Here is a 272129-nt window from a genome sequence, read left to right on the forward strand (position 1 = left end):
ATGTACATGATGCAGCTGATATCATCCAGAATATACTGGATGTCCATGTTGGCGTTCCACGCACGCAGCAGATGGGGGTTGTAGGCATTAGTCCAACTTTCTTGCGGTGTACGCTTCAAGTGGACAGCCATCCCAGTGCTGAGGTTCTCAACATAGTGCTTATACCGACCCAGGGTCAGCTGGCACGAATTGAGCAGGTCCGTCAAGTCCTCCGGAACCTGTGTGTCCATAAGACGCTCTCTTAGCTGTTTCAGCTTTTCCTTGGACTCCCTCTGTTTCTTCGCCAACTTGGTCCTTTTGGCACGGGCGTCTTCCTCCTTCCGTCTCTTCTTCTTGGGGTCATCGTTTTCCTCTTCGTCATCACTGGTCGGGTCCTCAAAGGGAAAGGTAATTGTGGTGACATCCATGGGCAAGATTTGGTGTGACTGCGGCTGTGAGTTTGAACACTCGTAACCACTTCATGGAGTTCCGGATCCTTGGTTTGATCGGGGATGTGGCAGGTGATATACCGGTCGATGAATTCGACCACTTCGCCACAGTAGATGGGATCTGGTTCCTCGATCACCGGTGCGTCCTTTATCCACACCACCATGTGTATATGAGGACTTCCTCGTGCTTGAAACTCAACACGATAAAAGTAGTCCTCGACTGGGCCGATGGGCTGCGCAGGAGACAGAATAAGCTCTAAGAGAGCATCTACCCTTTTCTCAAACATGCGCATGACCGTGACTGGATTGCTGCGGAGAATCTCGCATTTAGCGTTCCAGTCCAGATCTGAAAAGTGACCCTCCTGTTGGCCTTGCTGCGCTTTTATCACAGCAGTGACTTCAGGCCATCTCATTTCCGCCGCAGAAAAGAAGAAAGAAAAAATGTTGGCTTCCCCAACTGCCTGGCCATTGCGTGGAGCTCCCGGTGAGCTTTCTCCCAGTATGCTGGTGTTCCTCGGAGTGGCTGCATAAATCTGGTCGCTTCCCTGTTCTGTATGAGCCGCTCCAACGCCTCCTTGTCCTGGATCATCCGGTTCAGAATTTTCCTCCCATCCGCAGTGTGAGGTTTTCCTTTCCGCGACTGAATCGACATGCTGTTATTGGCCATGTACGTTTCAATGACAAATTGGGCAAAGAAAAGGTAGCACTGATCTTCAGCAAAGCGTGGATCAACTGAAAACAATCTGGTGTTGAAGTAAGAACTCGGTGATACTTTAACGATCCTCTCCTCATCCATTGTGTTCTTTCCCGTTGGGAACAGAACAGGAAAGGCCATGGCCTCCAGCTGCGGCACAGCAAAAAATCCAACAGGCTTGTTTTGTTGGGCAGGAGCAATGCTGAATATCCCATCCCCAAATGAAAGACTTTCCTGTGCAATGTCAAGCGGCTGCATGCATGTATCGAGCATGAGGCCCGGCCGAAGTTCCTCCTGATCACGTTCAACATGCTGTGCCTGCGTAACTTGGGCATTGCTGGCCTCTTGCTGCAAGGATGATGACGGCAGGGCGGATGGCTCCTCTTCCCTTTCAAGGACACTTTCAGCTGCTGCACTCTCATTGATGCACACATCCCTGTACTGTGGATGAGTGTGTATCAGCGTCCTGAGCCCAGCTATAACATTCGCCATATTTACTGTATAAAAATGCGGATGTCCTTTATACCGAAGGCGTCTCTTCAGCTTTACCTGCAGCAGTTGAGCTTCGCTACGTGGCCTAGGTAGTGAGTTCACTGCTGCTTCCATTTCCGACGGTACGCACACTACTGAGCCATGAACAGCTCGTACAATTTTTGCAAAAGGTATAATTTTTGCTATCAGCTGTCTCTCGAGTACATTTAAATCGGACAGCTCTTGGGGAATGGGTGCCAGATCCAACTTATTTGCAACTGCCAGAGGTGGCATTGCACATCTCCTGAGGTGGGAGTCACAGGAGTGACATATCCATTCCTGCTTTCTCTCTTGCGGGGCAGTGCATGGGGCAGAACAACTGTTGTTGCAGACGTGAACATATTTACCTGTCAAGCTGGCGGCCACTATGTCATGGTTGTCGCTATATTTTCCTCGATTGCATTTCTGTACCTGATTTAGGAAAAGAGCACGATGGCATACAGTACAAACATATGTGGGCCCATGTGCGACTCTTTCGCGGAACGACGATATTGCTGCTTTCATTACAGCGCTTGCTGGATCCTGCACATTGTTGGCTGAATGTTGAGTTCTAGTCATGTATTTAGTCTTTATTTGAAGCGCGCATTGTAATTTGTGCCGAATACGCTGCCCGTTAAGACGGTTCTTTTCACAACGCTGAACATGTAGCCTTACATTAGAATGTCTATTACTATCTCGCACATATTTGTTATTTTGAAAATAAGGATTGTTTCTATACTTCTGCATCCATGTTTTCATGAAAACAGCCCACCTTTGCTTAAAACCTGGATGGTTGCGATATTTATCTCTTAGATACACCCTATATCTCGCCTGAAAAGCTGGATCCCGATGATACCGCTCCCTCAGATATAACCTTTGTCTCGCCTGAAAAGCTGGATCCCTGTGATACCTCTCTCTCACATATAACTTTTGTCTCGCCTGAAAAGCTGGATCCCTGTGATACCTCTGTCTCACATATAACTTTTGTCTCGCCTGAAAAGCTGGATCCCGTTGATACCGCTCCCTCTGATATAACTTTTTTCTCACCTGAATATCTGAATCCAGGTGATACCCTTCCCTGAGATTCAGCTTCTGTCGTTCAACAAAAGCCAGATCAGATTGATACCTTCTCCTAACATATGCTGACATTAAAGTCTTTTTGGTCGTCGGACTTCTGTGGTATTTTTCAGCTACGTGCGTCTTCTGTTTATTCTTAAAGGCACTATCACACCTGTATCGCGTGGTAAAGCTGTTTAATTTTTGTTGGCGGTAATTAGTGTCTGTTACATACTTGACCTTCATTTGTAGACGTTTTTTTTGACGGGGATCGGGTTCTTTTGAAGCTTCAAACGGTCTACATTGTTGGCACTTTAGTGCCCTTTTCATAGCGGTCCGTCGCCTCGTTTTACTCACTTTGGAAAAATCTATTTGAACATGGACGCATGGTGGTACTATCAGCTCCTCTTGATCTGTCTCAACACATTCTCTTATTGCTGCGTCTGTTACTTTGGTGGGCTCTGAAATGACTACGACATCCAACTGTACCTGTCTGTCACTTGCTATCTGTTCTAATCCAAAGGAAACCGGTACCAACTCGTAGTTCGCATCGGGGCTGCGATCCGAAAGGAGCTCATGCACATGGTCGACTAAGTCATCTAAGTGTGAAAATGTCATCATAATCGCAGTTCCGTTTGGGACTGGCAAACCTACTGAAGATCGACTGTGCGAATCAAAAAAACCATAGCATCCTGACCTATCACGAAAAACCGCAAAGCACTCTGGAGCCACAATCAGAAAAGCATGAGTGACATCTTGTGAGAGGCACTCAAGTTGTCTGGCAAGTGGCAACAAATAAGGATCTATTAGGGAATTGCTGCGATCCCTCACCAAACCAAATTTCGGCTCCAACTGTGTAACTGTGTATGCATTGTTGTCGGTGTGAACTATCTTTGGCATTTCCTCTTTGGTTAAATGATTGCTGATTAAACGTAGTCCTAGCCCACATATTGTCCACGCATAGAGTGAGTCTCCATTTTCAAGAACTCTGTCAAGAACGTCTGCATCAAAATGAAACCCCTCAGCATGGTAGGCCAAGAACGTCAGTGCCATACACGTGCACTGATTATTGCGAGTGCAATCGTCATACCTCAAATCCATCTGGGAGTGAGTGGCCCGGACGGTACGAATGCGTCGACCAGCTTCTGTGCCACAATCCTGAAATGTAGTATTTGTCGTGTTAACATACATTTGTGTAATCAGGTTAGTTTTTACCATAGAACAGCTTACATTAGCCTTGTTTTATCAATGCAACTTTACAGTAGATCTAGTAGGCGTATTCATTTCCTGTGTTAAAATTACCTGGCTGGTTTCATCCAGGACAATGTGCAGTAGTGGCATTGAGGACTTTGCACAAATGTCTCTCTGAACCACTGTCTCTGGACTACAAGGCGGTGATGGTGTTGACGGCAGCTCTACAGTATGCAGTGTCGCCTTCGCCTCAGTCTAAATAAGAAACACAAAACTAACTTAAAAATGGCACACAAATCCAACAGAATACCACCTTTAATATAGTAACAAATATAGCGTGTGTATATGATAAACATAGAAAATGTTTGTTTTACCCAGCTGGTCCCATCCATGACAATGTGCTGTGGTGGTGTGGAGGATGGCGCACACGTCTCCTCTGTGACGACCACTGTCCCGGGACTGCAAGGTGGCGTTGGGGTGGAAGGCAGCTCCACACGATGTGGTGTTTCCTCCATCTACACACACACACACATTTCTGTCATGCCATTTTTCTACACCAACAAATGTAGGCTGCATATACTATAAAAAGAAAAAAGTGCATTTTACCCAGCTGGCCTCATCCTGTACAATGTGCTGCAGTGGCGTGGAGGAAGGTGGCGATGTTGCCTCCATCTAAAAATGTACACACACCACTTTACTAACAATGCACACACACACTTTTACAACCAGAACAACATTTTATTTTCCTCCTATGACATATTTTGTTCATTCATTCGTTTTCTATCACTTGTCTTCATGAGGATCGTGGAGGTGCTGGAGCCTAAACCCAGCTGTCTTCGGGCGAGAGGCGGGGTAAACCCTGGACTGGTGGCCAGCCAATCACAGGGCACATATAGACAAACAACCATTCACACTCACATTCATACCTAGGGACAATTTGGAGTGGCCAATTAACCTAGCATGTTTTTGGAAGGGGGAAGGAAGAAAAAACCCACACGTCCATGGGAAGAACATGCAAACTCCACACAGAGACACATTCACCCATCGTGCAGCCACTATGACATAGTTGCATATGCATACGCACAGTTGCATACGCACAGTTGCATATGCATACGCACAGTTGCATATGCATACGCACAGTTGCATATGCATACGCACAGTTGCATATGTATACTTCTTGCCAAGTTATATTTTCCTAAACAATCTTTGCAGAAAGTTGCTTATCGTGGTCCTGTGTGGAACCATTGAACCAAGATGAAAAAGGGATGACTGTACATGGACTACAAACCTGCAGCTCTCCCACTCTCCTCTTGGAGGCTGGACGACGCGGTTGGCACTCTGCAGTCACCGCCTGACGTGGCACAGGAAAAAAGGAAATATTTCACATGCATAGCTTTTACAAAATAGAAAGTGCTGTACTTACAAGATTTAGATGTATTTGTGAATAACATACTTTCTATGAAGCGGCTAAAGTACCTTCTTGCCCTTGGGGATAACTGTGGAGGTCTCAGGGCTTGGAAGATGCGATGGAGCCAGCTTGTCCATTGCAACCAGCATGGGCGGGCTGAACCACACAGGGTTCACAGGGATGTTGCACTGCAACAGGTCCTCCTGTCAAAAAGTACCAAAATACATATACTGAGACTTGAAACTATCACCATCCTAACATCCATGCTCGTCTCCATCAACTGTGACAAACAAACCTGCTGCTTGCACATCCCTTTGCTGGAGTCACGGGGCACCTTGGACTTGACACGTCGACTCCTCTGTTGCGATAAGTCACATTATGGCTACATACATATTCTTGTCCATTTTTCCAATTTTTTTTACCCCCTCTGCGCTGCCAATGAGTGTCCAGTCAAAAGGGTTGGAAGGATGCTGCACGGTGACCTCACCCTTCACGACCACTTTTGGCAGGAACATTCGCATCGGTGGGGACGTCTGAAGAGAAGGTGCTGGTGGTGCAGTCGTCTCCAGCTGATGGGGCACAGAAAAGGCAATCATAACGTGGCATGCATTACACAATGAGATGCCTTTTTGAAAGTACCTTCTGGAACAGGGATGACCAAGGACGATGGGGCTGATGGGGAACACAGGCAAAAATTATTTGTGACACATAGGTTTGATAAACCAACACAATGAGTCACATGCATGTGTTTTAGGGCTGGGACAACGCGTCAACATCAATGACGTCGACACAAAATATAAAAATCATAAATAATAGTTTAAGTAGAACTTTAATCCACGTCTGGTGCGATTTACAATTTAAATGTGCAGTTGTTAAACTATAGGAATAGGCCTCTACGCGGAGGCGTTGAGACTTAACAAAATAAGAGCCGATTCTCAAACAAAATAGCCTACAGTTTGCCTCTTTTAAACAAAATAAATCATATTATTAACTAATAGTATTTAATCAAAGAACAAAGTAGACTTGTAGCTGACCTTTTGTTCCTTTTTGCCAAAAGGCACGGATGAGAGGGGGAGATCCCACATAACAACACAAAAGCTTATAGGTTTATATCAAGGCTACGGTGGTAACTGTCCTGGGCTATAGCTTAACCTTATGGTTTTTGTTGAGAAAAATGAGCATGTTGACATGCTCAGGGGTGAATGCAGCCGAGTGACTGCTTTCTTGAAGCACGCTACATGAACATGTTTAACACTGTCGAAAAAAAATTATCAATCATCGATCATCTATTAATTGTGCCCATCCCTAATTCAGATTGTGTTAAAAACAATAGTTTTATTTATTGAAAGAAAGTTTATTACTTTTGTTGTTTTCGGATTCCATTGTGCACTTTGTTGTATTGTTCAAAACAATTCATTTTTGAACTTGTTAATAAAAATATATTTGTTTGATTCATGATAAATTAGCTTTAATTGCTATATATGTCAAATTATTAAACGATAGTCTAATCAAAATCGAATCAAATCGGTTTTAAAAATGAATTGTTAGATTAATCGATGCATCGAAAAACTATTTTCTAAATTACATAATTACAAAAATAATCATTTAACCCAGCCCTAATGTGTTTGTGATTAAAATGTAGTGTGAATGAAGGTGCAACCCAAAAGTACCTCGCCCGGCGGTGACATAGGAGGAGCTGGTGGCGGAGGTGGAGGGGGTGGGGTGGGTGCGGTACTCTCCAGCTGACGGCGGGCAGCAACCCACAGCAACCTGGCAAGCACAGGCATCCCATCGCTGTCACTGAGGTGTACCTGCCACACAACCCAAAATGATTAGTAAACCTGGAAATATTCTACTTGTACATATCCTTACTATAGGATGTCATCTACTTATGCCATCCCTACACCACATCTCAAGGCGTGACAGCGGGAAGTGGTCAGCTGAGGATAGGTAGGGAATACCTGCGGTACAGAAAGGAAAAAACAAATCCCTTATTAGTTTCTATAAACTTTTGTTTACCAGGTCAAGTCAATGAAATGACACTGGCATTTCACATCGTTGAGGTTTCCTACTTATGTTAAGCGTTGATAACAGTATGCCTTTATTTCAATTTGCATACCCATGCTAGCTGCCACCCGACGGTACTCCCGGCGCAGACGATCCTGCTGGGCCACCACGACGTTCAGACGTGGAGGAAAGTCCACGACAACGACCTGAATAAATGAACATGTCATCATTAACAATATAAATTCCACTTTATGTAAATCATTATTTGTAACAAGAATATAGATCACAAGGTATTTACGTTAGGCCAGCGGCTGCAGGTGGCGGTCAGGAGCTGCCCGAAGTCAGTGGCTGCCTCGCCAACGGGACGACCCAAGTTGTTGCTGGGTGCCAAAACACAGACCGCCTCGGGAGACTGAGACAGAACCGCATTCTGCACCTCAGCCCACAACTGAGCCGCCGTGGCACCCGGGGTGGACATCACTCCAAAAGACAAGGGTCCCTCCGGCATCTTCACAAATCCATCTGCAATGGCTCGCAGATGGGAGTCTCCAACGATCAGGACAAACTACAAACATACAAATAAATACGTGAGCGCATATTCTTCATTGGTCTTCAATGTACTCTTGTATTCAGACGTTCTACATACCCGCTTGCCCTGAGCCACGGCTGGAATGACCAGCTTGTGGTTCTTCCCAGTCACTGCAGAAACTGGCCATTTCCGCACGGTGTGGCGCCGCCCAGTGCCTCGGACTAATCACAATTACAGACACAATTAAAAAGGTAAATCCTCCAACCTTAAACAAATTAGATACCGTGGCAATGTTTTGCACAGTACGAGACTACAGACAATACATTTGACACAGTGAAAGAAAATAGACATTAAAACGATAAAAAAAATGTGTATTCAAGTCACAGGAGGGCTGACCGTGTCTCGGAGGCTGGTGTCTGGCCGGAGACTCCTAAGGAAGTAGCACAAACATTTAAAAAACGTGAGTACAAGTAAAACCAAACAGTACCAATATATCTTTAGCAAAATCAGTCAGCAACTACAGTATGTCTATACAGTAACATACACGTCTTACAACAACGTCAACACCAGCAATTTATCTGTTATACTCACATTTCTCATCAAACATAACGTGACCAGTCACTGAATATCTACAAAACTTTAGGTGCAGCACGAATCACAATTATCCCATAAATTTTCCAAAAGGCTGACGAAATTCTTACCTGGGCAACCACAGAAGTGGCGGAGCAGGCATCCACCACACGGGGCTGGTCGGCCAGAGGGGAGGTCTGGAACCTGGCTCTCTGATTACACATTAGAGGATCTTAAGTTTGACAATGAAGACAAATTCATTTTCAAAATGAAAAGTGAAACCAATACCTTCTTCGTGGGAGACTGCAGGGTGGTCCCCTCGCTGGTCGTCGAGGGTGGGGACCCAGGCTGTGAACAATGTCAATGTAGTACATATTAGTCCCAAAGGAATATTCTCTTTAATCATTTAGTACAGCTACAACAGTAAGAAAAGTAGTAGTAAAAAGTAGTAAGAAATCAGTCATAAGAGGAAAAGTACCTGCTGGGGTGCGCTGGTTTGGCCCGTCTGTGGATCAGCAAGGTCCAGCTTCCTCCATCGGCGCTTCGCTGCTTCGGAACGCTTCCCCTTCCGTGGCATCCTGTTCACAGCAAAGACAAAAGCACAAAAACACTTCCCAACACTTTAATGTTGAAAATAGAGCAGTGTTACACTGCAAAGTACTAGGACAGTACTTTTTCCCTGTGTGTGTGTGTGTGTGTGTGTGTGTGTGTGTGTGTGTGTGCGTGCGTGCGTGCGTGCGTGCGTGCGTGGATGGAGTGTAGTGTATCTCGCAATGTGCAATGCTCAGGGAGATGCTGGAAAGAACAGAAAATATTTTACTTCAGTAAACAAATCAGGATTAATATTTGCTAAACAACCCTGAGACCTCTGCTGATCAGTACAATAGCAAATTTCAAATTAGCTAATTTCCCCACTGAGGGATGAATAATGGCATATCTTATCAATATAGCATCAATGTGTTGTGATACAATTGCAAATCGTTCTCAAAACGTCACTTCCACTTTGAATGAGCACATGGGACCACAGCACCTGCAGCTAGCATGCTCCATAAGCAACCCACACGACATACACATGCAAAGAACTCCTCTCTTTAGTATATGCTTTCTCATTTTTACTTTTAAAAAGGCAACAAGAGCATTAGCAGCAGCTAATGGCATCAAGCTTTACTACAGTGTGAGCACATGGTACCACCGAGCACATGCACATAACTTATTTTGCATCCATAAGCAGTCCAAACTACAAAAACATGTTAGAAAAAACATCTTTTAAATATGTTGTATTATTGTAACGTTGAAAGGCAAAGAGAACATTATTGCTGTCAAAAAGCATCAATAGTCACATTAATCATGCACACATAGAACCGCATGAACCAAGTTAGCTTAAGCATACACATAGCTTATTTTGCATCCATAAGCAATCCACACTATTTAAACATGCTAGAAAAAAACATATTTTAAATATGTTGTATTATTTTAACGTTTAAAGCCAAAGAGAACATTATTGCTGGCAAAAAGCATCAATCGTCACATTAATCATGCACACATAGGACCATGGTCCAAGCTAGCTTAAAACGTGCACATAGCTTATTTTGCATCCATAAGCAATCCACACTATTAAAACATGCTACAAAAACATCTTTTAAATATGTTGTATTATTTTAACGTTTAAATGTAAAGAGAGCATTATTGCTAGCAAAAAGCATAAATTATAACATTAACCATGCACACATAGGACCATGGACCAAGCTAGCTTAAAACATGCAGACAACAGCTATCAAACAACAGCTAAAATAACTTTTAAAACACGATAGAAATATTCTTAAAGTAAATGTATGTATTTTTACGCTTTCACTAAGGGTGTATTTTAGCTGTACAACCAACAGGTCCAATCAATCAATTGCAAGTTGGGTGTGGCACTGAACTTCAGCAAAAGAGATCACCAAGACAAACAAACATACTTTCTACATCTATCAACGTTCATATCTAGCTTCATATGTGTCCATAAACTACAATTAGCAAGTAACAAAAACAACAGTACTCTTAATTTAGAGGAGCATAATTGGATGCGTCTACTTACCTCAGTCGCAAGGAAGGAGTGAACTCGCTGATTGATCTGGTTGCGCATGCGTTGGTTGATTAGCCAACCAGGAGATACAGATGACGATATTGAATATGGTGATATTTTATAGATCGATACCAAGTCGAAATTGATATCGGATAGTGCTATGGTATAGGTCCAATTACCGGGATCGGCGCTGTTCATAGTTTTATTTTTTTTTAAAACGAGATTGAATTTGTGTTAAATAAAAACAACTACAAATACAATGAATACAACAGACGCAGTTCTGCTTCAATGATGCATTAAGCAACCCACGCTGTGGCCCCTCCCCCACCCCACCGTCATTTCATTACATTGATTTTCACTATTTAAACTACCAATACTATCAGTGATATGGTATATGTTATCAGATAATGTAATTATAATAATAATAATAGTCCAACACGATTAAATCCAAAACAAATAGAGAAATGACAAAAGTATATTTCATTTTAAAATCTTATTTTAATATTATTTAATATTAGATTATTATTTTAATATTATTCTGAAATATTTATATTTTAAATTATTTTATATTCAGTGCACGTATCCTTCAATTACAACTCCCACTCCCACAACTGTTGTATTTATATCCCTGTTAATACAATTTCAACTGTAAGTCAAGAAAATACACTACTAATACGTTGAATATGAGGCTGCACAGCAGCGAGTGGTTAGCGCACAGGCCTCACAACAAGAAGACCCGAGTTCAATTCCACCCTTAGTGATCTCTGTGCATGCGTGCATGCGTGCATGGGTGCATGCGTGGGTTTTCTCCACCACCTTCCTCCCTCATTCCAAAAACATGCTAGGTTAATTGGCCACTCCAAATTGTCCATAGGTATGAATGTGAGTGTGAATGGTTGTTTGTCTATATGTGCCCTGTGATTGGCTGGCCAACAGTCCAAGGTGTACTCCGCCTCTTGCCCAAAAGACAGCTGGGATAGGCTCCAGCACCCCCGTGACCCTCGTCAGGATAAGCGGTAGAAGAAGAATGAATGAATACATTTAATATGCTGGTGTACATGAATTGATGCTCGCTCTACAGTTTTATATTTGGTTTGTCGGTCCTCTTCATCTTTCCTCCTCACATACATTTTCTCCGGGTATTCCGGTGTCATCCCATATTCCCCAAAACATGCGTGTTAGCTTCATAGGCCACTCCAAATTGTCCATAGGTATGAATGTGAGTGTGAATGGTTGTTTGTCTATATGTGCCCTGTGATTGGCTGGCCACCAGTCCAGGGTGGACCCCACCTCTCGCCCGAGACACAGCTGGGGTAGGTTCCAGCATACCCACGCCGGAGTGAGGATAAGTGGCATAGAATATGGATGAATGGACGAACAGTTAGCATAGTAGCACCTAGCAAGAGAGCATGAACTACCCAATGTGCCAGGGCAGTTCGATATTATCCACTATTATACTAGTATACACCATGCCATGGGTTTATTTACATTTAAACAAGAATCAGCATGCTCGCACCGAACAACATATGAAGTGGTGAAAGTGCCAAGTCACTCCTGTAATGATGTCATGTGTGGTTTTACAATTATCCATGCAGTAATGACAGGTGTTGATATGATAGGTGTTGATAATGGGGATATTTGATATGCCAGTCATATGAAGTGACTGCAATCCCTGTGTTTACTTTTAAATAGACAACTTTTAAAATCAACCAGATACATGAGATATTGAGGAGTTGGCAATGTAGCATCTACCAAGAAAACACCAGGTCCAGGTCCACCAAGTAGTCAGGCATTCCCATAGTGTCCCTACATTATGCCACATTTGCATTTACATTTAGACATGAGTAAATTAGCATAAATGCTAACATGCTAACAATTAGCATGCTAGCACCTAGCAACATAGCATCAAGTCCCAAAAGTGTCCAGGCAGTCTGATAGTGTCCCCACATCATTCCATGTATTTACCTTTAGACATGAGTAAATTAGCATGAATGCTAACATGCTAACAATTAGCATGTTAGCACCTAGCAACATAGCATCAAGTCCCAAAAGTGTCCAGGCAGTCTGATAGTGTCCCCACATCATTCCATGTATTTACCTTTAGACATGAGTAAATTAGCTAAAATGCTAGCATGCTAACAGTCATCATGCTAGCACCTAGCAAGAGAACCTAAACTTTAGAAAGTGCCAAGGTTGTCCTGTAACATCCCTACATCATGCCATGTGTGTATTTGCCTGTAGACATGAGTAAAATAGCTTCATTTCTAACATGCTAATGACTACCATGCTAGCACCTAGCAAGAGGCCCTCATGTTTAGAAACTGCCAAGGTTGTCCTATAACCTCCCTGCATCATACCATGGGTGTATTCGGCTTCATAAATGAGTTAAAATTAGCTAAAATGCTAACATGCTAAGAATTAGCATGTTAGCTAGCAAGACAGCACCAAGTCCATGAAGTGATAAGACAGTCCCATAGTGTACCGACATCATGCCATGTGTGTATTTGCCTTTAGACATGAGTGAATTAGCTTAAATCCTAAAATGCTAACGGCTACCATGATAGCACCTAGCAAGATAGCTTCAAGTCCCAAAAGTCTTAAAGCAGTCCCACAGTGTCCACACATCATGAAATGTGTGTATTATCCTTTAGACATGAGTAAATTAATTTAAATGCTAACATGCTAACGGCTACCACGCTAGCACCTAGCAAGAGGGCCTCAGGTCCCGAACAGTTTGATGCAGTCCCATAGTGTCCCCACATCATACAATGTGTGTATTTACCTTGAGACATCAGCAAATTAGCTTAAATGCTAACATACTAACAGTCATCGTGCTAGCACCTAGCAAGAGGACCTCAAGTTTAGAAAGAACCAAAGTTGTCCTATAACATTCCTACATCATGCCATGTGTGTATTTGCCTTTAGACATGAGTAAATTAGCTTAAATGCTAACATGCTAACGGCTACCATGCTAGCTCCTAGCAAGACAGCCTCCAGTCCCGAAAAGTTTGGGGCAGTCCCATATTGTCCCCACATCATTCCACGTGTGTATTTGCCTTCAGACATGAGTAAATTAGCAAAAATGCTAACATGCTAACAGTCATCATGCTAGCACCTAGCAAGAGGGCCTCAAGTTTACAAACTGCCAAGGTTGTCTTATAACCTCCGTGCATCATGCCATGTGTATATTTGCCTTTAGACATGAGTAAATTAGCTTAAATGCTAACATGCTAACGGCTACCATGCTAGCACCTAGCAAGAGAGCCTCAAGTTTAGAAAATGCCAAGGATGTCCTATAACGTCCCCGCATCATGCATGTGTGTATTTGCCTTTAAACATGAACAAAGTAGCTTAAATGCTAACATGCTAACAGTCATCATGCTAGCACCTAGCAAGAGAGCCTCAAGTTTAGAAAGTGCCGAGGTTGTCCTATAACCTCCCTACATCATGCCATGTGTGAATTTGCCTGTAGACATAAGTAAATTAGCTTAAATGCTACCATGCTAACAGCTACCATGCTAGCAACTAGCAAGAGGGTTTCAAGTTTAGAAACTGCCAAGGTTGTCCTATAACCTCCCTACATCATGCCATGTGTGTATTTGCCTTTAGACATGAGTAAATTAGCTTAAATTCTAAGATGCTAACGGCTAACATGCTAGCACCTAGCAAGACAGCCTCAAGTTTAGAAACTGCCAAGGATGTCCTATAACGTCCTTGCATCATGCATGTGTGTATTTGCCTTTAAACATGAGCAAATTAGCTTAAATGCTAACATGCTAACAGTCATCATGCTAGCACCTAGCAAGAGAGTCCCAAGAGAGTCCCAAGTTTAGAAAGTGCCAAGGTTGTCCTATAACCTCCCTACATCATGCCATGTGTGTAGTTGCCTTTAGACATGAGTAAATTAACTTAAATGCTAACATGCTAACGGCTAACATGCTAGCACCTAGCAAGACAGCCTCAAGTTTAGAAACTGCCAAGGTTGTCCAATAACATCCCTGCATCATGCATGTGTGTATTTGCCTTTAAATGTAAGCAAATTAGCTTAAATGCTAACATGCTAACAGTTATCATGCTAGCACCTAGCAAGAGAGCCTCAAGTTTAGAAAGTGCCAAGGTTGTCCTATAACCTCCCTACATCATGCCATGTGTGTATTTGCCTTTAGACATGAGTAAATTAGCTTAAATGCTACCATGGTAACGGATACCATGCTAGCACCTAGCAAGAGAGTCCCAAGAGAGTCCCAAGTTTAGAAAGTGCCAAGGTTGTCCTATAACCTCCCTACATCATGCCATGTGTGTAGTTGCCTTTAGACATGAGTAAATTAACTTAAATGTTAACATGCTAACGGCTAACATGCTAGCACCTAGCAAGAGAGTCCCAAGAGAGTCCCAAGTTTAGAAAGTGCCAAGGATGTCCTATAACGTCCTTGCATCATGCATGTGTGTATTTGCCTTTAAACATGAGCAAATTAGCTTAAATGCTAACATGCTAACAGTCATCATGCTAGCACCTAGCAAGAGAGTCCCAAGAGAGTCCCAAGTTTAGAAAGTGCCAAGGTTGTCCTATAACCTCCCTACATCATGCCATGTGTGTAGTTGCCTTTAGACATGAGTAAATTAACTTAAATGCTAACATGCTAACGGCTAACATGCTAGCACCTAGCAAGACAGCCTCAAGTTTAGAAACTGCCAAGGTTGTCTAATAACATCCCTGCATCATGCATGTGTGTATTTGCCTTTAAATGTAAGCAAATTAGCTTAAATGCTAACATGCTAACAGTTATCATGCTAGCACCTAGCAAGAGAGCCTCAAGTTTAGAAAGTGCCAAGGTTGTCCTATAACCTCCCTACATCATGCCATGTGTGTATTTGCCTTTAGACATGAGTAAATTAGCTTAAATGCTACCATGGTAACGGATACCATGCTAGCACCTAGCAAGAGAGTCCCAAGAGAGTCCCAAGTTTAGAAAGTGCCAAGGTTGTCCTATAACCTCCCTACATCATGCCATGTGTGTAGTTGCCTTTAGACATGAGTAAATTAACTTAAATGTTAACATGCTAACGGCTAACATGCTAGCACCTAGCAAGACAGCCTCAAGTTTAGAAACTGCCAAGGTTGTCCTATAACGTCCCTGCATCATGCACGTGTGTATTTGCCTTTAAATGTAAGCAAATTAGCTTAAATGCTAACATGCTAACAGTTATCATGCTAGCACCTAGCAAGAGAGCCTCAAGTTGAGAAAGTGCCAAGGTTGTCCTATAACCTCCCTACATCATGCCATGTGTGTATTTGCCTTTAAATGTGAGTAAATTAGCTTAAATGCTAACATGCTAACAGTCGTCATGCTAGCACCTAGCAAGAGACCCTCAAGTTTAGAAAGTGCCAAGGTTGTCCTATAAACTTCTAAATCATGCCATGTGTCTATTATCCTTTAGACATGAGTAAATTAGCTTAAATGCTAACATGCTAACAGTCATCATGCTAGCACCTAGCAAGAGAGCCTCAAGTTAAGAAAGTGCCTGGGTTGTCCTGTAACCTCCCTAAATCATGCCATGTGTGTATTTGCCTTTAAATGTGATTAAATTAGCTAACATGCTAACGGCTACCATGCTAACACCTAGCAAAACAGCCTCAGGTCCTGAAAAGTTTGGGGCAGTCCTACAGTGTCCCCACATCATGCCATGTGTGTATTTGCCCTTAGACATGAGTAAATTAGCTAAAATGCTAACATGCTAACAGTCATCATGCTAGCACCTAGCAAGAGAGCCTCAAGTTTAGAAAGTGCCAAGGTTGTCCTATAACCTCCCTACATCATGCCATGTGTGTATTATCCTTTAGACATGAGTAAATTAGCTTAAATGCTAACATGCTAACAGCTACTATGCTAGCACCTAGCAAGAAGGCTTCAAGTTTAGAAACCACAAAGGTTGTCTTATAACCTCTCTATATCATGCCATGTGTGTATTTGCCTTTAAACGTGAGTAAATTAGCTTAAATGTTAACATGCTAACAGTTATCATGCTAGCACCTAGCAAGAGAGCCTCAAGTTTAGAAAGTGCCAAGGTTCTCCTATAACCCCCCGACATCATGCCATGTGTGTATTTGCCTTTAGACATGAGTAAATTAGCTTAAATGCTAATATGCTAACGGCTACCATGCTAGCACCTAGCAAGAGAGCCTCAAGTTTAGAAAGTGCCAAGGTTGTCCTATAACCTCCCTACATCATGCCATGTGTGTATTTGCCTTTAAATGTGAGTAAATTAGCTTAAATGCTAACATGCTAACAGTGATCATGCTAGCACCTAGCAAGAGAGCCTCAAGTTTAGAAAGTGCCAAGGTTGTCCTATAACCTCCCTATATCATGCCATGTGTGTATTTGCCTTCAAATGTGAGTAAATTAGCTTAAATGCTAACATGCTAACAGTCGTCATGCTAGCACCTAGCAAAAGAGCCTCAAGTTTAGAAAGTGCCATGGTTGTCCTGTAACCTCCCTAAATCATGCCATGTGTGTATTATCCTTTAGACATGAGTAAATTAGCTTAAATGCTAACATGCTAACGGCTACCCTGCTAGCACCTAGCAAGAGGGCCTGGAGTTTAGAAACTGCCAAGGTTGTCTTATAACCTCCCTGCATCATGCCATTAGTGTATTTGCCTTTAAACATGAGTAAATTAGCTTAAATGCTAACATGCTAACAGTTATCATGCTAGCACCTAGCAAGAGAGCCTCAAGTTTAGAAAGTGCCAAGGTTGTCCTATAACCTCCCTACATCATGCCATGTGTGTATTTGCCTTTAGACAAGAGTAAATTAGCTTAAATGCTAACATGCTAACGGCTACCATGCTAACACCTAGCAAAACAGCCTCAGGTCCTGAAAAGTTTGGGGCAATCCTACAGTGTCCCCACATCATGCCAAGTGTGTATTTGCCTTTAAATGTGATTAAATTAGCTAACATGCTAACGGCTACCATGCTAACACCTAGCAAAACAGCCTCAGGTCCTGAAAAGTTTGGGGCAGTCCTACAGTGTCCCCACATCATGCCATGTGTGTATTTGCCCTTAGACATGAGTAAATTAGCTAAAATGCTAACATGCTAACAGTCATCATGCTAGCACCTGGCAAGAGAGCCTCAAGTTTAGAAAGTGCCAAGGTTGTCCTATAACCTCCCTACATCATGCCATGTGTGTATTATCCTTTAGACATGAGTAAATTAGCTTAAATGCTAACATGCTAACAGCTACTATGCTAGCACCTAGCAAGAGGGCTTCAAGTTTAGAAACCACAAAGGTTGTCTTATAACCTCTCTATATCATGCCATGTGTGTATTTGCCTTTAAACGTGAGTAAATTAGCTTAAATGTTAACATGCTAACAGTTATCATGCTAGCACCTAGCAAGAGAGCCTCAAGTTTAGAAAGTGCCAAGGTTGTCCTATAACCCCCCGACATCATGCCATGTGTGTATTTGCCTTTAGACATGAGTAAATTAGCTTAAATGCTAATATGCTAACGGCTACCATGCTAGCACCTAGCAAGAGAGCCTCAAGTTTAGAAAGTGCCAAGGTTGTCCTATAACCTCCCTACATCATGCCATGTGTGTATTTGCCTTTAAATGTGAGTAAATTAGCTTAAATGCTAACATGCTAACAGTCGTCATGCTAGCACCTAGCAAGAGAGCCTCAAGTTTAGAAAGTGCCAAGGTTGTCCTATAACCTCCCTACATCATGCCATTTGTGTATTTGCCTTTAGACATGAGTAAATTAGCTTAAATGCTAACGTGCTAACGGCTACCATGCTAGCACCTAGCAAGAGAGCCTCAAGTTTAGAAAGTGTCAAGGTTGTCCTATAACATCCCTACATCATGCCATGTGTGTATTTGCCTTTAGACATGAGTAAATTAGCTTAAATGCTAACATGCTAACGGCTACCATGCTAGCACCTAGCAAGAGGGTTTCAAGTTTAGAAAGTGCCAAGGTTGTCCTATAACCTCCCTATATCATGCCATGTGTGTATTTGCCTTTAAACGTGAGTAAATTAGCTTAAATGCTAACATGCTAACAGTTATCATGCTAGCCCCTAGCAAGAGAGCCTCAAGTTTAGAAAGTGCCAAGGTTGTCCTATAACCTCCCTACATCATGCCATGTGTGTATTTGCCTTTAGACATGAGTAAATTAGCTTAAATGTTAACATGCTAACGGCTAACATGCTGGCACCTAGCAAGACAGCCTCAAGTTTAGAAACTACCAAGTTTGTCCTATAACCTCCCCACATCATGTCATGTGTGTATTTGCCTTTAAACGTGAGTATATTAGCTTAAATGCTAACATGCTAACAATCACTATGCTAGCACCTAGCAAGAGAGCCTCAAGTTTAGAAAGTGCCAAGGTTGTCCTATAACCTCCCTACATCATGCCATGTGTGAATTTGCCTGAAGGCATGAGTAAATTAGCTTAAATGGTAACACGCTAACGGCTACCATGCTAGCACCTAGCAAGAGAGCATCAAGTTGAGAAAGTGCCAAGGTTGTCCTATAACCTCCCTACATCATGCCATGTGTGTATTTGCCTTTAGACATGAGTAAAATTGTTTAAATGCTAACATGCTAACGGCTACCATGCTAGCACCTAGCGAGAGGGTTTCAAGTTTAGAAACTGCCAAGGTTGTCCTATAACCTCCCTACATCATGCCATGTGTGTATTTGCCTTTAAACGTCAGTAAATTAGCTTAAATGCTAACATGCTAATAGTCATCATGCTAGCACCTAGCAAGAGAGCCTCAAGTTTAGATAGTGCCAAGGTTGTCCTATAACCTCCCTACACCATGCCATGTGTGTATTTTCCTTTAGACATGAGTAAATTAGCTTAAATGCTAACATGCTAACGGCTACCATGCTAGCACCTAGCAAGAGAGCCTCAAGTTTAGAAACTGCCAAGGTTGTCCTATGACCTCCCTACATCATGCCATGTGTGTATTATCCTTTAGACATGAGTAAATTAGCTTAAATGCTAACATGCTAACAGCTACTATGCTAGCACCTAGCAAGAGGGCTTCAAGTTTAGAAACCACAAAGGTTGTCCTATAACCTCTCTATATCATGCCATGTGTGTATTTGCCTTCAAATGTGAGTAAATTAGTTTAAATGCTAACATGCTAACAGTCGTCATGCTAGCACCTAGCAAGAGAGCCTCAAGTTTAGAAAGTGCCAAGGTTGTCCTATAACCTCCCTACATCATGCCATGTGTGTATTTGCCTTTAGACATGAGTAAATTAGCTTAAATGCTAACGTGCTAACGGCTACCATGCTAGCACCTAGCAAGAGAGCCTCAAGTTTAGAAAGTGTCAAGGTTGTCCTATAACATCCCTACATCATGCCATGTGTGTATTTGCCTTTAGACATGAGTAAATTAGCTTAAATGCTAACATGCTAACGGCTACCATGCTAGCACCTAGCAAGAGAGCCTCAAGTTTAGAAAGTGCCAAGGTTGTCCTATAACCTCCCTACATCATGCCATGTGTGTATTTGCCTTTAGACATGCGTAAATTAGCTTAAATGCTAACATGCTAACGGCTAACATGCTGGCACCTAGCAAGACAGCCTCAAGTTTAGAAACTACCAAGGTTGTCCTATAACCTCCCCACATCATGTCATGTGTGTATTTGCCTTTAAACGTGAGTAAATTAGCTTAAATGCTAACATTCTAACAATCACTATGCTAGCACCTAGCAAGAGAGCCTCAAGTTTAGAAAGTGCCAAGGTTGTCCTATAACCTCCCTACATCATGCCATGTGTGTATTTGCCTTTAGACATGAGTAAATTAGCTTAAATGCTAACATGCTAACGGCTACCATGCTAGCACCTAGCAAGAGAGCCTCAAGTTTAGAAAGTGCCAAGGTTGTCCTATAACCTCCCTACATCATGCCATATGTGTATTTGCCTTTAGACAATGGGTAAATTAGCTTAAATGCTAACATGCTAACGGCTACCATGCTAGCTCCTAGCAACACAGCCTCAGGTCCCGAAAAGTTTGGGGCAGTCCCATAGTGTCCCCACATCATGCCACGTGTGTATTTGCCTTTAGACATGAGTGAATTAGCATAAATGCTAACATGCTAACAGTCATCATGCTAGCACCTAGCAAGAGGGCCTCAAGTTTAGAAACTGCCAATATTGTCCTATAACCTCCCTGCATCATGCCATGTGTATATTTGCCTTTAGACATAAGTAAATTAGCTTAAATGCTAACATGCTAACGGCTACCATGCTAACACCTAGCAAAAGGGCCTCAAGTTTAGAAAGTGCCAAGGTTGTCCTATAACCTCCCTACATCATGCCATGTGTGTATTTGTTTTTTGACATGAGTAAATTAGCTTAAATTCTAACATGCTAACGGCTACCATGCTAGCACCTAGCAAGAGGCCCTCAAGTTTAGAAAGTACCAAGGTTGCACTTTGTGCTATTTTTAGAACAGCTCATGCCAGAGAAAAGAATGAGAATTTACAGACTTTTCACACCCTTGTAGCTCAGCCATACGGCCACGTAGAAACATGATTGACGGCTCGTTTTTTTGATAAACTTCTGAACTCTCTCTGTGGCTAAATGCTAATTGCTAGCATGTTAGCATTTAAGCTAATTTACTCATGTCTAAAGGCAAATACACACATGGCATGATGTAGGGAGGTTATAGGACAACCTTGGCACTTTCTAACCTCGAGGCTCTCTTGCTAGGGGCTAGCATGCCTGTTAGCATGTTAGCATTTAAGCTAATTTACTCATATCTAAAGGATAATACACACATGGTATATTGTGCGGTCACTATAAGACTGCCTCAAACTTTTCGGCACCCGAGGCTGTCTTGCTGGGTGATATCATGATGGCTGTTAGCATGTTAGCATTGAAGCTAATTTGCTCATGTCTAAAGGCAACTACACACATGTCATGATGTGGGGACACTGTGGGACTTCATTAAGACTTTTGGGACTTGAAGTTATGATGCTAGGTGCTAGCATGGTAGCCGTTAGCATGTTAGCATTAAAGCTAATTTACTCATGACTAAAGGCAAATACACACATGGCATGATGTAGGGATGTTATAGGACAACCTTGGCTCTTTCTAAACTTGAGGCCCTCTTGCTAGGTGCTAGCATGTAGCTGTTAGCATGTTAGCATTTAAGCTAATTAACTCATGCCTAAAGGCTACTAAGCACATGTCATTATGTGGGGAGGTTATAGGACAACCTTGGTACTTTCTAAACTTGAGGGCCTCTTGCTAGGTGCTAGCATGATGACTGTTAGCATATTAGCATTTTATCTAATTTACTCATGTCTAAAGGAAAATACACACATGGCATGTTGTGGGGACACTGTAGGACTGCCCCAAACTTTTCAGGACCTTAGGCTTTTTTGCTAGGTGTTAGCATGGTAGCCGTTAGCATGTTAGCATTTTTGCCAATTTTCTAAAGTTTAAAGGCAAATACACACTTGGCATGATGTGGGGACACTGTAGGACTGCCCCAAACTGTTCAGGACCTGAGGCTGTTTTAATAGGTGTTAGCATGGTAGCCGTTAGCATGTTAGCTAATTTAATCACGTGTAAAGGCAAATACACACTTGGCATGATATGGGGACACTGTAGGATTGCCCCAAAAATTTCTGGACCTGAGGCTGTTTTGCTAGGTGTTAGCATGGTAGCCGTTAGCATGTTAGCATTTAAGCTAATTTACTCATGTCTAAAGGCAAATACACACATGGCATGATGTAGGGAGGTTATAGGACAACCTTGGCAGTTTCTAAACTTGAGGCCCTCTTGCTAGGTGCTGTCATGATGACTGTTAGCATGTTAGCATTTATGCTAATTTACTCATGTCTAAAGGCAGATACACACGTGGCATGATGTGGGGACACTATGGGACTGCCCCAAACTTTTCGGGACCTGAGGCTGTCTTGCTAGGAGCTAGCATTGTAGTCGTTAGCATGTTAGCATTTAAGCTAATTTACTCATGTCTAAAGGCAAATACACACATGGCAGTGTGTAGGGAGGTTATAGGACAACCTTGGCACTTTCTAAACTTGAGGCTCTCTTGCTAGGTGCTAGCATGATGACTGTTAGCATGTTAGCATTTAAGCTAATTTACTCATGTTTAAAGGCAAATACACCCATGGCATGATGCAGGGAGGTTATAGGACAACCTTGGCAGTTTCTAAACTTGAGGCCCTCTTGCTAGGTGCTAGCATGTAGCTGTTAGCATGTTAGCATTTAAGCTAATTTACTCATGCCTAAAGGCTACTAGGCACATGTCATGATGTGGGGAGGTTATAGGACAACCTTGGTGCTTTCCAAACCCGAGGGCCTCTTGCTAGGTGCTAGCATGATGACTGTTAGCATGTTGGCATTTTATCTAATTTACTCATGTCTAAAGGCAAATACACACATGGCATGATGCAGGGAGGTTATAGGACAACCTTGGCAGTTTCTAAACTTGAGGCCCTCTTGCTAGGTGCTAGCATTTAAGCTAATTTAATCATGTGTAAAGCTAATTTAATCATGTGTAAAGGCAAATACACACATGGTATGATGTAGGGAAGTTGTAGGACAACCTTGGCACTTTCTAAACCTTAGGCTGTCTTGCTAGGTGATATCATGATGGCTGTTAGCATGTTAGCATTGAAGCTAATTTGCTCATGTCTAAAGGAAACTACACACATGTCATGATGTGGGGACACTGTGGGACATCATTAAGACTTTTGGGACTTGAAGTTATGATGCTAGGTGCTAGCATGGTAGCCGTTAGCATGTTAGCATTAAAGCTAATTTACTCATGACTAAAGGCAAATACACACATGGCATGATGTAGGGATGTTATAGGAAAACCTTGGCACTTTCTAAAGTTGAGGCCCTCTTGCTAGGTGCTAGCATGGTAGCATTTAAGCTAATTTACGCATGTCTAAAGGCAAATATACACATGGCATGATGCAGGGAGATTATGGGACAACCTTGTCAGTTTCTAAACTTGAGGCCCTCTTGCTAGGTGCTAGCATGATGGCTGTTAGCATGTTAGCATTTATGCTAATTTACTCATGTCTAAAGGCAAATACACACGTGGCATGATATGGGGACACTATGGGACTGCCCCAAACTTTTCGGGACCTGAGGCTGTCTTGCTAGGAGCTAGCATGGTAGCCGTTAGCATGTTAGCATTTAAGCTAGTTTACTCATGTCTAAAGGCAAATACACACATGGCATGATGTAGGGAGAGAGCCTCTAAACTTGAGGCTCTCTTGCTAGGTGCTAGCATGATGACTGTTAGCATGTTATCAGTTAAGCTAATTTACTCATGTTTAAAGGCAAATACACCCATGGCATGATGCAGGGAGGTTATAGGACAACCTTGGCAGTTTCTAAACTTGAGGCCCTCTTGCTAGGTGCTAGCATGTAGCTGTTAGCATGTTAGCATTTAAGCTAATTTACTCATGCCTAAAGGAAAATACACACATGGCATGACGTGGGGACACTGTAGGACTGCCCCAAACTTTTCAGGACCTGAGGCTGTTTTGCTAGGTGTTAGCAGGGTAGCCGTTAGCATGTTAGCATTTTTGCTAATTTTCTAAAGTTTAAAGGCAAATACACACTTGACATGATGTGGGGACACTGTAGGACTTCCCCAAATTGTTCAGGACCTGAGGCTTTTTTAATAGGTGTTAGCATTGTAGCCGTTAGCATGTTAGCTAATTTAATCACGTTTAAAGGCAAATACACACTTGGCATGATGTGGGGACACTGTAGGATTGCCCCCAAAATTTCAGGACCTGAGGCTGTTTTGCTAGGTGTTAGCATGGTAGCCGTTAGCATGTTAGCATTTAAGCTAATTTACTCATGTCTAAAGGCAAATACACACGTGGCATGATGTAGGGAGGTCATAGGACAACCTTGGCACTTTCTGAACTTGAGGCTCTCTTGCTAGGTGCTAGCCTGGTAGCCGTTAGCATGTTAGCATTTGAGCTAATTTACTCATGTCTAAAGGCAAATACACACATGGCATGATGTAGGGAGGTTATAGGACAACCTTGGCACTTTCTAAACTTGAGGCCCTCTTGCTAGGTGCTAGCATGGTAGCATTTAAGCTAATTTACTCATGTCTAAAGGCAAATATACACATGGCATGATGCAGGGAGGTTATAGGACAACCTTGGCAGTTTCTAAACTTGAGGCCCTCTTGCTAGGTGCTATCATGATGACTGTTAGCATGTTAGCATTTATGCTAATTTACTCATGTCTCAAGGCAAATACACACGTGGCATGATGTGGGGACACTATGGGACTGCCCCAAACTTTTCGGGACCTGAGGCTGTCTTGCTACGAGCTAGCATGGTAGCCGTTAGCATGTTAGCATTTAAGCTAATTTACTCATGTCTAAAGGCAAATACACACATGGCATGATGTAGGGAGGTTATAGGACAACCTTGGCACTTTCTAAACTTGAGGCCCTCTTGCTAGGTGCTAGCATGGTAGCATTTAAGCTAATTTACTCATGTCTAAAGGCAAATATACATGATGCAGGGAGGTTATCGGACAACCTTGGCAGTTTCTAAACTTGAGGCCCTCTTACTAGGTGCTATCATGATGACTGTTAGCATGTTAGCATTTATGCTAATTTACTCATGTCTAAAGGCAAATACACACGTGGCATGATGTGGGGACACCATGGGACTGCCCCAAACTTTTCGGGACCTGAGGCTGTCTTGCTAGGACCTAGCATGGTAGCCGTTAGCATGTTAGCATTTAAGCTAATTTACTCATGTCTAAAGGCTGTTTAAATCCCTAGTTACCCAGGGGATGCAAGACCCTTACTTCCCCCTCGTGTTATGGGGGAACAGGCGCACCTCCCTGCCTGACTACTCCGTTTAAAGGGTTACGACCGCTCGCGTGAAGGAGAGGCCTCGAAGTCAGGGGCGAGAGAGACTCACCCAGGTATTAACAGCCGCGGCTTGGCAGAGGCGGCCCCGTTGCATCTGAGCCTACGCACGACCAGAGTAACCACGGGTTGGTTGTGCGCGACACCGGACCCTCTGCTTTTAAGGCTGCTCTCTCTCTGATACGAATTGTTGCTCTTGGTAAAGACCTGGGGTTATTTACTCATCTGTTAGCGATCAGAGGGACCTGTTGGTTATCGGTTACCGGAACAACCTAAAAGGAATTTATTACAACACACGCTTTACTCTTTTATGTCACAGAAGCAGGTAATGGGAGACAACTCTCGGTAAAAGAGCGAAAAGGTTTATTAAAGTTGGCAAGGGCATTTCAGCAGGTTCTAATAGACCAGGGGTCGGCGACCTTTACTATGAAAAGAGCCATTTCACCCACTTGCCCACTAAAGAAAAATAGCCTGGAGCCGCAAAACGTTGTATGTTTAAAACAACATTGGAGGGAAAAAAAAGACGAGTTGGAGTACTCTTGCTAGTACTGGAGATAAACTTTTGTTTTTAAATGAGCTCTAATTTATTTTTTAGAATCGTCAAATAACTCATTAATAATAATTAATAACTCAAATAACTCAAAGTATTACTCATTTCCCTTTATGTTAACCTGTCAGAGAGAACTGGATAGCATCCTATCTGCTCATTCAGTCACCAGTCAGAACTCAGTCAGGATGCATTCATGGTCTCACACAAAGTTGGATTTTTGTAAACTCATAACAAAGACGTGCATTTTCACCACACGGGTGCTAAAAAATATTCAAGCATTGCAAAGGGAGCCGCAACAAAGAGGCTGGAGAGCCACATGCGGCTCTGGAGCCGCGGGTTGCTGACCCCTGTAATAGACTATAAGGTAAATCAGACAGGACTAGCCGCATGAGCTCCACTCACATACCTGGCTGCGGAGGCGTATGCCGTAAGCTAACGCCTCGCTCCTAGGAGTAGTAAGCCGCAGGAGATGATAAAAAGTCCCATAAGGTAAAAAGGGCTGCTGGGGGATGATCGGAGCAGGCGGGAAACCGGGTGATCAGTCCGACGTCCTTCCTTTGGTTCACTGGTGTTCCGGAGTATCACTTGGGCAAGGCGGGTTTGGGGGCAGCTGTGGCTGGCTCCGGTTCCCCGTTGGCTCGACTCGTATCCCGGAAGCGTTCCAGCGAACTTTCTTCTTATGTGGAGTGCAGCGTTCATCTGGCCCGAGGAGGCTTCTCTTCCTCGGCTTCTTGCAGTGAGATCGTGCGGGTGGTCAATTATAGCGGTCCCCTGAGTCTTCTTGGTGAGCCTGGGAGCTTCTTGTAGTGCTGCCTCTTGCTAGGCAGCTTGGAACCAGCCAAGAGCACTGAGAATTCACTCTCTTTATGCTCAATTAGGCCCTGCCCTTGTTCCACCCTTTCTTCATGGGTCCTCCCAGAGGGAGGTGACTTTCAGTCCGGTACTTTCCCAGTTCCCGCCTTTCTCCGCCCAAAAGGTGGTCCTTTTCTCTGGAAGGGACTTTCCCTTGTGACCTTTGGCCTAGTTAGATGGTTTTGTGATATTGGAGCTCATAACGGCAGTTTAATGACATCTTTTCATAACATTCCTACTTATTCTTTCATACAGTCATGCAATCATGTTGTTACAACTTTGATCATAGGACATTTGTTCATAAATCATCACATGTATTTGATCAACACATTAATAAGTGCCTAGCGAAGCGATAGTTGCAAGGGTTCCTGTGGTGGTGTAAAGCAAGTATGTGTGTGTTGTTCCCTATAAATGCACATGTCTGACATGAGGTATCGATTAACTTGTGTTTTATGTAGTTACTTGTCTTAAAGCGATAGATGAGCATGTTGGACTGTTTTCTGTTTCCTGATCGTTACAACTTGAATCGACTTAAATCACACTTTGTCTACCTTTGGTGTGCAATTTGTAGATTACACCTCCTCCTACCGGCCCTTGGACGGAGGTGTCTTTCCAGGTCACTTGACACCCCCTCCAGGAATCCGCTTTGTTAACTATGTCGGATTATTACAGTGTGACCGGGAAGTTGTACGAAAGTCCACATAGAACAGTCCAGCGGATGCATGAAGTTGATCCTCAGAGGCCCTGGTCCCCGAGACCCCCAGGGCGGAGGGGATTGACGACCTGGACCGGACGTGGCTCCTCATCTTGACCTGCTGGTAGGGGACCTTCCTCACGCTTTCGTGCTGCCGCCTTGTCGAGGGCCTCGAGTAGGGCCCTGGCCACGGACATGGAACGGAGGACATCATCCACCACCTGCTCCACAGCAGGATGCAATGGAGAAGGGATCGGTGAAAGCGGAGGGGACTCAGGTTCCTCGGCGGAGGGTCCCCTGTCGTCGTCCTCCGGCTCAGGCTCCGGAGTGCAAGGCCCCCTTCTGGTAGAGACGTTCTCGGGTGCGCTGGTTGTATGGCGAGGGTCGCCGTCGTGCACGATGGTCACCTTGCCCTCAGCGTCCTCTTTGGCCACGATGGTACCGTTTTGGCGCCGTACTGCCTTGGCAGGAGATCCCACACTTGGCCGGTCCTCCTCCACCGCCCTAGCCTCGACTGGGCGACTGAGAAGGGACTTGGCCGGCAGCGGCTGATCGTAGGGGCCCAGGCCGATGCACATCCCGCACTCCAGATGTGTTGATGTGGTGAGCCTGCCATCGGGGTACCGCCAGGTGGAATGGTAGACCCCCTCGAACTGGCCAAGCACGTGGTTGTTCTGGGTTCTCCACACCCTCCTCCGCTGGAGGACGCCTCCATACACTCGTCGGATTTCTGCGGCTCTGGATTGCACCATACAGAACGGGGTGCATCTCATCTCCTCCAGGGGTAGCTCTAGGGTTGCTTTGCGATATACCCCATTAGGGGTTTGGTCATTAGCGACAGACCAGTTGTAATAACACCTCTGGTAGGGGAAACAGCAAAATCCCCAGAAGGTGTTGTCCTTCACCCAGGCGAAGTCCATGTCGTTGTCCCCACAGGACAGGCATTTGGGTTCAGTCTATGGGTTGTAGAAAAGGATCTTTAACAGTCGTTCAGCACGCTCAGGAAAGAAGAAAAAGAGACACGCTTGATGTTGTTTTAGCGTGTTGCTCGTGGCGAGAGGGTAACATGCCAGGTCGCCGTCAACACCCTGGGTGAAAGGGGTCTAGGGTGCCCTGCCACTCGTTGAGCAGTAACCGGGAAGAAGGCAGCGTAAGTCATGAACCAGGCAACCAAACAGAGCTGACTGACTAGGTCTACCCAAACTAGAGCGGCCAATATGCCCCATCCTATCCCCCAGCCCACCAGGGCTCCTGTTCTTAGCCACCATTCTCGCTTCCCTTTAAGGGTAAGGCCAGCTACGAGGCTTGTTATGCGGACTAGGAGAAGGGTTATTATCAGGCCTTCCAGCGCTAACGTAGCGTAGAGTATAGGGACTATGAATGCGGAGGCTATGTCCATTCCAACCCAGATTAGAAGATTCCTCTTTTGCTCAGCCAGCTGCTGATTGGTTACTGGTAGCACTGCCTTCCAACTGAGGGCGGGGCTATGGGTCACATCCTCTTTTGGTGGCGCAGTCTTGTGTTGGCTGCGGGCGTGAAGGGTGTCCCAGCCTGTTCTCTCCTTCTCCCTCAGGACTCTGATTCCTCCTCTGATCAGTAGTGGTAGCATGACAGCGGCAAAGATGATCCCTGCTGCCAGCAGCAGCCATGGCCACAACTTGGCCAGCAGGCCGCCGATCCATCCTCCCACTGTGGAGGCCACGCCATCTGCCAGTCCGACTACTCTTTCGACCACTGCCCCTGCTGCCTTGGCGAATACTTTCCCCGTCACTTCGATCAGGGTGCACTCGTGCTCCAGAGCACCGCTGCCGCAGTGTAGCCAGTGCTCGCTGGGGGAGTAGCAAGTCCCTTCGTTGTACAGACGATTGGGTCCTAACCACTCGAAGCCGGAGATCTCTTGGCCTTTGCAGAGGTTCTGTCGGAAAGCATGTCCTTCGGCTAGGAGGAAAGCTGCGTTGCCCACTTCAGGCAACACCTCCATCCATCCTCTTGATCTGTTTGCAATCCCTGGCCCTGTCATCTTAGCCAGGCAGTGTGCTCGTTTCCATCCTTCATGATGTTTCTCCCATCTAGCCCCTAGCTGGTAGGTGTCGACCGAATCATTGCGGTAGTGTATGCCACCATACCATTTCCAGGCCGGGATTGCCCTGCAATCGCCTCGGGCTAAGGTTACTTCACAGATGGTCTCATCCGTGTTGCACTGCATCTTCCAGGGTTGAGGCTGTACTGCTATCGGAGGGTTCTGTCCCTGATAGAGCGTGCGCTCCCTAGAGTAAACAGAGGCTATGTACTGGTATCTCACCCAGTAGTTGTCAGAAGCTGTGAGGCATGGTAGAACCCACATCTGGACTTCCTTAGGATTTAATCCCCACCAAGTATGTGTCTCATCCCGGTGGAAGTTTTCTTTCCATGCTTGTAGGATACCTTTCATAGTCCCGTTTTTCACTAAGTCCCCACAGTCATAGAGCCACTGGGGGATTATCCCTTCTTGGACTTCATTCAGTGTGCAACGAGGTGATGCGCCGTTGTTCCACCATACAGTCCCGTTCAGGCTTTCATAGGCTTTCTTGACCACACAGCGGTCGATCTGGTTGAAGTCGTCCTTACCCACCCCTTTCAGGTCGTCAGGAGTAGGTAGGCGTTGCACCAGGAAGTTACTGTTGATCGGGCCATATACCCCTGTCATGTCGAAGTTCTGACCGTTCCAGGCTCCCACGTAGTGCTTCAGATTCTTCCGCCATACCCAAGGGAGCAAGTCGTTCAGCCAGGCGTCGATTTGCACTCCTCCCGGCTGAGAGGTGACTGCTTCCTGGGTGAGCACTAGGAAGTTCTCAGCACAAACCTTACCCATCGTCCAGTAACATCTGTCAAGATGAAGCATAGACGCCAGGCAGGCTATCACTAATGGGTGTCTGAGCTTCAGCTTCTGCAAATGCTGGTACGCGTCTGAACTGGGTAGCATGTTCCTTTGCAGTTGTTTGAGCATCCCTTCGATCTTGGGTTCCCATTTGGCCAACTTGGTGACATCCACTGTTTTAGGCCAGCCCATGGTTGATCCTGTCGGGGTGTTCACCTCTCTCCTGGCTTGGCGTTCGGGTACGGGCCAGTCGGAAGGGGCCACCTTGATGTATCTTTTGGTTCTTTTCCCCGGGTGCGTCACGTACCTTGCCGGTGTCCATATCAGCTCCGGACTAGGGGTGGTGGTTGCCTTGGCTTTTGGGCAGGACCCCTCTTTAGGGACCTTTAGCTGCGGTTGAGCTGGGGTGTCTGTGTTATTCCCCGTGCCGTTGTTGCATGTCAGATTCAAACAGCTCCAGCAGGGCTCCCACTTGGGTCTCAGGCTCTCGCAGACGATCCCGTCGTCCTGGTACGGTGCATCGAGGATTACTCCCTTCTTCCACCCGCCCTGGTTATTCTGTCCTGGCACGGGCACACAGACGTATGTGCAATGCCAGGTAGGGCTTTCTCCTTCTTTCTCTAGCCAATTACAGGAAACGGTCTTGGTGGTTTTGTTTAGCCATACGTGCACCTCCACTTGTAGGTGGTCTTTCGAGGGTTGTTCACATGCGGGGGTTACTGTCCAGTCCTTGCCGCTAAGGCCTTCTTGGGTGATGTGGTCCTGAAGGTCAGTGTTGGTCAGGAGCTGTGTTTCTCCATCCTCTGCTACAGCTGTCTGTTCGTCTTTCAGTAAAGCTCCGATACCATACCGAACGCCGTCGGTTGTCTCGGGGTTCCACTTGATGTTGAAGTGGTATTCTTGAGTGTCCCAGCACTTCTGGGTGAACCGTTTGGTGGTTCTGTGACGGACCCTAATCAGGTCCAACGCCGGCATCTCTTCAGACGGGGGCGGTGTTGGTTGTAGGACAGTGGTTCCTACACTACCTCTTGAGAGTGTAGCTACCACTATGCCCAACACAACTAAGGCTATGATCCAGACGAGTATCAGGAGGTTACATGGCGAGAATCTTCGTCTTGGACGAGGGAGCTCATATATGGTTTCGGGAGGAATGTTGCTGCTGCGGAGGTTTTCATAGATGACTTCGGGGGTTGGTTCTTCATAAATAGGTCCTAATTCGTAATGCTGTCCAGGATCTGGTTCCTGTAGGGGGTAATGACTGGTGGCTTGGACAGCTTGGAGGAGTTGGCTTAAGCGGACATGGTCGAGTCCACCGCTGGCAGGCATCGTTGCCTCTTTCTTCTCCTTGGATGCTTCCTTGATGGCTTTGAGAACGTAGTGACTCTTTCCTTCCTTAGTGGCTTGTAATATGCCGCTTTCTCTCCCTACAGCCTATGGTCCAACCCACGCCACACCCATTTCCATGACGTCACCAGCCACTCCTTTACAGGGAGGGCTGGTCCTTCTTTGGTCCAGGTCACTCTTCCCTCACTTGCGACCTCATAGCTGTCTATTTCAGGGTCTTTGGTGCTGGGCGTGACTTGCACGAATTCTTCATAAAGGGGCTGGTCTTTTGTTGGTCCAAATCCAGTCTTTTTGCACCACCCCATTCTGCCAAAGGGGTGGCCTTCCAGACAACTGGCCCCTCCCCTTTCTATAAGTGTTTCCCCAAAACATGCGTCATACCGTGTACTGAAGGTGTGTAAGTCCAATATTGTGTTTTCTATAACCCAGGACTTCCTGTTTCGTGTCTTGGCTTGAAGATGTTGATACATGTTTCTACTGGTTGTCCACAGTAGCATCCCCGCCAAACTGATTTCTACGTATTCATCTTGTAGGGGGTCAGAGTAATTGGGTCCCCATCTTAGGTCTATGGGTATCCCGTTAAAGGTGATCTGGCTGGCGTTGAGGATCCATGGAGCCCTAGCTGGGAAATCGAGATTGTTTCTCTGACGGTAGTATTGTGGAGGCCATGGTTGAAAGCGGCACTCCAACCGTCCTTCCCCATGGGTGGGTCTTGGTAGCCAATTCCACGTATGGATTTCGATTTCCTTCACTCTGTCTGGATCTTCCAAGGCACCTTTCCTCCTCCACATGCGGTATTTGGTCCAATAGTTGTCGGATGTACGGGTCATGCAGTTAATGTGGTAGTCTTTCTTGGGAGTGTTCGTGGTAGGTCCTGGTTCGATAGGGTTGTCCTTTGTCTTGTTCTTTTGGGACAGCCACGCGATGTGGTACATGAGCATCATTGTTGTTTACCGGTCGATGGCCTCCTGCCCCACGGCCAACACTTATCTGCTCCTAACTTCTTGAGCTTCGGTTGCTTCCTGGCAACTCTTCGATACTCTGGTTTTACTGCAGCTTCTGCTTCTTCTTCCTCCACGACCTTTGATTGCAAACCTCACTGTCTGCGCACTTTTGTCTGCCACTGAAGGACCTCCTTCCTCCATGGGGGCGTGTCCCTCCCCCTGGGGGTTGTTCCCTTCACGAGCTTCTTCTGATTCGTCGATCATTAACTCCTCCTCTGAGCCGGATTGGTCTTGCGGTGATTTCATACGTAGACTGTCTAACGTGGTTCTCACCTCCACTTCAAGCCCCACCCCAAAGAGTCCCTTGTATGGCTCTATGGCCATGTTCACTCGTACTGTGACTCCGGTGATGTGCTCTCGGTGGCTTGGTGCCAAGCTCCATGTAGCCCTGGACCCAGGGACCTGTAACAGTCCGTTCACCTCAGGGTCTTCGGGTGTTATCAGGTACAACCCTTCCTTGTATAGATACAACATTGTCCTACTCCACCCGTCCAGCGCTGTGGTGTATCCGAACAGGTTACAGTTTTGCATGTTTTTGGCCTTTAGATGGTTCCCGCTTCCCTTAATGGGAGGTCTGGTCTGTTGATGACTTCCAACACGAGTGTGGCCCAGGTCAGTAGCTCCCACTGGCCGACTCCTACATACGTGGGCTTTGTCTGGGCCCATTTCCAGTCGGGCGGTCGATAAACCCTCATAACCTGAGGTGCTTGTTTGGAACCCTCAACCACAGGTTGCATGACAACTGGCCATACGTGGAGTGGCCACATGGCCTGTAGCATACCTCCAAAGGCTTTCCACTGTTGGATCGTCTTGTCTTGTCCCTCCGGCGTCATGGCGGCTTCCACCTCCCATCCGCCTCGGAAGGGTAGCAAGGGAGCCAACGGGCTCACAGCTCGTGTCACTCTCCATCCACCAGAACTCCCAGCATCGATCAACATCGATCGCACAGTCCTGCTCGATGGTGTCAGTGCCAGGGAACCCTACATCCCACTGCTCCTGGAACTGCAGCCGCAGGAGCTGTGTTCCTCTGCAGCAGGAGCAGATGTAGGTGTCCATCACCTTGGCCGGGTGATGTCTTACCAGGTTTCTCATCCTCACTATATCCTGGTCCGGATGGCCAGGTGGTCACATGAAGCTAGGTCCGCTCCATACGGTTGGCAACTCTTTTTCCACTCCACAGACGGCACAGTCGAAATCGGCTTTGTACCATCTCACTTTCTCTGCCTGTTCCGTTAGGCAACCTCTTCTGGCGTTCTCCAGCAAGGACAACGCTCTGCCGGCCCAGATGCCGGTCAGTGTTCTTCTTGTGACAACCAACCCTTTGATGGTGGCCAGTCCAATGAAGGGTGGTTCGGCTGTGTGTTGTCTGGCCATTCTTCCTCTAGTTATTCCTTGGTCTGAGTTGGAGTCCCGGGTATGGGCTTCAACTGCTCCACCCCTTGGATCCCTTTCTTCTTCAACCGCACTGTGTTGCGGTCCAAGATTTCTTCCACCGTGTCGGTCTGCTTGTACTTGGCTTTTACGGCTGTATTGCTAGGTGCATCTCTTGCCTTGATCCACACTCGCTGTCCAACGCAGAATGTGCCTATGGTCTTCTGTTCTTCCTTTTTTATCTGACTTCGCCCTGTGTCTGACGTCACGAAGGGGCGTTGGTTTAACTCTTCTGAGGGGGAGGGTCTGTCTTGTCTCCACCTCCCATTGAGTTGCACCGCTATCTCCAGGGCCTTAGTGCTCCATTCTTTTCCGTTGGCGTTCTTTCCTAACCAATTCTTGATCAGGCCGATGGTTCTCTCAGCAACTCCGTTTGCTTGGGGTGTATACGGGGGCGAGTACACTCGTTCCACTCCCCACTTCTGGCACCATTTGTCCATTACAGCATTTTTGAAGGGTGTTCCGTTGTCTGTCCTCAACTCCTTCGGTATGCCTAACCACAAACAGCCTTCTTCCAGAGTACGTAACACGCTGTTGGCGTTGCCGCTTCTCACCGCCTTCAACCCAACGTGTCCCGACATAGTGTCCACAAGCACGATAAGATACTTTTCTCCTTTCATACCTTTCACTCCCATAGGCCCGGCTATGTCCATACACACCGAACCCCATGGGATTGTGCTCTTGATGGTTAAGCCTTCCGCTCGTTGCCCTCTGCGGCCTGCGTTGTATCGGCCACAGGCCTCACAGTTTCTCAGGGCAGCACGTACGGCTCTATCGGTGATCCAAAGGTCCAGTTTCTCCAACTTCTTCCGTGTGGGTAGTGGGCCAACATGGCCAAGCGCTTCGTGTACGGCCTGCACCACCTTCCCTACGGACTCCTGCGGGACTAGCCTTCCCTTAGGCGTCGCATCCCACTTCTCACACCCTACTACTATGATCCGTCTTTCTTGCACGAAACGATCCACTTGATCGTTCCCTTGCCAATGAGCCCCTTCTTTCGTATGGGCTCTCTGGTGGACAACGTCTACTTCCATGTTCAGCCGTAGCTCGGCTATCTTTTTCCATAGCTCGCTGTGTGCTACCGGCTTTCCTTTCGCTCCCTCGTAGCCATTCTCTTCCCATATGGCCAGATCTTCCTTGAGAGCTTGAGGACAGTAGTAACTGTCGGTTACTATCCGTATCTGTTTCACGTGTCGTTCTGTTGCCTCCAGTAGTCCTTGTAGGACCGCTGTGACTTCTCCAGCTTGAGCACTGCCAACGGTCTTCCCTCGTCGGCGTACTCGTTCTTCACCATCTTGGTGAAGGATAAAACCCCAGTAGGCGTGTCGGTCGTCCCCTTTCTTGGACCCGTCTGTGTAGAGGAGCCAGGCGAACGTATGCTCTTTTTCCTGACTGGATTCTTTGGGTTTCTTGGAGGGTGTTGCTGGCCCTAGCTCGAGGTCTGGATCCAGTAGGATGTCTTCCCACCTTCCCCATCTCACGTTGGTAGCTTTGGTGCTTTCAAGGGTGTTTTTCCTCAGGAACCGGTGCACGTTACTCTGTGTTGTTACTTTGATTCCTTGTCCTTGGGCCAGGTCCTTCAACGCACCCCAGTATTTGGCCAATACTGCTAGCTCTTTTTCGTCTTGTGGGTACTTCTTTTCTACTGACGATAAGGTGTAGCTCCATAATGTTACTAGGCCTCCGCCTTCGTTCTTGACTGCCACCACTGCGTGTCTTCTTCGCAGGTTACGTCTGCAACCAGGCGGGCGGTTAGGCTTCTGGGCTCCAGCCTTACTGCGTCCTTGATGGCCTGTTTCAGAGTCTCCAGGTGATCCTGGTCCTCTGCTGACCACGGCCATGCTTTGGTTACCTGCCCTTCGCTCGGTTTCTTGAGTCGGGCATACAATGGTCGGGCATGCTTCTGGTAGTGTGGCACGTGATCTCGGACGTAATTACACAGCCCCAATATCTTTTGCAGCTCGTTCTCCGTGGTGGGAGGCATGATGTGTTTGATCTTCTGCCTATACCCGTCGGAGAGTCCCAAATCAGCGGCTACCTGGAAGCCCAGATAGTCGACTTGATATTTGGCGAGCTGACACTTCTTGATGTTGAGCTTAAGACCCGCCGTCGTGGTCCTGTTGATGACTGCTTGCAACAAGTCCAGGTGTTCTTCCTGGGTGTCGCTTGCCAAGAACACATCGTCGATGTACACAGCGACAGGTAGTTCCTCCAACACCTGTAGTACTGCTGACTGGAACACATTAGGCGAGTTCTTGTACCCTTGCGGTAACCGTTGCCACACGTATGCCTTCCCTCTATGAGTGAATGCCGTCTTTCCTTGCGATGTCTTGGCTATTCGCAGTGAGAAGAAGCCATTCGCCAAGTCTATGCATGACTTGTATTTCTTTACTCTCAGCGTTTTTATGGATGCTTGGGGATTGATTAAGCTGGCTCGGTTAGCCACCGTTCTCCGGTTCAGTGCCTTGAAGTTGATGACTGGTCGCCAACCGCCTCCTACCGACTCAGGCTTCTTTACAGCCGGGATCGGGCTGTTCGTGATCGGGTATGGTTCTTCCCGAAGTATGCCCAGCGTTAGTAGTTCGTTGACGATCACATCCATCTCGGCCACCGCCCCTGGGTTCAGCGGGTATTGTCTTACCGGGGGATGTACTCCTCCTTCGATGGTATGTACGTATTTGGGTCCCAGATCCCCGCAATCATTCTTGAAATGGGCCACCGCGGCCCCCTCCAAGATCTGGGCCAGTCGCTGCTTTCCTGCGGGGGAGAGGTCGCTGTCCTGGACCTGCTGCGCCTTCACCGCAGGCACGTCAACGGGCTTGTACCATTCCCCCTGAGTGGAGCGGAGCTTGACGGTTCTTGCTTGTAGCTTCCCCAAGCGTTCTTTGAGGGATCGGGTCTTCGTTCCCTTCGTGTGTAGGTCTTCCACATCCCTCAGGGTTATTAAGTTGTTAGGGCCTATATCAGTCCTTTCCATATCCCAAACGGCATCCGCTTAGCGGTTCCGTCTGCCAACACGACATCCAAGTGTCCTTTTGGTTTGAGGCGTCTGCGGGTCATCGACACCTCAGCCCCTGTGTCCACTAAGTAGGGTATGCCCTCTATGTCAGTATAGAGCATGTCCCCGCTACGGTAGACACCGGCCTTTATGACCCGCACCTCGTCGGTCATCATTGGCTTGGCCCTCCGGCTCTCGCTGCCTTACGGGACTCACGGAGGGCTGCCCTTTCTTCTGGTGTCATCTTGTTATACTCTTCAGCTGGTATGAAACCTCCAGGGTTCTTTTTCAGAGGAGGTCTTTGTTGCCTTGGCATCGGCATAGGACCGCTACTCGGCCTTTGCTGGCTAGGCTCATAAGGCTTCTGTGGTTGATTCACCCTTGGGTCTGAGCGGCGTTTGTTAGGCCCTTGCTTTGCTTTGCGCTTTTCAGCATAGTGCTTCCTGAGCAGGTCCCACTTTCTTACTGTAGCATCTATGAGGTCCAAATTTGCATCGGACTCCAGGGTTACAAAGAGCTGCTCACTTTCCGCTCCTTTCACCACATTTCGTAGGGATCCTACGTATCTGGAAGGGCCCACCACTGACTTCATACGATGCCAGATAGGCGCCAAGGCCTGACCTTGCCTCAGCTTCTCTCGGGCCGCTTCGATAAAGGTATCTTCATCGTCTTCTTCGTTTATCACCCATCGTTCATAGACCTCCTGAGCCGTCTCCTCTCGTCCTACTTCTTTCGCTGTGACTGTAGCCAGGTCTTTTTGGCTTCTTCGCTGACACCACAGCACTTGACGACCTTCCATGTGTCCCGTACGTACGCTTCGACCGATTCCCCTTGTTTTATGGGCCTTATGAGGTTCTTCAGGGTTATCAGGCCTTCGTATCCCCCCGCTAACCCATCGTCACGTCGTTGGGGGACGGCGGCTTCGGACACAGGAGGAACCGGCACATGACGAGGCATAGTCATAACCGTTGCCCTGTCGTCGTGATCGTCTACAACATCGCAGATGGTTAGATCCCTTTTGGATTGGTTGTAGGCTGTCTGCTTCAGCCGTCGCAGCATTGTGTCGTATAGCACAGCCACAAAGCCTTCACGGAAGTTCTTGGTCAGGTCTCGGTAGCTCACGAGGGTATGGTACGACGGTGTCATAAGGAAGTTGGCCATCTCACCCCAAGTCATGCGTACCTCTACCACCGTTTCCTGATCCAGCCTGTGTTGCCACACCGGCGGGATGGTGTAGTTCGTTTGTCCTGCTTCGGGCACGTACGCTTTTCTTCCATCTCTTGTCTCCACGTACCCCCATTGCACGTCTCGGGCTAGTCGTTCTGATGCACGGTAGATATCAAGGATCTGCACTGCGCCTTTCCGTCCCTTGTATAACCCGGACTTCAACGCTTGCTGAGGGGGTTCGTTGGGTTCGGCTTCAGACCGTAGGCTGTGGTTCCTCAGGTCTTCGTCGTTCTCTGCTGGGTCAGTGGGATCTACCCTTGCCTCTTCTTCAGCCTGAGGAAGCGTAGCGGGAGCCGGTCTTTCTGCTCCTCTTGCTCGTTCGGGTTCAGCGGGTGCGGGTTCAACAACTGGATCCCGCTCCTCCTCCAACGAAATGAGACTATGTGCTGCTATGCTCCCCGGGCGGGAGGCTAACGGGTCCCTTCTGACCGAACTGGATCGAGGGCGAGGGGGCGATGGACTCCTGCTGATGTCACTCCCTGGGCCTCCCCTGGTCCCCCTTTGAGAGCCCTGTGGGCCAGTGTTGCACACAGGGACTCCCTCCGGGGTTCTCCCTGGCCGAGGCTTCGGGGTTGACACTGCTTCGGATGGCCACTGCTTCTGAGGGGTCGTCTGGGTCGAACCAGCCAGAGCTGCAGCCAGCCTCTCCTCGTTTTGCTTTGGGGAGGACGCTACGATGATCTCTGTCCCTGCTGGTAACAGATGGCTCCGTTCGAGGCATACCTGGCTTGCCACTTCAGCAGCCAGACGAGCTTCCAGCCATGTGAGGGTGTGAGAACGTAAGCCGTCCATGTACATGACTAGCCGCCGAGCACCTCGGTTAATGGCTCCTCGGATCCCCTCTTCCAGTCGTCTTGCCATCTCTTTCTGGTATCCTTCTAGGTCATGCTTCCCTTCGTACTCCCTGATAGGGATGTGCAGGGTTAGCCAGTAGCGGCTTATGCCTCCACTGGTTGCCATCAGGTTTATCTTTGTTCCTTGACTTATCCGCTTCTGTAGCTCTTATTTCACTTCGTCTTGATAGTCGCTTCCCATCAGGTCTCTCAGGTTGGACTTGAACTTCTTGTTTCTGGGCTTGTAACGGTCATCGGTGAAGTCCCTCAGGTCCCCCACGTATTGGTACAAGGCTTTATCCCCGTACCGCAGCAAGGGCCAGACCCCCGTGGGTAGAGGGCTCAGGTCTGGTATGTGTGATTCCTTTCCCCTGGATGTCTTATCCATCCTCTTAGGGGTGTGGTCCCATGTGCGGTGGAGCACATCCACCCGCACCGGGCCTATCAGACTTGGTCTTGTAGGTTGTGCAGGCTCGGTGTGTTGTCCCAGCTCGGGCTGGTAAACGTGTCTGTGAGGTTGCTCCATCGGCGGGACTGGTTTTGCTACCCTGGCCGGTTGGCCTTGTGGTGCTCTCCCTGTCGGTCTGGCTGCGTCTATCACCCTCGCTGCTTGGACCGGCCTCGCCGGTTCTCTGCGTCTCTGCTCGTGTTGAGATGGCTCGGGCTGTTCTTTGCTCTGTCTCTTCTTTTGGACTCGGATCAGGAGTATGAGGTCTGGGGAGAGGAGACCAGGATCCGGCTGGGTCGGTTCCCTGGTCCTCGGTGCTGCTGAGCGAAATGGGTTGGGGTCCCTCATCCGGTCCTGGGACCGGTGTTTGCGGTTTCCCCAAGGATGGTCCGGCTTCCTCGGTGGTTTGTAGCTCAAGCCCGGGATGTAACGCATCCATGACCTCCATGTCATCCGACCAGTCGAGTTCCGCGAGCCCCCCGATCACCTGGGTCTCTTCCCATCTCCTCCTCTTCTCCGCCATTAATTCCCCCAACTTCCGTAGTATCTCCTGATGGTCTTTGCGTCTGGATATGGCTTTGGTGTTGACGTTGACCAGGTCCGGCTGAATCTTCACCTCCTTTGCCAACATTTTTACCACGCTGTCGTAGCCCTCGGAGGTGCTCACCAGATGGGTGATGGGTCCCCCCGTCCAGGTTGTCAGCAACTCGTTCAACCAAGTCAGCCACTGTTGGGTCTCGTTGTCGTTGCTTGGTGTCTTGGAGGGGTGACTGACCACCATAACCATCTGGTCCCCTTCCGGGCTTGGTCGTAAGGACTGTGCAAACGCTCTTCCATCCGTTAATATTTGGTGCTCCAGCACTGCTGGGAGCATACACGGATCGGTCGACGGGTTCAGGCTCTCGTATTCCTGTCGTGCCTGATCCGCCCATCTGTGCAGTCCTCCACCCCAAAGGAGGATCTGTGTTGGGGTATTGTGTTGTCCCACCAGATGAGGAGACGAAACCCGTACTTTGGGCCTCGTGCCTCCTTCTGTCATCTTTTCTTCCGGAGTTGCTCCTTTCTTGTAGTAGGGGTGAGTTGCTGCTCTCCCAAGCCTCTCGTTCCGGTTCGAGTCTGGGAGGGAGCGCAGCTTACTGGTTACTCGACGCTGAGTCCTCCTCCGCGCCTCTTTTCTTCTGGACCTATCGCTCGTACACAACCAGAGACGACAGAGGTCTCGTATCAGCTGTGGGCCTTCAGGTTCAGCGACAGCGTGATACTCAGGGTCGGCCACTTTGCCTTGGCTTTCCCTTTCTTCCGTATGAGCTGTGGCTCACACGGTCGCGTCGACGTCGCTTCTTGCTCCGTCCAACGTCTTCAACTGTGTTCACACAAGAATCACGGGAAGCGTCCTTGGATCAGGCAATAGATGAACACGATGAGCCCCAGGAAAACCATCGGGTCACTTTGTTCCTCCTGCCGTCCTCGAGCGCACTCCTCTTCGGTCCTTCTGTACCACCCTGACTGCACGTCTCCTTGGACGCTCGGGCGAGGGTGGTCAGACCTCTTGGCGTCCACCAGCTCTTAGCGAGAAACAGTCTTTGTCCTCCTGCCGTTGCCTTCTTGGCCACACCGGCAGGATTGTTCTTTTCCAGGGACTCGTTCCCTCAAAGAGCAACTGCTTCACACCGTTCTCAGGGTTATATAAACACGAATATGTAAGTGGAGCTCACAACCGTTTTGGGAAGAAAAACGCCTATAAACTCACACTCGGGTTCTTCTGGCGCTCGGCCTCTGTACTAAACAGCCAAACCGAGCCCCACGTTGGGCGCCACGTGTTTAAATCCCTAGTTACCCAGGGGATGCAAGACCCTTACTTCCCCCTCGTGTTATGGGGGAACAGGCGCACCTCCCTGCCTGACTACTCCGTTTAAAGGGTTACGACCGCTCGCGTGAAGGAGAGGCCTCGAAGTCAGGGGCGAGAGAGACTCACCCAGGTATTAACAGCCGCGGCTTGGCAGAGGCGGCCCCGTTGCATCCGAGCCTACGCACGACCAGAGTAACCACGGGTTGGTTGTGCGCGACACCGGACCCTCTGCTTTTAAGGCTGCTCTCTCTCTGATACGAATTGTTGCTCTTGGTAAGGACCTGGGGTTATTTACTCATCTGTTAGCGATCAGAGGGACCTGTTGGTTATCGGTTACCGGAACAACCTAAAAGGAATTTATTACAACACACGCTTTACTCTTTTATGTCACAGAAGCAGGTAATGGGAGACAACTCTCGGTAAAAGAGCGAAAAGGTTTATTAAAGTTGGCAAGGGCATTTCAGCAGGTTCTAATAGACTATAAGGTAAATCAGACAGGACTAGCCGCATGAGCTCCACTCACATACCTGGCTGCGGAGGCGTATGCCGTAAGCTAACGCCTCGCTCCTAGGAGTAGTAAGCCGCAGCAGATGATAAAAAGTCCCATAAGGTAAAAAGGGCTGCTGGGGGATGATCGGAGCAGGCGGGAAACCGGGTGATCAGTCCGACGTCCTTCCTTTGGTTCACTGGTGTTCCGGAGTATCACTTGGGCAAGGCGGGTTTGGGGGCAGCTGTGGCTGGCTCCGGTTCCCCGTTGGCTCGACTCGTATCCCGGGAGCGTTCCAGCGAACTTTCTTCTTATGTGGAGTGCAGCGTTCATCTGGCCCGAGGAGGCTTCTCTTCCTCGGCTTCTTGCAGTGAGATTGTGCGGGTGGTCAATTATAGCTGTCCCCTGAGTCTTCTTGGTGAGCCTGGGAGCTTCTTGTAGTGCTGCCTCTTGCTAGGCAGCTTGGAACCAGCCAAGAGCACTGAGAATTCACTCTCTTTATGCTCAATTAGGCCCTGCCCTTGTTCCACCCTTTCTTCATGGGTCCTCCCAGAGGGAGGTGACTTTCAGTCCGGTACTTTCCCAGTTCCCGCCTTTCTCCGCCCAAAAGGTGGTCCTTTTCTCTGGAAGGGACTTTCCCTTGTGACCTTTGGCCTAGTTAGATGGTTTTGTGATATTGGAGCTCATAACGGCAGTTTAATGACATCTTTTCATAACATTCCTACTTATTCTTTCATACAGTCATGCAATCATGTTGTTACAACTTTGATCATAGGACATTTGTTCATAAATCATCACATGTATTTGATCAACACATTAATAAGTGCCTAGTGAAGCGATAGTTGCAAGGGTTCCTGTGGTGGTGTAAAGCAAGTATGTGTGTGTTGTTCCCTATAAATGCACATGTCTGACATGAGGTATCGATTAACTTGTGTTTTATGTAGTTACACGAAAAGCGATAGATGAGCATGTTGGACTGTTTTCTGTTTCCTGATCGTTACAACTTGAATCGACTTAAATCACACTTTGTCTACCTCTGGTGTGCAATTTGTAGATTACACCTCCTCCTACCGGCCCTTGGACGGAGGTGTCTTTCCAGGTCACTTGACAAGGCAAATACACACATGGCATGATGTAGGGAGGTTATAGGACAACCTTGGCACTTTCTAAACTTGAGGCTCTCTTGCTAGGTGCTAGCATGATGACTGTTAGCATGTTAGCATTTAAGCTAATTTACTCATGTTTAAAGGCAAATACACCCATGGCATGATGCAGGGAGGTTATAGGACAACCTTGGCAGTTTCTAAACTTGAGGCCCTCTTGCTAGGTGCTAGCATGTAGCTGTTAGCATGTTAGCATTTAAGCTAATTTACTCATGCCTAAAGGCTACTAAGCACATGTCATGATGTGGGGAGGTTATAGGACAACCTTGGTACTTTCTAAACTTGAGGGCCTCTTGCTAGGTGCTAGCATGATGACTGTTAGCATGTTAGCATTTTATCTAATTTACTCATGTCTAAAGGAAAATGGCATGATGTGGGGACACTGTAGGACTGCCCCAAACTTTTCAGGACCTGAGGCGGTTTTGCTAGGTGTTAGCATGGTAGCCGTTAGCATGTTAGCATTTTTGCTAATTTTCTAAAGTTTAAAGGCAAATACACACTAGGCATGATGTGGGGACACTGTAGGACTGCCCCAAACTGTTCAGGACCTGAAGCTGTTTTAATAGGTGTTAGCATGGTAGCCGTTAGCATGTTAGCTAATTTAATCACGTGTAAAGGCAAATACACACTTGGCATGATGTGGGGTCACTGTAGGATTGCCCCAAACATTTCAGGACCTGAGGCTGTTTTTCTAGGTGTTAGCATGGTAGCCGTTAGCATGTTAGCATTGAAGCTAATTTACTCATGTCTAAAGGCAAATACACACATGGCATGATGTGGGGACACTGTGGGACTTCATTAAGACTTTTGGGACTTGAAGTTATGATGCTAGGTGCTAATATGGTAGCCGTTAGCATGTTAGCATTAAAGCTAATTTACTCATGACTAAAGGCAAATACACACATGGCATGATGTAGGGATGTTATAGGACAACCTTGGCGCTTTCTAAACTTGAGGCCCTCTTGCTAGGTGCTAGCATGGTAGCATTTAAGCTAATTTACTCATGTCTAAAGGCAAATATACACATGGCATGATGCAGGGAGATTATAGGACAACCTTGGCAGTTTCTAAACTTGAGGCCCTCTTGCTAGGTGCTAGCATGATGACTGTCAGCATGTTAGCATTTATGCTAATTTACTCATGTCTAAAGGCAAATACACACGTGGCATGATGTGGGGACACTATGGGACTGCCCCAAACTTTTCGGGACCTGAGGCTGTCTTGCTAGGAGCTAGCATGGTAGCCGTTAGCATGTTAGCATTTAAGCTAGTTTACTCATGTCTAAAGGCAAATACACACATGGCATGATGTAGGGAGGTTATAGGACAACCTTGGCACTTTCTAAACTTGAGGCTCTCTTGCTAGGTGCTAGCATGATGACTGTTAGCATGTTAGCATTTAAGCTAATTTACTCATGTTTAAAGGCAAATACACCCATGGCATGATGCAGGGAGGTTATAGGACAACCTTGGCAGTTTCTAAACTTGAGGCCCTCTTGCTAGGTGCTAGCATGTAGCTGTTAGCATGTTAGCATTTAAGCTAATTTACGCATGCCTAAAGGCTACTAAGCACATGTCATGATGTGGGGAAGTTATAGGACAACCTTGGTACTTTCTAAACTTGAGGGCCTCTTGCTAGGTGCTAGCATGATGACTGTTAGCATGTTAGCATTTTATCTAATTTACTCATGTCTAAAGGAAAATACACACATGGCATGACGTGGGGACACTGTAGGACTGCCCCAAACTTTTCAGGACCTGAGGCTGTTTTGCGAGGTGTTAGCATGGTAGCCGTTAGCATGTTAGCATTTTTGCTAATTTTCTAAAGTTTAAAGGCAAATACACACTCGACATGATGTTGGGACTCTGTAGGACTGCCCCAAATTGTTCAGGACCTGAGGCTGTTTTAATAGGTGTTAGCATTGTAGCCGTTAGCATGTTAGCTAATTTAATCACGTTTAAAGGCAAATACACACTTGGCATGATGTGGGGACACTGTAGGATTGCCCCAAAAATTTCAGGACCTGAGGCTGTTTTGCTAGGTGTTAGCATGGTAGCCGTTAGCAAACTTGAGGCCCTCTTGCTAGGTGCTAGCATGTAGCTGTTAGCACGTTAGCATTTAGGCTAATTTACTCATGCCTAAAGGCTACTAAGCACATGTCAAGATGTGGGGAGGTCAAAGGACAAATCTAGTGGCCCATTTGGTTAATAGCGTCGCCATGGTTAGACAAAACGTTCCAACAACTAAATACCGCTGTAGTCCCTAGCGTCACGTTTCCGGCGGTGTAACATGTGTGGGGGTCCTTCTTGCGGTTTTGGCCGCATTACGCGCGCAAAAATTGGAAGATTAAGATATACGGAATAATAACTAAACAGCAATAACAATATGGGCTGGCTCAGTAGCCAAGCCCAGTGTGCCTGACGCAGCTTCGCAACCCGTTCTATCTGCAACAGTTTCAGGTAGCTGAGAAGCACTGCTGTGGAGTTACAGCTAAAATGAGAAAATGTGTTGCTCTCGCTGTGATAATGTATTTCAAGCACCCTATAGGCTTTGTGGTAAAAAAAATTTCTCCATACATGGCACATGTGTGCCACGTCCAAAAAAGCACTCCACTCGCTCAGGAAGGCCTCCGAAGCGCGTTTTGGCACTTATGGAACACATTTAGTGTGATGTGCTTTATTGCTTGGCACACACAACCATTGTTCGAAAATGCACTTTATTCGCTCTCAAACACATTGTCAGCAAAGCATGATACGTCATGTCATTGTGAGCCAGCGGAAGGAGCCAGGAGGCTCATTCCAAGTGTGTCTGACGCAGCTTTGCATCCCATTCTATCTGCAACAGTTTCAGGTGGCTGAGAAGCACTGCTGTGGAGTTACAGCTAAAATGAGAAAATGTGTTGCTCTCGCTGTGATAATGTATTTCAAGCACCCTATAGGCTTTGTGGTAAAAAATTTCTACATATATGGCACATGTGTGCCACGTCCAAAAAAGCACTCCACTCGCTCAGAGAAGGCCTCCGAAGCGCGTTTTGGCACTTATGGAACACATTTAGTGTGATGTGCTTTATTGCTTGGCACACACAACCATTGTTCGAAAATGCACTTTATTCGCTCTCAAACACATTCTGAGCAAAGCATGATACGTCATGTCATTGTGAGCCAGCGGAGGCTCATTCCAAGTGTGCCTGACGCAGCTTCGCATCCCGTTCTATCTGCAACAGTTTCAGGTGGCTGAGAAGCACTGCTGTGGAGTTAAAAAACTAGAAAATTCCCACGGAAATTTTGATGGACTGGCCACCTGTGCTGTGAACCTCGGGCCCGGTGTGCCAACGGCTACCGCGGTAGCACCTAGCAAGAAAGCCTCATGTACGGAAAAGGTTGATGCAGTCCCATAGTGTCCCCACATCATGCCAAGTGTGTATTTGCCTTTAAACTTGAGTAAATTAGCTAAAATGCTAACATGATAACGGCTACCGTGCTAACACGTAGCAAAACACCCTCAGGTCCTGAAAAGTTTGGGGCAGTCCTACAGTGTCCCCACATCATGCCATGTGTGTATTTTCCTTTAGACATGAGTAAATTAGGTAAAATGCTAACATGCTAACAGTCATCATGCTAGCACCTAGCAAGAGGGCCTCAAGTTTAGAAAGTACCAAGGTTGTCCTATAACCTCCCCACATCATGACATGTGCTTAGTAGCCTTTAGGCATGAGTAAATTAGCTTAAATGCTCAAAGCTTAAACAGTCATCATGCTAGCACTTAGCACTTAGCCTTACGTTAAAAAAGTGCCTGGGTTGTCCTGTAACCTTCCTAAATCATGCCATGCCTTAGTAGTCTTTAGACATGAGTAAATTAGGTAAAATGCTAACATGCTAACAGTCATCATGCTAGCACCTAGCAAGATGGCCTCAAGTTTAGAAACTACAAAGGTTGTCCTATAACCTCCCTATATCATGCCATGTGTGTATTTGCCTTTAGTCATGAGTAAATTAGCTTAAATGCTAACATGCTAACGGCTACCATGTTAACACCTAGCAAAACAGGTCCTGAAAAGTTTGGGGCAATCCTACAGTGTCCCCACATCATGCCAAGTGTGTATTTGCCTTTAAACGTGATTAAATTAGCTAATATGCTAACAGCTACCATGCTAGCTCCTAGCAAGACAGCCTCAGGTCCCAAAAAGTTTGGGGCAGTCCTATAGTGTCCCCACATCATGCCACGTGTGTATTTGCCTTTAGACATGAGTAAATTAGCATAAATGCTAACATGCTAACAATCATCATGCTAGCACCTAGCAAGAGGGCCTCAAGTTTAGAAACTGCCAAGGTTGTCCTATAACCTCCCTACATCATGCCATGTGTGTATTTGCCTTTAGTCATGAGTAAATTAGCTTTAATGCTAACATGCTAACGGCTACCATGCTAGCACCTAGCATCATAACTTCAAGTCCCAAAAGTCTTAATGAAGTCCCACAGTGTCCCCACAGTGTAGTTGTGTTGTATTAACAGCCGCGGCTTGGCAGAGGCGGCCCCGTTGCATCCGAGCCTACGCACGACCAGAGTAACCACGGGTTGGTTGTGCGCGACACCGGACCCTCTGCTTTTAAGGCTGCTCTCTCTCTGATACGAATTGTTGCTCTTGGTAAGGACCTGGGGTTATTTACTCATCTGTTAGCGATCAGAGGGACCTGTTGGTTATCGGTTACCGGAACAACCTAAAAGGAATTTATTACAACACACGCTTTACTCTTTTATGTCACAGAAGCAGGTAATGGGAGACAACTCTCGGTAAAAGAGCGAAAAGGTTTATTAAAGTTGGCAAGGGCATTTCAGCAGGTTCTAATAGACTATAAGGTAAATCAGACAGGACTAGCCGCATGAGCTCCACTCACATACCTGGCTGCGGAGGCGTATGCCGTAAGCTAACGCCTCGCTCCTAGGAGTAGTAAGCCGCAGCAGATGATAAAAAGTCCCATAAGGTAAAAAGGGCTGCTGGGGGATGATCGGAGCAGGCGGGAAACCGGGTGATCAGTCCGACGTCCTTCCTTTGGTTCACTGGTGTTCCGGAGTATCACTTGGGCAAGGCGGGTTTGGGGGCAGCTGTGGCTGGCTCCGGTTCCCCGTTGGCTCGACTCGTATCCCGGGAGCGTTCCAGCGAACTTTCTTCTTATGTGGAGTGCAGCGTTCATCTGGCCCGAGGAGGCTTCTCTTCCTCGGCTTCTTGCAGTGAGATTGTGCGGGTGGTCAATTATAGCTGTCCCCTGAGTCTTCTTGGTGAGCCTGGGAGCTTCTTGTAGTGCTGCCTCTTGCTAGGCAGCTTGGAACCAGCCAAGAGCACTGAGAATTCACTCTCTTTATGCTCAATTAGGCCCTGCCCTTGTTCCACCCTTTCTTCATGGGTCCTCCCAGAGGGAGGTGACTTTCAGTCCGGTACTTTCCCAGTTCCCGCCTTTCTCCGCCCAAAAGGTGGTCCTTTTCTCTGGAAGGGACTTTCCCTTGTGACCTTTGGCCTAGTTAGATGGTTTTGTGATATTGGAGCTCATAACGGCAGTTTAATGACATCTTTTCATAACATTCCTACTTATTCTTTCATACAGTCATGCAATCATGTTGTTACAACTTTGATCATAGGACATTTGTTCATAAATCATCACATGTATTTGATCAACACATTAATAAGTGCCTAGTGAAGCGATAGTTGCAAGGGTTCCTGTGGTGGTGTAAAGCAAGTATGTGTGTGTTGTTCCCTATAAATGCACATGTCTGACATGAGGTATCGATTAACTTGTGTTTTATGTAGTTACACGAAAAGCGATAGATGAGCATGTTGGACTGTTTTCTGTTTCCTGATCGTTACAACTTGAATCGACTTAAATCACACTTTGTCTACCTCTGGTGTGCAATTTGTAGATTACACCTCCTCCTACCGGCCCTTGGACGGAGGTGTCTTTCCAGGTCACTTGACAAGGCAAATACACACATGGCATGATGTAGGGAGGTTATAGGACAACCTTGGCACTTTCTAAACTTGAGGCTCTCTTGCTAGGTGCTAGCATGATGACTGTTAGCATGTTAGCATTTAAGCTAATTTACTCATGTTTAAAGGCAAATACACCCATGGCATGATGCAGGGAGGTTATAGGACAACCTTGGCAGTTTCTAAACTTGAGGCCCTCTTGCTAGGTGCTAGCATGTAGCTGTTAGCATGTTAGCATTTAAGCTAATTTACTCATGCCTAAAGGCTACTAAGCACATGTCATGATGTGGGGAGGTTATAGGACAACCTTGGTACTTTCTAAACTTGAGGGCCTCTTGCTAGGTGCTAGCATGATGACTGTTAGCATGTTAGCATTTTATCTAATTTACTCATGTCTAAAGGAAAATGGCATGATGTGGGGACACTGTAGGACTGCCCCAAACTTTTCAGGACCTGAGGCGGTTTTGCTAGGTGTTAGCATGGTAGCCGTTAGCATGTTAGCATTTTTGCTAATTTTCTAAAGTTTAAAGGCAAATACACACTAGGCATGATGTGGGGACACTGTAGGACTGCCCCAAACTGTTCAGGACCTGAAGCTGTTTTAATAGGTGTTAGCATGGTAGCCGTTAGCATGTTAGCTAATTTAATCACGTGTAAAGGCAAATACACACTTGGCATGATGTGGGGTCACTGTAGGATTGCCCCAAACATTTCAGGACCTGAGGCTGTTTTTCTAGGTGTTAGCATGGTAGCCGTTAGCATGTTAGCATTGAAGCTAATTTACTCATGTCTAAAGGCAAATACACACATGGCATGATGTGGGGACACTGTGGGACTTCATTAAGACTTTTGGGACTTGAAGTTATGATGCTAGGTGCTAATATGGTAGCCGTTAGCATGTTAGCATTAAAGCTAATTTACTCATGACTAAAGGCAAATACACACATGGCATGATGTAGGGATGTTATAGGACAACCTTGGCGCTTTCTAAACTTGAGGCCCTCTTGCTAGGTGCTAGCATGGTAGCATTTAAGCTAATTTACTCATGTCTAAAGGCAAATATACACATGGCATGATGCAGGGAGATTATAGGACAACCTTGGCAGTTTCTAAACTTGAGGCCCTCTTGCTAGGTGCTAGCATGATGACTGTCAGCATGTTAGCATTTATGCTAATTTACTCATGTCTAAAGGCAAATACACACGTGGCATGATGTGGGGACACTATGGGACTGCCCCAAACTTTTCGGGACCTGAGGCTGTCTTGCTAGGAGCTAGCATGGTAGCCGTTAGCATGTTAGCATTTAAGCTAGTTTACTCATGTCTAAAGGCAAATACACACATGGCATGATGTAGGGAGGTTATAGGACAACCTTGGCACTTTCTAAACTTGAGGCTCTCTTGCTAGGTGCTAGCATGATGACTGTTAGCATGTTAGCATTTAAGCTAATTTACTCATGTTTAAAGGCAAATACACCCATGGCATGATGCAGAGAGGTTATAGGACAACCTTGGCAGTTTCTAAACTTGAGGCCCTCTTGCTAGGTGCTAGCATGTAGCTGTTAGCATGTTAGCATTTAAGCTAATTTACGCATGCCTAAAGGCTACTAAGCACATGTCATGATGTGGGGAAGTTATAGGACAACCTTGGTACTTTCTAAACTTGAGGGCCTCTTGCTAGGTGCTAGCATGATGACTGTTAGCATGTTAGCATTTTATCTAATTTACTCATGTCTAAAGGAAAATACACACATGGCATGACGTGGGGACACTGTAGGACTGCCCCAAACTTTTCAGGACCTGAGGCTGTTTTGCGAGGTGTTAGCATGGTAGCCGTTAGCATGTTAGCATTTTTGCTAATTTTCTAAAGTTTAAAGGCAAATACACACTCGACATGATGTTGGGACTCTGTAGGACTGCCCCAAATTGTTCAGGACCTGAGGCTGTTTTAATAGGTGTTAGCATTGTAGCCGTTAGCATGTTAGCTAATTTAATCACGTTTAAAGGCAAATACACACTTGGCATGATGTGGGGACACTGTAGGATTGCCCCAAAAATTTCAGGACCTGAGGCTGTTTTGCTAGGTGTTAGCATGGTAGCCGTTAGCAAACTTGAGGCCCTCTTGCTAGGTGCTAGCATGTAGCTGTTAGCACGTTAGCATTTAGGCTAATTTACTCATGCCTAAAGGCTACTAAGCACATGTCAAGATGTGGGGAGGTCAAAGGACAAATCTAGTGGCCCATTTGGTTAATAGCGTCGCCATGGTTAGACAAAACGTTCCAACAACTAAATACCGCTGTAGTCCCTAGCGTCACGTTTCCGGCGGTGTAACATGTGTGGGGGTCCTTCTTGCGGTTTTGGCCGCATTACGCGCGCAAAAATTGGAAGATTAAGATATACGGAATAATAACTAAACAGCAATAACAATATGGGCTGGCTCAGTAGCCAAGCCCAGTGTGCCTGACGCAGCTTCGCAACCCGTTCTATCTGCAACAGTTTCAGGTAGCTGAGAAGCACTGCTGTGGAGTTACAGCTAAAATGAGAAAATGTGTTGCTCTCGCTGTGATAATGTATTTCAAGCACCCTATAGGCTTTGTGGTAAAAAAAATTTCTCCATACATGGCACATGTGTGCCACGTCCAAAAAAGCACTCCACTCGCTCAGGAAGGCCTCCGAAGCGCGTTTTGGCACTTATGGAACACATTTAGTGTGATGTGCTTTATTGCTTGGCACACACAACCATTGTTCGAAAATGCACTTTATTCGCTCTCAAACACATTGTCAGCAAAGCATGATACGTCATGTCATTGTGAGCCAGCGGAAGGAGCCAGGAGGCTCATTCCAAGTGTGTCTGACGCAGCTTTGCATCCCATTCTATCTGCAACAGTTTCAGGTGGCTGAGAAGCACTGCTGTGGAGTTACAGCTAAAATGAGAAAATGTGTTGCTCTCGCTGTGATAATGTATTTCAAGCACCCTATAGGCTTTGTGGTAAAAAATTTCTACATATATGGCACATGTGTGCCACGTCCAAAAAAGCACTCCACTCGCTCAGAGAAGGCCTCCGAAGCGCGTTTTGGCACTTATGGAACACATTTAGTGTGATGTGCTTTATTGCTTGGCACACACAACCATTGTTCGAAAATGCACTTTATTCGCTCTCAAACACATTCTGAGCAAAGCATGATACGTCATGTCATTGTGAGCCAGCGGAGGCTCATTCCAAGTGTGCCTGACGCAGCTTCGCATCCCGTTCTATCTGCAACAGTTTCAGGTGGCTGAGAAGCACTGCTGTGGAGTTAAAAAACTAGAAAATTCCCGCGGAAATTTTGATGGACTGGCCACCTGTGCTGTGAACCTCGGGCCCGGTGTGCCAACGGCTACCGCGGTAGCACCTAGCAAGAAAGCCTCATGTACGGAAAAGGTTGATGCAGTCCCATAGTGTCCCCACATCATGCCAAGTGTGTATTTGCCTTTAAACTTGAGTAAATTAGCTAAAATGCTAACATGATAACGGCTACCGTGCTAACACGTAGCAAAACACCCTCAGGTCCTGAAAAGTTTGGGGCAGTCCTACAGTGTCCCCACATCATGCCATGTGTGTATTTTCCTTTAGACATGAGTAAATTAGGTAAAATGCTAACATGCTAACAGTCATCATGCTAGCACCTAGCAAGAGGGCCTCAAATTTAGAAAGTACCAAGGTTGTCCTATAACCTCCCCACATCATGACATGTGCTTAGTAGCCTTTAGGCATGAGTAAATTAGCTTAAATGCTCAAAGCTTAAACAGTCATCATGCTAGCACTTAGCACTTAGCCTTACGTTAAAAAAGTGCCTGGGTTGTCCTGTAACCTTCCTAAATCATGCCATGCCTTAGTAGCCTTTAGACATGAGTAAATTAGGTAAAATGCTAACATGCTAACAGTCATCATGCTAGCACCTAGCAAGATGGCCTCAAGTTTAGAAACTACAAAGGTTGTCCTATAACCTCCCTATATCATGCCATGTGTGTATTTGCCTTTAGTCATGAGTAAATTAGCTTAAATGCTAACATGCTAACGGCTACCATGTTAACACCTAGCAAAACAGGTCCTGAAAAGTTTGGGGCAATCCTACAGTGTCCCCACATCATGCCAAGTGTGTATTTGCCTTTAAACGTGATTAAATTAGCTAATATGCTAACAGCTACCATGCTAGCTCCTAGCAAGACAGCCTCAGGTCCTGAAAAGTTTGGGGCAGTCCTATAGTGTCCCCACATCATGCCACGTGTGTATTTGCCTTTAGACATGAGTAAATTAGCATAAATGCTAACATGCTAACAATCATCATGCTAGCACCTAGCAAGAGGGCCTCAAGTTTAGAAACTGCCAAGGTTGTCCTATAACCTCCCTACATCATGCCATGTGTGTATTTGCCTTTAGTCATGAGTAAATTAGCTTTAATGCTAACATGCTAACGGCTACCATGCTAGCACCTAGCATCATAACTTCAAGTCCCAAAAGTCTTAATGAAGTCCCACAGTGTCCCCACAGTGTAGTTGCCTTTAGACATGAGCAAATTAGCTTCAATGCTAACATGCTAACGGCTAACATGCTAGCACCTAGCAAGAGGGCCTCAAGTTTAGAAAGTGCCAAGGTTGTCCTATAACCTCCCTAGATCATGCTATGTGTCTATTTGCCTGTAGACATGACTATTTTAGCTTAAATGCTAACATGCTAACGGCTACCATGCTAGCACCTAGCAAGAGAGCCTCAAGTTTAGAAAGTGCCAAGGTTGTCCTATAACCTCCTTACATCATGCCATGTGTCTATTTGCCTGTAGACATGAGTAAATTAGCTTAAATGCTAACATGCTAACGGCGACCATGTTAGCAACTAGCAAGAGGGCCTCAAGTTTAGAAAGTGCCAAGGTTGTCCGATAACCTCCCTACATCATGCCATGTGTCTATTTGCCTGTAGACTTGAGTAAATTAGCTTAAATGCTAACATGCTAGCGGCTACCACCTAGCAAGAGAGCCTCAAGTTTAGAAAGTGCCAAGGTTGTCCTATAACCTCCCTACATCATGCCATGTGTGTATTTGCCTTTTGACATGAGTAATTTAGCTTAAATGCTAACATGCTAACGGCTACCATGCTAGCACCTAGCAAGAAGGCCTGAAGTTTAGAAACTGCCAAGGTTGTCTTATAACCTCCTTGCTTAAATGCTAACATGCTAACGGCTACCATGCTAACACCTAGCAAGAGGGCCTCAAGTTTAGAAAGTGCCAAGGTTGTCCTATAACCTCCCTAGATCATGCTATGTGTCTATTTGCACATCTGTGTATTTGCCTTTAGACATGAGTAAATTAGCTTAAATGCTAACATGCTAACGGCTACAGGTAGCAAAACAGCCTCTGGTCCTGAAAAGTTTGGGGCAATCGCAAAACAGCCCCAGGTCCTGAAAGGTTTGGGGCAGTCCTACAGTGTCCCCTCATCATGCCAAGTGTTTATTTGCCTTTAAACTTTAGAAAATTAGCAAAAATGCTAACATGCTAACGGCTACCATGCTAACACCTAGCAAAACAGCCTCAGGTCCTGAAAAGTTTGGGGCAGTCCTACAGTGTCCCCAAATCATGCCATGTGTGTATTTTCCTTTAGACATGAGTAAATTAGGTAAAATGCTAACATGCTAACAGTCATCATGCTAGCACCTTGCAAGAGGCCCTCAAGTTTAGAAAGTACCAAGGTTGTCCTATAACTTCCCCACATCTTGACATGTGCTTAGTAGCCTTCAGGCATGAGTAAATTAGCTTAAATGCTAACATGCTAACAGCTACATGCTAGCACCTAGCAAGAGGGCCTCAAGTTTAGAAACTGCCAAGGTTGTCCTATAACCTCCCTGCATCATGCCATGGGTGTATTTGCCTTTAAACATGAGTAAATTAGCTTAAATGCTAACATGCTAACTGTCATCATGCTAGCACCTAGCAAGAGAGCCTCAAGTTTAGAAAGTACCAAGGTTGTCCTATAACCTCCCTACATTATGCCATGTGTGTATTTGCCTTTAGACATGAGTAAATTAGCTCAAATGCTAACATGCTAACGGCTACCAGGCTAGCACCTAGCAAGAGAGCCTCAAGTTCAGAAAGTGCCAAGGTTGTCCTATAACCTCCCTACATCATGCCATGTGTGTATTTGCCTTTAAACTTGAGTAAATTAGCTTAAATGCTAACATGCTAACGGCTACCATGCTAACACCTAGCAAAACAGCCTCAGGTCCTGAAAAGTTTGGGGCAATCCTACACAAATACACACATCATGCCAAGTGTGTATTTGCCTTTAAACGTGTTAAATTAGCTAACATGCTAACGGCTACCATGCTAACACCTATTAAAACAGCCTCAGGTCCTGAAAAGTTTGGGGCAGTCCTAAAGTGTCCCCACATCATGCCAAGTGTGTATTTGCCTTTAAACTTTAGAAAATTAGCAAAAATGCTACCATGCTAATGGCTACCATGCTAACACCTAGCAAAACAACCTCAGGTCCTGAAAAGTTTGGGGCAATCCTACAGTGTCCCCACATCATGCCATGTGTGTATTTTCCTTTAGACATGAATAAATTAGATAAAATGCTAACATGCTAACAGTCATCATGCTAGCACCTAGCAAGAGGCCCTCAAGTTTAGAAAGTACAAAGGTTGTCCTATAACCTCCCCACATCATGACATGTGCTTAGTAGCCTTTAGGCATGAGTAAATTAGCTTAAATGCGAACATGCTAACAGCTACATGCTAGCACCTAGCAAGAGGGCCTCAAGTTTAGAAAGTGCCAAGGTTGTCCTATAACCTCCCTACATCATGCCATGGGTGTATTTGCCTTTAAACATGAGTAAATTAGCTTAAATGCTAACATGCTAACGGCTACCATGGTAACACCTAGCAAGAGGGCCTCAAGGTTAGAAAGTGCCAAGGTTGTCCTATAACCTCCCTAGATCATGCTATGTGTCTATTTGCCTGTAGACATGACTAAATTAGCTCAAATGCTAACATGCTAACGGCTACCATGCTAGCACCTAGCAAGAGAGCCTCAAGTTTAGAAAGTCCCAAGGTTGTCCTATAACCTCCCTACATCATGCCATGTGTCTATTTGCCTTTTGACATGAGTAAATTAGCTTAAATGTTAACATGCTAACGGCTACCATGCTAGCACCTAGCAAGAGGGTCTCAAGTTTAGAAAGTGCTAAGGTTGTCCTATAACCTCCCTATATCATGCCATGTGTCTATTTGCCTGTAGACATGAGTAAATTAGCTTAAATGCTAACATGCTAGCGGCTACCACCTAGCAAGAGAGCCTCAAGTTTAGAAAGTGCCAAGGTTGTCCTATAACCTCCCTACATCATGCAATGTGTTTATTTGCCTTTTGACATGAGTAAATTAGCTTAAATGCTAATATGCTAACGGCTACCATGCTAGCACCTAGCATGAAGGCCTGAAGTTTAGAAACTGCCAAGGTTGTCTTATAACCTCCCTACATCATGCCATGTGTGTATTTGCCTTTAGACATGAGTAAATTAGCTTAAATGCTAACATGCTAATGGCTACCATGCTAACACCTAGCAAGACAGGCTCAGGTCCTGAAAAGTTTGGGGCAGTCCTACAGTGTCCCCACATCATGCCATGTGTGTATTTTCCTTTAGACATGAGTAAATTAGGTAAAATGCTAACATGCTAAAAGTCATCATGCTAGCACCTAGCAAGAGAGCGTCAAGTTTAGAAAGTGCCAAGGTTGTCCTATAACCTCCCTACATCATGCCATGTGTGTATTTGCCTTTAGACATGAGTAAATTAGCTTAAATAATAACATGCTAACGGCTACCATGCTAGCTCCTAGCAAGACAGGCTCAGGTCCTGAAAAGTTTGGGGCAGTACCATAGTGTCCCCACATCATGCCACGTGTGTATTTGCCTTCAGACATGAGTAAATTAGTATAAATGCTAACATGCTAACAGTCATCATGCTAGCACCTAGCAAGAGGGCCTCAAGTTTAGAAACTACCAAGGTTGTCCTATAACCTCCCTGCATCATGCCATGTGTATATTTGCCTTTAGACATGAGTAAATTAGCTTAAATGCTACCATGCTAGCACCTAGCAAGAGGGCCTCAAGTTTAGAAAGTGCCAAGGTTGTCCTATAACATCCCTACATCATGTCATGTGTGTATTTGCCTTTAGTCATGAGTAAATTAGCTTTAATGCTAACATGCTAACGGTTACCATGCTAGCACCTAGCATCATAACTTCAAGTCCCAAAAATCTCAATGAAGTCCCACAGTGTCCCCACATCATGACATGTGTGTAGTTGCCTTTTGACATGAGCAAATTAGCTTCAATGCTAACATGCTAACAGCCATCATGATATCACCTAGCAAGAAAGCCTAAGGTTTAGAAAGTGCCAAGGTTGTCCTATAACTTCCCTACATCATACCATGTGTGTATTTGCCTTTACACATGATTAAATTAGCTTTACACATGATTAAATTAGCTTAAATGCTAGCACCTAGCAAGAGGGCCTCAAGTTTAGAAACTGCCAAGGTTGTCCTATAACCTCCCTGCATCATGCCATGTGTGTATTTGCCTTTAGACATCAGTAAATTAGCGTGAATGCTAACATGCTTGCAACTGGCATGCTAGCACCTAGCAAGACAGCCTCAAGTACCAAAAAGGTTGAGGCAGTCCAATAGTGTCCCCACATCATGCCATGTGTGCATTGGCCTTTAGTCATGAGTACATTAGCTAAAATGCCAACATGCTAACTGTCAACATGCTAGCACCTAACAGGACAGCTTCAAGTCCCAAACGTCTCAAGGCAGTCCCACAGTGTCCCCACATCATGCCATGTAGTTGTCTTTACACACTAGTAAATTAGCAAAAATGCTAACATGCTAACGGCTAACATGCTAGCACCTAGCAAGACAGCCTCGGGTGCCGAAAAGTTTGAGGCAGTCTTATAGTGTCCGCACAATATACCATTTGTGTATTTGCCTTTAGACATGAGTAAATTAGCTTAAATGCTAACATGCTAACGGCTACCATGCTAACACCTAGCAAGAGGGCCTCAAGGTTAGAAAGTGCCAAGGTTGTCCTATAACCTCCCTAGATCATGCTATGTGTCTATTTGCCTGTAGACATGACTAAATTAGCTCAAATGCTAACATGCTAACGGCTACCATGCTAGCACCTAGCAAGAGAGCCTCAAGTTTAGAAAGTGCCAAGGTTGTCCTATAACCTCCCTACATCATGCCATGTGTCTATTTGCCTTTTGACATGAGTAAATTAGCTTAAATGCTAACATGCTAACGGCTACCATGCTAGCACCTAGCAAGAGGGTCTCAAGTTTAGAAAGTGCTAAGGTTGTCCTATAACCTCCCTATATCATGCCATGTGTCTATTTGCCTGTAGACATGAGTAAATTAGCTTAAATGCTAACATGCTAGCGGCTACCACCTAGCAAGAGAGCCTCAAGTTTAGAAAGTGCCAAGGTTGTCCTATAACCTCCCTACATCATGCCATGTGTGTATTTGCCTTTAGACATGAGTAAATTAGCTTAAATGCTAACATGCTAATGGCTACCATGCTAACACCTAGCAAAACAGCCTCAGGTCCTGAAAAGTTTGGGGCAGTCCTACAGTTTCCCCACATCATGCCACATGTGTATTTGCCTTTAGACATGAGTAAATTAGCATAAATGTTAACATGCTAACAGTCATCATGCTAGCACCTAGCAAAAGGGGCTCAAGTTTGCAAAGTACCAAGGTTGTCCTATAACCTCCCCACATCATGACATGTGCTTAGTAGCCTTTAGGCATGAGTAAATTAGCTTAAATGCTCAAAGCTTAAACAGTCATCATGCTAGCACTTAGCACTTAGCCTTACGTTAAAAAAGTGCCTGAGTTGTCCTGTAACCTTCCTAAATCATGCCATGCCTTAGTAGCCTTTAGGCATGAGTAAATTAGCTGAAATGCTAACATGCAAACGGCTACCCTGCTAGCACCTAGCAAGATGGCCTCAAGTTTAGAAACTACAAAGGTTGTCCTATAACCTCCCTACATCATGCCATGTGTGTATTTGCCTTTTGACATGAGTAAATTAGCTTAAATGCTAACATGCTAACGGCTACCGTGCTAGCACCTAGCAAGAGGATCTCAAGTTTAGAAAGTGCTAAGGTTGTCCTATAACCTCCCTAGATCATGCTATGTGTCTATTTGCTTGTAGACATGAGTAAATTAGCTTAAATGCTAACATGCTAACGGCTACCCTGCTAGCACCTAGCAAGAAGGCCTGAAGTTTACAAACTGCCAAGGTTGTCTTATAACCTCCTTGCATCATGACATTAGTGTATTTGCCTTTAGGCATGAGTAAATTAGCTTAAATGTGAAAATGCTAACAGCTACATGCTAGCACCTAGCAAGAGGGCCTCAAGTTTAGAAAGTGCCAAGGTTGTCCTATAACCTCCCTACATCATGCCATGGGTGTATTTGCCTTTAAACATGAGTAAATTAGCTTAAATGCTAACATGCTAACGGCTACCATGCTAACACCTAGCAAGAGGGCCTCAAGTTTAGAAAGTGCCAAGGTTGTCCGAAAACCTCCCTACATCATGCCATGTGTGTATTTGCCTTTAGACATGAGTAAATTAGCTTAAATGCTAACATGCTAACGGCTACCATGCTAACACCTAGCAAGAGGGCCTCAAGTTTAGAAAGTGCCAAGGTTGTCCTATAACCTCCCTAGATCATACTGTGTGTCTATTTGCCTGTAGACATGACTAAATTAGCTTAAATGTTAACATGCTAACGGCTACCATGCTAGCACCTAGCAAGAGAGCCTCAAGTTTTGAAAGTGCCAAGGTTGTCCTATAACCTCCCTACATCATGCCATGTGTCTATTTGCCTGTAGACATGAGTAAATTAGCTTAAATGCTAACATGCTAACGGCTACCATGTTAGCACCTAGCAAGAGGCCCTCAAGTTTAGAAAGTGCCAAGGTTGTCCGATAACCTCCCTACATCATGCCATGTGTCTATTTGCCTGTAGACATGAGTAAATTAGCTTAAATGCTAACATGCTAGCGGCTACCACCTAGCAAGAGACCCTCAAGTTTAGAAAGTGCCAAGTTTGTCCTATAACCTCCCTACATCATGCCATGTGTGTATTTGCCTTTTGACATGAGTAAATTAGCTTAAATGCTAACATGCTAACGGCTACCATGTTAACAAGTAGCAAAACAGCCTCAGGTCCTGAAAAGTTTGGGGCAATCGCAAAACAGCCTCAAGTCCTGAAAAGTTTGGGGCAGTCCTACAGTGTCCCCAAATCATGCCATGTGTGTATTTTCCTTTAGACATGAGTAAATTAGGTAAAATGCTAACATGCTAACAGTCATCATGCTAGCACCTAGCAAGAGGCCCTCAAGTTTAGAAAGTACCAAGGTTGTCCTATAACTTCCCCACATCTTGACATGTGCTTAGTAGCCTTTAGGCATGAGTAAATTAGCTTAAATGCTAACATGCTAACAGCTACATGCTAGCACCTAGCAAGAGGGCCTCAAGTTTAGAAAGTGCCAAGTTGTCCTATAATCTCCCTACATCATGCCATGGGTGTATTTGCCTTTAAACATGAGTAAATTAGCTTAAATGCTAACATGCTAACGGCTACCATGCTAGCTCCTAGCAAGACAGCCTCAGGTCCCGAAAAGTTTGGGGCAGTCCCATAGTTTCCCCACATCATGCCACATGTGTATTTGCCTTTAGACATGAGTAAATTAGCATAAATGCTAACATGCTAACAGTCATCATGCTAGCACCTAGCAAGAGGGCCTCAAGTTTAGAAACTGCCAAGTTTGTCCTATAACCTCCCTGTATCATGCCATGTGTATATTTGCCTTTAGACATGAGTAAATTAGCTTAAATGCTAACATGCTAGTGGTCATCATGTTAGCACCAAGCAAGAGAGTCTTTTTTCAGTCGTGTCTAAAAGTGGGGGCGATGTGAAAATGTGTCTGTGCCACCTACTATGTTGCTGTGTCCCTGGTCCAGTGTGTTCTCATCTTGGGTTGGAATGTCCCCATGCTGGTAACGGGTGGGGAATACAGTCCGTTGATGAGGATAAGCGGGATGGATTTCAGTGGTTAAAGTCTCCAGCTACCATAAAAACGGTCATGGGCCACGAGCCTGTTCTGAATTCCCCTTTGGCCAATCGACAACACATCATCGCAGCAGCAGTCCTCGTTAGTATAGTGGACAGTATCTCCGCCTGTCACGCGGAAGACCGGGGTTCGATTCCCCGACGGGGAGTTCCTCTTTCGTATGTCACGATGTCAACAAACAAACCATTCTCATTAGAACAAAACCTTTCTTCATCTTCTTCTCAAGGTGTTCAGGCGTCTTGTAAAATCTGACGGTCTTTTGCTGCCAAATCATTCCAGTCGTGGATAATGGAGCTGACCAGGAAAATGCCAGCTGTGGGATTTCAGCCAGTGCCTCCTGAGCGTAAGGAACCTTAATCTGGTGCTTTCGATCACTCATCCACCCAACCTAAAACGGTGCCCTGATCAGGAAAAAAAAAACTGTGACCTTGTGAGGTTCACTGACAACAGAGGACACTCAAAAGGAGCCGCACAAAGCTGGGTGCTTGTACAGATGTCAGCAGCTGAGTGGCGCAGCGGTAGCGTGCTGGGCCCATAACCCAGAGGTCGATGGATCGAAACCATCCTCTGCTTTGGCTGTACTCTTTACGTGTCCTTTGAAGAGCTTGCAGATGTATTGTCTTTGTTACTTAGCTGACCTGGTCCAGTAAAGAGTTCACACTTCCTTTACTGCTGTTCTCGATGCATTTATTGCTCTTGAGTGCATTCACATGCCATTGCGGGACATTGAAGCATCGTGAAACACCGTAACTGTCCTCACTAGTCCATTGTCACTCTTATGGACTTGAAGAATCCCAGCCAGTTTCCGTTCGTTTTGGGGAACCTCCTCCTCTTTGACGATCACCACATCTCCAACTTGCATGTTTCTTCTTGGCGTATGCCATTTTTGTCTCAGAGCAATGTTGGTCAGATACTCCTTCCACCATTTGTTCCAGAACTATTCCGACAAATATTGCAATTATCTCCATCTCATTTTAGTATACAAGTCCATCCATCCATCCATCCATCGATTTTCCTCCGCTTATCCAGGTCCAGGTCGCGGGGGGCAGCAGTCTTGGTAGGGAAGCCCAGATTTCCCGGTCCCCGGCCACCTCCTCCATCTCCACCGGGAGGACACCAAGGTGTTCCCAGGCCAGCTGTGAGACATAATCCCTCCAGCGTGTCCTAGGTCTGCCCCGGGGCCTTTTCCCGGCTGGGTATGCCCGGAACACCTCACCAGGGAGGCGTCCGGGAGGCATCCGGACTAGATGCCCGAGCCACCTCAACTGACTCCTCTCGATGTGAAGGAGAAGCGGCTCTACTCTGAGCGCTCCCGGATGACTGAGCTCCTCACCCTATCTCTTAGGGTGAGTCCAGCTACCCTATGGAGGAAACTCAATTCAGCCGCCTGTATCCGAGATGTCATTCTTTCGGTCATGACCCAAAGCTCATGACCATAGGTGAGGGTGGGAACATAGATCGACCGGTAAATTGAGAGCTTTTTTAACCACGACGGTCTGTTACAGCGACCGCATTACTGCCAATCCAAAGATACTGTCCCCGACTTCCACACAATGTTGAAGAGACGTGCCAGCCAAGACAGTCCCTCAACATCCAGAGCCTTGAGGAATTCCGGGCGGAACTTGTCCACCCCGAAGCTTTGCCACTGAGGAGGTGACGGAGGAGGAGGAACCGTACCTCGCCCAGATGTGGGATACCGGGGCCTCACCCTGGAGCCAGGCCCGGGGGAGGGGCTCGCAGGTGAGCGCCTGGTGGTCGGGCCTTCACCCCCAGCCAAATGGGCTCTCCCCCTCGTAGACCCACCACCTACGGGGGGAAAGCATAAGGGTCCGGTGCATTGTGTGTTAGGTGGCGGTCAAGGGCGGGTGCATGGGTGACCTGGTCTTCGGTGGCCAAAAACTGGTTCTTGGGACATGAAATGTCACTTCTCTGGTGGGGAAGGAACCTGAACTTGTGCAAGAGGTTGAGATATTCCGGCTAGACATAGTCGGACTCACCTCGACCCACAGTTTGGGTTCCGGAACCAAACTCCTTGAGAGGGACTGGACCTTGTTCTACTCTGGAGTTGCTGCAGGGGAGAGGCAGCGAGCTGGTGTAGGCTTATTAATAGACCCCCGGATTGGTGCCTCTGTGTTGGAGTCAGCCCCGGTGAACGAGAGGGTAATTTCTCTGATGATGTTGCAGTGTGATGTTATTGGACTTCTGTGCGAACCACAGTTTGTCCATAACTAACACCATGTTCGAACATAGGGATGTCCATAAGTGCATTGGCACCAGGACACCCTAGGCTGCAGGTCTATGATCAACTTTGCAGTCGTGTCATCAGACCTGCGTCCGCATGTTCTGGACAGGCGGGTGAAAAGAGGGGCTGAGCTGTCAACTGATCACCACCTGGTGATGAGTTGGATTAGATGGCGGGGGAGGATGCTGGACAGACCTGGTAGACCCAAACGAGTAGTGAGGGTGTGCTGGGAACGTCTGGCAGAGTCTCCCGTTCGTCGAGTCTTCAACTCTCACCTCTGGCAGAGCTTCGCCTGCATCCCGGGGGAGGACCGGGATATTGAGTCCGAATGGGCCATATTCCGTGCCTCCATTGCTGAGGCGGCTGACCGGAGCTGTGGCCGCAAGGCGGTTGGTGCCAGTCGTGGCGGCAGGCCCCGAACCCGATGGTGGACACCAGAGGTCAGGGCCGCCATCAAGCTGAAGAAGGAGTCCTATCAAGCATTGATGGCTTTTGGGACTCCGGAAGCAGCTGACAGGTACACTGTACTCCAAACGGTTCACGGCTTCGGCGGTTGTCGAGGCAAAAACTCGGGTGTGAGAGGAATTCGGTGAGGCCATGGAGCACGACTTACAAATATACAGAAATACAAAATATGCAGAATACAGTATAAATATATGTACACAGTCTGTTTTTTGTTTGTTGTTCCGGAACTGCAGTCTGATTTTTTTCCTAAGAGTCCAAACTGAGCATTAATTTAACGCATATAGAGTGTCAAAGTGGCAGGATGAGGCAGAGGTGGGGTGTGAACAGTGTCAGGGGGGGTTCCGGGCCTTGTTGATGAGGCTGACAGCAGACGGGAAGAAACTGTTCTTGTGCCGTGAGGTTTTGGTCCTGATGGACCGCAGCCTCCTCTCAAAGAGACTGTGTCCGGGTTGAGAAGGATCGGCCACAATCCTTTTCTGCACGCCTTAGGGTCCTGGAGGCTTACAGATCCTGGAGGGACGGGAGATTGCAGGAGGTGAGGATGGACTCAATGATGGAGCTGTAGAAGTGCACCAACATTGTCTTTGGCAGGATGAATTTCTTCAGCTGCCATAGGAACGTAGGAAGTACATCCTCTGCTGTGCCTTCTTGATGAGGGAGCTGATGTTCGGCTCCCACTGGAGGTCCTGGGAGATGATGGTACCCAGGATGCGGAAGGACTCCACAATGTCAATCGTAGAGTCACAGAGGGTGATGGGGACAGGAGAGGCTGAGTTCTTCCTGTTGTCCACAACCATCTCCACTGTTTTTAGGGCGTTGAGCTCCAGGTTGTTCAGGTTGCACCAAGTCACCAGATGGTCAACCTCCCACCTGTAGGCAAACTTCGCCGTCAGAGATGAGTCCGATGAGGGTGGTGTCGTCCGCAGACTTCGGGAGCTTGACAGACTGGTGACTGGAGGTGCAACTGTTTGTGTACAGGGCGAAGAGCAGAGGAGAAAGAACGCAGCCCTGGGGGGATCAGGTGCTGACGGTTTTTGTATCTGAGATGTGTTTCCCCAGCTTCACGCACTGTTTCCTGTCAAACAGGACGTCTGTAATCCACCTGCAGGTGGAGTCAGGCACGCTCAGCTGGGAGAACTTCTCCTGGAGCAGAGTTGGGAGGATGGTGTTGAAGGCGGAGCTGAAGTCCACAAACAGGATCTTAGCATAGGTTCCTGCGGAGTCCAGGTGCTGGAGGACCAACACACCAAGGCAGCCGTCCGCAGCGCCATTTTGGAAACACGTGGTGGCATGGGAATAGATGACTACATGGTAATCAGGTGGTTAGGTGTCAGTGGTTCCAGACACATGGGTTGTTTACATTGTCCACAGTAAGAGGGTGATTATTCACAACAGACATGGCTTCCTAAAGAAAGGTTCTCAAGGAACTGTCACTCAACCTGCCAGCACTGTTTGCTAGGACTTAAATGAGCACGCTTTTGATGGTTCTGATCTGGCGCTCCCAAACACCTCTCATATGGCTTGCATTTATGACAAAGTTGCATTGCTTGTCTGCCAGGTATTCTGTTACTCTTTCTGTGTTTATTTCCTTTAGAGACTTTTCCATTTCATTTTTAGTTCAAACTAAGTATGTTCCCTGATCTGATCGGATGTGCCAAACAGCACCTCTGATGGCAATGAAGCATCTTGGGGCATTGATGAATGAGTCAGTGGTCAAGTCCTCCAGCATCTCTATGTGAACACCTCCAGAACATAGACAAGTGAATAGTAGACTGTACTGTTTTTGTTCTTTACGCCCTTGTTTTGTGTGAAAGGGGCCAAAACAATCCATGCCACCATAGGTAATTGGTGGAGAAGGCTCAATGTGGTCTTGAGGTAAGTCAGCCATCTTTTGTTCCTCTGTGGCTCATCGAGCTTTCCGGCATGGGATGCACTGTCAAATATGTTGAGCCACTGCTTTGCTCCCTCCCATGATCCAGTAGTCATTTGCTCTGAGTTAATTCAAGAACCAATATAGTTCTGAGACTGGACCTTCTCTGCCAATTCAGGAAAAGCAGGGGAATTAGCTCAAATGGTATAGCGCTTGCTTTGCATGTGAGAGGTAGCGGGATCGATTGCCTAAATTCTACAAGGAATCCTTTGTTTTATTGGCTAATTGTAGGCCATTTGCGCACCCCGAGGTTACAGAGGTCAAAGGTAAGCCCATATTCAGCAGCACAGTGGCGAAAGGTAAATTTATGTGCATTACCGTTTCCACAGGTTCCCGATTTGTACAACCCGGCATTAATACCTCTTAGTGTAATTCTACCTTACTGGTGGATGCCTTCTTCTGGTCGCTCCTCAGGGCTGACCTCTGGTAGTGCTGCGGTGGACCCGACGTGAGTGATAGGTTACCGACCGAGAACATGACTGGTGTTTGTGCCCTGATTTCTTTACTTCCTCCAATAACAGTATTGTCAATTGATGTGGAGCGCCTAGTGCATAGTGCTACTTCCGTAGGGTCTCACCTCATGCCACGGACGCCCTGAGGACCAGACAAGGTGTGTCAACCTCACCGTGGTTCGACGCTTCCAACCTGACGTACATTGACCCTTGGATAGGTTTTCCTGGTGTCCTGTTGGTTATGAGGGCGGGGTGTTGTCGACGTGGGCTTTTGTTGTTCCTTCACGGTCCACGTTCTTTGCACTCGGGGTCTAAATTTTGGGTAGAGGAGAATGGGGTGGCTGCCTCCATTGATCTGCTTCATGCAGTCACGGTGCGCGAGAGGTTTGCCACCGCTCTGCTTTGCCATGCTGTTTTCTTGACCTTTCCCCGGTCAGTTGGCGGCCTTGATGGGGGTGTTTCGCAGTTGATTGGGTTGTGCGCTGTTGGTTATGGGGCCCGATGGGTTTTTGCCGTGGGCTTTTGTTGTTCCTGGCAGATAAAGAAGAGTGGTCAGTACGGGGGTGAACCCATGACCGTGGCTTTATTAGCACCACGCTCTGATCAACTGAGCTAATCGACCACAGGACACCATTGCATCAAATGTTTCCAGCTTCCAGCTAAAATCGACTAACTCATCCTTAACAGACCGCATTCTCCGTGCCATGCTGTTTTCTTTACGTTTACCTGGTCGGTTGGTTGCCTTGATGGGGGTGTTTCGCAGTTCACTGGGTTCTGCGCTGTTGGTTATGGGGCCGGGGGGTTATGAAGGGCAGGGTGTTGTCGACGGGGGCTTTTGTTGTTCCTTCACGGTCCGCATTCTCTGCACCCGTGGTCTAAATTTTGGGTAGAGGATAATGGGGTCCACTGCCCCCATTGATCTGCTCCTTGCAGTCTTGGTGACTGAGAGGATTGTTGACGCTCTGCTTTGACATGCTGTTTTGTTTACCTCTCGAGGGTGTTTCACTGGTGACAATTGACACTTTGGTCTCCCTCCCTTGTATGAACATGTTTCCCCATTGGTGAACTGTTTTTGTGTCCGTGCCAGATGCACAGGATTTCCTTTTCTACGAAAGGCACCATTCAAGTCAAGTTTGCATGCTTCACAGGCACGATGCTTTAGTTGGTCAAATTACATGTCTAGCAAAGAGGGGCTCATTGGTTCCAATTCCAGCAGTCCTCTACTGGTATTTCCATACTTTTTTATCAGAGGTCATGTTGAGATACAAAGCCTGTTTTCAGGAGAAATGCAAGACCCCGGGATACAATAGGTCTTCTTTGTACACTTTTCAGCAGCAGACATTTTGAAAAGCACCCCTGGTTTACTGCCCAGGAGTAACAGCCTCGGCCACTCTGGAATGAAGTGACGCCACTTCAAGATGCAAGAAGCTGTCAGGAGTGGGATTCGAACCCACGCCTCATTCAAGACTGCAACCTGAAGGCAGTGCCTTCGACCACTCGGCCACCCTGACCATCCAGAGGCCACTTTTTAAAAGGCATTCACACACTCTGCGTTTTGTTCCCATGTGGGTATTATGTTATGTTAGTCCAGATTAACAGCCTAGTTATTTGTGTCAGTCCCAGGGACCATTTCCAGACCCTCGTGTGACACTTGTGTTGGACTCTTTTGGAGAGCCCTTGCATTCTTCCCAATAGGTAAACCCTTTGTATCGGTGCCAAATATATACGGGATTCCCCACCTGCTGACCGAATGACACATGACAAATGGCGTTGTCTCAACGTTGCAAGCAGTTACTGTCTAGAAGAGTAAAGGCAGCATTGCCAGGTTGACATGCTCAGCTGGCACTATGGCTTAGCTGGTGAAGGTGCCTGTCTAATAAACAGGAGATCCTGGGTTCAAATCCCAGCAGTACCTGGGTGCTTGGTCCGTTTTGTCACTTGCCCTTCAAAAACGAGTCTACGGTGCATCCACACCTGACATGATTGTTGTGGATCCCGTTACGCCAGAAGGAGCTAAATCCAAAGAGTATGACATTGTGATGTTTTGTCATTCAGTGCCACTTTGCATAGGCTCAGCCACTTTTCTCCGACAGTGCAACCCCATGTGGCATTGGTGGTTCAGTGGTAGAATTCTCGCTTGCCAAGCGGGAGACCTGGGTCCAATTCCCAGCCAATGCAGTGTATCTCAGCTTGTACCTTTCTTTAGAGTTCATGTGAAAAAGTACAAAGGCTCTTTTTCCTGCGAAAGGGCAGAACTCAGAATGACACCTGAAAAGTAAGAGAACGGACCACCTGACAGTTAAGGTGGACAGCACTTGAGTATTTGCACATTTCTGTCAGAAGTAGAAACTTATTGAAACCTTACTGCAGTGATGCTGATATAGTCTCTGTGCAATTGGTCAGAGCGTTGGCCGGGCCGGGCTTGTGTTGTTGACATTTGCTGCCAGCCAATCAGGATGCGAGACAGATGTCAGACAAGCAGAGAGACTTTGGAGAAATGGAGTCAGGTATTTGAATCCCGTCTAAGCCAGCAGTCAAGTCACAGTTTTCTTCTCCACAATATTATTTTTTTCCAATTAATCCCTAATAATTACAAATTATTCCTATCAGGCTTATATTGATACCAGTGCTTGAAATAAAATACAAAATCAATGCAATGTCACAAAGAATATTTATTTATCAGGTTGCCACACTCAAGAACACTCTCAATAATAATAAAAAAATCTACATGTAAGCAGTTATGAATAATGAATATACACATTGTTCACTTATTTTGCCGCCTTTGTTTCTCCTTTTCATAGAAAGGAGAGGCCTGGAACTCCCTCCAGCTCATCTCTTTTTCCATCCTGTGCTCTCTATAGATGGAGAACACTTTGGCAGGACAGTAGATGTACTTCTCTGAAGCCAGTGTGGATGCGGGGGCTTTTCCGGCCCTGCTTCAGCTGCATCCTGCAGAGGCACTTTCGGACAGGGGGTGGAGGAGATTCATCCCTCTTTCTCTTCTTCTGCTGTTTTTCCTCCACCCTCTTTCTTGTCTCATCCACCTCTCGCTGGAAGAAGTCTGTTTGACTGAAATCTTTAAATGGCATCTTAGGGTCTGTCAGACCTTCTGCAGCAATAAGATTATCTGACAGGGCCTTGTTGATGAACGTCGTGGTTGATGTCCCATCCACTTGATATTTTGATTTTGGTTGGCCACAGCACAGACATGGTTTTTGTTTGAGTTTTTTGACACAGGAGGTGGTTGCTGCTGCTCCAACGGGGTATGAGCGGTGGTGAAATAACCATCGCTGCAGGCAGTGTCACTACAGGCACAAGATGCAACTATTCCAACAAAGGGACAAATGATTACGTTTTTACCTAGCTTTGCTTTGGCTGAGCGAGAAGTCCTTTCAGGCAAGAAAACAGCAAAAAGCAACACACACCAGCCGTGACTCAGACAAAACACAGAATACAAACAACAACACGATTACGGCTACAAGCTATCGTTTTTTGGGTGAGAACCATGAACTCCTACTCAGAGGTGCGGATTGCTCATTCTCGCTGCTTCAAATTTGCCTGCGAGCAAACCTTGAACTTTAGACTCAGATCAATCGAAATGTTTGCCGACGCCCCTTTCTCTGTCTTGTTGCCCTTTCTCATTGAGGTTTCCTGACTGAGAGCAGATCGGCCTCACGGCTGGTTGGTTGTCTCCCGTGGACGGGCAGACCTTTCCAGCAAGCAATGGTAGCGCTGGGCTGGTCGTTTCTTGCTTGGTCTGGCTGCACTCGCAAGCCAAGGAGCTCGGCGCGGTGCTGCGCCTGCCTCTTGTTTTAAACACGGGATAAGGGGAGAGCGCGAACGCAGTCCCCCACTACCACAAATTATGCAGTCGAGATTCCCACGTTTGGGGAATTCGCAGAGGTCAGCTCAACCCGTGTGCAATGGCTGGAACCTGGGTGAACCACCTTCTTGATCATGGTATCTCCCCTGCCAGGTAAGTATGAGTTGCACCGGTCTCGCCCGGACTAGTCTCTCGCACATGCCACATGCTAAGTGGTGGTCTCATCAGGTCGCCCACAACAAGCCCAGCCACTGGACGTACTCTGAGTTAAATTCAAAATCATTTCCAGTGAGGTTAATTTCCAATAATTGTAAAAGTTGTTTCTGGGGTCTTGTCCTGTCAGGGTATTCATCAAATATGTATTTGACAGCTTCTAGGCCCCTCTTGGTATCGATATTCGTGTACATATTGTCCACGTCTAGCGAAAAAAAGAAGGCCTGGGCCAGCAATTTAATTTTTTTGGACTAACTCGACAAAATTGTAGGTATCTTTCACATAAGCCGAATGTTTGTTGGAGAGTGGGTTAAGATAGAAGTCAATAAATATAGCCGTACCATATGTTTCACTACCACAATCCGATACGAAATGTCCCAATTGGTCTACCCTGGGGATGTGGTGTGGGGGATTCCAAGTCTCGGGTTTTGATGGATTTTTGATAGATGAGTTCTTTGAGGATTTTTCGAACTAGGGGTATCGTTTGTGTATACATGGGTTGTGTAAGTTTTTTATAAGTGGGGTCCCCTGATTGTCTTTGTCCCTCCCAGACGTACTGTTCTCTGCTAAGAATTACTATAGATGATCCCTTGTCCACCGGTTTGATAACTATGGAGCTATCCCTATTCAATTCCTTTAGTGCGGCTCTTTCCCTTTTGGTTAGGTTATCCTTTTCCTCAGGTTTTTGTTCGGCTAGTTCCCGATCTTTTCTAATTAGGGTGTGTAGGGCAGGGGAGATTGTGTTAAAGGGGGGGGGGGGGGGGGGGGGGGGGGCAAATCGAGGGGGGATGGAACTTTGGCTATGCGCTTTTTTCTTCTTCTTCTCTACCGAAAAATTCAATAAGTCTAAGCCGTCTATGATATTCTTGCACATTCCAAAGTAGTCTTTTGTGTTTTTCCAATTTATAATTCTTGTTTTCTGATTGGGTAGGTATAAAAGGTAGGCCTTTGGATAACAGGGATAATTGTGCTCCGGATGGATTGAAACTGGGGGATAACACTTTAACATTTTGGCAATTTAGTGAAACTTGGGACCCCCCAGGGACTTTGTCCTTTGGGGGCCTACAAATTTAAAAATCGTGTCCAATGCCTGAGCATTGCTTCAGCAGTGGACGTGGTCCAGTGTATGCAGTCTGGGTCTGTGTGGAACAGATTGTCCTGCAGAAGCGGGATGGACGGTAGTCTATCCTCAATATACTCATTGAGGGTTCTCAGTAGGCGTTAGTATGGTGAGTGGTTAACTAATGGGATGAAAACTGCCGCCTCCAGGAAGACCCGCTTGGCCTCTTTCCAAAGGGCCTGCAACTGCCTGGAGGTGGTCTCTTTGAATTTCTGAGTTCTACTGTTGATCCCGAAGGACAACACCAGTTTTTCCACCTTGGTGTGAATGACTGCCTTGGCGAGTAGCGCCTCGGCTACTCCTAAAGGTGGCCCCGCGGAAAGCTGTCAACCTGCAGATCTGGGAAGTCATGTGGTGGGAACCGGGACAGGTTAGAATCTCCCAGGATGACAAATTTCTTCCACACGGTAAGTTTCCGGTCGACCATTTTCCTGGTGGTGTTCCAATGTCGCTGGACCAGTTGCTTTTGGCTCCCGCCAATTGAGCCGGACATGGAGCTGTCGAAACTGATGTCCGCCAGCAGCTCTCCCCACTGGCCTTCTTTTTCCACAGGTGATTTCGTTGGCGGCGTGGAAGTCAGCAGTGGGGTGTCGTCAAGTAAGTTCTCTGACTCCCAACGGCAGAGGGCCTCTGTTGCCGGGGAGGGGGCCGGGTCCATGGGGGAAACCACTTCCCCTTGCGCCATCAGGTCCAGGTGCAGGGACAGCTGGTCCCCGTACTCGTCGGGTTCCTCTTGTTGGCAAGTAATGCAACACGAACCACGTCTGCAGTTGTCGGGAAAGGGTCCTCTTGTTTATTTAATACAGCACTTATATAGACCTCATGAACAATAACGATGACGTGGATTTCCAGAATTCAGTCCCTATCTGGTCATGCCTCCTGAGTGGACCTAAGTATTTTGGCAGAACATCTTGGACTCCAAACATCCGAAAACATCTTGTGTAACAATCAGGTCAGGTTGGCCTCCCCAAGTCACGTAGCCCTCTTAAGTTCAACTAGAGTTTACCAAGAAGAAAAGTCATATGCAATGTGCAAAAGAGTAGTCATTTTACAATATATTCCCCCCTTTTGGGGGTACCAAACTCCCAAAACAACAAATAATGTCTCTTGGTCCAGTCTTGGCCCCTTGGCACGTTACCATTTCCGAAGAGAATTCACATATGACATTCAAGGGGATCTCGCTGCCCTCCTGGAACATGGGCCTGGGGAAGGGGAAGTGTTGTGGTCTGGGATTCAGGGCTCAGGGCGAGAGCAGAATTGGTTAAGAGTAATGTTTCTGCTCACATTTTCACTGCCCAGAGGATTATTGTGCCTCTGTACAAACGGTGTTGGCCATCTTCAGTCCCTTTCTTCGACCACCCGCCGATGGTCAGCACGATGTCATCTGGAGGGACCCTTTGTAATGAGGGGCTCCTTTCGTCGAGATGAGGTGGTGACTTGCCACATCACATGTAGGAGGAGGGCGGTCCTCCGGAATGGCTCAGTCGGCGGGTTCCCTTGGTTGGCGCCAACTTCGCTGGAACATTCCCTTCCTAACTCTGACCCTATGCTTACTATTTGAGTGTCTGGTGACTATTGCAATTTACGAGTTACATAAATAACATATCCACTACACCCTTTAATATATAAATGGAATCTAACTGCAAAACAAATCTAAACAAAACACACCTTTGTGTCTATAGTGACCATGTAAAGTCCTTAATGCTCTAAAGTACTGTATAAGGCAACTGGAATAGTGAGTGACTGATATACTCCTAACATAGTAAGTAGTGCTGAACAACTGAACCAGTACACGTGTTACTACTGATTGACTGGTATTACCCACACTTATTAACTGTAAGTGAGTGCATTGTTGTTCAGTCCCGTCAAGTCCCTTGCCCTTCTAGATCAGTCCTGTCCATGGCATGGCGGTTTCTCAAGCAATATCAGCATAGTTCGTGGAGAGGACTCGCATAGTGACTTAAAGATGATGATGTTCAGCTCAAGGTCAGGCTCCCTTGCCAATCATAGCAACAGTCATACCTCATGGCTCATCGAGTCCTCTGAGTCAGTGACATCATCCTCACGACCGTCCGGCTTGGGACATAGGTAAGGCTGCTCAACCACCTTATAGGGTCCCAATCGTCTTGGCTCGTGCCACTTTCGCCTGTACATTTTGATGTACACCTGGTTGCCTGGCACCACCAAGCCGCCTGTCACCTTTGTCGACTCAGGAACCCTGTTTTTCTCCTGCACATAGATAGCTCCATGTATGGCAGTTAACATAGTGGGGGTCCTTTATAAGGCCCTCTCAAATGCAGTGCTGGCATGGGTCGACCCGTAAGCATCTCATGCGGTGTTAGATGTGTAATTCTCTCAGTTTGCATGCGATAGCTCATTAATGCAATTGTTAGTGCATCCGCACAATTTAACTTTGCGCTAGCACAGATTTTATTGAACTTGGCTTTGAGTGTCCCATTTACTCGTTCTACCATTCCCTGGGACTGGGGATGATAGACAAACCCTAACCTTTGTTTTATTCGCAGTTGTTGTACAATATGGTTTGGGTTTGGGTTTGGGTTAGGCTAACCCTACTTTTTGCACAAACGCCGGACCATTGTCTGAACTTATTTCTGATGGTTAGGGTGAACTTTTTATTATATTATTAATTTTTTTAAATACAATTTATACACGATCTCTCGTACCATTGGCATTGTCTGCCAAACCATTGGATTTTGTAGTTTTCTATAATATCTTTGATCGTTCAGCTGTCGATAAACCTCTTGGGGTTACTGTTCTCGTCCCAAAATCACCACCGCGCTCTCTTTATCTGCCGGTTTGATTACGATTTGTCTGTTTGTTCTTAATTCTTTTAAAGCTTTGGCCTCGGCCCTGGAAATGTTCATCTTTTCGCGTCTTGCCCGCATGATTTGGCTGAACGCTTGCAAATCCTGAACCACGGACCTTTAAATCTTAAATCTCGCACTCGCCCAACTGAGCGGTTTCAGCTGCAAAGGTGGTGTTCCGCTTTTTCAGTAGAGGCTAAAAGAGGGGCCAGGGTGAAGCTGTGTTTCTGCCACATATGTTGCTGTGTACCTGGCCCAGTGTGTTCTCATCTTGGGTTGGTATGTCCCCATGCTGGTAATGTGGGGTCTACTCTTCTCCACCTGAACAGGGACTTCAACCCTGGACAGTCAGATTAAAAGTCTGATGCTCTACCAACTGAGCTATCCAGGCCCTTGATGAAGGAGGACAACTCACAAGGCAAAATCTTCTGGCATACTGTACTTGACCTTGCAGAGATGAAGAAGCCCCTGTCCCGAAATTGCCACCTCCAAGATCGACGGAGGTCTTAAACTGCCCACATGGACAAGCCTAATATCTTCTGGACAAAGGTTGAGCCAATCACCTGAACATTAAACTTTTGATCTGAGTGTCCGGGATTCAAGTCCCTGTTCAGGTGACCAGGTGGCCACGAGCCCTCCAACTAATGCACCTGCAGTTTAAGGCTATGTTCTGGATTATCAGTGTCTCGCCAAGAGTAAAATTGGGTCGAGCGAGAAGTCCTTTCAGGCAAGAAAACAACAAAAAGCAACACACACCAGCCGTGACTCAGACAAAACACGGAGCGCCGTCTGATGACGTCGGGAGTGTCGTCCCCATGCAACTGGGAGCCAGTCGCCTTTCGTCAGCGGAGAGGAGTCACCGTCCACGCCTGTGGCTGTCCCTGTACTGTGGGAGTCCTACACACAATTTCCCGCTGTCCAGTTCGCCCAGCACGCCAACGCTCTTCCTCCACCAGGGATATTCCCCAGCTGCTGGCACTGCCCGCTCCAACCACACCGGCTGCGTCATCCGCTTTGGTGGGCCGACTTCAGGTGGAAGGTACGATATCCTGGGCGGGGGAAGCTTCTCCTACCACAGCATTAATTGACTCTGGGGCGGACGAGAACTTCATTGATAGCGGACTGGTCAGTTCTCTCAACATTCCTACTGTTGAGCTTGTCCCCCACAAGAATGTCCGCTCGCTAGATGAACATCACCTGGCATGCATTACGCATCAGACGTGCGCCATATCCTTGGTGCTGCCGGGTAACCACCACAAGGTCACAATTTTTTTTCTTATGCCCTCTCACTCAGCTCTGTTAGTACTCGGCCTCCCCTGGCATCCCGTGCGTGTGTTGTGATTGTGATGTTTTGTCATTCAGCGCCACTTTGCAGAGGCACATCCTCTCGACAATTTAATTTGTTCTCCGACGGTGTTTCCCAATGTGGCATTGGTGGTTCAGTGGTAGAATTCTCGCTTGCCAAGCGGGAGGCCCGGGTCCGATTCCCGGCCAATGCAGTATATCTCAGCTTGTACCTTTCTTTAGAGCTCATGTTGAAAAAGTACAAAGGCTCTTTTCCTGCGAAAGGGCAGTATTCAGAATGACACCTGAAACGTAACAGACCGGACCACCCGAGAGTTAAGGTGGACAGCACTTGAGTATTTGCAAATTTCTGAAACCTGACTGCAGTCATGCTGTTGTAGTCTCTGTCACGCAATTGGTCAGAACGTTTGGCTGTTAACTGAGAGGTTGGTGGTTCGAGCCCACCCAGGGACTCTCGATTCACACATTTGTTGGACTTTGGACTCCCTCCCTTGTATGAACATTTTTCCCCATTGGCGAACTGTTTTTGTGTTGGTGCCAGATGCGCTGCTGGCACTGTGGCTAAGCTGGTCAAAGTGCCTGTCTAGTAAACAGGAGATCCTGGGTTCAAATCCCAGCAGTGCCTGGGTGCTTGGTCAGTGAAACTTTGGCAGCTGATTTGTGAACCATGTACTTGTTTTTGTCACTTGCCCTTCAAGAACGAATTGACGTTGCATCCACAGCTGACGTGATTGTTGTGGATCCCATTACGCCAGAAGGTGCTTGAATCCAAAGAGTATGACATTGTGATGTGTTGTCATTCAGCGCCACTTTGCAGAGGCTCATCCACTTGACAGTTGATTTTTTTTTCTCTTACAGTGTGTCCCCACGTGGCCTTGGTGGTTCAGTGGTAGAATTCTCACTTGCCAAGCGGGGGCCGCTCGCGTGTTGTTGACATTTGCTGCCAGCCAATCAGGATGCGACACAGACGTCAGACAAGCAAAGAGACTCGCCTGCCACGCGGGCATGATTACCATTACCATCTATCAGGGATGGCAACTGAATTAAGAATCAATGCCAGAAACCTGCCACAGGATTTCAGATAATGTTTTGATGCAGACTGGTCATGATGCCTCTGATGAATTCAATTCATTAATTAATTAAAATTAATTAAACCACTACCTGTGAGAGGTAAGGTACACCATTGCACTAAACATTGATAGAATAGTTAGTAATGGAGTTAGTAGTGAATAACTAACAATGCTTGTGGGGATTTTTTTTGTTTTGGACATCTTTCAGATAAATAAACATGCAAACTGACCCGGGAACATCATGGCTGTTCCTGGCAAATGAACATAACAGGAGGGTTAAGATGACTACACTTCCAAAGTTCTCAGCTATGACTGAACCTCTCGCTCCTTTGTTCCCTGAGAAACTAGGTTGGGTGTGGAATTGATCAAACATCAAGAAGACCACATCAATTAAAAAGTGATTTCCTGGCAGAAAAATGCCTGGTTAGCTTAGTCGGGAGAGCATGAGACTCTTAATCTCAGGGTCGTGGGTTCGAGCCCCACATTGGGCGGTTCAGCTCTTTTGGTGATACATCTTAAAGATTTCTTTCGTGTGGAAAATTCTGCAACATGCGGAAAACATTTCATTCGAAGTACACAAAAACAAATCCCATTCTAGTAGGACCACAAATGGTAGAGCGCTCACTTCGCATGTGAGATGAAGTGGAATCGATGCCTGCATTCTCCAAATGGTATATTATGCCTTTTTATTGCCAAAAAAGCATTCTCAATCTCCCACATCGTACCGGATGCTTGGATTAATTGCATTCTAATGATGTTTCCTAAAAACACAGGTGGTGTCAAAACTGGTGCATTAGTATAGGCCGATGAGGATGGGATTCGAACCCATGCGTGCAGAACACAATGGATTAGCAGTCCATCACCTTAACCTCTCGGTCACCTCATCTCCTTTGTGGCCATGGTCATGTTGACTCAAAATGACACATCTTATTAGTGTTTTGGTGTTGCAGAATTTGTGGCAGCCTTCCTGTGCAGCGGGGGGATTTAACTCAAAGGCTAGAGTTCTTGCTCTACATGCAAGAAATAGCGGGTTTGATACCCGTATTGTCGAAATGATATGTTATGGCTTTTTTTTGCCAACAAAAGCGTTCTTGATCTCCGACATCATACCTTATACTTTGATTCATTGCATGCTAATAACGTTTACTAAAAATACAGGTGTGGTCAAAACTAGTGTATTTTTACATCACCACACTTCAAGTGGACAGACAATCTTGTCTTTTCAGACAATACAATTACAAAAGCAACACACACCTGCCATGACCCTGAATCGGCCGGGGTTGTTGCGGCCACAACACAGAGTAGGAACCACTATACAATTACGGCTGTGAGCTATGATTTTCTGGGCAAGAACCATAAACTCAGACTTGGAGGTGCAGATTGCTCATTCCAGCTGGTTCTTTTTCGTCTGCGAGCAAAGCTTGAATTTCATGTGGGTGTTGTCCTGGCGGGAGAAACATTTTAGCTTGTGTCGGCATGGCTACCGTGACAAAAGCCCATTTTCCTTTCCAGTAAATGTGCATCAGCTGAACACTTTGCAGACCTAATGCTGTGAACATTTGCGCGAACTCAAGGTCGGGTCCTACATCCTGTTTGTGTCTGATTGTAACATGATATGCATCAGGATTCTGTATGTCACCTCCCAACTGCACTTGTCTGGTCTTAATATGTCATTGGCTGTGTTGTCGTGATCGATGTTGATGAAATCAAGAGAACAAAGTCACCCCTTTACAAACTATTTGCCAACTCACGATGTAAACAGCAATTGTGCTGAAAACTGGGATTGAACCAGGGACCTTGAGAGATTCAATCCAACGCTCTCCCAACTGAGCAATTTCAGCTGCAAAGGGGTTTCTCTGCTTTTTCAGTCTGGGCTAAAAGTGGGGGTAGGGTGAAGCTGTGTCTGTGCCACGTACTATGTTGCTGTGTACCTGGTCCAGTGTGTTCTCATCTTGGGTTGGAATGTCCCCATGTTGGTAAAGGGTGGGGAATACAGTCCGTTGATGAGGATAAGCGGTACAGTGGAGTTCACTGGTTGAAGTCGCCAGGTACCATAAAAATGGCAATGGGCCACGAGGGTGTTCTGAATTCCCCTTTGGCCAAATTGGCTAAATGGCCGTACAAAAAGCACAATACTTGGAGCCTGTGGTCAATGTCAACAGTTGGGCTAATTCAGTTCCGTTGAGACGGTGATTATGTACCAAGTCAGTTATGTCAGTCAGGATTTGGTCAAGGTTGTTGTGTGGTTTTGGCATGGATAAGGCTATGTATCTAAATGTAGGAGGAGTCCATGGTCTGTAAACATACTGAGGTACTCCCACTGCTGTTGCGGAACTTGCGGGACCTTGCAAATTTCCCCACTGAGGGACGAATGAAGGCATATCTTATCTTCTACCATAGGGTAGGCTTTTGGCAAGAAGTAGGATTCTTAATCCTACTTCTTGCCATTCTTAATGCTTTCCCAAGTTCCAACATTTCCTTTGGAGCGAGTTTGATAACCGAGCCCACCCAGGGACTCTCAATTCACACGTGTTGGACTTTGGACTCCCTCCCTTGTATGAACATTTTTCCCCATTGGCGAACTGTTTTTGTTTTGGTGCCAGATGCACAGCTGGCGCTGTGGCTAAGCTGGTCAAAGTGCCTGTCTCGCACTGTATCTTCAATTTAATTATTGAGAATGGCGTTTACCCACAGTCCTGGAAGATCGCAAAGGTGCTTGGTCGAAAAGCTTTACTTAAACAAGTTAATCAGGGAAGGGGCCTGCCTACCTTCACCGCCTGAACAGGGACTTGAACCCTGGACCCTCAGATTAAAAGTCTGATGCTCTACCAACTGAGCTATCCAGGCCCTTGTTGAACAAGGACAACTCACAAGGTAAAATCTTCTGGCATACTGTACTTGACCTTGCAGCGATGAGAGCTTCCTCTCTGGCTCTCAACAAAGGTGGTCGCATCTTTCCCCTCTCCTCCCTATCCCTTATCTTCCCTGCTTTGTTGTCCCCTGTCCATCCTGTCGATGGAGTTTGACTTGATTCTTTGTCACGCAGTCTGAAATTGGCAAACTGAGAAATTCTGATTGAGTGACCAATGCAGTCTGTCTATTTTAATACATTTCGTCTCAACTCATGTTGAAAAAGGACAGAGCCATTTCCGTGAGAGCACAAGACCCCTGGATTGTACCCAAAAATACTTTGCGTTCATCAAAGAGTAAAGCTGGTGTCCTGGTTTGCAATGCCTCGATTGTTACACCAGAAGGTGCGAGTCACATCCAAAACAAAGGGCATGCTGGACGCATAGCATGCGTTAGTATGGCTTCAACTGAACAGAAGTTGGCAGGGTGTGAGTCTCTGTGGCGCAATCGGTCAGCGCGCTCGGCTGTTAACCGGAAGGCTGGTGGTTTGAGCCCACCCAGGGACTTTCTCTGGATGCATCAGTGTCACTGTTCATTCATGTTTGCCCTCCACTCTTGCACAGTTCCCAATTGGCAAACTGCGTGTCAGTGACTTCTCAAAAGCCCATTCCAGCTTCCATGGTCTAACACATTTGATCAGAAGTTAGGTTGATCAAGTCACAGATTTCAGTTTGAAGCTCTGCTTGAAAATATTAGGTTTGCAAAAGCGCCAGCCAGGATTATAGATTAAGAGACGACGGAATGCTTTTATGTTAAAAAGAATCAAGTCAAACCCCATCAACTGGTAAGCAGTTTAAGAGAAAACACTGTATACTGCTGTGATTTTTTGACAGACATGTCTAGTAAACAGGAGATCCTGGGTTCAAATCCCAGCAGTGCCTTCTCTGTGTTTCAGCAGCTCCTATGCTGTTATTTAAAAGAAATGTTGTTCTTGTTCTGTTGAATAAAGACCCATCATTTCTGATGTCATATGTAGTATACATATCACATGTACTACAATGCTCCCTACAAAGACAATACCCTTGTGTATTTGGACATTTGCAGGTTTAAGAAAACAGACCACTTTAGCCAAATATCTTCTGGACAAAAGAGTGGTCAGACAAGACAAAGTTTGAGCCAGTCACCTGAACATTAGACTTTTGATCTGAGTGTCCGGGATTCAAGTCCCTGTTCAGGTGACCAGTGATAGGGCCTGAGGTCCACTTGCAAACGCCTCCTTTTTGCCCACAAAATACAAGGGCAACAGGACAATCCCTTGGTACTTTATGGAAACAATGTGAGGTGCCTGGCTTTTAACTAGAAGTGGAAAGACTTGTGTAGCCCCTCACACAAACCATGTGGCCTCCTCCCATGCACATGTTGCCAGCTGATCCTTGACATCAGCAAAATTTTGGTTCTAGGACAATGGGGTCACCTGCCCCCATTGGTCTTTTCCAAGGAGTCACGGTGGCCGAGAGGTTAAGGCGTTGGACTCGAAATCCAATGGGGTTTCCCCACACAGGTTGGAATCCTGTCTGTGACGCTTTGGCTGGGCATTTGTTGCCGCCATGCTGTTTACCTTGTGGTGGAGTACTGTTGGTTATGAGGGCCGGGGTGTTGTCCTTTCACGGTCCGCATTCTCTACACTGGAGGTCTAAATTTTGGGTAGAGGATAATGGGGTCCACTGTCCCCATTGATCTGCTTCTTGTAGTCTCGGTGGCCGAGAGGTTTGTTGCCACTCTGCTTTGACATGCTGTTTTCTTTACCTCTCCCCGGTCGAGGGTGTTTCACAGGTGGGTGGGTGGTCTGATGTTGGACATGGGGGCCAGTGGGTTGTCTTCCTTTTGTTGTTCCTGGAGCACATAAAGAAGAGTGGCCAGTACGGGGGGTCGAACCCATGACCTTGGCGTTACGAGCACCACACGCTGACCAACTGAGCTAACCGGGATAGCGGCAGAGAGCTGCTGGAATGACAAGGCGCTACGAAATGCGTATCGGGCGAGCCTCAGCGTCTGGGTCTCATCCCGAGCGGCCAGCTCATCTTGCACTTGTTGGCTGAGGCTCGCCCGATATGCGCTCCGCAGCGCCTTGTCATTCCAGCCGCTCTCTGTCGCTATCCATTCGACTCGACAACCGGCTGCGGGAGCACAGCGCACAGCGGAGCCTCTCCGACCCACACGTCGGCTCCAAATCCCACCTCCTGGGGCTCTTCCGGCACCACTCCTCCCTCCCTGCTCCAGCAGCGGAGCGCCGTTTGATGACGTCGGGAGTGTCGTCCCCATGCAACTGGGAGCCAGTCGCCTTTCGTCAGCGGAGAGGAGTCACCGTCCACGCCTGTGGCTGTGCCTGTACTGTGGGAGTCCTACACACAATTTCCCGCTGTCCAGTTCGCCCAGCACGCCAACGCTCTTCCTCCACCAGGGATATTCCCCAGCTGCTGGCACTGCCCGCTCCAACCACACCGGCTGCGTCATCCGCTTTGGTGGGCCGACTTCAGGTGGAAGGTACGATATCCTGGGCGGGGGAAGCTTCTCCTACCACAGCATTAATTGACTCTGGGGCGGACGAGAACTTCATTGATAGCGGACTGGTCAGTTCTCTCAACATTCCTACTGTTGAGCTTGTCCCCCACAAGAATGTCCGCTCGCTAGATGAACATCACCTGGCATGCATTACGCATCAGACGTGCGTCATATCCTTGGTGCTGCCGGGTAACCACCACAAGGTCACAATTTTTTTTCTTATGCCCTCTCACTCAGCTCTGTTAGTACTCGGCCTCCCCTGGCATCCCGTGCGTGTGTTGTGATGTTTTGTCATTCAGCGCCACTTTGCAGAGGCACATCCACTCGACAATTTAATTTGTTCTCCGACGGTGTTTCCCAATGTGGCATTGGTGGTTCAGTGGTAGAATTCTCGCTTGCCAAGCGGGAGGCCCGGGTCCGATTCCCGGCCAATGCAGTATATCTCAGCTTGTACCTTTCTTTAGAGCTCATGTTGAAAAAGTACAAAGGCTCTTTTCCTGCGAAAGGGCAGTATTCAGAATGACACCTGAAACGTAACACACCGGACCACCCGAGAGTTAAGGTGGACAGCACTTGAGTATTTGCAAATTTCTGAAACCTGACTGCAGTCATGCTGTTGTAGTCTCTGTCACGCAATTGATCAGAACGTTTGGCTGTTAACTGAGAGGTTGGTGGTTCGAGCCCACCCAGGGACTCTCAATTCACACATTTGTTGGACTTTGGACTCCCTCCCTTGTATGAACATTTTTCCCCATTGGCGAACTGTTTTTGTGTTGGTGCCAGATGCACTGCTGGCACTGTGGCTAAGCTGGGCAAAGTGCCTGTCTAGTAAACAGGAGATCCTGGGTTCAAATCCCAGCAGTGCCTGGGTGCTTGGTCAGTGAAACTTTGGCAGCTGATTTGTGAACCATGTACTTCTTTTTGTCACTTGCCCTTCAAGAACGAATTGACGTTGCATCCACAGCTGACGTGATTGTTGTGGATCCCATTACGCCAGAAGGTGCTTGAATCCAAAGAGTATGACATTGTGATGTGTTGTCATTCAGCGCCACTTTGCAGAGGCTCATCCACTTGACAGTTGATTTTTTTTTCTCTTACAGTGTGTCCCCACGTGGCCTTGGTGGTTCAGTGGTAGAATTCTCACTTGCCAAGCGGGGGCCGCGCGCGTGTTGTTGACATTTTCTGCCAGCCAATCAGGATGCGACACAGACGTCAGACAAGCAAAGAGACTCGCCTGCCACGCGGGCATGATTACCATTACCATCTATCAGGGATGGCAACTGAATTAAGAATCAATGCCAGAAACCTGCCACAGGATTTCAGATAATGTTTTGATGCAGACTGGTCATGATGCCTCTGATGAATTCAATTCATTAATTAATTAAAATTAATTAAACCACTACCTGTGAGAGGTAAGGTACACCATTGCACTAAACATTGATAGAATAGTTAGTAATGGAGTTAGTAGTGAATAACTAACAATGCTTGTGGGGATTTTTTTTGTTTTGGACATCTTTCAGATAAATAAACATGCAAACTGACCCGGGAACATCATGGCTGTTCCTGGCAAATGAACATAACAGGAGGGTTAAGATGACTATACTTCCAAAGTTCTCAGCTATGACTGAACCTCTCGCTCCTTTGTTCCCTGAGAAACTAGGTTGGGTGTGGAATTGATCAAACATCAAGAAGACCACATCAATTAAAAAGTGATTTCCTGGCAGAAAAATGCCCGGTTAGCTCAGTCGGGAGAGCATGAGACTCTTAATCTCAGGGTCGTGGGTTCGAGCCCCACATTGGGCGGTTCAGCTCTTTTGGTGATACATCTTAAAGATTTCTTTCGTGTGGAAAATTCTGCAACATGCGGAAAACATTTCATTCGAAGTACACAAAAACAAATCCCATTCTAGTAGGACCACAAATGGTAGAGCGCTCACTTCGCATGTGAGATGAAGTGGAATCGATGCCTGCATTCTCCAAATGGTATATTATGCCTTTTTATTGCCAAAAAAGCATTCTCAATCTCCCACATCGTACCGGATGCTTGGATTAATTGCATTCTAATGATGTTTCCTAAAAACACAGGTGGTGTCAAAACTGGTGCATTAGTATAGTCCGATGAGGATGGGATTCGAACCTATGCGTGCAGAACACAATGGATTAGCAGTCCATCACCTTAACCTCTCGGTCACCTCATCTCCTTTGTGGCCATGGTCATGTTGACTCAAAATGACACATCTTATTAGTGTTTTGGTGTTGCAGAAATTGTGGCAGCCTTCCTGTGCAGCGGGGGGATTTAACTCAAAGGCTAGAGTTCTTGCTCTACATGCAAGAAATAGCGGGTTTGATACCCGTATTGTCGAATTGATATGTTATGGCTTTTTTTTGCCAACAAAAGCGTTCTTGATCTCCGACATCATACCTTATACTTTGATTCATTGCATGCTAATAACGTTTACTAAAAATACAGGTGTGGTCAAAACTAGTGTATTTTTACATCACCACACTTCAAGTGGACAGACAATCTTGTCTTTTCAGACAATACAATTACAAAAGCAACACACACCTGCCATGACCCTGAATCGGCCGGGGTTGTTGCGGCCACAACACAGAGTAGGAACCACTATACAATTACGGCTGTGAGCTATGCTTTTCTGGGCAAGAACCATAAACTCAGACTTGGAGGTGCAGATTGCTCATTCCAGCTGGTTCTTTTTCGTCTGCGAGCAAAGCTTGAATTTCATGTGGGTGTTGTCCTGGCGGGAGAAACATTTTAGCTTGTGTCGGCATGGCTACCGTGACAAAAGCCCATTTTCCTTTCCAGTAAATGTGCATCAGCTGAACACTTTGCAGACCTAATGCTGTGAACATTTGCGCGAACTCAAGGTCGGGTCCTACATCCTGTTTGTGTCTGATTGTAACATGATATGCATCAGGATTCTGTATGTCACCTCCCAACTGCACTTGTCTGGTCTTAATATGTCATTGGCTGTGTTGTCGTGATCGATGTTGATGAAATCAAGAGAACAAAGTCACCCCTTTACAAACTATTTGCCAACTCACGATGTAAACAGCAATTGTGCTGAAAACTGGGATTGAACCAGGGACCTTGAGAGATTCAATCCAACGCTCTCCCAACTGAGCAATTTCAGCTGCAAAGGGGTTTCTCTGCTTTTTCAGTCTGGGCTAAAAGTGGGGGTAGGGTGAAGCTGTGTCTGTGCCACGTACTATGTTGCTGTGTACCTGGTCCAGTGTGTTCTCATCTTGGGTTGGAATGTCCCCATGTTGGTAAAGGGTGGGGAATACAGTCCGTTGATGAGGATAAGCGGTACAGTGGAGTTCACTGGTTGAAGTCGCCAGGTACCATAAAAATGGCAATGGGCCACGAGGGTGTTCTGAATTCCCCTTTGGCCAAATTGGCTAAATGGCCGTACAAAAAGCACAATACTTGGAGCCTGTGGTCAATGTCAACAGTTGGGCTAATTCAGTTCCGTTGAGACGGTGATTATGTACCAAGTCAGTTATGTCAGTCAGGATTTGGTCAAGGTTGTTGTGTGGTTTTGGCATGGATAAGGCTATGTATCTAAATGTAGGAGGAGTCCATGGTCTGTAAACATACTGAGGTACTCCCACTGCTGTTGCGGAACTTGCGGGACCTTCCAAATTTCCCCACAGAGGGACGAATGAAGGCATATCTTATCTTCTACCATAGGGTAGGCTTTTGGCAAGAAGTAGGATTAAGAATCCTACTTCTTAATGCTTTCCCAAGTTCCAACATTTCCTTTGGAGCGAGTTTGATAACCGAGCCCACCCAGGGACTCTCAATTCACACGTGTTGGACTTTGGACTCCCTCCCTTGTATGAACATTTTTCCCCATTGGCGAACTGTTTTTGTGTTGGTGCCAGATGCACAGCTGGCGCTGTGGCTAAGCTGGTCAAAGTGCCTGTCTCGCACTGTATCTTCAATTTAATTATTGAGAATGGCGTTTACCCACAGTCCTGGAAGATCGCAAAGGTGCTTGGTCGAAAAGCTTTACTTAAACAAGTTAATCAGGGAAGGGGCCTGCCTACCTTCACCGCCTGAACAGGGACTTGAACCCTGGACCCTCAGATTAAAAGTCTGATGCTCTACCAACTGAGCTATCCAGGCCCTTGTTGAACAAGGACAACTCACAAGGTAAAATCTTCTGGCATACTGTACTTGACCTTGCAGCGATGAGAGCTTCCTCTCTGGCTCTCAACAAAGGCGGTCGCATCTTTCCCCTCTCCTCCCTATCCCTTATCTTCCCTGCTTTGTTGTCCCCTGTCCATCCTGTCGATGGAGTTTGACTTGATTCTTTGTCACGCAGTCTGAAATTGGCAAACTGAGAAATTCTGATTGAGTGACCAATGCAGTCTGTCTATTTTAATACATTTCGTCTCAACTCATGTTGAAAAAGGACAGAGCCATTTCCGTGAGAGCACAAGACCCCTGGATTGTACCCAAAAATACTTTGCGTTCATCAAAGAGTAAAGCTGGTGTCCTGGTTTGCAATGCCTCGATTGTTACACCAGAAGGTGCGAGTCACATCCAAAACAAAGGGCATGCTGGACGCATAGCATGCGTTAGTATGGCTTCAACTGAACAGAAGTTGGCAGGGTGTGAGTCTCTGTGGCGCAATTGGTCAGCGCGCTCGGCTGTTAACCGGGAGGCTGGTGGTTCGAGCCCACCCAGGGACTTTCTCTGGATGCATCAGTGTCACTGTTCATTCATGTTTGCCCTCCACTCTTGCACAGTTCCCAATTGGCAAACTGCGTGTCAGTGACTTTTCAAAAGCCCATTCCAGCTTCCATGGTCTAACACATTTGATCAGAAGTTAGGTTGATCAAGTCACAGATTTCAGTTTGAAGCTCTGCTTGAAAATATTAGGTTTGCAAAAGCGCCAGCCAGGATTATAGATTAAGAGACGACGGAATGCTTTTATGTTAAAAGGAATCAAGTCAAACCCCATCAACTGGTAAGCAGTTTAAGAGAAAACAATGTATACTGCTGTGATTTTTTGACAGACATGTCTAGTAAACAGGAGATCCTGGGTTCAAATCCCAGCAGTGCCTTCTCTGTGTTTCAGCAGCTCCTATGCTGTTATTTAAAAGAAATGTTGTTCTTGTTCTGTTGAATAAAGACCCATCATTTCTGATGTCATATGTAGTATACATATCACATGTACTACAATGCTCCCTACAAAGACAATACCCTTGTGTATTTGGACATTTGCAGGTTTAAGAAAACAGACCACATTAGCCAAATATCTTCTGGACAAAAGAGTGGTCAGACAAGACAAAGTTTGAGCCAGTCACCTGAACATTAGACTTTTGATCTGAGTGTCCGGGATTCAAGTCCCTGTTCAGGTGACCAGTGATAGGGTCTGAGGTCCACTTGCAAACGCCTCCTTTTTGCCCACAAAATACAAGGGCAACAGGACAATCCCTTGGTACTTTATGGAAACAATGTGAGGTGCCTGGCTTTTAACTAGGAGTGGAAAGACTTGTGTAGCCCCTCACACAAACCATGTGGCTTCCTCCCATGCACATGTTGCCAGCTGATCCTTGACATCAGCAAAATTTTGGTTCTAGGACAATGGGGTCACCTGCCCCCATTGGTCTTTTCCAAGGAGTCACGGTGGCCGAGAGGTTAAGGCGTTGGACTCGAAATCCAATGGGGTTTCCCCACACAGGTTGGAATCCTGTCTGTGACGCTTTGGCTGGGCATTTGTTGCCGCCATGCTGTTTACCTTGTGGTGGAGTACTGTTGGTTATGAGGGCCGGGGTGTTGTCCTTTCACGGTCCGCATTCTCTACACTGGAGGTCTAAATTTTGGGTAGAGGATAATGGGTCCACTGTCCCCATTGATCTGCTTCTTGTAGTCTCGGTGGCCGAGAGGTTTGTTGCCACTCTGCTTTGACATGCTGTTTTCTTTACCTCTTCCCGGTCGAGGGTGTTTCACAGGTGGGTGGGTGGTGTGATGTTGGATATGGGGGCCAGTGGGTTGTCGCCCTTTTGTTGTTCCTGGAGCACATATAGAAGAGTGACCAGTACGGGGGGTCGAACCCATGACCTTGGCGTTATGAGCACCACACGCTGACCAACTGAGCTAATCGGGATAGCGGCAGAGAGCTGCTGGAATGACAAGGCGCTACGAAATGCGTATCGGGCGAGCCTCAGCGTCTGGGTCTCATCCCGAGCGGCCAGCTCATCTTGCACTTGTTGGCTGAGGCTCGCCCGATATGCGCTCCGCAGCGCCTTGTCATTCCAGCCGCTCTCTGTCGCTATCCATTCGACTCGACAACCGGCTGCGGGAGCACAGCGCACAGCGGAGCCTCTCCGACCCACACGTCGGCTCCAAATCCCACCTCCTGGGGCTCTTCCGGCACCACTCCTCCCTCCCTGCTCCAGCAGCGGAGCGCCGTCTGATGACGTCGGGAGTGTCGTCCCCATGCAACTGGGAGCCAGTCGCCTTTCGTCAGCGGAGAGGAGTCACCGTCCACGCCTGTGGCTGTGCCTGTACTGTGGGAGTCCTACACACAATTTCCCGCTGTCCAGTTCGCCCAGCACGCCAACGCTCTTCCTCCACCAGGGATATTCCCCAGCTGCTGGCACTGCCCGCTCCAACCACACCGGCTGCGTCATCCGCTTTGGTGGGCCGACTTCAGGTGGAAGGTACGATATCCTGGGCGGGGGAAGCTTCTCCTACCACAGCATTAATTGACTCTGGGGCGGACAAGAACTTCATTGATAGCGGACTGGTCAGTTCTCTCAACATTCCTACTGTTGAGCTTGTCCCCCACAAGAATGTCAGCTCGCTAGATGAACATCACCTGGCATGCATTACGCATCAGACGTGCGCCATATCCTTGGTGCTGCCGGGTAACCACCACAAGGTCACAATTTTTTTTCTTATGCCCTCTCGCTCAGCTCTGTTAGTACTCGGCCTCCCCTGGCATCCCGTGCGTGTGTTGTGATTGTGATGTTTTGTCATTCAGCGCCACTTTGCAGAGGCACATCCACTCGACAATTTAATTTGTTCTCCGACGGTGTTTCCCAATGTGGCATTGGTGGTTCAGTGGTAGAATTCTCGCTTGCCAAGCGGGAGGCCCGGGTCCGATTCCCGGCCAATGCAGTATATCTCAGCTTGTACCTTTCTTTAGAGCTCATGTTGAAAAAGTACAAAGGCTCTTTTCCTGCGAAAGGGCAGTATTCAGAATGACACCTGAAACGTAACAGACCGGACCACCCGAGAGTTAAGGTGGACAGCACTTGAGTATTTGCAAATTTCAGAAACCTGACTGCAGTCATGCTGTTGTAGTCTCTGTCACGCAATTGGTCAGAACGTTTGGCTGTTAACTGAGAGGTTGGTGGTTCGAGCCCACCCAGGGACTCCCAATTCACACATTTGTTGGACTTTGGACTCCCTCCCTTGTATGAACATTTTTCCCCATTGGCGAACTGTTTTTGTGTTGGTGCCAGACGCACTGCTGGCACTGTGGCTAAGCTGGTCAAAGTGCCTGTCTAGTAAACAGGAGATCCTGGGTTCAAATCCCAGCAGTGCCTGGCTGCTTGGTCAGTGAAACTTTGGCAGCTGATTTGTGAACCATGTACTTCTTTTTGTCACTTGCCCTTCAAGAACGAATTGACGTTGCATCCACAGCTGACGTGATTGTTGTGGATCCAATTACGCCAGAAGGTGCTTGAATCCAAAGAGTATGACATTGTGATGTGTTGTCATTCAGCGCCACTTTGCAGAGGCTCATCCACTTGACAGTTGATTTTTTTTTCTCTTACAGTGTGTCCCCACGTGGCCTTGGTGGTTCAGTGGTAGAATTCTCACTTGCCAAGTGGGGGCCGCGCGCGTGTTGTTGACATTTGCTGCCAGCCAATCAGGATGCGACACAGACGTCAGACAAGCAAAGAGACTCGCCTGCCACGCGGGCATGATTACCATTACCATCTATCAGGGATGGCAACTGAATTAAGAATCAATGCCAGAAACCTGCCACAGGATTTCAGATAATGTTTTGATGCAGACTGGTCATGATGCCTCTGATGAATTCAATTCATTAATTAATTAAAATTAATTAAACCACTACCTGTGAGAGGTAAGGTACACATTGCACTAAACATTGATAGAATAGTTAGTAATGGAGTTAGTAGTGAATAACTAACAATGCTTGTGGGGATTTTTTTTGTTTTGGACATCTTTCAGATAAATAAACATGCAAACTGACCCGGGAACATCATGGCTGTTCCTGGCAAATGAACATAACAGGAGGGTTAAGATGACTACACTTCCAAAGTTCTCAGCTATGACTGAACCTCTCGCTCCTTTGTTCCCTGAGAAACTAGGTTGGGTGTGGAATTGATCAAACATCAAGAAGACCACATCAATTTAAAAAAATTAAAAAGTGATTTCCTGGCAGAAAAATGCCCGGTTAGCTCAGTCGGGAGAGCATGAGACTCTTAATCTCAGGGTCGAGGGTTCGAGCCCCACATTGGGCGGTTCAGCTCTTTTGGTGATACATCTTAAAGATTTCTTTCGTGTGGAAAATTCTGCAACATGCGGAAAACATTTCATTCGAAGTACACAAAAACAAATCCCATTCTAGTAGGACCACAAATGGTAGAGCGCTCATTTCGCATGTGAGATGAAGTGGAATCGATGCCTGCATTCTCCAAATGGTATATTATGCCTTTTTATTGCCAAAAAAGCATTCTCAATCTCCCACATCGTACCGGATGCTTGGATTAATTGCATTCTAATGATGTTTCCTAAAAACACAGGTGGTGTCAAAACTGGTGCATTAGTATAGTCCGATGAGGATGGGATTCGAACCTATGCGTGCAGAACACAATGGATTAGCAGTCCATCACCTTAACCTCTCGGTCACCTCATCTCCTTTGTGGCCATGGTCATGTTGACTCAAAATGACACATCTTATTAGTGTTTTGGTGTTGCAGAAATTGTGGCAGCCTTCCTGTGCAGTGGGGGGATTTAACTCAAAGGCTAGAGTTCTTGCTCTACATGCAAGAAATAGCAGGTTTGATACCCGTATTGTCGAATTGATATGTTATGGCTTTTTTTTTGCCAACAAAAGCGTTCTTGATCTCCGACATCATACCTTATACTTTGATTCATTGCATGCTAATAACGTTTACTAAAAATACAGGTGTGGTCAAAACTAGTGTATTTTTACATCACCACACTTCAAGTGGACAGACAATCTTGTCTTTTCAGACAATACAATTACAAAAGCAACACACACCTGCCATGACCCTGAATCGGCCGGGGTTGTTGCGGCCACAACACAGAGTAGGAACCACTATACAATTACGGCTGTGAGCTATGCTTTTCTGGGCAAGAACCATAAACTCAGACTTGGATGTGCAGATTGCTCATTCCAGCTGGTTCTTTTTCGTCTGCGAGCAAAGCTTGAATTTCATGTGGGTGTTGTCCTGGCGGGAGAAACATTTTAGCTTGTGTCGGCATGGCTACCGTGACAAAAGCCCATTTTCCTTTCCAGTAAATGTGCATCAGCTGAACACTTTGCAGACCTAATGCTGTGAACATTTGCGCGAACTCAAGGTCGGGTCCTACATCCTGTTTGTGTCTGATTGTAACATGATATGCATCAGGATTCTGTATGTCACCTCCCAACTGCACTTGTCTGGTCTTAATATGTCATTGGCTGTGTTGTCGTGATCGATGTTGATGAAATCAAGAGAACAAAGTCACCCCTTTACAAACTATTTGCCAACTCACGATGTAAACAGCAATTGTGCTGAAAACTGGGATTGAACCAGGGACCTTGAGAGATTCAATCCAACGCTCTCCCAACTGAGCAATTTCAGCTGCAAAGGGGTTTCTCTGCTTTTTCAGTCTGGGCTAAAAGTGGGGGTAGGGTGAAGCTGTGTCTGTGCCACGTACTATGTTGCTGTGTACCTGGTCCAGTGTGTTCTCATCTTGGGTTGGAATGTCCCCATGTTGGTAAAGGGTGGGGAATACAGTCCGTTGATGAGGATAAGCGGTACAGTGGAGTTCACTGGTTGAAGTCGCCAGGTACCATAAAAATGGCAATGGGCCACGAGGGTGTTCTGAATTCCCCTTTGGCCAAATTGGCTAAATGGCCGTACAAAAAGCACCATACTTGGAGCCTGTGGTCAATGTCAACAGTTGGGCTAATTCAGTTCCGTTGAGACGGTGATTATGTAGCAAGTCAGTTATGTCAGTCAGGATTTGGTCAAGGTTGTTGTGTGGTTTTGGCATGGATAAGGCTATGTATCTAAATGTAGGAGGAGTCCATGGTCTGTAAACATACTGAGGTACTCCCACTGCTGTTGCGGAACTTGCGGGACCTTCCAAATTTCCCCACAGAGGGACGAATGAAGGCATATCTTATCTTCTACCATAGGGTAGGCTTTTGGCAAGAAGTAGGATTAAGAATCCTACTTCTTAATGCTTTCCCAAGTTCCAACATTTCCTTTGGAGCGAGTTTGATAACCGAGCCCACCCAGGGACTCTCAATTCACACGTGTTGGACTTTGGACTCCCTCCCTTGTATGAACATTTTTCCCCATTGGCGAACTGTTTTTGTGTTGGTGCCAGATGCACAGCTGGCGCTGTGGCTAAGCTGGTCAAAGTGCCTGTCTCGCACTGTATCTTCAATTTAATTATTGAGAATGGCGTTTACCCACAGTCCTGGAAGATCGCAAAGGTGCTTGGTCGAAAAGCTTTACTTAAACAAGTTAATCAGGGAAGGGGCCTGCCTACCTTCACCGCCTGAACAGGGACTTGAACCCTGGACCCTCAGATTAAAAGTCTGATGCTCTACCAACTGAGCTATCCAGGCCCTTGTTGAACAAGGACAACTCACAAGGTAAAATCTTCTGGCATACTGTACTTGACCTTGCAGCGATGAGAGCTTCCTCTCTGGCTCTCAACAAAGGCGGTCGCATCTTTCCCCTCTCCTCCCTATCCCTTATCTTCCCTGCTTTGTTGTCCCCTGTCCATCCTGTCGATGGAGTTTGACTTGATTCTTTGTCACGCAGTCTGAAATTGGCAAACTGAGAAATTCTGATTGAGTGACCAATGCAGTCTGTCTATTTTAATACATTTCGTCTCAACTCATGTTGAAAAAGGACAGAGCCATTTCCGTGAGAGCACAAGACCCCTGGATTGTACCCAAAAATACTTTGCGTTCATCAAAGAGTAAAGCTGGTGTCCTGGTTTGCAATGCCTCGATTGTTACACCAGAAGGTGCGAGTCACATCCAAAACAAAGGGCATGCTGGACGCATAGCATGCGTTAGTATGGCTTCAACTGAACAGAAGTTGGCAGGGTGTGAGTCTCTGTGGCGCAATTGGTCAGCGCGCTCGGCTGTTAACCGGGAGGCTGGTGGTTCGAGCCCACCCAGGGACTTTCTCTGGATGCATCAGTGTCACTGTTCATTCATGTTTGCCCTCCACTCTTGCACAGTTCCCAATTGGCAAACTGCGTGTCAGTGACTTTTCAAAAGCCCATTCCAGCTTCCATGGTCTAACACATTTGATCAGAAGTTAGGTTGATCAAGTCACAGATTTCAGTTTGAAGCTCTGCTTGAAAATATTAGGTTTGCAAAAGCGCCAGCCAGGATTATAGATTAAGAGACGACGGAATGCTTTTATGTTAAAAGGAATCAAGTCAAACCCCATCAACTGGTAAGCAGTTTAAGAGAAAACAATGTATACTGCTGTGATTTTTTGACAGACATGTCTAGTAAACAGGAGATCCTGGGTTCAAATCCCAGCAGTGCCTTCTCTGTGTTTCAGCAGCTCCTATGCTGTTATTTAAAAGAAATGTTGTTCTTGTTCTGTTGAATAAAGACCCATCATTTCTGATGTCATATGTAGTATACATATCACATGTACTACAATGCTCCCTACAAAGACAATACCCTTGTGTATTTGGACATTTGCAGGTTTAAGAAAACAGACCACATTAGCCAAATATCTTCTGGACAAAAGAGTGGTCAGACAAGACAAAGTTTGAGCCAGTCACCTGAACATTAGACTTTTGATCTGAGTGTCCGGGATTCAAGTCCCTGTTCAGGTGACCAGTGATAGGGTCTGAGGTCCACTTGCAAACGCCTCCTTTTTGCCCACAAAATACAAGGGCAACAGGACAATCCCTTGGTACTTTATGGAAACAATGTGAGGTGCCTGGCTTTTAACTAGGAGTGGAAAGACTTGTGTAGCCCCTCACACAAACCATGTGGCTTCCTCCCATGCACATGTTGCCAGCTGATCCTTGACATCAGCAAAATTTTGGTTCTAGGACAATGGGGTCACCTGCCCCCATTGGTCTTTTCCAAGGAGTCACGGTGGCCGAGAGGTTAAGGCGTTGGACTCGAAATCCAATGGGGTTTCCCCACACAGGTTGGAATCCTGTCTGTGACGCTTTGGCTGGGCATTTGTTGCCGCCATGCTGTTTACCTTGTGGTGGAGTACTGTTGGTTATGAGGGCCGGGGTGTTGTCCTTTCACGGTCCGCATTCTCTACACTGGAGGTCTAAATTTTGGGTAGAGGATAATGGGTCCACTGTCCCCATTGATCTGCTTCTTGTAGTCTCGGTGGCCGAGAGGTTTGTTGCCACTCTGCTTTGACATGCTGTTTTCTTTACCTCTTCCCGGTCGAGGGTGTTTCACAGGTGGGTGGGTGGTGTGATGTTGGATATGGGGGCCAGTGGGTTGTCGCCCTTTTGTTGTTCCTGGAGCACATATAGAAGAGTGACCAGTACGGGGGGTCGAACCCATGACCTTGGCGTTATGAGCACCACACGCTGACCAACTGAGCTAATCGGGATAGCGGCAGAGAGCTGCTGGAATGACAAGGCGCTACGAAATGCGTATCGGGTGAGCCTCAGCGTCTGGGTCTCATCCCGAGCGGCCAGCTCATCTTGCACTTGTTGGCTGAGGCTCGCCCGATATGCGCTCCGCAGCGCCTTGTCATTCCAGCCGCTCTCTGTCGCTATCCATTCGACTCGACAACCGGCTGCGGGAGCACAGCGCACAGCGGAGCCTCTCCGACCCACACGTCGGCTCCAAATCCCACCTCCTGGGGCTCTTCCGGCACCACTCCTCCCTCCCTGCTCCAGCAGCGGAGCGCCGTCTGATGACGTCGGGAGTGTCGTCCCCATGCAACTGGGAGCCAGTCGCCTTTCGTCAGCGGAGAGGAGTCACCGTCCACGCCTGTGGCTGTGCCTGTACTGTGGGAGTCCTACACACAATTTCCCGCTGTCCAGTTCGCCCAGCACGCCAACGCTCTTTCTCCACCAGGGATATTCCCCAGCTGCTGGCACTGCCCGCTCCAACCACACCGGCTGCGTCATCCGCTTTGGTGGGCCGACTTCAGGTGGAAGGTACGATATCCTGGGCGGGGGAAGCTTCTCCTACCACAGCATTAATTGACTCTGGGGCGGACAAGAACTTCATTGATAGCGGACTGGTCAGTTCTCTCAACATTCCTACTGTTGAGCTTGTCCCCCACAAGAATGTCAGCTCGCTAGATGAACATCACCTGGCATGCATTACGCATCAGACGTGCGCCATATTCTTGGTGCTGCCGGGTAACCACCACAAGGTCACAATTTTTTTTCTTATGCCCTCTCGCTCAGCTCTGTTAGTACTCGGCCTCCCCTGGCATCCCGTGCGTGTGTTGTGATTGTGATGTTTTGTCATTCAGCGCCACTTTGCAGAGGCACATCCACTCGACAATTTAATTTGTTCTCCGACGGTGTTTCCCAATGTGGCATTGGTGGTTCAGTGGTAGAATTCTCGCTTGCCAAGCGGGAGGCCCGGGTCCGATTCCCGGCCAATGCAGTATATCTCAGCTTGTACCTTTCTTTAGAGCTCATGTTGAAAAAGTACAAAGGCTCTTTTCCTGCGAAAGGGCAGTATTCAGAATGACACCTGAAACGTAACAGACCGGACCACCCGAGAGTTAAGGTGGACAGCACTTGAGTATTTGCAAATTTCAGAAACCTGACTGCAGTCATGCTGTTGTAGTCTCTGTCACGCAATTGGTCAGAACGTTTGGCTGTTAACTGAGAGGTTGGTGGTTCGAGCCCACCCAGGGACTCCCAATTCACACATTTGTTGGACTTTGGACTCCCTCCCTTGTATGAACATTTTTCCCCATTGGCGAACTGTTTTTGTGTTGGTGCCAGACGCACTGCTGGCACTGTGGCTAAGCTGGTCAAAGTGCCTGTCTAGTAAACAGGAGATCCTGGGTTCAAATCCCAGCAGTGCCTGGCTGCTTGGTCAGTGAAACTTTGGCAGCTGATTTGTGAACCATGTACTTCTTTTTGTCACTTGCCCTTCAAGAACGAATTGACGTTGCATCCACAGCTGACGTGATTGTTGTGGATCCAATTACGCCAGAAGGTGCTTGAATCCAAAGAGTATGACATTGTGATGTGTTGTCATTCAGCGCCACTTTGCAGAGGCTCATCCACTTGACAGTTGATTTTTTTTTCTCTTACAGTGTGTCCCCACGTGGCCTTGGTGGTTCAGTGGTAGAATTCTCACTTGCCAAGTGGGGGCCGCGCGCGTGTTGTTGACATTTGCTGCCAGCCAATCAGGATGCGACACAGACGTCAGACAAGCAAAGAGACTCGCCTGCCACGCGGGCATGATTACCATTACCATCTATCAGGGATGGCAACTGAATTAAGAATCAATGCCAGAAACCTGCCACAGGATTTCAGATAATGTTTTGATGCAGACTGGTCATGATGCCTCTGATGAATTCAATTCATTAATTAATTAAAATTAATTAAACCACTACCTGTGAGAGGTAAGGTACACCATTGCACTAAACATTGATAGAATAGTTAGTAATGGAGTTAGTAGTGAATAACTAACAATGCTTGTGGGGATTTTTTTGGTTTTGGACATCTTTCAGATAAATAAACATGCAAACTGACCCGGGAACATCATGGCTGTTCCTGGCAAATGAACATAACAGGAGGGTTAAGATGACTACACTTCCAAAGTTCTCAGCTATGACTGAACCTCTCGCTCCTTTGTTCCCTGAGAAACTAGGTTGGGTGTGGAATTGATCAAACATCAAGAAGACCACATCAATTTAAAAAAATTAAAAAGTGATTTCCTGGCAGAAAAATGCCCGGTTAGCTCAGTCGGGAGAGCATGAGACTCTTAATCTCAGGGTCGAGGGTTCGAGCCCCACATTGGGCGGTTCAGCTCTTTTGGTGATACATCTTAAAGATTTCTTTCGTGTGGAAAATTCTGCAACATGCGGAAAACATTTCATTCGAAGTACACAAAAACAAATCCCATTCTAGTAGGACCACAAATGGTAGAGCGCTCATTTCGCATGTGAGATGAAGTGGAATCGATGCCTGCATTCTCCAAATGGTATATTATGCCTTTTTATTGCCAAAAAAGCATTCTCAATCTCCCACATCGTACCGGATGCTTGGATTAATTGCATTCTAATGATGTTTCCTAAAAACACAGGTGGTGTCAAAACTGGTGCATTAGTATAGTCCGATGAGGATGGGATTCGAACCTATGCGTGCAGAACACAATGGATTAGCAGTCCATCACCTTAACCTCTCGGTCACCTCATCTCCTTTGTGGCCATGGTCATGTTGACTCAAAATGACACATCTTATTAGTGTTTTGGTGTTGCAGAAATTGTGGCAGCCTTCCTGTGCAGTGGGGGGATTTAACTCAAAGGCTAGAGTTCTTGCTCTACATGCAAGAAATAGCAGGTTTGATACCCGTATTGTCGAATTGATATGTTATGGCTTTTTTTTTGCCAACAAAAGCGTTCTTGATCTCCGACATCATACCTTATACTTTGATTCATTGCATGCTAATAACGTTTACTAAAAATACAGGTGTGGTCAAAACTAGTGTATTTTTACATCACCACACTTCAAGTGGACAGACAATCTTGTCTTTTCAGACAATACAATTACAAAAGCAACACACACCTGCCATGACCCTGAATCGGCCGGGGTTGTTGCGGCCACAACACAGAGTAGGAACCACTATACAATTACGGCTGTGAGCTATGCTTTTCTGGGCAAGAACCATAAACTCAGACTTGGATGTGCAGATTGCTCATTCCAGCTGGTTCTTTTTCGTCTGCGAGCAAAGCTTGAATTTCATGTGGGTGTTGTCCTGGCGGGAGAAACATTTTAGCTTGTGTCGGCATGGCTACCGTGACAAAAGCCCATTTTCCTTTCCAGTAAATGTGCATCAGCTGAACACTTTGCAGACCTAATGCTGTGAACATTTGCGCGAACTCAAGGTCGGGTCCTACATCCTGTTTGTGTCTGATTGTAACATGATATGCATCAGGATTCTGTATGTCACCTCCCAACTGCACTTGTCTGGTCTTAATATGTCATTGGCTGTGTTGTCGTGATCGATGTTGATGAAATCAAGAGAACAAAGTCACCCCTTTACAAACTATTTGCCAACTCACGATGTAAACAGCAATTGTGCTGAAAACTGGGATTGAACCAGGGACCTTGAGAGATTCAATCCAACGCTCTCCCAACTGAGCAATTTCAGCTGCAAAGGGGTTTCTCTGCTTTTTCAGTCTGGGCTAAAAGTGGGGGTAGGGTGAAGCTGTGTCTGTGCCACGTACTATGTTGCTGTGTACCTGGTCCAGTGTGTTCTCATCTTGGGTTGGAATGTCCCCATGTTGGTAAAGGGTGGGGAATACAGTCCGTTGATGAGGATAAGCGGTACAGTGGAGTTCACTGGTTGAAGTCGCCAGGTACCATAAAAATGGCAATGGGCCACGAGGGTGTTCTGAATTCCCCTTTGGCCAAATTGGCTAAATGGCCGTACAAAAAGCACCATACTTGGAGCCTGTGGTCAATGTCAACAGTTGGGCTAATTCAGTTCCGTTGAGACGGTGATTATGTAGCAAGTCAGTTATGTCAGTCAGGATTTGGTCAAGGTTGTTGTGTGGTTTTGGCATGGATAAGGCTATGTATCTAAATGTAGGAGGAGTCCATGGTCTGTAAACATACTGAGGTACTCCCACTGCTGTTGCGGAACTTGCGGGACCTTCCAAATTTCCCCACAGAGGGACGAATGAAGGCATATCTTATCTTCTACCATAGGGTAGGCTTTTGGCAAGAAGTAGGATTAAGAATCCTACTTCTTAATGCTTTCCCAAGTTCCAACATTTCCTTTGGAGCGAGTTTGATAACCGAGCCCACCCAGGGACTCTCAATTCACACGTGTTGGACTTTGGACTCCCTCCCTTGTATGAACATTTTTCCCCATTGGCGAACTGTTTTTGTGTTGGTGCCAGATGCACAGCTGGCGCTGTGGCTAAGCTGGTCAAAGTGCCTGTCTCGCACTGTATCTTCAATTTAATTATTGAGAATGGCGTTTACCCACAGTCCTGGAAGATCGCAAAGGTGCTTGGTCGAAAAGCTTTACTTAAACAAGTTAATCAGGGAAGGGGCCTGCCTACCTTCACCGCCTGAACAGGGACTTGAACCCTGGACCCTCAGATTAAAAGTCTGATGCTCTACCAACTGAGCTATCCAGGCCCTTGTTGAACAAGGACAACTCACAAGGTAAAATCTTCTGGCATACTGTACTTGACCTTGCAGCGATGAGAGCTTCCTCTCTGGCTCTCAACAAAGGCGGTCGCATCTTTCCCCTCTCCTCCCTATCCCTTATCTTCCCTGCTTTGTTGTCCCCTGTCCATCCTGTCGATGGAGTTTGACTTGATTCTTTGTCACGCAGTCTGAAATTGGCAAACTGAGAAATTCTGATTGAGTGACCAATGCAGTCTGTCTATTTTAATACATTTCGTCTCAACTCATGTTGAAAAAGGACAGAGCCATTTCCGTGAGAGCACAAGACCCCTGGATTGTACCCAAAAATACTTTGCGTTCATCAAAGAGTAAAGCTGGTGTCCTGGTTTGCAATGCCTCGATTGTTACACCAGAAGGTGCGAGTCACATCCAAAACAAAGGGCATGCTGGACGCATAGCATGCGTTAGTATGGCTTCAACTGAACAGAAGTTGGCAGGGTGTGAGTCTCTGTGGCGCAATCGGTCAGCACGCTCGGCTGTTAACCGGGAGGCTGGTGGTTCGAGCCCACCCAGGGACTTTCTCTGGATGCATCAGTGTCACTGTTCATTCATGTTTGCCCTCCACTCTTGCACAGCACTTGTGTGGTTCCCAATTGGCAAACTGCGTGTCAGTGACTTTTCAAAAGCCCATTCCAGCTTCCATGGTCTAACACATTTGATCAGAAGTTAGGTTGATCAAGTCACAGATTTCAGTTTGAAGCTCTGCTTGAAAATATTAGGTTTGCAAAAGCGCCAGCCAGGATTATAGATTAAGAGACGACGGAATGCTTTTATGTTAAAAGGAATCAAGTCAAACCCCATCAACTGGTAAGCAGTTTAAGAGAAAACACTGTATACTGCTGTGATTTTTTGACAGACATGTCTAGTAAACAGGAGATCCTGGGTTCAAATCCCAGCAGTGCCTTCTCTGTGTTTCAGCAGCTCCTATTCTGTTATTTAAAAGAAATGTTGTTCTTGTTCTGTTGAATAAAGACCCATCATTTCTGATGTCATATGTAGTATACATATCACATGTACTACAATGCTCCCTACAAAGACAATACCCTTGTGTATTTGGACATTTGCAGGTTTAAGAAAACAGACCACATTAGCCAAATATCTTCTGGACAAAAGAGTGGTCAGACAAGACAAAGTTTGAGCCAGTCACCTGAACATTAGACTTTTGATCTGAGTGTCCGGGATTCAAGTCCCTGTTCAGGTGACCAGTGATAGGGTCTGAGGTCCACTTGCAAACGCCTCCTTTTTGCCCACAAAATACAAGGGACACAGGACAATCCCTTGGTACTTTATGGAAACAATGTGAGGTGCCTGGCTTTTAACTAGAAGTGGAAAGACTTGTGTAGCCCCTCACACAAACCATGTGGCTTCCTCCCATGCACATGTTGCCAGCTGATCCTTGACATCAGCAAAATTTTGGTTCTAGGACAATGGGGTCACCTGCCCCCATTGGTCTTTTCCAAGGAGTCACGGTGGCCGAGAGGTTAAGGCGTTGGACTCGAAATCCAATGGGGTTTCCCCACACAGGTTGGAATCCTGTCTGTGACGCTTTGGCTGGGCATTTGTTGCAGCCATGTTGTTTACCTTGTGGTGGAGTACTGTTGGTTATGAGGGCCGGGGTGTTGTCCTTTCACGGTCCGCATTCTCTACACTGGAGGTCTAAATTTTGGGTAGAGGATAATGGGGTCCACTGTCCCCATTGATCTGCTTCTTGTAGTCTCGGTGGCCGAGAGGTTTGTTGCCACTCTGCTTTGACATGCTGTTTTCTTTACCTCTCCCCGGTCGAGGGTGTTTCACAGGTGGGTGGGTGGTGTGATGTTGGATATGGGGGCCAGTGGGTTGTTGCCCTTTTGTTGTTCCTGGAGCACATAAAGAAGAGTGGCCAGTACGGGGGGTCGAACCCATGACCTTGGCGTTATGAGCACCACACGCTGACCAACTGAGCTAACCGGGATAGCGGCAGAGAGCTGCTGGAATGACAAGGCGCTACGAAATGCGTATCGGGCGAGCCTCAGCGTCTGGGTCTCATCCCGAGCGGCCAGCTCATCTTGCACTTGTTGGCTGAGGCTCGCCCGATATGCGCTCCGCAGCGCCTTGTCATTCCAGCCACTCTCTGTCGCTATCCATTCGACTCGACAACCGGCTGCGGGAGCACAGCGCACAGCGGAGCCTCTCCGACCCACACGTCGGCTCCAAATCCCACCTCCTGGGGCTCTTCCGGCACCACTCCTCCCTCCCTGCTCCAGCAGCGGAGCGCCGTTTGATGACGTCAGGAGTGTCGTCCCCATGCAACTGGGAGCCAGTCGCCTTTCGTCAGCGGAGAGGAGTCACCGTCCACGCCTGTGGCTGTGCCTGTACTGTGGGAGTCCTACACACAATTTCCCGCTGTCCAGTTCGCCCAGCACGCCAACGCTCTTCCTCCACCAGGGATATTCCCCAGCTGCTGGCACTGCCCGCTCCAACCACACCGGCTGCGTCATCCGCTTTGGTGGGCCGACTTCAGGTGGAAGGTACGATATATAAGCTTCTCCTACCACAGCATTAATTGACTCTGGGGCGGACGAGAACTTCATTGATAGCGGACTGGTCAGTTCTCTCAACATTCCTACTGTTGAGCTTGTCCCCCACAAGAATGTCCGCTCGCTAGATGAACATCACCTGGCATGCATTACGCATCAGACGTGCGCCATATCCTTGGTGCTGCCGGGTAACCACCACAAGGTCACAATTTTTTTTCTTATGCCCTCTCACTCAGCTCTGTTAGTACTCGGCCTCCCCTGGCATCCCGTGCGTGTGTTGTGATTGTGATGTTTTGTCATTCAGCGCCACTTTGCAGAGGCACATCCACTCGACAATTTAATTTGTTCTCCGACGGTGTTTCCCAATGTGGCATTGGTGGTTCAGTGGTAGAATTCTCGCTTGCCAAGCGGGAGGCCCGGGTCCGATTCCCGGCCAATGCAGTATATCTCAGCTTGTACCTTTCTTTAGAGCTCATGTTGAAAAAGTACAAAGGCTCTTTTCCTGCGAAAGGGCAGTATTCAGAATGACACCTGAAACGTAACAGACCGGACCACCCGAGAGTTAAGGTGGACAGCACTTGAGTATTTGCAAATTTCTGAAACCTGACTGCAGTCATGCTGTTGTAGTCTCTGTCACGCAATTGGTCAGAACGTTTGGCTGTTAACTGAGAGGTTGGTGGTTCGAGCCCACCCAGGGACTCTCGATTCACACATTTGTTGGACTTTGGACTCCCTCCCTTGTATGAACATTTTTCCCCATTGGCGAACTGTTTTTGTGTTGGTGCCAGATGCGCTGCTGGCACTGTGGCTAAGCTGGTCAAAGTGCCTGTCTAGTAAACAGGAGATCCTGGGTTCAAATCCCAGCAGTGCCTGGGTGCTTGGTCAGTGAAACTTTGGCAGCTGATTTGTGAACCATGTACTTGTTTTTGTCACTTGCCCTTCAAGAACGAATTGACGTTGCATCCACAGCTGACGTGATTGTTGTGGATCCCATTACGCCAGAAGGTGCTTGAATCCAAAGAGTATGACATTGTGATGTGTTGTCATTCAGCGCCACTTTGCAGAGGCTCATCCACTTGACAGTTGATTTTTTTTTCTCTTACAGTGTGTCCCCACGTGGCCTTGGTGGTTCAGTGGTAGAATTCTCACTTGCCAAGCGGGGGCCGCTCGCGTGTTGTTGACATTTGCTGCCAGCCAATCAGGATGCGACACAGATGTCAGACAAGCAAAGAGACTCGCCTGCCACGCGGGCATGATTACCATTACCATCTATCAGGGATGGCAACTGAATTAAGAATCAATGCCAGAAACCTGCCACAGGATTTCAGATAATGTTTTGATGCAGACTGGTCATGATGCCTCTGATGAATTCAATTCATTAATTAATTAAAATTAATTAAACCACTACCTGTGAGAGGTAAGGTACACCATTGCACTAAACATTGATAGAATAGTTAGTAATGGAGTTAGTAGTGAATAACTAACAATGCTTGTGGGGATTTTTTTTGTTTTGGACATCTTTCAGATAAATAAACATGCAAACTGACCCGGGAACATCATGGCTGTTCCTGGCAAATGAACATAACAGGAGGGTTAAGATGACTACACTTCCAAAGTTCTCAGCTATGACTGAACCTCTCGCTCCTTTGTTCCCTGAGAAACTAGGTTGGGTGTGGAATTGATCAAACATCAAGAAGACCACATCAATTTAAAAAAATTAAAAAGTGATTTCCGGTAGAGAAATGCCTGGTTAGCTCAGTCGGGAGAGCATGAGACTCTTAATCTCAGGGTCGAGGGTTCGAGCCCCACATTGGGCGGTTCAGCTCTTTTGGTGATACATCTTAAAGATTTCTTTCGTGTGGAAAATTCTGCAACATGCGGAAAACATTTCATTCGAAGTACACAAAAACAAATCCCATTCTAGTAGGACCACAAATGGTAAAGCGCTCACTTCGCATGTGAGATGAAGTGGAATCGATGCCTGCATTCTCCAAATGGTATATTATGCCTTTTTATTGCCAAAAAAGCATTCTCAATCTCCCACATCATACCGGATGCTTGGATTAATTGCATTCTAATGATGTTTCCTAAAAACACAGGTGGTGTCAAAACTGGTGCATTAGTATAGTCCGATGAGGATGGGATTCGAACCCATGCGTGCAGAAGACAATGGATTAGCAGTCCATCACCTTAACCTCTCGGTCACCTCATCTCCTTTGTGGACATGGTCATGTTGACTCAAAATGACACATCTTAATTAGTGTTTTGGTGTTGCAGAAATTGTGGCAGCCTTCCTGTGCAGCGGGGGGATTTAACTCAAAGGCTAGAGTTCTTGCTCTACATGCAAGAAATAGCGGGTTTGATACCCGTATTGTCGAAATGATATGTTATGGCTTTTTTTTGCCAACATAAGCGTTCTTGATCTCCGACATCATACCTTATACTTTGATTCATTGCATGCTAATAACGTTTACTAAAAATACAGGTGTGATCAAAACTAGTGTATTTTTACATCACCACACTTCAAGTGGACAGACAATCTTGTCTTTTCAGACAATACAATTACAAAAGCAACACACACCTGCCATGACCCTGAATCGGCCGGGGTTGTTGCGGCCACAACACAGAGTAGGAACCACTATACAATTACGGCTGTGAGCTATGCTTTTCTGGGCAAGAACCATAAACTCAGACTTGGAGGTGCAGATTGCTCATTCCAGCTGGTTCTTTTTTGTCTGCGAGCAAAGCTTGAATTTCATGTGGGTGTTGTCCTGGCGGGAGAAACATTTTAGCTTGTGTCGGCATGGCTACCGTGACAAAAGCCCATTTTCCTTTCCAGTAAATGTGCATCAGCTGAACACTTTGCAGACCTAATGCTGTGAACATTTGCGCGAACTCAAGGTCGAGTCCTACATCCTGTTTGTGTCTGATTGTAACATGATATGCATCAGGATTCTGTATGTCACCTTCCAACTGCACTTGTCTGGTCTTAATATGTCATTGGCTGTGTTGTTGTGATCGATGTTGATGAAATCAAGATAACAAAGTCACCCCTTTACAAACTATTTGCCAACTCACGATGTAAACAGCAATTGTGCTGAAAACTGGGATTGAACCAGGGACCTTGAGAGATTCAATCCAACGCTCTCCCAACTGAGCAATTTCAGCTGCAAAGGGGTTTCTCTGCTTTTTCAGTCTGGGCTAAAAGTGGGGGTAGGGTGAAGCTGTGTCTGTGCCACGTACTATGTTGCTGTGTACCTGGTCCAGTGTGTTCTCATCTTGGGTTGGAATGTCCCCATGTTGGTAAAGGGTGGGGAATACAGTCCGTTGATGAGGATAAGCGGTACAGTGGAGTTCACTGGTTGAAGTCGCCAGGTACCATAAAAATGGCAATGGGCCACGAGGGTGTTCTGAATTCCCCTTTGGCCAAATTGGCTAAATGGCCGTACAAAAAGCACCATACTTGGAGCCTGTGGTCAATGTCAACAGTTGGGCTAATTCAGTTCCGTTGAGACGGTGATTATGTAGCAAGTCAGTTATGTCAGTCAGGATTTGGTCAAGGTTGTTGTGTGGTTTTGGCATGGATAAGGCTATGTATCTAAATGTAGGAGGAGTCCATGGTCTGTAAACATACTGAGGTACTCCCACTGCTGTTGCGGAACTTGCGGGACCTTGCAAATTTCCCCACAGAGGGACGAATGAAGGCATATCTTATCTTCTACCATAGGGTAGGCTTTTGGCCATTCTTAATGCTTTCCCAAGTTCCAACATTTCCTTTGGAGCGAGTTTGATAACCGAGCCCACCCAGGGACTCTCAATTCACACGTGTTGGACTTTGGACTCCCTCCCTTGTATGAACATTTTTCCCCATTGGCGAACTGTTTTTGTGTTGGTGCCAGATGCACAGCTGGCGCTGTGGCTAAGCTGGTCAAAGTGCCTGTCTCGCACTGTATCTTCAATTTAATTATTGAGAATGGCGTTTACCCACAGTCCTGGAAGATCGCAAAGGTGCTTGGTCGAAAAGCTTTACTTAAACAAGTTAATCAGGGAAGGGGCCTGCCTACCTTCACCGCCTGAACAGGGACTTGAACCCTGGACCCTCAGATTAAAAGTCAGATGCTCTACCAACTGAGCTATCCAGGCCCTTGTTGAACAAGGACAACTCACAAGGTAAAATCTTCTGGCATACTGTACTTGACCTTGCAGCGATGAGAGCTTCCTCTCTGGCTCTCAACAAAGGCGGTCGCATCTTTCCCCTCTCCTCCCTATCCCTTATCTTCCCTGCTTTGTTGTCCCCTGTCCATCCTGTCGATGGAGTTTGACTTGATTCTTTGTCACGCAGTCTGAAATTGGCAAACTGAGAAATTCTGATTGAGTGACCAATGCAGTCTGTCTATTTTAATACATTTCGTCTCAACTCATGTTGAAAAAGGACAGAGCCATTTCCGTGAGAGCACAAGACCCCTGGATTGTACCCAAAAATACTTTGCGTTCATCAAAGAGTAAAGCTGGTGTCCTGGTTTGCAATGCCTCGATTGTTACACCAGAAGGTGCGAGTCACATCCAAAACAAAGGGCATGCTGGACGCATAGCATGCGTTAGTATGGCTTCAACTGAACAGAAGTTGGCAGGGTGTGAGTCTCTGTGGCGCAATCGGTCAGCGCGCTCGGCTGTTAACCGGGAGGCTGGTGGTTCGAGCCCACCCAGGGACTTTCTCTGGATGCATCAGTGTCACTGTTCATTCATGTTTGCCCTCCACTCTTGCACAGCACTTGTGTGGTTCCCAATTGGCAAACTGCGTGTCAGTGACTTTTCAAAAGCCCATTCCAGCTTCCATGGTCTAACACATTTGATCAGAAGTTAGGTTGATCAAGTCACAGATTTCAGTTTGAAGCTCTGCTTGAAAATATTAGGTTTGCAAAAGTGCCAGCCAGGATTATAGATTAAGAGACGACGGAATGCTTTTATGTTAAAAGGAATCAAGTCAAACCCCATCAACTGGTAAGCAGTTTAAGAGAAAACACTGTATACTGCTGTGATTTTTTGACAGACATGTCTAGTAAAGAGGAGATCCTGGGTTCAAATCCCAGCAGTGCCTTCTCTGTGTTTCAGCAGCTCCTATGCTGTTATTTAAAAGAAATGTTGTTCTTGTTCTGTTGAATAAAGACCCATCATTTCTGATGTCATATGTAGTATACATATCACATGTACTACAATGCTCCCTACAAAGACAATACCCTTGTGTATTTGGACATTTGCAGGTTTAAGAAAACAGACCACATTAGCCAAATATCTTCTGGACAAAAGAGTGGTCAGACAAGACAAAGTTTGAGCCAGTCACCTGAACATTAGACTTTTGATCTGAGTGTCCGGGATTCAAGTCCCTGTTCAGGTGACCAGTGATAGGGTCTGAGGTCCACTTGCAAACGCCTCCTTTTTGCCCACAAAATACAAGGGCAACAGGACAATCCCTTGGTACTTTATGGAAACAATGTGAGGTGCCTGGCTTTTAACTAGAAGTGGAAAGACTTGTGTAGCCCCTCACACAAACCATGTGGCTTCCTCCCATGCACATGTTGCCAGCTGATCCTTGACATCAGCAAAATTTTGGTTCTAGGACAATGGGGTCACCTGCCCCCATTGGTCTTTTCCAAGGAGTCACGGTGGCCGAGAGGTTAAGGCGTTGGACTCGAAATCCAATGGGGTTTCCCCACACAGGTTGGAATCCTGTCTGTGACGCTTTGGCTGGGCATTTGTTGCAGCCATGTTGTTTACCTTGTGGTGGAGTACTGTTGGTTATGAGGGCCGGGGTGTTGTCCTTTCACGGTCCGCATTCTCTACACTGGAGGTCTAAATTTTGGGTAGAGGATAATGGGGTCCACTGTCCCCATTGATCTGCTTCTTGTAGTCTCGGTGGCCGAGAGGTTTGTTGCCACTCTGCTTTGACATGCTGTTTTCTTTACCTCTCCCCGGTCGAGGGTGTTTCACAGGTGGGTGGGTGGTGTGATGTTGGATATGGGGGCCAGTGGGTTGTTGCCCTTTTGTTGTTCCTGGAGCACATAAAGAAGAGTGGCCAGTACGGGGGGTCGAACCCATGACCTTGGCGTTATGAGCACCACACGCTGACCAACTGAGCTAACCGGGATAGCGGCAGAGAGCTGCTGGAATGACAAGGCGCTACGAAATGCGTATCGGGCGAGCCTCAGCGTCTGGGTCTCATCCCGAGCGGCCAGCTCATCTTGCACTTGTTGGCTGAGGCTCGCCCGATATGCGCTCCGCAGCGCCTTGTCATTCCAGCCACTCTCTGTCGCTATCCATTCGACTCGACAACCGGCTGCGGGAGCACAGCGCACAGCGGAGCCTCTCCGACCCACACGTCGGCTCCAAATCCCACCTCCTGGGGCTCTTCCGGCACCACTCCTCCCTCCCTGCTCCAGCAGCGGAGCGCCGTTTGATGACGTCAGGAGTGTCGTCCCCATGCAACTGGGAGCCAGTCGCCTTTCGTCAGCGGAGAGGAGTCACCGTCCACGCCTGTGGCTGTGCCTGTACTGTGGGAGTCCTACACACAATTTCCCACTGTCCAGTTCGCCCAGCACGCCAACGCTCTTCCTCCACCAGGGATATTCCCCAGCTGCTGGCACTGCCCGCTCCAACCACACCGGCTGCGTCATCCGCTTTGGTGGGCCGACTTCAGGTGGAAGGTACGATATATAAGCTTCTCCTACCACAGCATTAATTGACTCTGGGGCGGACGAGAACTTCATTGATAGCGGACTGGTCAGTTCTCTCAACATTCCTACTGTTGAGCTTGTCCCCCACAAGAATGTCCGCTCGCTAGATGAACATCACCTGGCATGCATTACGCATCAGACGTGCGCCATATCCTTGGTGCTGCCGGGTAACCACCACAAGGTCACAATTTTTTTTCTTATGCCCTCTCACTCAGCTCTGTTAGTACTCGGCCTCCCCTGGCATCCCGTGCGTGTGTTGTGATTGTGATGTTTTGTCATTCAGCGCCACTTTGCAGAGGCACATCCACTCGACAATTTAATTTGTTCTCCGACGGTGTTTCCCAATGTGGCATTGGTGGTTCAGTGGTAGAATTCTCGCTTGCCAAGCGGGAGGCCCGGGTCCGATTCCCGGCCAATGCAGTATATCTCAGCTTGTACCTTTCTTTAGAGCTCATGTTGAAAAAGTACAAGGCTCTTTTCCTGCGAAAGGGCAGTATTCAGAATGACACCTGAAACGTAACACACCGGACCACCCGAGAGTTAAGGTGGACAGCACTTGAGTATTTGCAAATTTCTGAAACCTGACTGCAGTCATGCTGTTGTAGTCTCTGTCACGCAATTGATCAGAACGTTTGGCTGTTAACTGAGAGGTTGGTGGTTCGAGCCCACCCAGGGACTCTCAATTCACACATTTGTTGGACTTTGGACTCCCTCCCTTGTATGAACATTTTTCCCCATTGGCGAACTGTTTTTGTGTTGGTGCCAGATGCACTGCTGGCACTGTGGCTAAGCTGGTCAAAGTGCCTGTCTAGTAAACAGGAGATCCTGGGTTCAAATCCCAGCAGTGCCTGGGTGCTTGGTCAGTGAAACTTTGGCAGCTGATTTGTGAACCATGTACTTCTTTTTGTCACTTGCCCTTCAAGAACGAATTGACGTTGCATCCACAGCTGACGTGATTGTTGTGGATCCCATTACGCCAGAAGGTGCTTGAATCCAAAGAGTATGACATTGTGATGTGTTGTCATTCAGCGCCACTTTGCAGAGGCTCATCCACTTGACAGTTGATTTTTTTTTCTCTTACAGTGTGTCCCCACGTGGCCTTGGTGGTTCAGTGGTAGAATTCTCACTTGCCAAGCGGGGGCCGCGCGCGTGTTGTTGACATTTGCTGCCAGCCAATCAGGATGCGACACAGACGTCAGACAAGCAAAGAGACTCGCCTGCCACGCGGGCATGATTACCATTACCATCTATCAGGGATGGCAACTGAATTAAGAATCAATGCCAGAAACCTGCCACAGGATTTCAGATAATGTTTTGATGCAGACTGGTCATGATGCCTCTGATTAATTCAATTCATTAATTAATTAAAATTAATTAAACCACTACCTGTGAGAGGTAAGGTACACCATTGCACTAAACATTGATAGAATAGTTAGTAATGGAGTTAGTAGTGAATAACTAACAATGCTTGTGGGGATTTTTTTTGTTTTGGACATCTTTCAGATAAATAAACATGCAAACTGACCCGGGAACATCATGGCTGTTCCTGGCAAATGAACATAACAGGAGGGTTAAGATGACTACACTTCCAAAGTTCTCAGCTATGACTGAACCTCTCGCTCCTTTGTTCCCTGAGAAACTAGGTTGGGTGTGGAATTGATCAAACATCAAGAAGACCACATCAATTTAAAAAAATTAAAAAGTGATTTCCGGTAGAGAAATGCCTGGTTAGCTCAGTCGGGAGAGCATGAGACTCTTAATCTCAGGGTCGAGGGTTCGAGCCCCACATTGGGCGGTTCAGCTCTTTTGGTGATACATCTTAAAGATTTCTTTCGTGTGGAAAATTCTGCAACATGCGGAAAACATTTCATTCGAAGTACACAAAAACAAATCCCATTCTAGTAGGACCACAAATGGTAAAGCGCTCACTTCGCATGTGAGATGAAGTGGAATCGATGCCTGCATTCTCCAAATGGTATATTATGCCTTTTTATTGCCAAAAAAGCATTCTCAATCTCCCACATCATACCGGATGCTTGGATTAATTGCATTCTAATGATGTTTCCTAAAAACACAGGTAGTGTCAAAACTGGTGCATTAGTATAGTCCGATGAGGATGGGATTCGAACCCATGCGTGCAGAACACAATGGATTAGCAGTCCATCACCTTAACCTCTCGGTCACCTCATCTCCTTTGTGGACATGGTCATGTTGACTCAAAATGACACATCTTAATTAGTGTTTTGGTGTTGCAGAACTTGTGGCAGCCTTCCTGTGCAGCGGGGGGATTTAACTCAAAGGCTAGAGTTCTTGCTCTACATGCAAGAAATAGCGGGTTTGATACCCGTATTGTCAAAATGATATGTTATGGCTTTTTTTTGCCAACATAAGCGTTCTTGATCTCCGACATCATACCTTATACTTTGATTCATTGCATGCTAATAACGTTTACTAAAAATACAGGTGTGATCAAAACTAGTGTATTTTTACATCACCACACTTCAAGTGGACAGACAATCTTGTCTTTTCAGACAATACAATTACAAAAGCAACACACACCTGCCATGACCCTGAATCGGCCGGGGTTGTTGCGGCCACAACACAGAGTAGGAACCACTATACAATTACGGCTGTGAGCTATGCTTTTCTGGGCAAGAACCATAAACTCAGACTTGGAGGTGCAGATTGCTCATTCCAGCTGGTTCTTTTTCGTCTGCGAGCAAAGCTTGAATTTCATGTGGGTGTTGTCCTGGCGGGAGAAACATTTTAGCTTGTGTCGGCATGGCTACCGTGACAAAAGCCCATTTTCCTTTCCAGTAAATGTGCATCAGCTGAACACTTTGCAGACCTAATGCTGTGAACATTTGCGCGAACTCAAGGTCGAGTCCTACATCCTGTTTGTGTCTGATTGTAACATGATATGCATCAGGATTCTGTATGTCACCTCCCAACTGCACTTGTCTGGTCTTAATATGTCATTGGCTGTGTTGTTGTGATCGATGTTGATGAAATCAAGATAACAAAGTCACCCCTTTACAAACTATTTGCCAACTCACGATGTAAACAGCACTTGTGCTGAAAACTGGGATTGAACCAGGGACCTTGAGAGATTCAATCCAACGCTCTCCCAACTGAGCAATTTCAGCTGCAAAGGGGTTTCTCTGCTTTTTCAGTCTGGGCTAAAAGTGGGGGTAGGGTGAAGCTGTGTCTGTGCCACGTACTATGTTGCTGTGTACCTGGTCCAGTGTGTTCTCATCTTGGGTTGGAATGTCCCCATGCTGGTAAAGAGTGGGGAATACAGTCCGTTGATGAGGATAAGCGGTACAGTGGAGTTCACTGGTTGAAGTCGCCAGGTACCATAAAAATGGCAATGGGCCACGAGGGTGTTCTGAATTCCCCTTTGGCCAAATTGGCTAAATGGCCGTACAAAAAGCACCATACTTGGAGCCTGTGGTCAATGTCAACAGTTGGGCTAATTCAGTTCCGTTGAGACGGTGATTATGTACCAAGTCAGTTATGTCAGTCAGGATTTGGTCAAGGTTGTTGTGTGGTTTTGACATGGATAAGGCTATGTATCTAAATTTAGGAGGAGTCCATGGTCTGTAAACATACTGAGGTACTCCCACTGCTGTTGCGGAACTTGCGGGACCTTGCAAATTTCCCCACTGAGGGACGAATGAAGGCATATCTTATCTTCTACCATAGGGTAGGCTTTTGGCAAGAAGTAGGATTCTTAATCCTTAATGCTTTCCCAAGTTCCAACATTTCCTTTGGAGCGAGTTTGATAACCGAGCCCACCCAGGGACTCTCAATTCACACGTGTTGGACTTTGGACTCCCTCCCTTGTATGAACATTTTTCCCCATTGGCGAACTGTTTTTGTGTTGGTGCCAGATGCACAGCTGGCGCTGTGGCTAAGCTGGTCAAAGTGCCTGTCTCGCACTGTATCTTCAATTTAATTATTGAGAATGGCGTTTACCCACAGTCCTGGAAGATCGCAAAGGTGCTTGGTCGAAAAGCTTTACTTAAACAAGTTAATCAGGGAAGGGGCCTGCCTACCTTCACCGCCTGAACAGGGACTTGAACCCTGGACCCTCAGATTAAAAGTCTGATGCTCTACCAACTGAGCTATCCAGGCCCTTGTTGAACAAGGACAACTCACAAGGTAAAATCTTCTGGCATACTGTACTTGACCTTGCAGCGATGAGAGCTTCCTCTCTGGCTCTCAACAAAGGCGGTCGCATCTTTCCCCTCTCCTCCCTATCCCTTATCTTCCCTGCTTTGTTGTCCCCTGTCCATCCTGTCGATGGAGTTTGACTTGATTCTTTGTCACGCAGTCTGAAATTGGCAAACTGAGAAATTCTGATTGAGTGACCAATGCAGTCTGTCTATTTTAATACATTTCGTCTCAACTCACGTTGAAAAAGGACAGAGCCATTTCCGTGAGAGCACAAGACCCCTGGATTGTACCCAAAAATACTTTGCGTTCATCAAAGAGTAAAGCTGGTGTCCTGGTTTGCAATGCCTCGATTGCTACACCAGAAGGTGCGAGTCACATCCAAAACAAAGGGCATGCTGGACGCATAGCATGCGTTAGTATGGCTTCAACTGAACAGAAGTTGGCAGGGTGTGAGTCTCTGTGGCGCAATCGGTCAGCGCGCTCGGCTGTTAACCGGGAGGCTGGTGGTTCCAGCCCACCCAGGGACTTTCTCTGGATGCATCAGTGTCACTGTTCATTCATGTTTGCCCTCCACTCTTGCACAGCACTTGTGTGGTTCCCAATTGGCAAACTGCATGTCAGTGACTTTTCAAAAGCCCATTCCAGCTTCCATGGTCTAACACATTTGATCAGAAGTTAGGTTGATCAAGTCACAGATTTCAGTTTGAAGCTCTGCTTGAAAATATTAGGTTTGCAAAAGCGCCAGCCAGGATTATAGATTAAGAGACGACGGAATGCTTTTATGTTAAAAGGAATCAAGTCAAACCCCATCAACTGGTAAGCAGTTTAAGAGAAAACACTGTATACTGCTGTGATTTTTTGACAGACATGTCTAGTAAACAGGAGATCCTGGGTTCAAATCCCAGCAGTGCCTTCTCTGTGTTTCAGCAGCTCCTATGCTGTTATTTAAAAGAAATGTTGTTCTTGTTCTGTTGAATAAAGACCCATCATTTCTGATGTCATATGTAGTATACATATCACATGTACTACAATGCTCCCTACAAAAACAATACCCTTGTGTATTTGGACATTTGCAGGTTTAAGAAAACAGACCACATTAGCCAAATATCTTCTGGACAAAAGAGTGGTCAGACAAGACAAAGTTTGAGCCAGTCACCTGAACATTAGACTTTTGATCTGAGTGTCCGGGATTCAAGTCCCTGTTCAGGTGACCAGTGATAGGGTCTGAGGTCCACTTGCAAACGCCTCCTTTTTGCCCACAAAATACAAGGGCAACAGGACAATCCCTTGGTACTTTATGGAAACAATGTGAGGTGCCTGGCTTTTAACTAGGAGTGGAAAGACTTGTGTAGCCCCTCACACAAACCATGTGGCTTCCTCCCATGCACATGTTGCCAGCTGATCCTTGACATCAGCAAAATTTTGGTTCTAGGACAATGGGGTCACCTGCCCCCATTGGTCTTTTCCAAGGAGTCACGGTGGCCGAGAGGTTAAGGCGTTGGACTCGAAATCCAATGGGGTTTCCCCACACAGGTTGGAATCCTGTCTGTGACGCTTTGGCTGGGCATTTGTTGCCGCCATGCTGTTTACCTTGTGGTGGAGTACTGTTGGTTATGAGGGCCGGGGTGTTGTCCTTTCACGGTCCGCATTCTCTACACTGGAGGTCTAAATTTTGGGTAGAGGATAATGGGGTCCACTGTCCCCATTGATCTGCTTCTTGTAGTCTCGGTGGCCGAGAGGTTTGTTGCCACTCTGCTTTGACATGCTGTTTTCTTTACCTCTCCCCGGTCGAGGGTGTTTCACAGGTGGGTGGGTGGTGTGATGTTGGATATGGGGGCCAGTGGTTTGTCGCCCTTTTGTTGTTCCTGGAGCACATATAGAAGAGTGACCAGTACGGGGGGTCAAACCCATGACCTTGGCGTTATGAGCACCACACGCTGACCAACTGAGCTAATCGGGATAGCGGCAGAGAGCTGCTGGAATGACAAGGCGCTACGAAATGCGTATCGGGCGAGCCTCAGCGTCTGGGTCTCATCCCGAGCGGCCAGCTCATCTTGCACTTGTTGGCTGAGGCTCGCCCGATATACGCTCCGCAGCGCCTTGTCATTCCAGCCGCTCTCTGTCGCTATCCATTCGACTCGACAACCGGCTGCGGGAGCACAGCGCACAGCGGAGCCTCTCCGACCCACACGTCGGCTCCAAATCCCACCTCCTGGGGCTCTTCCGGCACCACTCCTCCCTCCCTGCTCCAGCAGCGGAGCGCCGTCTGATGACGTCGGGAGTGTCGTCCCCATGCAACTGGGAGCCAGTCGCCTTTCGTCAGCGGAGAGGAGTCACCGTCCACGCCTGTGGCTGTGCCTGTACTGTGGGAGTCCTACACACAATTTCCCGCTGTCCAGTTCGCCCAGCACGCCAACGCTCTTCCTCCACCAGGGATATTCCCCAGCTGCTGGCACTGCCCGCTCCAACCACACCGGCTGCGTCATCCGCTTTGGTGGGCCGACTTCAGGTGGAAGGTACGATATCCTGGGCGGGGGAAGCTTCTCCTACCACAGCATTAATTGACTCTGGGGCGGACGAGAACTTCATTGATAGCGGACTGGTCAGTTCTCTCAACATTCCTACTGTTGAGCTTGTCCCCCACAAGAATGTCCGCTCGCTAGATGAACATCACCTGGCATGCATTACGCATCAGACGTGCGCCATATCCTTGGTGCTGCCGGGTAACCACCACAAGGTCACAATTTTTTTTCTTATGCCCTCTCGCTCAGCTCTGTTAGTACTCGGCCTCCCCTGGCATCCCGTGCGTGTGTTGTGATTGTGATGTTTTGTCATTCAGCGCCACTTTGCAGAGGCACATCCACTTGACAATTTAATTTGTTCTCCGACGGTGTTTCCCAATGTGGCATTGGTGGTTCAGTGGTAGAATTCTCGCTTGCCAAGCGGGAGGCCCGGGTCCGATTCCCGGCCAATGCAGTATATCTCAGCTTGTACCTTTCTTTAGAGCTCATGTTGAAAAAGTACAAAGGCTCTTTTCCTGCGAAAGGGCAGTATTCAGAATGACACCTGAAACGTAACAGACCGGACCACCCGAGAGTTAAGGTGGACAGCACTTGAGTATTTGCAAATTTCTGAAACCTGACTGCAGTCATGCTGTTGTAGTCTCTGTCACGCAATTGGTCAGAACGTTTGGCTGTTAACTGAGAGGTTGGTGGTTCGAGCCCACCCAGGGACTCCCAATTCACACATTTGTTGGACTTTGGACTCCCTCCCTTGTATGAACATTTTTCCCCATTGGCGAACTGTTTTTGTGTTGGTGCCAGATGCACTGCTGGCACTGTGGCTAAGCTGGTCAAAGTGCCTGTCTAGTAAACAGGAGATCCTGGGTTCAAATCCCAGCAGTGCCTGGGTGCTTGGTCAGTGAAACTTTGGCAGCTGATTTGTGAACCATGTACTTCTTTTTGTCACTTGCCCTTCAAGAACGAATTGACGTTGCATCCACAGCTGACGTGATTGTTGTGGATCCCATTACGCCAGAAGGTGCTTGAATCCAAAGAGTAAGACATTGTGATGTGTTGTCATTCAGCGCCACTTTGCAGAGGCTCATCCACTTGACAGTTGATTTTTTTTTCTCTTACAGTGTGTCCCCACGTGGCCTTGGTGGTTCAGTGGTAGAATTCTCACTTGCCAAGTGGGGGCCGCGCGCGTGTTGTTGACATTTGCTGCCAGCCAATCAGGATGCGACACAGACGTCAGACAAGCAAAGAGACTCGCCTGCCACGCGGGCATGATTACCATTACCCTCTATCAGGGATGGCAACTGAATTAAGAATCAATGCCAGAAACCTGCCACAGGATTTCAGATAATGTTTTGATGCAGACTGGTCATGATGCCTCTGATGAATTCAATTCATTAATTAATTAAAATTAATTAAACCACTACCTGTGAGAGGTAAGGTACACCATTGCACTAAACATTGATAGAATAGTTAGTAATGGAGTTAGTAGTGAATAACTAACAATGCTTGTGGGGATTTTTTTGGTTTTGGACATCTTTCAGATAAATAAACATGCAAACTGACCCGGGAACATCATGGCTGTTCCTGGCAAATGAACATAACAGGAGGGTTAAGATGACTACACTTCCAAAGTTCTCAGCTATGACTGAACCTCTCGCTCCTTTGTTCCCTGAGAAACTAGGTTGGGTGTGGAATTGATCAAACATCAAGAAGACCACATAGATTAAAAAGTGATTTCCTGGCAGAAAAATGCCCGGTTAGCTCAGTCGGGAGAGCATGAGACTCTTAATCTCAGGGTCGTGGGTTCGAGCCCCACATTGGGCGGTTCAGCTCTTTTGGTGATACATCTTAAAGATTTCTTTCGTGTGGAAAATTCTGCAACATGCGGAAAACATTTCATTCGAAGTACACAAAAAGAAATCCCATTCTAGTAGGACCACAAATGGTAGAGCGCTCACTTCGCATGTGAGATGAAGTGCAATCGATGCCTGCATTCTCCAAATGGTATATTATGCCTTTTTATTGCCAAAAAAGCATTCTCAATCTCCCACATCGTACCGGATGCTTGGATTAATTGCATTCTAATGATGTTTCCTAAAAACACAGGTGGTGTCAAAACTGGTGCATTAGTATAGTCCGATGAGGATGGGATTCGAACCCATGCGTGCAGAACACAATGGATTAGCAGTCCATCACCTTAACCTCTCGGTCACCTCATCTCCTTTGTGGACATGGTCATGTTGACTCAAAATGACACATCTTATTAGTGTTTTGGTGTTGCAGAAATTGTGGCAGCCTTCCTGTGCAGCGGGGGGATTTAACTCAAAGGCTAGAGTTCTTGCTCTACATGCAAGATATAGCGGGTTTGATACCCGTATTGTCGAAATGATATGTTATGGCTTTTTTTTGCCAACAAAAGCGTTCTTGATCTCCGACATCATACCTTATACTTTGATTCATTGCATGCTAAGAACGTTTACTAAAAATACAGGTGTGGTCAAAACTAGTGTATTTTTACATCACCACACTTCAAGTGGACAGACAATCTTGTCTTTTCAGACAATACAATTACAAAAGCAACACACACCTGCCATGACCCTGAATCGGCCGGGGTTGTTGCGGCCACAACACAGAGTAGGAACCACTATACAATTACGGCTGTGAGCTATGCTTTTCTGGGCAAGAACCATAAACTCAGACTTGGAGGTGCAGATTGCTCATTCCAGCTGGTTCTTTTTCGTCTGCGAGCAAAGCTTGAATTTCATGTGGGTGTTGTCCTGGCGGGAGAAACATTTTAGCTTGTGTCGGCATGGCTACCGTGACAAAAGCCCATTTTCCTTTCCAGTAAATGTGCATCAGCTGAACACTTTGCAGACCTAATGCTGTGAACATTTGCGCGAACTCAAGGTCGGGTCCTACATCCTGTTTGTGTCTGATTGTAACATGATATGCATCAGGATTCTGTATGTCACCTCCCAACTGCACTTGTCTGGTCTTAATATGTCATTGGCTGTGTTGTCGTGATCGATGTTGATGAAATCAAGAGAACAAAGTCACCCCTTTACAAACTATTTGCCAACTCACGATGTAAACAGCAATTGTGCTGAAAACTGGGATTGAACCAGGGACCTTGAGAGATTCAATCCAACGCTCTCCCAACTGAGCAATTTCAGCTGCAAAGGGGTTTCTCTGCTTTTTCAGTCTGGGCTAAAAGTGGGGGTAGGGTGAAGCTGTGTCTGTGCCACGTACTATGTTGCTGTGTACCTGGTCCAGTGTGTTCTCATCTTGGGTTGGAATGTCCCCATGCTGGTAAAGAGTGGGGAATACAGTCCGTTGATGAGGATAAGCGGTACAGTGGAGTTCACTGGTTGAAGTCGCCAGGTACCATAAAAATGGCAATGGGCCACGAGGGTGTTCTGAATTCCCCTTTGGCCAAATTGGCTAAATGGCCGTACAAAAAGCACCATACTTGGAGCCTGTGGTCAATGTCAACAGTTGGGCTAATTCAGTTCCGTTGAGACGGTGATTATGTACCAAGTCAGTTATGTCAGTCAGGATTTGGTCAAGGTTGTTGTGTGGTTTTGACATGGATAAGGCTATGTATCTAAATTTAGGAGGAGTCCATGGTCTGTAAACATACTGAGGTACTCCCACTGCTGTTGCGGAACTTGCGGGACCTTGCAAATTTCCCCACTGAGGGACGAATGAAGGCATATCTTATCTTCTACCATAGGGTAGGCTTTTGGCAAGAAGTAGGATTCTTAATCCTACTTCTTGCCATTCTTAATGCTTTCCCAAGTTCCAACATTTCCTTTGGAGCGAGTTTGATAACCGAGCCCACCCAGGGACTCTCAATTCACACGTGTTGGACGTTGGACTCCCTCCCTTGTATGAACATTTTTCCCGATTGGCGAACTGTTTTTGTGTTGGTGCCAGATGCACAGCTGGCGCTGTGGCTAAGCTGGTCAAAGTGCCTGTCTCGCACTGTATCTTCAATTTAATTATTGAGAATGGCGTTTACCCACAGTCCTGGAAGATCGCAAAGGTGCTTGGTCGAAAAGCTTTACTTAAACAAGTTAATCAGGGAAGGGGCCTGCCTACCTTCACCGCCTGAACAGGGACTTGAACCCTGGACCCTCAGATTAAAAGTCAGATGCTCTACCAACTGAGCTATCCAGGCGTTTGTTGAACAAGGACAACTCACAAGGTAAAATCTTCTGGCATACTGTACTTGACCTTGCAGCGATGAGAGCTTCCTCTCTGGCTCTCAACAAAGGCGGTCGCATCTTTCCCCTCTCCTCCCTATCCCTTATCTTCCCTGCTTTGTTGTCCCCTGTCCATCCTGTCGATGAAGTTTGACTTGATTCTTTGTCACGCAGTCTGAAATTGGCAAACTGAGAAATTCTGATTGAGTGACCAATGCAGTCTGTCTATTTTAATACATTTCGTCTCAACTCATGTTGAAAAAGGACAGAGCCATTTCCGTGAGAGCACAAGACCCCTGGATTGTACCCAAAAATACTTTGCGTTCATCAAAGAGTAAAGCTGGTGTCCTGGTTTGCAATGCCTCGATTGTTACACCAGAAGGTGCGAGTCACATCCAAAACAAAGGGCATGCTGGACGCATAGCATGCGTTAGTATGGCTTCAACTGAACAGAAGTTGGCAGGGTGTGAGTCTCTGTGGCGCAATCGGTCAGCGCGCTCGGCTGTTAACCGGGAGGCTGGTGGTTCGAGCCCACCCAGGGACTTTCTCTGGATGCATCAGTGTCACTGTTCATTCATGTTTGCCCTCCACTCTTGCACAGCACTTGTGTGGTTCCCAATTGGCAAACTGCGTGTCAGTGACTTTTCAAAAGCCCATTCCAGCTTCCATGGTCTAACACATTTGATCAGAAGTTAGATTGATCAAGTCACAGATTTCAGTTTGAAGCTCTGCTTGAAAATATTAGGTTTGCAAAAGCGCCAGCCAGGATTATAGATTAAGAGACGACGGAATGCTTTTATGTTAAAAGGAATCAAGTCAAACCCCATCAACTGGTAAGCAGTTTAAGAGAAAACACTGTATACTGCTGTGATTTTTTGACAGACATGTCTAGTAAACAGGAGATCCTGGGTTCAAATCCCAGCAGTGCCTTCTCTGTGTTTCAGCAGCTCCTATGCTGTTATTTAAAAGAAATGTTGTTCTTGTTCTGTTGAATAAAGACCCATCATTTCTGATGTCATATGTAGTATACATATCACATGTACTACAATGCTCCCTACAAAGACAATACCCTTGTGTATTTGGACATTTGCAGGTTTAAGAAAACAGACCACATTAGCCAAATATCTTCTGGACAAAAGAGTGGTCAGACAAGACAAAGTTTGAGCCAGTCACCTGAACATTAGACTTTTGATCTGAGTGTCCGGGATTCAAGTTCCTGTTCAGGTGACCAGTGATAGGGCCTGAGGTCCACTTGCAAACGCCTGCTTTTTGCCCACAAAATACAAGGGCAACAGGACAATCCCTTGGTACTTTATGGAAACAATGTGAGGTGCCTGGCTTTTAACTAGAAGTGGAAAGACTTGTGTAGCCCCTCACACAAACCATGTGGCTTCCTCCCATGCACATGTTGCCAGCTGATCCTTGACATCAGCAAAATTTTGGTTCTAGGACAATGGGGTCACCTGCCCCCATTGGTCTTTTCCAAGGAGTCACGGTGGCCGAGAGGTTAAGGCGTTGGACTCGAAATCCAATGGGGTTTCCCCACACAGGTTGGAATCCTGTCTGTGACGCTTTGGCTGGGCATTTGTTGCCGCCATGCTGTTTACCTTGTGGTGGAGTACTGTTGGTTATGAGGGCCGGGGTGTTGTCCTTTCACGGTCCGCATTCTCTACACTGGAGGTCTAAATTTTGGGTAGAGGATAATGGGGTCCACTGTCCCCATTGATCTGCTTCTTGTAGTCTCGGTGGCCGAGAGGTTTGTTGCCACTCTGCTTTGACATGCTGTTTTCTTTACCTCTCCCCGGTCGAGGGTGTTTCACAGGTGGGTGGGTGGTCTGATGTTGGACATGGGGGCCAGTGGGTTGTCGCCCTTTTGTTGTTCCTGGAGCACATAAAGAAGAGTGGCCAGTACGGGGGGTCGAACCCATGACCTTGGCGTTACGAGCACCACACGCTGACCAACTGAGCTAACCGGGATAGCGGCAGAGAGCTGCTGGAATGACAAGGCGCTACGAAATGCGTATCGGGCGAGCCTCAGCGTCTGGGTCTCATCCCGAGCGGCCAGCTCATCTTGCACTTGTTGGCTGAGGCTCGCCCGATATGCGCTCCGCAGCGCCTTGTCATTCCAGCCGCTCTCTGTCGCTATCCATTCGACTCGACAACCGGCTGCGGGAGCACAGCGCACAGCGGAGCCTCTCCGACCCACACGTCGGCTCCAAATCCCACCTCCTGGGGCTCTTCCGGCACCACTCCTCCCTCCCTGCTCCAGCAGCAGAGCGCCGTCTGATGACGTCGGGAGTGTCGTCGGGAGTGTCGTCCCCATGCAACTGGGAGCCAGTCGCCTTTCGTCAGCGGAGAGGAGTCACCGTCCACGCCTGTGGCTGTGCCTGTACTGTGGGAGTCCTACACACAATTTCCCGCTGTCCAGTTCGCCCAGCACGCCAACGCTCTTCCTCCACCAGGGATATTCCCCAGCTGCTGGCACTGCCCGCTCCAACCACACCGGCTGCGTCATCCGCTTTGGTGGGCCGACTTCAGGTGGAAGGTACGATATCCTGGGCGGGGGAAGCTTCTCCTACCACAGCATTAATTGACTCTGGGGCGGACAAGAACTTCATTGATAGCGGACTGGTCAGTTCTCTCAACATTCCTACTGTTGAGCTTGTCCCCCACAAGAATGTCCGCTCGCTAGATGAACATCACCTGGCATGCATTACGCATCAGACGTGCGCCATATCCTTGGTGCTGCCGGGTAACCACCACAAGGTCACAATTTTTTTTCTTATGCCCTCTCGCTCAGCTCTGTTAGTACTCGGCCTCCCCTGGCATCCCGTGCGTGTGTTGTGATTGTGATGTTTTGTCATTCAGCGCCACTTTGCAGAGGCACATCCACTCGACAATTTAATTTGTTCTCCGACGGTGTTTCCCAATGTGGCATTGGTGGTTCAGTGGTAGAATTCTCGCTTGCCAAGCGGGAGGCCCGGGTCCGATTCCCGGCCAATGCAGTATATCTCAGCTTGTACCTTTCTTTAGAGCTCATGTTGAAAAAGTACAAAGGCTCTTTTCCTGCGAAAGGGCAGTATTCAGAATGACACCTGAAACGTAACAGACCGGACCACCCGAGAGTTAAGGTGGACAGCACTTGAGTATTTGCAAATTTCAGAAACCTGACTGCAGTCATGCTGTTGTAGTCTCTGTCACGCAATTGGTCAGAACGTTTGGCTGTTAACTGAGAGGTTGGTGGTTCGAGCCCACCCAGGGACTCCCAATTCACACATTTGTTGGACTTTGGACTCCCTCCCTTGTATGCACATTTTTCCCCATTGGCGAACTGTTTTTGTGTTGGTGCCAGACGCACTGCTGGCACTGTGGCTAAGCTGGTCAAAGTGCCTGTCTAGTAAACAGGAGATCCTGGGTTCAAATCCCAGCAGTGCCTGGCTGCTTGGTCAGTGAAACTTTGGCAGCTGATTTGTGAACCATGTACTTCTTTTTGTCACTTGCCCTTCAAGAACGAATTGACGTTGCATCCACAGCTGACGTGATTGTTGTGGATCCAATTACGCCAGAAGGTGCTTGAATCCAAAGAGTATGACATTGTGATGTGTTGTCATTCAGCGCCACTTTGCAGAGGCTCATCCACTTGACAGTTGATTTTTTTTCTCTTACAGTGTGTCCCCACGTGGCCTTGGTGGTTCAGTGGTAGAATTCTCACTTGCCAAGTGGGGGCCGCGCGCGTGTTGTTGACATTTGCTGCCAGCCAATCAGGATGCGACACAGACGTCAGACAAGCAAAGAGACTCGCCTGCCACGCGGGCATGATTACCATTACCATCTATCAGGGATGGCAACTGAATTAAGAATCAATGCCAGAAACCTGCCACAGGATTTCAGATAATGTTTTGATGCAGACTGGTCATGATGCCTCTGATGAATTCAATTCATTAATTAATTAAAATTGATTAAACCACTACCTGTGAGAGGTAAGGTACACCATTGCACTAAACATTGATAGAATAGTTAGTAATGGAGTTAGTAGTGAATAACTAACAATGCTTGTGGGGATTTTTTTTGTTTTGGACATCTTTCAGATAAATAAACATGCAAACTGACCCGGGAACATCATGGCTGTTCCTGGCAAATGAACATAACAGGAGGGTTAAGATGACTACACTTCCAAAGTTCTCAGCTATGACTGAACCTCTCGCTCCTTTGTTCCCTGAGAAACTAGGTTGGGTGTGGAATTGATCAAACATCAAGAAGACCACATAGATTAAAAAGTGATTTCCTGGCAGAAAAATGCCCGGTTAGCTCAGTCGGGAGAGCATGAGACTCTTAATCTCAGGGTCGTGGGTTCGAGCCCCACATTGGGCGGTTCAGCTCTTTTGGTGATACATCTTAAAGATTTCTTTCGTGTGGAAAATTCTGCAACATGCGGAAAACATTTCATTCGAAGTACACAAAAAGAAATCCCATTCTAGTAGGACCACAAATGGTAGAGCGCTCACTTCGCATGTGAGATGAAGTGCAATCGATGCCTGCATTCTCCAAATGGTATATTATGCCTTTTTATTGCCAAAAAAGCATTCTCAATCTCCCACATCGTACCGGATGCTTGGATTAATTGCATTCTAATGATGTTTCCTAAAAACACAGGTGGTGTCAAAACTGGTGCATTAGTATAGTCCGATGAGGATGGGATTCGAACCCATGCGTGCAGAACACAATGGATTAGCAGTCCATCACCTTAACCTCTCGGTCACCTCATCTCCTTTGTGGACATGGTCATGTTGACTCAAAATGACACATCTTATTAGTGTTTTGGTGTTGCAGAAATTGTGGCAGCCTTCCTGTGCAGCGGGGGGATTTAACTCAAAGGCTAGAGTTCTTGCTCTACATGCAAGATATAGCGGGTTTGATACCCGTATTGTCGAAATGATATGTTATGGCTTTTTTTTGCCAACAAAAGCGTTCTTGATCTCCGACATCATACCTTATACTTTGATTCATTGCATGCTAAGAACGTTTACTAAAAATACAGGTGTGGTCAAAACTAGTGTATTTTTACATCACCACACTTCAAGTGGACAGACAATCTTGTCTTTTCAGACAATACAATTACAAAAGCAACACACACCTGCCATGACCCTGAATCGGCCGGGGTTGTTGCGGCCACAACACAGAGTAGGAACCACTATACAATTACGGCTGTGAGCTATGCTTTTCTGGGCAAGAACCATAAACTCAGACTTGGAGGTGCAGATTGCTCATTCCAGCTGGTTCTTTTTCGTCTGCGAGCAAAGCTTGAATTTCATGTGGGTGTTGTCCTGGCGGGAGAAACATTTTAGCTTGTGTCGGCATGGCTACCGTGACAAAAGCCCATTTTCCTTTCCAGTAAATGTGCATCAGCTGAACACTTTGCAGACCTAATGCTGTGAACATTTGCGCGAACTCAAGGTCGGGTCCTACATCCTGTTTGTGTCTGATTGTAACATGATATGCATCAGGATTCTGTATGTCACCTCCCAACTGCACTTGTCTGGTCTTAATATGTCATTGGCTGTGTTGTCGTGATCGATGTTGATGAAATCAAGAGAACAAAGTCACCCCTTTACAAACTATTTGCCAACTCACGATGTAAACAGCAATTGTGCTGAAAACTGGGATTGAACCAGGGACCTTGAGAGATTCAATCCAACGCTCTCCCAACTGAGCAATTTCAGCTGCAAAGGGGTTTCTCTGCTTTTTCAGTCTGGGCTAAAAGTGGGGGTAGGGTGAAGCTGTGTCTGTGCCACGTACTATGTTGCTGTGTACCTGGTCCAGTGTGTTCTCATCTTGGGTTGGAATGTCCCCATGCTGGTAAAGAGTGGGGAATACAGTCCGTTGATGAGGATAAGCGGTACAGTGGAGTTCACTGGTTGAAGTCGCCAGGTACCATAAAAATGGCAATGGGCCACGAGGGTGTTCTGAATTCCCCTTTGGCCAAATTGGCTAAATGGCCGTACAAAAAGCACCATACTTGGAGCCTGTGGTCAATGTCAACAGTTGGGCTAATTCAGTTCCGTTGAGACGGTGATTATGTACCAAGTCAGTTATGTCAGTCAGGATTTGGTCAAGGTTGTTGTGTGGTTTTGACATGGATAAGGCTATGTATCTAAATTTAGGAGGAGTCCATGGTCTGTAAACATACTGAGGTACTCCCACTGCTGTTGCGGAACTTGCGGGACCTTGCAAATTTCCCCACTGAGGGACGAATGAAGGCATATCTTATCTTCTACCATAGGGTAGGCTTTTGGCAAGAAGTAGGATTCTTAATCCTACTTCTTGCCATTCTTAATGCTTTCCCAAGTTCCAACATTTCCTTTGGAGCGAGTTTGATAACCGAGCCCACCCAGGGACTCTCAATTCACACGTGTTGGACGTTGGACTCCCTCCCTTGTATGAACATTTTTCCCGATTGGCGAACTGTTTTTGTGTTGGTGCCAGATGCACAGCTGGCGCTGTGGCTAAGCTGGTCAAAGTGCCTGTCTCGCACTGTATCTTCAATTTAATTATTGAGAATGGCGTTTACCCACAGTCCTGGAAGATCGCAAAGGTGCTTGGTCGAAAAGCTTTACTTAAACAAGTTAATCAGGGAAGGGGCCTGCCTACCTTCACCGCCTGAACAGGGACTTGAACCCTGGACCCTCAGATTAAAAGTCAGATGCTCTACCAACTGAGCTATCCAGGCGTTTGTTGAACAAGGACAACTCACAAGGTAAAATCTTCTGGCATACTGTACTTGACCTTGCAGCGATGAGAGCTTCCTCTCTGGCTCTCAACAAAGGCGGTCGCATCTTTCCCCTCTCCTCCCTATCCCTTATCTTCCCTGCTTTGTTGTCCCCTGTCCATCCTGTCGATGAAGTTTGACTTGATTCTTTGTCACGCAGTCTGAAATTGGCAAACTGAGAAATTCTGATTGAGTGACCAATGCAGTCTGTCTATTTTAATACATTTCGTCTCAACTCATGTTGAAAAAGGACAGAGCCATTTCCGTGAGAGCACAAGACCCCTGGATTGTACCCAAAAATACTTTGCGTTCATCAAAGAGTAAAGCTGGTGTCCTGGTTTGCAATGCCTCGATTGTTACACCAGAAGGTGCGAGTCACATCCAAAACAAAGGGCATGCTGGACGCATAGCATGCGTTAGTATGGCTTCAACTGAACAGAAGTTGGCAGGGTGTGAGTCTCTGTGGCGCAATCGGTCAGCACGCTCGGCTGTTAACCGGGAGGCTGGTGGTTCGAGCCCACCCAGGGACTTTCTCTGGATGCATCAGTGTCACTGTTCATTCATGTTTGCCCTCCACTCTTGCACAGCACTTGTGTGGTTCCCAATTGGCAAACTGCGTGTCAGTGACTTTTCAAAAGCCCATTCCAGCTTCCATGGTCTAACACATTTGATCAGAAGTTAGATTGATCAAGTCACAGATTTCAGTTTGAAGCTCTGCTTGAAAATATTAGGTTTGCAAAAGCGCCAGCCAGGATTATAGATTAAGAGACGACGGAATGCTTTTATGTTAAAAGGAATCAAGTCAAACCCCATCAACTGGTAAGCAGTTTAAGAGAAAACACTGTATACTGCTGTGATTTTTTGACAGACATGTCTAGTAAACAGGAGATCCTGGGTTCAAATCCCAGCAGTGCCTTCTCTGTGTTTCAGCAGCTCCTATGCTGTTATTTAAAAGAAATGTTGTTCTTGTTCTGTTGAATAAAGACCCATCATTTCTGATGTCATATGTAGTATACATATCACATGTACTACAATGCTCCCTACAAAGACAATACCCTTGTGTATTTGGACATTTGCAGGTTTAAGAAAACAGACCACATTAGCCAAATATCTTCTGGACAAAAGAGTGGTCAGACAAGACAAAGTTTGAGCCAGTCACCTGAACATTAGACTTTTGATCTGAGTGTCCGGGATTCAAGTTCCTGTTCAGGTGACCAGTGATAGGGCCTGAGGTCCACTTGCAAACGCCTGCTTTTTGCCCACAAAATACAAGGGCAACAGGACAATCCCTTGGTACTTTATGGAAACAATGTGAGGTGCCTGGCTTTTAACTAGAAGTGGAAAGACTTGTGTAGCCCCTCACACAAACCATGTGGCTTCCTCCCATGCACATGTTGCCAGCTGATCCTTGACATCAGCAAAATTTTGGTTCTAGGACAATGGGGTCACCTGCCCCCATTGGTCTTTTCCAAGGAGTCACGGTGGCCGAGAGGTTAAGGCGTTGGACTCGAAATCCAATGGGGTTTCCCCACACAGGTTGGAATCCTGTCTGTGACGCTTTGGCTGGGCATTTGTTGCCGCCATGCTGTTTACCTTGTGGTGGAGTACTGTTGGTTATGAGGGCCGGGGTGTTGTCCTTTCACGGTCCGCATTCTCTACACTGGAGGTCTAAATTTTGGGTAGAGGATAATGGGGTCCACTGTCCCCATTGATCTGCTTCTTGTAGTCTCGGTGGCCGAGAGGTTTGTTGCCACTCTGCTTTGACATGCTGTTTTCTTTACCTCTCCCCGGTCGAGGGTGTTTCACAGGTGGGTGGGTGGTCTGATGTTGGACATGGGGGCCAGTGGGTTGTCGCCCTTTTGTTGTTCCTGGAGCACATAAAGAAGAGTGGCCAGTACGGGGGGTCGAACCTATGACCTTGGCGTTACGAGCACCACACGCTGACCAACTGAGCTAACCGGGATAGCGGCAGAGAGCTGCTGGAATGACAAGGCGCTACGAAATGCGTATCGGGCGAGCCTCAGCGTCTGGGTCTCATCCCGAGCGGCCAGCTCATCTTGCACTTGTTGGCTGAGGCTCGCCCGATATGCGCTCCGCAGCGCCTTGTCATTCCAGCCGCTCTCTGTCGCTATCCATTCGACTCGACAACCGGCTGCGGGAGCACAGCACACAGCGGAGCCTCTCCGACCCACACGTCGGCTCCAAATCCTACCTCCTGGGGCTCTTCCGGCACCACTCCTCCCTCCCTGCTCCAGCAGCAGAGCGCCGTCTGATGACGTCGGGAGTGTCGTCGGGAGTGTCGTCCCCATGCAACTGGGAGCCAGTCGCCTTTCGTCAGCGGAGAGGAGTCACCGTCCACGCCTGTGGCTGTGCCTGTACTGTGGGAGTCCTACACACAATTTCCCGCTGTCCAGTTCGCCCAGCACGCCAACGCTCTTCCTCCACCAGGGATATTCCCCAGCTGCTGGCACTGCCCGCTCCAACCACACCGGCTGCGTCATCCGCTTTGGTGGGCCGACTTCAGGTGGAAGGTACGATATCCTGGGCGGGGGAAGCTTCTCCTACCACAGCATTAATTGACTCTGGGGCGGACAAGAACTTCATTGATAGCGGACTGGTCAGTTCTCTCAACATTCCTACTGTTGAGCTTGTCCCCCACAAGAATGTCCGCTCGCTAGATGAACATCACCTGGCATGCATTACGCATCAGACGTGCGCCATATCCTTGGTGCTGCCGGGTAACCACCACAAGGTCACAATTTTTTTTCTTATGCCCTCTCGCTCAGCTCTGTTAGTACTCGGCCTCCCCTGGCATCCCGTGCGTGTGTTGTGATGTTTTGTCATTCAGCGCCACTTTGCAGAGGCACATCCACTCGACAATTTAATTTGTTCTCCGACGGTGTTTCCCAATGTGGCATTGGTGGTTCAGTGGTAGAATTCTCGCTTGCCAAGCGGGAGGCCCGGGTCCGATTCCCGGCCAATGCAGTATATCTCAGCTTGTACCTTTCTTTAGAGCTCATGTTGAAAAAGTACAAAGGCTCTTTTCCTGCGAAAGGGCAGTATTCAGAATGACACCTGAAACGTAACAGACCGGACCACCCGAGAGTTAAGGTGGACAGCACTTGAGTATTTGCAAATTTCAGAAACCTGACTGCAGTCATGCTGTTGTAGTCTCTGTCACGCAATTGGTCAGAACGTTTGGCTGTTAACTGAGAGGTTGGTGGTTCGAGCCCACCCAGGGACTCCCAATTCACACATTTGTTGGACTTTGGACTCCCTCCCTTGTATGCACATTTTTCCCCATTGGCGAACTGTTTTTGTGTTGGTGCCAGACGCACTGCTGGCACTGTGGCTAAGCTGGTCAAAGTGCCTGTCTAGTAAACAGGAGATCCTGGGTTCAAATCCCAGCAGTGCCTGGCTGCTTGGTCAGTGAAACTTTGGCAGCTGATTTGTGAACCATGTACTTCTTTTTGTCACTTGCCCTTCAAGAACGAATTGACGTTGCATCCACAGCTGACGTGATTGTTGTGGATCCAATTACGCCAGAAGGTGCTTGAATCCAAAGAGTATGACATTGTGATGTGTTGTCATTCAGCGCCACTTTGCAGAGGCTCATCCACTTGACAGTTGATTTTTTTTTCTCTTACAGTGTGTCCCCACGTGGCCTTGGTGGTTCAGTGGTAGAATTCTCACTTGCCAAGTGGGGGCCGCGCGCGTGTTGTTGACATTTGCTGCCAGCCAATCAGGATGCGACACAGACGTCAGACAAGCAAAGAGACTCGCCTGCCACGCGGGCATGATTACCATTACCATCTATCAGGGATGGCAACTGAATTAAGAATCAATGCCAGAAACCTGCCACAGGATTTCAGATAATGTTTTGATGCAGACTGGTCATGATGCCTCTGATGAATTCAATTCATTAATTAATTAAAATTGATTAAACCACTACCTGTGAGAGGTAAGGTACACCATTGCACTAAACATTGATAGAATAGTTAGTAATGGAGTTAGTAGTGAATAACTAACAATGCTTGTGGGGATTTTTTTTGTTTTGGACATCTTTCAGATAAATAAACATGCAAACTGACCCGGGAACATCATGGCTGTTCCTGGCAAATGAACATAACAGGAGGGTTAAGATGACTACACTTCCAAAGTTCTCAGCTATGACTGAACCTCTCGCTCCTTTGTTCCCTGAGAAACTAGGTTGGGTGTGGAATTGATCAAACATCAAGAAGACCACATCAATTTAAAAAAATTAAAAAGTGATTTCCTGGCAGAAAAATGCCCGGTTAGCTCAGTCGGGAGAGCATGAGACTCTTAATCTCAGGGTCGAGGGTTCGAGCCCCACATTGGGCGGTTCAGCTCTTTTGGTGATACATCTTAAAGATTTCTTTCGTGTGGAAAATTCTGCAACATGCGGAAAACATTTCATTCGAAGTACACAAAAACAAATCCCATTCTAGTAGGACCACAAATGGTAGAGCGCTCACTTCGCATGTGAGATGAAGTGGAATCGATGCCTGCATTCTCCAAATGGTATATTATGCCTTTTTATTGCCAAAAAAGCATTCTCAATCTCCCACATCGTACCGGATGCTTGGATTAATTGCATTCTAATGATGTTTCCTAAAAACACAGGTGGTGTCAAAACTGGTGCATTAGTATAGTCCGATGAGGATGGGATTCGAACCTATGCGTGCAGAACACAATGGATTAGCAGTCCATCACCTTAACCTCTCGGTCACCTCATCTCCTTTGTGGCCATGGTCATGTTGACTCAAAATGACACATCTTATTAGTGTTTTGGTGTTGCAGAAATTGTGGCAGCCTTCCTGTGCAGCGGGGGGATTTAACTCAAAGGCTAGAGTTCTTGCTCTACATGCAAGAAATAGCAGGTTTGATACCCGTATTGTCGAATTGATATGTTATGGCTTTTTTTTTGCCAACAAAAGCGTTCTTGATCTCCGACATCATACCTTATACTTTGATTCATTGCATGCTAATAACGTTTACTAAAAATACAGGTGTGGTCAAAACTAGTGTATTTTTACATCACCACACTTCAAGTGGACAGACAATCTTGTCTTTTCAGACAATACAATTACAAAAGCAACACACACCTGCCATGACCCTGAATCGGCCGGGGTTGTTGCGGCCACAACACAGAGTAGGAACCACTATACAATTACGGCTGTGAGCTATGCTTTTCTGGGCAAGAACCATAAACTCAGACTTGGAGGTGCAGATTGCTCATTCCAGCTGGTTCTTTTTCGTCTGCGAGCAAAGCTTGAATTTCATGTGGGTGTTGTCCTGGCGGGAGAAACATTTTAGCTTGTGTCGGCATGGCTACCGTGACAAAAGCCCATTTTCCTTTCCAGTAAATGTGCATCAGCTGAACACTTTGCAGACCTAATGCTGTGAACATTTGCGCGAACTCAAGGTCGGGTCCTACATCCTGTTTGTGTCTGATTGTAACATGATATGCATCAGGATTCTGTATGTCACCTCCCAACTGCACTTGTCTGGTCTTAATATGTCATTGGCTGTGTTGTCGTGATCGATGTTGATGAAATCAAGAGAACAAAGTCACCCCTTTACAAACTATTTGCCAACTCACGATGTAAACAGCAATTGTGCTGAAAACTGGGATTGAACCAGGGACCTTGAGAGATTCAATCCAACGCTCTCCCAACTGAGCAATTTCAGCTGCAAAGGGGTTTCTCTGCTTTTTCAGTCTGGGCTAAAAGTGGGGGTAGGGTGAAGCTGTGTCTGTGCCACGTACTATGTTGCTGTGTACCTGGTCCAGTGTGTTCTCATCTTGGGTTGGAATGTCCCCATGCTGGTAAAGAGTGGGGAATACAGTCCGTTGATGAGGATAAGCGGTACAGTGGAGTTCACTGGTTGAAGTCGCCAGGTACCATAAAAATGGCAATGGGCCACGAGGGTGTTCTGAATTCCCCTTTGGCCAAATTGGCTAAATGGCCGTACAAAAAGCACCATACTTGGAGCCTGTGGTCAATGTCAACAGTTGGGCTAATTCAGTTCCGTTGAGACGGTGATTATGTACCAAGTCAGTTATGTCAGTCAGGATTTGGTCAAGGTTGTTGTGTGGTTTTGACATGGATAAGGCTATGTATCTAAATTTAGGAGGAGTCCATGGTCTGTAAACATACTGAGGTACTCCCACTGCTGTTGCGGAACTTGCGGGACCTTGCAAATTTCCCCACTGAGGGACGAATGAAGGCATATCTTATCTTCTACCATAGGGTAGGCTTTTGGCAAGAAGTAGGATTCTTAATCCTACTTCTTGCCATTCTTAATGCTTTCCCAAGTTCCAACATTTCCTTTGGAGTGAGTTTGATAACCGAGCCCACCCAGGGACTCTCAATTCACACGTGTTGGACGTTGGACTCCCTCCCTTGTATGAACATTTTTCCCGATTGGCGAACTGTTTTTGTGTTGGTGCCAGATGCACAGCTGGCGCTGTGGCTAAGCTGGTCAAAGTGCCTGTCTCGCACTGTATCTTCAATTTAATTATTGAGAATGGCGTTTACCCACAGTCCTGGAAGATCGCAAAGGTGCTTGGTCGAAAAGCTTTACTTAAACAAGTTAATCAGGGAAGGGGCCTGCCTACCTTCACCGCCTGAACAGGGACTTGAACCCTGGACCCTCAGATTAAAAGTCAGATGCTCTACCAACTGAGCTATCCAGGCGTTTGTTGAACAAGGACAACTCACAAGGTAAAATCTTCTGGCATACTGTACTTGACCTTGCAGCGATGAGAGCTTCCTCTCTGGCTCTCAACAAAGGCGGTCGCATCTTTCCCCTCTCCTCCCTATCCCTTATCTTCCCTGCTTTGTTGTCCCCTGTCCATCCTGTCGATGGAGTTTGACTTGATTCTTTGTCACGCAGTCTGAAATTGGCAAACTGAGAAATTCTGATTGAGTGACCAATGCAGTCTGTCTATTTTAATACATTTCGTCTCAACTCATGTTGAAAAAGGACAGAGCCATTTCCGTGAGAGCACAAGACCCCTGGATTGTACCCAAAAATACTTTGCGTTCATCAAATGGTGTCCTGGTTTGCAATGCCTCGATTGTTACACCAGAAGGTGCGAGTCACATCCAAAACAAAGGGCATGCTGGACGCATAGCATGCGTTAGTATGGCTTCAACTGAACAGAAGTTGGCAGGGTGTGAGTCTCTGTGGCGCAATCGGTCAGCGCGCTCGGCTGTTAACCGGGAGGCTGGTGGTTCGAGCCCACCCAGGGACTTTCTCTGGATGCATCAGTGTCACTGTTCATTCATGTTTGCCCTCCACTCTTGCACAGCACTTGTGTGGTTCCCAATTGGCAAACTGCGTGTCAGTGACTTTTCAAAAGCCCATTCCAGCTTCCATGGTCTAACACATTTGATCAGAAGTTAGATTGATCAAGTCACAGATTTCAGTTTGAAGCTCTGCTTGAAAATATTAGGTTTGCAAAAGCGCCAGCCAGGATTATAGATTAAGAGACGACGGAATGCTTTTATGTTAAAAGGAATCAAGTCAAACCCCATCAACTGGTAAGCAGTTTAAGAGAAAACACTGTATACTGCTGTGATTTTTTGACAGACATGTCTAGTAAACAGGAGATCCTGGGTTCAAATCCCAGCAGTGCCTTCTCTGTGTTTCAGCAGCTCCTATGCTGTTATTTAAAAGAAATGTTGTTCTTGTTCTGTTGAATAAAGACCCATCATTTCTGATGTCATATGTAGTATACATATCACATGTACTACAATGCTCCCTACAAAGACAATACCCTTGTGTATTTGGACATTTGCAGGTTTAAGAAAACAGACCACATTAGCCAAATATCTTCTGGACAAAAGAGTGGTCAGACAAGACAAAGTTTGAGCCAGTCACCTGAACATTAGACTTTTGATCTGAGTGTCCGGGATTCAAGTTCCTGTTCAGGTGACCAGTGATAGGGCCTGAGGTCCACTTGCAAACGCCTCCTTTTTGCCCACAAAATACAAGGGCAACAGGACAATCCCTTGGTACTTTATGGAAACAATGTGAGGTGCCTGGCTTTTAACTAGAAGTGGAAAGACTTGTGTAGCCCCTCACACAAACCATGTGGCTTCCTCCCATGCACATGTTGCCAGCTGATCCTTGACATCAGCAAAATTTTGGTTCTAGGACAATGGGGTCACCTGCCCCCATTGGTCTTTTCCAAGGAGTCACGGTGGCCGAGAGGTTAAGGCGTTGGACTCGAAATCCAATGGGGTTTCCCCACACAGGTTGGAATCCTGTCTGTGACGCTTTGGCTGGGCATTTGTTGCCGCCATGCTGTTTACCTTGTGGTGGAGTACTGTTGGTTATGAGGGCCGGGGTGTTGTCCTTTCACGGTCCGCATTCTCTACACTGGAGGTCTAAATTTTGGGTAGAGGATAATGGGGTCCACTGTCCCCATTGATCTGCTTCTTGTAGTCTCGGTGGCCGAGAGGTTTGTTGCCACTCTGCTTTGACATGCTGTTTTCTTTACCTCTCCCCGGTCGAGGGTGTTTCACAGGTGGGTGGGTGGTCTGATGTTGGACATGGGGGCCAGTGGGTTGTCGCCCTTTTGTTGTTCCTGGAGCACATAAAGAAGAGTGGCCAGTACGGGGGGTCGAACCCATGACCTTGGCGTTACGAGCACCACACGCTGACCAACTGAGCTAACCGGGATAGCGGCAGAGAGCTGCTGGAATGACAAGGCGCTACGAAATGCGTATCGGGCGAGCCTCAGCGTCTGGGTCTCATCCCGAGCGGCCAGCTCATCTTGCACTTGTTGGCTGAGGCTCGCCCGATATGCGCTCCGCAGCGCCTTGTCATTCCAGCCGCTCTCTGTCGCTATCCATTCGACTCGACAACCGGCTGCGGGAGCACAGCGCACAGCGGAGCCTCTCCGACCCACACGTCGGCTCCAAATCCCACCTCCTGGGGCTCTTCCGGCACCACTCCTCCCTCCCTGCTCCAGCAGCAGAGCGCCGTCTGATGACGTCGGGAGTGTCGTCGGGAGTGTCGTCCCCATGCAACTGGGAGCCAGTCGCCTTTCGTCAGCGGAGAGGAGTCACCGTCCACGCCTGTGGCTGTGCCTGTACTGTGGGAGTCCTACACACAATTTCCCGCTGTCCAGTTCGCCCAGCACGCCAACGCTCTTCCTCCACCAGGGATATTCCCCAGCTGCTGGCACTGCCCGCTCCAACCACACCGGCTGCGTCATCCGCTTTGGTGGGCCGACTTCAGGTGGAAGGTACGATATCCTGGGCGGGGGAAGCTTCTCCTACCACAGCATTAATTGACTCTGGGGCGGACGAGAACTTCATTGATAGCGGACTGGTCAGTTCTCTCAACATTCCTACTGTTGAGCTTGTCCCCCACAAGAATGTCCGCTCGCTAGATGAACATCACCTGGCATGCATTACGCATCAGACGTGCGCCATATCCTTGGTGCTGCCGGGTAACCACCACAAGGTCACAATTTTTTTTCTTATGCCCTCTCGCTCAGCTCTGTTAGTACTCGGCCTCCCCTGGCATCCCGTGCGTGTGTTGTGATTGTGATGTTTTGTCATTCAGCGCCACTTTGCAGAGGCACATCCACTCGACAATTTAATTTGTTCTCCGACGGTGTTTCCCAATGTGGCATTGGTGGTTCAGTGGTAGAATTCTCGCTTTCCAAGCGGGAGGCCCGGGTCCGATTCCCGGCCAATGCAGTATATCTCAGCTTGTACCTTTCTTTAGAGCTCATGTTGAAAAAGTACAAAGGCTCTTTTCCTGCGAAAGGGCAGTATTCAGAATGACACCTGAAACGTAACAGACCGGACCACCCGAGAGTTAAGGTGGACAGCACTTGAGTATTTGCAAATTTCTGAAACCTGACTGCAGTCATGCTGTTGTAGTCTCTGTCACGCAATTGGTCAGAACGTTTGGCTGTTAACTGAGAGGTTGGTGGTTCGAGCCCACCCAGGGACTCCCAATTCACACATTTGTTGGACTTTGGACTCCCTCCCTTGTATGAACATTTTTCCCCATTGGCGAACTGTTTTTGTGTTGGTGCCAGATGCACTGCTGGCACTGTGGCTAAGCTGGTCAAAGTGCCTGTCTAGTAAACAGGAGATCCTGGGTTCAAATCCCAGCAGTGCCTGGGTGCTTGGTCAGTGAAACTTTGGCAGCTGATTTGTGAACCATGTACTTCTTTTTGTCACTTGCCCTTCAAGAACAAATTGACGTTGCATCCACAGCTGACGTGATTGTTGTGGATCCCATTACGCCAGAAGGTGCTTGAATCCAAAGAGTAAGACATTGTGATGTGTTGTCATTCAGCGCCACTTTGCAGAGGCTCATCCACTTGACAGTTGATTTTTTTTTCTCTTACAGTGTGTCCCCACGTGGCCTTGGTGGTTCAGTGGTAGAATTCTCACTTGCCAAGTGGGGGCCGCGCGCGTGTTGTTGACATTTGCTGCCAGCCAATCAGGATGCGACACAGACGTCAGACAAGCAAAGAGACTCGCCTGCCACGCGGGCATGATTACCATTACCCTCTATCAGGGATGGCAACTGAATTAAGAATCAATGCCAGAAACCTGCCACAGGATTTCAGATAATGTTTTGATGCAGACTGGTCATGATGCCTCTGATGAATTCAATTCATTAATTAATTAAAATTAATTAAACCACTACCTGTGAGAGGTAAGGTACACCATTGCACTAAACATTGATAGAATAGTTAGTAATGGAGTTAGTAGTGAATAACTAACAATGCTTGTGGGGATTTTTTTGGTTTTGGACATCTTTCAGATAAATAAACATGCAAACTGACCCGGGAACATCATGGCTGTTCCTGGCAAATGAACATAACAGGAGGGTTAAGATGACTACACTTCCAAAGTTCTCAGCTATGACTGAACCTCTCGCTCCTTTGTTCCCTGAGAAACTAGGTTGGGTGTGGAATTGATCAAACATCAAGAAGACCACATAGATTAAAAAGTGATTTCCCGGCACAAAAATGCCCGGTTAGCTCAGTCGGGAGAGCATGAGACTCTTAATCTCAGGGTCGTGGGTTCGAGCCCCACATTGGGTGGTTCAGCTCTTTTGGTGATACATCTTAAAGATTTCTTTCGTGTGGAAAATTCTGCAACATGCGGAAAACATTTCATTCGAAGTACACAAAAACAAATCCCATTCTAGTAGGACCACAAATGGTAGAGCGCTCACTTCGCATGTGAGATGAAGTGCAATCGATGCCTGCATTCTCCAAATGGTATATTATGCCTTTTTATTGCCAAAAAAGCATTCTCAATCTCCCACATCGTACCGGATGCTTGGATTAATTGCATTCTAATGATGTTTCCTAAAAACACAGGTGGTGTCAAAACTGGTGCATTAGTATAGTCCGATGAGGATGGGATTCGAACCCATGCGTGCAGAACACAATGGATTAGCAGTCCATCACCTTAACCTCTCGGTCACCTCATCTCCTTTGTGGACATGGTCATGTTGACTCAAAATGACACATCTTATTAGTGTTTTGGTGTTGCAGAAATTGTGGCAGCCTTCCTGTGCAGCGGGGGGATTTAACTCAAAGGCTAGAGTTCTTGCTCTACATGCAAGAAATAGCGGGTTTGATACCCGTATTGTCGAAATGATATGTTATGGCTTTTTTTTGCCAACAAAAGCGTTCTTGATCTCCGACATCATACCTTATACTTTGATTCATTGCATGCTAAGAACGTTTACTAAAAATACAGGTGTGGTCAAAACTAGTGTATTTTTACATCACCACACTTCAAGTGGACAGACAATCTTGTCTTTTCAGACAATACAATTACAAAAGCAACACACACCTGCCATGACCCTGAATCGGCCGGGGTTGTTGCGGCCACAACACAGAGTAGGAACCACTATACAATTACGGCTGTGAGCTATGCTTTTCTGGGCAAGAACCATAAACTCAGACTTGGAGGTGCAGATTGCTCATTCCAGCTGGTTCTTTTTCGTCTGCGAGCAAAGCTTGAATTTCATGTGGGTGTTGTCCTGGCGGGAGAAACATTTTAGCTTGTGTCGGCATGGCTACCATGACAAAAGCCCATTTTCCTTTCCAGTAAATGTGCATCAGCTGAACACTTTGCAGACCTAATGCTGTGAACATTTGCGCGAACTCAAGGTCGGGTCCTACATCCTGTTTGTGTCTGATTGTAACATGATATGCATCAGGATTCTGTATGTCACCTCCCAACTGCACTTGTCTGGTCTTAATATGTCATTGGCTGTGTTGTTGTGATCGATGTTGATGAAATCAAGAGAACAAAGTCACCCCTTTACAAACTATTTGCCAATTCACGATGTAAACAGCAATTGTGCTGAAAACTGGGATTGAACCAGGGACCTTGAGAGATTCAATCCAACGCTCTCCCAACTGAGCAATTTCAGCTGCAAAGGGGTTTCTCTGCTTTTTCAGTCTGGGCTAAAAGTGGGGGTAGGGTGAAGCTGTGTCTGTGCCACGTACTATGTTGCTGTGTACCTGGTCCAGTGTGTTCTCATCTTGGGTTGGAATGTCCCCATGCTGGTAAAGAGTGGGGAATACAGTCCGTTGATGAGGATAAGCGGTACAGTGGAGTTCACTGGTTGAAGTCGCCAGGTACCATAAAAATGGCAATGGGCCACGAGGGTGTTCTGAATTCCCCTTTGGCCAAATTGGCTAAATGGCCGTACAAAAAGCACCATACTTGGAGCCTGTGGTCAATGTCAACAGTTGGGCTAATTCAGTTCCGTTGAGACGGTGATTATGTACCAAGTCAGTTATGTCAGTCAGGATTTGGTCAAGGTTGTTGTGTGGTTTTGACATGGATAAGGCTATGTATCTAAATTTAGGAGGAGTCCATGGTCTGTAAACATACTGAGGTACTCCCACTGCTGTTGCGGAACTTGCGGGACCTTGCAAATTTCCCCACTGAGGGACGAATGAAGGCATATCTTATCTTCTACCATAGGGTAGGCTTTTTCTTGCCATTCTTAATGCTTTCCCAAGTTCCAACATTTCCTTTGGAGCGAGTTTGATAACCGAGCCCACCCAGGGACTCTCAATTCACACGTGTTGGACGTTGGACTCCCTCGTATGAACATTTTTCCCCATTGGCGAACTGTTTTTGTGTTGGTGCCAGATGCACAGCTGGCGCTGTGGCTAAGCTGGTCAAAGTGCCTGTCTCGCACTGTATCTTCAATTTAATTATTGAGAATGGCGTTTACCCACAGTCCTGGAAGATCGCAAAGGTGCTTGGTCGAAAAGCTTTACTTAAACAAGTTAATCAGGGAAGGGGCCTGCCTACCTTCACCGCCTGAACAGGGACTTGAACCCTGGACCCTCAGATTAAAAGTCAGATGCTCTACCAACTGAGCTATCCAGGCGTTTGTTGAACAAGGACAACTCACAAGGTAAAATCTTCTGGCATACTGTACTTGACCTTGCAGCGATGAGAGCTTCCTCTCTGGCTCTCAACAAAGGCGGTCGCATCTTTCCCCTCTCCTCCCTATCCCTTATCTTCCCTGCTTTGTTGTCCCCTGTCCATCCTGTCGATGGAGTTTGACTTGATTCTTTGTCACGCAGTCTGAAATTGGCAAACTGAGAAATTCTGATTGAGTGACCAATGCAGTCTGTCTATTTTAATACATTTCGTCTCAACTCATGTTGAAAAAGGACAGAGCCATTTCCGTGAGAGCACAAGACCCCTGGATTGTACCCAAAAATACTTTGCGTTCATCAAAGAGTAAAGCTGGTGTCCTGGTTTGCAATGCCTCGATTGTTACACCAGAAGGTGCGAGTCACATCCAAAACAAAGGGCATGCTGGACGCATAGCATGCGTTAGTATGGCTTCAACTGAACAGAAGTTGGCAGGGTGTGAGTCTCTGTGGCGCAATCGGTCAGTGCGCTCGGCTGTTAACCGGGAGGCTGGTGGTTCGAGCCCACCCAGGGACTTTCTCTGGATGCATCAGTGTCACTGTTCATTCATGTTTGCCCTCCACTCTTGCACAGCACTTGTGTGGTTCCCAATTGGCAAACTGCGTGTCAGTGACTTTTCAAAAGCCCATTCCAGCTTCCATGGTCTAACACATTTGATCAGAAGTTAGGTTGATCAAGTCACAGATTTCAGTTTGAAGCTCTGCTTGAAAATATTAGGTTTGCAAAAGCGCCAGCCAGGATTATAGATTAAGAGACGACGGAATGCTTTTATGTTAAAAGGAATCAAGTCAAACCCCATCAACTGGTAAGCAGTTTAAGAGAAAACACTGTATACTGCTGTGATTTTTTGACAGACATGTCTAGTAAACAGGAGATCCTGGGTTCAAATCCCAGCAGTGCCTTCTCTGTGTTTCAGCAGCTCCTATGCTGTTATTTAAAAGAAATGTTGTTCTTGTTCTGTTGAATAAAGACCCATCATTTCTGATGTCATATGTAGTATACATATCACATGTACTACAATGCTCCCTACAAAGACAATACCCTTGTGTATTTGGACATTTGCAGGTTTAAGAAAACAGACCACATTAGCCAAATATCTTCTGGACAAAAGAGGGGTCAGACAAGACAAAGTTTGAGCCAGTCACCTGAACATTAGACTTTTGATCTGAGTGTCCGGGATTCAAGTCCCTGTTCAGGTGACCAGTGATAGGGTCTGAGGTCCACTTGCAAACGCCTCCTTTTTGCCCACAAAATACAAGGGCAACAGGACAATCCCTTGGTACTTTATGGAAACAATGTGAGGTGCCTGGCTTTTAACTAGGAGTGGAAAGACTTGTGTAGCCCCTCACACAAACCATGTGGCTTCCTCCCATGCACATGTTGCCAGCTGATCCTTGACATCAGCAAAATTTTGGTTCTAGGACAATGGGGTCACCTGCCCCCATTGGTCTTTTCCAAGGAGTCACGGTGGCCGAGAGGTTAAGGCGTTGGACTCGAAATCCAATGGGGTTTCCCCACACAGGTTGGAATCCCGTCTGTGACGCTTTGGCTGGGCATTTGTTGCCACCATGCTGTTTACCTTGTGGTGGAGTACTGTTGGTTATGAGGGCCGGGGTGTTGTCCTTTCACGGTCCGCATTCTCTACACTGGAGGTCTAAATTTTGGGTAGAGGATAATGGGGTCCACTGTCCCCATTGATCTGCTTCTTGTAGTCTCGGTGGCCGAGAGGTTTGTTGCCACTCTGCTTTGACATGCTGTTTTCTTTACCTCTCCCCGGTCGAGGGTGTTTCACAGGTGGGTGGGTGGTGTGATGTTGGATATGGGGGCCAGTGGTTTGTCGCCCTTTTGTTGTTCCTGGAGCACATATAGAAGAGTGACCAGTACGGGGGGTCGAACCCATGACCTTGGCGTTATGAGCACCACACGCTGACCAACTGAGCTAATCGGGATAGCGGCAGAGAGCTGCTGGAATGACAAGGCGCTACGAAATGCGTATCGGGCGAGCCTCAGCGTCTGGGTCTCATCCCGAGCGGCCAGCTCATCTTGCACTTGTTGGCTGAGGCTCGCCCGATATGCGCTCCGCAGCGCCTTGTCATTCCAGCCGCTCTCTGTCGCTATCCATTCGACTCGACAACCGGCTGCGGGAGCACAGCGCACAGCGGAGCCTCTCCGACCCACACGTCGGCTCCAAATCCCACCTCCTGGGGCTCTTCCGGCACCACTCCTCCCTCCCTGCTCCAGCAGCGGAGCGCCGTCTGATGACGTCGGGAGTGTCGTCCCCATGCAACTGGGAGCCAGTCGCCTTTCGTCAGCGGAGAGGAGTCACCGTCCACGCCTGTGGCTGTGCCTGTACTGTGGGAGTCCTACACACAATTTCCCGCTGTCCAGTTCGCCCAGCACGCCAACGCTCTTCCTCCACCAGGGATATTCCCCAGCTGCTGGCACTGCCCGCTCCAACCACACCGGCTGCGTCATCCGCTTTGGTGGGCCGACTTCAGGTGGAAGGTACGATATCCTGGGCGGGGGAAGCTTCTCCTACCACAGCATAAATTGACTCTGGGGCGGACGAGAACTTCATTGATAGCGGACTGGTCAGTTCTCTCAACATTCCTACTGTTGAGCTTGTCCCCCACAAGAATGTCCGCTCGCTAGATGAACATCACCTGGCATGCATTACGCATCAGACGTGCGCCATATCCTTGGTGCTGCCGGGTAACCACCACAAGGTCACAATTTTTTTTCTTATGCCCTCTCGCTCAGCTCTGTTAGTACTCGGCCTCCCCTGGCATCCTGTGCGTGTGTTGTGATTGTGATGTTTTGTCATTCAGCGCCACTTTGCAGAGGCACATCCACTCGACAATTTAATTTGTTCTCCGACGGTGTTTCCCAATGTGGCATTGGTGGTTCAGTGGTAGAATTCTCGCTTGCCAAGCGGGAGGCCCGGGTTCGATTCCCGGCCAATGCAGTATATCTCAGCTTGTACCTTTCTTTAGAGCTCATGTTGAAAAAGTACAAAGGCTCTTTTCCTGCAAAAGGGCAGTATTCAGAATGACACCTGAAACGTAACAGACCGGACCACCCGAGAGTTAAGGTGGACAGCACTTGAGTATTTGCAAATTTCTGAAACCTGACTGCAGTCATGCTGTTGTAGTCTCTGTCACGCAATTGGTCAGAACGTTTGGCTGTTAACTGAGAGGTTGGTGGTTCGAGCCCACCCAGGGACTCTCAATTCACACATTTGTTGGACTTTGGACTCCCTCCCTTGTATGAACATTTTTCCCCATTGGCGAACTGTTTTTGTGTTGGTGCCAGATGCACTGCTGGCACTGTGGCTAAGCTGGTCAAAGTGCCTGTCTAGTAAACAGGAGATCCTGGGTTCAAATCCCAGCAGTGCCTGGGTGCTTGGTCAGTGAAACTTTGGCAGCTGATTTGTGAACCATGTACTTCTTTTTGTCACTTGCCCTTCAAGAACGAATCGACGTTGCATCCACAGCTGACGTGATTGTTGTGGATCCCATTACGCCAGAAGGTGCTTGAATCCAAAGAGTATGACATTGTGATGTGTTGTCATTCAGCGCCACTTTGCAGAGGCTCATCCACTTGACAGTTGATTTTTTTTCTCTTACAGTGTGTCCCCACGTGGCCTTGGTGGTTCAGTGGTAGAATTCTCACTTGCCAAGCGGGGGCCGCGCGCGTGTTGTTGACATTTGCTGCCAGCCAATCAGGATGCGACACAGACGTCAGACAAGCAAAGAGACTCGCCTGCCACGCGGGCATGATTACCATTACCATCTATCAGGGATGGCAACTGAATTAAGAATCAATGCCAGAAACCTGCCACAGGATTTCAGATAATGTTTTGATGCAGACTGGTCATGATGCCTCTGATTAATTCAATTCATTAATTAATTAAAATTAATTAAACCACTACCTGTGAGAGGTAAGGTACACCATTGCACTAAACATTGATAGAATAGTTAGTAATGGAGTTAGTAGTGAATAACTAACAATGCTTGTGGGGATTTTTTTGGTTTTGGACATCTTTCAGATAAATAAACATGCAAACTGACCCGGGAACATCATGGCTGTTCCTGGCAAATGAACATAACAGGAGGGTTAAGATGACTACACTTCCAAAGTTCTCAGCTATGACTGAACCTCTCGCTCCTTTGTTCCCTGAGAAACTAGGTTGGGTGTGGAATTGATCAAACATCAAGAAGACCACATCAATTTAAAAAAATTAAAAAGTGATTTCCTGGCAGAAAAATGCACGGTTAGCTCAGTCGGGAGAGCATGAGACTCTTAATCTCAGGGTCGAGGGTTCGAGCCCCACATTGGGCGGTTCAGCTCTTTTGGTGATACATCTTAAAGATTTCTTTCGTGTGGAAAATTCTGCAACATGCGGAAAACATTTCATTCGAAGTACACAAAAACAAATCCCATTCTAGTAGGACCACAAATGGTAGAGCGCTCACTTTGCATGTGAGATGAAGTGGAATCGATGCCTGCATTCTCCAAATGGTATATTATGCCCATTTCTTGCCAAAAAAGCAGTCTCAATCTCCCACATCGTACCGGATGCTTGGATTAATTGCATTCTAATGATGTTTCCTAAAAACACAGGTGGTGTCAAAACTGGTGCATTTGTATAGTCCGATGAGGATGGGATTCGAACCCATGCGTGCAGAACACAATGGATTAGCAGTCCATCACCTTAACCTCTCGGTCACCTCTTCTCCTTTGTGGACTTGGTCATGTTGACTCAAAATGACACATCTTAATTAGTGTTTTGGTGTTGCAGAAATTGTGGCAGCCTTCCTGTGCAGCGGGGGGATTTAACTCAAAGGCTAGAGTTATTGCTCTACATGCAAGAAATAGTGGGTTTGATACCCGTATTGTCGAAATGATATGTTATGGCTTTTTTTTTGCCAACAAAAGCGTTCTTGATCTCCGATATCGTACCTTATACTTTGATTCATTGCATGCTAATAATGTTTACTAAAAATACAGGTGTGGTCAAACTAGTGTATTTTTACATCACCACACTTCAAGTGGACAGACAATCTTGTCTTTTCAGACAATACAATTACAAAAGCAACACACACCTGCCATGACCCTGAATCGGCCGGGGTTGCTGCGGCCACAGCACAGAGTAGGAACCACTATACAATTACGGCTGTGAGCTATGCTTTTCTGGGCAAGAACCATAAACTCAGACTTGGAGGTGCAGATTGCTCATTCCAGCTGGTTCTTTTTCGTCTGCGAGCAAAGCTTGAATTTCATGTGGGTGTTGTCCTGGCGGGAGAAACATTTTAGCTTGTGTCGGCATGGCTACCGTGACAAAAGCCTATTTTCCTTTCCAGTAAATGTGCATCAGCTGAACACTTTGCAGACCTAATGCTGGGAACATTTGTTGTATGTCACCTCCCAACTGAACTTGTCTGGTCTTAATATGTAATTGTCTGGCTGTGTTGTTGTGATCGATGTTGATGAAATCAAGAGAACAAAGTCACCCCTTTACAAACTATTTGCCAACTCACGATGCAAACAGCGATTGTGCTGAAAACTGGGCTTGAACCAGGGACCTTTAGATAGTCAGTCCAACGCTCTCCCAAATAAGCAATTTCAGCTGCAAAGGTGTTTCTCTGCATTTTCAGTCTGAGCTAAAAGTGGGGGTAGGGTGAAGCTGTGTCTGTGCCACGTACTATGTTGCTGTGTACCTTGTCCAGTGTGTTCTCATCTTGGGTTGGAATGTCCCCATGCTGGTAACGGGTGGGGAATACAGTCCGTTGATGACGATAAGCGGGACAGAAAATGGATGGAGTTCACTGGTTGAAGTCGCCAGGTACCATAAAAATGGTAATGGGCCACAAGCGTGTTTTGAATTCCCCTTTGGCCAAATTGGCTAAATGGCCGTACAAAAAGCACCATACTTGGAGCCTGTGGTCAATGTCAACAGTCGGGCTAATTCAGTTCCGTTGAGACGGTGATTATGTACCAAGTCAGTTATGTCAGTCAGGATTTGGTCAAGGTTGTTGTGTGGTTTGGGCATGGATAAGGCTATGTATCTAAATTCAGGAGGAGTCCATGGTGCGTAAACATACTGAGATACTCCCCCTGCTGTTGCGGAACTTGCGGGAACTTGCAAATTTTCCCACTGAGGGACGAATAAAGGCATATCTTATCTTCTACCATACGGTAGGCTTTTCCTTCTACTTCAAAGGGTAGGTTTTGGCAAGAAGTAGGATTCTTAATCCTACTTCTTGAAAGCCATTCTTAATGCTTTCCCGAGTTCCAACATTTCCTTGGGAGCGAGTTTGATAACCTCGGGGTGTGGACATACTCGTTGATATGCCAACGGGGTTGGGAGGATTCCAACTATGGTCTTTTGGTTTGAGTGTGTCATTTAATTGAGTCGAGTCAATAGTTCCCCAAGAGAGGGTGGACATGGGTGTCTGTTCAGGGGCAGTTGCAGAGTGATCATAAATTGGAAATGTTGGGTACAAAGATGTGGCCTGAGTCGGAGTCTGTAGAACTACAGATGACTGAAAGTCTCGCTCCTTCTGAAACAAGGTTGTCTGTGGAATTGATCAAACATGAAGATGGCCACATCGATAAAAAAGAAAAACAAAAAATTATATCTACAGCAGAAAAAGGCTTGGTTAGCTCAGTGGGTAGAGCATGAGACTCTTACTCTCAGGGTCCTGGGTTTGAGACCCACATTGGGTGTGCATGTGAGGAAGACACTTGGTTTGTGTGCGGGGCTACACAAACCTTTCCAGTTCCAGTTAAAAGGTAGGCACCTCAGGCAGGCATTGGTGGTTCAGTGGTAGAATTCTCGCTTGCCAAGCGGGAGGCCCGGGTCTGATTCCCGGCCAATACAGTATATCTAAGCTTTTACCTAGAGCTCATGTTGAAAAAGGACAAAGGCTCTTTTCCTGCCAAAGGGCAGAACTCAGAATGACACCTGAAAAGTAACAGACCGGACCACCTGAGAGTTAAGGTGGACAGCACTTGAGTATTTGCAAATTTCTGTCAGAAGTGGAAACTTACTGAAACCTTACTGCAGTAACGCGGATGTAGTCTCTATGGATCAATTGGGCAGCGCGTTCGGCTGTTAACTGAGAGGTTGGTGGTTCGAGCTCACCCAGGGACGCTCAATTGACACATGTGTTTGGCTTTGGGCTCCCTCCCTTGTATGAACATTTTTCCCCATTGGTGAACTGTTTTTGTGTCGGTGCCAGATGCACAGGATTTCCTTTTTTACTAAAGGCATCATTGTCAAGTTTGCATGCTTCACAGGCACTATGCTTTAGTTGGTCAAATTACATGCCAAGCAAAGAGGGGCTCCTTGGTTCTAATTCCAGCAGTCCTCTACTGGTATTTCCATGACTCTGGTTTTCATACTTTTTATCAGAGGTCATGTTGAAGAACAAAGACTGTTTTCTGGAGAAACGCAAGACCCCAGGATGCAATAGGTCTGCTTTGTATACTTTTCAGCAGCAGTCATGTTGAAAAGCACCCCTGGTTTACTGCCCAGGAGGAGCAGCCTCGGCCACTTTAGAATGAAGGGTGACGCCACTTCAAGATGCAAGAAGCTGTCAGAAGTGGGACTCAAACCCACGCCTCATTAGATACTGCAACCTGAATGCAGCGCCTTCGACTGCTCGGCCATCCTGACCCTCCAGAGCCCACTTTTTTAAAAGGCATTCATACACTCTGTAGGTTATTATTTTATGTTAGTGTCAGGTTCAAACTCCTGGGACACTTGTAAAAACACTGAATTACAGAAGAGACAGACAACAAAATTCAAAATTTCTCGCAGCGAGGAAAGTGAAAAAACAAACCCAGTGACATGCCGCTCAACTCTGAGGATGCCATTCATGCTCCTCTCTTTTTATTTTCTTTAGGAGGTCCCTAATACATGGTCGTGCAACTCTAAGGGGATGGGGAAGCAAGCAGTTGCACGAGCTGTACTTGTTGTCTATGTGTGTGTGTGTATGTGAGAATAATTACTTTTTGTGCATGTGTTCTTATCTTGGCGCATTTTGCATGATGAACAGGAACATCTTCAAGGCCACTGCTGGCATTCCCAGGCACCTGCAAGATTAGTGGTGCTGGGAGTTGCTGGTCAGCATCATGGAATGTTCCTGCTTTAAAACACTCAAGACTATTGTCTATTGTCTAAGCAAACAGATATAAGGGTGATAACTTAACACTATAATAATTGAATTTACATTTTATTCTAACAGTTAGTCCAGATTAACAGCCTAGTTATTTGTGTCAGTCCCAGGGACCATTTCTAGACCCTTGTGTGACACTTGTGTTGGAGAGCCTCTTTTGGAGAGCCCTTGCATTCTTCCCAATTGGTAAACCCTTTGTATTGGTGCCAAATATACGGGATTCTCCCCCTGCTGACCGAATGACACACGACAAATGGCGTCGTCTCAATGCTGGAGCCATTCATGTCTAGAAGAGTAAAGGCAGCATTGCCAGGGTGACTTGCTTGGCTGGCGCTGTGGCTTAGCTGGTCAAAGTGCCTGTCTTGTAAACAGGAGATCCTGGGTTCAAATCCCAGCAGTGCCTGGCTGCTTAGTCCGTGAAACTTTGGAAGCTGATTTCTGACCCACGTACCTCTTTTCCTCACTTGCCCTTCAAAAACGAGTCAATGGTGCATCCACAGCTGACATGATTGTTGTGGATCCCGTTACGCCAGAAGGTGCTTGAACCCAAAGAGTATGACATTGTGATGTTTTGTCATTCAGCGCCACTTTGCAGAGGCTCATCCACTTGACAGTTTAATTTTTTTTCTCCGACAGTGCAAACCCATGTGGCATTGGTGGTTCAGTGGTAGAATTCTCGCTTGCCAAGCGGGAGGCCCAGGTCCAATTCCCAGCCAATGCAGTGTATCTCAGCTTGTATCTTTCTTTAGAGTTCATGTGAAAAAATACAAAGGCTCTTTTTCCTGCGAAAGGGCAGAACTCAGAATGACACCTGAAAAGTAAGAGAACGGACCACCTGACAGTTAAGGTGGACAGCACTTGAGTATTTGCACATTTCTGTCAGAAGTAGAAACTTATCGAAACCTTACTGCAGTGATGCTGATGTAGTCTCTGTGCAATTGGTCAAAGCGTTGGCCGGGCCGCGCTTGTGTTGTTGACATTTGCTGCCAGCCAATCAGGATGCGAGACAGATGTCAGACAAGCAGAGAGACTTTGGAGAAATGAAGTCAGGTATTTGAATCCCGTCTAAGCCATCAGTCAAGTCACAGTTTTCTTCTCCACAATATTATTTTTTTCCAATTAATCCCTATATAATTACAAATTATTCCTATCAGGCTTATATTGATACCAGTGCTTGAAATAAAATACAAAATCAATGCAATGTCACAAAGAATATTTATTTATCAGGTTGCCACACTCAAGAACACTCTCAATAATAATAAAAAAAATCTACATGGAAGCAGTTATGAATAATGAATATACACATTGTTCACTTATTTTGCCGCCTTTGTTTGTCCTTTTCATAGAAAGGAGAGGCCTGGAACTCCCTCCAGCTCATCTCTTTTTCCATCCTGTGCTCTCTATAGATGGAGAACACTTTGGCAGGACAGTAGATGTACTTCTCTGAAGCCAGTGTGGATGCGGGGGCTTTTCCGGCCCTGCTTCAGCTGCATCCTGCAGAGGCACTTTCCGACAGGAGGTGGAGGAGATTCCTCCCTCTTTCTCTTCTTCTGCTGTTTTTCCTCCACCCTCTTTCTTGTCTCATCCACCTCTCGCTGGAAGAAGTCTGTTTGACTGAAATCTTTAAATGGCATCTTAGGGTCTGTCAGACCTTCTGCAGCAATAAGATTATCTGACAGGGCCTTGTTGATGAACGTCGTGGTTGATGTCCCATCCACTTGATATTTTGATATTGGTTGGCCACAGCACAGACATGGTTTTTGTTTGAGTTTTTTGACACAGGAGGTGGTTGCTGCTGCTCCAACGGGGTATGAGCAGGTGGTGGTGGTGAAATAACCATCGCTGCAGGCAGTGTCACTACAGGCACAAGATGCAACTATTCCAACAAAGGGACAAATGATTACGTTTTTACCTGGCTTTGCTTTGGCTGAGCGAGAAGTCCTTTCAGGCAAGAAAACAGCAAAAAGCAACACACACCAGCCGTGACTCAAACAAAACACAGAATACAAACAACAACACGATTACGGCTACAAGCTATCGTTGTTTGGGTGAGAACCATGAACTCCTACTCAGAGGTGCGGATTGCTCATTCTCGCTGCTTCAAATTTGCCTGCGAGCAAACCTTGAACTTTAGACTCAGATCAATCGAAATGTTTGCCGACGCCCCTTTCTCTGTCTTGTTGCCGTTTCTCATTGAGGTTTCCTGACTGAGAGCAGATCGGCCTCACGGCTGGTTGGTTGTCTCCTGTGGACGGGCAGACCTTTCCAGCAAGCAATGGTAGTGCTGGGCTGGTCGTTTCTTGCTTGGTCTGGCTGCACTCGCACGCCAAGGAGCTCGCCGCGGTGCTGCGCCTGCCTCTTGTTTTAAACACGGGATAAGGGGAGAGCGCGAACGCAGTCCCCCACTACCACAAATTATGCAGTCGAGATTCCCGCATTTGGGGAATTCGCAGAGGTCAGCTCAACCCATGTGCAATGGCTGAGCCTCGCCCTGGGTGAACCACCTTCTTGATCATGGTATCTCCCCTGGAAGGTAAGTATGAGTTGCACCGGTCCCGCCCGGACTAGTCTCTCGCACATGCCACATGCTGTGTGGTGGTCTCATCAGGTCGCCCACAACAAGCCCAGCCACTTGACCTGTGTCCAAATTCAGAGACAGGACTTTGGTTATCTCAAGGAGTCAGTCTGTGTGGCACTCTTGTGACTTCATTCTGAGCAAAGGCAGCGGCAGCAAGTGGCTTAGGGCAGTTGCTGCAGACGTTCAATGCGGAGACTGAAGTACTGACTCTACGTCCCTAGTCACACCATGTAACATGAGAGGCCAATATGTTTAACCCTGACACGTGTAGATGTGCAAGGTCGTTGTGAGTCAGTGGGTTGTCAGGTTCAAACTCCTGTGACACTTGTAAAAACACTTAAAGATTAAGATTAAGATATGCCTTTATTCGTCCCTCAGTGGGGAAATTTGTATTGCACAGCAGCAAGAGTACAGAATCAGTTAAGCAGTACAAAATACACAATATAGAAAAATAAACGATATAAACGACTCAAGTATTAACAAAAATCAACAGTTTTTCCCAGAGTTATATACAATACAGTATGTAGATAATATGAGACGAGATGATATATATGACCAGTCTATACACTGAGATCTTGTTAGGGAGTTAATATGAGGCATTATGGAAATACTTCACATAGAACTTAGTATATTGCATTTAGAGCCCTTAATATTGCACATGGAGGTTGATCAGATATTGCACAGTGAATGGGGTCTGGAGTAACTATACTGAATGTAAAAAGCAAAGTATTGCACAGATGTACATAGCAGTGTAGAAGTCTATTGGGAGCAGTGCTGGTTGTACAGCCTGACAGCTGCAGGAAGAAAAGACCTGCGATATCGCTCCTTCACACACTTGGGGTGAAGCAGTCTATCGCTGAAGGAGCTTTCAAGTGCTGTCAAAGTGTCCTGCAGGGGGTGGGAGTCGTTCTCCAACATGGATGATAGCTTAGCCAACATCCTCCTCTCTCCCACCACCTCCACTGGGTCAAGGGGGCAACCCAGTGCAGAGCTGGCCTTCCTGATGATCTTATCCAGTCTCTTCCTATCCGCAGCCGAAATGCTGCTGCCCCAGCAGACCACTCCCTGGAAAATGGCTGAAGCCACAACAGAGTCATAGAACGTCTTGAGGAGTGCCCCTTGCACTCCAAAAGACCTCAGTCTCCTGAGCAGATAGAGTCTGCTCATGCCCTTCCTGTAAAGCGCTTCCGTGTGATGAGTCCAGTCCAGTCTATTGTTGAGATGAACACCCAGGTACTTGTAAGATGTCACCATCTCAATGTCCATTCCCTGAATGTTCACTGGTGTTGGAGGAGAGTGGATGCGCCTGCGGAAATCCACCACCAGCTCTCTGGTTTTCCCCGTGTTGATCTGGAGGCAGTTCCGCTGGCACCAGTCCACAAAGTCCTGTGTCAGTCCTCTGTACTCCAAGTCGTCCCCATCTGTGATGAGGCCAACAATTGCAGAGTCGTCAGAGAACTTCTGCAGGTGGCAGGTTGGTGTGTTGTAGGAGAAGTCTGCTGTGTAGAGAGTGAAAAGGAACGGAGCCAGGACCGTTCCCTGCGGAGCCCCCGTACTGCAGACAACTGTGTCGGACACACAGTCCCGTGTCCTCACATACTGTGGACGGTTGGTGAGGTAATCCAGTATCCACAATGTGAGGTGCAGGTCCACCCCTGTGTTCTCCAGCTTGTCCCTCAGAAGTGCTGGCTGGATGGTGTTGAACGCACTGGAAAAATCAAAGAACATGATTCTCACCGTGCTCCCAGGTTTCTCCAGGTGAGAGAGCGCTCTGTGCTGGAGGAAGATGACAGCGTCGTCCACCCCAGTGCCAGGTTGATAGGCGAACTGGAGCGGGTCCATCGAAGGACCCACCAGGGGGCGGAGATGGTCAAGGATCAGCCGCTCCAGGGTCTTCATCAGGTGTGATGTAAGTGCCACCGGCCTGTAGCTGCTGAGGTCCTTGGGGTGCGGCGTCTTGGGGACAGGAACCACGCAGGATGTCTTCCACAGCTGTGGCACCCTCCCCAGCTTCAGGCTCAGGTTGAAGATGTGCTCAACAATCCCGCACAGCTCATCCGCGCAGGACTTCAGGAGCCTGGAGCTGATGCCGTCTGGTCCCGCCGCCTTCCTCGCCTTGGTTTTCCGGAGCTGGTTTCTCACCTGGGATGTTGTGAGGGTCAGGTTGGAGCAGGGGGGCTGTGTGCGGGGGGAGGTTAGTGAGGAGGTTGAGCTGATTAGGTGAGAAGTGGTGGGGGATGGCTGTGTGCAGGAGGGGGAGGTGGGGGTAGGGCTGTCCACTCGAGGTGTCGATGGGGGGAGTTTCGGCAGAAGTTTCGGCAGGAGGTGCTGGGCCGGGGGATGGGCAGATGGTTGATCAAACCTGTTGAAAAATAGATTCAGATCGTTAGCCTTTACCTGGTCCCCAGCAGCCTGGGAGTCGGGCCCCTTGTGGCCAGAGATGGTTTTCAGGCCTCTCCAGACTCCTCTGACGTTGTTCTGCTGCAGCTGTTCCTCCATATTTTTCCTGTAGCAGTCCTTCCCCTCCCTGATTTTCCTCCTCAGCTCCTTCTGCACAGCCTTCAGCTCTTCCCTATTTCCTGACTTAAAGACCCTCTTTTTCTCCTTTAGGCGAGCCTTTATGTCCGGATTAATCCACCGTTTGTTGTTGGAGAAACACCGTACAGTCCTGGTGGGTACAGTGTTTTCCACACAGAAGTTTATGTAGTCTGTGACGCAGTCAGTGAGACTGTCTATATCGTCCCCATGAGGATGGCAGAGTTCCTCCCACACTGTTGTGTTGAAACAGTCCTTCAGAGCCTCGTCGGCTTCATCAGACCATCTCTTCACTGTGCGGGACACAGCTGGCAGCCTGCGTACCAGAGGTTTGTACACAGGCTGGAGATGTACCAGGTTGTGGTCTGATCTTCCCAGGGGAGGAAGTGCTGTTGAATTGTATGCCTCCTTGGTGTTGGCATAACACAAGTCCAGTGTTTTATTGTCTCTAGTGCAGCAGGTGACATACTGGGTGAAGGTGGGCAGGGTGGAGGATGGAGAAGCGTGGTTGAAATCACCTGAGAGAAGAAGGAGAGCCTGCGGATGTTGTGTCTGTAGCCGGCCCACGGCAGAGTGGATGACGTCACAGGCCGCGTCGGCGTTAGCAGAGGGGGGAATGTACGCCGCTATCGCGATAACGTGCGAGAATTCCCGCGGCAGATAGTACGGTCTCATGCTAACGGCTAACAGTTCAATGTCTTTGCAGCAGAGTTGCTCTTTAATAGTGATGTGCCCAGAGTTACACCATCTATCATTCACAAACACTGCCAGCCCGCCTCCTTTCCTCTTACCGCTCTCCTTTGTCCTGTCCGCCCGCAGTAGTGTGAATCCGTGTAGTGTAGCGATCGTGTCTGGGGTCCGTGTATCCAGCCACGTTTCCGTAAACAACATGACGCTACACTCCCGGAACTGCCTCTGATGCCGGGTCAGCGCCGCTAGTTCGTCCAGCTTACTGGGGAGAGATCTTACGTTCCCCATGATGATGGACGGGAGAACTGGTCTGTATCTCCTCCTCTTGTCGCGGCATTGGGCTCCGGCATGGCTTCCCCGTCTTCTCCTCTTTACCTCCCGGGGAACCTCGAGGGGTTCCCCGGGGGGCAGCGCCGCTGTGTTGCGGAGCGCCAACAGCTGGTCCCTACTGTAAACAATAGAGTTTCGGCGTGCGGTCGAAAACATCGTCGAAAAATTATGAGAAATGCCAGCTCAACACTATCACTATGGTGGACAGTTGAACTGAGCATTTACGAAGCCGTTCCTTTACGAATAACCTAGAAAAGGAATGAAAAAGACAGAATAAAGAAGAAAAGAACTCAACGAAGAGCGAGAGCTGCTGTAGCAGGCTGCCACCAGAGCGGCGCCAAGTGTACTGAGCAGAAATGCAGTTATACAGAAGAGACAGACAACAATATTCAAAATTACTCGCAGCGAGGAGAGTGAAACCACATACCCAGTGACATGCCGCTCCACTGAGTATGCAGTTCAAACTCCTCTTTATTTATTCTCTTTCGGGGGTCCCTACTACATGGTCATGCAACTCTAGGGGTGGCAGTTGCACGGGCTTTGTTTCTCTATGTGTATGTGTGTGTATGTGAGAGGAATTACTTTTATTGTTTTATGAGTTCTTATCTTGACACGTTCTTGCAGGATTAACGTGAACATCTGCAGGGTTGCGGCTGGCGCATCCAGGCACCTCCAGGATCTGGGGGTTGCTGGGGGTCTCTGATCAGGGTCAGAGGAACATTTCTTCTTCAGCACATTCAAACACTCTTTCTATTGTCTAAGCGAATGGATATAAGGGTGATAACTGACGCTATGTTTGTTCCGTCTACATTTTATTCGAACATGCGTGCAACCGGTCCTTTAGCTTGTCATGCCGGAAGTGCCCTCCTCCCCTACGAGCGCCCATCGGCATCGCTTCTCGGCCTTTTGGCTAAGATCAAGTGTAGTATCTGTTCTTATCAGTTTAATATCTGATACGTCCCCCAACAGGGGACTAAATATTAAATTGCTTTTTGGAACAGGGAGCTGCGATTGGGGCTTGCGCCATCCGCTCCACGCATCGACCTGGTATTGCAGCGCTTCCAGGAACGGTGCACTTCTCCTTCTTGTGTAAACAGCAACAGCAGAGTCTGGCAGGGTGCATCTTGTGGATGATGCTGAAAGAAATGCACTGAACGTGCTCACGTTTGGTGCCCCCTGAGCAGTAATTCTGCAGAGGAAATGGCTCGTGGTAGCGGGGCACTGTGTCTGCGCACTCCGTGGACCCCATTTCCCTCGCAGCAGCCGGTCTCCAGAGGGTGTCAGCCACTTTTTGTCAGCCTTGCCTCCTGCAGTCTCCCACCGGCTCCTGATGCTCAGGTTTCGTGCGCGCTTCCCGGGGCCCTGTGAGTGTCGCATTGATCAACTGCTGGATGGAATCTGACACGATGATCTTGTCTGGTGGAGGCCTTCCAAGTTTCCTCCACAAACCAGTGGCATAAGGGGCTTTTCCGTCTTCCGTTTGGCTTCTCAGGGTCGGGTTTGGTGGCCCTTTGTGTGTTGGCTGTGACAAAAAAAGGAAAAAAAAAAAAAAAAAACCACGTGGGATAGCCACAGGCGGTCAGAGCCTGTAAATTGTGCGTCTGCCACCCTCGGTGAGTGAGTGACCCGGTATTTTCTGCTCTCTTGTTTGCGCTTCTGACAGCTTCTGGCTCGGGTTCCAGTGGGCGAAGGGACTCAAAGTGCAGGAGCTGGCCTGTGCGGGTAGGTTTACCATGAACCACAATGTTGTGGCTTCCATCTTGGGTGTCGCTGCTTGCCTTCCTTGGACATAAAGATCCGAAGCGGTTGCCTCTGCGGCTGGGAAGGCCGCTGAGAGCGACAACAGCAATTTGAGCCGCTTCCGCTTGAGTTGGACGGTTGTTTCTGACGGCCACCTGGTCCGCTGTGGCCAGTGGTTCCGGTGTGCCGGTAAAGTGGAGGCGCTTGGCCGACGCCCCTTTCTCTGCCTGGTTGCCGTTTTTCATTGAGGTTTCCTGACTGAGAGCAGATCGGCCTCTCGGCTGGTTGGTTGGTTGTCTCCCGCGGACGGGCAGACCTTTCCAGCAAGCGTTGGTAGTGCTGGCCTGGTCGTTTCTTGCTCGAGTCCGGCTGCACTCGCAAGCCAAGGAGCTCAGCACGGCGCTGCACCTGCCTCTTGTTTTAAACACGGGATCAGGGGAGAGCGCGAACGCAGTCCCCCACTATCACAAATTATGCAGTCGAGATTCCCACATTTGGGGAATTCGCAGAGGTCAGCTCAGCCCATGTGCAATGACTGAGCCTCGCCCTGGGTGAACCACCTTCTTGATCATGGTATCTCCCCTGCCAGGTAAGTATGAATTGGACCGGTCTCGCCCGGAGGAGTCTCTCGCACATGCCACATGCTAAGTGGTGGTCTCATCAGGTCGCCCGCAACAAGCCCAGCCACTGGACCTGTGTCCAAATTCAGAGAACGTACTCTGGTTGTCTCAAGGAGTCGGTCTGTGTGGCTCTCGTGTGACTTCATTCTGAGCAAAGGCAGCGGCAGCAAGTGGCTTAGTGCAGTTGCTGCAGACGTTCAATGGGGAGACTGGAGTACTGACTCCACGTGCCTAGTCACACCATGTAACATGAGAGGCCAATATGTTTAACCCTGACACGTGTAGACATGCGAGGTCGTCATGAGTCAGTGGGTTGTCAGGTTCAAACTCCTGTGACACTTGTAAAAAACACTCAAATGCAGGAATACAGAAGAGACAGACAACAATATTCAAAGTTACTCGCAGCGAGGACAGTGAAACCACATACCCAGTGGCATGCCGCTCCACTGTGAATATGCAGTTCACGCCCCTCTCGTTTTATTCTCTTTCAGGGGTCCCCTACGGCATGGTCGTGCAACACTGGGGGAGGCAGTTGTTCAAGCTGTGTCTGTTTGTCTATGTGTGTGTGTGTGTGAGAGAGTAATTACTTTCATTGGTTTACGAGTTCTTTTCTTGACACATTCTTGCAGGATTAACGTGAACATCTGCAGGGTCGCTGTTGGCGCTTCCAGGCACCTCCAGGACCTGGGGCTCGCTGGGGGTCTCTGATCAGGGTCACGGGCACATTTCTTCTTCAGCACATTCAAACACTTTCTATTGTCTAAGCGAATGGATATAAGGGTGATAACTGATGCTATATTCATTCTATCTACATTTTATTCTAACAAGGATCTATCCCTGAGCATCCGACAAATGCTCTGTCTCACCCTAAACCCAGTCCTGACAGCATTCTCAGTCGAGGACCTTGTCTATTGTGTTGTCCATTGTGTGTCCATGTTTTGTTTATATTCCTGTTGTCAGCCGCTTCAGGATGACAACGGTTTGTGCTTCAAAATGATCCCAACCATTCGACCGAGGCCTAAGACAAATCCTATCTCCAGTCAAAACCTACCCAAATGTCAATTCCCTGACCGGGAATCGAACCCGGGCCGCGGCAGTGAGAGCGCCGAATCCTAGCCACTAGACCACCAGGGACTGCTTTATGTCTGCACTCAGCAAGGCAGAGACAGTGTCACTTTGACGTACTCCAGCAAAGGAACCAAAATAGTTCTGTGACTGGACCTTCTCTGCCAACATTGCAGCAGCAGGGGAATTACCTCAGATAGTAGAGCGCTTCCCTTAAATGTTAGACCCAAAACTCTTTTGTTTTGCTAATGTGGTCTGTTTTCTTAGCCGAGCAAATGTCCAAATGCACAATGTTTTTGCCTTTGTCGAGAGCATTGTAGTACATATGACATTTATGCTACATATGACATCAGAAATGATGGATATTTCTTCAACAGAACATGACGTCTGATTCAAAACATTTACTTGAAATGTTGGAGAGAAAACAATGGAGTCACTGAAACACATATGCAAGGCACTGCTGGGATTTGAACCCAGGACCTCCTGTTTACGAGACAGGAACTTTGACCAACTAAGCCACAGCGCCGGCGAAGGAGTGTCTTCAGTGTTAGGTGAACCACTGCATGACGGAAACCACACCAGTGGCCAGGCTTTCAACAGGACTGGTGAAATCCTGCCAGTGTAAGCGGACCGAATCCACGATTATTCTCCTCCTTGGTCTTCGCTGTGTCAAGGATGAGGATGTTGTTTGCATGCAACGACACCACAGCGGCCACCTCCTTCCTATAAGCCCCTTCGTGCAGGCCAGTGACGCACCCGATCAGTCATCCGGGAAATATGGATTGTGTGTCCAAACTGGGGACAGATGCCTGTGTACACACCTTCAGGGATCAAGCACATATCCTTGTTCCCATTTGTCACCTTGATTTTTTTGTGAAAGAAGGAATTGAACGGCCTTGCTTCCACCCAGTTTCCAACTAGGGACCTTTTGCATGTAAGGCAAACGCGCTAACCACTACACTATGAAGGGTGAGCCCTTTAAGGGGACTGGTGAAGCAGTTGCCAAACAATGACACAAGACGATGTGTCCAAAGTGGGGGCATATTGACAATTGTCCAAATCGACAAATGTTTCTCCCTTGTAGGGAAAATTGTTCCACAAATGATGGGCTTTTCTTCAACAAAACATGAAATCACAATCACGGCTTGACAGGTTTGGCTTGTAACCTCCTCTAACGTTGTCTGGAGGGGTGGCCCTTTGATGAATGAAGTTAAGGTCCTTTCAGCCTGCCAATAAGCATTTTCAAACTATTGGCAAAGTCGCAACGTAAACAGGGATTGTGCTCAAACCCAGGCTTGAACCACGGACCTTTAAATCTTAATTCTCGCACTCACCCAACTGAGCGATTTCAGCTGCAAAGGTGGTGTTCTGCTTTTTCAGTAGAGGCTAAAAGAGGGGCCAGGGTGAAGCTGTGTTTCTGCCACATATGTTGCTGTGTACCTGGCCCAGTGTGTTCTCATCTTGGGTTGGTATGTCCCCATGCTGGTAATGTGGGGTCTACTCTTCTCCAACTGAACAGGGACTTGAACCCTGGACAATCAGATTAAAAGTCTGACGCTCTACCAACTGAGCTATCCAGGCCCTTGATGAATGAGGACAACTCACAAGGCAAAATCTTCTGGCATACTGTACTTGACCTTGCAGAGATGAAGAAGCCCCTGTCCCGAAATTGCCACCTCCAAGATCGACGGAGGTCTTGAACTGCCCACATGGACAAGCCTAATATCTTCTGGACAAAAAGAGTTAATGGCCAGACAAGACAAAGGTTGAGCCAATCACCTGAACAATAAACTTTTGATCTGAGTGTCCGGGATTCAAGTCCCTGTTCAGGTGACCAGGTGGCCACGAGCCCTCCAACTAATGCACCTGCAGTTTAAGGCTATGTTCTGGATTATCAGTGTTTCGCCAAGAGTAAAATTGGGTCGAGCGAGAAGTCCTTTCAGGCAAGAAAACAACAAAAAGCAACACACACCAGCCGTGACTCAGACAAAACACGGAGCGCCGTCTGATGACGTCGGGAGTGTCGTCCCCATGCAACTGGGAGCCAGTCGCCTTTCGTCAGCGGAGAGGAGTCACCGTCCACGCCTGTGGCTGTGCCTGTACTGTGGGAGTCCTACACACAATTTCCCGCTGTCCAGTTCGCCCAGCACGCCAACGCTCTTCCTCCACCAGGGATATTCCCCAGCTGCTGGCACTGCCCGCTCCAACCACACCGGCTGCGTCATCCGCTTTGGTGGGCCGACTTCAGGTGGAAGGTACGATATCCTGGGCGGGGGAAGCTTCTCCTACCACAGCATTAATTGACTCTGGGGCGGACGAGAACTTCATTGATAGCGGACTGGTCAGTTCTCTCAACATTCCTATTGTTGAGCTTGTCCCCCACAAGAATGTCCGCTCGCTAGATGAACATCACCTGGTATGCATTACGCATCAGACGTGCGCCATATCCTTGGTGCTGCCGGGTAACCACCACAAGGTCACAATTTTTTTTCTTATGCCCTCTCGCTCAGCTCTGTTAGTACTCGGCCTCCCCTGGCATCCCGTGCGTGTGTTGTGATGTTTTGTCATTCAGCGCCACTTTGCAGAGGCACATCCACTCGACAATTTAATTTGTTCTCCGACGGTGTTTCCCAATGTGGCATTGGTGGTTCAGTGGTAGAATTCTCGGTTGCCAAGCGGGAGGCCCGGTTCCGATTCCCAGCCAATGCAGTATATCTCAGCTTATACCTTTCTTTAGAGCTCATGTTGAAAAGTACAAAGGCTCTTTTCCTGCGAAAGGACAGTATTCAGAATGACACCTGAAACGTAACAGACCGGACCACCCGAGAGTTAAGGTGGACAGCACTTAGTGAAACCTGACTGCAGTCATGCTGTTGTAGTCTCTGTCGCGCAATTGGTCAGTACGTTTGGCTGTTAACTGAGAGGTTGGTGGTTCGAGCCCACCCAGGGACTCTCAATTCACACATTTGTTGGACTTTGGACTCCATCCCTTGTATGAACATTTTTCCCCATTGGGGAACTGTTTTTGTGTTGGTGCCAGATGCACTGCTGGCACTGTGGCTAAGCTGGTCAAAGTGCCTGTCTAGTAAACAGGAGATCCTGGGTTCAAATCCCAGCGGTGCTTGGTCAGTGAAACTTTGGCAGCTGATTTGTGAACCATGTACTTCGTTTTGTCACTTGCCCTTCAAGAACGAATTGACGTTGCATCCACAGCTGACGTGATTGTTGTGGATCCCATTACGCCAGAAGGTGCTTGAATCCAAAGAGTATGACATTGTGATGTGTTGTCATTCAGCGCCACTTTGCAGAGGCTCATCCACTTGACAGTTGAATTTTTTTTCTCTTACAGTGTGTCCCCATGTGGCATTGGTAGTTCAGTGGTGGAATTCTCACTTGCCAAGCGGGGCGCGTGGCCGGCGGGGATAGTTCAGCTGAAACGAGCTAAACTTTCCCCATTCATTTCCAATGAGAGCGAAAGGCCACTGTGAATGTAATATACTTTTGTCCGGGGGTGGCGCTGTGGCGTTCATCCCCACTATGGATGTAATGTACATTTGTCCATGAGTGGCGCTGTGGCCGCTTCTGCTCCACCCACCACATCCATCCTGAACTTCAGGTAACACAGCACAATTGCTTTTTCCGAGCGAGCGACGAGACAACGCGACAAAAACACGGTAAAACTACAGTAAAAAAATATATTGTCTTTTGCATTTCAGGCTACAGAAAAATATTTTGTCTTTTAACTGTTCTGTTTAAATATTTAGTCTTTGAACTGTTCTGTATAGTGTTTAAATTGCTTTCATGTTTCTCTACGTGGGTTTGTGGCGCTATTGTTCGCTATTTTCCGACCCCGTATACCTATTATATGCATTAGCGACAATTATTTGGACAAATATAACGATAGCTCATAAGACTTGTGTTTTTTTTTGTAAGTACAATGTTATAGTTGTTCATGGATAAGTACATATCATCTGTTAAATTAAACTCTTATGAGCTATTGTAAAGTGAACAAAGAAAGTCAACAAACAAACATGACTGTAGTTGTTGCGATACCATTTAAGTATGGATGATAGTTTATAGACATTGCTTTAGTCTGTAAATGTTCTTGGAAAAGCTCATATATGACAACAATACATATATTTCATACATGTTGCTATCACATACTGTAACCTGTACTTGTATTCATGGTTTTGGATAATAATACATTATATTATTTCATTATTTCTGTCACTGTAGAGAAAAAATGAAGAGATTGTTTTTCCCCGGGCGAATCAGTGTGGTCTTCCGCAAGGGCCCACTGGGATTCCTGCTGCAGGATCCCACCGAGGAGGCCAGGCAAATTAAGGACAACCCGTCGAGGAGGGACAAGTCTCCTGTTGCACAGCAGGAGGTTGTAAGGCAAAACGCCCTTGCAGTGGTCCGTCAGAGAGGGGGAGATGCTTCAGACCAAACTGAAGTACTGGGCGAGTACATCCTGCAGTTTGGGAAGTACAAGGGGATGTCCTTCCGCTGGCTCCTGGAGAATGACATGGGATACACTGTGTATCTCATCCAAAGCCACCAGAGAGAGGAGGCTGCAGGAGTGCTGGTGGTTGAGGGGCATAGCAAGGACAGCCTTCTGTCATTCCTTCGCTATGCCCTCAGCTTCAAGGAAATGAATACTCTTCTTGAGTATGAGTCCCTAAAAACATCTGTGCCCGCCCCAGCAGCAGAGGATGACCAGCTGGTTGGATTTAGTGCACGCGCCAGTAACACCTGGAGGGAGATTTGGGAGAGCAGGGATGATGGCTATGCAGCCTTCATCTTAAGAAGAAAGTGCGCGACGGGTACAAAAATGCACAAACTGCAACAGTACCTGCAGAAGCAGCAGCAGCAGCAACAGCAGCCCTCCACCTCTTTTACCATCGCCTCCACCTGTTCCACCACAACCTTTGCTGAGAGCACGGGTGAGTGTTTTTAAAGTTATACTGCATTGCATATGTATGCATTGGACCATTTTATTACTGTTGAATAACTATATTACCACTCTTTTCTTTATAGCTAAGGATGAAGACGAAGAGCTGGAGAAAGCCATGCCCAGCATCTCTCCAGATATACTCAGTATGTGAAGTTTATGGATATGTACATGTTAGGCTCTTTTACTTTCCTAGCCTTGTCTATGTGTTTTGTATAAAGTAAATCACTCAAGTTTCTATGTGTTTTGCAGGTGCATCTGCTCCACCAACATTAGAGCTGCTACGGTTTTCAGGTCCAGGGTGAAGTTCTTAAATAACGACCGACCTCAAAGGGCATTTTGTGATTGCATGTGTTCTCGTCACGTTCTACTTTTGTTCCTTTCATGTGTGTTCTACCTGCCTACAGTCCAAGTGACTGACTATGAATTGATACAGCCTACAAGAGGGTAAGTATAATTTGAATACATTCTTTTGAATGGATGAAATGGTGAATGATGTTTGCTCACTAACACTGGAAGCATGTGTTTGCAGTGAGCCATTCTGCTTCTCCTGCTCTAGTTCAGGTTGGACTAGACCATCACAAAAAAGGTCTATTTAATTCTTTAAAAAGCCAAACCAAGTAGTTGAAGTAGCAAATGGCAGTTTGTTGTGAGTGACTCTACTAATACCCCTGAAACGCCAATATTTCAATCAATCAGTCTTTCATCACATTTTCTCCGGTTTTAGACACAGAACATGCACCGACTGGCCCAGATGCACCAGACGATGGTAAAGGCTTTAAGTGATGTTTGACCATTTCAATCCAAACTGATGTACACTCACGGTAAAATGCACCACCGCCTCTTTCCTTGTGTAGCACCAGCTGTGCTGCCTCCAAAGATTCCAGTGCCTTTCCCACGGGAGTTGATGTTTCTGCTACCAGAGAAAACAAAGACAAGAAACAAAAACAAGAGACCGCACAGCCTGCCCCAGGTGAGTGATTAATCTTTCTATGTGACTGACTGCACCTGATAGTAATATAATATTAACACAGTGTACATGTAATTTGGTTGAATTTTAGAAACTGCATGTGCTCCTGGGAGTCCTGTAGCCTCCACTCTATCTGCATCAGAGCCACAGTCTGCACAGCGACCCCACAGTAAGTAACACAGCAGTATAGTGTCACATTAAAAAGGGTGTCAAAATTGACATGTGCATGTCTGTTTCCAACTAGACCAACCACCAGTCCCACCTACGGCAGTCCCACCTACGCCTCCACCTCATCAATTTCTGTCATTTGACCAGGAGGTCAATAAGTGGAACTGCACACACCAGCAGAAAATATAGATGAAGTTGGAACTGGAGTCCATGGGTCTGTGGCCAGGCTCCCGCCCTGTCAACAACCCTATGAAAACCTTCTCCCTGTGGCGCTTACCTCCCCAGCCTGAGCTGATTGACAGTATTTATGATCTGCCGTCCCCAAAGTATTTTCATCTTCATCCCTTTTTCGTCTGGAAGCCGGAAAATGACTACTTGATGGGGCGGCTAAAAAACAACTACACCCTGCCGTGCTCTGGTGACTGTTCTCAGCCACGTGTTGTCTCTGCTGGAGTCGGGAGACCGCGAGTGATTGTGGGCCTCACTGGGCAATACTACCTGCTCTCCTCCAGGCTGTGCTGTAAGAGCTGCAATAAGAGGTGGTATTCCGACAACCCGCTCTGGCTGGAAAAGCTTCCCAAGAGGTTTACCAATCTGTTGCCAGCGTTACTGACTTACAAGAAGGCCATCTGTAAGTCAGTACTGCATGAGTTGAGACGGACTGGAAAATCACCCACAGACATGGCAAATCAGGTCAACGAGATGTTGCATCTCAAGTATGAGCGTGCCAACCTGGCCTATCTCCTGTGCTGCCAGAATGTCATGGATGGAGAGGCAGGAACTTATGGCGGCCAAAAGACCATCACTCAGTTCCTTCGGCAGGAGCGAAAACCAGAGCCTTTTGGGGGCTACAGTGATGCTGATGGCTGGAACGGGGTCTCTGTGTCTGCCCACTACCTCACCGACTGCTTGCTGCATGAGTTCCGGAACCAGAAGGACACCATTCAGCGGATGCTGCAGGGTACCTTTGGACAGGCTCTCCGCTCAGACCACACCCGGAAAGTGGCCAAGAAAGTCACCTTTTCATCTGGTGCAGTCTGAGACGGACAAAACCCTGCAGCCGATGTATGAGGGTCTCTCAAACCGTTACAGCAGGGCTGGCATTGAGAAAGCCCAGTTTCAGTGGGTTGACAGGTGAGACTTCATCACTTTAACCAGAAATGTTTAATCAGAAATTAACTCTATTAAGTGTCATTATTTCACATGTTCTTTGTGTTTCTCAGAGATTGCTGCACACCATTCAGGGTTGCAGAGTCTTCTGCGGAGGAACACCTCAACTGGGATGCATGGCAAACAACTGACGCAATTGTTACTGAGGCCACATCTGGGAGCCTGTTGAATACATGTGCATCAAGAACCTCTTACAACAACAGTATCGTCATCAAGCTGGACTTGTTCCACTGTATGCGACGGCTTCTTCGTGAGTGTGCCTCAGAACATCACCCGTTATACGGCACCTTCGCACAGTTCCTGTCGGCTGCCTTCTCTGTGGTGGACCAGGAAGACCTGCAGAGGCTCCAGGATGCATACGTCTTCTGTGGCATCCAGCCTGCAAATCCCACCAAGCAGCATATTCGTGAGCACTGCAGGATAAAGATTCCTCCGCCCGGGACGCTTATTCAGAGAGTGGAAGGGGTGTTGAAGCACTTTCACCTGACCACAGATCCGAATGGCATCCCTCTTTATAAGCCCTCCATGCTAAAGAGATGGAGGATCCAACGAGTCCACATTCTGCGCGGTTGCCTCAGTGATCCTGAGGTGGAAGGGGGCATACTGTACCGCCGTGGAGGAACGATACAGTTAAACCACGTGCCAGGTGAGCGTGCAGCAGTCCCCGTCTGGATCCCCATCAGAGGCACGTCGCAGCAGGAGGGCTACCACTTTCACCAGGCCAAATGGGTGACCGGCACGCAGGTCTCCCCAGAGCTGTTCCAGGCCCCGGCCATGACAGGAGTGTGTCGCTGGAACTATCAGCGTCTGCTGGACCTGAAACTGCCAGGCGTTTCTCTCCCGCCTGTTTTCGACCCTGCACTGATATGCTCCCTGAATGCTGTTTCCAGATGGGTCTTTGGCGAAGAAAAGTACCCTACTCTTCGTCTGGCAGCTGAAGACACCGGGGAGAGGTTTGGCCTGGAGTACAGGGAGCCAGAATGTTGTCCGGTCCCTTTAGACTGGGACAAACATAAAACCAAGAAGGACCCCGGCCACGCCACAAGTGCTCCTTCTCCAGGCATCCTGTCTGATCAGGGAGCAGACCCAGTGCAGCCTTCCTCCACACCTCCCACCAGGCTTTTCAGCTTTGTTCCTCACTCTGTTCACCCTCTTCAAACTGCTACTGCGACTATGTCTAGTCATGTGGCCCCTATCCCAGCATCTGACTTGGACAATGAAGCTTCTGTTACTGAGCTTCAGCCACAGCCAGGTAAAAACTTATCTAATCATGTGTCCCCTTGTTCTAATAGTGTTGCATCTTGTTTGAACCAAATAACAAATGTGTATCTCTTGGTTTTCTTTGCCTAGAGCCCACAAGAAGATTACCCATCCAATGTTCTCCGACTGCTGCCCGCACTGGACCAGTGAAGACTGGAGGGAGAGTATTTGTGTTGGACCACAAGCGCTGGCCATCTCCAATGAAGTCGGCAATTGACGAGCTCCTTAATAAACACCGCGGGCACGAGGACATGATCAAGCTTGTGGTTCGGGAGTACGGCACTCTTGTCCACAAGTCCAGCAAAGACCCCAACAGCATGCTGCATCCAACATCAAAATTGCATATTTCCAAATACATAAAACACAACAGTAAATTTCTCAATACATCATCTTCAAAAATACCAGCCCAGAGAAGCTGCAACATACACAGCAGCTTTGTCAGTTGCTCAGCACTACCTCTGCTGTGCCTGTCGTGACACTGCCTGCAGCTATGGTCATTCCACCATCACCACCACCACCACCACCACCTGCTCATAGCCCATTGAAGCAGGAGCAACCACCTCCCGTGTAAAAAAAAACTCAAACAAAAACATGTCTGTGCTGTGGCCAACCAAAATCAAAATATCAAGGGGATGGGACATCAATACATGACTTTTATCAGCGGGGCCCTGTCAGATACTTTTATTGCTCCACAAAAGTGTTCCAAAAATATGGTGCAGAAGGTCTGACAAACCCCAAAATGCTGTTTCAAGAGTTCAGTCAAACAGACTTCTTCCAGCGAGAGCTCGATGATACAAGAAAGAGGGTGGAGGAAAAACAGCAGAAGAAGAGGAAGAGGGAGGAATCTCCTCCACCCCCTGTCCGAAAGTGCCGGTTCTGCAGGATACAGCTAAAGCAGGGTCCGAACAGCCCCCACATCCACACTGGCTTTCCAGGGCAAGCAGGGAAGTACATCTACTGCCCTGCCAAAGTCTTCTCTATCTATAGAGAGCACGGGATGGAAAGAGAGATGAGCTGGAGAGAGTTCCAGGCCTCTCCTTTTTATGAAAAGGAGAAACAACGACACCAAAATAAATGAACATTGTTTTATTATTATTCAGAGCTTGTTATTAGTATTCATTTTTTTTTATCTCTGAGAGTGTTTTTAAGTGTGGCATGGCAACCTAATAAATAAATATTCTTTGTTACATTGCATTGATTTTGTGTTTTATTTCAAACACTGGTATCAATATAAGCCTGATATGAATAGTTTGTAATCATATAGGGATTCATTGGAAAAAAATGATATTGTGGAGAAGAAAATGGTGACTTGACTGATGCTTAGACGGGATTCGAACCTATGACTTCATTTCTCCGATGTCTCTCTGCTTGTCTGACGTCTATCTCGCATCCTGATTGGCTGGCAGCAAATGTCAACAACACCCGCGCGGCCCCCGCGTGGCAAGCGAGAATTCTACCACTGAACCACCAATGCCACATTGGGAAACACTGTCGGAGAACAAATTAAATTGTCGAGTGGATGTGCCTCTGCAAAGTGGCGCTGAATGACAAAACATCACAATCACAACACACGCACGGGATGCCAGGGGAGCTATACAAGGGAAGGGAGGCTCTTCCCCACCAACCCTCGCCAACTGGAGTGAAGGAGGAGCCTCACTCACAAGAAATATCTTAACCACAGTGTAAATTTTAAAGCAGTTATTTAAATTTTACGCCATTTTATATTTTTTAAACTGAAAAATCATATCTGAAACTGTTTGAGACGCATGATACACATCATTGCACATGGAAAATGCTGTGGGCCCATCCAGTACTACCAAGACCAAAGCCTTGGTACGCTACTGGATGGGCTCCTATTTAAGAAAACTAAAACTGATACCAACAGATCTAACGATACCTGTGGCTTTTAACTTACCACCCGCAAATATATTTATAACGACATTTTTAAAACATTTTAATTTGGAAAGACAAACAGTTGACATTTTAAAAAATCATTGCTCTGTCATTTCTGTTGTGCAGGAACGGGACCCAGTGAGTCCAGTGCGCGGGCTTGCACTCGGCGAGCCCACATCGGTTTGGCGCAACGTTAACCATCCTGCTCTCCCAAACAGACTTCGTGACCTGTCATGGATGGTGGCCCACGAGATCCTCCCAGTCAGGTCTGTTATGCACTCCCGAGGAATGTCAGCGAACCCAACTTGCCCCCGACCGGGTTGTGGCGCACCGGAGTCGGTGAGGCACCTCATCCGGGAGTGCAGTGCTGCCGTAGACCTGTGGGCGACAGCCGGCGACCTAAATTTCCCGGACTTGCCAGCAAGGGAGGTCCTAAATGAACAGCTTGTGCTCTACGGGGTGAGCCACCAGAAGTCAACCTACAAAGACTTCGGAAAGCAGTGGCTCGCCCTCGCCGCCATTAAAGACGCCATCTGGACCTCCCGCAACTTGCTGGTAAGGTGGCACAGACAGATCCCCCCCCCCCGTGGCTGTGATCCGAATGGCTGCAGCAACCCTCGCAGCTGCAAGCGGCGGGCCAAGGACACAGCCACAAAGAAGAGTCGTCTGTGCCCACCCGGAGGTGGCACCCGGAGCTTCACGGAAAAGGTCTCGGCAGCGGCAGCCTGACTCTCCGAGAGAAGAAGGAGGAGAAAGAGAAGAAGGATAAGGGTCTGAGGGTACCCTGACAGTGTCCTGGAGATTAGCTGTCTGGGAGAGTGGGATGTAGAGACTGTTGATAAGGACTCACTGCGCTCCTGTACAACAGAAGACATTGAAGCTTCTTTTTATGATATTTTAAAATGTTTTGTACAAATTTTTCAAATTTTACTGCCCACAGCACTGGTTTTTAACAAAAACAAAAAGTTAATTGAACACTTTCATTTTAAATGTGGTGTTGTGTATTTTACTTTTTTTTAAAGTTTTTCAAAAATAATGAAATGTGGTGAAATTTTGTATTAGTGACAATAAACAGTTAAAAAAAAATCTGTTCTTATCAGTTTAATATCTGATACGTCCCCCAACAGGGGGCTAAATATTAAATTGCTTTTTGGAACAGGGAGCTGCGATTGGGGCTTACGCCATCCGCTCCACGCATCGACCTGGTATTGCAGCGCTTCCAGGAACGGTGCGCTTCTCCTTCTTGTGTAAACAGCAACAGCAGACTCTGGCAGGGTGCATCTTGTGGATGATGCTGAAAGAAATGCACTGAACGTGCTCACGTTCGGTGCCCCCTGAGCAGTAATTCTGCAGAGGAAATGGCTCGTGGTAGCGGGGCACTGTGTCTGCGCACTCCGTGGACCCCATTTCCCTCGCAGCAGCCGGTCTCCAGAGGGTGTCAGCCACTTTTTGTCAGCCTTGCCTCCTGCAGTCTCCCACCGGCTCCTGATGCTCAGGTTTCATGCGCGCTTCCCGGGGCCCTGCGAGTGTCGCATTGATCAACTGCTGGATGGAATCTGACACGATGATCTTGTCTGGTGGAGGCCTTCCAAGTTTCCTCCACAAACCAGTGGCATAAGGGGCTTTTCCGTCTTCCGTTTGGCTTCTCAGGGTCGGGTTTGGTGGCCCTTTGTGTGTTGGCTATGACAAAAAAAGGAAGAAAAAAAAAAAAACACGTGGGATAGCCACAGGCGGTCAGAGCCTGTAAATTGTGCGTCTGCCACCCTCGGTGAGTGAGTGACCCGGTATTTTCTGCTCTCTTGTTTGCGCTTCTGACAGCTTCTGGCTCGGGTTCCAGTGGGCGAAGGGACTCAAAGTGCAGGAGCTGGCCTGTGCGGGTAGGTTTACCATGAACCACAATGTTGTGGCTTCCATCTTGGGTGTCGCTGCTTGCCTTCCTTGGACATAAAGATCCGAAGCGGTTGCCTCTGCGGCTGGGAAGGCCGCTGAGAGCGACAACAGCAGTTTGAGCCGCTTCCGCATGAGTTGGACGGTTGTTTCTGACGGCCACCTGGTCCACTGTGGCCAGTGGTTCCGGTGTGCTGGTAAAGTGGAGGCGCTTGGCCGACGCCCCTTTCTCTGCCTGGTTGCCGTTTTTCATTGAGGTTTCCTGACTGAGAGCAGATCGGCCTCTCGGCTGGTTGGTTGGTTGTCTCCCGCGGACGGGCAGACCTTTCCAGCAAGCGTTGGTAGTGCTGGCCTGGTCGTTTCTTGCTCGAGTCCGGCTGCACTCGCAAGCCAAGGAGCTCGGCACGGCGCTGCACCTGCCTCTTGTTTTAAATGCGGGATCAGGGGAGAGCGCGAACGCAGTCCCCCACTATCACAAATTATGCAGTCGAGATTCCCACATTTGGGGAATTCGCAGAGGTCAGCTCAGCCCATGTGCAATGGCTGAGCCTCGCCCTGGGTGAACCACCTTCTTGATCATGGTATCTCCCCTGCCAGGTAAGTATGAATTGGACCGGTCTCGCCCGGAGGAGTCTCTCGCACATGCCACATGCTAAGTGGTGGTCTCATCAGGTCGCCCGCAACAAGCCCAGCCACTGGACCTGTGTCCAAATTCAGAGAACGTACTCTGGTTGTCTCAAGGAGTCGGTCTGTGTGGCTCTCGTGTGACTTCATTCTGAGCAAAGGCAGCGTCAGCAAGTGGCTTAGTGCAGTTGCTGCAGACGTTCAATGGGGAGACTGGAGTACTGACTCCACGTGCCTAGTCACACCATGTAACATGAGAGGCCAACATGTTTAACCCTGACACGTGTAGACATGCAAGGTCGTCATGAGTCAGTGGGTTGTCAGGTTCAAACTCCTGTGACACTTGTAAAAAAAACACTCAAATGCAGGAATACAGAAGAGACAGACAACAATATTCAAAGTTACTCGCAGCGAGGACAGTGAAACCACATACCCAGTGGCATGCCGCTCCACTGTGAATATGCAGTTCACGCCCCTCTCGTTTTATTCTCTTTCAGGGGTCCCCTACGGCATGGTCGTGCAACACTGGGGGGAGGCAGTTGTACAAGCTGTGTCTGTTTGTCTATGTGTGTGTGTGTGTGTGTGAGAGAGTAATTACTTTCATTGTTTTACGAGTTCTTTTCTTGACACATTCTTGCAGGATTAACGTGAACATCTGCAGGGTCGCTGTTGGCGCTTCCAGGCACCTCCAGGACCTGGGGCTCGCTGGGGGTCTCTGATCAGGGTCACGGGCACATTTCTTCTTCAGCACATTCAAACACTTTCTATTGTCTAAGCGAATGGATATAAGGGTGATAACTGACGCTATGTTTGTTCCGTCTACATTTTATTCGAACATGCGTGCAACCGGTCCTTTAGCTTGTCATGCCGGAAGTGCCCTCCTCCCCTACGAGCGCCCATCGGCATCGCTTCTCGGCCTTTTGTCTAAGATCAAGTGTAGTATCTGTTCTTATCAGATAGGTAGGTAGGTAGGTAGGTAGGTAGGTAGGTAGGTAGGTGTGTGTGTGTGTGAGAGACTCTCTCTCTGTTGGACAGTTCGGCCGCGGTCGAACCTAGCAGAGCCGAACTACTCGCCTGGGAGACTGAAGAAGAACTGAGACAGAAAAGAACGATGGAGCTTTCCGCCATGGGTGACCGCGTCTTTGCCGCGGAAGCCATATTGAAGCGCCGCGTCCGAAAGGGAAGACTTGAATACCTGGTGAAATGGAAAGGATGGGCAATGAAGCACAGCACTTGGGAACCAGAGGAGAATATTCTGGATGACAGGCTCATCCTCGGCTTTGAGCAAAAGGAACGAGATAGGGAGCGTAGCGGTCCGAAAAAACGGGGGCCCAAACCCAAAAACCCGGCCACAAAGGCACGGGCCGCAAAAGGAGAACCAAGCAGCCGATCCACAAAGTCCCGCCAGACGACATTGCGCTCCTCTTCCTCTGCTCCCAGTCGAACGGCCCCTTCCTCCTCTACCTTGCCTCATCCTTCACCATCCTCCTCTTCCTCAAGTCTGGCCCCCTCCCCTAAGCTCAACTCCCTGGCCGCCACCCACAAGCTGAAGAAGGACATCCATCGTTGCCACCGCATGTCCCGCCGCCCTCTGCCCCGCACGGACCCCATGTCCTTCTCCAGCCCTGGCGGCTTCCCGTCCCGCCCTCACGTCTCTCCGTTCTCAGAGACTGTCCGGATCCTCAACCGCAGGGTCAAGCCCCGTGAGGTGAAGAGGGGTCGTATCATCCTCAATTTGAAGGTGATTGACAAGCCGGGACGCGGCGGCTCAAGCAGTGGAGCCAGGAATTTTCCAGGGGGACGCCACAACATCCCCTCCCGTAATCGCATCATCGGGAAGAAAGGAGAGGCTCCCTACAGACCTTTCCAGCCCCCGCTGAAGATGCTTGGCTTCCCCATGTACGGGAAGCCATTTGGGCTGCAGTGCGGTGGTCCTCTGGCCTTCCAACCTCAACCTGGGTCCTGCAACACCAGGAACCCCCGCCCAGCCCCCTCCCGCTATCAGGCTCCTCCTCCTAGCTCCAGTGCCTCTGAAGGAAAATCTCTCCCCACTGCTGCTGCAGCTGAACCCTCCCAATCCAGTGAGGCACCAGAAGCCCTTAAAGGTCCCGCAGACCCGCAGAATACCCCGCCGCCTGCCACCCCTTCTGTCTCACCTACCCCAGCAACCTCACCATCTTGCGTGGAAGGCGATGAGACCCCAAACCCTTCCTTGCCTCAAGATGCGGGAGGCCAACCCGAACCCGCGAGGGTGCCGGTTGAGGGGGACCCTGACTGGCACCCAGAGATGGGACCGAGCTGCAAAGATGTGGTGGTCACCGATGTCACCACCAACCTGGTCACCGTCACAATCAAAGAGTTCCCTTCTCCAGCCTCTGGTCCCGTGTCCCCGGCTTCCGTCAGCGCAGAAAATGGTACTCCTGAGGAGCCTACCATACCCAAGCCATAGGAAATTGCCACTGGTGTTTAAAGAAATGTGCCCTTTTTGCCACTTGAGGCCCCCCCCACACACATTTTTCTGAAAAAAATGCGCGCACTGGCCACAATAGGTACACCTGTTCGGTTAAAAAAAAAGTCTCTTATGTAGTATAGTGGATGCTGCATCACTGAGAGCTGTTTCTACTATTTTGTTTAATATAATATAAAACAGAAACATTGAAAGTGTAGTATTGCAATCACAAAAATGACCTTGAATTATTACCTCCTTGACGAAAGTGAGCATTATCTACTCAAACATTTTAGTAGGTGTACCTAATACAGAGGCCAGTGAGTGTACCTAGCTATAAAAACACCTCCGCCCAGCCATTGAATCGTAACAAAGGGTGTATTTTTAAGTGTACATTTAAACAGGGCAGCTAGTAGGTCCCTCTTGTCCACTTGCACAGCACTGATGCCTTCCGGCACGCTCGGACAAGCTAATATTTGTGAAATTGAAGAATACCCTTTAGATCACGCTTTTGCTGCCACAGCAATTTTGAATTAACATTGTTGCGATATATGATTTTATATCTTCTTGCACTTGGGACTCTCACATTGCAACAATATACAGCGAGGTAAATAATCAATGCACTTGACTGCATCTAAACAGTATTCTAGATAGTTCGTCAATGCCTTTCTATTTTTATTCCCTTGAACACGTACCGCATATGTACACATAGACACGCAACAAGCTAGTATTTATATGCACGCATTGTAAGCCGCGGTAGACTTTGTAAGTTATCCTTGTCGCCTTTTGCCTCTGATCAATCTTACTTCAACACTTTGTGAATCTGCAAAGTCCCGTCAAGACTATTATTAAGCTGGGCCTGACGTTGATCTTTTCTTTTGTACAGTATATATACACACTGTATGCCACAATAACACAGGGTTACTACCCATGAGTCAAGTTTTGGAAGGTTGATGATGTTTCAAAGCGTTTTTATGCAGGTATTTCCTCAAATTGTGTCAGGTCGCGCTCAACTGCCTAAAGTACCAGGTATTTTAGAGGCTTTATGTTTACCATAAAGCCTCTACAGGCCTGGTGTCTACTAGAGCAGAGATCACTAGTTGAAGAAATGCGCTAGTTTTTGGATCAATAATTGAGACATGGCTTCTGATGGAGACCCTTATTTGAGGAAATATGGTAGTAGTGTGTCCATACAAGCAGAGCCATTCAAGTGGACAGTGCAATTAATTGAGGCATGGCATCAACTAAAATAGAGGCAACCGTTTTGGGAAATGTAGTTTTGGTTTTAGGTCAGGCGTTTATCAAGCAGACAATAAATGGTGTCTAATAGACGGGAGGCCTTTATTTGAGGAAATATAGTTTGTACCCCTTTGAGGACCATGTAATTGAGGTATGGCGCCTACTAGAGTAGAGACCATTATTTGACAAAATATGACTTTTGAATCAATTTGAGGCATTTATTCTGGTGCAGAATGCACCCAGAAATTGAGGGTTGGCATCTAATCAAGTCCTTATTTGTGAAAATATTGTAGTTTGTGTGTCTGTCCAAGCAATGCCCTTAATAGAGGCATGGCATCAACTAAAATAGAAGTGAATAGTTTCTCTATTTAAGCTCAGTCATACATATACAAGTGCAGAATGTACCCGGATATTGAGACGTGGCATCTAACAGAGGCTGCAATTTGAAGAAATGTTCAGTCATAGTAATTGTAATAGTAATTGGCCCATGCAATTAAGTGAGGCATGGTGTTTACTAGAATGGAGGCCGCAATTTGAGGAAATACAAGTTTGTGACACTTTGCAAAGTCTTGACCTTCTCAGATTCTTGACACAACTGAATTACAAATCGTCCGCATATGTTGCCTTACCTAGCGCTGCTCCGTTGACCCCTAATCGCCGCACTCCCAAATAAACACACTTCCATGAGCCTGCCACAACTTAAGCATGAATATGAAGACTGCATCTTTAGCAAGCTGTAAAAAAAATGTGAATGCCTTCTGTTTTGAACACAATGTTACAATGTTTCCTCTTCTGCATACTGGATGGTCCTATTTGTTGTCAGTACTGTTTCAATACTCACAGGTTACACTTGAAGGAGTTTATTCCCAAAATATCACAGGAAGAAACCACATGTTTGAAGTGAAATTATCTTTTGAATAGACTCTTCCAATGGACTGTATCTCAGCTAAGTTGTGGGTAGAAGTGGTGTTAGGCTGCTATTGTCGTTTTTTTTTGTTTGTTTTTTTTTTGCGCATAACGGGGTAGCACAACTCAACTTAGTGGCCTATCTTTTACCAAATAGGGCTTGTGATTTTTTTTTTATTGCCACATTTACCTTTTTGTTTTTAAGCATTGTTATACAGTAAAATTTGCAGTGCTATATAGCACCATAGAAATGATGCATTGAAAGTTGTGCTTTTTAATCCTTTTTTTTGTTCCTTCTATATGTATTGTACTACAATATTTTGGGTATATGCATAATTATGTTAATGTGATGCAATTCAATATGACTAGAAGGCAGTTTTTATTGCTTGTATGAATTATGTAAATTGTATTAGTGCCAGGGAGGGTGACATTGTAATGTATCTTTCTGAAGCATGTTTTACAAACCCTTATTGTACAGATTATATATTCACTGTCATGTGTTACTTGTTAGTCTCTTTGTTGCTTTTTGTCTGTGTTTTCTTTAAGGCTTTAAATTAAAAAGCTGTTCCGAAGCAAAAAAAAAAAAAAAATCTCTTCTTATCAGTTTAATATCTGATACGTCCCCCAACAGGGGACTAAATATTAAATTGCTTTTTGGAACAGGGAGCTGCGATTGGGGCTTGCGCCATCCGCTCCACGCATCGACCTGGTATTGCAGCGCTTCCAGGAACGGTGCACTTCTCCTTCTTGTGTAAACAGCAACAGCAGACTCTGGCAGGGTGCATCTTGTGGATGATGCTGAAAGAAATGCACTGAACGTGCTCACGTTTGGTGCCCCCTGAGCAGTAATTCTGCAGAGGAAATGGCTCGTGGTAGCGGGGCACTGTGTCTGCGCACTCCGTGGACCCCATTTCCCTCGCAGCAGCCGGTCTCCAGAGGGTGTCAGCCACTTTTTGTCAGCCTTGCCTCCTGCAGTCTCCCACCGGCTCCTGATGCTCAGGTTTCGTGCGCGCTTCCCGGGGCCCTGTGAGTGTCGCATTGATCAACTGCTGGATGGAATCTGACACGATGATCTTGTCTGGTGGAGGCCTTCCAAGTTTCCTCCACAAACCAGTGGCATAAGGGGCTTTTCCGTCTTCCGTTTGGCTTCTCAGGGTCGGGTTTGGTGGCCCTTTGTGTGTTGGCTGTGACAAAAAAAGGAAAAAAAAAAAAAAAAAACCACGTGGGATAGCCACAGGCGGTCAGAGCCTGTAAATTGTGCGTCTGCCACCCTCGGTGAGTGAGTGACCCGGTATTTTCTGCTCTCTTGTTTGCGCTTCTGACAGCTTCTGGCTCGGGTTCCAGTGGGCGAAGGGACTCAAAGTGCAGGAGCTGGCCTGTGCGGGTAGGTTTACCATGAACCACAATGTTGTGGCTTCCATCTTGGGTGTCGCTGCTTGCCTTCCTTGGACATAAAGATCCGAAGCGGTTGCCTCTGCGGCTGGGAAGGCCGCTGAGAGCGACAACAGCAATTTGAGCCGCTTCCGCTTGAGTTGGACGGTTGTTTCTGACGGCCACCTGGTCCGCTGTGGCCAGTGGTTCCGGTGTGCCGGTAAAGTGGAGGCGCTTGGCCGACGCCCCTTTCTCTGCCTGGTTGCCGTTTTTCATTGAGGTTTCCTGACTGAGAGCAGATCGGCCTCTCGGCTGGTTGGTTGGTTGTCTCCCGCGGACGGGCAGACCTTTCCAGCAAGCGTACAAGGTAGTGCTGGCCTGGTCGTTTCTTGCTCGAGTCCGGCTGCACTCGCAAGCCAAGGAGCTCGGCACGGCGCTGCACCTGCCTCTTGTTTTAAACACGGGATCAGGGGAGAGCGCGAACGCAGTCCCCCACTATCACAAATTATGCAGTCGAGATTCCCACATTTGGGGAATTCGCAGAGGTCAGCTCAGCCCATGTGCAATGGCTGAGCCTCGCCCTGGGTGAACCACCTTCTTGATCATGGTATCTCCCCTGCCAGGTAAGTATGAATTGGACCGGTCTCGCCCGGAGGAGTCTCTCGCACATGCCACATGCTAAGTGGTGGTCTCATCAGGTCGCCCGCAACAAGCCCAGCCACTGGACCTGTGTCCAAATTCAGAGAACGTACTCTGGTTGTCTCAAGGAGTCGGTCTGTGTGGCTCTCGTGTGACTTCATTCTGAGCAAAGGCAGCGGCAGCAAGTGGCTTAGTGCAGTTGCTGCAGATGTTCAATGGGGAGACTGGAGTACTGACTCCACGTGCCTAGTCACACCATGTAACATGAGAGGCCAATATGTTTAACCCTGACACGTGTAGACATGCGAGGTCGTCATGAGTCAGTGGGTTGTCAGGTTCAAACTCCTGTGACACTTGTAAAAAAACACTCAAATGCAGGAATACAGAAGAGACAGACAACAATATTCAAAGTTACTCGCAGCGAGGACAGTGAAACCACATACCCAGTGGCATGCCGCTCCACTGTGAATATGCAGTTCACGCCCCTCTCGTTTTATTCTCTTTCAGGGGTCCCCTACGGCATGGTCGTGCAACACTGGGGGGAGGCAGTTGTACAAGCTGTGTCTGTTTGTCTATGTGTGTGTGTGTGTGTGTGTGTGAGAGTAATTACTTTCATTGTTTTACGAGTTCTTTTCTTGACACATTCTTGCAGGATTAACGTGAACATCTGCAGGGTCGCTGTTGGCGCTTCCAGGCACCTCCAGGACCTGGGGCTCGCTGGGGGTCTCTGATCAGGGTCACGGGCACATTTCTTCTTCAGCACATTCAAACACTTTCTATTGTCTAAGCGAATGGATATAAGGGTGATAACTGACGCTATGTTTGTTCCGTCTACATTTTATTCGAACATGCGTGCAACCGGTCCTTTAGCTTGTCATGCCGGAAGTGCCCTCCTCCCCTACGAGCGCCCATCGGCATTGCTTCTCGGCCTTTTGGCTAAGATCAAGTGTAGTATCTGTTCTTATCAGTTTAATATCTGATACGTCCCCCAACAGGGGACTAAATATTAAATTGCTTTTTGGAACAGGGAGCTGCGATTGGGGCTTGCGCCATCCGCTCCACGCATCGACCTGGTATTGCAGCGCTTCCAGGAACGGTGCACTTCTCCTTCTTGTGTAAACAGCAACAGCAGACTCTGGCAGGGTGCATCTTGTGGATGATGCTGAAAGAAATGCACTGAACGTGCTCACGTTTGGTGCCCCCTGAGCAGTAATTCTGCAGAGGAAATGGCTCGTGGTAGCGGGGCACTGTGTCTGCGCACTCCGTGGACCCCATTTCCCTCGCAGCAGCCGGTCTCCAGAGGGTGTCAGCCACTTTTTGTCAGCCTTGCCTCCTGCAGTCTCCCACCGGCTCCTGATGCTCAGGTTTCGTGCGCGCTTCCCGGGGCCCTGTGAGTGTCGCATTGATCAACTGCTGGATGGAATCTGACACGATGATCTTGTCTGGTGGAGGCCTTCCAAGTTTCCTCCACAAACCAGTGGCATAAGGGGCTTTTCCGTCTTCCGTTTGGCTTCTCAGGGTCGGGTTTGGTGGCCCTTTGTGTGTTGGCTGTGACAAAAAAAGGAAAAAAAAAAAAAAAAAACCACGTGGGATAGCCACAGGCGGTCAGAGCCTGTAAATTGTGCGTCTGCCACCCTCGGTGAGTGAGTGACCCGGTATTTTCTGCTCTCTTGTTTGCGCTTCTGACAGCTTCTGGCTCGGGTTCCAGTGGGCGAAGGGACTCAAAGTGCAGGAGCTGGCCTGTGCGGGTAGGTTTACCATGAACCACAATGTTGTGGCTTCCATCTTGGGTGTCGCTGCTTGCCTTCCTTGGACATAAAGATCCGAAGCGGTTGCCTCTGCGGCTGGGAAGGCCGCTGAGAGCGACAACAGCAATTTGAGCCGCTTCCGCTTGAGTTGGACGGTTGTTTCTGACGGCCACCTGGTCCGCTGTGGCCAGTGGTTCCGGTGTGCCGGTAAAGTGGAGGCGCTTGGCCGACGCCCCTTTCTCTGCCTGGTTGCCGTTTTTCATTGAGGTTTCCTGACTGAGAGCAGATCGGCCTCTCGGCTGGTTGGTTGGTTGTCTCCCGCGGACGGGCAGACCTTTCCAGCAAGCGTACAAGGTAGTGCTGGCCTGGTCGTTTCTTGCTCGAGTCCGGCTGCACTCGCAAGCCAAGGAGCTCGGCACGGCGCTGCACCTGCCTCTTGTTTTAAACACGGGATCAGGGGAGAGCGCGAACGCAGTCCCCCACTATCACAAATTATGCAGTCGAGATTCCCACATTTGGGGAATTCGCAGAGGTCAGCTCAGCCCATGTGCAATGGCTGAGCCTCGCCCTGGGTGAACCACCTTCTTGATCATGGTATCTCCCCTGCCAGGTAAGTATGAATTGGACCGGTCTCGCCCGGAGGAGTCTCTCGCACATGCCACATGCTAAGTGGTGGTCTCATCAGGTCGCCCGCAACAAGCCCAGCCACTGGACCTGTGTCCAAATTCAGAGAACGTACTCTGGTTGTCTCAAGGAGTCGGTCTGTGTGGCTCTCGTGTGACTTCATTCTGAGCAAAGGCAGCGGCAGCAAGTGGCTTAGTGCAGTTGCTGCAGACGTTCAATGGGGAGACTGGAGTACTGACTCCACGTGCCTAGTCACACCATGTAACATGAGAGGCCAATATGTTTAACCCTGACACGTGTAGACATGCGAGGTCGTCATGAGTCAGTGGGTTGTCAGGTTCAAACTCATGTGACACTTGTAAAAAAACACTCAAATGCAGGAATACAGAAGAGACAGACAACAATATTCAAAGTTACTCGCAGCGAGGACAGTGAAACCACATACCCAGTGGCATGCCGCTCCACTGTGAATATGCAGTTCACGCCCCTCTCGTTTTATTCTCTTTCAGGGGTCCCCTACGGCATGGTCGTGCAACACTGGGGGGAGGCAGTTGTACAAGCTGTGTCTGTTTGTCTATGTGTGTGTGTGTGTGTGTGTGTGAGAGTAATTACTTTCATTGTTTTACGAGTTCTTTTCTTGACACATTCTTGCAGGATTAACGTGAACATCTGCAGGGTCGCTGTTGGCGCTTCCAGGCACCTCCAGGACCTGGGGCTCGCTGGGGGTCTCTGATCAGGGTCACGGGCACATTTCTTCTTCAGCACATTCAAACACTTTCTATTGTCTAAGCGAATGGATATAAGGGTGATAACTGACGCTATGTTTGTTCCGTCTACATTTTATTCGAACATGCGTGCAACCGGTCCTTTAGCTTGTCATGCCGGAAGTGCCCTCCTCCCCTACGAGCGCCCATCGGCATCGCTTCTCGGCCTTTTGGCTAAGATCAAGTGTAGTATCTGTTCTTATCAGTTTAATATCTGATACGTCCCCCAACAGGGGACTAAATATTAAATTGCTTTTTGGAACAGGGAGCTGCGATTGGGGCTTGCGCCATCCGCTCCACGCATCGACCTGGTATTGCAGCGCTTCCAGGAACGGTGCACTTCTCCTTCTTGTGTAAACAGCAACAGCAGACTCTGGCAGGGTGCATCTTGTGGATGATGCTGAAAGAAATGCACTGAACGTGCTCACGTTTGGTGCCCCCTGAGCAGTAATTCTGCAGAGGAAATGGCTCGTGGTAGCGGGGCACTGTGTCTGCGCACTCCGTGGACCCCATTTCCCTCGCAGCAGCCGGTCTCCAGAGGGTGTCAGCCACTTTTTGTCAGCCTTGCCTCCTGCAGTCTCCCACCGGCTCCTGATGCTCAGGTTTCGTGCGCGCTTCCCGGGGCCCTGTGAGTGTCGCATTGATCAACTGCTGGATGGAATCTGACACGATGATCTTGTCTGGTGGAGGCCTTCCAAGTTTCCTCCACAAACCAGTGGCATAAGGGGCTTTTCCGTCTTCCGTTTGGCTTCTCAGGGTCGGGTTTGGTGGCCCTTTGTGTGTTGGCTGTGACAAAAAAAGGAAAAAAAAAAAAAAAAAACCACGTGGGATAGCCACAGGCGGTCAGAGCCTGTAAATTGTGCGTCTGCCACCCTCGGTGAGTGAGTGACCCGGTATTTTCTGCTCTCTTGTTTGCGCTTCTGACAGCTTCTGGCTCGGGTTCCAGTGGGCGAAGGGACTCAAAGTGCAGGAGCTGGCCTGTGCGGGTAGGTTTACCATGAACCACAATGTTGTGGCTTCCATCTTGGGTGTCGCTGCTTGCCTTCCTTGGACATAAAGATCCGAAGCGGTTGCCTCTGCGGCTGGGAAGGCCGCTGAGAGCGACAACAGCAATTTGAGCCGCTTCCGCTTGAGTTGGACGGTTGTTTCTGACGGCCACCTGGTCCGCTGTGGCCAGTGGTTCCGGTGTGCCGGTAAAGTGGAGGCGCTTGGCCGACGCCCCTTTCTCTGCCTGGTTGCCGTTTTTCATTGAGGTTTCCTGACTGAGAGCAGATCGGCCTCTCGGCTGGTTGGTTGGTTGTCTCCCGCGGACGGGCAGACCTTTCCAGCAAGCGTACAAGGTAGTGCTGGCCTGGTCGTTTCTTGCTCGAGTCCGGCTGCACTCGCAAGCCAAGGAGCTCGGCACGGCGCTGCACCTGCCTCTTGTTTTAAACACGGGATCAGGGGAGAGCGCGAACGCAGTCCCCCACTATCACAAATTATGCAGTCGAGATTCCCACATTTGGGGAATTCGCAGAGGTCAGCTCAGCCCATGTGCAATGGCTGAGCCTCGCCCTGGGTGAACCACCTTCTTGATCATGGTATCTCCCCTGCCAGGTAAGTATGAATTGGACCGGTCTCGCCCGGAGGAGTCTCTCGCACATGCCACATGCTAAGTGGTGGTCTCATCAGGTCGCCCGCAACAAGCCCAGCCACTGGACCTGTGTCCAAATTCAGAGAACGTACTCTGGTTGTCTCAAGGAGTCGGTCTGTGTGGCTCTCGTGTGACTTCATTCTGAGCAAAGGCAGCGGCAGCAAGTGGCTTAGTGCAGTTGCTGCAGATGTTCAATGGGGAGACTGGAGTACTGACTCCACGTGCCTAGTCACACCATGTAACATGAGAGGCCAATATGTTTAACCCTGACACGTGTAGACATGCGAGGTCGTCATGAGTCAGTGGGTTGTCAGGTTCAAACTCCTGTGACACTTGTAAAAAAACACTCAAATGCAGGAATACAGAAGAGACAGACAACAATATTCAAAGTTACTCGCAGCGAGGACAGTGAAACCACATACCCAGTGGCATGCCGCTCCACTGTGAATATGCAGTTCACGCCCCTCTCGTTTTATTCTCTTTCAGGGGTCCCCTACGGCATGGTCGTGCAACACTGGGGGGAGGCAGTTGTACAAGCTGTGTCTGTTTGTCTATGTGTGTGTGTGTGTGTGTGTGTGAGAGTAATTACTTTCATTGTTTTACGAGTTCTTTTCTTGACACATTCTTGCAGGATTAACGTGAACATCTGCAGGGTCGCTGTTGGCGCTTCCAGGCACCTCCAGGACCTGGGGCTCGCTGGGGGTCTCTGATCAGGGTCACGGGCACATTTCTTCTTCAGCACATTCAAACACTTTCTATTGTCTAAGCGAATGGATATAAGGGTGATAACTGACGCTATGTTTGTTCCGTCTACATTTTATTCGAACATGCGTGCAACCGGTCCTTTAGCTTGTCATGCCGGAAGTGCCCTCCTCCCCTACGAGCGCCCATCGGCATTGCTTCTCGGCCTTTTGGCTAAGATCAAGTGTAGTATCTGTTCTTATCAGTTTAATATCTGATACGTCCCCCAACAGGGGACTAAATATTAAATTGCTTTTTGGAACAGGGAGCTGCGATTGGGGCTTGCGCCATCCGCTCCACGCATCGACCTGGTATTGCAGCGCTTCCAGGAACGGTGCACTTCTCCTTCTTGTGTAAACAGCAACAGCAGACTCTGGCAGGGTGCATCTTGTGGATGATGCTGAAAGAAATGCACTGAACGTGCTCACGTTTGGTGCCCCCTGAGCAGTAATTCTGCAGAGGAAATGGCTCGTGGTAGCGGGGCACTGTGTCTGCGCACTCCGTGGACCCCATTTCCCTCGCAGCAGCCGGTCTCCAGAGGGTGTCAGCCACTTTTTGTCAGCCTTGCCTCCTGCAGTCTCCCACCGGCTCCTGATGCTCAGGTTTCGTGCGCGCTTCCCGGGGCCCTGTGAGTGTCGCATTGATCAACTGCTGGATGGAATCTGACACGATGATCTTGTCTGGTGGAGGCCTTCCAAGTTTCCTCCACAAACCAGTGGCATAAGGGGCTTTTCCGTCTTCCGTTTGGCTTCTCAGGGTCGGGTTTGGTGGCCCTTTGTGTGTTGGCTGTGACAAAAAAAGGAAAAAAAAAAAAAAAAAACCACGTGGGATAGCCACAGGCGGTCAGAGCCTGTAAATTGTGCGTCTGCCACCCTCGGTGAGTGAGTGACCCGGTATTTTCTGCTCTCTTGTTTGCGCTTCTGACAGCTTCTGGCTCGGGTTCCAGTGGGCGAAGGGACTCAAAGTGCAGGAGCTGGCCTGTGCGGGTAGGTTTACCATGAACCACAATGTTGTGGCTTCCATCTTGGGTGTCGCTGCTTGCCTTCCTTGGACATAAAGATCCGAAGCGGTTGCCTCTGCGGCTGGGAAGGCCGCTGAGAGCGACAACAGCAATTTGAGCCGCTTCCGCTTGAGTTGGACGGTTGTTTCTGACGGCCACCTGGTCCGCTGTGGCCAGTGGTTCCGGTGTGCCGGTAAAGTGGAGGCGCTTGGCCGACGCCCCTTTCTCTGCCTGGTTGCCGTTTTTCATTGAGGTTTCCTGACTGAGAGCAGATCGGCCTCTCGGCTGGTTGGTTGGTTGTCTCCCGCGGACGGGCAGACCTTTCCAGCAAGCGTACAAGGTAGTGCTGGCCTGGTCGTTTCTTGCTCGAGTCCGGCTGCACTCGCAAGCCAAGGAGCTCGGCACGGCGCTGCACCTGCCTCTTGTTTTAAACACGGGATCAGGGGAGAGCGCGAACGCAGTCCCCCACTATCACAAATTATGCAGTCGAGATTCCCACATTTGGGGAATTCGCAGAGGTCAGCTCAGCCCATGTGCAATGGCTGAGCCTCGCCCTGGGTGAACCACCTTCTTGATCATGGTATCTCCCCTGCCAGGTAAGTATGAATTGGACCGGTCTCGCCCGGAGGAGTCTCTCGCACATGCCACATGCTAAGTGGTGGTCTCATCAGGTCGCCCGCAACAAGCCCAGCCACTGGACCTGTGTCCAAATTCAGAGAACGTACTCTGGTTGTCTCAAGGAGTCGGTCTGTGTGGCTCTCGTGTGACTTCATTCTGAGCAAAGGCAGCGGCAGCAAGTGGCTTAGTGCAGTTGCTGCAGACGTTCAATGGGGAGACTGGAGTACTGACTCCACGTGCCTAGTCACACCATGTAACATGAGAGGCCAATATGTTTAACCCTGACACGTGTAGACATGCGAGGTCGTCATGAGTCAGTGGGTTGTCAGGTTCAAACTCATGTGACACTTGTAAAAAAACACTCAAATGCAGGAATACAGAAGAGACAGACAACAATATTCAAAGTTACTCGCAGCGAGGACAGTGAAACCACATACCCAGTGGCATGCCGCTCCACTGTGAATATGCAGTTCACGCCCCTCTCGTTTTATTCTCTTTCAGGGGTCCCCTACGGCATGGTCGTGCAACACTGGGGGGAGGCAGTTGTACAAGCTGTGTCTGTTTGTCTATGTGTGTGTGTGTGTGTGTGTGTGAGAGTAATTACTTTCATTGTTTTACGAGTTCTTTTCTTGACACATTCTTGCAGGATTAACGTGAACATCTGCAGGGTCGCTGTTGGCGCTTCCAGGCACCTCCAGGACCTGGGGCTCGCTGGGGGTCTCTGATCAGGGTCACGGGCACATTTCTTCTTCAGCACATTCAAACACTTTCTATTGTCTAAGCGAATGGATATAAGGGTGATAACTGACGCTATGTTTGTTCCGTCTACATTTTATTCGAACATGCGTGCAACCGGTCCTTTAGCTTGTCATGCCGGAAGTGCCCTCCTCCCCTACGAGCGCCCATCGGCATCGCTTCTCGGCCTTTTGGCTAAGATCAAGTGTAGTATCTGTTCTTATCAGTTTAATATCTGATACGTCCCCCAACAGGGGACTAAATATTAAATTGCTTTTTGGAACAGGGAGCTGCGATTGGGGCTTGCGCCATCCGCTCCACGCATCGACCTGGTATTGCAGCGCTTCCAGGAACGGTGCACTTCTCCTTCTTGTGTAAACAGCAACAGCAGACTCTGGCAGGGTGCATCTTGTGGATGATGCTGAAAGAAATGCACTGAACGTGCTCACGTTTGGTGCCCCCTGAGCAGTAATTCTGCAGAGGAAATGGCTCGTGGTAGCGGGACACTGTGTCTGCGCACTCCGTGGACCCCATTTCCCTCGCAGCAGCCGGTCTCCAGAGGGTGTCAGCCACTTTTTGTCAGCCTTGCCTCCTGCAGTCTCCCACCGGCTCCTGATGCTCAGGTTTCGTGCGCGCTTCCCGGGGCCCTGTGAGTGTCGCATTGATCAACTGCTGGATGGAATCTGACACGATGATCTTGTCTGGTGGAGGCCTTCCAAGTTTCCTCCACAAACCAGTGGCATAAGGGGCTTTTCCGTCTTCCGTTTGGCTTCTCAGGGTCGGGTTTGGTGGCCCTTTGTGTGTTGGCTGTGACAAAAAAAGGAAAAAAAAAAAAAAAAACCACGTGGGATAGCCACAGGCGGTCAGAGCCTGTAAATTGTGCGTCTGCCACCCTCGGTGAGTGAGTGACCCGGTATTTTCTGCTCTCTTGTTTGCGCTTCTGACAGCTTCTGGCTCGGGTTCCAGTGGGCGAAGGGACTCAAAGTGCAGGAGCTGGCCTGTGCGGGTAGGTTTACCATGAACCACAATGTTGTGGCTTCCATCTTGGGTGTCGCTGCTTGCCTTCCTTGGACATAAAGATCCGAAGCGGTTGCCTCTGCGGCTGGGAAGGCCGCTGAGAGCGACAACAGCAATTTGAGCCGCTTCCGCTTGAGTTGGACGGTTGTTTCTGACGGCCACCTGGTCCGCTGTGGCCAGTGGTTCCGGTGTGCCGGTAAAGTGGAGGCGCTTGGCCGACGCCCCTTTCTCTGCCTGGTTGCCGTTTTTCATTGAGGTTTCCTGACTGAGAGCAGATCGGCCTCTCGGCTGGTTGGTTGGTTGTCTCCCGCGGACGGGCAGACCTTTCCAGCAAGCGTACAAGGTAGTGCTGGCCTGGTCGTTTCTTGCTCGAGTCCGGCTGCACTCGCAAGCCAAGGAGCTCGGCACGGCGCTGCACCTGCCTCTTGTTTTAAACACGGGATCAGGGGAGAGCGCGAACGCAGTCCCCCACTATCACAAATTATGCAGTCGAGATTCCCACATTTGGGGAATTCGCAGAGGTCAGCTCAGCCCATGTGCAATGGCTGAGCCTCGCCCTGGGTGAACCACCTTCTTGATCATGGTATCTCCCCTGCCAGGTAAGTATGAATTGGACCGGTCTCGCCCGGAGGAGTCTCTCGCACATGCCACATGCTAAGTGGTGGTCTCATCAGGTCGCCCGCAACAAGCCCAGCCACTGGACCTGTGTCCAAATTCAGAGAACGTACTCTGGTTGTCTCAAGGAGTCGGTCTGTGTGGCTCTCGTGTGACTTCATTCTGAGCAAAGGCAGCGGCAGCAAGTGGCTTAGTGCAGTTGCTGCAGACGTTCAATGGGGAGACTGGAGTACTGACTCCACGTGCCTAGTCACACCATGTAACATGAGAGGCCAATATGTTTAACCCTGACACGTGTAGACATGCGAGGTCGTCATGAGTCAGTGGGTTGTCAGGTTCAAACTCATGTGACACTTGTAAAAAAACACTCAAATGCAGGAATACAGAAGAGACAGACAACAATATTCAAAGTTACTCGCAGCGAGGACAGTGAAACCACATACCCAGTGGCATGCCGCTCCACTGTGAATATGCAGTTCACGCCCCTCTCGTTTTATTCTCTTTCAGGGGTCCCCTACGGCATGGTCGTGCAACACTGGGGGGAGGCAGTTGTACAAGCTGTGTCTGTTTGTCTATGTGTGTGTGTGTGTGTGTGTGTGAGAGTAATTACTTTCATTGTTTTACGAGTTCTTTTCTTGACACATTCTTGCAGGATTAACGTGAACATCTGCAGGGTCGCTGTTGGCGCTTCCAGGCACCTCCAGGACCTGGGGCTCGCTGGGGGTCTCTGATCAGGGTCACGGGCACATTTCTTCTTCAGCACATTCAAACACTTTCTATTGTCTAAGCGAATGGATATAAGGGTGATAACTGACGCTATGTTTGTTCCGTCTACATTTTATTCGAACATGCGTGCAACCGGTCCTTTAGCTTGTCATGCCGGAAGTGCCCTCCTCCCCTACGAGCGCCCATCGGCATCGCTTCTCGGCCTTTTGGCTAAGATCAAGTGTAGTATCTGTTCTTATCAGTTTAATATCTGATACGTCCCCCAACAGGGGACTAAATATTAAATTGCTTTTTGGAACAGGGAGCTGCGATTGGGGCTTGCGCCATCCGCTCCACGCATCGACCTGGTATTGCAGCGCTTCCAGGAACGGTGCACTTCTCCTTCTTGTGTAAACAGCAACAGCAGACTCTGGCAGGGTGCATCTTGTGGATGATGCTGAAAGAAATGCACTGAACGTGCTCACGTTTGGTGCCCCCTGAGCAGTAATTCTGCAGAGGAAATGGCTCGTGGTAGCGGGACACTGTGTCTGCGCACTCCGTGGACCCCATTTCCCTCGCAGCAGCCGGTCTCCAGAGGGTGTCAGCCACTTTTTGTCAGCCTTGCCTCCTGCAGTCTCCCACCGGCTCCTGATGCTCAGGTTTCGTGCGCGCTTCCCGGGGCCCTGTGAGTGTCGCATTGATCAACTGCTGGATGGAATCTGACACGATGATCTTGTCTGGTGGAGGCCTTCCAAGTTTCCTCCACAAACCAGTGGCATAAGGGGCTTTTCCGTCTTCCGTTTGGCTTCTCAGGGTCGGGTTTGGTGGCCCTTTGTGTGTTGGCTGTGACAAAAAAAGGAAAAAAAAAAAAAAAAAACCACGTGGGATAGCCACAGGCGGTCAGAGCCTGTAAATTGTGCGTCTGCCACCCTCGGTGAGTGAGTGACCCGGTATTTTCTGCTCTCTTGTTTGCGCTTCTGACAGCTTCTGGCTCGGGTTCCAGTGGGCGAAGGGACTCAAAGTGCAGGAGCTGGCCTGTGCGGGTAGGTTTACCATGAACCACAATGTTGTGGCTTCCATCTTGGGTGTCGCTGCTTGCCTTCCTTGGACATAAAGATCCGAAGCGGTTGCCTCTGCGGCTGGGAAGGCCGCTGAGAGCGACAACAGCAATTTGAGCCGCTTCCGCTTGAGTTGGACGGTTGTTTCTGACGGCCACCTGGTCCGCTGTGGCCAGTGGTTCCGGTGTGCCGGTAAAGTGGAGGCGCTTGGCCGACGCCCCTTTCTCTGCCTGGTTGCCGTTTTTCATTGAGGTTTCCTGACTGAGAGCAGATCGGCCTCTCGGCTGGTTGGTTGGTTGTCTCCCGCGGACGGGCAGACCTTTCCAGCAAGCGTACAAGGTAGTGCTGGCCTGGTCGTTTCTTGCTCGAGTCCGGCTGCACTCGCAAGCCAAGGAGCTCGGCACGGCGCTGCACCTGCCTCTTGTTTTAAACACGGGATCAGGGGAGAGCGCGAACGCAGTCCCCCACTATCACAAATTATGCAGTCGAGATTCCCACATTTGGGGAATTCGCAGAGGTCAGCTCAGCCCATGTGCAATGGCTGAGCCTCGCCCTGGGTGAACCACCTTCTTGATCATGGTATCTCCCCTGCCAGGTAAGTATGAATTGGACCGGTCTCGCCCGGAGGAGTCTCTCGCACATGCCACATGCTAAGTGGTGGTCTCATCAGGTCGCCCGCAACAAGCCCAGCCACTGGACCTGTGTCCAAATTCAGAGAACGTACTCTGGTTGTCTCAAGGAGTCGGTCTGTGTGGCTCTCGTGTGACTTCATTCTGAGCAAAGGCAGCGGCAGCAAGTGGCTTAGTGCAGTTGCTGCAGACGTTCAATGGGGAGACTGGAGTACTGACTCCACGTGCCTAGTCACACCATGTAACATGAGAGGCCAATATGTTTAACCCTGACACGTGTAGACATGCGAGGTCGTCATGAGTCAGTGGGTTGTCAGGTTCAAACTCCTGTGACACTTGTAAAAAAACACTCAAATGCAGGAATACAGAAGAGACAGACAACAATATTCAAAGTTACTCGCAGCGAGGACAGTGAAACCACATACCCAGTGGCATGCCGCTCCACTGTGAATATGCAGTTCACGCCCCTCTCGTTTTATTCTCTTTCAGGGGTCCCCTACGGCATGGTCGTGCAACACTGGGGGGAGGCAGTTGTACAAGCTGTGTCTGTTTGTCTATGTGTGTGTGTGTGTGTGTGTGAGAGAGTAATTACTTTCATTGTTTTACGAGTTCTTTTCTTGACACATTCTTGCAGGATTAACGTGAACATCTGCAGGGTCGCTGTTGGCGCTTCCAGGCACCTCCAGGACCTGGGGCTCGCTGGGGGTCTCTGATCAGGGTCACGGGCACATTTCTTCTTCAGCACATTCAAACACTTTCTATTGTCTAAGCGAATGGATATAAGGGTGATAACTGACGCTATGTTTGTTCCGTCTACATTTTATTCGAACATGCGTGCAACCGGTCCTTTAGCTTGTCATGCCGGAAGTGCCCTCCTCCCCTACGAGCGCCCATCGGCATCGCTTCTCGGCCTTTTGGCTAAGATCAAGTGTAGTATCTGTTCTTATCAGTTTAATATCTGATACGTCCCCCAACAGGGGACTAAATATTAAATTGCTTTTTGGAACAGGGAGCTGCGATTGGGGCTTGCGCCATCCGCTCCACGCATCGACCTGGTATTGCAGCGCTTCCAGGAACGGTGCACTTCTCCTTCTTGTGTAAACAGCAACAGCAGACTCTGGCAGGGTGCATCTTGTGGATGATGCTGAAAGAAATGCACTGAACGTGCTCACGTTTGGTGCCCCCTGAGCAGTAATTCTGCAGAGGAAATGGCTCGTGGTAGCGGGGCACTGTGTCTGCGCACTCCGTGGACCCCATTTCCCTCGCAGCAGCCGGTCTCCAGAGGGTGTCAGCCACTTTTTGTCAGCCTTGCCTCCTGCAGTCTCCCACCGGCTCCTGATGCTCAGGTTTCGTGCGCGCTTCCCGGGGCCCTGTGAGTGTCGCATTGATCAACTGCTGGATGGAATCTGACACGATGATCTTGTCTGGTGGAGGCCTTCCAAGTTTCCTCCACAAACCAGTGGCATAAGGGGCTTTTCCGTCTTCCGTTTGGCTTCTCAGGGTCGGGTTTGGTGGCCCTTTGTGTGTTGGCTGTGACAAAAAAAGGAAAAAAAAAAAAAAAAAAACCACGTGGGATAGCCACAGGCGGTCAGAGCCTGTAAATTGTGCGTCTGCCACCCTCGGTGAGTGAGTGACCCGGTATTTTCTGCTCTCTTGTTTGCGCTTCTGACAGCTTCTGGCTCGGGTTCCAGTGGGCGAAGGGACTCAAAGTGCAGGAGCTGGCCTGTGCGGGTAGGTTTACCATGAACCACAATGTTGTGGCTTCCATCTTGGGTGTCGCTGCTTGCCTTCCTTGGACATAAAGATCCGAAGCGGTTGCCTCTGCGGCTGGGAAGGCCGCTGAGAGCGACAACAGCAATTTGAGCCGCTTCCGCTTGAGTTGGACGGTTGTTTCTGACGGCCACCTGGTCCGCTGTGGCCAGTGGTTCCGGTGTGCCGGTAAAGTGGAGGCGCTTGGCCGACGCCCCTTTCTCTGCCTGGTTGCCGTTTTTCATTGAGGTTTCCTGACTGAGAGCAGATCGGCCTCTCGGCTGGTTGGTTGGTTGTCTCCCGCGGACGGGCAGACCTTTCCAGCAAGCGTACAAGGTAGTGCTGGCCTGGTCGTTTCTTGCTCGAGTCCGGCTGCACTCGCAAGCCAAGGAGCTCGGCACGGCGCTGCACCTGCCTCTTGTTTTAAACACGGGATCAGGGGAGAGCGCGAACGCAGTCCCCCACTATCACAAATTATGCAGTCGAGATTCCCACATTTGGGGAATTCGCAGAGGTCAGCTCAGCCCATGTGCAATGGCTGAGCCTCGCCCTGGGTGAACCACCTTCTTGATCATGGTATCTCCCCTGCCAGGTAAGTATGAATTGGACCGGTCTCGCCCGGAGGAGTCTCTCGCACATGCCACATGCTAAGTGGTGGTCTCATCAGGTCGCCCGCAACAAGCCCAGCCACTGGACCTGTGTCCAAATTCAGAGAACGTACTCTGGTTGTCTCAAGGAGTCGGTCTGTGTGGCTCTCGTGTGACTTCATTCTGAGCAAAGGCAGCGGCAGCAAGTGGCTTAGTGCAGTTGCTGCAGACGTTCAATGGGGAGACTGGAGTACTGACTCCACGTGCCTAGTCACACCATGTAACATGAGAGGCCAATATGTTTAACCCTGACACGTGTAGACATGCGAGGTCGTCATGAGTCAGTGGGTTGTCAGGTTCAAACTCCTGTGACACTTGTAAAAAAACACTCAAATGCAGGAATACAGAAGAGACAGACAACAATATTCAAAGTTACTCGCAGCGAGGACAGTGAAACCACATACCCAGTGGCATGCCGCTCCACTGTGAATATGCAGTTCACGCCCCTCTCGTTTTATTCTCTTTCAGGGGTCCCCTACGGCATGGTCGTGCAACACTGGGGGGAGGCAGTTGTACAAGCTGTGTCTGTTTGTCTATGTGTGTGTGTGTGTGTGTGTGTGAGAGTAATTACTTTCATTGTTTTACGAGTTCTTTTCTTGACACATTCTTGCAGGATTAACGTGAACATCTGCAGGGTCGCTGTTGGCGCTTCCAGGCACCTCCAGGACCTGGGGCTCGCTGGGGGTCTCTGATCAGGGTCACGGGCACATTTCTTCTTCAGCACATTCAAACACTTTCTATTGTCTAAGCGAATGGATATAAGGGTGATAACTGACGCTATGTTTGTTCCGTCTACATTTTATTCGAACATGCGTGCAACCGGTCCTTTAGCTTGTCATGCCGGAAGTGCCCTCCTCCCCTACGAGCGCCCATCGGCATCGCTTCTCGGCCTTTTGGCTAAGATCAAGTGTAGTATCTGTTCTTATCAGTTTAATATCTGATACGTCCCCCAACAGGGGACTAAATATTAAATTGCTTTTTGGAACAGGGAGCTGCGATTGGGGCTTGTGCCATCCGCTCCACGCATCGACCTGGTATTGCAGCGCTTCCAGGAACGGTGCACTTCTCCTTCTTGTGTAAACAGCAACAGCAGACTCTGGCAGGGTGCATCTTGTGGATGATGCTGAAAGAAATGCACTGAACGTGCTCACGTTTGGTGCCCCCTGAGCAGTAATTCTGCAGAGGAAATGGCTCGTGGTAGCGGGGCACTGTGTCTGCGCACTCCGTGGACCCCATTTCCCTCGCAGCAGCCGGTCTCCAGAGGGTGTCAGCCACTTTTTGTCAGCCTTGCCTCCTGCAGTCTCCCACCGGCTCCTGATGCTCAGGTTTCGTGCGCGCTTCCCGGGGCCCTGTGAGTGTCGCATTGATCAACTGCTGGATGGAATCTGACACGATGATCTTGTCTGGTGGAGGCCTTCCAAGTTTCCTCCACAAACCAGTGGCATAAGGGGCTTTTCCGTCTTCCGTTTGGCTTCTCAGGGTCGGGTTTGGTGGCCCTTTGTGTGTTGGCTGTGACAAAAAAAGGAAAAAAAAAAAAAAAAAACCACGTGGGATAGCCACAGGCGGTCAGAGCCTGTAAATTGTGCGTCTGCCACCCTCGGTGAGTGAGTGACCCGGTATTTTCTGCTCTCTTGTTTGCGCTTCTGACAGCTTCTGGCTCGGGTTCCAGTGGGCGAAGGGACTCAAAGTGCAGGAGCTGGCCTGTGCGGGTAGGTTTACCATGAACCACAATGTTGTGGCTTCCATCTTGGGTGTCGCTGCTTGCCTTCCTTGGACATAAAGATCCGAAGCGGTTGCCTCTGCGGCTGGGAAGGCCGCTGAGAGCGACAACAGCAATTTGAGCCGCTTCCGCTTGAGTTGGACGGTTGTTTCTGACGGCCACCTGGTCCGCTGTGGCCAGTGGTTCCGGTGTGCCGGTAAAGTGGAGGCGCTTGGCCGACGCCCCTTTCTCTGCCTGGTTGCCGTTTTTCATTGAGGTTTCCTGACTGAGAGCAGATCGGCCTCTCGGCTGGTTGGTTGGTTGTCTCCCGCGGACGGGCAGACCTTTCCAGCAAGCGTACAAGGTAGTGCTGGCCTGGTCGTTTCTTGCTCGAGTCCGGCTGCACTCGCAAGCCAAGGAGCTCGGCACGGCGCTGCACCTGCCTCTTGTTTTAAACACGGGATCAGGGGAGAGCGCGAACGCAGTCCCCCACTATCACAAATTATGCAGTCGAGATTCCCACATTTGGGGAATTCGCAGAGGTCAGCTCAGCCCATGTGCAATGGCTGAGCCTCGCCCTGGGTGAACCACCTTCTTGATCATGGTATCTCCCCTGCCAGGTAAGTATGAATTGGACCGGTCTCGCCCGGAGGAGTCTCTCGCACATGCCACATGCTAAGTGGTGGTCTCATCAGGTCGCCCGCAACAAGCCCAGCCACTGGACCTGTGTCCAAATTCAGAGAACGTACTCTGGTTGTCTCAAGGAGTCGGTCTGTGTGGCTCTCGTGTGACTTCATTCTGAGCAAAGGCAGCGGCAGCAAGTGGCTTAGTGCAGTTGCTGCAGACGTTCAATGGGGAGACTGGAGTACTGACTCCACGTGCCTAGTCACACCATGTAACATGAGAGGCCAATATGTTTAACCCTGACACGTGTAGACATGCGAGGTCGTCATGAGTCAGTGGGTTGTCAGGTTCAAACTCCTGTGACACTTGTAAAAAAACACTCAAATGCAGGAATACAGAAGAGACAGACAACAATATTCAAAGTTACTCGCAGCGAGGACAGTGAAACCACATACCCAGTGGCATGCCGCTCCACTGTGAATATGCAGTTCACGCCCCTCTCGTTTTATTCTCTTTCAGGGGTCCCCTACGGCATGGTCGTGCAACACTGGGGGGAGGCAGTTGTACAAGCTGTGTCTGTTTGTCTATGTGTGTGTGTGTGTGTGTGTGTGAGAGTAATTACTTTCATTGTTTTACGAGTTCTTTTCTTGACACATTCTTGCAGGATTAACGTGAACATCTGCAGGGTCGCTGTTGGCGCTTCCAGGCACCTCCAGGACCTGGGGCTCGCTGGGGGTCTCCGATCAGGGTCACGGGCACATTTCTTCTTCAGCACATTCAAACACTTTCTATTGTCTAAGCGAATGGATATAAGGGTGATAACTGACGCTATGTTTGTTCCGTCTACATTTTATTCGAACATGCGTGCAACCGGTCCTTTAGCTTGTCATGCCGGAAGTGCCCTCCTCCCCTACGAGCGCCCATCGGCATCGCTTCTCGGCCTTTTGGCTAAGATCAAGTGTAGTATCTGTTCTTATCAGTTTAATATCTGATACGTCCCCCAACAGGGGACTAAATATTAAATTGCTTTTTGGAACAGGGAGCTGCGATTGGGGCTTGCGCCATCCGCTCCACGCATCGACCTGGTATTGCAGCGCTTCCAGGAACGGTGCACTTCTCCTTCTTGTGTAAACAGCAACAGCAGACTCTGGCAGGGTGCATCTTGTGGATGATGCTGAAAGAAATGCACTGAACGTGCTCACGTTTGGTGCCCCCTGAGCAGTAATTCTGCAGAGGAAATGGCTCGTGGTAGCGGGACACTGTGTCTGCGCACTCCGTGGACCCCATTTCCCTCGCAGCAGCCGGTCTCCAGAGGGTGTCAGCCACTTTTTGTCAGCCTTGCCTCCTGCAGTCTCCCACCGGCTCCTGATGCTCAGGTTTCGTGCGCGCTTCCCGGGGCCCTGTGAGTGTCGCATTGATCAACTGCTGGATGGAATCTGACACGATGATCTTGTCTGGTGGAGGCCTTCCAAGTTTCCTCCACAAACCAGTGGCATAAGGGGCTTTTCCGTCTTCCGTTTGGCTTCTCAGGGTCGGGTTTGGTGGCCCTTTGTGTGTTGGCTGTGACAAAAAAAGGAAAAAAAAAAAAAAAAAACCACGTGGGATAGCCACAGGCGGTCAGAGCCTGTAAATTGTGCGTCTGCCACCCTCGGTGAGTGAGTGACCCGGTATTTTCTGCTCTCTTGTTTGCGCTTCTGACAGCTTCTGGCTCGGGTTCCAGTGGGCGAAGGGACTCAAAGTGCAGGAGCTGGCCTGTGCGGGTAGGTTTACCATGAACCACAATGTTGTGGCTTCCATCTTGGGTGTCGCTGCTTGCCTTCCTTGGACATAAAGATCCGAAGCGGTTGCCTCTGCGGCTGGGAAGGCCGCTGAGAGCGACAACAGCAATTTGAGCCGCTTCCGCTTGAGTTGGACGGTTGTTTATGACGGCCACCTGGTCCGCTGTGGCCAGTGGTTCCGGTGTGCCGGTAAAGTGGAGGCGCTTGGCCGACGCCCCTTTCTCTGCCTGGTTGCCGTTTTTCATTGAGGTTTCCTGACTGAGAGCAGATCGGCCTCTCGGCTGGTTGGTTGGTTGTCTCCCGCGGACGGGCAGACCTTTCCAGCAAGCGTACAAGGTAGTGCTGGCCTGGTCGTTTCTTGCTCGAGTCCGGCTGCACTCGCAAGCCAAGGAGCTCGGCACGGCGCTGCACCTGCCTCTTGTTTTAAACACGGGATCAGGGGAGAGCGCGAACGCAGTCCCCCACTATCACAAATTATGCAGTCGAGATTCCCACATTTGGGGAATTCGCAGAGGTCAGCTCAGCCCATGTGCAATGGCTGAGCCTCGCCCTGGGTGAACCACCTTCTTGATCATGGTATCTCCCCTGCCAGGTAAGTATGAATTGGACCGGTCTCGCCCGGAGGAGTCTCTCGCACATGCCACATGCTAAGTGGTGGTCTCATCAGGTCGCCCGCAACAAGCCCAGCCACTGGACCTGTGTCCAAATTCAGAGAACGTACTCTGGTTGTCTCAAGGAGTCGGTCTGTGTGGCTCTCGTGTGACTTCATTCTGAGCAAAGGCAGCGGCAGCAAGTGGCTTAGTGCAGTTGCTGCAGACGTTCAATGGGGAGACTGGAGTACTGACTCCACGTGCCTAGTCACACCATGTAACATGAGAGGCCAATATGTTTAACCCTGACACGTGTAGACATGCGAGGTCGTCATGAGTCAGTGGGTTGTCAGGTTCAAACTCCTGTGACACTTGTAAAAAAACACTCAAATGCAGGAATACAGAAGAGACAGACAACAATATTCAAAGTTACTCGCAGCGAGGACAGTGAAACCACATACCCAGTGGCATGCCGCTCCACTGTGAATATGCAGTTCACGCCCCTCTCGTTTTATTCTCTTTCAGGGGTCCCCTACGGCATGGTCGTGCAACACTGGGGGGAGGCAGTTGTACAAGCTGTGTCTGTTTGTCTATGTGTGTGTGTGTGTGTGTGTGTGAGAGTAATTACTTTCATTGTTTTACGAGTTCTTTTCTTGACACATTCTTGCAGGATTAACGTGAACATCTGCAGGGTCGCTGTTGGCGCTTCCAGGCACCTCCAGGACCTGGGGCTCGCTGGGGGTCTCCGATCAGGGTCACGGGCACATTTCTTCTTCAGCACATTCAAACACTTTCTATTGTCTAAGCGAATGGATATAAGGGTGATAACTGACGCTATGTTTGTTCCGTCTACATTTTATTCGAACATGCGTGCAACCGGTCCTTTAGCTTGTCATGCCGGAAGTGCCCTCCTCCCCTACGAGCGCCCATCGGCATCGCTTCTCGGCCTTTTGGCTAAGATCAAGTGTAGTATCTGTTCTTATCAGTTTAATATCTGATACGTCCCCCAACAGGGGACTAAATATTAAATTGCTTTTTGGAACAGGGAGCTGCGATTGGGGCTTGCGCCATCCGCTCCACGCATCGACCTGGTATTGCAGCGCTTCCAGGAACGGTGCACTTCTCCTTCTTGTGTAAACAGCAACAGCAGACTCTGGCAGGGTGCATCTTGTGGATGATGCTGAAAGAAATGCACTGAACGTGCTCACGTTTGGTGCCCCCTGAGCAGTAATTCTGCAGAGGAAATGGCTCGTGGTAGCGGGACACTGTGTCTGCGCACTCCGTGGACCCCATTTCCCTCGCAGCAGCCGGTCTCCAGAGGGTGTCAGCCACTTTTTGTCAGCCTTGCCTCCTGCAGTCTCCCACCGGCTCCTGATGCTCAGGTTTCGTGCGCGCTTCCCGGGGCCCTGTGAGTGTCGCATTGATCAACTGCTGGATGGAATCTGACACGATGATCTTGTCTGGTGGAGGCCTTCCAAGTTTCCTCCACAAACCAGTGGCATAAGGGGCTTTTCCGTCTTCCGTTTGGCTTCTCAGGGTCGGGTTTGGTGGCCCTTTGTGTGTTGGCTGTGACAAAAAAAGGAAAAAAAAAAAAAAAAAACCACGTGGGATAGCCACAGGCGGTCAGAGCCTGTAAATTGTGCGTCTGCCACCCTCGGTGAGTGAGTGACCCGGTATTTTCTGCTCTCTTGTTTGCGCTTCTGACAGCTTCTGGCTCGGGTTCCAGTGGGCGAAGGGACTCAAAGTGCAGGAGCTGGCCTGTGCGGGTAGGTTTACCATGAACCACAATGTTGTGGCTTCCATCTTGGGTGTCGCTGCTTGCCTTCCTTGGACATAAAGATCCGAAGCGGTTGCCTCTGCGGCTGGGAAGGCCGCTGAGAGCGACAACAGCAATTTGAGCCGCTTCCGCTTGAGTTGGACGGTTGTTTCTGACGGCCACCTGGTCCGCTGTGGCCAGTGGTTCCGGTGTGCCGGTAAAGTGGAGGCGCTTGGCCGACGCCCCTTTCTCTGCCTGGTTGCCGTTTTTCATTGAGGTTTCCTGACTGAGAGCAGATCGGCCTCTCGGCTGGTTGGTTGGTTGTCTCCCGCGGACGGGCAGACCTTTCCAGCAAGCGTACAAGGTAGTGCTGGCCTGGTCGTTTCTTGCTCGAGTCCGGCTGCACTCGCAAGCCAAGGAGCTCGGCACGGCGCTGCACCTGCCTCTTGTTTTAAACACGGGATCAGGGGAGAGCGCGAACGCAGTCCCCCACTATCACAAATTATGCAGTCGAGATTCCCACATTTGGGGAATTCGCAGAGGTCAGCTCAGCCCATGTGCAATGGCTGAGCCTCGCCCTGGGTGAACCACCTTCTTGATCATGGTATCTCCCCTGCCAGGTAAGTATGAATTGGACCGGTCTCGCCCGGAGGAGTCTCTCGCACATGCCACATGCTAAGTGGTGGTCTCATCAGGTCGCCCGCAACAAGCCCAGCCACTGGACCTGTGTCCAAATTCAGAGAACGTACTCTGGTTGTCTCAAGGAGTCGGTCTGTGTGGCTCTCGTGTGACTTCATTCTGAGCAAAGGCAGCGGCAGCAAGTGGCTTAGTGCAGTTGCTGCAGACGTTCAATGGGGAGACTGGAGTACTGACTCCACGTGCCTAGTCACACCATGTAACATGAGAGGCCAATATGTTTAACCCTGACACGTGTAGACATGCGAGGTCGTCATGAGTCAGTGGGTTGTCAGGTTCAAACTCCTGTGACACTTGTAAAAAAACACTCAAATGCAGGAATACAGAAGAGACAGACAACAATATTCAAAGTTACTCGCAGCGAGGACAGTGAAACCACATACCCAGTGGCATGCCGCTCCACTGTGAATATGCAGTTCACGCCCCTCTCGTTTTATTCTCTTTCAGGGGTCCCCTACGGCATGGTCGTGCAACACTGGGGGGAGGCAGTTGTACAAGCTGTGTCTGTTTGTCTATGTGTGTGTGTGTGTGTGTGTGTGAGAGTAATTACTTTCATTGTTTTACGAGTTCTTTTCTTGACACATTCTTGCAGGATTAACGTGAACATCTGCAGGGTCGCTGTTGGCGCTTCCAGGCACCTCCAGGACCTGGGGCTCGCTGGGGGTCTCCGATCAGGGTCACGGGCACATTTCTTCTTCAGCACATTCAAACACTTTCTATTGTCTAAGCGAATGGATATAAGGGTGATAACTGACGCTATGTTTGTTCCGTCTACATTTTATTCGAACATGCGTGCAACCGGTCCTTTAGCTTGTCATGCCGGAAGTGCCCTCCTCCCCTACGAGCGCCCATCGGCATCGCTTCTCGGCCTTTTGGCTAAGATCAAGTGTAGTATCTGTTCTTATCAGTTTAATATCTGATACGTCCCCCAACAGGGGACTAAATATTAAATTGCTTTTTGGAACAGGGAGCTGCGATTGGGGCTTGCGCCATCCGCTCCACGCATCGACCTGGTATTGCAGCGCTTCCAGGAACGGTGCACTTCTCCTTCTTGTGTAAACAGCAACAGCAGACTCTGGCAGGGTGCATCTTGTGGATGATGCTGAAAGAAATGCACTGAACGTGCTCACGTTTGGTGCCCCCTGAGCAGTAATTCTGCAGAGGAAATGGCTCGTGGTAGCGGGACACTGTGTCTGCGCACTCCGTGGACCCCATTTCCCTCGCAGCAGCCGGTCTCCAGAGGGTGTCAGCCACTTTTTGTCAGCCTTGCCTCCTGCAGTCTCCCACCGGCTCCTGATGCTCAGGTTTCGTGCGCGCTTCCCGGGGCCCTGTGAGTGTCGCATTGATCAACTGCTGGATGGAATCTGACACGATGATCTTGTCTGGTGGAGGCCTTCCAAGTTTCCTCCACAAACCAGTGGCATAAGGGGCTTTTCCGTCTTCCGTTTGGCTTCTCAGGGTCGGGTTTGGTGGCCCTTTGTGTGTTGGCTGTGACAAAAAAAGGAAAAAAAAAAAAAAAAACCATGTGGGATAGCCACAGGCGGTCAGAGCCTGTAAATTGTGCGTCTGCCACCCTCGGTGAGTGAGTGACCCGGTATTTTCTGCTCTCTTGTTTGCGCTTCTGACAGCTTCTGGCTCGGGTTCCAGTGGGCGAAGGGACTCAAAGTGCAGGAGCTGGCCTGTGCGGGTAGGTTTACCATGAACCACAATGTTGTGGCTTCCATCTTGGGTGTCGCTGCTTGCCTTCCTTGGACATAAAGATCCGAAGCGGTTGCCTCTGCGGCTGGGAAGGCCGCTGAGAGCGACAACAGCAATTTGAGCCGCTTCCGCTTGAGTTGGACGGTTGTTTCTGACGGCCACCTGGTCCGCTGTGGCCAGTGGTTCCGGTGTGCCGGTAAAGTGGAGGCGCTTGGCCGACGCCCCTTTCTCTGCCTGGTTGCCGTTTTTCATTGAGGTTTCCTGACTGAGAGCAGATCGGCCTCTCGGCTGGTTGGTTGGTTGTCTCCCGCGGACGGGCAGACCTTTCCAGCAAGCGTACAAGGTAGTGCTGGCCTGGTCGTTTCTTGCTCGAGTCCGGCTGCACTCGCAAGCCAAGGAGCTCGGCACGGCGCTGCACCTGCCTCTTGTTTTAAACACGGGATCAGGGGAGAGCGCGAACGCAGTCCCCCACTATCACAAATTATGCAGTCGAGATTCCCACATTTGGGGAATTCGCAGAGGTCAGCTCAGCCCATGTGCAATGGCTGAGCCTCGCCCTGGGTGAACCACCTTCTTGATCATGGTATCTCCCCTGCCAGGTAAGTATGAATTGGACCGGTCTCGCCCGGAGGAGTCTCTCGCACATGCCACATGCTAAGTGGTGGTCTCATCAGGTCGCCCGCAACAAGCCCAGCCACTGGACCTGTGTCCAAATTCAGAGAACGTACTCTGGTTGTCTCAAGGAGTCGGTCTGTGTGGCTCTCGTGTGACTTCATTCTGAGCAAAGGCAGCGGCAGCAAGTGGCTTAGTGCAGTTGCTGCAGACGTTCAATGGGGAGACTGGAGTACTGACTCCACGTGCCTAGTCACACCATGTAACATGAGAGGCCAATATGTTTAACCCTGACACGTGTAGACATGCGAGGTCGTCATGAGTCAGTGGGTTGTCAGGTTCAAACTCCTGTGACACTTGTAAAAAAACACTCAAATGCAGGAATACAGAAGAGACAGACAACAATATTCAAAGTTACTAGTTACTCGCAGCGAGGACAGTGAAACCACATACCCAGTGGCATGCCGCTCCACTGTGAATATGCAGTTCACGCCCCTCTCGTTTTATTCTCTTTCAGGGGTCCCCTACGGCATGGTCGTGCAACACTGGGGGGAGGCAGTTGTACAAGCTGTGTCTGTTTGTCTATGTGTGTGTGTGTGTGTGTGTGAGAGTAATTACTTTCATTGTTTTACGAGTTCTTTTCTTGACACATTCTTGCAGGATTAACGTGAACATCTGCAGGGTCGCTGTTGGCGCTTCCAGGCACCTCCAGGACCTGGGGCTCGCTGGGGGTCTCTGATCAGGGTCACGGGCACATTTCTTCTTCAGCACATTCAAACACTTTCTATTGTCTAAGCGAATGGATATAAGGGTGATAACTGACGCTATGTTTGTTCCGTCTACATTTTATTCGAACATGCGTGCAACCGGTCCTTTAGCTTGTCATGCCGGAAGTGCCCTCCTCCCCTACGAGCGCCCATCGGCATCGCTTCTCGGCCTTTTGGCTAAGATCAAGTGTAGTATCTGTTCTTATCAGTTTAATATCTGATACGTCCCCCAACAGGGGACTAAATATTAAATTGCTTTTTGCAACAGGGAGCTGCGATTGGGGCTTGCGCCATCCGCTCCACGCATCGACCTGGTATTGCAGCGCTTCCAGGAACGGTGCGCTTCTCCTTCTTGTGTAAACAGCAACAGCAGACTCTGGCAGGGTGCATCTTGTGGATGATGCTGAAAGAAATGCACTGAACGTGCTCACGTTTGGTGCCCCCTGAGCAGTAATTCTGCAGAGGAAATGGCTCGTGGTAGCGGGGCACTGTGTCTGCGCACTCCGTGGACCCCATTTCCCTCGCAGCAGCCGGTCTCCAGAGGGTGTCAGCCACTTTTTGTCAGCCTTGCCTCCTGCAGTCTCCCACCGGCTCCTGATGCTCAGGTTTCGTGCGCGCTTCCCGGGGCCCTGTGAGTGTCGCATTGATCAACTGCTGGATGGAATCTGACACGATGATCTTGTCTGGTGGAGGCCTTCCAAGTTTCCTCCACAAACCAGTGGCATAAGGGGCTTTTCCGTCTTCCGTTTGGCTTCTCAGGGTCGGGTTTGGTGGCCCTTTGTGTGTTGGCTGTGACAAAAAAAGGAAAAAAAAAAAAAAAAAACCACGTGGGATAGCCACAGGCGGTCAGAGCCTGTAAATTGTGCGTCTGCCACCCTCGGTGAGTGAGTGACCCGGTATTTTCTGCTCTCTTGTTTGCGCTTCTGACAGCTTCTGGCTCGGGTTCCAGTGGGCGAAGGGACTCAAAGTGCAGGAGCTGGCCTGTGCGGGTAGGTTTACCATGAACCACAATGTTGTGGCTTCCATCTTGGGTGTCGCTGCTTGCCTTCCTTGGACATAAAGATCCGAAGCGGTTGCCTCTGCGGCTGGGAAGGCCGCTGAGAGCGACAACAGCAATTTGAGCCGCTTCCGCTTGAGTTGGACGGTTGTTTCTGACGGCCACCTGGTCCGCTGTGGCCAGTGGTTCCGGTGTGCCGGTAAAGTGGAGGCGCTTGGCCGACGCCCCTTTCTCTGCCTGGTTGCCGTTTTTCATTGAGGTTTCCTGACTGAGAGCAGATCGGCCTCTCGGCTGGTTGGTTGGTTGGTTGTCTCCCGCGGACGGGCAGACCTTTCCAGCAAGCGTACAAGGTAGTGCTGGCCTGGTCGTTTCTTGCTCGAGTCCGGCTGCACTCGCAAGCCAAGGAGCTCGGCACGGCGCTGCACCTGCCTCTTGTTTTAAACACGGGATCAGGGGAGAGCGCGAACGCAGTCCCCCACTATCACAAATTATGCAGTCGAGATTCCCACATTTGGGGAATTCGCAGAGGTCAGCTCAGCCCATGTGCAATGGCTGAGCCTCGCCCTGGGTGAACCACCTTCTTGATCATGGTATCTCCCCTGCCAGGTAAGTATGAATTGGACCGGTCTCGCCCGGAGGAGTCTCTCGCACATGCCACATGCTAAGTGGTGGTCTCATCAGGTCGCCCGCAACAAGCCCAGCCACTGGACCTGTGTCCAAATTCAGAGAACGTACTCTGGTTGTCTCAAGGAGTCGGTCTGTGTGGCTCTCGTGTGACTTCATTCTGAGCAAAGGCAGCGGCAGCAAGTGGCTTAGTGCAGTTGCTGCAGACGTTCAACGGGGAGACTGGAGTACTGACTCCACGTGCCTAGTCACACCATGTAACATGAGAGGCCAATATGTTTAACCCTGACACGTGTAGACATGCGAGGTCGTCATGAGTCAGTGGGTTGTCAGGTTCAAACTCCTGTGACACTTGTAAAAAAACACTCAAATGCAGGAATACAGAAGAGACAGACAACAATATTCAAAGTTACTCGCAGCGAGGACAGTGAAACCACATACCCAGTGGCATGCCGCTCCACTGTGAATATGCAGTTCACGCCCCTCTCGTTTTATTCTCTTTCAGGGGTCCCCTACGGCATGGTCGTGCAACACTGGGGGGAGGCAGTTGTACAAGCTGTGTCTGTTTGTCTATGTGTGTGTGTGTGTGTGTGTGAGAGTAATTACTTTCATTGTTTTACGAGTTCTTTTCTTGACACATTCTTGCAGGATTAACGTGAACATCTGCAGGGTCGCTGTTGGCGCTTCCAGGCACCTCCAGGACCTGGGGCTCGCTGGGGGTCTCTGATCAGGGTCACGGGCACATTTCTTCTTCAGCACATTCAAACACTTTCTATTGTCTAAGCGAATGGATATAAGGGTGATAACTGACGCTATGTTTGTTCCGTCTACATTTTATTCGAACATGCGTGCAACCGGTCCTTTAGCTTGTCATGCCGGAAGTGCCCTCCTCCCCTACGAGCGCCCATCGGCATCGCTTCTCGGCCTTTTGGCTAAGACTGCGGTCACCTCCTTTGGGTGGAGAATTGTATGCTTCAGGTGCATAGAATTCTGCCAACATTCGGGAGGAAATTTCCTACGCTTTTCAGTGTATTTTAACTTTTCTTATTCCCGCAGCAGTGCAAGGTAAGTTTTATTTTTTGTATTTATTGCTTTTTTAAGTATTTATTTGTTTTAAAACTCTCATTGAGCAGGAAAATTTCAGTTTGTGGTGCCTCCACCATGTCGGCCAGCTATGCCGGTATGCGGAGGCACCACAGTGTGCGTTTCACATATAAGGAAATGGAGGGTGAGTCACTGGGACTGTCCAGATTGGATTTTTCCAGAAAAATCATCCAAAAAATCCTTCAATTTAAACCTGATGACCTCAACTGCATTTTGGCACTGCCTTACAACAAAGGCTATGATGTAAGTTTCCAGTCTGCTGCAACTTTGAGAGAATTTTGGACGCGTTATGAAGATGTGAAATCCCAGTTGCCTGTGTTCAACGTTGAAAAACTGACTGACAATGCGGCTAAAACCGTTATTGTTAGAATGTTTAATGAGACAGTGACCGCAGATGACATTTGCTTTTGGCTGGGAAGATATTGCACGGTTAAAGGCCAGGCTATGAAGGTGAGGGATGAAGATGGCATCTGGAACTGCGCCTGGAGGGTCCCCATCCAGCAATGGCAGGACCCTCAGGGCTTCCAGGGTCTGAAACATCTCCCATCAATGATAGTTCTGGGAGAAAACCGAGGCTACATACACTACCAGGGTCAGCCCAAGCTCTGCCGCAAGTGTGGAGAGCACGGGCACCTGGCAGAGGCATGTCAGCAGACTGTGTGTCGGAAATGTAGAGAAATTGGACATACTTTTGAGCAATGTACCAATGGCAGAAAGTGCAACCTCTGTGGAGACTCAAACCATCTCTTCAGAGACTGCCCGAAATCCTTTGCCAACAAGCTAAAGGCTGGAAAAGAACAAAAAAATGGAGAGGAAAATGCTGGGGCCAATATGGCTGTTGAGACCCAAAATAATTCAAATCTCCCGCCAAAACCTGTGATTGGAGGAGAAACAGGTGAGGCGGGACAGAGGGAGGGGCTTACAGAGGCCCCAGAATCCATGACTCAGAGTGGTCTGCTGGCAAGTGAAGGGTGCACTCACCTGGAAGTCAGCCTACCATCACCTGAATCTGAAGAAGAACCCATCCCACCAAGCGGCCAACAAGCAAAAAGACTAGCTTCAGAGCTGTCGGATTCCTCTGTTTTATCAGAGAAGCGGGGAAGGCCTGAGGCTCTCTCTGACAGTTCTTCACTGGAGGAGCCTCGAGTCTTCCCCTCGGGCTCCCCGAATGAATTGTCCTTTTTAAATATTGTGTTGCAGTCAACCCCTCGTGAGAAGCGAACTTTTAATGGCAGACTCCAGGAACGACCGACACCCAGACGTCGGCCGGGAAGGGATGCTCTTCCCCTCCAACCCTCACCCACTGGAGTGAAGGAGGAGCCACACTCACAAGAAATATCTTAACCACAGTGTAAATTTTAAAGCAGTTATTTAAATCTTACGCCATTTTATATTTTTTCAATTCAAGAATCATATCTGAAACTGTTTTAGGCGCAAGATACACATCATTGCACATGGAAAATGCTGTGGGCCCATCCAGTACTAGCAAGACCAAAGCCTTGGTACGTTACTGGATGGGCTCCTACTTAAGAAAACTAAAACTGATTCCAACAGATCTAACGATACCTGTGGCTTTTAACTTACCACTGGCATATATATTTATAAGGACTTTTTTAAAACATTTTAATTTGGAAAGACAAACAGTTGACATTTTAAAAAATCATCGCTCTGTCATTTCTGTTGTGCAGGAGCGGGACCCAGTGAGTCCAGTGCGCGGGCTTGCATTCGGCGAGCCCACATCGGTTTGGCGCAACGTGAACCATCCTGCTCTCCCAGACAGATTTCGGGACCTGTCATGGATGGTGGCCCACGAGATCCTCCCAGTCAGGTCTGTTATGCACTCCCGAGGAATGTCAGCGAACCCAACTTGCCCCCGACCGGGTTGTGGCGCACCGGAGTCGGTGAGGCACCTCCTCTGGGAGTGCAGTGCTGCCGTAGACCTGTGGGCGACAGCCGGCGACCTAAATTTCCCGGACTTGCCAGCAAGGGAGGTCCTAAATGAAAAGCTTGTGCTCTACGGGGTGAGCCACCAGAAGTCAACCTACAAAGACTTCGGAAAGCAGTGGCTCACCCTCGCCGCCATCAAAGACGCCATCTGGACCTCCCGCAACTTGCTGGTAAGGAGGCACAGACAGATCCCCCCCGTGGCTGTGATCCGAATGGCTGCAGCAACCCTGGCAGCTGCAAGCGGCAGGCCAAGGACACAGCCACAAAGAAGAATCGTCTGTGCCCACCCGGAGGTGGCACCCGGAGCTTCACGGAAAAGGTCTCGGCAGCGGCAGCCTGACTCTCCGAGAGAAGAAGGAGGAGACAGAGAAGAAGGATAAAGGTCTGAGGGTACCCTGACAGTGTCCTGGAGATTAGCTGTCTGGGAAAGTGGGATGTACAGACGATTGATAAGGACTCACTGCGCTCCTGTACAACAGAAGACATTGAAGCTTCTTTTTTATGATATTTTAAAAGGTTTTGTAGAAATTTTACACATTTTACTGCCCACAGAACTAGTTTTTAACAAAAACAAAAAGTTGTTTACTTTTATATTAAATGTGGTGTGTATTTTACTTTTTTTTTAAAGGGCAGTTTTCAAAAATAATGAAATGTGGTGAAATTTTGTATTAGTGACAATAAACAGTTTCAAAAAAAAAAAAAAATCTGTTCTTATCAGTTTAATATCTGATACGTCCCCCAACAGGGGACTAAATATTAAATTGCTTTTTGGAACAGGGAGCTGCGATTGGGGCTTGCGCCATCCGCTCCACGCATCGACCTGGTATTGCAGCGCTTCCAGGAACGGTGCGCTTCTCCTTCTTGTGTAAACAGCAACAGCAGACTCTGGCAGGGTGCATCTTGTGGATGATGCTGAAAGAAATGCACTGAACGTGCTCACGTTTGGTGCCCCCTGAGCAGTAATTCTGCAGAGGAAATGGCTCGTGGTAGCGGGGCACTGTGTCTGCGCACTCCGTGGACCCCATTTCCCTCGCAGCAGCCGGTCTCCAGAGGGTGTCAGCCACTTTTTGTCAGCCTTGCCTCCTGCAGTCTCCCACCGGCTCCTGATGCTCAGGTTTCGTGCGCGCTTCCCGGGGCCCTGTGAGTGTCGCATTGATCAACTGCTGGATGGAATCTGACACGATGATCTTGTCTGGTGGAGGCCTTCCAAGTTTCCTCCACAAACCAGTGGCATAAGGGGCTTTTCCGTCTTCCGTTTGGCTTCTCAGGGTCGGGTTTGGTGGCCCTTTGTGTGTTGGCTGTGACAAAAAAAGGAAAAAAAAAAAAAAAAAACCACGTGGGATAGCCACAGGCGGTCAGAGCCTGTAAATTGTGCGTCTGCCACCCTCGGTGAGTGAGTGACCCGGTATTTTCTGCTCTCTTGTTTGCGCTTCTGACAGCTTCTGGCTCGGGTTCCAGTGGGCGAAGGGACTCAAAGTGCAGGAGCTGGCCTGTGCGGGTAGGTTTACCATGAACCACAATGTTGTGGCTTCCATCTTGGGTGTCGCTGCTTGCCTTCCTTGGACATAAAGATCCGAAGCGGTTGCCTCTGCGGCTGGGAAGGCCGCTGAGAGCGACAACAGCAATTTGAGCCGCTTCCGCTTGAGTTGGACGGTTGTTTCTGACGGCCACCTGGTCCGCTGTGGCCAGTGGTTCCGGTGTGCCGGTAAAGTGGAGGCGCTTGGCCGACGCCCCTTTCTCTGCCTGGTTGCCGTTTTTCATTGAGGTTTCCTGACTGAGAGCAGATCGGCCTCTCGGCTGGTTGGTTGGTTGTCTCCCGCGGACGGGCAGACCTTTCCAGCAAGCGTACAAGGTAGTGCTGGCCTGGTCGTTTCTTGCTCGAGTCCGGCTGCACTCGCAAGCCAAGGAGCTCGGCACGGCGCTGCACCTGCCTCTTGTTTTAAACACGGGATCAGGGGAGAGCGCGAACGCAGTCCCCCACTATCACAAATTATGCAGTCGAGATTCCCACATTTGGGGAATTCGCAGAGGTCAGCTCAGCCCATGTGCAATGGCTGAGCCTCGCCCTGGGTGAACCACCTTCTTGATCATGGTATCTCCCCTGCCAGGTAAGTATGAATTGGACCGGTCTCGCCCGGAGGAGTCTCTCGCACATGCCACATGCTAAGTGGTGGTCTCATCAGGTCGCCCGCAACAAGCCCAGCCACTGGACCTGTGTCCAAATTCAGAGAACGTACTCTGGTTGTCTCAAGGAGTCGGTCTGTGTGGCTCTCGTGTGACTTCATTCTGAGCAAAGGCAGCGGCAGCAAGTGGCTTAGTGCAGTTGCTGCAGACGTTCAACGGGGAGACTGGAGTACTGACTCCACGTGCCTAGTCACACCATGTAACATGAGAGGCCAATATGTTTAACCCTGACACGTGTAGACATGCGAGGTCGTCATGAGTCAGTGGGTTGTCAGGTTCAAACTCCTGTGACACTTGTAAAAAAACACTCAAATGCAGGAATACAGAAGAGACAGACAACAATATTCAAAGTTACTCGCAGCGAGGACAGTGAAACCACATACCCAGTGGCATGCCGCTCCACTGTGAATATGCAGTTCACGCCCCTCTCGTTTTATTCTCTTTCAGGGGTCCCCTACGGCATGGTCGTGCAACACTGGGGGGAGGCAGTTGTACAAGCTGTGTCTGTTTGTCTATGTGTGTGTGTGTGTGTGTGTGAGAGTAATTACTTTCATTGTTTTACGAGTTCTTTTCTTGACACATTCTTGCAGGATTAACGTGAACATCTGCAGGGTCGCTGTTGGCGCTTCCAGGCACCTCCAGGACCTGGGGCTCGCTGGGGGTCTCTGATCAGGGTCACGGGCACATTTCTTCTTCAGCACATTCAAACACTTTCTATTGTCTAAGCGAATGGATATAAGGGTGATAACTGACGCTATGTTTGTTCCGTCTACATTTTATTCGAACATGCGTGCAACCGGTCCTTTAGCTTGTCATGCCGGAAGTGCCCTCCTCCCCTACGAGCGCCCATCGGCATCGCTTCTCGGCCTTTTGGCTAAGATCAAGTGTAGTATCTGTTCTTATCAGTTTAATATCTGATACGTCCCCCAACAGGGGACTAAATATTAAATTGCTTTTTGGAACAGGGAGCTGCGATTGGGGCTTGCGCCATCCGCTCCACGCATCGACCTGGTATTGCAGCGCTTCCAGGAACGGTGCGCTTCTCCTTCTTGTGTAAACAGCAACAGCAGACTCTGGCAGGGTGCATCTTGTGGATGATGCTGAAAGAAATGCACTGAACGTGCTCACGTTTGGTGCCCCCTGAGCAGTAATTCTGCAGAGGAAATGGCTCGTGGTAGCGGGGCACTGTGTCTGCGCACTCCGTGGACCCCATTTCCCTCGCAGCAGCCGGTCTCCAGAGGGTGTCAGCCACTTTTTGTCAGCCTTGCCTCCTGCAGTCTCCCACCGGCTCCTGATGCTCAGGTTTCGTGCGCGCTTCCCGGGGCCCTGTGAGTGTCGCATTGATCAACTGCTGGATGGAATCTGACACGATGATCTTGTCTGGTGGAGGCCTTCCAAGTTTCCTCCACAAACCAGTGGCATAAGGGGCTTTTCCGTCTTCCGTTTGGCTTCTCAGGGTCGGGTTTGGTGGCCCTTTGTGTGTTGGCTGTGACAAAAAAAGGAAAAAAAAAAAAAAAAAACCACGTGGGATAGCCACAGGCGGTCAGAGCCTGTAAATTGTGCGTCTGCCACCCTCGGTGAGTGAGTGACCCGGTATTTTCTGCTCTCTTGTTTGCGCTTCTGACAGCTTCTGGCTCGGGTTCCAGTGGGCGAAGGGACTCAAAGTGCAGGAGCTGGCCTGTGCGGGTAGGTTTACCATGAACCACAATGTTGTGGCTTCCATCTTGGGTGTCGCTGCTTGCCTTCCTTGGACATAAAGATCCGAAGCGGTTGCCTCTGCGGCTGGGAAGGCCGCTGAGAGCGACAACAGCAATTTGAGCCGCTTCCGCTTGAGTTGGACGGTTGTTTCTGACGGCCACCTGGTCCGCTGTGGCCAGTGGTTCCGGTGTGCCGGTAAAGTGGAGGCGCTTGGCCGACGCCCCTTTCTCTGCCTGGTTGCCGTTTTTCATTGAGGTTTCCTGACTGAGAGCAGATCGGCCTCTCGGCTGGTTGGTTGTCTCCCGCGGACGGGCAGACCTTTCCAGCAAGCGTACAAGGTAGTGCTGGCCTGGTCGTTTCTTGCTCGAGTCCGGCTGCACTCGCAAGCCAAGGAGCTCGGCACGGCGCTGCACCTGCCTCTTGTTTTAAACACGGGATCAGGGGAGAGCGCGAACGCAGTCCCCCACTATCACAAATTATGCAGTCGAGATTCCCACATTTGGGGAATTCGCAGAGGTCAGCTCAGCCCATGTGCAATGGCTGAGCCTCGCCCTGGGTGAACCACCTTCTTGATCATGGTATCTCCCCTGCCAGGTAAGTATGAATTGGACCGGTCTCGCCCGGAGGAGTCTCTCGCACATGCCACATGCTAAGTGGTGGTCTCATCAGGTCGCCCGCAACAAGCCCAGCCACTGGACCTGTGTCCAAATTCAGAGAACGTACTCTGGTTGTCTCAAGGAGTCGGTCTGTGTGGCTCTCGTGTGACTTCATTCTGAGCAAAGGCAGCGGCAGCAAGTGGCTTAGTGCAGTTGCTGCAGACGTTCAACGGGGAGACTGGAGTACTGACTCCACGTGCCTAGTCACACCATGTAACATGAGAGGCCAATATGTTTAACCCTGACACGTGTAGACATGCGAGGTCGTCATGAGTCAGTGGGTTGTCAGGTTCAAACTCCTGTGACACTTGTAAAAAAACACTCAAATGCAGGAATACAGAAGAGACAGACAACAATATTCAAAGTTACTCGCAGCGAGGACAGTGAAACCACATACCCAGTGGCATGCCGCTCCACTGTGAATATGCAGTTCACGCCCCTCTCGTTTTATTCTCTTTCAGGGGTCCCCTACGGCATGGTCGTGCAACACTGGGGGGAGGCAGTTGTACAAGCTGTGTCTGTTTGTCTATGTGTGTGTGTGTGTGTGTGTGAGAGTAATTACTTTCATTGTTTTACGAGTTCTTTTCTTGACACATTCTTGCAGGATTAACGTGAACATCTGCAGGGTCGCTGTTGGCGCTTCCAGGCACCTCCAGGACCTGGGGCTCGCTGGGGGTCTCTGATCAGGGTCACGGGCACATTTCTTCTTCAGCACATTCAAACACTTTCTATTGTCTAAGCGAATGGATATAAGGGTGATAACTGACGCTATGTTTGTTCCGTCTACATTTTATTCGAACATGCGTGCAACCGGTCCTTTAGCTTGTCATGCCGGAAGTGCCCTCCTCCCCTACGAGCGCCCATCGGCATCGCTTCTCGGCCTTTTGGCTAAGATCAAGTGTAGTATCTGTTCTTATCAGTTTAATATCTGATACGTCCCCCAACAGGGGACTAAATATTAAATTGCTTTTTGGAACAGGGAGCTGCGATTGGGGCTTGCGCCATCCGCTCCACGCATCGACCTGGTATTGCAGCGCTTCCAGGAACGGTGCGCTTCTCCTTCTTGTGTAAACAGCAACAGCAGACTCTGGCAGGGTGCATCTTGTGGATGATGCTGAAAGAAATGCACTGAACGTGCTCACGTTTGGTGCCCCCTGAGCAGTAATTCTGCAGAGGAAATGGCTCGTGGTAGCGGGGCACTGTGTCTGCGCACTCCGTGGACCCCATTTCCCTCGCAGCAGCCGGTCTCCAGAGGGTGTCAGCCACTTTTTGTCAGCCTTGCCTCCTGCAGTCTCCCACCGGCTCCTGATGCTCAGGTTTCGTGCGCGCTTCCCGGGGCCCTGTGAGTGTCGCATTGATCAACTGCTGGATGGAATCTGACACGATGATCTTGTCTGGTGGAGGCCTTCCAAGTTTCCTCCACAAACCAGTGGCATAAGGGGCTTTTCCGTCTTCCGTTTGGCTTCTCAGGGTCGGGTTTGGTGGCCCTTTGTGTGTTGGCTGTGACAAAAAAAGGAAAAAAAAAAAAAAAAAACCACGTGGGATAGCCACAGGCGGTCAGAGCCTGTAAATTGTGCGTCTGCCACCCTCGGTGAGTGAGTGACCCGGTATTTTCTGCTCTCTTGTTTGCGCTTCTGACAGCTTCTGGCTCGGGTTCCAGTGGGCGAAGGGACTCAAAGTGCAGGAGCTGGCCTGTGCGGGTAGGTTTACCATGAACCACAATGTTGTGGCTTCCATCTTGGGTGTCGCTGCTTGCCTTCCTTGGACATAAAGATCCGAAGCGGTTGCCTCTGCGGCTGGGAAGGCCGCTGAGAGCGACAACAGCAATTTGAGCCGCTTCCGCTTGAGTTGGACGGTTGTTTCTGACGGCCACCTGGTCCGCTGTGGCCAGTGGTTCCGGTGTGCCGGTAAAGTGGAGGCGCTTGGCCGACGCCCCTTTCTCTGCCTGGTTGCCGTTTTTCATTGAGGTTTCCTGACTGAGAGCAGATCGGCCTCTCGGCTGGTTGGTTGGTTGTCTCCCGCGGACGGGCAGACCTTTCCAGCAAGCGTACAAGGTAGTGCTGGCCTGGTCGTTTCTTGCTCGAGTCCGGCTGCACTCGCAAGCCAAGGAGCTCGGCACGGCGCTGCACCTGCCTCTTGTTTTAAACACGGGATCAGGGGAGAGCGCGAACGCAGTCCCCCACTATCACAAATTATGCAGTCGAGATTCCCACATTTGGGGAATTCGCAGAGGTCAGCTCAGCCCATGTGCAATGGCTGAGCCTCGCCCTGGGTGAACCACCTTCTTGATCATGGTATCTCCCCTGCCAGGTAAGTATGAATTGGACCGGTCTCGCCCGGAGGAGTCTCTCGCACATGCCACATGCTAAGTGGTGGTCTCATCAGGTCGCCCGCAACAAGCCCAGCCACTGGACCTGTGTCCAAATTCAGAGAACGTACTCTGGTTGTCTCAAGGAGTCGGTCTGTGTGGCTCTCGTGTGACTTCATTCTGAGCAAAGGCAGCGGCAGCAAGTGGCTTAGTGCAGTTGCTGCAGACGTTCAACGGGGAGACTGGAGTACTGACTCCACGTGCCTAGTCACACCATGTAACATGAGAGGCCAATATGTTTAACCCTGACACGTGTAGACATGCGAGGTCGTCATGAGTCAGTGGGTTGTCAGGTTCAAACTCCTGTGACACTTGTAAAAAAACACTCAAATGCAGGAATACAGAAGAGACAGACAACAATATTCAAAGTTACTCGCAGCGAGGACAGTGAAACCACATACCCAGTGGCATGCCGCTCCACTGTGAATATGCAGTTCACGCCCCTCTCGTTTTATTCTCTTTCAGGGGTCCCCTACGGCATGGTCGTGCAACACTGGGGGGAGGCAGTTGTACAAGCTGTGTCTGTTTGTCTATGTGTGTGTGTGTGTGTGTGTGAGAGTAATTACTTTCATTGTTTTACGAGTTCTTTTCTTGACACATTCTTGCAGGATTAACGTGAACATCTGCAGGGTCGCTGTTGGCGCTTCCAGGCACCTCCAGGACCTGGGGCTCGCTGGGGGTCTCTGATCAGGGTCACGGGCACATTTCTTCTTCAGCACATTCAAACACTTTCTATTGTCTAAGCGAATGGATATAAGGGTGATAACTGACGCTATGTTTGTTCCGTCTACATTTTATTCGAACATGCGTGCAACCGGTCCTTTAGCTTGTCATGCCGGAAGTGCCCTCCTCCCCTACGAGCGCCCATCGGCATCGCTTCTCGGCCTTTTGGCTAAGATCAAGTGTAGTATCTGTTCTTATCAGTTTAATATCTGATACGTCCCCCAACAGGGGACTAAATATTAAATTGCTTTTTGGAACAGGGAGCTGCGATTGGGGCTTGCGCCATCCGCTCCACGCATCGACCTGGTATTGCAGCGCTTCCAGGAACGGTGCGCTTCTCCTTCTTGTGTAAACAGCAACAGCAGACTCTGGCAGGGTGCATCTTGTGGATGATGCTGAAAGAAATGCACTGAACGTGCTCACGTTTGGTGCCCCCTGAGCAGTAATTCTGCAGAGGAAATGGCTCGTGGTAGCGGGGCACTGTGTCTGCGCACTCCGTGGACCCCATTTCCCTCGCAGCAGCCGGTCTCCAGAGGGTGTCAGCCACTTTTTGTCAGCCTTGCCTCCTGCAGTCTCCCACCGGCTCCTGATGCTCAGGTTTCGTGCGCGCTTCCCGGGGCCCTGTGAGTGTCGCATTGATCAACTGCTGGATGGAATCTGACACGATGATCTTGTCTGGTGGAGGCCTTCCAAGTTTCCTCCACAAACCAGTGGCATAAGGGGCTTTTCCGTCTTCCGTTTGGCTTCTCAGGGTCGGGTTTGGTGGCCCTTTGTGTGTTGGCTGTGACAAAAAAAGGAAAAAAAAAAAAAAAAACCACGTGGGATAGCCACAGGCGGTCAGAGCCTGTAAATTGTGCGTCTGCCACCCTCGGTGAGTGAGTGACCCGGTATTTTCTGCTCTCTTGTTTGCGCTTCTGACAGCTTCTGGCTCGGGTTCCAGTGGGCGAAGGGACTCAAAGTGCAGGAGCTGGCCTGTGCGGGTAGGTTTACCATGAACCACAATGTTGTGGCTTCCATCTTGGGTGTCGCTGCTTGCCTTCCTTGGACATAAAGATCCGAAGCGGTTGCCTCTGCGGCTGGGAAGGCCGCTGAGAGCGACAACAGCAATTTGAGCCGCTTCCGCTTGAGTTGGACGGTTGTTTCTGACGGCCACCTGGTCCGCTGTGGCCAGTGGTTCCGGTGTGCCGGTAAAGTGGAGGCGCTTGGCCGACGCCCCTTTCTCTGCCTGGTTGCCGTTTTTCATTGAGGTTTCCTGACTGAGAGCAGATCGGCCTCTCGGCTGGTTGGTTGGTTGTCTCCCGCGGACGGGCAGACCTTTCCAGCAAGCGTACAAGGTAGTGCTGGCCTGGTCGTTTCTTGCTCGAGTCCGGCTGCACTCGCAAGCCAAGGAGCTCGGCACGGCGCTGCACCTGCCTCTTGTTTTAAACACGGGATCAGGGGAGAGCGCGAACGCAGTCCCCCACTATCACAAATTATGCAGTCGAGATTCCCACATTTGGGGAATTCGCAGAGGTCAGCTCAGCCCATGTGCAATGGCTGAGCCTCGCCCTGGGTGAACCACCTTCTTGATCATGGTATCTCCCCTGCCAGGTAAGTATGAATTGGACCGGTCTCGCCCGGAGGAGTCTCTCGCACATGCCACATGCTAAGTGGTGGTCTCATCAGGTCGCCCGCAACAAGCCCAGCCACTGGACCTGTGTCCAAATTCAGAGAACGTACTCTGGTTGTCTCAAGGAGTCGGTCTGTGTGGCTCTCGTGTGACTTCATTCTGAGCAAAGGCAGCGGCAGCAAGTGGCTTAGTGCAGTTGCTGCAGACGTTCAACGGGGAGACTGGAGTACTGACTCCACGTGCCTAGTCACACCATGTAACATGAGAGGCCAATATGTTTAACCCTGACACGTGTAGACATGCGAGGTCGTCATGAGTCAGTGGGTTGTCAGGTTCAAACTCCTGTGACACTTGTAAAAAAACACTCAAATGCAGGAATACAGAAGAGACAGACAACAATATTCAAAGTTACTCGCAGCGAGGACAGTGAAACCACATACCCAGTGGCATGCCGCTCCACTGTGAATATGCAGTTCACGCCCCTCTCGTTTTATTCTCTTTCAGGGGTCCCCTACGGCATGGTCGTGCAACACTGGGGGGAGGCAGTTGTACAAGCTGTGTCTGTTTGTCTATGTGTGTGTGTGTGTGTGTGTGAGAGTAATTACTTTCATTGTTTTACGAGTTCTTTTCTTGACACATTCTTGCAGGATTAACGTGAACATCTGCAGGGTCGCTGTTGGCGCTTCCAGGCACCTCCAGGACCTGGGGCTCGCTGGGGGTCTCTGATCAGGGTCACGGGCACATTTCTTCTTCAGCACATTCAAACACTTTCTATTGTCTAAGCGAATGGATATAAGGGTGATAACTGACGCTATGTTTGTTCCGTCTACATTTTATTCGAACATGCGTGCAACCGGTCCTTTAGCTTGTCATGCCGGAAGTGCCCTCCTCCCCTACGAGCGCCCATCGGCATCGCTTCTCGGCCTTTTGGCTAAGATCAAGTGTAGTATCTGTTCTTATCAGTTTAATATCTGATACGTCCCCCAACAGGGGACTAAATATTAAATTGCTTTTTGGAACAGGGAGCTGCGATTGGGGCTTGCGCCATCCGCTCCACGCATTGACCTGGTATTGCAGCGCTTCCAGGAACGGTGCGCTTCTCCTTCTTGTGTAAACAGCAACAGCAGACTCTGGCAGGGTGCATCTTGTGGATGATGCTGAAAGAAATGCACTGAACGTGCTCACGTTTGGTGCCCCCTGAGCAGTAATTCTGCAGAGGAAATGGCTCGTGGTAGCGGGGCACTGTGTCTGCGCACTCCGTGGACCCCATTTCCCTCGCAGCAGCCGGTCTCCAGAGGGTGTCAGCCACTTTTTGTCAGCCTTGCCTCCTGCAGTCTCCCACCGGCTCCTGATGCTCAGGTTTCGTGCGCGCTTCCCGGGGCCCTGTGAGTGTCGCATTGATCAACTGCTGGATGGAATCTGACACGATGATCTTGTCTGGTGGAGGCCTTCCAAGTTTCCTCCACAAACCAGTGGCATAAGGGGCTTTTCCGTCTTCCGTTTGGCTTCTCAGGGTCGGGTTTGGTGGCCCTTTGTGTGTTGGCTGTGACAAAAAAAGGAAAAAAAAAAAAAAAAAACCACGTGGGATAGCCACAGGCGGTCAGAGCCTGTAAATTGTGCGTCTGCCACCCTCGGTGAGTGAGTGACCCGGTATTTTCTGCTCTCTTGTTTGCGCTTCTGACAGCTTCTGGCTCGGGTTCCAGTGGGCGAAGGGACTCAAAGTGCAGGAGCTGGCCTGTGCGGGTAGGTTTACCATGAACCACAATGTTGTGGCTTCCATCTTGGGTGTCGCTGCTTGCCTTCCTTGGACATAAAGATCCGAAGCGGTTGCCTCTGCGGCTGGGAAGGCCGCTGAGAGCGACAACAGCAATTTGAGCCGCTTCCGCTTGAGTTGGACGGTTGTTTCTGACGGCCACCTGGTCCGCTGTGGCCAGTGGTTCCGGTGTGCCGGTAAAGTGGAGGCGCTTGGCCGACGCCCCTTTCTCTGCCTGGTTGCCGTTTTTCATTGAGGTTTCCTGACTGAGAGCAGATCGGCCTCTCGGCTGGTTGGTTGGTTGTCTCCCGCGGACGGGCAGACCTTTCCAGCAAGCGTACAAGGTAGTGCTGGCCTGGTCGTTTCTTGCTCGAGTCCGGCTGCACTCGCAAGCCAAGGAGCTCGGCACGGCGCTGCACCTGCCTCTTGTTTTAAACACGGGATCAGGGGAGAGCGCGAACGCAGTCCCCCACTATCACAAATTATGCAGTCGAGATTCCCACATTTGGGGAATTCGCAGAGGTCAGCTCAGCCCATGTGCAATGGCTGAGCCTCGCCCTGGGTGAACCACCTTCTTGATCATGGTATCTCCCCTGCCAGGTAAGTATGAATTGGACCGGTCTCGCCCGGAGGAGTCTCTCGCACATGCCACATGCTAAGTGGTGGTCTCATCAGGTCGCCCGCAACAAGCCCAGCCACTGGACCTGTGTCCAAATTCAGAGAACGTACTCTGGTTGTCTCAAGGAGTCGGTCTGTGTGGCTCTCGTGTGACTTCATTCTGAGCAAAGGCAGCGGCAGCAAGTGGCTTAGTGCAGTTGCTGCAGACGTTCAATGGGGAGACTGGAGTACTGACTCCACGTGCCTAGTCACACCATGTAACATGAGAGGCCAATATGTTTAACCCTGACACGTGTAGACATGCGAGGTCGTCATGAGTCAGTGGGTTGTCAGGTTCAAACTCCTGTGACACTTGTAAAAAAACACTCAAATGCAGGAATACAGAAGAGACAGACAACAATATTCAAAGTTACTCGCAGCGAGGACAGTGAAACCACATACCCAGTGGCATGCCGCTCCACTGTGAATATGCAGTTCACGCCCCTCTCGTTTTATTCTCTTTCAGGGGTCCCCTACGGCATGGTCGTGCAACACTGGGGGGAGGCAGTTGTACAAGCTGTGTCTGTTTGTCTATGTGTGTGTGTGTGTGTGTGTGAGAGAGTAATTACTTTCATTGTTTTACGAGTTCTTTTCTTGACACATTCTTGCAGGATTAACGTGAACATCTGCAGGGTCGCTGTTGGCGCTTCCAGGCACCTCCAGGACCTGGGGCTCGCTGGGGGTCTCTGATCAGGGTCACGGGCACATTTCTTCTTCAGCACATTCAAACACTTTCTATTGTCTAAGCGAATGGATATAAGGGTGATAACTGACGCTATGTTTGTTCCGTCTACATTTTATTCGAACATGCGTGCAACCGGTCCTTTAGCTTGTCATGCCGGAAGTGCCCTCCTCCCCTACGAGCGCCCATCGGCATCGCTTCTCGGCCTTTTGGCTAAGATCAAGTGTAGTATCTGTTCTTATCAGTTTAATATCTGATACGTCCCCCAACAGGGGACTAAATATTAAATTGCTTTTTGGAACAGGGAGCTGCGATTGGGGCTTGCGCCATCCGCTCCACGCATCGACCTGGTATTGCAGCGCTTCCAGGAACGGTGCACTTCTCCTTCTTGTGTAAACAGCAACAGCAGACTCTGGCAGGGTGCATCTTGTGGATGATGCTGAAAGAAATGCACTGAACGTGCTCACGTTTGGTGCCCCCTGAGCAGTAATTCTGCAGAGGAAATGGCTCGTGGTAGCGGGGCACTGTGTCTGCGCACTCCGTGGACCCCATTTCCCTCGCAGCAGCCGGTCTCCAGAGGGTGTCAGCCACTTTTTGTCAGCCTTGCCTCCTGCAGTCTCCCACCGGCTCCTGATGCTCAGGTTTCGTGCGCGCTTCCCGGGGCCCTGTGAGTGTCGCATTGATCAACTGCTGGATGGAATCTGACACGATGATCTTGTCTGGTGGAGGCCTTCCAAGTTTCCTCCACAAACCAGTGGCATAAGGGGCTTTTCCGTCTTCCGTTTGGCTTCTCAGGGTCGGGTTTGGTGGCCCTTTGTGTGTTGGCTGTGACAAAAAAAGGAAAAAAAAACAAAAAAAACCACGTGGGATAGCCACAGGCGGTCAGAGCCTGTAAATTGTGCGTCTGCCACCCTCGGTGAGTGAGTGACCCGGTATTTTCTGCTCTCTTGTTTGCGCTTCTGACAGCTTCTGGCTCGGGTTCCAGTGGGCGAAGGGACTCAAAGTGCAGGAGCTGGCCTGTGCGGGTAGGTTTACCATGAACCACAATGTTGTGGCTTCCATCTTGGGTGTCGCTGCTTGCCTTCCTTGGACATAAAGATCCGAAGCGGTTGCCTCTGCGGCTGGGAAGGCCGCTGAGAGCGACAACAGCAATTTGAGCCGCTTCCGCTTGAGTTGGACGGTTGTTTCTGACGGCCACCTGGTCCGCTGTGGCCAGTGGTTCCGGTGTGCCGGTAAAGTGGAGGCGCTTGGCCGACGCCCCTTTCTCTGCCTGGTTGCCGTTTTTCATTGAGGTTTCCTGACTGAGAGCAGATCGGCCTCTCGGCTGGTTGGTTGGTTGTCTCCCGCGGACGGGCAGACCTTTCCAGCAAGCGTACAAGGTAGTGCTGGCCTGGTCGTTTCTTGCTCGAGTCCGGCTGCACTCGCAAGCCAAGGAGCTCGGCACGGCGCTGCACCTGCCTCTTGTTTTAAACACGGGATCAGGGGAGAGCGCGAACGCAGTCCCCCACTATCACAAATTATGCAGTCGAGATTCCCACATTTGGGGAATTCGCAGAGGTCAGCTCAGCCCATGTGCAATGGCTGAGCCTCGCCCTGGGTGAACCACCTTCTTGATCATGGTATCTCCCCTGCCAGGTAAGTATGAATTGGACCGGTCTCGCCCGGAGGAGTCTCTCGCACATGCCACATGCTAAGTGGTGGTCTCATCAGGTCGCCCGCAACAAGCCCAGCCACTGGACCTGTGTCCAAATTCAGAGAACGTACTCTGGTTGTCTCAAGGAGTCGGTCTGTGTGGCTCTCGTGTGACTTCATTCTGAGCAAAGGCAGCGGCAGCAAGTGGCTTAGTGCAGTTGCTGCAGACGTTCAACGGGGAGACTGGAGTACTGACTCCACGTGCCTAGTCACACCATGTAACATGAGAGGCCAATATGTTTAACCCTGACACGTGTAGACATGCGAGGTCGTCATGAGTCAGTGGGTTGTCAGGTTCAAACTCCTGTGACACTTGTAAAAAAACACTCAAATGCAGGAATACAGAAGAGACAGACAACAATATTCAAAGTTACTCGCAGCGAGGACAGTGAAACCACATACCCAGTGGCATGCCGCTCCACTGTGAATATGCAGTTCACGCCCCTCTCGTTTTATTCTCTTTCAGGGGTCCCCTACGGCATGGTCGTGCAACACTGGGGGGAGGCAGTTGTACAAGCTGTGTCTGTTTGTCTATGTGTGTGTGTGTGTGTGTGTGAGAGTAATTACTTTCATTGTTTTACGAGTTCTTTTCTTGACACATTCTTGCAGGATTAACGTGAACATCTGCAGGGTCGCTGTTGGCGCTTCCAGGCACCTCCAGGACCTGGGGCTCGCTGGGGGTCTCTGATCAGGGTCACGGGCACATTTCTTCTTCAGCACATTCAAACACTTTCTATTGTCTAAGCGAATGGATATAAGGGTGATAACTGACGCTATGTTTGTTCCGTCTACATTTTATTCGAACATGCGTGCAACCGGTCCTTTAGCTTGTCATGCCGGAAGTGCCCTCCTCCCCTACGAGCGCCCATCGGCATCGCTTCTCGGCCTTTTGGCTAAGATCAAGTGTAGTATCTGTTCTTATCAGTTTAATATCTGATACGTCCCCCAACAGGGGACTAAATATTAAATTGCTTTTTGGAACAGGGAGCTGCGATTGGGGCTTGCGCCATCCGCTCCACGCATTGACCTGGTATTGCAGCGCTTCCAGGAACGGTGCGCTTCTCCTTCTTGTGTAAACAGCAACAGCAGACTCTGGCAGGGTGCATCTTGTGGATGATGCTGAAAGAAATGCACTGAACGTGCTCACGTTTGGTGCCCCCTGAGCAGTAATTCTGCAGAGGAAATGGCTCGTGGTAGCGGGGCACTGTGTCTGCGCACTCCGTGGACCCCATTTCCCTCGCAGCAGCCGGTCTCCAGAGGGTGTCAGCCACTTTTTGTCAGCCTTGCCTCCTGCAGTCTCCCACCGGCTCCTGATGCTCAGGTTTCGTGCGCGCTTCCCGGGGCCCTGTGAGTGTCGCATTGATCAACTGCTGGATGGAATCTGACACGATGATCTTGTCTGGTGGAGGCCTTCCAAGTTTCCTCCACAAACCAGTGGCATAAGGGGCTTTTCCGTCTTCCGTTTGGCTTCTCAGGGTCGAGTTTGGTGGCCCTTTGTGTGTTGGCTGTGACAAAAAAAGGAAAAAAAAAAAAAAAAAACCACGTGGGATAGCCACAGGCGGTCAGAGCCTGTAAATTGTGCGTCTGCCACCCTCGGTGAGTGAGTGACCCGGTATTTTCTGCTCTCTTGTTTGCGCTTCTGACAGCTTCTGGCTCGGGTTCCAGTGGGCGAAGGGACTCAAAGTGCAGGAGCTGGCCTGTGCGGGTAGGTTTACCATGAACCACAATGTTGTGGCTTCCATCTTGGGTGTCGCTGCTTGCCTTCCTTGGACATAAAGATCCGAAGCGGTTGCCTCTGCGGCTGGGAAGGCCGCTGAGAGCGACAACAGCAATTTGAGCCGCTTCCGCTTGAGTTGGACGGTTGTTTCTGACGGCCACCTGGTCCGCTGTGGCCAGTGGTTCCGGTGTGCCGGTAAAGTGGAGGCGCTTGGCCGACGCCCCTTTCTCTGCCTGGTTGCCGTTTTTCATTGAGGTTTCCTGACTGAGAGCAGATCGGCCTCTCGGCTGGTTGGTTGGTTGTCTCCCGCGGACGGGCAGACCTTTCCAGCAAGCGTACAAGGTAGTGCTGGCCTGGTCGTTTCTTGCTCGAGTCCGGCTGCACTCGCAAGCCAAGGAGCTCGGCACGGCGCTGCACCTGCCTCTTGTTTTAAACACGGGATCAGGGGAGAGCGCGAACGCAGTCCCCCACTATCACAAATTATGCAGTCGAGATTCCCACATTTGGGGAATTCGCAGAGGTCAGCTCAGCCCATGTGCAATGGCTGAGCCTCGCCCTGGGTGAACCACCTTCTTGATCATGGTATCTCCCCTGCCAGGTAAGTATGAATTGGACCGGTCTCGCCCGGAGGAGTCTCTCGCACATGCCACATGCTAAGTGGTGGTCTCATCAGGTCGCCCGCAACAAGCCCAGCCACTGGACCTGTGTCCAAATTCAGAGAACGTACTCTGGTTGTCTCAAGGAGTCGGTCTGTGTGGCTCTCGTGTGACTTCATTCTGAGCAAAGGCAGCGGCAGCAAGTGGCTTAGTGCAGTTGCTGCAGACGTTCAACGGGGAGACTGGAGTACTGACTCCACGTGCCTAGTCACACCATGTAACATGAGAGGCCAATATGTTTAACCCTGACACGTGTAGACATGCGAGGTCGTCATGAGTCAGTGGGTTGTCAGGTTCAAACTCCTGTGACACTTGTAAAAAAACACTCAAATGCAGGAATACAGAAGAGACAGACAACAATATTCAAAGTTACTCGCAGCGAGGACAGTGAAACCACATACCCAGTGGCATGCCGCTCCACTGTGAATATGCAGTTCACGCCCCTCTCGTTTTATTCTCTTTCAGGGGTCCCCTACGGCATGGTCGTGCAACACTGGGGGGAGGCAGTTGTACAAGCTGTGTCTGTTTGTCTATGTGTGTGTGTGTGTGTGTGTGAGAGTAATTACTTTCATTGTTTTACGAGTTCTTTTCTTGACACATTCTTGCAGGATTAACGTGAACATCTGCAGGGTCGCTGTTGGCGCTTCCAGGCACCTCCAGGACCTGGGGCTCGCTGGGGGTCTCTGATCAGGGTCACGGGCACATTTCTTCTTCAGCACATTCAAACACTTTCTATTGTCTAAGCGAATGGATATAAGGGTGATAACTGACGCTATGTTTGTTCCGTCTACATTTTATTCGAACATACGTGCAACCGGTCCTTTAGCTTGTCATGCCGGAAGTGCCCTCCTCCCCTACGAGCGCCCATCGGCATCGCTTCTCGGCCTTTTGGCTAAGATCAAGTGTAGTATCTGTTCTTATCAGTTTAATATCTGATATGTCCCCCAACAGGGGACTAAATATTAAATTGCTTTTTGGAACAGGGAGCTGCGATTGGGGCTTGCGCCATCCGCTCCACGCATCGACCTGGTATTGCAGCGCTTCCAGGAACGGTGCGCTTCTCCTTCTTGTGTAAACAGCAACAGCAGACTCTGGCAGGGTGCATCTTGTGGATGATGCTGAAAGAAATGCACTGAACGTGCTCACGTTTGGTGCCCCCTGAGCAGTAATTCTGCAGAGGAAATGGCTCGTGGTAGCGGGGCACTGTGTCTGCGCACTCCGTGGACCCCATTTCCCTCGCAGCAGCCGGTCTCCAGAGGGTGTCAGCCACTTTTTGTCAGCCTTGCCTCCTGCAGTCTCCCACCGGCTCCTGATGCTCAGGTTTCGTGCGCGCTTCCCGGGGCCCTGTGAGTGTCGCATTGATCAACTGCTGGATGGAATCTGACACGATGATCTTGTCTGGTGGAGGCCTTCCAAGTTTCCTCCACAAACCAGTGGCATAAGGGGCTTTTCCGTCTTCCGTTTGGCTTCTCAGGGTCGGGTTTGGTGGCCCTTTGTGTGTTGGCTGTGACAAAAAAAGGAAAAAAAAAAAAAAAAACCACGTGGGATAGCCACAGGCGGTCAGAGCCTGTAAATTGTGCGTCTGCCACCCTCGGTGAGTGAGTGACCCGGTATTTTCTGCTCTCTTGTTTGCGCTTCTGACAGCTTCTGGCTCGGGTTCCAGTGGGCGAAGGGACTCAAAGTGCAGGAGCTGGCCTGTGCGGGTAGGTTTACCATGAACCACAATGTTGTGGCTTCCATCTTGGGTGTCGCTGCTTGCCTTCCTTGGACATAAAGATCCGAAGCGGTTGCCTCTGCGGCTGGGAAGGCCGCTGAGAGCGACAACAGCAATTTGAGCCGCTTCCGCTTGAGTTGGACGGTTGTTTCTGACGGCCACCTGGTCCGCTGTGGCCAGTGGTTCCGGTGTGCCGGTAAAGTGGAGGCGCTTGGCCGACGCCCCTTTCTCTGCCTGGTTGCCGTTTTTCATTGAGGTTTCCTGACTGAGAGCAGATCGGCCTCTCGGCTGGTTGGTTGGTTGTCTCCCGCGGACGGGCAGACCTTTCCAGCAAGCGTACAAGGTAGTGCTGGCCTGGTCGTTTCTTGCTCGAGTCCGGCTGCACTCGCAAGCCAAGGAGCTCGGCACGGCGCTGCACCTGCCTCTTGTTTTAAACACGGGATCAGGGGAGAGCGCGAACGCAGTCCCCCACTATCACAAATTATGCAGTCGAGATTCCCACATTTGGGGAATTCGCAGAGGTCAGCTCAGCCCATGTGCAATGGCTGAGCCTCGCCCTGGGTGAACCACCTTCTTGATCATGGTATCTCCCCTGCCAGGTAAGTATGAATTGGACCGGTCTCGCCCGGAGGAGTCTCTCGCACATGCCACATGCTAAGTGGTGGTCTCATCAGGTCGCCCGCAACAAGCCCAGCCACTGGACCTGTGTCCAAATTCAGAGAACGTACTCTGGTTGTCTCAAGGAGTCGGTCTGTGTGGCTCTCGTGTGACTTCATTCTGAGCAAAGGCAGCGGCAGCAAGTGGCTTAGTGCAGTTGCTGCAGACGTTCAATGGGGAGACTGGAGTACTGACTCCACGTGCCTAGTCACACCATGTAACATGAGAGGCCAATATGTTTAACCCTGACACGTGTAGACATGCGAGGTCGTCATGAGTCAGTGGGTTGTCAGGTTCAAACTCCTGTGACACTTGTAAAAAAACACTCAAATGCAGGAATACAGAAGAGACAGACAACAATATTCAAAGTTACTCGCAGCGAGGACAGTGAAACCACATACCCAGTGGCATGCCGCTCCACTGTGAATATGCAGTTCACGCCCCTCTCGTTTTATTCTCTTTCAGGGGTCCCCTACAGCATGGTCGTGCAACACTGGGGGGAGGCAGTTGTACAAGCTGTGTCTGTTTGTCTATGTGTGTGTGTGTGTGAGAGTAATTACTTTCATTGTTTTACGAGTTCTTTTCTTGACACATTCTTGCAGGATTAACGTGAACATCTGCAGGGTCGCTGTTGGCGCTTCCAGGCACCTCCAGGACCTGAGGCTCGCTGGGGGTCTCTGATCAGGGTCACGGGCACATTTCTTCTTCAGCACATTCAAACACTTTCTATTGTCTAAGCGAATGGATATAAGGGTGATAACTGACGCTATGTTTGTTCCGTCTACATTTTATTCGAACATGCGTGCAACCGGTCCTTTAGCTTGTCATGCCGGAAGTGCCCTCCTCCCCTACGAGCGCCCATCGGCATCGCTTCTCGGCCTTTTGGCTAAGATCAAGTGTAGTTACTGACGAGGGGTGGACTGCAAAACAATATTTAAAAAGGATAATTCATTCGGGGAGCCCGAGGGGAAGACTCGAGGCTCCTCCAGGGAAGAACTGTCAGAGAGAGCCTCAGGCCTTCCCTGCTTCTCTGATAAAACAGAGGAATCCGACAGCTCTGAAGCTAGTCTTTTTGCTTGTTGGCCGCTTGGTGGGATGGGTTCTTCTTCAGATTCAGGTGATGGTAGGCTGACTTCCAGGTGAGTGCACCCTTCGCTTGCCAGCAGACCACTCTGAGTCATGGATTCTGGGGCCTCTGTAAGCCCCTCCCTCTGTCCCGCCTCACCTGTTTCTCCTCCAATCACAGGTTTTGGCGGGAGATTTGAATTATTTTGGGTCTCAACAGCCATATTGGCCCCAGCATTTTCCTCTCCATTTTTCTGTTCTTTTCCAGCCTTTAGCTTGTTGGCAAAGGATTTCGGGCAGTCTCTGAAGAGATGGTTTGAGTCTCCACAGAGGTTGCACTTTCTGCCATTGGTACATTGTTCAAAAGTATGTCCAATTTCTCTACATTTCCGACACACAGTCTGCTGACATGCCTCTGCCAGGTGCCCGTGCTCTCCACACTTGCGGCAGAGCTTGGGCTGACCCTGGTAGTGTATGTAGCCTTGGTTTTCTCCCAGAACTATCATTGATGGGAGATGTTTCAGACCCTGGAAGCCCTGAGGGTCCTGCCATTGCTGGATGGGGACCCTCCAGGCGCAGTTCCAGATGCCATCTTCATCCCTCACCTTCATAGCCTGGCCTTTAACCGTGCAATATCTTCCCAGCCAAAAGCAAATGTCATCTGCGGTCACTGTCTCATTAAACATTCTAACAATAACGGTTTTAGCCGCATTGTCAGTCAGTTTTTCAACGTTGAACACAGGCAACTGGGATTTCACATCTTCATAACGCGTCCAAAATTCTCTCAAAGTTGCAGCAGACTGGAAACTTACATCATAGCCTTTGTTGTAAGGCAGTGCCAAAATGCAGTTGAGGTCATCAGGTTTAAATTGAAGGATTTTTTGGATGATTTTTCTGGAAAAATCCAATCTGGACAGTCCCAGTGACTCACCCTCCATTTCCTTATATGTGAAACGCACACTGTGGTGCCTCCGCATACCGGCATAGCTGGCTGACATGGTGGAGGCACCACCAACTGAAATTTTCCTGCTCAATGAGAGTTTTAAAACAAATAAATACTTAAAAAAAATAAATACAAAAAATATAACTTACCTTGCACTGCTGCGGGGATAAGAAAAGTTAAAATACACTGAAAAGCGTAGGAAATTTCCTCCCGAATGTTGGCAGAATTCTATGCACCTGAAGCATACAATTCTCCACCCAAAGGAGGTGACCGCGGTCTTAGCCAAAAGGCCAAGAAGCGATGCCGATGGGCGCTCGTAGGGGAGGAGGGCACTTCCGGCATGACAAGCTAAAGGACCGGTTGCACGCATGTTCGAATAAAATGTAGACAGAACAAACATAGCGTCAGTTATCACCCTTATATCCATTCGCTTAGACAATAGAAAGTGTTTGAATGTGCTGAAGAAGAAATGTGCCCGTGACCCTGATCAGAGACCCCCAGCGAGCCCCAGGTCCTGGAGGTGCCTGGAAGCGCCAACAGCGACCCTGCAGATGTTCACGTTAATCCTGCAAGAATGTGTCAAGAAAAGAACTCGTAAAACAATGAAAGTAATTACTCCGTCACACACACACACACACACACACACATAGACAAACAGACACAGCTTGTACAACTGCCTCCCCCCAGTGTTGCACGACCATGCCGTAGGGGACCCCTGAAAGAGAACAAAACGAGAGGGGCGTGAACTGCATATTCACAGTGGAGCGGCATGCCACTGGGTATGTGGTTTCACTGTCCTCGCTGCGAGTAACTTTGAATATTGTTGTCTGTCTCTTCTGTATTCCTGCATTTAAGTGTTTTTTTTACAAGTGTCACAGGAGTTTGAACCTGACAACCCACTGACTCATGACGACCTTGCATGTCTACACGTGTCAGGGTTAAACATATTGGCCTCTCATGTTACATGGTGTGACTAGGCACGTGGAGTCAGTACTCCAGTCTCCCCATTGAACGTCTGCAGCAACTGCACTAAGCCACTTGCTGCCGCTGCCTTTGCTCAGAATGAAGTCACACGAGAGCCACACAGACCGACTCCTTGAGACAACCAGAGTACGTTCTCTGAATTTGGACACAGGTCCAGTGGCTGGGCTTGTTGCGGGCGACCTGATGAGACCATCACTTAGCATGTGGCATGTGCGAGAGACTCCTCCGGGCGAGACCGGTCCAATTCATACTTACCTGGCAGGGGAGATACCATGATCAAGAAGGTGGTTCACCCAGAGCGAGGCTCAGCCATTGCACATGGGCTGAGCTGACCTCTGTGAATTCCCCAAATGTGGGAATCTCGACTGCATAATTTGTGATAGTGGGGGACTGCGTTCGCGCTCTCCCCTGATCCCGTGTTTAAAACAAGAGGCAGGTGCAGCGCCGTGCCGAGCTCCTTGGCTTGCGAGTGCAGCCGGACTCGAGCAAGAAACGACCAGGCCAGCACTACCAACGCTTGCTGGAAAGGTCTGCCCGTCCGCGGGAGACAACCAACCAACCAGCCGAGAGGCCGATCTGCTCTCAGTCAGGAAACCTCAATGAAAAACGACAACCAGGCAGAGAAAGGGGCGTCGGCCAAGCGCCTCCACTTTACCAGCACACCGGAACCACTGGCCACAGTGGACGAGGTGGCCGTCAGAAACAACCGTCCGACTCAAGCGGAAGCGGCTCAAATTGCTGTTGTCGCTCTCAGCGGCCTTCCCAGCCGCAGAGGCAACCGCTTCGGATCTTTATGTCCAAGGAAGGCAAGCAGCGACACCCAAGATGGAAGCCACAACATTGTGGTTCATGGTAAACCTACCCGCACAGGCCAGCTCCTGCACTTTGAGTCCCTTCGCCCACTGGAACCCGAGCCAGAAGCTGTCAGAAGCGCAAACAAGAGAGCAGAAAATACCGGGTCACTCACTCACCGAGGGGGCAGACGCACAATTTACAGGCTCTGACCGCCTGTGGCTATCCCATGTGGTTTTTTTTTTTTCCTTTTTTTGTCATAGCCAACACACAAAGGGCCACCAAACCCGACCCTGAGAAGCCAAACGGAAGACGGAAAAGCCCCTTATGCCACTGGTTTGTGGAGGAAACTTGGAAGGCCTCCACCAGACAAGATCATCGTGTCAGATTCCATCCAGCAGTTGATCAATGCGACACTCGCAGGGCCCCGGGAAGCGCACACGAAACCTGAGCATCAGGAGCCGGTGGGAGACTGCAGGAGGCAAGGCTGACAAAAAGTGGCTGACACCCTCTGGAGACCGGCTGCTGCGAGGGAAATGGGGTCCACGGAGTGCGCAGACACAGTGCCCCGCTACCACGAGCCATTTCCTCTGCAGAATTACTGCTCAGGGGGCACCAAACGTGAGCACGTTCAGTGCATTTCTTTCAGCATCATCCACAAGATGCACCCTGCCAGAGTCTGCTGTTGCTGTTTACACAAGAAGGAGAAGCGCACCGTTCCTGGAAGCGCTGCAATACCAGGTCGATGCGTGGAGCGGATGGCGCAAGCCCCAATCGCAGCTCCCTGTTCCAAAAAGCAATTTAATATTTAGTCCCCTGTTGGGGGACGTATCAGATATTAAACTGATAAGAACAGATTTTTTTTTTTTGAAACTGTTAATTGACACTAATACAAAATTTCACCACATTTCATTATTTTTTGAAAACTGCCCTTTAAAAAAAAAGGTAAAATACACACCACATTTAATATAAAAGTGTTCAATTAACTTTTTGTTTTTGTTAAAAACTAGTGCTGTGGGCAGTAAAATGTGTAAAATTTGTACAAAACATTTTAAAATATCATAAAAAAGAAGCTTCAATGTCTTCTGCTCTACAGGAGCGCAGTGAGTCCTTATCAATAGTCTCTACATCCCACTCTCCCAGACAGCTAATCTCCAGGACACTGTCAGGGTACCCTCAGATCCTTATCCTTCTTCTCTTTCTCCTCCTTCTTCTCTCGGAGAGTCAGGCTGCCGCTGCCGAGACCTTTTCAGTGAAGCTCCGGGTGCCACCTCCGGGTGGGCACAGACGATTCTTCTTTGTGGCTGTGTCCTTGGCCCGCCGCTTGCAGCTGTGAGGGTTGCTGCAGCCATTCGGATCACAGCCACGGGGGGGATCTGTCTGTGCCTCCTTACCAGCAAGTTGCGGGAGGTCCAGATGGCATCTTTGATGGCGGCGAGGGCGAGCCACTGCTTTCCGAAGTCTTTGTCGGTTGACTTCTGGTGGCTCACCCCGTACAGCACAAGCTGTTCATTTACGACCTCCCTTGCTGGCAAGTCCGGGAAATTTAGGTCGCCGGCTGTCGCCCACAGGTCTACGGCAGCACTGCACTCCCAGAGGAGGTGCCTCACCGACTCTGGTGCGCCACAACCCGGTCGGGGGCAAGTTGGGTTCGCTGACATTCCTCGGGAGTGCATAACAGACCTGACTGGGAGGATCTCGTGGGCCACCATCCATGACAGGTCCCGAAGTCTGTTTGGGAGAGCAGGATGGTTCACATTGCGCCAAACCGATGTGGGCTTGCCGAATGCACTGGACTCACTGGGTCCCGCTCCTGCACAACAGAAATGACAGAGCGATGATTTTTTAAAATGTCAACTGTTTGTCTTTCCAAATTAAAATGTTTAAAAAAAGTCCTTATAAATATATATGCCGGTGGTAAGTTAAAAGCCACAGGTATCGTTAGATCTGTTGGAATCAGTTTTAGTTTTCTTAAGTAGGAGCCCATCCAGTAACGTACCAAGGCTTTGGTCTTGGTAGTACTGGATGGGCCCACAGCATTTTCCATGTGCAATGATGTGTATCTTGCGCCTAAAACAGTTTCACATATGATTTTTGAATTGAAAAAATATAAAATGGCGTAAGATTTAAATAACTGCTTTAAAATTTACACTATGGTTAAGATATTTCTTGTGAGTGAGGCTCCTCCTTCACTCCAGTGGGTGAGGGTTGGAGGGGAAGAGCCTCCCTTCCCGGCCGACGTCTGGGTGTCGGTCGTTCCTGGAGTCTGCCATTAAAAGTTCGCTTCTCACGAGGGGTTGACTGCAAAAATACATTTAAAAAGGACAATTCATTCGGGGAGCCCGAGGGGAAGACTCGAGGCTCCTCCAGTGAAGAACTGTCAGAGAGAGCCTCAGGCCTTCCCCGCTTCTCTGATAAAACAGAGGAATCCGACAGCTCTGAAGCTAGTCTTTTTGCTTGTTGGCCGCTTGGTGGGATGGGTTCTTCTTCAGATTCAGGTGATGGTAGGCTGACTTCCAGGTGAGTGCACCCTTCGCTTGCCAGCAGACCACTCTGAGTCATGGATTCTGGGGCCTCTGTAAGCCCCTCCCTCTGTCCCGCCTCACCTGTTTCTTCTCCAATCACAGGTTTTGGCGGGAGATTTGAATTATTTTGGGTCTCAACAGCCATATTGGCCCCAGAATTTTCCTCTCCATTTTTCTGTTCTTTTCCAGCCTTTAGCTTGTTGGCAAAGGATTTCGGGCAGTCTCTGAAGAGATGGTTTGAGTCTCCACAGAGGTTGCACTTTCTGCCATTGGTACAATGTTCAAAAGTATGTCCAATTTCTCTACATTTCCGAAACACCTCTCACGCCTCTGCCAGGTGCCCGTGCTCTCCACACTTGCGGCAGAGCTTGGGCTGACCCTGGTAGTGTATGTAGCCTCGGTTTTCTCCCAGAACTATCATTGATGGGAGATGTTTCAGACCCTGGAAGCCCTGAGGGTCCTGCCATTGCTGGATGGGGACCCTCCAGGCGCAGTTCCAGATGCCATCTTCATCCCTCACCTTCATAGCCTGGCCTTTAACCGTGCAATATCTTCCCAGCCAAAAGCAAATGTCATCTGCGGTCACTGTCTCATTAAACATTCTAACAATAACGGTTTTAGCCGCATTGTCAGTCAGTTTTTCAACGTTGAACACAGGCAACTGGGATTTCACATCTTCATAACGCGTCCAAAATTCTCTCAAAGTTGCAGCAGACTGGAAACTTACATCATAGCCTTTGTTGTAAGGCAGTGCCAAAATGCAGTTGAGGTCATCAGGTTTAAATTGAAGGATTTTTTGGATGATTTTTCTGGAAAAATCTTATCTGGACAGTCCCAGTGACTCACCCTCCATTTCCTTATATGTGAAACGCACACTGTGGTGCCTCCGCATACCGGCATAGCTGGCTGACATGGTGGAGGCACCACCAACTGAAATTTTCATGCTCAATGAGAGTTTTAAAACAAATAAATACTTAAAAAAGCAATAAACAAAAAAAATAAAACTTACCTTGCACTGCTGCGGGAATAAGAAAAGTTAAAATACACTGAAAAGCGTAGGAAATTTCCTCCCGAATGTTGGCAGAATTCTATGCACCTGAAGCATACAATTCTCCACCCAAAGAAGGTGACCGCAGTCTTAGCCAAAAGGCCAAGAAGCGATGCCGATGGGCGCTCGTAGGGGAGGAGGGCACTTCCGGCATGACAAGCTAAAGGACCGGTTGCACGCATGTTCGAATAAAATGTAGACTGAACAAACATAGCGTCAGTTATCACCCTTATATCCATTCGCTTAGACAATAGAAAGTGTTTGAATGTGCTGAAGAAGAAATGTGCCCGTGACCCTGATCAGAGACCCCCAGCGAGCCCCAGGTCCTGGAGGTGCCTGGAAGCGCCAACAGCGACCCTGCAGATGTTCACGTTAATCCTGCAAGAATGTGTCAAGAAAAGAACTCGTAAAACAATGAAAGTAATTACTCACACACACACACACACACACACATAGACAAACAGACACAGCTTGTACAACTGCCTCCCCCCAGTGTTGCACGACCATGCCGTAGGGGACCCCTGAAAGAGAACAAAACGAGAGGGGCGTGAACTGCATATTCACAGTGGAGCGGCATGCCACTGGGTATGTGGTTTCACTGTCCTCGCTGCGAGTAACTTTGAATATTGTTGTCTGTCTCTTCTGTATTCCTGCATTTAAGTGTTTTTTTACAAGTGTCACAGGAGTTTGAACCTGACAACCCACTGACTCATGACGACCTCGCATGTCTACACGTGTCAGGTTTAAACATATTGGCCTCTCATGTTACATGGTGTGACTAGGCACGTGGAGTCAGTACTCCAGTCTCCCCATTGAACGTCTGCAGCAACTGCACTAAGCCACTTGCTGCCGCTGCCTTTGCTCAGAATGAAGTCACACGAGAGCCACACAGACCGACTCCTTGAGACAACCAGAGTACGTTCTCTGAATTTGGACACAGGTCCAGTGGCTGGGCTTGTTGCGGGCGACCTGATGAGACCACCACTTAGCATGTGGCATGTGCGAGAGACTCCTCCGGGCGAGACCGGTCCAATTCATACTTACCTGGCAGGGGAGATACCATGATCAAGAAGGTGGTTCACCCAGGGCGAGGCTCAGCCATTGCACATGGGCTGAGCTGACCTCTGCGAATTCCCCAAATGTGGGAATCTCGACTGCATAATTTGTGATAGTGGGGGACTGCGTTCGCGCTCTCCCCTGATCCCGTGTTTAAAACAAGAGGCAGGTGCAGCGCCGTGCCGAGCTCCTTGGCTTGCGAGTGCAGCCGGACTCGAGCAAGAAACGACCAGGCCAGCACTACCAACGCTTGCTGGAAAGGTCTGCCCGTCCGCGGGAGACAACCAACCAACCAGCCGAGAGGCCGATCTGCTCTCAGTCAGGAAACCTCAATGAAAAACGGCAACCAGGCAGAGAAAGGGGCGTCGGCCAAGCGCCTCCACTTTACCGGCACACCGGAACCACTGGCCACAGTGGACCAGGTGGCCGTCAGAAACAACCGTCCGACTCAAGCGGAAGCGGCTCAAATTGCTGTTGTCGCTCTCAGCGGCCTTCCCAGCCGCAGAGGCAACCGCTTCGGATCTTTATGTCCAAGGAAGGCAAGCAGCGACACCCAAGATGGAAGCCACAACATTGTGGTTCATGGTAAACCTACCCGCACAGGCCAGCTCCTGCACTTTGAGTCCCTTCGCCCACTGGAACCCGAGCCAGAAGCTGTCAGAAGCGCAAACAAGAGAGCAGAAAATACCGGGTCACTCACTCACCGAGGGGGCAGACGCACAATTTACAGGCTCTGACCGCCTGTGGCTATCCCACGTGGTTTTTTTTTTTTTTTCCTTTTTTTGTCATAGCCAACACACAAAGGGCCACCAAACCCGACCCTGAGAAGCCAAACGGAAGACGGAAAAGCCCCTTATGCCACTGGTTTGTGGAGGAAACTTGGAAGGCCTCCACCAGACAAGATCATCGTGTCAGATTCCATCCAGCAGTTGATCAATGCGACACTCGCAGGGCCCCGGGAAGCGCGCACGAAACCTGAGCATCAGGAGCCGGTGGGAGACTGCAGGAGGCAAGGCTGATAAAAAGTGGCTGACACCCTCTGGAGACCGGCTGCTGCGAGGGAAATGGGGTCCACGGAGTGCGCAGACACAGTGCCCCGCTACCACGAGCCATTTCCTCTGCAGAATTACTGCTCAGGGGGCACCGAACGTGAGCACGTTCAGTGCATTTCTTTCAGCATCATCCACAAGATGCACCCTGCCAGAGTCTGCTGTTGCTGTTTACACAAGAAGGAGAAGCGCACCGTTCCTGGAAGCGCTGCAATACCAGGTCGATGCGTGGAGCGGATGGCGCAAGCCCCAATCGCAGCTCCCTGTTCAAAAAGCAATTTAATATTTAGTCCCCTGTTGGGGGACGTATCAGATATTAAACTGATAAGAACAGATTTTTTTTTTTTTTTTTTAAACTGTTTATTGACACTAATACAAACTTTCACCACATTTCATTATTTTTTGAAAACTGCCCTTTAAAAAAAAAAGGTAAAATACACACCACATTTAATATAAAAGTGTTCAATTAACTTTTTGTTTTTGTTAAAAACTAGTGCTGTGGGCAGTAAAATGTGTAAAATTTGTACAAAACATTTTAAAATATCATAAAAAAGAAGCTTCAATGTCTTCTGCTCTACAGGAGCGCAGTGAGTCCTTATCAATAGTCTCTACATCCCACTCTCCCAGACAGCTAATCTCCAGGACACTGTCAGGGTACCCTCAGATCCTTATCCTTCTTCTCTTTCTCCTCCTTCTTCTCTCGGAGAGTCAGGCTGCCGCTGCCGAGACCTTTTCAGTGAAGCTCCGGGTGCCACCTCCGGGTGGGCACAGACGATTCTTCTTTGTGGCTGTGTCCTTGGCCCGCCGCTTGCAGCTGTGAGGGTTGCTGCAGCCATTCGGATCACAGCCATGGGGGGGATCTGTCTGTGCCTCCTTACCAGCAAGTTGCGGGAGGTCCAGATGGCGTCTTTGATGGCGGCGAGGGCGAGCCACTGCTTTCCGAAGTCTTTGTCGGTTGACTTCTGGTGGCTCACCCCGTACAGCACAAGCTGTTCATTTAGGACCTCCCTTGCTGGCAAGTCCGGGAAATTTAGGTCGCCGGCTGTCGCCCACAGGTCTACGGCAGCACTGCACTCCCAGAGGAGGTGCCTCACCGACTCTGGTGCGCCACAACCCGGTCGGGGGCAAGTTGGGTTCGCTGACATTCCTCGGGAGTGCATAACAGACCTGACTGGGAGGATCTCGTGGGCTACCATCCATGACAGGTCCCGAAGTCTGTTTGGGAGAGCAGGATGGTTCACATTGCGCCAAACCGATGTGGGCTCGCCGAAAGCAAGCCCGCGCACTGGGCTCACTGGGTCCCGCTCCTGCACAACAGAAATGACAGAGCGATGATTTTTTAAAATGTCTAATGTTTGTCTTTCTAAATTAAAATGTTTTAAAAAAGTCCTTATAAATATATATGCCGGTGGTAAGTTAAAAGCCACAGGTATCGTTAGATCTGTTGGAATCATTTTTAGTTTTCTTAAGTAGGAGCCCATCCAGTATCGTACCAAGGCTTTGGTCTTGGGAGTACTGGATGAGCCCACTGCATTTTCCAGGTGCAATGCTATATATCTTGCGCCTAAGAACAGTTTCAGATCTGGTATTGCTTTTCCACCTTTTTCTTTTGCCTTTTTGAGAGTATCTCTTCTCACTCTCTCCCACTTGGAGCCCCAAAGGAAATAAAAAATGGCTCGATCTAGTTCTAAAAGCACATGTCTTTTGGGGATAAAAACAGAGCTGATCAGTAAAAGCAAAGGTAAAATCACAGCTTTTATGATTAAAACCTTTCCCTCTAAAGTCAGTTGTCTTAGTCCCCAAAAGCCCAGTCTTTGTCTCACTTTCCCTACCACGTCTCCCCAGTTGGTTTCCCCTCCCCCTTCCTTGCCAAATTTAATTCCCAGTATTTTTTGGTCAGTCTGTGTCACAGTCAGGGGAAGTCCTATTTTCTCTGTTGCCGTCCAGGGTCCGTAAAAATGGGCTTGGGTCTTATCCCTATTGAGTTTGGACCCAGAGGCCCCTCCAAACCAGTCAGTCAGGTCCAGTGTTCTGTTAACTGATGTAATATTTGTGCATAAAATGTTAAAATCGTCCATGTATAAAATGCATTTTGTCGTCAGTCCCCCTGGAATAGTCACCCCGTTGATCCATTTGTCCCTTCTCAAAATCTGTGCCAGGGGTTCTATACATAAAATATACAGGAGGGCAGATAACGGACATCCCTGACGGACGCCACAGTTGATTTTAACTGCTTTTGTCAGATTCCCGTTAAGCACAAATTTGCTGGTAATATCCTGGTACAGCAGTCCCACCCACGCTACGAACCTTTTTGGAAAACCCACTTTTTGCAGTACCCTAAAAAGGTACTGGTGCGAGACCCGATCAAAGTTTCTCAAAGTCTAAATTTAGTACTACTAGCCGAATATTTCTGTCTCTCGCAAGACAGATGGTGTCACGGATCAGCATGAGGCTGTCTGTGATCTTCCTCCCAGGGATGGCACAGGTTTGATCCGGGTTGATCAAGTCGTCTAAAACCATGGTCATACGTGTGGCTAAAAGTTTGCTAAAAAGTTTACAGTCACAGTTTAAAAGGGTGATCGGTCTCCAGTTTTTCAAGTCGGTCTTGTCTTTAGTTTTGTAAAGGAGTGTCACTATCCCTACTCTAAAACTGTCAGGTAGTCGGCTACTTTGGTCAAATTCATTAAAAACAGTGAGTAAGTCTGGTGCTAAAATGTCCCAAAAAGTTAAATAAAATTCCAAGGGAAGTCCATCCTCCCCGGGGGACTTCCCTTTCTTAAAAGACCTGATACATTTATTTAACTCTTCGTGACTAAAATCCTGTGTTAAAACTATGTTTTCATCCACTGTTTTTTCCATAAAATCTAGTGCTCTTGAGATGACCTCTGGGTTTGTATTTTTGATTTCATATAGTTCTTGGTAGAAGAATTCTACCGTTTCATTTATCTCATTTTTTGTCTCCACCATGTACCCGTCTTTGTTTTTTAATTTAAAAATACCTCCTGCTTTGCTCATAATCTTTTTAAAGAAGTACCGGGTACATTTTTCTCCTTCTTCAATTTCTTTTTCCTTACTCCTTAGAAGCACCCCTTTACTTTTAATTTCCGCTAAGGCAGCCATTTCATTTTTTACCTGTTTGATTTCTTCATTAAAATTCAGCCCTTTTTGTGTTAAGTAAAAATAACGTTGTAAACGTTTTTGCAGTCCCAGCATGCATCTCTTTTCTTTATTACATTTTTTTCGCCCTGCTTTTTTAAAAAAGGTCCGGGTCCTTGCCTTCACCATTTCCCACCACTGTGCTCGTGACTCATGCAAGTCTTGAAGGGTCTGCCAGTCCCTGAACGGCTCCCTGTACTGGTTGACCAAATCTTGATCTTCCAGCAGGGAGCAGTTCAGTTTCCACAGACCTCTTCCCACCGCTGCACCAGACGGGAGCGAAAGAGTGCAGGTGAGAACCAGGTGGTCAGAGAAGAAAACAGGGGTCAATCTAGCATCAGTAGGGGCCCAGTCCCATGTGAATATATAATCTATGCGAGAGGCTCTGGTGCTGTCACCACTGAACCAGGTGAAGCCCTCCTCTCTGGGATGCATGGCTTTATAACAGTCATGTAAGTTAAAATCCCTACTCATGTCCTGTAATAAAACTGATGTTTTATCTACTTTAAAATCTTCCCCCACCCCCTTTCTGTCTTTCCTACTTAAAATACAATTAAAATCCCCACCCACTATAAAAGGTACCCGGCCTAGCATGTGGGACTGCAAGTTTTCTAAAAAATCATACCTTTCATTTTTGTCGTTAGAACCATAAATATTTAAGAGGTTAAAATCCTGTCCCATAAAAGTCAAATGTGTTAATAGTGCTCGCCCTTCCCTCACCACAGTGCTCCCCTTTACCGTGACATGTGGGTTTTTTATTAAAATGGCCACGCCATCATTTTTATTTTCATTTGACCCACTCCATAAGGATGTTTGTGGCCACATTTCTTCCCGCTGCTTGTAGTTTGTTAAAAAGGGCAAACCACATTCTTGTAATAAAAACACATCTGACTTAAAAGTTTGAAGGAAGGATAAAACACTTTGAGCTCTAACTTTCGACTTCACACTTCTCACATTGATGGTAGAGAAGGTGAGAGTCATAAGTATGTTTTTAAAATTAAAAAACAAACTTAAAAGGGCCTAAAAGTTAAATAATTGCTCTAAAATTTATACTGTGACTATGAGATTTCTTGTGAGTGAGGCTCCTCCTTCACTCCAGTGGGTGAGGGTTGGAGGGGAAGAGCCTCCCTTCCAGGCCGACGTCTGGGTGTCGGTCGTTCCTGGAGTCTGCCATTAAAAGTTCGCTTCTCACGAGGGGTTGACTGCAAAACAATATTTAAAAAGGACAATTCATTCGGGGAGCCCGAGGGGAAGACTCGAGGCTCCTCCAGTGAAGAACTGTCAGAGGGAGCCTCAGGCCTTCCCCGCTTCTCTGATAAAACAGAGGAATCCGACACCTCTGAAGCTAGTCTTTTTGCTTGTTGGCCGCTTGGTGGGATGGGTTCTTCTTCAGATTCAGGTGATGGTAGGCTGACTTCCAGGTGAGTGCACCCTTCGCTTGCCAGCAGACCACTCTGAGTCATGGATTCTGGGGCCTCTGTAAGCCCCTCCCTCTGTCCCGCCTCACCTGTTTCTCCTCCAATCACAGGTTTTGGCGGGAGATTTGAATTATTTTGGGTCTCAACAGCCATATTGGCCCCAGCATTTTCCTCTCCATTTCTCTTTTCTTTTCCAGCCTTTAGCTTGTTGGCAAAGGATTTCGGGCAGTCTCTGAAGAGATGGTTTGAGTCTCCACAGAGGTTGCACTTTCTGCCATTGGTACATTGTTCAAAAGTATGTCCAATTTCTCTACATTTCCGACACACAGTCTGCTGACATGCCTCTGCCAGGTGCCCGTGCTCTCCACACTTGCGGCAGAGCTTGGGCTGACCCTGGTAGTGTATGTAGCCTCGGTTTTCTCCCAGAACTATCATTGATGGGAGATGTTTCAGACCCTGGAAGCCCTGAGGGTCCTGCCATTGCTGGATGGGGACCCTCCAGGCGCAGTTCCAGATGCCGTCTTCATCCCTCACCTTCATAGCCTGGCCTTTAACCGTGCAATATCTTCCCAGCCAAAAGCAAATGTCATCTGCGGTCACTGTCTCATTAAACATTCTAACAATAACGGTTTTAGCCGCATTGTCAGTCAGTTTTTCAACATTGAACACAGGCAACTGGGATTTCACATCTTCATATCGCGTCCAAAATTCTCTCAAAGTTGCAGCAGACTGGAAACTTACATCATAGCCTTTGTTGTAAGGCAGTGCCAAAATGCAGTTGAGGTCATCAGGTTTAAATTGAAGGATTTTTTGGATGATTTTTCTGGAAAAATCCAATCTGGACAGTCCCAGTGACTCACCCTCCATTTCCTTATATGTGAAACGCACACTGTGGTGCCTCCGCATACCGGCATAGCTGGCCGACATGGTGGAGGCACCACCAACTGAAATGTTCCTGCTCAATGAGAGTTTTAAAACAAATAAATATTTAAAAAAGCAATAAATACAAAAAATAAAACTTACCTTGCACTGCTGCGGGGATAAGAAAAGTTAAAATACACTGAAAAGCGTAGGAAATTTCCTCCCGAATGTTGGCAGAATTCTATGCACTTGAAGCATACAATTCTCCACCCAAAGGAGGTGACCGCAGTCTTAGCCAAAAGGCCGAGAAGCGATGCCGATGGGCGCTCGTAGGGGAGGAGGGCACTTCCGGCATGACAAGCTAAAGGACCGGTTGCACGCATGTTCGAATAAAATGTAGACAGAACAAACATAGCGTCAGTTATCACCCTTATATCCATTCGCTTAGACAATAGAAAGTGTTTGAATGTGCTGAAGAAGAAATGTGCCCGTGACCCTGATCAGAGACCCCCAGCGAGCCCCAGGTCCTGGAGGTGCCTGGAAGCGCCAACAGCGACCCTGCAGATGTTCACGTTAATCCTGCAAGAATGTGTCAAGAAAAGAACTCGTAAAACAATGAAAGTAATTACTCACACACACACACACACACACACACACACATAGACAAACAGACACAGCTTGTACAACTGCCTCCCCCCAGTGTTGCACGACCATGCCGTAGGGGACCCCTGAAAGAGAACAAAACGAGAGGGGCGTGAACTGCATATTCACAGTGGAGCGGCATGCCACTGGGTATGTGGTTTCACTGTCCTCGCTGCGAGTAACTTTGAATATTGTTGTCAGGGTTAAACCTAAAACATTATCACCAACTGTGAAAGAAGACACAAAGACGTGAGTATTAAACTTGCAAGGAGAGTGATCAGAGACTGTTCAGTAAAATTCCTCTAACTCACTCTGAAGCAGTCTCTGCTCTCCTTTCCTTTTATTGAAGTTAGGCGTGTCCTAGTTACAAAAGATCTCAACCATATAAAAGGGAGTCTGTTCTAATTGGTTGAGACTGGTTTCAAAGCATAACTGTTTTATCATAGCAGATGTGAAAACAGAACATCCTGTTATGGAGCGTCTGCACGAAACAAGGATAAGTTTAAAGAAAAAGAAATGTAAGCCAAAAGACATGTAAGCCAAAATGCATGTGACTTTTCTTCATAGCAACTTGGATAATACAAAGTAAGCCTTTATATAATATATACATTTATTCCAACATTTCCCTCCTGTTTATCCAATTTACTTATTGTAGAACATCATTTATTGATCACTTCACAGGGATTTTCGATCATAAATTCAAAAACACATAAGAAATTGTTACACTCAGAGGAGAAAGTGGTCACTCGTAGTCACCTGGGTCTGGAAAGAGATCAGGAATGTGAAAAGCTGTTTCCATATCAGAATCAGCATTAACACTATCAACACTGTTATCGTCGTCATCATTTTGAGGAATGAGTGTGTAAAGTTCCTGAACATTCAACTGGATAGGTGAAATAGCAGCTGAAATCATATGGGCACACATTTTTCGAATGATCGGGACACAAATACATCCACACACTGCCAGAATGCCGACAAAAACTGTCACAGTCAATGCAATTGTCATCAATAGAGGCTTCCATTTGCTAAAGAAATCAGCAAATCCCGACCACATGGAGGTATCAATACCTGAGTGCTCTTTCATCTTCTTGTTCAGGGACTGAAGCCCATCCAATGCCCTGGTGAGACTTCCATCTGCTGCCGTGTTGTTCGGAATGAACGTGCAACATTTCTCACCAAAAAGGGCACAGACATGTCCTTTCTCAGCCAGTAACATGTCAAGAGCAATGCGGTTCTGGAAAGCCATCAAGGACGTAGCTGACAATTGTTCATGTATTGCTTGAAAACCAGCTTGTGTATAATTTCCTAGCTTCTGTACATTGTAGTGGATGTAGTTGATCCTGTCAACATTCTTATTTATCGTTATCCATGGCACAATAGATTCCCATCCAGCTGCTATTTGGTTAACAATTTTATATTCGTCAGGAACACCTCGTGGTACTCCAATAGCATCAATGTAAGTGGGGTCACTTTCACTCCATCCCAGTGTAGATCTTTTACTTCTTGCCCATAAATGCGGAAGGATGGTATTAAATGTGGTCAATAATTCTGCAGCCGTTATTTGGAAAATGTGTACAGGCAGGATCAATGTGACGGATGCACAATAACCTGTGGTGTTGAAAGGTAGCTTATCATAAATGCCGTTTTCACCACACCACCACCACATGTCACTTCGTGATAAGGGTGTAAAATATTCATCAACAGTTTCAGTTTCAAAACACTGAGAAGCGTTCAATGAACCCAATATTTTGCCAGTTCCAGTCCTGTTGATACACGTGAAATTTCCCATTGCAACTTTGTTAGAAAACAGTGGTTTCTTCTTCTCCGGACCTGTAAGGGGGAATGCTTTATCAAATATGGCACAACTTCCCGTGGGGTTGGTCTTGGTCATAACCTGTAAGAGGCAACTTTTATTCAAAACAGAGGGAACTATTTGCAGTAGTGGTCTTGGTCCCATGCAAACCACACAGTCCTGGTCAGTGGTGTTTGCAGCCTGTTCCGCCATGAGTAACCAGTTATTGTTTAGGCCAGAAACGCCAGTAAAAACTTGGAACCAATCATCAGTAGTTTGAAGCACTGTTACTTTAACTCCAGCCTGTCGTGTATAGTTGCTCATTATTGGTCGGTCAACAGAGGACATAGTTTGATTTTCACAGATGATTATAGGAAAGTATGGGTCAGTGCCAGAAGAGTAAGCCCATAGTAGAAAACCCCAACATGACGTATTAAAAATGGTGCTCAACGGTTGATCATGTGGATTGAGGTTGGTTGTGTTGAAAACAAACGTCACACTTAATGTAGCACCATGCTTCTGCAACAGTATTTTGTTATGAAAATGCCTAGCCTCCACTGTGGTGCCTGGTGACCAATAGTCACCTTCCTGGGTGGTAATCAATGAGTTCCAGCTTAGGTCCAACACATGTCCAGTAATGTACCACCAATAACCACTGTATTGCTTTCCCGTTACTTCTTGTTTATTTAAAAAACCCTTCAGTGCCGATATGGGTATTTGTAGCTTGGTTGTGGTGTTCGGGGCTATGGTCATTCGTATGGAATTATTATATGCCCATTTAACTATCCAAGGTGTCATGTCGTCTTGTGATCTTTTGTTAGGCTTCTGTGACTGGTCGTGATATAGCAATCCTGCTCCCATAAAGAACATCACCATCACTACCACCACTATTACTGACACCCCATACTTCGTTTTTACTTGAGCCATGTTTTCAGCGATTCTCCAGTCCCCTCTAAGGTCCCGCAAAGCTGTGGACAATCTTCACCGGGTTTGAGACGGCTGCACACTAAAAGCACAGCCCCCTTTGTAGTCGGACTTTACTTTGCGAGACGTTAGGGAACCCGAGAACCCTTCAGACAGGCTTCTTTGTATGTCAGCACACGATCGTACTTTTATAACAAATACCATAGGGCTATAGTGATGACACACAGTCATATTTTATCACCTTTTTACAGTGGGTCAGATGGATCCAAGAACTGCGCTCTGCTATTTTTAGTGCTGTAGGTGTAGTTAACAACACTTGATAAGGACCTTCCCACTTTGGCGAGTACCAATGTTTCTTCTTGATGCTTTTAATCAGTACCCAATCTCCTGGTTCTACCAGTTGGTCATCCTGTGGAGAGATGGATGGTGGGTGTCCTTTATTAATGAAGTCATTTTGTTTCCCAATGTTTTGCAACATTTTTCTCATATAATCTGCTAAATTACTATCCTCATTTGTTTCCCAATCATTTTAAAAATACGGTAGTCTATATGGTCGTCCAAACATTATCTCATAGGGTGTTAATCCGTTGGTATTAGTAATATTGATGTACAATTTTACTAACTCCAAACATTGTGTCCATTGTCTTCCTGTTTCTTCCATACACTTTTTCAATCTATTTTTAATCGTTCCATTCATTCTTTCAATTAATCCTGCGCTTTGTGGATGATACGCACAGTGTCGTTTTAAATCAATGTGAAATGCTCTTCCAATATTATCCATTATTTGGTTTACAAAGTGTGTACCATTATCGCTGTATATCTTTTCTGGTATACCATACCTTGGTATAATATCTTTGCACAATGCTTTAGCCACTGTAATTGCATCTGGATGTTTTGTTGGAAATAATTCAATCCATTTAGAAAAAGAATCTATTATTACCAAACAGAATTTCTTCCCCTCACTTTGATTCAATTCTATAAAATCCATATGTATATGTTGGAATGGGTAATCTGCCTTTGGAAACTGACCTCTTCGTGGACGTAAGTTGCCTTGAGCATTATACTTAGCACATGTTAGACAAGCTCTACAAAAATGTTTTGAATAAGAATGAAATCCATAGGTTGTATAGATAGTAGTTATCAATCCTACCATCCCCCCTGTTGAGACATGAGATTTCCCATGACTCAATAATGCAGCCCATTTGTATAAATTTTTTGGTAGGATTGGTTTGTTTTCTGGTCAGAAATATATTCCATCATCTAAGTGCGCTCCCTTCCGGAGCCACATATCATGTTCTTGTTTGGGTGATTGTTGTTGCATGTCACGTAAAGTGGCCTTATCTAGAGCGGTGCAGGTTTGTTCGTGAGAATGCAATACTTGAACTTCACTAAATGCTGCTTGTTTTGCAATTTTGTCAGCAAATGCGTTTCCTTTGGATACATCATCAGTTCCTGCAGTATGTGCTGCACATTTACATATTGCCAATTTGTTTGGTAATTGAATGGCTTGCAATAATTCAACTAACAATCGTGCATGGGTCACTGGCTTTCCTACAGAGGTAACCATTCCCCTGTTGTTCCAATATTGAGCAAATGTGTGGGTGGTTGCATATGCATATTGACTATCCGTGTATATTGTTACATTTTGGCCTTTCATCAGTTTACAAGCTTCTGTGAGTGCAGTAATTTCAGCTGCTTGCGCAGAGTAATGTTGTGGCAATGCTTCTGCTTTTAGAATTTTGTCACGTGTAACCACAGCGTATCCTGTTCTTGTTTTTCCCAAATCATCCTTGCGTGATGAACCGTCTACAAACAGAGTATAGCCCTCACCTAAGGGCGTGTCCTGTGAATCTGGTCTACTCTTAGCTGTTTGCTCAGCCAAAGCCTGACAATCATGTGGTACACCATCTTCACTTGTTGGAATAAGGGTTGCTGGATTCAATGCTGTACATCTTTCTATTGTCAAATGTGGTTGTGACAATAGGATTGACATGCATGACAAATGTCTTGCTGGTGATAAAAAGGTCATTTTCGTTTGCAATAGCAAAGCGGAAACTGCATGTGGGACTCTTAGCACCAAAGGGTGGAAAAGTACCACATCCGCACTTGATGTTATAGCCAAGGATGCAGCAATCACTGCTCTTACACAATGTGGCATTGCGCATGCAACTGCATCTAATTTAGTTGAGTAGTATGCCACAGGGCGTAGCTTGCTACCGTGCATTTGAGTTAGAACAGATGTCATAAATTGTCCTTTGCAATCTACCATTTGGATAAACGTCTTATTGTAATCTGGTAGAGCTAACGTAGTAGTACTAACCAATACTTGTTTGAGATTGCAGAAAGCATCTTCAGCATCCGGGGTCCATTTGAGACTATCTGTCATTTTTAAATCTTCTTTATACATTAATGCCTGTAGTGGTGCAGATATTTCAGAATAATTCGGTACCCACATTCTACAATAATTGGTAAGTCCTAAAAAGGACATCATTTGTTTCTTTGTTTGTGGTTTTGGCGCTTGTAAGATAGCTGTTTTTCTATCTTCTAGAATAGTTCTTCCTCCTGCACTCAGTTGATGCCCTAAATACTTTACTTTTTCCTTACAAAACTGTAATTTTACCTTACTGACTTTATGACCTTCTTCTGCCAAATGTCTAAGTATTGCTAATGTGTCAACTTCACAGTCTTCTTTTGTTTTTGATGCTACAAGTATATCATCAACATATGTTATTATCTGACTATTTTTTGGTGGATTAAAGGTTGATAGACTTGCATTCATCACTTGAGAGTATATCGTGGGGCTTTCACAATATCCTTGAGGTAATCTTGTATATGTGTACCTTTTTCCTTGAAATGTAAACGCAAACCAAAATTGACTATCTTTATGTACTGGTATAGAGAAAAATGCATTACTAACATCTATAACTGTAAAGTATTTTGCTTCTGGTGTCAAGGAGTTTAGTAGAGTGTGTGGATCTGCGACACATGGTGCCCTCTGTATGACAGCATTGTTTACTGCTATTAAATCCTGTACCATCCTCCATCCTGTAGATGGGGGTGCCTTCTTTACAGGAAATATTGGTGTATTTACTGGAGAGTCTGTACATTCTACTATCACTCCAGCTGCCTTTAAGTCATTTATGACGGGTATTATTCCTGCTTGTGCATCTGGTTTTAATGGATATTGTTTAATGCGAGGTCTATGTTCTGTTTTAGGTCTGATTACTACTGGTTGAGCTCCTTTCACTAATCCTACGTCTGTGGGTCCCTGGGACCACAATTTAGATGGAACCTGATCAAGGAGTGCTTCTTCTGCCTCCGTAAAGTATATGGATCATTGTTGTTTTCCTGTCATGTGTACTCCCCCTTCCACATTTACTGTCCAATACAGTGTTTTCTTGAACAACCCAGTAGTTTCACTGAACCAGGTGTTCCCGCTTACTTGTACCCAATCATGTGTCTGCGTTCCTCTAGTTGCCACCTTTCCCAAATCTCTCCACTGCAATTTTCGGTTCTTGCATACTGACACATGTGGTGCAAAATATTGTTTGAAAAATCCTTTTATGTGTTGTGGTAGCTTAACACTAGCTACAGCGTTTCCACTTTGGTCATAGAATAGGGACTCTATCACTATCCTAGTAGGTGTTTCCTTTTCCAGTTTCTCCTGATATTTCACATCTGGTTTTTCTGTGAACCACATGGTGACATGTAGGTTATCTGGTGACAGAACGTCCTGAACAGTATGTACTGCAAGTTTTGCCACATTGACCAGAGACAATCCTACACAAGTAGGGGGTGTATTGTTAATGTCCAAGGAGTAGTAGTACTGAGGTACTCCCACTCCCTCAACAACATACACTGACTCTGGGCGTGTTCGTATGATAGTCAGCCCTTCAGGCGTGGGAGCTATGGTCAGTCCTAGCTCCACAAGTGCATCCCTGCCCAACAAGCTAACGGGACAATCAGGTAAGTACAAAATTTGCATTTTACATGATTTCCCATCAGGGTCTCTGAGCCAGAGTGGTTCAGTATAACGTACATGAGATACTGACCCTTGGGCTGCCCTTACCACTGCTACCTTTTGACTTATTTTCATACCTGGTACTGGTATGTTGATGGTTGTTCTACATGCACCAGTATCACAGAGGAAGTTAACTGGAGTTCCGTTTATCATTATTGTCACTTCCGGTTTTACTTTTTCTGAGAAGAGTATGTCCTGTAAGTTTAAAATCTCATCTGGTTCTAGCACAGTGTCAGCTTCGTCTGAGGCAAACGGTAGCGGTTCCTCAAGTTGAGCGCACTGTTCCTTTGCTAGTCATGCTGATATTGACTCATTTGGGGAGGAACTGTGAGTACAGTCCCGTGAGAAATGTCCAGGTTTCCCACATGTCCAACAAACATTTGGATCCCCAAAGTATGGTGATCCACCTCGTCCTCCACCTCTTCCTCGTCCACCCCGACCTCTAAACTGACCTCTTCCTCTTCCCCTGTTAACACTCCTTTGATAGTACACCTCACTTTCTCCCATGTGAAAAGTATCCTGTGCTTCTTTCTTTTGTTTGCTTTTAGTAACCTTCTCTGCGTGAGTTGCATGTGTGATATACTCTTCCAGGTTACCTGATTGAAGATTTATATAATGCTTTGCTACCCACTGACTGATCTCAGTTTTGGTACCTGCATGTAAGGCATTTTTTAGTTGTTGTTTGTAGGGGCCTGTCTCTTCATCACTATAAGGTAACCCACTGTTTGCCCTGAACACTTTTTCTAACCTAGTACGATAATCCTCAAAGGATTCGTCCGGTTTCTGTTTGCATCTACCTATCTCAGTGTAGTTTGCCTTTTTGCGGAATCTAGCAATCACTCTTTCTATGAGTGGTTCTAGTTGATGGCGTAATGCCATAGAATGTGGAGCAAATGGTCTACCATCATCATCAGCTGGAGTGTATCCCCCTTTCACATGAAACCAGTCAGGTCCCAAGAGGGTCATCCAGACCTGTTGAACTTCCGTTCCATTCAGATGGTAGGATTGTCTTAGATTATCCATTTGAGTCACACATTCAGCTATGTCCTCTTTGGGAGAGGGTATCCCCTCAAGGGCCTTCTTGATGTCATCTTTTGTCCAGGTCCTAAAGACCCTAATCGTCAAATCTTCACCACTTCGACCTGCTCTGGGATTTGGTAATTCAATGAGAGGACAAAGATCCTCAGGTAGAGGTGTATCTTCTGGTAGACGAGATGTTCCCGGAGAGAACATGTTTTCTCTACCAGTCACCATTTTCTTTGTCCAATCACCTACAGTGCCCTGTGATCTAGTAAAAGGCACATTGGGTGCAGTAGGATGTAACATAGCTGCACTAGGAGGAGAATAAAGTGGTGGTTTATCGTCTTCCTGTTTTGGTGGTTTCCAATCTAACATCTCTCTTGCCTCTCTGTACGGCCCTACATACTCATCGTCCTCTTTTCTATGAAACAACGTGGTTGTTTTATCCCGCTCCCTACATTCTTGTTCCTGTTTTCTATCTCTTTCCTGTTGCTGCCTCTCCTGTTCCTCTTTTTCTATTTTAGCCCGCCTTGCTCTTTTTTCTCCTGCCTCTCTCTGCCCTACTATTTTCATCCATACGTAAGTATGTTGAATACCTTCCTTGTTCATTTGTTTTTCCTTACAGTTGGTTTTATTTCTGATTTTTTGCTGTAAGTCTTTTATTCCTGCTGTGGATAATTTGCCGTTAAAATCGTACTGTTTTATCCAATACAGTAACGGTTTTAGTGCTTCTGGATCTTGTTTTTCTACCACTGTCCAATCTTTACATTCTAGGTTGTCTATTGCTTTTTTACGTTGTTTACTTTGCCCTTTTCCCATTTTGGCAATTTGGTCCCAACTATGATGAGTGCTCCTAGGGAGTCCTAATAGTTGGGGATGTTCTTAGTAAGGTTGTGATCAATGCCTTATTGTGGTAATTGTCAAGCTTCTACCCCGGTGAGGGCGGACAATTCTTGCCTCTGCTTCCACAATAAGTCACCACTTACACTTCTCACTGTCTTGGTATGGAGTTCGATCACCTAGTGGTAATCTTACTCCCAATCACACTCACATGTACTCATTCACACACCTTTTAACGCGTTTTCCTTTTGCCAGAGGACGCCGCCGCCCTTGCAGAATTTAACTGTATCCTTCTCAACAGGCGAGTCTGCCCTCGCGCGGACTTTAACTGGTCTTTACTTTTACCTGATAGAGTCTAGAATTGTCAGGGTTTTACACTTTGTCGCCTAACTCGTCTCCCCTTGAATACCGGTATTTTATTTCACTTCTCACACATTCCTTTTTAAGTGAAATATCTACTCACACGTCTCTGTGTTCCTGGATCTCCGTCAACCTTCGGATCCCAGCCCGAGAGGGAGGAACCAGTCCCGGAAAGGGTATTTTTGCTGTGGCCACAGACTTGCCTGGATCTCTCTCACACGCTGGAATCGTCAGGTATGTTGGAATCCGGCTCGAAGGACCAAATTAATGTCAGGGTTAAACCTAAAACATTATCACCAACTGTGAAAGAAGACACAAAGACCTGAGTATTAAACTTGCAAGGAGAGTGATCAGAAACTGTTCAGTAACATTCCTCCAACTCACTCTAAAGCAGTCTCTGCTCTCCTTTCCTTTTATTGAAGTTAGGCGTGTCCTAGTTACAAAAGATCTCAACCATATAAAAGGGAGTCTGTTCTAATTGGTTGAGACTGGTTTCAAAGCATAACTGTTTAATCATAGCAGATGTGAAAACAGAACATCCTGTTATGGAGCGTCTGCACGAAACAAGGATAAGTTTAAAGAAAAAGAAATGTAAGCCAAAATGCATGTGACTTTTCTTCATAGTAACTTGGATAATACAAAGTAAGCCTTTATATAATATATACATTTATTCCAACAATTGTTGTCTGTCTCTTCTGTATTCCTGCATTTAAGTGTTTTTTTTACAAGTGTCACAGGAGTTTGAACCTGACAACCCACTGACTCATGACGACCTCGCATGTCTACACGTGTCAGGGTTAAACATATTGGCCTCTCATGTTACATGGTGTGACTAGGCACGTGGAGTCAGTACTCCAGTCTCCCCATTGAACGTCTGCAGCAACTGCACTAAGCCACTTGCTGCCGCTGCCTTTGCTCAGAATGAAGTCACACGAGAGCCACACAGACCGACTCCTTGAGACAACCAGAGTACGTTCTCTGAATTTGGACACAGGTCCAGTGGCTGGGCTTGTTGCGAGCGACCTGATGAGACCACCACTTAGCATGTGGCATGTGCGAGAGACTCCTCCGGGCGAGACCGGTCCAATTCATACTTACCTGGCAGGGGAGATACCATGATCAAGAAGGTGGTTCACCCAGGGCGAGGCTCAGCCATTGCACATGGGCTGAGCTGACCTCTGCGAATTCCCCAAATGTGGGAATCTCGACTGCATAATTTGTGATAGTGGGGGACTGCGTTCGCGCTCTCCCCTGGTCCCGTGTTTAAAACAAGAGGCAGGTGCAGCGCCGTGCCGAGCTCCTTGGCTTGCGAGTGCAGCCGGACTCGAGCAAGAAACGACCAGGCCAGCACTACCAACGCTTGCTGGAAAGGTCTGCCCGTCCGCGGGAGACAACCAACCAACCAGCCGAGAGGCCGATCTGCTCTCAGTCAGGAAACCTCAATGAAAAACGGCAACCAGGCAGAGAAAGGGGCGTCGGCCAAGCGCCTCCACTTTACCGGCACACCGGAACCACTGGCCACAGTGGACCAGGTGGCCGTCAGAAACAACCGTCCAACTCAAGCGGAAGCGGCTCAAATTGCTGTTGTCGCTCTCAGCGGCCTTCCCAGCCGCAGAGGCAACCGCTTCGGATCTTTATGTCCAAGGAAGGCAAGCAGCGACACCCAAGATGGAAGCCACAACATTGTGGTTCATGGTAAACCTACCCGCACAGGCCAGCTCCTGCACTTTGAGTCCCTTCGCCCACTGGAACCCGAGCCAGAAGCTGTCAGAAGCGCAAACAAGAGAGCAGAAAATACCGGGTCACTCACTCACCGAGGGTGGCAGACGCACAATTTACAGGCTCTGACCGCCTGTGGCTATCCCACGTGGTTTTTTTTTTTTCCTTTTTTTGTCATAGCCAACACACAAAGGGCCACCAAACCCGACCCTGAGAAGCCAAACGGAAGACGGAAAAGCCCCTTATGCCACTGGTTTGTGGAGGAAACTTGGAAGGCCTCCACCAGACAAGATCATCGTGTCAGATTCCATCCAGCAGTTGATCAATGCGACACTCACAGGGCCCCGGGAAGCGCGCACGAAACCTGAGCATCAGGAGCCGGTGGGAGACTGCAGGAGGCAAGGCTGACAAAAAGTGGCTGACACCCTCTGGAGACCGGCTGCTGCGAGGGAAATGGGGTCCACGGAGTGCGCAGACACAGTGCCCCGCTACCACGAGCCATTTCCTCTGCAGAATTTCTGCTCAGGGGGCACCAAACGTGAGCACGTTCAGTGCATTTCTTTCAGCATCATCCACAAGATGCACCCTGCCAGAGTCTGCTGTTGCTGTTTACACAAGAAGAAGTGCACCGTTCCTGGAAGCGCTGCAATACCAGGTCGATGCGTGGAGCGGATGGCGCAAGCCCCAATCGCAGCTCCCTGTTCCAAAAAGCAATTTAATATTTAGTCCCCTGTTGGGGGACGTATCAGATATTAAACTGATAAGAACAGATACTACACTTGATCTTAGCCAAAAGGCCGAGAAGCGATGCCGATGGGCGCTCGTAGGGGAGGAGGGCACTTCCGGCATGACAAGCTAAAGGACCGGTTGCACGCATGTTCGAATAAAATGTAGACGGAACAAACATAGCGTCAGTTATCACCCTTATATCCATTCGCTTAGACAATAGAAAGTGTTTGAATGTGCTGAAGAAGAAATGTGCCCGTGACCCTGATCAGAGACCCCCAGCGAGCCCCAGGTCCTGGAGGTGCCTGGAAGCGCCAACAGCGACCCTGCAGATGTTCACGTTAATCCTGCAAGAATGTGTCAAGAAAAGAACTCGTAAAACAATGAAAGTAATTACTCTCACACACACACACACACATAGACAAACAGACACAGCTTGCACAACTGCCTCCCTCCAGTGTTGCACGACCATGCCGTAGGGGACCCCTGAAAGAGAATAAAACGAGAGGGGCGTGAACTGCATATTCACAGTGGAGCGGCATGCCACTGGGTATGTGGTTTCACTGTCCTCGCTGCGAGTAACTTTGAATATTGTTGTCTGTCTCTTCTGTATTCCTGCATTTGAGTGTTTTTTTACAAGTGTCACAGGAGTTTGAACCTGACAACCCACTGACTCATGACGACCTCGCATGTCTACACGTGTCAGGTTTAAACATATTGGCCTCTCATGTTACATGGTGTGACTAGGCACGTGGAGTCAGTACTCCAGTCTCCCCATTGAACGTCTGCAGCAACTGCACTAAGCCACTTGCTGCCGCTGCCTTTGCTCAGAATGAAGTCACACGAGAGCCACACAGACCGACTCCTTGAGACAACCAGAGTACGTTCTCTGAATTTGGACACAGGTCCAGTGGCTGGGCTTGTTGCGGGCGACCTGATGAGACCACCACTTAGCATGTGGCATGTGCGAGAGACTCCTCCGGGCGAGACCGGTCCAATTCATACTTACCTGGCAGGGGAGATACCATGATCAAGAAGGTGGTTCACCCAGGGCGAGGCTCAGCCATTGCACATGGGCTGAGCTGACCTCTGCGAATTCCCCAAATGTGGGAATCTCGACTGCATAATTTGTGATAGTGGGGGACTGCGTTCGCGCTCTCCCCTGATCCCGTGTTTAAAACAAGAGGCAGGTGCAGCGCCGTGCCGAGCTCCTTGGCTTGCGAGTGCAGCCGGACTCAAGCAAGAAACGACCAGGCCAGCACTACCAACGCTTGCTGGAAAGGTCTGCCCGTCCGCGGGAGACAACCAACCAACCAGCCGAGAGGCCGATCTGCTCTCAGTCAGGAAACCTCAATGAAAAACGGCAACCAGGCAGAGAAAGGGGCGTCGGCCAAGCGCCTCCACTTTACCGGCACACCGGAACCACTGGCCACAGTGGACCAGGTGGCCGTCAGAAACAACCGTCCGACTCAAGCGGAAGCGGCTCAAATTGCTGTTGTCGCTCTCAGCGGCCTTCCCAGCCGCAGAGGCAACCGCTTCGGATCTTTATGTCCAAGGAAGGCAAGCAGCGACACCCAAGATGGAAGCCACAACATTGTGGTTCATGGTAAACCTACCCGCACAGGCCAGCTCCTGCACTTTGAGTCCCTTCGCCCACTGGAACCCGAGCCAGAAGCTGTCAGAAGCGCAAACAAGAGAGCAGAAAATACCGGGTCACTCACTCACCGAGGGTGGCAGACGCACAATTTACAGGCTCTGACCGCCTGTGGCTATCCCACGTGGTTTTTTTTTTTTTTTTTCCTTTTTTTGTCATAGCCAACACACAAAGGGCCACCAAACCCGACCCTGAGAAGCCAAACGGAAGACGGAAAAGCCCCTTATGCCACTGGTTTGTGGAGGAAACTTGGAAGGCCTCCACCAGACAAGATCATCGTGTCAGATTCCATCCAGCAGTTGATCAATGCGACACTCACAGGGCCCCGGGAAGCGCGCACGAAACCTGAGCATCAGGAGCCGGTGGGAGACTGCAGGAGGCAAGGCTGACAAAAAGTGGCTGACACCCTCTGGAGACCGGCTGCTGCGAGGGAAATGGGGTCCACGGAGTGCGCAGACACAGTGCCCCGCTACCACGAGCCATTTCCTCTGCAGAATTACTGCTCAGGGGGCACCAAACGTGAGCACGTTCAGTGCATTTCTTTCAGCATCATCCACAAGATGCACCCTGCCAGAGTCTGCTGTTGCTGTTTACACAAGAAGGAGAAGTGCACCGTTCCTGGAAGCGCTGCAATACCAGGTCGATGCGTGGAGCGGATGGCGCAAGCCCCAATCGCAGCTCCCTGTTCCAAAAAGCAATTTAATATTTAGTCCCCTGTTGGGGGACGTATCAGATATTAAACTGATAAGAACAGATTTATTTTTTTTTTTTGAAACTGTTTATTGACACTAATACAAAATTTCACCACATTTCATTATTTTTTGAAAACTGCCCTTTGAAAAAAAAAGGTAAAATACACACCACATTTAATATAAAGGTGTTCAATTAACTTTTTTTTTTGTTAAAAACGAGTGCTGTGGGCAGTAAAATGTGTAAAATTTGTACAAAACATTTTAAAATATCATAAAAAAGAAGCTTCAATGTCTTCTGCTCTACAGGAGCGCAGTGAGTCCTTATCAATAGTCTCTACATCCCACTCTCCCAGACAGCTAATCTCCAGGACACTGTCAGGGTACCCTCAGATCCTTATCCTTCTTCTCTTTCTCCTCCTTCTTCTCTCGGAGCGTCAGGCTGCCGCTGCCGAGACCTTTTCAGTGAAGCTCTGGGTGCCACCTCCGGGTGGGCACAGACGATTCTTCTTTGTGGCTGTGTCCTTGGCCCGCCGCTTGCAGCTGTGAGGGTTGCTGCAGCCATTCGGATCACAGCCACGGGGGGGATCTGTCTGTGCCTCCTTACCAGCAAGTTGCGGGAGGTCCAGATGGCGTCTTTGATGGCGGCGAGGGCGAGCCACTGCTTTCCGAAGTCTTTGTCGGTTGACTTCTGGTGGCTCACCCCGTACAGCACAAGCTGTTCATTTAGGACCTCCCTTGCTGGCAAGTCCGGGAAATTTAGGTCGCCGGCTGTCGCCCACAGGTCTACGGCAGCACTGCACTCCCAGAGGAGGTGCCTCACCGACTCTGGTGCGCCACAACGCGGTCGGGGGCAAGTTGGGTTCGCTGACATTCCTCGGGAGTGCATAACAGACCTGACTGGGAGGATCTCGTGGGCCACCATCCATGACAGGTCCCGAAGTCTGTTTGGGAGAGCAGGATGGTTCACATTGCGCCAAACCGATGTGGGCTCGCCGAAAGCAAGCCCGCGCACTGGGCTCACTGGGTCCCGCTCCTGCACAACAGAAATGACAGAGCGATGATTTTTTAAAATGTCTAATGTTTGTCTTTCTAAATTAAAATGTTTTAAAAAAGTCCTTATAAATATATATGCCGGTGGTAAGTTAAAAGCCACAGGTATCGTTAGATCTGTTGGAATCATTTTTAGTTTTCTTAAGTAGGAGCCCATCCAGTATCGTACCAAGGCTTTGGTCTTGGGAGTACTGGATGAGCCCACTGCATTTTCCAGGTGCAATGCTATATATCTTGCGCCTAAAAACAGTTTCAGATCTGGTATTGCTTTTCCACCTTTTTCTTTTGCCTTTTTGAGAGTATCTCTTCTCACTCTCTCCCACTTGGAGCCCCAAAGGAAATAAAAAATGGCTCGATCTAGTTCTAAAAGCACATGTCTTTTGGGGATAAAAACAGAGCTGATCAGTAAAAGCAAAGGTAAAATCACAGCTTTTATGATTAAAACCTTTCCCTCTAAAGTCAGTTGTCTTAGTCCCCAAAAGCCCAGTCTTTGTCTCACTTTCCCTACCACGTCTCCCCAGTTGGTTTCCCCTCCCCCTTCCTTGCCAAATTTAATTCCCAGTATTTTTTGGTCAGTCTGTGTCACAGTCAGGGGAAGTCCTATTTTCTCTGTTGCCGTCCAGGGTCCGTAAAATTGGGCTTGGGTCTTATCCCTATTGAGTTTGGACCCAGAGGCCCCTCCAAACCAGTCAGTCAGGTCCAGTGTTCTGTTAACTGATGTAATATTTGTGCATAAAATGTTAAAATCGTCCATGTATAAAATGCATTTTGTCGTCAGTCCCCCTGGAATAGTCACCCCGTTGATCCATTTGTCCCTTCTCAAAATCTGTGCCAGGGGTTCTATACATAAAATATACAGGAGGGCAGATAACGGACATCCCTGACGGACGCCACAGTTGATTTTAACTGCTTTTGTCAGATTCCCGTTAAGCACAAATTTGCTGGTAATATCCTGGTACAGCAGTCCCACCCACGCTACGAACCTTTTTGGAAAACCCACTTTTTGCAGTACCCTAAAAAGGTACTGGTGCGAGACCCGATCAAAGGCTTTCTCAAAGTCTAAATTTAGTACTACTAGCCGAATATTTCTGTCTCTCGCAAGACAGATGGTGTCACGGATCAGCATGAGGCTGTCTGTGATCTTCCTCCCAGGGATGGCACAGGTTTGATCCGGGTTGATCAAGTCGTCTAAAACCATGGTCATACGTGTGGCTAAAAGTTTGCTAAAAAGTTTACAGTCACAGTTTAGAAGGGTGATCGGTCTCCAGTTTTTCAAGTCGGTCTTGTCTTTAGTTTTGTAAAGGAGTGTCACTATCCCTACTCTAAAACTGTCAGGTAGTCGGCTACTTTGGTCAAATTCATTAAAAACAGTGAGTAAGTCTGGTGCTAAAATGTCCCAAAAAGTTAAATAAAATTCCAAGGGAAGTCCATCCTCCCCGGGGGACTTCCCTTTCTTAAAAGCCCTGATACATTTATTTAACTCTTCGTGACTAAAATCCTGTGTTAAAACTATGTTTTCATCCACTGTTTTTTCCATAAAATCTAGTGCTCTTGAGATGACCTCTGGGTTTGTATTTTTGATTTCATATAGTTCTTGGTAGAAGAATTCTACCGTTTCATTTATCTCATTTTTTGTCTCCACCATGTACCCGTCTTTGTTTTTTAATTTAAAAATACCTCCTGCTTTGCTCATAATCTTTTTAAAGAAGTACCGGGTACATTTTTCTCCTTCTTCAATTTCTTTTTCCTTACTCCTTAGAAGCACCCCTTTACTTTTAATTTCCGCTAAGGCAGCCATTTCATTTTTTACCTGTTTGATTTCTTCATTAAAATTCAGCCCTTTTTGTGTTAAGTAAAAATAACGTTGTAAACGTTTTTGCAGTCCCAGCATGCATCTCTTTTCTTTATTACATTTTTTTCGCCCTGCTTTTTTAAAAAAGGTCCGGGTCCTTGCCTTCACCATTTCCCACCACTGTGCTCGTGACTCATGCAAGTCTTGAAGGGTCTGCCAGTCCCTGAACCGCTCCCTGTACTGGTTGACCAAATCTTGATCTTCCAGCAGGGAGCAGTTCAGTTTCCACAGACCTCTTCCCACCGCTGCACCAGACGGGAGCGAAAGAGTGCAGGTGAGTACCAGGTGGTCAGAGAAGAAAACAGGGGTCAATCTAGCATCAGTAGGGGCCCAGTCCCGTGTGAATATATAATCTATGCGAGAGGCTCTGGTGCTGTCACCACTGAACCAGGTGAAGCCCTCCTCTCTGGGATGCATGGCTTTATAACAGTCATGTAAGTTAAAATCCCTACTCATGTCCTGTAATAAAACTGATGATTTATCTACTTTAAAATCTTCCCCCACCCCCTTTCTGTCTTTCCTACTTAAAATACAATTAAAATCCTCACCCACTATAAAAGGTACCCGGCCTAGCATGTGGGACTGCAAGTTTTCTAAAAAATCATACCTTTCATTTTTGTCGTTAGAACCATAAATATTTAAGAGGTTAAAATCCTGTCCCATAAAAGTCAAATGTGTTAATAGTGCTCGCCCTTCCCTCACCACAGTGCTCCCCTTTACCGTGACATGTGGTTTTTTTATTAAAATGGCCACGCCATCATTTTTATTTTCATTTGACCCACTCCATAAGGATGTTTGTGGCCACATTTCTTCCCACTGCTTGTAGTTTGTTAAAAAGGGCAAACCACATTCTTGTAATAAAAACACATCTGACTTAAAAGTTTGAAGGAAGGATAAAACACTTTGAGCTCTAACTTTCGACTTCACACTTCTCACATTGATGGTAGAGAAGGTGAGAGTCATAAGTATGATTTTAAAATTAAAAAACAAACTTAAAAGGGCCTAAAAGTTAAATAATTGCTCTAAAATTTATACTGTGACTATGAGATTTCTTGTGAGTGAGGCTCCTCCTTCACTCCAGTGGGTGAGGGTTGGAGGGGAAGAGCCTCCCTTCCCGGCCGACGTCTGGGTGTCGGTCGTTCCTGGAGTCTGCCATTAAAAGTTCGCTTCTCACGAGGGGTTGACTGCAAAACAATATTTAAAAAGGACAATTCATTCGGGGAGCCCGAGGGGAAGACTCGAGGCTCCTCCAGTGAAGAACTGTCAGAGAGAGCCTCAGGCCTTCCCCGCTTCTCTGATAAAACAGAGGAATCCGACAGCTCTGAAGCTAGTCTTTTTGCTTGTTGGCCGCTTGGTGGGATGGGTTCTTCTTCAGATTCAGGTGATAGTAGGCTGACTTCCAGGTGAGTGCACCCTTCGCTTGCCAGCAGACCACTCTGAGTCATGGATTCTGGGGCCTCTGTAAGCCCCTCCCTCTGTCCCGCCTCACCTGTTTCTTCTCCAATCACAGGTTTTGGCGGGAGATTTGAATTATTTTGGGTCTCAACAGCCATATTGGCCCCAGCATTTTCCTCTCCATTTTTCTGTTCTTTTCCAGCCTTTAGCTTGTTGGCAAAGGATTTCGGGCAGTCTCTGAAGAGATGGTTTGAGTCTCCACAGAGGTTGCACTTTCTGCCATTGGTACATTGTTCAAAAGTATGTCCAATTTCTCTACATTTCCGACACACAGTCTGCTGACATGCCTCTGCCAGGTGCCCGTGCTCTCCACACTTGCGGCAGAGCTTGGGCTGACCCTGGTAGTGTATGTAGCCTCGGTTTTCTCCCAGAACTATCATTGATGGGAGATGTTTCAGACCCTGGAAGCCCTGAGGGTCCTGCCATTGCTGGATGGGGACCCTCCAGGCGCAGTTCCAGATGCCATCTTCATCCCTCACCTTCATAGCCTGGCCTTTAACCGTGCAATATCTTCCCAGCCAAAAGCAAATGTCATCTGCGGTCACTGTCTCATTAAACATTCTAACAATAACGGTTTTAGCCGCATTGTCAGTCAGTTTTTCAACGTTGAACACAGGCAACTGGGATTTCACATCTTCATAACGCGTCCAAAATTCTCTCAAAGTTGCAGCAGACTGGAAACTTACATCATAGCCTTTGTTGTAAGGCAGTGCCAAAATGCAGTTGAGGTCATCAGGTTTAAATTGAAGGATTTTTTGGATGATTTTTCTGGAAAAATCCAATCTGGACAGTCCCAGTGACTCACCCTCCATTTCCTTATATGTGAAACGCACACTGTGGTTTCTCCGCATACCGGCATAGCTGGCCGACATGGTGGAGGCACCACCAACTGAAATTTTCCTGCTCAATGAGAGTTTTAAAACAAATAAATACTTAAAAAAGCAATAAATACAAAAAATAAAACTTACCTTGCACTGCTGCGGGAATAAGAAAAGTTAAAATACACTGAAAAGCGTAGGAAATTTCCTCCCGAATGTTGGCAGAATTCTATGCACCTGAAGCATACAACTCTCCACCCAATGGAGGTGACCGCAGTCTTAGCCAAAAGGCCGAGAAAGTGTAGTATCTGTTCTGATAAGAACAGATTTTTTTTTTTTTTTTTTTGAAACTGTTTTTTGACACTAATACAAAATTTCACCACATTTCATTATTTTTTGAAAACTGCCCTTTAAAAAAAAGGTAAAATACACACCACATTTAATATAAAAGTGTTCAATTAACTTTTTGTTTTTGTTAAAAACTAGTGCTGTGGGCAGTAAAATGTGTAAAATTTGTACAAAACATTTTAAAATATCATAAAAAAGAAGCTTCAATGTCTTCTGCTCTACAGGAGCGCAGTGAGTCCTTATCAATAGTCTCTACATCCCACTCTCCCAGACAGCTAATCTCCAGGACACTGTCAGGGTACCCTCAGATCCTTATCCTTCTTCTCTTTCTCTTCCTTCTTCTCTCGGAGAGTCAGGCTGCCGCTGCCGAGACCTTTTCAGTGAAGCTCCGGGTGCCACCTCCGGGTGGGCACAGACGATTCTTCTTTGTGGCTGTGTCCTTGGCCCGCCGCTTGCAGCTGTGAGGGTTGCTGCAGCCATTCGGATCACAGCCACGGGGGGGATCTGTCTGTGCCTCCTTACCAGCAAGTTGCGGGAGGTCCAGATGGCGTCTTTGATGGTGGCGAGGGCGAGCCACTGCTTTCCGAAGTCTTTGTCGGTTGACTTCTGGTGGCTCACCCCGTACAGCACAAGCTGTTCATTTAGGACCTCCCTTGCTGGCAAGTCCGGGAAATTTAGGTCGCCGGCTGTCGCCCACAGGTCTACGGCAGCACTGCACTCCCAGAGGAGGTGCCTCACCGACTCTGGTGCGCCACAACCCGGTCGGGGGCAAGTTGGGTTCGCTGACATTCCTCGGGAGTGCATAACAGACCTGACTGGGAGGAAGGATCTCGTGGGCCACCATCCATGACAGGTCCCGAAGTCTGTTTGGGAGAGCAGGATGGTTCACATTGCGCCAAACCGATGTGGGCTCGCCGAAAGCAAGCCCGCGCACTGGGCTCACTGGGTCCCGCTCCTGCACAACAGAAATGACAGAGCGATGATTTTTTAAAATGTCTAATGTTTGTCTTTCTAAATTAAAATGTTTTAAAAAAGTCCTTATAAATATATATGCCGGTGGTAAGTTAAAAGCCACAGGTATCGTTAGATCTGTTGGAATCATTTTTAGTTTTCTTAAGTAGGAGCCCATCCAGTATCGTACCAAGGCTTTGGTCTTGGGAGTACTGGATGAGCCCACTGCATTTTCCAGGTGCAATGCTATATATCTTGCGCCTAAAAACAGTTTCAGATCTGGTATTGCTTTTCCACCTTTTTCTTTTGCCTTTTTGAGAGTATCTCTTCTCACTCTCTCCCACTTGGAGCCCCAAAGGAAATAAAAAATGGCTCGATCTAGTTCTAAAAGCACATGTCTTTTGGGGATAAAAACAGAGCTGATCAGTAAAAGCAAAGGTAAAATCACAGCTTTTATGATTAAAACCTTTCCCTCTAAAGTCAGTTGTCTTAGTCCCCAAAAGCCCAGTCTTTGTCTCACTTTCCCTACCACGTCTCCCCAGTTGGTTTCCCCTCCCCCTTCCTTGCCAAATTTAATTCCCAGTATTTTTTGGTCAGTCTGTGTCACAGTCAGGGGAAGTCCTATTTTCTCTGTTGCCGTCCAGGGTCCGTAAAATTGGGCTTGGGTCTTATCCCTATTGAGTTTGGACCCAGAGGCCCCTCCAAACCAGTCAGTCAGGTCCAGTGTTCTGTTAACTGATGTAATATTTGTGCATAAAATGTTAAAATCGTCCATGTATAAAATGCATTTTGTCGTCAGTCCCCCTGGAATAGTCACCCCGTTGATCCATTTGTCCCTTCTCAAAATCTGTGCCAGGGGTTCTATACATAAAATATACAGGAGGGCAGATAACGGACATCCCTGACGGACGCCACAGTTGATTTTAACTGCTTTTGTCAGATTCCCGTTAAGCACAAATTTGCTGGTAATATCCTGGTACAGCAGTCCCACCCACGCTACGAACCTTTTTGGAAAACCCACTTTTTGCAGTACCCTAAAAAGGTACTGGTGCGAGACCCGATCAAAGGCTTTCTCAAAGTCTAAATTTAGTACTACTAGCCGAATATTTCTGTCTCTCGCAAGACAGATGGTGTCACGGATCAGCATGAGGCTGTCTGTGATCTTCCTCCCAGGGATGGCACAGGTTTGATCCGGGTTGATCAAGTCGTCTAAAACCATGGTCATACGTGTGGCTAAAAGTTTGCTAAAAAGTTTACAGTCACAGTTTAGAAGGGTGATCGGTCTCCAGTTTTTCAAGTCGGTCTTGTCTTTAGTTTTGTAAAGGAGTGTCACTATCCCTACTCTAAAACTGTCAGGTAGTCGGCTACTTTGGTCAAATTCATTAAAAACAGTGAGTAAGTCTGGTGCTAAAATGTCCCAAAAAGTTAAATAAAATTCCAAGGGAAGTCCATCCTCCCCGGGGGACTTCCCTTTCTTAAAAGCCCTGATACATTTATTTAACTCTTCGTGACTAAAATCCTGTGTTAAAACTATGTTTTCATCCACTGTTTTTTCCATAAAATCTAGTGCTCTTGAGATGACCTCTGGGTTTGTATTTTTGATTTCATATAGTTCTTGGTAGAAGAATTCTACCGTTTCATTTATCTCATTTTTTGTCTCCACCATGTACCCGTCTTTGTTTTTTAATTTAAAAATACCTCCTGCTTTGCTCATAATCTTTTTAAAGAAGTACCGGGTACATTTTTCTCCTTCTTCAATTTCTTTTTCCTTACTCCTTAGAAGCACCCCTTTACTTTTAATTTCCGCTAAGGCAGCCATTTCATTTTTTACCTGTTTGATTTCTTCATTAAAATTCAGCCCTTTTTGTGTTAAGTAAAAATAACGTTGTAAACGTTTTTGCAGTCCCAGCATGCATCTCTTTTCTTTATTACATTTTTTTCGCCCTGCTTTTTTAAAAAAGGTCCGGGTCCTTGCCTTCACCATTTCCCACCACTGTGCTCGTGACTCATGCAAGTCTTGAAGGGTCTGCCAGTCCCTGAACCGCTCCCTGTACTGGTTGACCAAATCTTGATCTTCCAGCAGGGAGCAGTTCAGTTTCCACAGACCTCTTCCCACCGCTGCACCAGACGGGAGCGAAAGAGTGCAGGTGAGAACCAGGTGGTCAGAGAAGAAAACAGGGGTCAATCTAGCATCAGTAGGGGCCCAGTCCCGTGTGAATATATAATCTATGCGAGAGGCTCTGGTGCTGTCACCACTGAACCAGGTGAAGCCCTCCTCTCTGGGATGCATGGCTTTATAACAGTCATGTAAGTTAAAATCCCTACTCATGTCCTGTAATAAAACTGATGATTTATCTACTTTAAAATCTTCCCCCACCCCCTTTCTGTCTTTCCTACTTAAAATACAATTAAAATCCCCACCCACTATAAAAGGTACCCGGCCTAGCATGTGGGACTGCAAGTTTTCTAAAAAATCATACCTTTCATTTTTGTCGTTAGAACCATAAATATTTAAGAGGTTAAAATCCTGTCCCATAAAAGTCAAATGTGTTAATAGTGCTCGCCCTTCCCTCACCACAGTGCTCCCCTTTACCGTGACATGTGGGTTTTTTATTAAAATGGCCACGCCATCATTTTTATTTTCATTTGACCCACTCCATAAGGATGTTTGTGGCCACATTTCTTCCCACTGCTTGTAGTTTGTTAAAAAGGGCAAACCACATTCTTGTAATAAAAACACATCTGACTTAAAAGTTTGAAGGAAGGATAAAACACTTTGAGCTCTAACTTTCGACTTCACACTTCTCACATTGATGGTAGAGAAGGTGAGAGTCATAAGTATGATTTTAAAATTAAAAAACAAACTTAAAAGGGCCTAAAAGTTAAATAATTGCTCTAAAATTTATACTGTGACTATGAGATTTCTTGTGAGTGAGGCTCCTCCTTCACTCCAGTGGGTGAGGGTTGGAGGGGAAGAGCCTCCCTTCCCGGCCGACGTCTGGGTGTCGGTCGTTCCTGGAGTCTGCCATTAAAAGTTCGCTTCTCACGAGGGGTTGACTGCAAAACAATATTTAAAAAGGACAATTCATTCGGGGAGCCCGAGGGGAAGACTCGAGGCTCCTCCAGTGAAGAACTGTCAGAGAGAGCCTCAGGCCTTCCCCGCTTCTCTGATAAAACAGAGGAATCCGACAGCTCTGAAGCTAGTCTTTTTGCTTGTTGGCCGCTTGGTGGGATGGGTTCTTCTTCAGATTCAGGTGATAGTAGGCTGACTTCCAGGTGAGTGCACCCTTCGCTTGCCAGCAGACCACTCTGAGTCATGGATTCTGGGGCCTCTGTAAGCCCCTCCCTCTGTCCCGCCTCACCTGTTTCTTCTCCAATCACAGGTTTTGGCGGGAGATTTGAATTATTTTGGGTCTCAACAGCCATATTGGCCCCAGCATTTTCCTCTCCATTTTTCTGTTCTTTTCCAGCCTTTAGCTTGTTGGCAAAGGATTTCGGGCAGTCTCTGAAGAGATGGTTAGAGTCTCCACAGAGGTTGCACTTCCTGCCATTGGTACATTGTTCAAAAGTATGTCCAATTTGCCGACAGTCTGCTGACATGCCTCTGCCAGGTGCCCGTGCTCTCCACACTTGCGGCAGAGCTTGGGCTGACCCTGGTAGTGTATGTAGCCTCGGTTTTCTCCCAGAACTATCATTGATGGGAGATGTTTCAGACCCTGGAAGCCCTGAGGGTCCTGCCATTGCTGGATGGGGACCCTCCAGGCGCAGTTCCAGATGCCATCTTCATCCCTCACCTTCATAGCCTGGCCTTTAACCGTGCAATATCTTCCCAGCCAAAAGCAAATGTAATCTGCGGTCACTGTCTCATTAAACATTCTAACAATAACGGTTTTAGCCGCATTGTCAGTCAGTTTTTCAACGTTGAACACAGGCAACTGTGATAAGAACAGATTTTTTTTTTTTTTTTGAAACTGTTTATTGTCACTAATACAAAATTTCACCACATTTCATTATTTTTGAAAACTGCCCTTTAAAAAAAATGTAAAATACACACCACATTTAATATAAAAGTGTTCAATTAACTTTTTGTTTTTGTTAAAAACTAGTGCTGTGGGCAGTAAAATGTGTAAAATTTGTACAAAACATTTTAAAATATCATAAAAAAGAAGCTTCAATGTCTTCTGCTCTACAGGAGCGCAGTGAGTCCTTATCAATAGTCTCTACATCCCACCCTCCCAGACAGCTAATCTCCAGGACACTGTCAGGGTACCCTCAGATCCTTATCCTTCTTCTCTTTCTCTTCCTTCTTCTCTCGGAGAGTCAGGCTGCCGCTGCCGAGACCTTTTCAGTGAAGCTCCGGGTGCCACCTCCGGGTGGGCACAGACGATTCTTCTTTGTGGCTGTGTCCTTGGCCCGCCGCTTGCAGCTGTGAGGGTTGCTGCAGCCATTCGGATCACAGCCACGGGGGGGATCTGTCTGTGCCTCCTTACCAGCAAGTTGCGGGAGGTCCAGATGGCGTCTTTGATGGTGGCGAGGGCGAGCCACTGCTTTCCGAAGTCTTTGTCGGTTGACTTCTGGTGGCTCACCCCGTACAGCACAAGCTGTTCATTTAGGACCTCCCTTGCTGGCAAGTCCGGGAAATTTAGGTCGCCGGCTGTCGCCCACAGGTCTACGGCAGCACTGCACTCCCAGAGGAGGTGCCTCACCGACTCTGGTGCGCCACAACCCGGTCGGGGGCAAGTTGGGTTCGCTGACATTCCTCGGGAGTGCATAACAGACCTGACTGGGAGGATCTCGTGGGCCACCATCCATGACAGGTCCCGAAGTCTGTTTGGGAGAGCAGGATGGTTCACATTGCGCCAAACCGATGTGGGCTCGCCGAAAGCAAGCCCGCGCACTGGGCTCACTGGGTCCCGCTCCTGCACAACAGAAATGACAGAGCGATGATTTTTTAAAATGTCTAATGTTTGTCTTTCTAAATTAAAATGTTTTAAAAAAGTCCTTATAAATATATATGCCGGTGGTAAGTTAAAAGCCACAGGTATCGTTAGATCTGTTGGAATCATTTTTAGTTTTCTTAAGTAGGAGCCCATCCAGTATCGTACCAAGGCTTTGGTCTTGGGAGTACTGGATGAGCCCACTGCATTTTCCAGGTGCAATGCTATATATCTTGCGCCTAAAAACAGTTTCAGATCTGGTATTGCTTTTCCACCTTTTTCTTTTGCCTTTTTGAGAGTATCTCTTCTCACTCTCTCCCACTTGGAGCCCCAAAGGAAATAAAAAATGGCTCGATCTAGTTCTAAAAGCACATGTCTTTTGGGGATAAAAACAGAGCTGATCAGTAAAAGCAAAGGTAAAATCACAGCTTTTATGATTAAAACCTTTCCCTCTAAAGTCAGTTGTCTTAGTCCCCAAAAGCCCAGTCTTTGTCTCACTTTCCCTACCACGTCTCCCCAGTTGGTTTCCCCTCCCCCTTCCTTGCCAAATTTAATTCCCAGTATTTTTTGGTCAGTCTGTGTCACAGTCAGGGGAAGTCCTATTTTCTCTGTTGCCGTCCAGGGTCCGTAAAATTGGGCTTGGGTCTTATCCCTATTGAGTTTGGACCCAGAGGCCCCTCCAAACCAGTCAGTCAGGTCCAGTGTTCTGTTAACTGATGTAATATTTGTGCATAAAATGTTAAAATCGTCCATGTATAAAATGCATTTTGTCGTCAGTCCCCCTGGAATAGTCACCCCGTTGATCCATTTGTCCCTTCTCAAAATCTGTGCCAGGGGTTCTATACATAAAATATACAGGAGGGCAGATAACGGACATCCCTGACGGACGCCACAGTTGATTTTAACTGCTTTTGTCAGATTCCCGTTAAGCACAAATTTGCTGGTAATATCCTGGTACAGCAGTCCCACCCACGCTACGAACCTTTTTGGAAAACCCACTTTTTGCAGTACCCTAAAAAGGTACTGGTGCGAGACCCGATCAAAGGCTTTCTCAAAGTCTAAATTTAGTACTACTAGCCGAATATTTCTGTCTCTCGCAAGACAGATGGTGTCACGGATCAGCATGAGGCTGTCTGTGATCTTCCTCCCAGGGATGGCACAGGTTTGATCCGGGTTGATCAAGTCGTCTAAAACCATGGTCATACGTGTGGCTAAAAGTTTGCTAAAAAGTTTACAGTCACAGTTTAGAAGGGTGATCGGTCTCCAGTTTTTCAAGTCGGTCTTGTCTTTAGTTTTGTAAAGGAGTGTCACTATCCCTACTCTAAAACTGTCAGGTAGTCGGCTACTTTGGTCAAATTCATTAAAAACAGTGAGTAAGTCTGGTGCTAAAATGTCCCAAAAAGTTAAATAAAATTCCAAGGGAAGTCCATCCTCCCCGGGGGACTTCCCTTTCTTAAAAGCCCTGATACATTTATTTAACTCTTCGTGACTAAAATCCTGTGTTAAAACTATGTTTTCATCCACTGTTTTTTCCATAAAATCTAGTGCTCTTGAGATGACCTCTGGGTTTGTATTTTTGATTTCATATAGTTCTTGGTAGAAGAATTCTACCGTTTCATTTATCTCATTTTTTGTCTCCACCATGTACCCGTCTTTGTTTTTTAATTTAAAAATACCTCCTGCTTTGCTCATAATCTTTTTAAAGAAGTACCGGGTACATTTTTCTCCTTCTTCAATTTCTTTTTCCTTACTCCTTAGAAGCACCCCTTTACTTTTAATTTCCGCTAAGGCAGCCATTTCATTTTTTACCTGTTTGATTTCTTCATTAAAATTCAGCCCTTTTTGTGTTAAGTAAAAATAACGTTGTAAACGTTTTTGCAGTCCCAGCATGCATCTCTTTTCTTTATTACATTTTTTTCGCCCTGCTTTTTTAAAAAAGGTCCGGGTCCTTGCCTTCACCATTTCCCACCACTGTGCTCGTGACTCATGCAAGTCTTGAAGGGTCTGCCAGTCCCTGAACCGCTCCCTGTACTGGTTGACCAAATCTTGATCTTCCAGCAGGGAGCAGTTCAGTTTCCACAGACCTCTTCCCACCGCTGCACCAGACGGGAGCGAAAGAGTGCAGGTGAGAACCAGGTGGTCAGAGAAGAAAACAGGGGTCAATCTAGCATCAGTAGGGGCCCAGTCCCATGTGAATATATAATCTATGCGAGAGGCTCTGGTGCTGTCACCACTGAACCAGGTGAAGCCCTCCTCTCTGGGATGCATGGCTTTATAACAGTCATGTAAGTTAAAATCCCTACTCATGTCCTGTAATAAAACTGATGTTTTATCTACTTTAAAATCTTCCCCCACCCCCTTTCTGTCTTTCCTACTTAAAATACAATTAAAATCCCCACCCACTATAAAAGGTACCCGGCCTAGCATGTGGGACTGCAAGTTTTCTAAAAAATCATACCTTTCATTTTTGTCGTTAGAACCATAAATATTTAAGAGGTTAAAATCCTGTCCCATAAAAGTCAAATGTGTTAATAGTGCTCGCCCTTCCCTCACCACAGTGCTCCCCTTTACCGTGACATGTGGGTTTTTTATTAAAATGGCCACGCCATCATTTTTATTTTCATTTGACCCACTCCATAAGGATGTTTGTGGCCACATTTCTTCCCGCTGCTTGTAGTTTGTTAAAAAGGGCAAACCACATTCTTGTAATAAAAACACATCTGACTTAAAAGTTTGAAGGAAGGATAAAACACTTTGAGCTCTAACTTTCGACTTCACACTTCTCACATTGATGGTAGAGAAGGTGAGAGTCATAAGTATGTTTTTAAAATTAAAAAACAAACTTAAAAGGGCCTAAAAGTTAAATAATTGCTCTAAAATTTATACTGTGACTATGAGATTTCTTGTGAGTGAGGCTCCTCCTTCACTCCAGTGGGTGAGGGTTGGAGGGGAAGAGCCTCCCTTCCAGGCCGACGTCTGGGTGTCGGTCGTTCCTGGAGTCTGCCATTAAAAGTTCGCTTCTCACGAGGGGTTGACTGCAAAACAATATTTAAAAAGGACAATTCATTCGGGGAGCCCGAGGGGAAGACTCGAGGCTCCTCCAGTGAAGAACTGTCAGAGGGAGCCTCAGGCCTTCCCCGCTTCTCTGATAAAACAGAGGAATCCGACACCTCTGAAGCTAGTCTTTTTGCTTGTTGGCCGCTTGGTGGGATGGGTTCTTCTTCAGATTCAGGTGATGGTAGGCTGACTTCCAGGTGAGTGCACCCTTCGCTTGCCAGCAGACCACTCTGAGTCATGGATTCTGGGGCCTCTGTAAGCCCCTCCCTCTGTCCCGCCTCACCTGTTTCTCCTCCAATCACAGGTTTTGGCGGGAGATTTGAATTATTTTGGGTCTCAACAGCCATATTGGCCCCAGCATTTTCCTCTCCATTTCTCTTTTCTTTTCCAGCCTTTAGCTTGTTGGCAAAGGATTTCGGGCAGTCTCTGAAGAGATGGTTTGAGTCTCCACAGAGGTTGCACTTTCTGCCATTGGTACATTGTTCAAAAGTATGTCCAATTTCTCTACATTTCCGACACACAGTCTGCTGACATGCCTCTGCCAGGTGCCCGTGCTCTCCACACTTGCGGCAGAGCTTGGGCTGACCCTGGTAGTGTATGTAGCCTCGGTTTTCTCCCAGAACTATCATTGATGGGAGATGTTTCAGACCCTGGAAGCCCTGAGGGTCCTGCCATTGCTGGATGGGGACCCTCCAGGCGCAGTTCCAGATGCCGTCTTCATCCCTCACCTTCATAGCCTGGCCTTTAACCGTGCAATATCTTCCCAGCCAAAAGCAAATGTCATCTGCGGTCACTGTCTCATTAAACATTCTAACAATAACGGTTTTAGCCGCATTGTCAGTCAGTTTTTCAACATTGAACACAGGCAACTGGGATTTCACATCTTCATATCGCGTCCAAAATTCTCTCAAAGTTGCAGCAGACTGGAAACTTACATCATAGCCTTTGTTGTAAGGCAGTGCCAAAATGCAGTTGAGGTCATCAGGTTTAAATTGAAGGATTTTTTGGATGATTTTTCTGGAAAAATCCAATCTGGACAGTCCCAGTGACTCACCCTCCATTTCCTTATATGTGAAACGCACACTGTGGTGCCTCCGCATACCGGCATAGCTGGCCGACATGGTGGAGGCACCACCAACTGAAATGTTCCTGCTCAATGAGAGTTTTAAAACAAATAAATATTTAAAAAAGCAATAAATACAAAAAATAAAACTTACCTTGCACTGCTGCGGGGATAAGAAAAGTTAAAATACACTGAAAAGCGTAGGAAATTTCCTCCCGAATGTTGGCAGAATTCTATGCACTTGAAGCATACAATTCTCCACCCAAAGGAGGTGACCGCAGTCTTAGCCAAAAGGCCGAGAAGCGATGCCGATGGGCGCTCGTAGGGGAGGAGGGCACTTCCGGCATGACAAGCTAAAGGACCGGTTGCACGCATGTTCGAATAAAATGTAGACAGAACAAACATAGCGTCAGTTATCACCCTTATATCCATTCGCTTAGACAATAGAAAGTGTTTGAATGTGCTGAAGAAGAAATGTGCCCGTGACCCTGATCAGAGACCCCCAGCGAGCCCCAGGTCCTGGAGGTGCCTGGAAGCGCCAACAGCGACCCTGCAGATGTTCACGTTAATCCTGCAAGAATGTGTCAAGAAAAGAACTCGTAAAACAATGAAAGTAATTACTCACACACACACACACACACACACACACACATAGACAAACAGACACAGCTTGTACAACTGCCTCCCCCCAGTGTTGCACGACCATGCCGTAGGGGACCCCTGAAAGAGAACAAAACGAGAGGGGCGTGAACTGCATATTCACAGTGGAGCGGCATGCCACTGGGTATGTGGTTTCACTGTCCTCGCTGCGAGTAACTTTGAATATTGTTGTCAGGGTTAAACCTAAAACATTATCACCAACTGTGAAAGAAGACACAAAGACGTGAGTATTAAACTTGCAAGGAGAGTGATCAGAGACTGTTCAGTAAAATTCCTCTAACTCACTCTGAAGCAGTCTCTGCTCTCCTTTCCTTTTATTGAAGTTAGGCGTGTCCTAGTTACAAAAGATCTCAACCATATAAAAGGGAGTCTGTTCTAATTGGTTGAGACTGGTTTCAAAGCATAACTGTTTTATCATAGCAGATGTGAAAACAGAACATCCTGTTATGGAGCGTCTGCACGAAACAAGGATAAGTTTAAAGAAAAAGAAATGTAAGCCAAAAGACATGTAAGCCAAAATGCATGTGACTTTTCTTCATAGCAACTTGGATAATACAAAGTAAGCCTTTATATAATATATACATTTATTCCAACATTTCCCTCCTGTTTATCCAATTTACTTATTGTAGAACATCATTTATTGATCACTTCACAGGGATTTTCGATCATAAATTCAAAAACACATAAGAAATTGTTACACTCAGAGGAGAAAGTGGTCACTCGTAGTCACCTGGGTCTGGAAAGAGATCAGGAATGTGAAAAGCTGTTTCCATATCAGAATCAGCATTAACACTATCAACACTGTTATCGTCGTCATCATTTTGAGGAATGAGTGTGTAAAGTTCCTGAACATTCAACTGGATAGGTGAAATAGCAGCTGAAATCATATGGGCACACATTTTTCGAATGATCGGGACACAAATACATCCACACACTGCCAGAATGCCGACAAAAACTGTCACAGTCAATGCAATTGTCATCAATAGAGGCTTCCATTTGCTAAAGAAATCAGCAAATCCCGACCACATGGAGGTATCAATACCTGAGTGCTCTTTCATCTTCTTGTTCAGGGACTGAAGCCCATCCAATGCCCTGGTGAGACTTCCATCTGCTGCCGTGTTGTTCGGAATGAACGTGCAACATTTCTCACCAAAAAGGGCACAGACATGTCCTTTCTCAGCCAGTAACATGTCAAGAGCAATGCGGTTCTGGAAAGCCATCAAGGACGTAGCTGACAATTGTTCATGTATTGCTTGAAAACCA

The 272129-nt window shown here is 48.0% G+C and overlaps 2 protein-coding genes, 124 non-coding genes and 7 pseudogenes across 134 annotated transcripts in view; 80 read left to right on the forward strand and 53 right to left on the reverse strand.

Moving 5' to 3' along the window:
- The window catches only part of LOC131126314 (uncharacterized), a 15593-nt gene extending 4921 nt beyond the window's left edge, over positions 1–10672 (reverse strand). Inside the window, exons 1-12 of one of the 9 annotated variants that reach the window (XM_058068691.1) lie at positions 7407–7461; positions 7177–7248; positions 6958–7098; positions 5927–5959; positions 5710–5856; positions 5583–5645; positions 5356–5490; positions 5168–5230; positions 4486–4551; positions 4254–4394; positions 3991–4134; positions 3779–3846 (exon numbers count right to left, since the gene is read on the reverse strand). In XM_058068691.1, the coding sequence (XP_057924674.1) occupies positions 3779–3846; positions 3991–4134; positions 4254–4394; positions 4486–4551; positions 5168–5230; positions 5356–5490; positions 5583–5645; positions 5710–5856; positions 5927–5959; positions 6958–7074 (977 nt within the window). In that variant the 5' untranslated portion in view covers positions 7075–7098; positions 7177–7248; positions 7407–7461. The other 8 variants (XM_058068692.1, XM_058068693.1, XM_058068695.1 and 5 more) reach the window with 8 other exon arrangements.
- A 50664-nt stretch (positions 10673–61336) lies between these two features.
- Positions 61337–61408, forward strand: trnad-guc (transfer RNA aspartic acid (anticodon GUC)). Its single transcript has one exon. It is a non-coding gene; the product is annotated as a tRNA-Asp (tRNA).
- Positions 61409–67778: 6370 nt separating this feature from the next.
- Positions 67779–67860, reverse strand: trnal-cag (transfer RNA leucine (anticodon CAG)). The gene has a single exon. It is a non-coding gene; the product is annotated as a tRNA-Leu (tRNA).
- A 596-nt stretch (positions 67861–68456) lies between these two features.
- trnag-gcc (transfer RNA glycine (anticodon GCC)) lies at positions 68457–68527 on the forward strand. The gene has a single exon. It is a non-coding gene; the product is annotated as a tRNA-Gly (tRNA).
- Positions 68528–70174: 1647 nt separating this feature from the next.
- On the reverse strand, positions 70175–70333 carry LOC131126865 (U1 spliceosomal RNA). The gene has a single exon (XR_009129383.1). It is a non-coding gene; the product is annotated as a U1 spliceosomal RNA (small nuclear RNA).
- A 5425-nt stretch (positions 70334–75758) lies between these two features.
- Positions 75759–75829, forward strand: trnag-gcc (transfer RNA glycine (anticodon GCC)). The gene has a single exon. It is a non-coding gene; the product is annotated as a tRNA-Gly (tRNA).
- A 357-nt stretch (positions 75830–76186) lies between these two features.
- On the forward strand, positions 76187–76260 carry trnat-agu (transfer RNA threonine (anticodon AGU)). Its single transcript has one exon. It is a non-coding gene; the product is annotated as a tRNA-Thr (tRNA).
- Positions 76261–77123: 863 nt separating this feature from the next.
- Positions 77124–77196, forward strand: trnak-cuu (transfer RNA lysine (anticodon CUU)). Its single transcript has one exon. It is a non-coding gene; the product is annotated as a tRNA-Lys (tRNA).
- Positions 77197–77509: 313 nt separating this feature from the next.
- trnas-gcu (transfer RNA serine (anticodon GCU)) lies at positions 77510–77591 on the reverse strand. Its single transcript has one exon. It is a non-coding gene; the product is annotated as a tRNA-Ser (tRNA).
- A 1888-nt stretch (positions 77592–79479) lies between these two features.
- On the reverse strand, positions 79480–79552 carry trnak-uuu (transfer RNA lysine (anticodon UUU)). Its single transcript has one exon. It is a non-coding gene; the product is annotated as a tRNA-Lys (tRNA).
- Positions 79553–80047: 495 nt separating this feature from the next.
- Positions 80048–80121, forward strand: trnan-guu (transfer RNA asparagine (anticodon GUU)). The gene has a single exon. It is a non-coding gene; the product is annotated as a tRNA-Asn (tRNA).
- A 934-nt stretch (positions 80122–81055) lies between these two features.
- On the forward strand, positions 81056–81137 carry trnas-cga (transfer RNA serine (anticodon CGA)). Its single transcript has one exon. It is a non-coding gene; the product is annotated as a tRNA-Ser (tRNA).
- Positions 81138–82482: 1345 nt separating this feature from the next.
- On the forward strand, positions 82483–82553 carry trnag-gcc (transfer RNA glycine (anticodon GCC)). Its single transcript has one exon. It is a non-coding gene; the product is annotated as a tRNA-Gly (tRNA).
- A 357-nt stretch (positions 82554–82910) lies between these two features.
- Positions 82911–82984, forward strand: trnat-agu (transfer RNA threonine (anticodon AGU)). The gene has a single exon. It is a non-coding gene; the product is annotated as a tRNA-Thr (tRNA).
- An 863-nt stretch (positions 82985–83847) lies between these two features.
- Positions 83848–83920, forward strand: trnak-cuu (transfer RNA lysine (anticodon CUU)). The gene has a single exon. It is a non-coding gene; the product is annotated as a tRNA-Lys (tRNA).
- A 313-nt stretch (positions 83921–84233) lies between these two features.
- Positions 84234–84315, reverse strand: trnas-gcu (transfer RNA serine (anticodon GCU)). The gene has a single exon. It is a non-coding gene; the product is annotated as a tRNA-Ser (tRNA).
- Positions 84316–86194: 1879 nt separating this feature from the next.
- trnak-uuu (transfer RNA lysine (anticodon UUU)) lies at positions 86195–86267 on the reverse strand. The gene has a single exon. It is a non-coding gene; the product is annotated as a tRNA-Lys (tRNA).
- Positions 86268–86762: 495 nt separating this feature from the next.
- trnan-guu (transfer RNA asparagine (anticodon GUU)) lies at positions 86763–86836 on the forward strand. Its single transcript has one exon. It is a non-coding gene; the product is annotated as a tRNA-Asn (tRNA).
- A 934-nt stretch (positions 86837–87770) lies between these two features.
- Positions 87771–87852, forward strand: trnas-cga (transfer RNA serine (anticodon CGA)). Its single transcript has one exon. It is a non-coding gene; the product is annotated as a tRNA-Ser (tRNA).
- Positions 87853–89202: 1350 nt separating this feature from the next.
- Positions 89203–89273, forward strand: trnag-gcc (transfer RNA glycine (anticodon GCC)). Its single transcript has one exon. It is a non-coding gene; the product is annotated as a tRNA-Gly (tRNA).
- Positions 89274–89630: 357 nt separating this feature from the next.
- On the forward strand, positions 89631–89704 carry trnat-agu (transfer RNA threonine (anticodon AGU)). The gene has a single exon. It is a non-coding gene; the product is annotated as a tRNA-Thr (tRNA).
- A 1258-nt stretch (positions 89705–90962) lies between these two features.
- trnas-gcu (transfer RNA serine (anticodon GCU)) lies at positions 90963–91044 on the reverse strand. Its single transcript has one exon. It is a non-coding gene; the product is annotated as a tRNA-Ser (tRNA).
- A 1880-nt stretch (positions 91045–92924) lies between these two features.
- On the reverse strand, positions 92925–92997 carry trnak-uuu (transfer RNA lysine (anticodon UUU)). The gene has a single exon. It is a non-coding gene; the product is annotated as a tRNA-Lys (tRNA).
- Positions 92998–93492: 495 nt separating this feature from the next.
- Positions 93493–93566, forward strand: trnan-guu (transfer RNA asparagine (anticodon GUU)). The gene has a single exon. It is a non-coding gene; the product is annotated as a tRNA-Asn (tRNA).
- Positions 93567–94500: 934 nt separating this feature from the next.
- Positions 94501–94582, forward strand: trnas-cga (transfer RNA serine (anticodon CGA)). The gene has a single exon. It is a non-coding gene; the product is annotated as a tRNA-Ser (tRNA).
- A 1350-nt stretch (positions 94583–95932) lies between these two features.
- On the forward strand, positions 95933–96003 carry trnag-gcc (transfer RNA glycine (anticodon GCC)). The gene has a single exon. It is a non-coding gene; the product is annotated as a tRNA-Gly (tRNA).
- A 357-nt stretch (positions 96004–96360) lies between these two features.
- Positions 96361–96434, forward strand: trnat-agu (transfer RNA threonine (anticodon AGU)). The gene has a single exon. It is a non-coding gene; the product is annotated as a tRNA-Thr (tRNA).
- A 1259-nt stretch (positions 96435–97693) lies between these two features.
- Positions 97694–97775, reverse strand: trnas-gcu (transfer RNA serine (anticodon GCU)). The gene has a single exon. It is a non-coding gene; the product is annotated as a tRNA-Ser (tRNA).
- A 1880-nt stretch (positions 97776–99655) lies between these two features.
- trnak-uuu (transfer RNA lysine (anticodon UUU)) lies at positions 99656–99728 on the reverse strand. The gene has a single exon. It is a non-coding gene; the product is annotated as a tRNA-Lys (tRNA).
- A 495-nt stretch (positions 99729–100223) lies between these two features.
- trnan-guu (transfer RNA asparagine (anticodon GUU)) lies at positions 100224–100297 on the forward strand. The gene has a single exon. It is a non-coding gene; the product is annotated as a tRNA-Asn (tRNA).
- A 945-nt stretch (positions 100298–101242) lies between these two features.
- Positions 101243–101324, forward strand: trnas-cga (transfer RNA serine (anticodon CGA)). The gene has a single exon. It is a non-coding gene; the product is annotated as a tRNA-Ser (tRNA).
- Positions 101325–102665: 1341 nt separating this feature from the next.
- Positions 102666–102736, forward strand: trnag-gcc (transfer RNA glycine (anticodon GCC)). Its single transcript has one exon. It is a non-coding gene; the product is annotated as a tRNA-Gly (tRNA).
- Positions 102737–103093: 357 nt separating this feature from the next.
- trnat-agu (transfer RNA threonine (anticodon AGU)) lies at positions 103094–103167 on the forward strand. Its single transcript has one exon. It is a non-coding gene; the product is annotated as a tRNA-Thr (tRNA).
- Positions 103168–104425: 1258 nt separating this feature from the next.
- Positions 104426–104507, reverse strand: trnas-gcu (transfer RNA serine (anticodon GCU)). The gene has a single exon. It is a non-coding gene; the product is annotated as a tRNA-Ser (tRNA).
- Positions 104508–106365: 1858 nt separating this feature from the next.
- Positions 106366–106438, reverse strand: trnak-uuu (transfer RNA lysine (anticodon UUU)). The gene has a single exon. It is a non-coding gene; the product is annotated as a tRNA-Lys (tRNA).
- Positions 106439–106933: 495 nt separating this feature from the next.
- On the forward strand, positions 106934–107007 carry trnan-guu (transfer RNA asparagine (anticodon GUU)). The gene has a single exon. It is a non-coding gene; the product is annotated as a tRNA-Asn (tRNA).
- A 945-nt stretch (positions 107008–107952) lies between these two features.
- Positions 107953–108034, forward strand: trnas-cga (transfer RNA serine (anticodon CGA)). The gene has a single exon. It is a non-coding gene; the product is annotated as a tRNA-Ser (tRNA).
- A 1341-nt stretch (positions 108035–109375) lies between these two features.
- Positions 109376–109446, forward strand: trnag-gcc (transfer RNA glycine (anticodon GCC)). Its single transcript has one exon. It is a non-coding gene; the product is annotated as a tRNA-Gly (tRNA).
- A 356-nt stretch (positions 109447–109802) lies between these two features.
- Positions 109803–109876, forward strand: trnat-agu (transfer RNA threonine (anticodon AGU)). Its single transcript has one exon. It is a non-coding gene; the product is annotated as a tRNA-Thr (tRNA).
- Positions 109877–111134: 1258 nt separating this feature from the next.
- On the reverse strand, positions 111135–111216 carry trnas-gcu (transfer RNA serine (anticodon GCU)). Its single transcript has one exon. It is a non-coding gene; the product is annotated as a tRNA-Ser (tRNA).
- A 1874-nt stretch (positions 111217–113090) lies between these two features.
- Positions 113091–113163, reverse strand: trnak-uuu (transfer RNA lysine (anticodon UUU)). Its single transcript has one exon. It is a non-coding gene; the product is annotated as a tRNA-Lys (tRNA).
- A 495-nt stretch (positions 113164–113658) lies between these two features.
- Positions 113659–113732, forward strand: trnan-guu (transfer RNA asparagine (anticodon GUU)). The gene has a single exon. It is a non-coding gene; the product is annotated as a tRNA-Asn (tRNA).
- Positions 113733–114677: 945 nt separating this feature from the next.
- On the forward strand, positions 114678–114759 carry trnas-cga (transfer RNA serine (anticodon CGA)). The gene has a single exon. It is a non-coding gene; the product is annotated as a tRNA-Ser (tRNA).
- A 1351-nt stretch (positions 114760–116110) lies between these two features.
- Positions 116111–116181, forward strand: trnag-gcc (transfer RNA glycine (anticodon GCC)). The gene has a single exon. It is a non-coding gene; the product is annotated as a tRNA-Gly (tRNA).
- Positions 116182–116538: 357 nt separating this feature from the next.
- Positions 116539–116612, forward strand: trnat-agu (transfer RNA threonine (anticodon AGU)). Its single transcript has one exon. It is a non-coding gene; the product is annotated as a tRNA-Thr (tRNA).
- Positions 116613–117475: 863 nt separating this feature from the next.
- trnak-cuu (transfer RNA lysine (anticodon CUU)) lies at positions 117476–117548 on the forward strand. The gene has a single exon. It is a non-coding gene; the product is annotated as a tRNA-Lys (tRNA).
- A 313-nt stretch (positions 117549–117861) lies between these two features.
- On the reverse strand, positions 117862–117943 carry trnas-gcu (transfer RNA serine (anticodon GCU)). Its single transcript has one exon. It is a non-coding gene; the product is annotated as a tRNA-Ser (tRNA).
- A 1888-nt stretch (positions 117944–119831) lies between these two features.
- Positions 119832–119904, reverse strand: trnak-uuu (transfer RNA lysine (anticodon UUU)). Its single transcript has one exon. It is a non-coding gene; the product is annotated as a tRNA-Lys (tRNA).
- Positions 119905–120399: 495 nt separating this feature from the next.
- On the forward strand, positions 120400–120473 carry trnan-guu (transfer RNA asparagine (anticodon GUU)). The gene has a single exon. It is a non-coding gene; the product is annotated as a tRNA-Asn (tRNA).
- A 945-nt stretch (positions 120474–121418) lies between these two features.
- On the forward strand, positions 121419–121500 carry trnas-cga (transfer RNA serine (anticodon CGA)). Its single transcript has one exon. It is a non-coding gene; the product is annotated as a tRNA-Ser (tRNA).
- A 1363-nt stretch (positions 121501–122863) lies between these two features.
- trnag-gcc (transfer RNA glycine (anticodon GCC)) lies at positions 122864–122934 on the forward strand. The gene has a single exon. It is a non-coding gene; the product is annotated as a tRNA-Gly (tRNA).
- Positions 122935–123291: 357 nt separating this feature from the next.
- trnat-agu (transfer RNA threonine (anticodon AGU)) lies at positions 123292–123365 on the forward strand. The gene has a single exon. It is a non-coding gene; the product is annotated as a tRNA-Thr (tRNA).
- Positions 123366–124227: 862 nt separating this feature from the next.
- trnak-cuu (transfer RNA lysine (anticodon CUU)) lies at positions 124228–124300 on the forward strand. Its single transcript has one exon. It is a non-coding gene; the product is annotated as a tRNA-Lys (tRNA).
- A 313-nt stretch (positions 124301–124613) lies between these two features.
- On the reverse strand, positions 124614–124695 carry trnas-gcu (transfer RNA serine (anticodon GCU)). Its single transcript has one exon. It is a non-coding gene; the product is annotated as a tRNA-Ser (tRNA).
- Positions 124696–126583: 1888 nt separating this feature from the next.
- Positions 126584–126656, reverse strand: trnak-uuu (transfer RNA lysine (anticodon UUU)). Its single transcript has one exon. It is a non-coding gene; the product is annotated as a tRNA-Lys (tRNA).
- Positions 126657–127151: 495 nt separating this feature from the next.
- trnan-guu (transfer RNA asparagine (anticodon GUU)) lies at positions 127152–127225 on the forward strand. The gene has a single exon. It is a non-coding gene; the product is annotated as a tRNA-Asn (tRNA).
- Positions 127226–128170: 945 nt separating this feature from the next.
- On the forward strand, positions 128171–128252 carry trnas-cga (transfer RNA serine (anticodon CGA)). Its single transcript has one exon. It is a non-coding gene; the product is annotated as a tRNA-Ser (tRNA).
- Positions 128253–129609: 1357 nt separating this feature from the next.
- trnag-gcc (transfer RNA glycine (anticodon GCC)) lies at positions 129610–129680 on the forward strand. The gene has a single exon. It is a non-coding gene; the product is annotated as a tRNA-Gly (tRNA).
- A 357-nt stretch (positions 129681–130037) lies between these two features.
- On the forward strand, positions 130038–130111 carry trnat-agu (transfer RNA threonine (anticodon AGU)). The gene has a single exon. It is a non-coding gene; the product is annotated as a tRNA-Thr (tRNA).
- Positions 130112–131370: 1259 nt separating this feature from the next.
- trnas-gcu (transfer RNA serine (anticodon GCU)) lies at positions 131371–131452 on the reverse strand. The gene has a single exon. It is a non-coding gene; the product is annotated as a tRNA-Ser (tRNA).
- Positions 131453–133341: 1889 nt separating this feature from the next.
- Positions 133342–133414, reverse strand: trnak-uuu (transfer RNA lysine (anticodon UUU)). The gene has a single exon. It is a non-coding gene; the product is annotated as a tRNA-Lys (tRNA).
- A 486-nt stretch (positions 133415–133900) lies between these two features.
- Positions 133901–133974, forward strand: trnan-guu (transfer RNA asparagine (anticodon GUU)). The gene has a single exon. It is a non-coding gene; the product is annotated as a tRNA-Asn (tRNA).
- A 945-nt stretch (positions 133975–134919) lies between these two features.
- trnas-cga (transfer RNA serine (anticodon CGA)) lies at positions 134920–135001 on the forward strand. Its single transcript has one exon. It is a non-coding gene; the product is annotated as a tRNA-Ser (tRNA).
- A 1363-nt stretch (positions 135002–136364) lies between these two features.
- trnag-ucc (transfer RNA glycine (anticodon UCC)) lies at positions 136365–136435 on the forward strand. Its single transcript has one exon. It is a non-coding gene; the product is annotated as a tRNA-Gly (tRNA).
- Positions 136436–136792: 357 nt separating this feature from the next.
- On the forward strand, positions 136793–136866 carry trnat-agu (transfer RNA threonine (anticodon AGU)). Its single transcript has one exon. It is a non-coding gene; the product is annotated as a tRNA-Thr (tRNA).
- Positions 136867–137729: 863 nt separating this feature from the next.
- trnak-cuu (transfer RNA lysine (anticodon CUU)) lies at positions 137730–137802 on the forward strand. Its single transcript has one exon. It is a non-coding gene; the product is annotated as a tRNA-Lys (tRNA).
- A 313-nt stretch (positions 137803–138115) lies between these two features.
- trnas-gcu (transfer RNA serine (anticodon GCU)) lies at positions 138116–138197 on the reverse strand. The gene has a single exon. It is a non-coding gene; the product is annotated as a tRNA-Ser (tRNA).
- A 1856-nt stretch (positions 138198–140053) lies between these two features.
- trnak-uuu (transfer RNA lysine (anticodon UUU)) lies at positions 140054–140126 on the reverse strand. The gene has a single exon. It is a non-coding gene; the product is annotated as a tRNA-Lys (tRNA).
- Positions 140127–140621: 495 nt separating this feature from the next.
- Positions 140622–140695, forward strand: trnan-guu (transfer RNA asparagine (anticodon GUU)). Its single transcript has one exon. It is a non-coding gene; the product is annotated as a tRNA-Asn (tRNA).
- Positions 140696–141640: 945 nt separating this feature from the next.
- On the forward strand, positions 141641–141722 carry trnas-cga (transfer RNA serine (anticodon CGA)). Its single transcript has one exon. It is a non-coding gene; the product is annotated as a tRNA-Ser (tRNA).
- Positions 141723–143073: 1351 nt separating this feature from the next.
- On the forward strand, positions 143074–143144 carry trnag-gcc (transfer RNA glycine (anticodon GCC)). The gene has a single exon. It is a non-coding gene; the product is annotated as a tRNA-Gly (tRNA).
- Positions 143145–143501: 357 nt separating this feature from the next.
- On the forward strand, positions 143502–143575 carry trnat-agu (transfer RNA threonine (anticodon AGU)). Its single transcript has one exon. It is a non-coding gene; the product is annotated as a tRNA-Thr (tRNA).
- A 1258-nt stretch (positions 143576–144833) lies between these two features.
- On the reverse strand, positions 144834–144915 carry trnas-gcu (transfer RNA serine (anticodon GCU)). Its single transcript has one exon. It is a non-coding gene; the product is annotated as a tRNA-Ser (tRNA).
- Positions 144916–148691: 3776 nt separating this feature from the next.
- Positions 148692–148765, forward strand: trnat-ugu (transfer RNA threonine (anticodon UGU)). Its single transcript has one exon. It is a non-coding gene; the product is annotated as a tRNA-Thr (tRNA).
- A 1974-nt stretch (positions 148766–150739) lies between these two features.
- Positions 150740–150903, reverse strand: LOC131126864 (U1 spliceosomal RNA). Its single transcript, XR_009129382.1, has one exon. It is a non-coding gene; the product is annotated as a U1 spliceosomal RNA (small nuclear RNA).
- Positions 150904–155385: 4482 nt separating this feature from the next.
- LOC131126871 (U2 spliceosomal RNA) lies at positions 155386–155576 on the forward strand. The gene has a single exon (XR_009129388.1). It is a non-coding gene; the product is annotated as a U2 spliceosomal RNA (small nuclear RNA).
- Positions 155577–156668: 1092 nt separating this feature from the next.
- Positions 156669–156832, reverse strand: LOC131126847 (U1 spliceosomal RNA). Its single transcript, XR_009129365.1, has one exon. It is a non-coding gene; the product is annotated as a U1 spliceosomal RNA (small nuclear RNA).
- A 1085-nt stretch (positions 156833–157917) lies between these two features.
- trnae-cuc (transfer RNA glutamic acid (anticodon CUC)) lies at positions 157918–157989 on the reverse strand. The gene has a single exon. It is a non-coding gene; the product is annotated as a tRNA-Glu (tRNA).
- A 383-nt stretch (positions 157990–158372) lies between these two features.
- Positions 158373–158446, reverse strand: trnat-cgu (transfer RNA threonine (anticodon CGU)). The gene has a single exon. It is a non-coding gene; the product is annotated as a tRNA-Thr (tRNA).
- A 2524-nt stretch (positions 158447–160970) lies between these two features.
- trnat-agu (transfer RNA threonine (anticodon AGU)) lies at positions 160971–161044 on the forward strand. Its single transcript has one exon. It is a non-coding gene; the product is annotated as a tRNA-Thr (tRNA).
- An 8339-nt stretch (positions 161045–169383) lies between these two features.
- LOC131126976 (U2 spliceosomal RNA) lies at positions 169384–169574 on the forward strand. The gene has a single exon (XR_009129468.1). It is a non-coding gene; the product is annotated as a U2 spliceosomal RNA (small nuclear RNA).
- Positions 169575–170663: 1089 nt separating this feature from the next.
- LOC131126762 (U1 spliceosomal RNA) lies at positions 170664–170827 on the reverse strand. Its single transcript, XR_009129280.1, has one exon. It is a non-coding gene; the product is annotated as a U1 spliceosomal RNA (small nuclear RNA).
- Positions 170828–171750: 923 nt separating this feature from the next.
- LOC131126980 (U2 spliceosomal RNA) lies at positions 171751–171868 on the forward strand (annotated as a pseudogene).
- Positions 171855–173338, forward strand: cbx6a (chromobox homolog 6a). Its single transcript, XM_058067766.1, has one exon. The coding sequence runs from the start codon at positions 171958–171960 to the stop codon at positions 173293–173295; it is 1338 nt and encodes a 445-aa protein (XP_057923749.1). The 5' UTR covers positions 171855–171957; the 3' UTR covers positions 173296–173338.
- A 2609-nt stretch (positions 173339–175947) lies between these two features.
- On the forward strand, positions 175948–176180 carry LOC131126967 (U2 spliceosomal RNA; annotated as a pseudogene).
- A 1095-nt stretch (positions 176181–177275) lies between these two features.
- Positions 177276–177439, reverse strand: LOC131126763 (U1 spliceosomal RNA). Its single transcript, XR_009129281.1, has one exon. It is a non-coding gene; the product is annotated as a U1 spliceosomal RNA (small nuclear RNA).
- A 924-nt stretch (positions 177440–178363) lies between these two features.
- LOC131126928 (U2 spliceosomal RNA) lies at positions 178364–178554 on the forward strand. Its single transcript, XR_009129443.1, has one exon. It is a non-coding gene; the product is annotated as a U2 spliceosomal RNA (small nuclear RNA).
- A 1095-nt stretch (positions 178555–179649) lies between these two features.
- LOC131126764 (U1 spliceosomal RNA) lies at positions 179650–179813 on the reverse strand. Its single transcript, XR_009129282.1, has one exon. It is a non-coding gene; the product is annotated as a U1 spliceosomal RNA (small nuclear RNA).
- A 924-nt stretch (positions 179814–180737) lies between these two features.
- On the forward strand, positions 180738–180928 carry LOC131126872 (U2 spliceosomal RNA). The gene has a single exon (XR_009129389.1). It is a non-coding gene; the product is annotated as a U2 spliceosomal RNA (small nuclear RNA).
- Positions 180929–182023: 1095 nt separating this feature from the next.
- On the reverse strand, positions 182024–182187 carry LOC131126765 (U1 spliceosomal RNA). Its single transcript, XR_009129283.1, has one exon. It is a non-coding gene; the product is annotated as a U1 spliceosomal RNA (small nuclear RNA).
- A 924-nt stretch (positions 182188–183111) lies between these two features.
- Positions 183112–183302, forward strand: LOC131126929 (U2 spliceosomal RNA). The gene has a single exon (XR_009129444.1). It is a non-coding gene; the product is annotated as a U2 spliceosomal RNA (small nuclear RNA).
- Positions 183303–184397: 1095 nt separating this feature from the next.
- On the reverse strand, positions 184398–184561 carry LOC131126766 (U1 spliceosomal RNA). Its single transcript, XR_009129284.1, has one exon. It is a non-coding gene; the product is annotated as a U1 spliceosomal RNA (small nuclear RNA).
- A 924-nt stretch (positions 184562–185485) lies between these two features.
- Positions 185486–185676, forward strand: LOC131126873 (U2 spliceosomal RNA). Its single transcript, XR_009129390.1, has one exon. It is a non-coding gene; the product is annotated as a U2 spliceosomal RNA (small nuclear RNA).
- A 1094-nt stretch (positions 185677–186770) lies between these two features.
- Positions 186771–186934, reverse strand: LOC131126768 (U1 spliceosomal RNA). Its single transcript, XR_009129286.1, has one exon. It is a non-coding gene; the product is annotated as a U1 spliceosomal RNA (small nuclear RNA).
- Positions 186935–187858: 924 nt separating this feature from the next.
- LOC131126874 (U2 spliceosomal RNA) lies at positions 187859–188049 on the forward strand. The gene has a single exon (XR_009129391.1). It is a non-coding gene; the product is annotated as a U2 spliceosomal RNA (small nuclear RNA).
- Positions 188050–189144: 1095 nt separating this feature from the next.
- LOC131126769 (U1 spliceosomal RNA) lies at positions 189145–189308 on the reverse strand. The gene has a single exon (XR_009129287.1). It is a non-coding gene; the product is annotated as a U1 spliceosomal RNA (small nuclear RNA).
- Positions 189309–190232: 924 nt separating this feature from the next.
- LOC131126875 (U2 spliceosomal RNA) lies at positions 190233–190423 on the forward strand. The gene has a single exon (XR_009129392.1). It is a non-coding gene; the product is annotated as a U2 spliceosomal RNA (small nuclear RNA).
- Positions 190424–191519: 1096 nt separating this feature from the next.
- On the reverse strand, positions 191520–191683 carry LOC131126770 (U1 spliceosomal RNA). Its single transcript, XR_009129288.1, has one exon. It is a non-coding gene; the product is annotated as a U1 spliceosomal RNA (small nuclear RNA).
- Positions 191684–192607: 924 nt separating this feature from the next.
- On the forward strand, positions 192608–192798 carry LOC131126941 (U2 spliceosomal RNA). Its single transcript, XR_009129455.1, has one exon. It is a non-coding gene; the product is annotated as a U2 spliceosomal RNA (small nuclear RNA).
- A 1095-nt stretch (positions 192799–193893) lies between these two features.
- On the reverse strand, positions 193894–194057 carry LOC131126771 (U1 spliceosomal RNA). The gene has a single exon (XR_009129289.1). It is a non-coding gene; the product is annotated as a U1 spliceosomal RNA (small nuclear RNA).
- Positions 194058–194981: 924 nt separating this feature from the next.
- On the forward strand, positions 194982–195172 carry LOC131126876 (U2 spliceosomal RNA). Its single transcript, XR_009129393.1, has one exon. It is a non-coding gene; the product is annotated as a U2 spliceosomal RNA (small nuclear RNA).
- A 1095-nt stretch (positions 195173–196267) lies between these two features.
- Positions 196268–196431, reverse strand: LOC131126772 (U1 spliceosomal RNA). Its single transcript, XR_009129290.1, has one exon. It is a non-coding gene; the product is annotated as a U1 spliceosomal RNA (small nuclear RNA).
- Positions 196432–197355: 924 nt separating this feature from the next.
- Positions 197356–197546, forward strand: LOC131126877 (U2 spliceosomal RNA). The gene has a single exon (XR_009129394.1). It is a non-coding gene; the product is annotated as a U2 spliceosomal RNA (small nuclear RNA).
- A 1095-nt stretch (positions 197547–198641) lies between these two features.
- Positions 198642–198805, reverse strand: LOC131126773 (U1 spliceosomal RNA). Its single transcript, XR_009129291.1, has one exon. It is a non-coding gene; the product is annotated as a U1 spliceosomal RNA (small nuclear RNA).
- A 924-nt stretch (positions 198806–199729) lies between these two features.
- Positions 199730–199920, forward strand: LOC131126879 (U2 spliceosomal RNA). Its single transcript, XR_009129395.1, has one exon. It is a non-coding gene; the product is annotated as a U2 spliceosomal RNA (small nuclear RNA).
- Positions 199921–201014: 1094 nt separating this feature from the next.
- Positions 201015–201178, reverse strand: LOC131126774 (U1 spliceosomal RNA). Its single transcript, XR_009129292.1, has one exon. It is a non-coding gene; the product is annotated as a U1 spliceosomal RNA (small nuclear RNA).
- Positions 201179–202107: 929 nt separating this feature from the next.
- Positions 202108–202298, forward strand: LOC131126942 (U2 spliceosomal RNA). The gene has a single exon (XR_009129456.1). It is a non-coding gene; the product is annotated as a U2 spliceosomal RNA (small nuclear RNA).
- A 1099-nt stretch (positions 202299–203397) lies between these two features.
- LOC131126775 (U1 spliceosomal RNA) lies at positions 203398–203561 on the reverse strand. Its single transcript, XR_009129293.1, has one exon. It is a non-coding gene; the product is annotated as a U1 spliceosomal RNA (small nuclear RNA).
- Positions 203562–207301: 3740 nt separating this feature from the next.
- LOC131126964 (U2 spliceosomal RNA) lies at positions 207302–207479 on the forward strand (annotated as a pseudogene).
- Positions 207480–208574: 1095 nt separating this feature from the next.
- LOC131126776 (U1 spliceosomal RNA) lies at positions 208575–208738 on the reverse strand. Its single transcript, XR_009129294.1, has one exon. It is a non-coding gene; the product is annotated as a U1 spliceosomal RNA (small nuclear RNA).
- Positions 208739–209660: 922 nt separating this feature from the next.
- On the forward strand, positions 209661–209851 carry LOC131126932 (U2 spliceosomal RNA). The gene has a single exon (XR_009129446.1). It is a non-coding gene; the product is annotated as a U2 spliceosomal RNA (small nuclear RNA).
- Positions 209852–210942: 1091 nt separating this feature from the next.
- Positions 210943–211106, reverse strand: LOC131126777 (U1 spliceosomal RNA). The gene has a single exon (XR_009129295.1). It is a non-coding gene; the product is annotated as a U1 spliceosomal RNA (small nuclear RNA).
- A 922-nt stretch (positions 211107–212028) lies between these two features.
- On the forward strand, positions 212029–212219 carry LOC131126933 (U2 spliceosomal RNA). The gene has a single exon (XR_009129447.1). It is a non-coding gene; the product is annotated as a U2 spliceosomal RNA (small nuclear RNA).
- Positions 212220–213314: 1095 nt separating this feature from the next.
- On the reverse strand, positions 213315–213478 carry LOC131126779 (U1 spliceosomal RNA). The gene has a single exon (XR_009129297.1). It is a non-coding gene; the product is annotated as a U1 spliceosomal RNA (small nuclear RNA).
- A 922-nt stretch (positions 213479–214400) lies between these two features.
- LOC131126934 (U2 spliceosomal RNA) lies at positions 214401–214591 on the forward strand. The gene has a single exon (XR_009129448.1). It is a non-coding gene; the product is annotated as a U2 spliceosomal RNA (small nuclear RNA).
- A 1094-nt stretch (positions 214592–215685) lies between these two features.
- Positions 215686–215849, reverse strand: LOC131126780 (U1 spliceosomal RNA). The gene has a single exon (XR_009129298.1). It is a non-coding gene; the product is annotated as a U1 spliceosomal RNA (small nuclear RNA).
- Positions 215850–216771: 922 nt separating this feature from the next.
- On the forward strand, positions 216772–216962 carry LOC131126939 (U2 spliceosomal RNA). The gene has a single exon (XR_009129453.1). It is a non-coding gene; the product is annotated as a U2 spliceosomal RNA (small nuclear RNA).
- Positions 216963–218057: 1095 nt separating this feature from the next.
- On the reverse strand, positions 218058–218221 carry LOC131126781 (U1 spliceosomal RNA). Its single transcript, XR_009129299.1, has one exon. It is a non-coding gene; the product is annotated as a U1 spliceosomal RNA (small nuclear RNA).
- A 924-nt stretch (positions 218222–219145) lies between these two features.
- LOC131126881 (U2 spliceosomal RNA) lies at positions 219146–219336 on the forward strand. The gene has a single exon (XR_009129397.1). It is a non-coding gene; the product is annotated as a U2 spliceosomal RNA (small nuclear RNA).
- Positions 219337–220431: 1095 nt separating this feature from the next.
- LOC131126782 (U1 spliceosomal RNA) lies at positions 220432–220595 on the reverse strand. The gene has a single exon (XR_009129300.1). It is a non-coding gene; the product is annotated as a U1 spliceosomal RNA (small nuclear RNA).
- A 922-nt stretch (positions 220596–221517) lies between these two features.
- On the forward strand, positions 221518–221708 carry LOC131126940 (U2 spliceosomal RNA). Its single transcript, XR_009129454.1, has one exon. It is a non-coding gene; the product is annotated as a U2 spliceosomal RNA (small nuclear RNA).
- A 1095-nt stretch (positions 221709–222803) lies between these two features.
- Positions 222804–222967, reverse strand: LOC131126783 (U1 spliceosomal RNA). The gene has a single exon (XR_009129301.1). It is a non-coding gene; the product is annotated as a U1 spliceosomal RNA (small nuclear RNA).
- Positions 222968–223889: 922 nt separating this feature from the next.
- Positions 223890–224080, forward strand: LOC131126931 (U2 spliceosomal RNA). The gene has a single exon (XR_009129445.1). It is a non-coding gene; the product is annotated as a U2 spliceosomal RNA (small nuclear RNA).
- Positions 224081–225174: 1094 nt separating this feature from the next.
- On the reverse strand, positions 225175–225338 carry LOC131126784 (U1 spliceosomal RNA). The gene has a single exon (XR_009129302.1). It is a non-coding gene; the product is annotated as a U1 spliceosomal RNA (small nuclear RNA).
- A 916-nt stretch (positions 225339–226254) lies between these two features.
- LOC131126979 (U2 spliceosomal RNA) lies at positions 226255–226420 on the forward strand (annotated as a pseudogene).
- Positions 226421–228627: 2207 nt separating this feature from the next.
- LOC131126844 (U1 spliceosomal RNA) lies at positions 228628–228791 on the forward strand. Its single transcript, XR_009129362.1, has one exon. It is a non-coding gene; the product is annotated as a U1 spliceosomal RNA (small nuclear RNA).
- A 1085-nt stretch (positions 228792–229876) lies between these two features.
- LOC131126962 (U2 spliceosomal RNA) lies at positions 229877–230052 on the reverse strand (annotated as a pseudogene).
- A 3729-nt stretch (positions 230053–233781) lies between these two features.
- Positions 233782–233945, forward strand: LOC131126785 (U1 spliceosomal RNA). Its single transcript, XR_009129303.1, has one exon. It is a non-coding gene; the product is annotated as a U1 spliceosomal RNA (small nuclear RNA).
- A 1088-nt stretch (positions 233946–235033) lies between these two features.
- LOC131126975 (U2 spliceosomal RNA) lies at positions 235034–235210 on the reverse strand (annotated as a pseudogene).
- A 15764-nt stretch (positions 235211–250974) lies between these two features.
- Positions 250975–251138, forward strand: LOC131126786 (U1 spliceosomal RNA). The gene has a single exon (XR_009129304.1). It is a non-coding gene; the product is annotated as a U1 spliceosomal RNA (small nuclear RNA).
- A 1083-nt stretch (positions 251139–252221) lies between these two features.
- Positions 252222–252412, reverse strand: LOC131126869 (U2 spliceosomal RNA). Its single transcript, XR_009129386.1, has one exon. It is a non-coding gene; the product is annotated as a U2 spliceosomal RNA (small nuclear RNA).
- Positions 252413–253330: 918 nt separating this feature from the next.
- LOC131126787 (U1 spliceosomal RNA) lies at positions 253331–253494 on the forward strand. The gene has a single exon (XR_009129305.1). It is a non-coding gene; the product is annotated as a U1 spliceosomal RNA (small nuclear RNA).
- Positions 253495–254585: 1091 nt separating this feature from the next.
- LOC131126954 (U2 spliceosomal RNA) lies at positions 254586–254764 on the reverse strand (annotated as a pseudogene).
- Between the last annotated feature and the right edge of the window lie 17365 nt (positions 254765–272129).

Source organism: Doryrhamphus excisus, chromosome 3, assembly GCF_030265055.1.
Source record: "Doryrhamphus excisus isolate RoL2022-K1 chromosome 3, RoL_Dexc_1.0, whole genome shotgun sequence".
Lineage (NCBI taxonomy): Eukaryota > Metazoa > Chordata > Actinopteri > Syngnathiformes > Syngnathidae > Doryrhamphus > Doryrhamphus excisus.

Bases quoted from the DNA above. Each gene is read 5' to 3' on its own strand.
- cbx6a (XM_058067766.1), top strand. From the start codon at position 171,958: ATGGAGCTTTCCGCCATGGGTGACCGCGTCTTTGCCGCGGAAGCCATA.